Source organism: Bacillus rossius, assembly GCF_032445375.1.
Source record: "Bacillus rossius redtenbacheri isolate Brsri chromosome 9 unlocalized genomic scaffold, Brsri_v3 Brsri_v3_scf9_2, whole genome shotgun sequence".
Taxonomy (NCBI): Eukaryota; Metazoa; Arthropoda; class Insecta; order Phasmatodea; family Bacillidae; genus Bacillus; species Bacillus rossius.
Window position 1 is genome coordinate 34555499 of NW_026962013.1, and position 288358 is coordinate 34843856.

Below are 288358 nucleotides of genomic sequence, written 5' to 3' on the forward strand. Positions count from 1 at the left end.
AAAACATGAAGGCGTCGTCCATAGTAAAAGTTCTTAAGGAACAGGTGTTTAAAATCTTAGGCCCGCCGTGTATTGTAGTATCAGACAACGCTAAATACTTTCAGTCGAACTTATACAAAAATTTCTTGTTTGAATTTTCTGTAAAGCCGGTGTACAGTTCACCGTATTTTCCACAGGGAAATATGAGTGAGAGAACCAACAAGGTTCTCAAGGGAATTTTCACTTCGTTCTACCGCGCCGACCAGACTCTCTGGGACGCCGATCTTGAACTTTTAAATATTGGTTTGAACGCAGCTCATCACAGTTCTACAGGGCATCCCCCCTCCGTGCCTTTCCTGGGGAGGGAACTTACCTTACCCTTGCTCAACCAGTGGGGGTTGCCTCCTGTCGACTCTAGTTTGTCAAGTGTAGAGTTAGATCGTGTCTTGGAAGACGTTACTAAGAATTTAGCTAAGGCTAGGGAAAACGTGGCACGAAATTATGATGCAAAAAGGGCAGCCCATTCATTCGCTGTTGGCGACGTTGTGCTCTGCCGCTCTTACGTTTTGCCCTCATTAGCGGCTAGCCTAAACGTCAAACTTTTGCCGCCCTATGATGGGCCGTTTTTGATTACTAAGTTTTTAGCAGCTAACACTGTTCAGTTACAGCTAATGAGCAATAAACGTAAGTGGCGTAAGGCACACGTAACACAGCTAAAGCGTTTCATTCAGTGATTTAATGCAACGTTTTGGCGGCTAGTGGAAGCCTTGAGATACTTAAGTTTTTTTTTTTTTTTTTTTTTTTGGTGTGTGTATTACTACTTTAGGTATGTTTTCTAATTAGATTGTAGAATTGTTAGTAACAGGATATAGTGTTCAGTCGCAGTTCAGTTGATGATTACAGTTTCCTTCAAGCGCGCTCGCCTCCTTTCTACCCCTCCCTTGGGCTGTGCGCGGACAACTCTACGAGAAGCCTGCTACGTCTCTGCTTTGCCGCTGCCCCTCCGCCCCCTACGTCGCCAGCCCTTGACTGCTGCGGGGTGAGGAGACTGTTGGACGGCGTGGAGATCTGGTGACAGACTCTCCGCTGTTCGGACGCCACCGCCGCCGCGGTTCAGCTCTAGAGGTATTCTCGGCCCGCCAGAAGACGTCTGCGGGAAGGATGCTGCAGAGTTCCGATGTCCGCCACTTAGCGCTGAGTGGCTGAGACGAGGAAAAGCGCCGAGCGCTGCCTGAACCCCTTGCAACCTTGTACCGCCAGAATAGGTCACCTGATACAGCGCTTATCGTTTCTCTCTTTCACTTCAGAAAAAATGGAGGGGGACCTGTCAGCGACACGTCGGACGCGAGTCGCCTGTATTCTACTTGTGCAGCACCAAGGAGATCGCGGTCCCCTGTTGGAGCTGCCACCCGTCGCACCGCTGAAACGAACACGTTGCTGCCCCCCTCCAGCGGCACGATCCGGCTAGTTTCAAGTCATTTCTACATCGTCTGAATCAAGGCGTTCGCAAGATACAAGAAGTTGGCTCATGTCACAAACACTGAACTTCAACACGACTCTAAGCTCGGGCTCACAGGGCAGAAGACTTCGTAAGGGGTGGGGGTTGAAGCGCCCGCCGCGCTTCTGTGACGTCATCTCCGTGCCGCAGCCTTCCTTTCCTTCTCCCCTCTTAACCCCTCTCCGCCTCAAGGTGCCAATTTCCCCTTCCCTTTCTTTCCCCCTAGCCTCTCCTCAATTGTAGCGACTGCAACGCCATCTAGCGAATAGTATAAATGAGCGCGTATAACTTTTAATTGTCTATTTCGTGGGTCTCTCTTGGTGGAAGCAGGTCGTCTCTGGCCCGGTCGAGGGGCAGCTCGTCTAGGTAAAATTCTTCAGGAGACGGAGTTAGTGTGTGCACACGATGGCCGTGCGAGTAACGTAAATATTAAATATGCTTGCCAGCCTTGATTTTCATGTAGCCATCCCTTTTGACTATGACCTTCACTTAATTTATTTTTCTTTGTGCTGGAAGCATTTGCTTACTCCCTCCTGCATGTGGTTTTGATTTTAGTTGCTGCGCGACTTGCATGGTCGGCAGTGGACTCTTAACTTATTTCAACGGCATCCAGACCACGCTTTGATTGCTTTGGGTTTAGAAGTAAGCACGTTAAGTGCCCGATGCCGCCCTTGTATTTGTTTTTTCATAAGAGCTTTCAGCTCCGTATGACGTAATTTTACGCATCGTTTTGCCTCGATTTTGCCCTCTTTCTTTTCCTCCCAGCTGTACCCCCGACCGGAGCCATTTGGTTAAGGCATACCCCCCCGTGATCTAGCATTTTTTGTTTGAGCACTTCTCTGTATTACGCTTACCTAGCCTTGGCAGTGAATGTCATCATGACGAGACCCACTGAAAATTGTAGCTGTAACAAACCATGTAACCGATCCCTCGCTTCTCTCTTGGGCTTGCATTTTTGTCCGCGGGACTACGCTCTCTATGAGTAATAGATATTTAATATGTTTTTTTTGAGGAGTGCACAATTAACGTTATATTAGGTGTTGGTTTATTTTGTAGTACATAATTCCTTGCCCCTACACGTGTTTGGACCGCTCGTATAGTCTGTATGTATATTGAGTCAGTTCCTAAAGTTGTTAACAGCAACGTACGTCTTGTGAATCACGTGTGTAATGACATAATGTTCACTATGATTTTGGTCTTCGCTCGCCTCCGGGCCGTAACGTAATGCGTACGCACGTATACTTGAATATTGGTTTCTCTCCTCTCTTATAGTGTGTGGTAACTGAGTTATAATTTCGCACAGAAAATGAGAAAATGTCTATCCCCATTGTCAGAGGCGACTGTTTTATACTGCATGATCCAGGGCATGCCTAGGAAATTCAACTTGTATCGGAGAGAGAGAAAGAATATTAACTTGTTGCTTGTTGCTTGTTGTTTCGTACGACTGTAAGAGATACGCAGTAGTAGTGTGTTTGTTGAATCAGAGTACATTGGGCACAAGGTTCACCCTAGTTTTTTCCATAAGTAAGGACTCAGTAAAGACATAAGGAGTGAAAATCATTGTGAAGGGAATAAACTTCATTAAATGTATGCTAATTTGTATTTGCTACGCACATGCCTCTAGCTGGCATCGAATCCGTTGACAGTGTATGTATATGTGTTAAGTTTGCGAAATTATAACGTTGTTAAGTGCGACTCATGTTCTTTATTTGTATTTATGATTTATCACTTTCTGCTTAACTGTCTTTTCTAGCAAAGACCCCACACACGATTTTCTTGTGCCCCCATACACTTCGCTTGCATGAGTAGGATAATCAGTAGGAGTGTTTGGTGGCGCATGGATGCACCCTGGTGGTATGCTTAACTGGATACCCCCACGCTGCACCATAAAATGGGCCAAACAGGAGCAGAGGGGTGATAGGATCAAAAGTTTATAACATTATATTTTGAAACATAATTTAGCAGAAAAGAATTATATATAACTATGTATTAGAACTATCATTAGAACAATGTATAATTTTTTCTGCTGCAATATGTTTCAAAACATAATGTTACAAACTTTTGATACTATTCACCCCGTTTTACAGTACTGAAAACTCCACTGTCACAGACAAATCAAAGTAATATCATTATTGTGACTTTTAGAGCAAAGGTCTGTGCTTGTCCGTCACAAAGGCAATGAATGATGTGTTTCATCCAGTATACCTTGCCCATAAACTGCCACACCAACTTCCATTAACTCTATCACTTCTCACTCTTTCATAGCTGTTTACAGATCCCATTAACTCTGAATATGTATTACCTCTTAATATTTCATAGCTGTTTACAGATTCAACTAATTTCTCTGCTTTCCACAGGTTTTCCAACTTCAAATCAACTTGTTTGCCATTTCTTTAACTTAACAAAAAAATACATAAAAAGCTAATCAAATATTTGTCTACTTTGAGTAGCAAATGTTAAAGCCACTTGTAATACAAAACAGCCTTCAATGTTAAATATGCATTTACAAGTTAAAAATAAAATTTTATTAATTTTAAACAAGAATGAATTCATAAATTTTAAAAGTGTACTTTGAAGATGGCAGCTATTTATAATTTATACCATTTGCAATTTAATGTTACAATAACTTTAACTAATTACCTTAATGCAGCAGCATTTTCAAGAGGCATAAAAAGAAACAATACCTTAACCACACAGTTACACCACACACAGCCTATCAACCCACACTTTTTTACAAACTCTAACAAATTCATTTAGCTCAATATAAATCAACCCAATTTTTTTTTAACCCATCTTAAAATAATGAGCAACGGAGATAAGCACAAAAGAAGATGCACTATTGTCTAAATACAGCTATATGTAGTTATCTTCAGTACAGAGTTCATAGTAAAAATTACACTTTACATGTTTTAAATCCTTCAAAACACTATATATATTATATATATCATCCATTTATTTACAAAGAATTAATAAATGACCATTTACCTACTTAAGTTCCAGCCACATAATAACAGACTAAAGCTGGGTTTACGATTGATTTCCTTAAGAATTATAACTTAACATCGAGTAATATAGATTAAGTTAAAACTACATTTTCCAGTTTATGATTGACATAGAAGTCATTAATTCTAACCAATCACAGCACAAAACACATGGTCGGCCATTGTTCGAAACAGAGAAGCAGGTTTGAAATAGGTTATTGACAAATGGGATATCTTTTTTTTTTTCGAAATGGATGATGATTACAAATGACAAATATACGAATTCTAACCCAAAATACTGCCTCGCTCGGTCCAATAATAAGACATAAACTTCCGGTTGAAAGGTTCTGGTTTGTTGTGATTGGTCGCTTCCCTTAAGCCTTAACGAAAAATATAAAATATAACCATTTCTGTTAAGTCTTAAGTCATCATATGGTTCGCACACGACCCATCAAAATTCACACACGACAATCATAAACCATTCCACTAGTTTACATAGAGTCATATGGTAAGTACACGACTAAGTCTTAAGTCTTAATTCTTAATTTTCAATCGTAAACCCACCTTAAGAGTAACTTACCTTTACAAAGATTTGCTGGTGTGAAGCAGTAAGTACATATTTCACATCTTTTACTTTATTTAAAACACTTCTGAGGCTGGTCTTTATCACAAATTGCAACATATGGATAATATAATTATGTATATAAACAATTGAATTACCAGTCCATTTATGCCCTTGGTTCTCATTAAAACATTACTTAAGAATAAGAAAGAGGTAGCAAAGCATCAGAACTAGAAACAAAACTGTGGGCCAGAACAGGTAAAATTAGTAAGTCTCTACTATACATAAAATTTAAGAACATTCAATTTACATGATTAGAGTTAAGATTTTATGGCTTTATAAAATGCAAATTTTGTCGTTAAAAATAATGGATTTTGTCTTTGTTACAATTAAAGAAATGTAATAAGTAAATATCAACATTGATCAACTGCTAAAACAATTTGTGGTAAGATGCTTAAAAGGTGTACATAAAAAAAATACATACTACTACATATATTGATAACAGTAAGCTAAACAAAAAAACTGTAATCAAAACATTCAATATTCTTCTGTACTTAATTCACAAGAAAGTTCAACATATTTTCAAAATCAAATTTTACTTTTTGTAACGGTCTTATTATTTCAATACTATTAATATGAATAGAAAAATGCAATGTTAAATATGTACCTTAAATCACATGTTTCTCTGTAGGCCTTTAGCCATGTCTGTAGGTATCTGCTACAGACTGCTATAAATTTACTTTACTTAAAAATAAAAAAATTAACATAGGAACTAAATATTTTTTTTTACCTAATTCATAATATTTAAGGTTTCTAATAATACCCTATACTAAATATTTATGAAATCAATATCTATGAGGTAATTATGGGGAATTTTGCTGCATTTTGTGTTTTGCTTTGCATTTCGGTGTTAGTGCAGTGTATGCACTTCCATTATTGTGTTCGGCTGTTTATTGACTTCAATTTCGCTATAATTTAAGTTTTATAGCTATTAAACATATAATCTTACCTATACTCATAATTACCCCAACAGTATTGTTAAAAGAAAAAAAATATTTTTGACTCCAAAAATTGTACTTCAACAAAACTCTTCAAAAACATTAAAAAATTGAGAGCGAATACACTTTCACTACTACATAAAAAGTATTTTAAAGCCAGAATACTCTCTATCTACTAGAAGAAACGCAGTCCTGCTTTCAAAAATGTTATTGTAAAAGACATTTTCTTTTTATTTGTGGCATCTCAAGTAATTATAGATTTGCAATCAGCGCAGTGAACTTAGTTCCTACATAAACTAACTCCCAAAAAATCTCAAGTTATAAAAACCACACACATCTATTCTTCATTTACTATATAGAAAGAACTATTCCCTCTCCTCCTCCTATAAGATTTATGGAATGTTTTCATTAAAAGAAGAAAAAACTGTTAATAATCAGGAAACCCCCCACTAACACACATGCACGACAAACAGGACACAACAGCAGTTTTCAAACACAACGGCCAGAGGCATCGAGCCGTAGGGAAGGTGCAAAGTTCGCAAGTTGTTGCGCACGCCACAGCCCTCGCTATCACAAGTTGGGATGGAGCTTACGAGGGTTGCTCACAGCTCGTCCCGCTTCGCCCCCTCTTCCCTGTGACGGGACACAAAATCGTACAAGTCCTCCAGACTGCGGGAGCCACTGTACTCCTCCACCTTCTTGCCATCCTTGTAGAGGAACAACGTGGGGAAGCCATTCACCTGGAACGACAAGCATCGCCAACACCCGCACATCAGCACTGCTTTTTGTTTCTTTACTTTAGAGTTGGGGCAATAGCATTATTCCAATACTCAATGCTTCATATCATAATATATTTAAATCCCTGTCCTTGATACTCAATATCTTTTCTAAAAAAAATATATATATATTTAATTTAAATATATATATATAATTTAAATAATGTTTGTTGTATATACATTCAAAAATTTTTAATAATAATTTTCACACAGATATGTGGGGTACTTTAAAAAAACATCATTAAACAAAATATTAAACAAAATATTAAGAGTTTTATTTGTTCCAGTAGCTTTTATTGAGAAAGACAAGCATCTAAACTCTTTTGGGATAAAGTCTCATGAAACCATTATACGTACTTGCATTGGCATTCCAAATATTGTGCAACACCAATTAACAGCATTACATACATTTTAAATTGATTTTTTTAAATTCAGCTTTATAAAAATAATTGGAGTTAATATTATATACAGTGAAACCTCTTTAATACAAACCTGAAGGGACCTAAAATTTTGCAGTTTGTATTAACGAGGTTTGTATTAACAGGTGCATATGTTCACATTAATAATAATCGACAAAATCAAGTATTGATTTTTTACTCGAAAATTAGTCAAATAGAGAATTAAAGAGGCTTGAAAAATTCATTGATTTTTTTCTGCACTTTTTTAGTTGCATAAATGTCCTTTACTGCACTGCAAAGTTTGTCGAAGGAAGACAAGACATCAGTGTCTACATCACTAGCAGCCAGAACATTTTCCAAGACAATTAATGCTGACGTGGACTTCACTCTAAGAATTTTTAAAAAATATTTCAACCTCAAAATTAGTGTCAGAAATATATCAGGTACTTGTCATTAAAGTTAAATCAGTTGAAAAATAAATAAAAATGGAAGTATTTTACTTAATTCAATTTACACTTGCAAAAAAATACATACGCACAATAAATCTACATGGAAATTAAAGTCTTTTTCAATATCCTGAAGTCTGAAATATGTTTACTCATGTCATCAAATGTAGAGCTGTACTGAAGAAGCCGATTTTGCCAATATTTAGTTGAATCGGCATTTCTGCCGACTTCCGATACACTTGTTAATTTTCGGCCGATATTACTGAAAAACGAGAGAGACTGCCATAACCTAAAAATCCACGATTACCCTTTTCGCTTTTCGTTTTTCGTAGTAGTACTGCATTTTTTCAGATCGCATTATTTCTTCGCAACATGTGCCAAACGTACATATAAAAATTTAACATCCTATTTTTCAATAATGTTCTTTATTTTTAATATGTCATAAATAAATACATTGCCGTCACGGTAAATATACATCTCGGTTGTTACGGTAACTGTAGTGCAAATGTGGTAGCTATCGTGCTTCTGTAGTAATTATGGTATTGACAAAGAATCTTTAGTTCTTTTTATGGTAATTATCTTAGGATAACAATTGGGTTTGTACTGTAGTTATGGTACATCATCCAATTTCTTCGTAAGTTGTTGTTGGTTATTTGTCTTTACTTCATATTTACGTGCTCCATTACTTGGCTGCAGATTTAAGTTGATTTTTACTACTGTATACTATCGTTACTGTTTTTATGACGGTTTCTTTCTAAGAAATGGTTATTTCTGCAAAATCTTTATGGTTAAACGATCATCTATTATAATTTATAATGACGGGACCACATATTTTGTACGATCAATGCGGAAAAAACGATAATTCGAACATCGGTACAAGCGAACTTTTTTAACCTTAGTTGTATGGCAATTTTGCCGGGACCGTAGAAAGTATACGATAAACACGGACAATCGATACATGCGAGTTCGATAGATAGAGGTTTGACTGTAGACCATTTACCGTACAAATTATTTGCCGTTAACAGAATTATAGTGAAGATGGTGCACGTGATTAAAGTGTGCGATTCTTGTTCTAAAATTTCATTCGGTTTATCCGATAATAAAACAATAGTACACTACGTGAGCGGACGTGAGGTTACTTCGTAATACATAATAACGAATATTTCGTATTAACCGTATTGATTGACATTAAATATGCTATCCCAGTCTGAAGGGGAATTAAAAGTGTTTGAATAAACGCGAACTTTGAAATAACCGGTATTTTATTAACGAGGTTTCACTGTATTACCAAGCTATATTTACACTTAAATTATCAGATTGAGCTTCTGAGATATTTTCTGTAATACAAAAATTGCTCAAATTTGGACCACCTGCTTCACTGGCCCTCATGTGGTTGAAAGGTTAAGTAATGTTCGAGGGTTTTTATTTTGTATCCTGGCTCTCCTAATGACGGCACTATTGTTACATTTTGTACCACAATGGTATTTATCCATATATTAGAACATCAATTCCAATTTACCAATTCTTTATATTCTTTTTATTACAAAAAAAATTATACTGAAACTGTAACTCAGGGAAAATACAGAAGTCTAAATCCTGATGATAATACAGGTAAACACTTGAAAAATTTGTAATTGAAATAAACTATAAAAATGATATTATTTCTGATGCTTTGAAGTTGAAACACTTTTATTTTTCATCTTGCACATTAATTTTCACAAAAATAGGGTCTCATTTTACAAATTTTTGTTATGACTAAATAATTTAACACTGACATAATTTTTTTTCCCATCGTAAGTATTAAATTAAGTAAGTTAAGACATTTACGAAATATAATTTCTGTGACGTTATTTACAAGCAATCTGTTATGATTTAATTTTTCTTTTTAGTGTTTAAGTCATCTCACAAAAACACATAAAATAACCTTGCTTTTTGCTGTGAATTTTGTAAAAAAGATATAACTTTTAGGAAGAAATGTCCTCCCGTTTCCAAGGTGTTTACTGACGGGCCTTTACCTCCTCCTGCCCGCACAACTCCTTGCTGTTGTCCAGGGTGCAGTCCACCTTCACGATCTTGACGTCGGTGCCGACAAACTTCTTGCCGAGCTCCTCCCAGGTGGGCGCCAGCCGCTTGCAGTGGCCGCACCTGGCACAGCACGCCACAGCACGTCACAGCCCACGCCAGCCGCGGCCAACTCTGCACGTTCAACCCGCCCTTCCACTCGCGTGGCTTCCTGGCCGATGCAGAGCTAGCCTTTCCATCAGGGACTAACAAGTCCTCAAAAACCACCAAATAGGTATCTAGCACTAGATATTTGGTATTTCAAGAAAAACACTAACACCTGTTTTCTTGACAAGAACTACATTACTTATCTCTACATTCAAAAATAAAATAAAAAATTGTTTGCTACAATGCTCTCGGAACTTTTGTCTGAATACAATCACTTGTAGCAATTACTATTTTTTTAGTGGATACATCTTGTACGGAGTCAAGAGTCGGCAATATCATTATCCTCTCACCAAATAAAAATTAACACACTGGTTCTTTACCGAGGTAAAGAACATAGTAGTCAGCACTAATTCTTCCAATAGTAATACATATATGATATATGCTTTGATATTCGTACTCAACTTTATTTAACACCTAGCAAGTCGCTGATGTGGCACTATATCGCTGGATATATATATATACAGGGCTCGATTTTAGCACCTGTCCGCCTGCCCGGGACAGGCAAAATCTCGTCCGGGCAGGCAAAATAAAAAAGGCAACTGTCCGGTGGACAGGTGCAACTTGTGACGCCGAGGTTATTCGCACGCACTAATGCAGCAGAGGTGATTAATAACATTTATCCGACCGCGACCGCAAATAAAACGTCTTTGACAATATCTATAAATAAACAATAATGGCTGAAAGTGAGTTTGATCCAGCACCAGCAATTAATCTCTGGTATCATAATGTTCAGAGAAAACGTCGACCCTTTCAGCCTCCTTATCGAAGATGTTCAAGACAGAATCAGCCAAGTAATTCATGCAGTGACTCGTCTGAAAATGATGATTAAATAAGGATGTTAAGTGTGTGATAAAAATAGGTGCAAAATATAGCAAAAATCCTTTTTTCTCACTTTTTCAGCGACTTTGAAAATTTGTTTATTTGGGTAAAACAGCGGACAGGCAAATTGGATGGCGGACAGGCAAATTTTCGATTACACCTGTCCGTTGGGCAGGTTAAAATATTCCTTAAAATCTAGCCCTGTATATATATATATATATATATATATATATATATATATAAAAGGGATGGGACGAATCCACATTTTGGTCGAATCCGAATCCTTGTTCGAATCCTCAGTGTTTGTCATCGAATCTCGAATCCCAGTCCCACACTAAACTTCACCACATGTTATTAAAATAAATCACACATTTATTTTAAAAAATTACATAGGCCTATGTATTAAAAAAAATCATGTGTATTTATAAAATTGTAAAATAAGTGCATAGTGTATACACCTGATATAAAATAGAGACAAATAACCTCAAAAACCACACACGTATGTTTGCATCTGTCTAATTCTCTGTTAAATTAATCCTTCCTATGTTTTCAATAAAATACGTTTGTATAACAGACACCATTTAAAAAAAGTTACGTTTTTTCTGCAATGTTATATTATTGAAGGTTGGAAATGATAGAGTAGTTATGCTAATTGACAAAATGCAGCGTAGTTTATCTTATGTTTGTGCTATTTCCGTTACCTTTATAATACAGTTTAGGTATACAACTTTCTAGAGCTGGGCGAACCTCAGTTCTCTGGTTTCGAACCGAACTGAATTGAACCATAGCAAAAAAATTTTGAACCGAACCTCATACAGAAATAATTGTTTTGAATTAAAATGAACCGACCACCAACATTTTGGTCTTTAACTGAATGGTGAGAAAGAAAGGTTCTCCAGCCATATGTAAAATTAAAACATTATATAGCTTAGCTTTATTAAAACATTGCAAAACATTTTATAAGTAAAGTTTATGCAATAAATAATGAAGGAAAGAAAACAGTTTAGAGAAAATCATTTTGCATTTAATTTCTTTATATGTATATATATACTTTTAATTCATGAAGAAGTTCCATCTAAATTTCAAAAAAAACTATTTTCCTTTTTCAGTGTACACTAACCTTCATTTAAAAAAAAATATAAGATTATAAAGATGACGAACATTCAGCATAAGGCTACATAACATATTTTTGTGGTAGACATAACCTAACATTTTTAAAAAGTAAAACTTTTTAATAGGACATTAAAAAAAAGTCGAATGTGAATTAAGTTACCAATCTACATTACAAAACCCGCTGACTGCAGTTGCTGTTTTCTTGGACGAATGCTGCTCGTCAGAAGAAACTTTAGACATTTTTTGGGGTGGTTCTGGGTCATCTGGGTCGTCATTATCTTTTCTCCATTTGGAAAACTTAAACGACGTAAGCCTGCTCATCGCAAATCACCTCAAGAACAATAATATTGTAAACGTAACGTAAGTCAGTGTGGTTATAAAAATTTGCGTCGGAAAAAAGAAAACACGAGGAATAATGATGGCTGCCGCGACTACGCTTGTCAACTTAGTACCGTACTGTAAAATTTACTGGACCAGTACTTTTAATACACAAGATTAAATTAATATTTTCAGTACCTGACTGTTATAACCAAAAAGGCCAAAGAAAATAAATACATTCCAGTAATTTAAAATACGTAATTTACGTAATCATTTCCTACCGCATTTGTCTTGTGTTAACTTGATCACGTTAGTTTTGCCGAAATACGAGAGTTCTCGTACATGCGCTTTAGTTTAACGTATGGGGTACGCAATCTTTGGTGATTCTACAACACTTCTCGTACACGCACTATAGTTAAAGGTATAATATACAATACCTTTGGCATTTGTACGATAGTTTATATTACGTAGTACGAGAAATGCATACAAAATTCTCTAAAGTAAACAAAAAACAAAGCGCGCCTATATGAAAAAATGCTATGAGAGTTATGCGACGATTAATAATTTTTTTATTATTATTTTGTCTGCGCTTGAAACTGTTGAGGCGACGATTATGCGATAAAAGTCGGAATATTACAAGTAATGGAATTTTGTTGTGCTGTTTTGTGAATGGTCTCAAATGGGGGTTAGAAAATGATAAAAACGTAATTTTTTTTTAAACGAACGTTCGGTTTTTCGAATATATTTTAAGAGGTTTCGAACCGAACGTAAGGATTCGGTTCGGTTCGATATTTTCAAACTTCGCCCAGCACTACAATTTTCAATTACTACCTAAAACTCTTAAAAACCCACCTCGAATCCCACCTCGAATCCCACCTCGGATCCTACGAATCCTCGAATCCATAGGATTCAGTATATTCGACGAATCCAAGATTCGAAAATCCCATCCCTAATATATATATATATATATATATATATATATACACATACATACATATATATACATACATATACATACACACAAAGAGAGAGATTCTGACGTAAAACTTCTTTCAAATCCATGTAATGTAGTAACTATTGACATATCCGTCCAGTTGCTAGCAAACAAAGACTTTTGTTCAAAATCGAAGGTATCTGGTGGTCACTATAAACAAATATTTTCTTGTTTTACAGCAAACAAAAAAAAAAAAAACTGTGAAACCAAATACTGTCTTGCAAACTACCATCAGCCACTCACAGTGCATGTCTCAAATCCGTTTCTTTACAATCCTTGAAATATATTTTTTCTTAATTTTCTGGCATTTTTTCCAATCATTCTGCTAGATGACTTTATGATACTTCAAGTAGGTAGTTTTTCATTTTGTCAAATGGTTAAGTTAGGCATAAATATAATGTGATATTGAAATGGGTTGGTTGGTATAGGTTAGGGACATTTAAAATACTGTAAAATCATTAGGAATCACCAATTTAAAATGTAGCTAACAATCTCAGAAACAAACAAGTACTATTGTAACGCCTCTCGTGCCTCAAAATTAAATTATTTTAAATTAATTAAAAAGAGCCTTGGAAACTTGCTGGGTAACAATAATAAGAAAAATAAGTTTATTGACCAGAGGTGGCACGAGGTGGAGAACAAGACAATTTGGAACTCCCTGACACAAGCAACTGGGGAGCTGGTGGATCGTTTAAGGGAAGAAGGTATATCATAAATAAATTAACACTACACAAGTAGCTTGGTCTATAGGTTCCCTGTTTTATTTAAAAATTTGAATAATGAATTCTGTTTTCATTTAATTTGGCATTTATAAGTTTCCCAATTAATATATTAATTATATACTTAAGTTTTTCGAGAACGGGCCGGCCCTATATTAGTAAAACAACACATACTCAACTTTAACAACAAACACATAAACAAAAATTTATAAGTATCACACCAAAATTTGATTTGTCCAATTATTACATCAATGATTAGTTTTATTGATTCTACATATTCTTGAGGAAAGCACTGTTCGCTGGTAGGCTATTCATTCGATTAACGTAGTTCGTAGCTGGAAAGTGTGTGAAGGGGGGGGGGGGGGGGGGGGGGGGGGGGGGAATGGTGGTGTTGATTTTACATTACCACCCGAATCTTCAAAAGATAACGTCGGGTCGCGGAAACATCTCTTCTAACGTGACCCGCAGTGGAGGTGCAGGACCACGAGCTGGGAGCAATTTGTCTCTCCAGCACTTCGACCCTGTCTGGAACCCAAATCAAATTCAAAACGAATTAGACTTGCTTCCAGACAGTCCTACACCGTCGGCGCAAAAGGCCAACAAACGGGAATGTGGGGGAGAAGGCCGGATTACTCACGAAACAGGGTGTAGAGTACGGAGCTCACTAGGTGTCTCGCGCCGACATCAGGATGCCGCGGACCGAGAAGACGCGGATGCGCGAACGAAGCCGAAAATTTAGGAAAAATAAATAAAAAAACACTAAAACTTAAAAATTAGAGACATGACTTGAACTAATTACTACTACTGACCGACTACTGAACAAATGGGATCACATCCCTTAGACCAACTGACTACATCTCTTCTGCACCCGAATTCGCAATTCCCGCGAATAACCTCCTAGCGCAGAGGACATCGAGAAGACGTGGTCAGTAGCCGCGATCAGAGGACTGAGTCCACGAGGGCGGACAAAGCTCCTAATTAAAACAGGCGCTAAAGCCCTAGGGAGGAGGGGGGAAGGTTCGGTTCTAACCCGAAAATTTCCGAAGGAGTCCGAGGCGGGCGTGACAAGAACACGACATGCGCGCTCTCTACCGGACCGAAACGAAGGCAACGAACAATCGACTTCTACAGGTCGGGAGGAAGAAGCATAGGGCCATAAGGCGTAGCGGCGCTGCGCTCTGGCGGTGTAAAGGGGAACTAACGGAGGCGGTGAACTGACTCGCCGCCAGGTGTCACGAGCGTAGTCTCAGCTCGCTGGCCACCATGGGCGAAGTTGCTTTTTTCTGCCGCTAGGTTTCGCGGAGGTCTCATTAGGTCTCTTGGCTAAGTTCATGTCAGGTCACTGCTCCTGGATTTCTCAGAACTACGGGGGAAGGGTGGGGGAAACAAAAGGCGCAACGAAGCTGGGAACAACCGTCCATGGGATACGTGTGCGTGACAAGACTTACTACTCTCAGCAGCTCTCTGAGAAGTAGCCGCTTGCAGCCCAGAAGCTGCTCTATGCAGTTTTGGTCATGCAGGGAATTAAAATTACAAACTCGGGACGTGACTGCAGGCGAGAGAAATTTCAACCGGGCTGACCATGTCCACATTAGACAGAAAAATATCAGATTGGGCCCCTGGAAAGGGGCTTCGGTCCACTGGCACAAAGTTTAAATCCGTGGTGTACACCGGCCTAACAAAAGTAAATCACCCCCATTAACAACCAGATAAATTTAAAAAATAAGCAACCCCCAAAAATTTTAAAATTATAGAAAAAATGTAAAAAAGGTGACGAAATGCCTAATTTCCGGCACACTATGAAGAAGCCTTTTATGTTTGTTAAAAATTTTATTTTTTCTAATTACATTATATTTCATTTTTGTCTCTTGAAACCTAGATTCGGATTCGAGGGGTGGATTCGAGGCAATCTTTGCGATTCGGATTCCAGGTAATTGGGATTCAAATCGTCATTACGTTTCTATCTAAAAAATTATGCAATATACATACTTTTTTTTACCATAGCAATGTTTGTAACACCTTAAAGTACAGGACTAGCCTTCATAATAACGAGACAGTGAATTTAATCATTTGTCTATTTAGTAAACCCAGTTCTTGATGGTTAGCAAAATGCATTTTTAAATAATCAACAAGCAAAGAAAGTAACTGACAAATTACTACATGAATGTTCATACATTTGAACTTGGAGAATAAACACATTTATCTATAATTAAAAGTTGCATAGAGTAATTAATATCATGAATTTGGGCTAGTTAAAATATAGTTACTATGAAGGTGTAACTCTCTCCTTCATAACTGCAAGGTCACTTAAGACAGATGAACTTATCAACACAGTTCAAGGAAGCTGGGGAAGCTATCGGTCAGGGCCTACTGTTCGGAACAATCCCAGCATTTGCCTGGAGTGATTTCAGGAAACCACGTAAAACCAAGATCAGGATGACCAAACTGGTATTTGACTCGAGTCCTCTGGAATGTGAGTCCGGTGTCTTACTACTGTGCCACCTCGCTCCATACTTTCCCCTTATTCAAACCAATTGTTTCTTTTTCCCTTGGAAAATGCAAAATAGAGATTCCGTTGTACTTACCACGGTGCAAAAAACTTGATGAACGTTATTCCTTTGGCGATGCCGTGCTCAAAGTTGTCAGCACTGTAGGAGATCACCGGCTGCTCTGCTACGACGTGAGCGTCTGCGTCTTCGTCGCCGATCATACGCGCTACAAACTCCTTCAGCTCCTCGTGTGTGCGCTGGCCTTGGTACTTCTCGACCTAGCATTGGAACCACACACGCCGCTGCTATCACTTCACGGCATCGGCCAGCCCTGGAACTTTGAACGACAAACACCCAGCCTTCAAATTAACACAATACGGCTGCCGCAACATTTTACGTGACAACAAACAGCTAGTGGCTATACTTACATTGCTAATTCATCACATAATGTGTTAGCGGAAGTATTGAAACGCTGTAATTATTGAATTAGGTTTGATTACACTAGTGTCAGAGTGTGATTGATTACCAATGATAACAATTATTTTGAAACTGTAATCAATTACAGATACAGGTCTATTACCACTAACAAACGTTTAATTAACTTTTTAATGACATATTATATAAAAAAAATTTAATGTTTATTTATTAACTTGAATAACAATTTGAATCTTTAAATATATACACACACACATACATACACATTTAACTGACATGTATGTAAGCCAACATAATTACACAAGTATGGAGAATAAAATAATATTTTGAGAGAGCTCAATACATATATATGTCTTGTGGCCAAGGTCAATAATTCTTCTTGGCATTTGGGTTGAGGTAAAGTATGTGAAATTTTTGATGTGTCCAGCATTTTAGCATGCCCCACTGCAGCTGTTATTTATGGTTGTCAAATAATTATTGCTGTAACGAGGTATTGGACACATTACAAATTGCACCCAAGTGGTATCAAACCAAAAGCCAAGAGGTAGATTTGGTGCAGCTATTTAATCATTTCACAATAATTTTGTTCCACCGAAAGAGAAAACACTATTCTCTTGAAGGTAGGACTTGCAGCCTTCATGGAGAATGAAAAATATGCTGACATGAAAAACCATGTGCGTCTCTGCCCGAGGACGGGAGCAGATAGCAGTTCCCGAAACGTCGCTTGTTTCTGTTTTGGTAAAACTATTGTATTTGTTTGTCTTTTCGTTTTGTCATGTTTTTTGGTCTCGTTTCAACTGTTGTCCTGAATTATTCTGGGTTCAATATTTTTGTGTTGTCATCATTTGTGGGTTTTTTTTCGTTCTCTTAGTACATTTTTCTTTGTTTTTCTTTGTTTTTCTTTTTTTTTTTTTGACCATATTCCTGTTTCGGAATATTTTGTGGTGTTCATATCCTTGTTGACAACAGCAATTGTTTGCTTAATATTGTGTGTTTTTTTGTCTTTTTGGGTATTTTTATTTATTTATTTTATTTATTAGTTTTTCTTCAACAGAAAAAGTTCTTAGCAATGGCGTATGTCCAAAAACTTACATCAAGTAATTGCACTCCCATTGCACAAATCTTTTAAAGATAACATCAATGCCCGGTATGGACCCGGTATGCATATTTCTCCGAGAGTCGCACCTGTGTTTCCGTACCATGTGCGTCTCTGCCTGAGGACGGGAGCAGATAGCAGTTCCCGAAACGTCGCTTGTTTCTGTTTTGGTAAAACTATTGTATTTGTTTGTCTTTTCGTTTTGTCGTGTTTTTTTGTCTCGTTTCAACTGTTGTGCTGAATTATTCTAGGTTCAATATTTTTGTGTTGTCATCTTTTGTGGGTTTTTTTTCGTTCTCTTTGTACATTTTTCTTTGTTTTTCTTTGTTTGTTGACCATATTCCTGTTTCGGAATATTTTGGGGTGTTCATATCCTTGTTGACAACAGCAATTGTTTGCTTAATTTTGTGTTTTTTTGTCTTTTTTGGGTATTTTTATTTATTTATTTTATTTATTAGTTTTTCTTCAACAGAAAAAGTTCTTAGCAATGGCGTATGTCCAAAAACTTACATCAAGTCATAATTAATTCCAACGCCGCCCAAGTGTTCAGCAAATGTTTATATTCCGCCATCCTGCATGTCAAAAGCAGCTCTGGAGAGAGAAGCCTAATGCTATCAAGGCTAGTTTAACTTCCGCAACTAGGTTGTGCTAGTGGCAAATCATGGCCACAGTGATCATGGCAGACACTCATTTAGTAAACAACACAGCTGGGAATTACGTCAAAAGGTTAAATAATCTTTCTAATAATAGAAAATGTTCAGTTTATGCTTTTTAAATTCTTATTAGAACTGAAACATAACATTATTTTATTTTATAACTAAGAAATGTTGGTAGTGCCGACAGGAATTTTTTTTTTACCCAAGCTCTATTATGGAAACAATGCAGTGCGTGAATTTTTAAATTTAATTCTAGGTTGTTTAAACTCTAAATTTTATTCAACGTTTATTTAAATGTACTTCAAATGTATTTAGCTATGAATTAGTACTGTAAATTAATTTTAATGGAAGTAGTGTAAGGTTTGATTGCGGTATTTCAGCGTTAGGGTACATTTAAGAAACACACACAAATTCATTCAGTTGTTATTTCGGCGTTGTGGTAATTCGGCATTGTGGCACACAGCAGTTTTCTAGCTGTCTGCGTTGTGGTCAATTTTGACATTCTGCGTTATGGGATTTTGGCGTTGTGGTAACGACCCAACAATATCTATAAAACACTGTTGACCAATGAATCATCATCTTCACACCATTCGAAAATGAATGTTTGTTTACATTATTCCACTTTTTGGCAAATGAATGTTTGTTTACAGTTTTCCGCTTTTTGGCAAATGAATGTTTGTTTACATTTTTCCGCTTTTTGGCGCGATTTAAAATGCTTGTGCTGCCCCGTACGACTGGGTGACAAAGTAAAGATAGTTCCGAAGGTCCCCTTTAAGAGTTTCCAGGGCCTGGTTCGCCCGATAATCTGCTTGATACTACGACGCTGTTCCAACGATATGCCAGCGCCCCTGGCTGACGTGGTATGGCCACTCACGTAAGGCTGTTCCAAACACTGTTAATCACCGTTCGCCCAATCATCTGCTTGCTTTATGCTTTTGTATTTATCCGGTGTCGCTACTTTATTTACTCAATGGTGTCGCTGTTCCAAGCTGACGTCAGTGCCCCGAGCTGTGTGCACAGGCAACTCTTCGCCTGTTTGTTTTATCTATTCAAACATTATGCCGGAAAGGAAAATAAACGCCGTAGTTTTGCGTATTGTTACAGTATATTTTTGGGTTTAACATTATAACGTGAGCGTGTGTAAGCTTTTGTTTGCTTTAGTACATTTATGACTAATGTTCAGTGGCGGCCATGTTGCGGTGTTTGTTTACCAGTGACGAGACAAGTCTTTTACCCAGTATTTAAATTTCGCGTAAAAACACTGCGATTTTGCGTTTTAATAATAAATTTTGTGTAAAAACGCTGTGTTATGGCTATTTCGCGTAAAAACTGTATTTTACTGTGATTTCGCGTTTATCGACGTTTAATCGCGATCGCGAAAAGAACAGGCCCTTAGACATACGTCATTGCAATACAATACACAAACGTGAATGTCCATACAAATCTTTTAATCAAGCTTTCCTATTGCAAGAATCATTCAGAGAACGAACCTTAGGATTTCTCGTATGATTAGCTTGAGCAACTCTTACTCCTACACTAAACTTCACAAACATTAGTTAATTTTTTAAATAAAGTATTTCCTTCTTTTTGTTATTTTTTATTAGTGTATGACACTACAAACCCTCAATCCCCAAGAAATATGTTGAACTGAAAAAGAAAAAAAAATGACTACCTCCTCCTTCCCCTCAATACTGTTTTTAGCTGGATAAGCCTTTGCACATGCACACACTTGTGAGGCAGTTTGTAAGCAGGGTTTCAAAGCACACTGGACACACACTAGCAAGTGCACAGAACATAATGTTAACCTTCTTCCCATCTTCAATCCAGAGGAGAGTTGGATATCCTTTTATGTCGAAGTTGTTGCACACCGTCCTGTGCACAGTGCAGTCGATCTTTGCTACTGACACCATCTTGTCATGCTCCAGAGACTTGGCCAGCGAGTCCCACACCGGAGCTAGTTTCTAAAACACGTCACGCACAACACTGTTCCACCCTTCAACACCGCAAACAAGGAGCACACCAAATATCATATGACCTAAACACCAAAACAAAGTGTGGAATGCACAGATGTGAGCCACAAAGTTATGCATGGCAAAGTATTCTGTAACTCAAATTGTACACATGTTTATCTTCCTTTCTTTATAACAAACTGTCATCCCCAGATGTCGGGACAATGATAGCAGATATTTTAATCACGTATCAGAATAGACACAATAGACAAAACTTTCTCTGCTGCTACAGAAATAAAATTTGGCAGAGTACAACTTAGGTATTCAAAACCAGTTCAAACAGTAGCATAAAAGTCAGTGAAACTATAATATTGGTGGTCTAGTACAATTTTGTGAAAATTGAACAAAACAAATTTGACAAAGCTGCTATCTTGAGGAATTAAAAAGGGGAAAAAAATACAATTTTAATATAAATCATATTGAGTATCATTTCCAATTCAGAGAACTTTAAAATGGTTATTAAGAATATATGTATTAGTCTAAAATATCTATATTATTTATGCTACTGAACAATGGCTTAAAATACAAAAACATCTGCCTATACTTTAAGAGCTTAAATCAAATAAAAAATTAATGTTATCTACAACAAAGAGCATATTACAGCAGCTGAAAATTTAAGTATCCATAGTGTAGCATTTCAATGAGTGTATTCACAACTTTTTTCTACATTTATTAGTGTTGGGTCAAATAATGCTTATAAAATGTCTCCTGCCTCCGTATTAATATACTCAGATACAAAAAAAAAAGTGTGATATTTTTCAAATGTAATTACAAAATATCTTTATATATTTTTAATTACAAACTCTTTTTATAATAATAATACATAGCTTTTAAAAATAAGGGAAATACACTGTCAGTTACGCACTTGGAACAAATAAAATAATTTAATTTAATGTTTCAGTATTGTTTCTGTTGTGTTTTATAATTAACATTTTAATTTATTCTAAAACATATTTCACACAACAAATCAAAGTAACAATTTAATTACACAAGTTTGCCCCTTTTTTTAATAAGGGGACAAAATATTAAATATTATGAATTATAGCCCATAGCCCTTTTCAATATTTTGGAACTAGAGTTTTCACTCAAATCTACTTAAATTAAGTGCAATAACTAAACTGTTTTGGTCTAGTAAAAGACAACTCTGATGTATAAAATAAGAAACTATGATTGATTGGAAATATTTCAATTTAAGTGGATTGATTTCTGACTGACTGAACAAAACCCTATCTAAATAGTTAAACAAACCTCTTAATAATTAACCTATCCGCCTTTATTACTATATCAAGACTACTATTAAACCAAATTAATTTTTAAAAAATATGATGAATCAGAAAACATTCAATCAAAAATGCAAATGTAACACAGGAATGTGAAATAACGCAAAACTTTAAACTAAAGGGTAAGAATCGACCTAATTAAATTTTAAAAAATTCTGAATCCTTTGATAACCTTGAAAATATTGAAATTGAAGGAATTTGTCAAGTCCAGAATTGTAAGTGACCCAACATTAACACTAATTAAATGCACTAATGCAATCAAAAATAAACAAAGCAAAATTAAAAAAACTTAATACATACAAAAATATACGTTACCTGACAGTGCCCACACCATGGTGCATAAAACTTCACAAAGTGTTTACCCCTCTCTGTGTGCTTAGAAAATGAATCTTCAGTCAACTCGTACAAACCGCCCACTGGTTCGGGAACGTCTGGCTTTCCCTCAGGCTCCTTGGGATGGACAGAAGTAATCAATTTAGCGTTACGCTACTTGCAGATACATTAGGGGAGAAATGAAAAAACGAAAGTTCATATCACACAAGGACAGCAGTCAAATTTATACCACCTGAACACTTCTTTTTGTATTCATACAGAGCTGGTAACTTGAATTTGAATCCATCTGTGTTATTCTAGAACATTTTAAGCTTACACACTGCTGACAATAAAAATTTACAACAGTTCATGATCATGAGAATCTTTGAGAAAATTATCTGTGTCCTATTTCATACATATTCCATGTCCCTAACTTATTAGGGAATATAAAACAAAAAACAGCCAACAAAATATTTTGAAAATTTATTTAAAGCATGTGACAGGTTTATAATCTACACTTTTTTTTCTTATCTCAAAACATTTTAATTTAGCACAAGCAAATAAGTGTGATACAATTGGAAATGATTTCATTTAAAAATTTGAAGTTTATTTTTAATTAATAGATTTTTACTAAGGAAAGACACAAAAAGTAAATTTTCCAACAATAAATCGTAAATCCTACCATTCAAAATACTACTGTATCTGGATTAGTATTTTTGCCTACGCAGTCTCTTTACGGCTCATGCCAGCTTCCAGCATTTCCCTGCCCCCCTCCACGAAGCTTCTGCCCCAACAACCCCATGTTTAGCATCGAAGAGTGAACAAGGCTAAACAATCCAAAAATTTCTTTAAGAAGAACAATGAAAGCATAGCTCGGACTGAGTAATAAGTTCAAAATTTATTATTTGTTTTTTATTTAATGTAGAAATGTTTTGACCTACATTCACAGAAATAATTTTCCTATCACTCTTTTAAACACCCAACTAATTTGTAATGAATACACATGATTACGCAATTTTAACACAGCACTAGTTGGTAAGGGCGAACCCTCAGTAAGGGGATGGAGACCACCACCCTGGACTCAGATAACACTTTAGTAAAAGATGCAAAGAAAAGAAACTAACAATTTTTAAAATGGCTGAACACGAAAGGAGAGATGGTGGTCAATCCTAAATACAGCACATTTAGTCAAACGTTATGACAAGCTGTGAAGGTTATTATGTCCTGTCAGGCTGTCACCACACAAAGCGTCAATTATATAAGAGTTATAGAGTTAAAATGTACTTTAAGCATTTGGAGAGTTAATTCAACACCAATGTACAAGGGCAAGAAAGAGAAACTGAACAAATGTCATTACTAACTCTAAAAGCAAAAGGATTTTCCAGATTCACTTGGCAGCAATGTAGACTTGAAAAACATACGCATTTCTTTACTTTATGGACCTCAGTTTTCTGAGCCAGAATTCTATCAAGAGTAAGAAGTGTCAGCTAAATCACATGCAACACAGACCGAAGGATACACTTCCCCTGACCTTGGTATTGGCTAATGAGCACATATTGTTCATAAAACAGTCGAGTCTAGAAAAGCACAATAATAATCCACAAAATAGTTGTGGCTCTACATATTAGATATAGATCATGATTGCCAACTTAGCAATGGCACCAAAGAAGAATCACACTCTTGTTAACAACCAAATGAAAAATGTGCTACACTATCAGTGCAGAAACGTAGCCTTATTAAAATTTTTCTCGCAATGTTGCCATTTTCAAATTATATTACTTTCATGCAATAAAAAACTGCTATCTCCATGCAAGACTTGATTCAAGATAAATTTTAAAGGTTAACTCTAGCCATAAAAATGATGCATGCATGACAATGCTCATTACCCTGATTCTCAAATAAAGTATACTAAGCAAGCTAAACAAATTTCCTGATGCAGCAAAGTAAACAGTTCATCATGACAAATAATTTAGTACCCAAGACTGGCAGGTCTGAGACAGTATTCAGATAGGTATTAAGTAGTATCAGTGTTTACAACAAAACTGAAGCATGCTAAACAATTCTGCTCAATAGTAAGTGCTGTGTTACATTAATGTAGTGTACTTATTAAATAAAAACATGCAATAGTGTATTTTATTTTTGGAAATGAAATGTGCCAGTGACACTATCTAAACTAAATTAAGCAGCCTCTAAAAAAAAGTGTAAGTGTGTGCGTGTGTGTGTGCCATCAAGCAAAAAAAAATGTGGTGTGGCTGTGTCATGGACATGGCCGTGTGTTGTACCTGAAAACGTGTACTTAACAGATAATATTATCTATACAAAATATAAAATATGCTATTTTATTTATATTATAATCATGTTTGAACACTAAGAAGTTCTTCTGGTTTCCATCCACTTGCATAATATCAACCGCCCCAGCTGCAGATGTACAGGCACCGTCGTTGATCCGCTTGGCCACATTCATTCTTTTACGTTCCCGGCACTACTTCACTCTGTCATATGGTGTTTTATTGGTATCATTTGATTGTGTTTGAGAAGCCCTTTCTAACAGTATACGATCTCTACATTTGTATTTGGCTTTTTGACGTGTATAGGCCAACATTATATATTTTTTTATTTTAATACCATATATATTACTGTAACTATTTTACACTAATGTTTTATATATGCAATCAATATTTTTTGACAAGAACTGACGATTGAAACTCAAACGAACGTCATAGCTTCTCAGAGAAAAGTTATACTAAATGGAAATCTCGAAATGCAGCAAAATTACCTCAAAATGACGGCGCTTCCCCCTCCACTGCACGCGATGCGTCACAGTCCTCACTTAGTGTAAAAAATTCTTTGATCCTTTAGCTATCCAGTGGTGTAATTAAATTTTGGATGGAGATAATAGATATGTAGCTGCAACACCAAACTGTATCCCCCAATTTTTTCATTAATTTTTTGAATTGCCTCACACTATGGAAGCAATTTTAAAGATGTATTCACGTCAAAAAAAATTATGTTTGTCATTATAAAGTACAGATATATTTCAGAGTTTAACTGAACATGATAAAAAAGAATACTTGACAGCTTGTGTATTCTGGTGTAAAAAAAACACAGGTGCTGCATTCTTTTGACATTGTGTAATGTATACAGTCATTCAAACCATGCAAGTGAGTTACCAAAAAGATTTTCTGTTTTAAGGAATTTTTACAGGATGTAACTATGGAGTATTATGAGTAAAAACTAGTTTTAACTGCACAATTAAAAACATTTTATAACAGATTTACAAAGGAATGAGCAAAGTAAGAAAGTGAAGAATTCAGTTGTGAAATACTAAGCATAATAATGGTTCATAAAAAATTAACATAATCAGGGTCAAAGTATTTTTATTCCTTTGGAAAAATTTTAAAACAGTATGCAAACAAGCATATTTTCAGTCTCCAAACATATACCTTGCAGCAACCGGAACCAACACCAGTCAAAACTGGCATACAGTACGACATTCTCTAGGACGAGAAATACAAAGATTAATGAGTGAAAAAATGCTCAGCTGCTGGCTGAAATAGCATCCCTAAGTGAATAAGCAATTATAGCTATGATTTCAGAATATCTAATTTTTTATAACTTTAATTTTCCAAGTAAATGCTGGGCATCCCAGCATCTTATGACAATACCCCACTGACTTACATATATTATACAGAATATATATAGAATATATATAGTAAAGGTTCTTTTTTAATCTGGTACATTGGGACCACGGCAGTGCTATATTTGTGATTTGACTGGATTATTGAATGCCAATATATTTTTAATGGGAATACCAAAGAAAAATTAACACAGAACATTGACATTTAAAACCATTTGTGATAAGCTGCTCTATGGCAAGAAAAAATTTGCATGAGCATTATTTAAAAAAAAAAAGTCTCTAATATCACATTGCCTTCATGGTCAGCGAACAGTTTGTACAATATAACATTGGTTCCGGAGATCCTCTAACTCCCATTAGTTTATTTGCATTCATGTTTTCAGTTAAAGTGCAAAAAACTTTTAAACAAGTTTTATGGTAAATTGAATAACCAGCTTCCAATCTAGGGACAAATGATACCACACCACTAATGTCACTTGTCACATTCATGCCTGTATTATTGGTGCAGGACAAACTAGAAATCTCTTTAACCATATTTGCAGACGAACTACAAAACTATATACTACTAGCTCGCTGTAGGAAAGGTTTTGATGGAGATTACAGACTGATGAAAACTAGCTTCTACTGTGCAGCTTAGGTTCCCCCCCTTCCCTTCTTTGCGACAGAGAATTTTCGTCACTCCCCTCTCTGTCACAAATAAAGAAGGGGGAAACCTAAGCTGCACAGTAAAAGCTAGTTTTTGTCAGTTTTTAATCTCCATCAAAACCTTTCCTATAGCGAGCCAGTATTAAGAGGTGGTGGTTATGGATAACTTGAAGTAGATCCTGAACAAGACGTGAGAAAGCTGGCGAAATGTCTACACAAGAGTGCACACGTCGAAAAGGTGCAACATGTCCCACGCGTGCCGCTTGGAAGCAGTCGCCGTGAATACTCACACTCCACAAATATCTAATAAATGGAAATGAGTGAAACCAAACCCTCCAAAAGAACGCTCTCAAAGACAGTCCTATCGGAAACCTGAGACCTGGAGGCTGAAACAAAGTCACACACCAATGAGTCGTGCCGGAGACCGAGCACAAACCCCTTGTTTTGTCACACAAGCATGACCATCGTGGGACTCCAGATGGAGTCACATACGAACTCTTTAATCGACCATCCTCTAATATCACACAGCACATGCACCTTTCAATAAAAATCTAGGCATAAGCTGTGTTTTTATTTAAAACATTACACCCCAAATAAAATTAATTCAGATTGAACAAAACTACAAATTATTAAAAGTTTTTCAATTACATTAAAAAATTAAATTTTTCAAAGGCTGCTTTCTCATAAATTCAAAACTTTTATCGTGCTCTTGCAGATAAATGTAACATTTTAATTTTCTTTAATGAATCAAAACTCTGAAACTTTTTTTTTTTTTTTTAACCTACAAAATACTAACATCATAAGGATCAATTTCAGCTAAAGAATAAAGTGACTGCAACATGACGGTGGCAATATTAACTTCACAGACTATACAAAAAATCTCTCTTACCTCTGGTGTGATCCCCAACTGTTCGTAGATGAACGATGTCAGAGAGGAAACGTCTCTTGTTCCGCGGAACTTAACGCCTTCGCTTTCACCTATCTTGAAAAACTTTAAACTATATTTTAAAAACACAAGATATATTAGTTATTTTTTATTAAAAAAAAGTACAGGAAAAAATTAAGAATAAAATAACACATAACAGGATTTCAGATAGCCTACATGAGTTAAAAAATTGTTAAGAATAAAATGATGAAGTATTTTAAGAAATAATTATTGGTTTTTACAATAAAACAAACAAAATTTACAAAGATAAAAAATACGCACTTACAAATGCCAAGTGTAAGCAAAAGTAGAACTAATATGACTATCTACAAACCCTACCATATCTAATAACGTAATAACAAATAACAAACAAATTAATAGTACAAAAATTATCACAGAACACAAATGATCACACTTTAAGTACACAAGAAGTCTTTATTCATTGACCTATCTTTGCTTAAAGTTCAAAATCAGCCTAAGAATATCTCAGTCAGACGTTAACTGGGGGTCGTAAAAATAAAATACGAGCTATCTGAAAGTTGAATTGTAGCCCTCGGTTTAATTGGAGGTCACAAAAACCGGTCCTCCATCCACCATACAGTCCCATTTACTCCTTCACATATCTTGTTTACCATGATGGTAAATAACAGTGGACCTAGCACACTACCCTGATACATCCTCACTAGCCTCTTTTACTTATAGCAATTTATTTCCAAGTAAAAATCTCAAAGAGACAACTCAATATTTAATTTTAACACAAGTAAAAGTTCCATATCACGTATCAAGTGTATTCCTTGATTCTGATGGCATAATCCTGTATACATCGATCTTGTGGTACATGATGGAACATGATTTTGGCCAAACAAAAACAAATAAGTCTTGTGAAATTTTTTTTTTCATATTCAACTTAGAATCATAATTCATTGTTTTATCACAAGTTTTGGTTATGTCCAGGATCTTTTGACGTACCAAAATAGAACAACAAGCATTATGTACCACAGGATCGATGTCCATAGGATCATGCCATATGGATCACTTGGATACATGATACAAAACAAATAGCCTGCATTGTTAGTGTTAGTTCTGGTTTTAATCTTGTTGAAACTTTTTTTTTTAAATGATGGTTCAAAAGTAACTTTTAATATCAGCAAGAACATACAGGCACTCACGTAGGATATCCTGTAACATCGTTTTCGGAGCACAAGGCTGTCTCGACGGTGCAATCCACTTTACCGATAATGACATCAGGGTCTGAACCTTTATGGAATGTTGATGCAAGTTCTTCCCAAGTAGGAGCTAACTTGCTGCAGTGCCCACACCTATGAGACAGGTGAAAAACAGTCAAAATATACTTCTCAATTAGTAAATTAGGGGAAAAAAAGAGATGAAACAAGTTTATATAAAAAAAAAAGTACAATTGCTGTTTCCGTATACCTACTTAAAGTAAGGTTTAGTCAAAATGATCCTCAAAAAGTGCATCTTAAGGAATTTCAACCATTTTTATCAACCTCTGGAATAGTTGCAAAGATTCTTACTTCCTCCTACAGCTCACCCATCACTGCGGCTAGTGATCTGATACACTCCTCCCTCTGTTTACCTTGTTTCTATGCTCTGATGTCACCCCACACTTGTTTCTGGATGTCAGCCACATTTACCTCCAGAGATTTCACCATTTGTCCTAGCTTCCTCAATCCCTCCATTTTCTCCTCCTACTTTTCCCTCCCCACCCTTAAAAAGACCACTTCCCTTCTGTTGCCAGGTTTCTCTCCCTCCCAGCCAGCTCCCTTTAACTTCCCCCTTCCATCTGCTTCTCTCCTGGCGTGTTTCCTTTCCTCCGCCACTATTTTCCCATTTAAGATTTCCTTGCGCCATTCCTGCATCTCCCTCCAGCTGGTTTTCAACACTCCCCCTAACCACACTATCTCCTGTTCCTGCATGGTCACCTCCTTCCCCTTCAAGTACCTTGATTCCTGTGTTTACTTTGTCCTCCTCCTTTCCCTCTAATGTATTCTTGTATGTCTTCTCCCTCTCTAATTCCTTATTACATTATCTTCCTCATTTAGCCCCGTCTCACCTTTCCCTGCGACACAAAATTTACAAACCCAATCCTTGCCCTCAAGACTTTGTAAGCTCTCTGTGACCCCTCCACATTCAACACGAAACCACCCATCACATTGAACTCTACACTCTCTCTTCCTCCACATTTTCCCACACCCCTTACATTTAACTCTGCTTCCCATTCCTAGCATCAATCAATGCCACGTGCTTGCATCGGGTTTTACTCAGATCACTTCCTCTTATCCCTCTGCCCATTTTTAATATGTCCTGCAGCAACCTAATGTTTGTCAAACAACTTTCACGAAAATGCACCCATTAAACATTAAAACCTTCGACGTCCACATTCTTCACCAAAACACACAACCTCAACCTAAACCATGATTCTGTAAAATGACAATACGAATATCAAACAGTTTACCTTTTGTATAATTTGAACGTATGATTAGGTTAGCGACCCTGAAAATATAGAAATACGGTTTGCGGGACAATCAAGATACATTAGCTTAAAAATAATATTTTCTTAAGTTTAATTGATAAAAATTTTAACATTGCCGGTTCTAGTTATAATATGTACTCACCATGGGGCATAAAACATAATAAAATGATGATTCTTGGGTACTTCTGCAGAAAAATTTTCAGTCGTATATTGAACTGGTTTACGTATTTCCTCTTTTGCTAGGCATATAAGAGCCGAGCTTATTACAGGAAATGCGATCCTCCACATCTCCTGACAAAATAATTTATATCAAATCTAAAAACTAAAACATACACAACCCCCCAAGTGCCAAACCGCCCCCTTAAAAATCTCAAAATACATCACAAAACAACAAGCACGGTCATATAGGTTGACTTAGTGAAGCTCGCGGTGGCCTGCGAACCAATGGCGCTAGTAGTAGTAGTAGAAAAACATATAATTAACAATGTGTTAAATGGGAGATTCGAATAAAGTGGGAATTGAAGACATTATTTCACAATTTAAGAATTTAAAAACATTTTTAAAGAACAGTTTTCTTATCACTCTCACCTCTGATGCTGCAAAATTTTTCCCCTTTAATGATTGTAAGGAAAGTACGGATAGGTACTTACCAACCACTTAAACGAACAAAACAATACTTATCTGGAAAAGAAAAAAATTAAAACATTGAGACGGAATTAGCAATTATATTAATATATACAAAACTATCATTTAATACTATGTAATAGTGGATTCCACTACTACTAGCGTTTTACTAAGCGAATAATAAGTTGCCAGACCTATCTATTAGACCGTAACACAGAAGTTGACAGTAGCAATGATAAAATTGATATTGGATTACAGTAGATACGAACAGGTTGTGACTAGTACATTACATGGTACATTATTTGTTCGTTATCTATGGTAAGGGGTAAATAAGTTTATTTACCTTTTTTGCTTTACGTTTAAAATTGAGAAAAATTTATTTGAACATATTAGTTATTAGTGATAAAGATTTGTTATGAGATATGGCTGCAGTTAGTCTAAGTACCTCTGGAAAATTATTGTCACTTATTGATGACATCGAACTAATATCGAAGTAAGTATTTTAAATAAAATGATTCATAAGTCTACTATAATATTTTCTTGCTTGAAATTTGTAAATAAAACTAAGTATTTTGTGAGCAGTTAGATTTTTTAAGTCAAGTTTTAGAGGTCTAACCTAAACAGTTTTTATTTGATAGCTTTATTTATGAACTAGCAACGCTTTAATAGTCTTGTTACTTAAACATTCGAGCACTGTGGCATGAATATTGAGTCTGCCGCTACTTTACTTCCCCTTGATCACCATGAGCAGTCTCACCTTCCTTGTAATGTTTCAAACCCCAGCTCTGGCCATCACTGATGGGGTACCACATACTCATTATCCATCTCTCTGCCCTGTGCTGTAACTTCTCCAGCTTCCCTATCTCCGTAACCAGATATGGGTACCAAATCACTGCACATATTCCGTCATTGGGCTCGCCAACATGGAGTACACCTTTTCGTTTACCTTCATTTCTTTTCTCTTCAGTGTCCTGCCAATGAAACTTCCCGTCTGCCATCCCAGGTTGTTATGTAGGGTTACGTCCAGGTACTTCTAATCCTCTGCCTCCTGTATCTCTTGCCCTTTCTAGCAGTAAACTTCTTTTGGTATTGTCTTTTTTTGTAAACCTAACTATATTTGTCTTGTTTACATTTAATGCCACTCCATTCTTCAGTAACCAGCACTCTAGCATGTTCAAATCACCTTTCAAGTTTTCCCCACCTCCCACTATTTCATACGACCGGTCCACAAAAATCCGTAGCTTACTTCCCTTTTTCTTTCCACTGTTCTTCATCATGAGGTATAAACATATAATTGTAATGTAATTTTAGAGGGAATTGTGTGAGAGGTTTACTAAAGAAAGTATAAGATTTTTCTCAAAATATTTTTTTTTATTATGCCTGTGCTATAGTTGCAACAGTTATCACACAGCACTCATGCACAAAGATGAATGTCCACAAATAGATAGCAGCTGAAGCATTGGAAAATAGCAAATGCCAAGGAAAACAAACATTTACCATTCACAGAAAGTTTTCAATTTTTCACTCTGCTGTGCACAGATTTCTGTGCACTACCACCCAGAAAACAGCATTTCAGCTGCATACATAAGTGTTTTTTTATAGTTTATGGCACTTTTGGTTAGGTTAAGTCAGTACATTAAAAACAAAGTAAAATCTTAAATTTTAATTATATTAGGTTTGCTACCTACATTTAAAAACAGATAATTAATTCCTGACCAACAGTTAGCACTATTGTACAATTTTTTTTAATGTGGCTTACTAACATCACTAACTATTAAAATGGTAAAGTGCTGGTGAACTACCTACTAGCAATATCGTAGTGCCCTTTTATATAATGGTCAAAAAAGAATGTTCGTAGCTTAAAAATGCAGTAAAAGTTCCATATTACTTATCCAATTTAATTCCTTGATCCTGATGGGATGATCTTGAATAATTATACAGATTCTGTGGTAATCTAAGTACTTTACTTTTTGAGAGTTCATATCGACAAGGGATATTGTGACCTCAATGTTGGATTAAGATTATAAATATTAATAAGTATGTAGATACTAATAAATGAAAAGATATTAGGTTCAGACTTAAGTTATTTATTATTAAATAGCCATCTTTGATAAGTATTTAACATAAAGATAGATCAAAAATTATTTCAGAAGTCTTTATCCATTGCATCTTTTAACCCTTTGGGAAAAGGGGGCGGGACGTGACCCTGTGTCCCCCCTTCCTCCCCCAAGGAACCCACCTCTGCCCCTGGGTAGCTATATATTATTTTATGCGATTTTTTTCAGTATTTTATCACACATAATTGGTGTGTTTCCTGTGCGTGCAGGGAGCTGATCGAGAACACGCTGCCGCAGAACAGCAAGAAGCTGTCGAGCAGCGAGCACGCCCTGCTGACGGAGCTGCTGGTGTCCAAGGACAAGGAGCTCAAAGACACACTGCAGCTGGCGGAGGAGCAAGCGAAGATCAACTTGAAGATGGAGGAGCTGAGAGCAGAGGTCGACCGGCAGGACCAGTACATCCAGCAGCTGCAGCGGCAGCTGAAGGAGGCCGAGCAGATTCTCGTGAGTTCGGTTGCCGCTTGCTGCGAGGGGCCTAGCCGGGGGGGGTAGTTTAGGGGTTCTATTTCCCCCCCCCCCCACCCCTGTACCACCAAATATTTAATTAATTACTTATTCATCACTCAAACAAATTTCATATTAAAATTAATAAAAATTTTACCATTACAATATTTAAATTTAAGAACCGAAAACTGCTAAAATACCACTATTTTACACCTTAAAATCCAAATTTTCCCGGGGGAGAACCCCCGGAACCCCCGCTATAATACCGGAGGGGGGGGGGGGCATACTTCTTAACACCCCCCCCCCCCCCATACACAAATACTGGCTATGCCACTGCTTGCTGCACGTATGCGTGCACACGTGCAAGAGTACGTTCTTGCTATAAAGGTTGTTTTATCTGGTATCCGTAGCCCTACAGCCGACCGACAATTTTATCCAGTTTATTTGGGCCACTCGGGAATGCCGGGGTTCTCACAGACAGGGCATGGATAAACTGTTTTCAAAACCTGGGAATTACAGGGAAATTGACAATATTCTATTAACAAAAATAGTATTAGTAAATTTTCATTTTTCATTCTGTCATGTAGGCCTGGTATCTTAATGTTTTAAAACCTTTTTTGAATTTTAATCATAAATTTATGTGCCATTGATAATCCATATACCTGATATTTTTGGTAACACTAAAAGTAAGGGATGCAAACATCTGTATTAATTTGAAGCACAGTCAAATATATGTAGTCGTAAGCCTCATCCCAATGTTTTTGGATGGGTGGTGTTGTTTATATAGTTGTGATGGAATAAATAACAGTGAAAATTGTATATTTTGTAGAGAAACATCCTGCAAATATTTCTTAAAAGTGTAATTTGATAATAATTATGAATGGGCCAATCAAATCGTCAAATACAATCAAATCCTTAGTAATTGAAGGATTTGATACTCAGGAAAAAGATTCAAAGAAAAACATTAGAGGAAATAAAGTAAATTAAAAATTTCAACCTGATAATCTCTGAAGTTTAATAGGTCAATTTTTTCTTCATTCTTAATCTGTTTCCATTCCCCAAGATATTGTACTTTTAACGTGTAATTATATATACATACTTACAATATGTATTGGGTCTGGAAACTTAGTTGTAAAGCAACTATTTAAAAGGTAGAATATTTCAACACCATGGTTAATAATTTTCATTTACTATTCATTATTTTAGTTTTGACTCTTGGCACCTAGATTTGGATTCAAGGAGTATATTTGAGGTACTCTCTGGGAATTTAATTTGAGATTCATATTTGAAAAAAAAAATGGGATTTGACCCTTACTAATAATAGTAATAATAATGCATATTGTGAGCTCATCTGGCAAAAAATTAGGCACCCCTGGAGAAATCATTACAAGCATCATTTAATACAGTGTAATTCTACCTCTGGACATGAAAACTGCCTGGATTCGGTTAGGAAGTGAGTCCACCAGGTTGTGCTTGCGTGTCGCATCCAGATTAAACCACTCACGGAAGATTTGATTGTGCAGTTCCACCAAATTGCGGAGATGCTGATGTCTGCGTTTTACCTGCTGTTCCAACATACCCACAGATTTTCAATGGAGTTCAGGTCGGGTGATTTTGCAGGCCAATTGAGATATAATAGGGTGGGGGAGTGTTCATAAAACCAATCACATATGCATCCAGTCTGAATAAACGTTGCTGCTGTCATCTTGAAAAATTGGGGTGTACTCATTATGCAGATGTTGACTGAAAGGCAACACCTAATCATCTAGAATGTTTAAATAAACATGCTTGTCCATGTTAGTGGTCACTGTAGTTAGCAGGCCCAATCCATGATACAAAAAACAGCCCCGAAACATCAGAGACCCACCTCCATCTTGAACCTGACCTTACACACAACCAGGATGAAATGCTTAGTTTAGCCTCCGGTGCTCTCAACAACGTGAATCATTGGAATTGGTACGCCCCTTGTGTTGTCTTCAGTACATCATTAAATAGTTTATGAATAGCCTCGGACAAAAAAGGGGAAGTACAAGTGAACCCAAGGCAAACATTAAACAAATTTAAGTACTCTCAAAAAGGAGAATAAAGTGGATCAAGTAGTGATTTAGTTAAATAAATAAAAGGTGGTTTATTTGAACACTTATCCTATTTATTTGGCATTATTGTTTTCATTATTTTCTTTTGATAGTGGTTTGGTACATGTTAATTTTTTTTTTTTACTTAACAGTGTTAGTTACATCAGATCGCAGACAGGAACTTTATATTTTAACAGGTGGTGTTGGGAATAAGTACCGGTAAATTGATTTGTTGTTAGAGGGGCAGTTGTGTTTCAGATTTTTAATAGCTGTTATTATTTGACTGTTATTAGATGCATTTAGTGTATCAGTATCAGCAACATTAGTAAACATGGGTTGAGCAACCTTTATCTGCTTCATTGCACAAAGCAATCTCATTTTAGCCAGTGCTGTGTTTTGTGTCGCGGTTTTTGTTCTTCTTTCAGAGAAGTTTGCTTTACATAATTGTATTTTTTGTATTTGTTTATCTGGTTAATTTTTTTGGTTACTAATAGTGGCAAATTTTCTGTATTTGTGATGTTCTTAAGACAAAGTATGATTTTCTGCAATACAAAAAAAATCTGGTAATTCATGTGTCCAATATTTGTCATTCAGTTTTAGTATTTGTGTTGTAATTGCAAGGTAAGTATGTAGTATAATGTCTATTAGATTTTATTAATTGAAGGGTGGACAGATTGTATTGTACAATTTGATACAAATTTGGATTTTCCAGCATGAGAGTAATTAAGTAATTTTGTAACTCAGTAACTAACATTTGGATCTTATGCGAGAACGTTGAGCACCAGTGCTGTAGGATGTAAATGGGAGAAGAGCAGTTTCTCAAACCTGAGAGCACATGGACTTTGAGGTAATTCTTCGTTTGTTGTTAATCGGGTAGGATTTGTAACAGGCCACAGCAATCTACCAGGCGAAGCAGAAGCTGCAGTCGATAGCCCGAGCCAACAAGCGACCGGTCCCTTCAGAGGAGCTGATAAAGTTTGCTCACCGTATCAGCGCGTCCAACGCAGTCTGTGCTCCCCTCACGTGGCAGCAAGGAGACCCTCGGCGCCCTTACCCCACAGGTAGGCACGTGGCTTTGTTAGTGCTTGCCACTGGACAGTTTTGCTCTTCAGTTTCCACCTACTGCTGTAACTTTTTTATGGAGTTTCTGCATACTTGTTATATCAGGAGCCTTGATTTGGGCTTGATGTATTTAACCAGAACAGTGTTAAAACACACATTTGTTTATAGTCATTGCCAAAAATTCACAAAATAGTTCATAAATCTAAAATTAATACTAACATTACATTAGTGTCTCCCTTATCTGGCATAAATGGGCCGGAAAAATGTTGGATATAAGGGAGATGTTAAGAAAAAGCATATTAAACATAAAACTGTTATCTTAATACAAACATAATACCTAATATTTTTCTCGAAGCAACAGTGCTGTACAGTCACTGTGACTAACTAGCTGCAGTAGAGTAAGAAGCAATAAATATAGACTATGCTCATGCTTGCAACTTGCAGTTCTTGTTGCATATTGATGTTTTTTGTTGTAGTGCAGAATCAGATAAATAAGAAATTACTGTACTTACGAAGCACATCACAATTATTGTAAAATAAACATTTTTAACTTATTTGTTCAAGCAGAATTTATAGGCATGCAAGTGTGCATATGAGTGTGTGTGTCTGTGTGTGTGCGCGCGCACGCGTGCTAATAAAGTAAATATTAAAAATAAAATCAGTCAGAAAAGCTGGACATCCATATCAGTGTTGGAGTTTGCAAGGGTTTCTAAGGGTTAATAATGGTGTTTGTTTGCAGACATCGAGATGAGGCTGGGCTTCCTGGGAAGACTGAGCGACATGCCGATCAATGGCCACCTACTGCAGCAGCAGAGCAGCCTAGGAGACTTGCACAGGACGGGGCATCCTCCAGGTGCGAGATCTTGGTTTAAGAGCTACGTATCTCTTATACCGTGTTTTATCGCATAATCGTCACACATTGTTTGGTGAAGTTATTCATTAAAAACAAAACCTATTAATGGAAAGTAAGTTTATTTAAAAAGTAGAGCATACAAAAGCACTCCAACAATTTAAATTAGTAAGTCATGCAACAAAAAACATTTTGTTCAACTTTAAATAGAAAAACAAAAACGTGACCCGAACATGAGTCAGAACTAATACACAACTATCGTCTTAGTACACACCATGAAAGAGTGCGGGCTATCAAATGTAGTTAACTCGCACTAGACAGAGTGCACGCGTTGCATGCAATCAGCAAGCTATCAATATCAATATTCAACTACATGCATGTGCTATATAAGGGAATCAACCAACATAACCAAACATGAATGATGCTAACTAGTGCTGGCTACATTTTTACAAGCGATGACGAAGATGAACAGATAAAGGTTATAACATTTTAAAACATATTTAAAAGAAAATTTATACACATCAAACAACTTTGTATTTCTGTTAATAATTTAAGTAAGCGGTAATATCGGAATGAATATTATATTTCAACTTTAAAATACATCATTTTATACAGAAAAATACCTACACAAAAGCACTTGGAATCTAACAGTAGGACCAAAAATATAATGTGACATTTATGCAAGAATTTTGTTTCTCAAAATTTTGACGACCTAAAATAACTGTGCAACGATTATGTGATAAAACATGGTAATATCACAATACCTTAAGGGACCCGCCTAGTCAGGGGTGTACAGTTGGCACATTATATCTAGAAGCCTGAGTGACCGTTACGGCCAGGGCAAGCAGGCGCTTAACCTTGTGACTGCGCATGCGCAGAGCGCTTGCGAGGGGGTTGATCACATGACCGTGTATGCGCAGAGCGCTTGGGTTAGGCTCATACTATCGGACCAGAAAATATAAACCTTTTTCTGTAGTTTCTGTGCAGGATTCAGCCAGATTGGACTGTCCTACATATTTTGTTTGTGCTTAGAGTCATCTGAATTCACTACATTATGTGCTTTTGGTGTTATGATTAATTTATTTTAAACATGGTTTTACTGTAATCAGTCCGGACTTTAATACACTTTGTCTTATAATTATTACTAGTGTTAATTTTGTCTTGTGAATATGTGTGTTATGAAACACTTTCGTGTGCGTGGCTAAATAAATAAATTTGTTGCGGTTTTGTTATCACGATGCCACCGGTATTATCAACGGTGAAGGGGAAGAAACGGCATTCGCAAGCCCGTGAAATAATTTATAATGTATTGTCATTTATGGAGAATGAAGCTAAAACTATAGAAGAAAAGGCACAGTTGAAAAAAGGCACAGTTGAGGACAGCTGCAGCTACTGGCGTGTCTCGTAGCGCAGTGCAGAGAATAAAAGTGGAAGCAAAAAAGTTGAGCATCGGAGGATATTCTTTCGATACACCTGATAAGAAGAGACAGAAGACATGAAAATACGACCTAGATAATTTTGACCAAGCAGTACTTCGCAGAAATGTATATAATTTTATGTAACTGAAAAATGTGTCCCCACAGTGGAAAAAATACGAATAAAACTGCAACAGGACATTAATTTCCAAGATTGCAATGCAACTTTACGAAAAATTTTAAAAAGGTTTGGTTTTCGGTGTTGAAAAACTAAGTCGCAACGTCTCATTTTGATTGAAAAGTCTGATATACGACAGAAGCGAATTGAGTATTTGAGAAATATACGAAGTTTCAGAAACGAAAATCGTAATATTGTGTACATGGACGAGTCTTATGTTTTGTCATCCAATGTGCAACAGAAATCCTGGAGTGATGACTCGACCCACGGCCTGTTGACACCTGTTTCTAAAGGACATAGACTAATAATGGTTCATGGTAGCAGTGAAAATGGTTTTGTCCCTAATGCCTTAGTGATGTGGAAATCTCAACAGGAGACTACCATCACAACATGAATCAACAAAACTACGAAAAGTGGGTAAAAGAAAACCTTATTCCCAATATTCCTGCTAATACTGTTGTTGTTTTAGACAATGCATATTATCACAACATCAAGATAAATAAGTCTTCAACATCTAACTCGACTAAACACAACATGCGACAGTTATTGCGAGAGCATGGTATTCCTTTTGCAGATGACATGCTCAAGCCAACACTTTACACAATTATTAAGCAGCATAAGCCAAAGCAAACTCTTTATTCAGTAGATGAAATTTTGAAATGTTAACGGGCATACATAGGGGCCTGTTCTTTTCGCGATTAAACGACGATAAACGCGAAATCACCGTTAAATACAGTTTTTACGCTAAATCGCCATAACACAGCGTTTTTACACTAAATTTTGTATTAAAGCGCGAAATCGCAGTGTTTTTACGCGAAATTTAAATACTGGTTATAAGACGTGTCTCATCAATGGTAAACAAACACCGCAACATGGCCGCCGAACATTAATCATAAATGCACTAAAGCAAACAAAAGCTTACACACACTCACGTTATAATGTTAAACCCAAAAATATACTGTAAAAATACGCAAAACTACAGCGTTTATTTTCCTTTCCGGCATAATGTTTGGATAGATAAGACAAACAGGCTAAGTTTTAAAGCGTACGCACACTAGAGGTGGGTCGAAATGTATCAACCTGATACTTTGGCACTGATATGCGCCTGTATCAGGAATGGCAAACGAGTACACTTGAAAAGTATCAAGTACTTTAGTATCAGTTCAGAATTCGCTTGGAACAACACCACGGCCAATGTGCGCAGAACCCGATCGCAGATGACGGTCACTTGGGCGGAGCTTGTGAAAGTGGAGGGAGCAGGAACGACGAATAACGGCATACAACATTGTGTTTGCCACCATATCACCCTGACTTAAATCCCTTCGAAAATATATGGGCTAAAGTGAAAGGCAAAGTTGCATCGCATAATGTAACGTGTGATTTACAAGACATAAAACAGCTCTGCGAAGAAACATTTAATAGTATGGGGGCAGACGACTGGAGACCATACTGCGAGCACGTGAAAAAACTTGAAAACGAGTACTACGAACGGGATGCACGTTTCGACATAGAAATTGATCCCATAACCTAGGAGGTGTGGACAGCGGCAGTGGTAGTAGTGATGACGACTGTAATACGGGTTATTCAAGCGACGAAATGGAAGGCATTGCTCCATTGCCAGCGAGCAGCGAATAGGTCAGGTGAGAAGTCAATGTTTTTAGTTTCAAAGTAGACTCGATGGTTGACTCCCCACCTTGTTCCCTTCCTCCTTACTATGAGATCTGAGCATTTAATGACAGAGAAATGAAGATAAAGATGTAATGCAATGTCTTTGAGTGCTTTTATGTCTCTTTCATGTTGTAGCATTGCAAACTGTAAGACCCCTGCCTCCTCCATCTTTCATTAGTATTATTTGAGAAGAACAAATATTCTGTTTTGTCATTTAGATGAATCAACTGGGTATATAGCTTCAAGTCATAATGACCTTAGTTTTTCATACTTGTTTTTTTTGTGATTATTAATACGTATTCTTGTAATAAATCTGATATTTAATATTACTGGTTTTACTGGTACTGGTTTTCACTTTGTTTGCTAGGTTATTATTTGTGGAAATGCATTTTTTTTTTCAGTATTTTACAGTATTTACTTTCAATATTAAAGAAAAGTAGCGCGACTTCTGGGTTTTAGCCGCGTCCAAGGCGAATAATTCACAGATGTTTCGGTCAACATTATCAGATTAACATTACCTACTGAGGTTATTACAAGTTCTTCTCCCTTTATTACTCTTGCCTGAGAGGAGTGTTTCCCGATTGGCTGCAACAGTGGGCCAATCACAGCCTTCCTTTTGTCTGGGTTTCCTGATGGTTTAGCCAATCGGAGCTAGGGGTGCTGGCAGATCAGTGGCTTCTTCTCTTCTGATTGGCCAACCAGACAGGTTGCCTCTTCACCATTTTTCAACCTCTTTTTGGAACTTCTTAAATAGAAATTTTGCAACCACAGTCATCAACACTCGTCCCACAATGGGGCTTTAGAAATTTTTAGCCGCCATCCCACGGACATGTTTGTCCTTTGTTTGTAGCGTCAACGCCAAGCGCTTGGGACATATTTGTGTTGATATGATTTCACTTTTCGAGCACAGAAAATTTTATTGTTTTGCTATAGAAACAGTGTGGACCTGTAGTGAGCATCATGTAATAGTAGACGGTGTTGTTTTTGGGTGCAAACTAAATAAAATAAATCTAACTATAAGTTCTACTAATCTTCTTCAATAGAGACTGCCCAACTAAATTCATATTTATATCAAAATTTAAAACATCCACAAACAATTTAAGGATTTTAATTTTTGAAGTGTTTTTGACGTTCAAGTCAGGTCATCTGTTAGCCAGGCCAATCCGAGTTGTAGTAATATAATTTAAGGTATTTTGTGTCTAAAAATTAATCAGAAAAAAATAACTAATTTTAATCCTTTTCTCTTTACAAAAAAAAAGTTTTAAAATAAATTACGAAAACAGAGCTCATCAGCATATTCTTTAATGCTTTTTGTAAATATATCCCACTCTGCTATTTTGAGCAGTTTTCAAATAGCATGGTTTCTTCTTAAGCTTCTCACACAGCGTGTCCAAGTAGGCAGGGCTCTCTTACTTCTTAGTAATAATCCCCAGGCTTAAAAAGTCAGTGATATCCCGAAACGCATACCAAATTCAGGATTCCACACAGCCTTAGTCAAAATTTATTCAATACTAAATATTGCTTCCCTTTTACTATTTGTTTCATTATGACTAACATCTTGTTAACAATGAGGTCTTTAGAAAAAGACTTGGCTATTGGAGAAGCAATCTGCCAGTGCGTTTGCCTGGAGCTATTTCAGGAAACCATGATAAACACATCAGGATGGACTTGAGATTCAAACCCAGGTTCTCCAGAATATGAGTGCAGGTTCTTACCAAGTGCGCTGCCTAGCTAAAGTTCACAGTTGTTGGTACTAATAAGCTCCTGATACTTTCCAGAACCACCGGTGCCCCAACAGAACCAGTTTGCCTGGCACCCGTCTGGCGAGATACACATGAGCGTGGGGGGCCAGGGGTCTGTCGCCATGGACACCAGGAACCACAAGGAGAGCGAGGACGTGGAGGTCATGTCGACCGACTCCAGCAGCAGTTCATCCAGCGACTCCCAGTGAACCAGCTGTTTGTTTGATGATCGAGTGTTAACAGTGGGATCAAGAGCAGGCGTGTACTTCAGGCTGGCCATTGAAAGCATCTGAAGCACAGAATACAGCTTCTTTGGTCAGTACAAACTGCATTTGAAAATGGTAGCTAATATAAGCGTTATTTAATGTTCCAACATTTTACAAACAACTGCTAGTGCACTTCAGAATGAGTGGCATATGCAGTAGGTACAAAAAAAGAATGGAATGTTAAATGATAAATTCAAAATAGCTTCTGTTTAAGTTCCTTCAAAAATACCAGACTGAAAACTGAACTTTTGAAATATTCAGTGTTTGCTTATATTGTATGTATCTGTTATTAAGTTATTATGCTTTCTGTGTGTTGATGAAACATTTATCCTGCAGGAAGGGTAAACACATTCTTTCAGTGTTGCAAAAGTCTCACAATGTATAACTAACAAAAAATGTATGCTATAGAGTGTGGTGTATCTGTCACAATGAATTGCGGGAGGAATAGGAACTAAAAATGCCATCTTAGTTCAAACCATTTTTAGGCCATAATTTCTGTCATAATGTTTGCCTGTTAAGCATAGTAAATACTTTAATAGAATTCATGAAGTACATAATATTTTCTTTTTTGAAATAGTTTTCCCCTCTGTGATCTCTACCCTAACAAAGACACATTTTCAAAATATAAAAGGAAAACAATTTTGGCATAAAAACTGTTCCGCTCCTAAATTGGTTGGAAATTTACCATTTCTGGCTGTTACTCATATGTACTAAAAGTATCTAAGCTAAATATATTGCATTAAATAACAAACAATCTACATCAGAATTGAAAGTGTTGAACTAGAAAATAAGTTTTAAATGCTGATTAAAAAAAAATTGTGTTAGGCTAGTGCAAAGGGTGTCCTTTTACAGTCTTATTGAAATGTTTTCTGTACGTATGTAAACAGTATGACCGCGTGACATCCAACCACGTCATATCACAAATACAGTTTTTAATTGTAAGTTCGTCACAACACAAGATGTAATAGTCCAGAAAAAATGACAAACCTCTGTGCCCCCCCCCCAAAAATAGATTTTAACCCATGTTGGCAAATATATCATAACATAACCAAATTGAACCAAACATTGTATTTTAAAATGCCAGAATTCTAAGTTTGTTTCTGGCATAAAAAATTACTTTTCATAAAATATTTAATAGGCTGACATAAAAAGATTTTATTTTTAGTTAAAGAAAATATCAAAGAATATTTTCCTTATTTTCAATTATTTATTCATAGGGCAGATTCGTATATACGAACTTCAGTAGCTTTGACACATTGAGAAAATACTAGTGATGGGTTAAACTCCAAATTTTCTCGAATCCAAATCTAGGATTCAAGAGTCAAAATTGAAATGTAAAAGAAAAATTTTAACAAATATAAAATACTTCTCATAGCACTTTTTTGCCATATTTTAAATGTTGCTAACATATGCCTAACTTAACCATTTGATAAAATGAAAAGCTACTTGGAATATCACAATGTCAATTTGCAGAATGGTTTAAGAATAAAAAATATTTTCAAGGTTTTCGCCCCACTGAAACAAGGCTTTTTTCAGAATTATTAAAAAAAATAAATTTGGATTTTAAAAACTAACACAAATTATATATAAGATCATCACTGAAACTTCTTTAAATACAACAAAAAAAATAATAACTTACTGTTTAATCATTAAAACAAGTGGTAGGTACTAAATGCAGCAGTACACCAACTCTATCTTTTGGCATAAACAGGGCAGAACCTACACAATGTGCACATTTCTAGATGATGTAATAACTAACGCAAATGAAAAACGGGGACGCAGTGAAGACAGATACATGGTGCGATCCTTTTACTGGTGAATACAGTAGTTTGTTGACATGGCATTCCAACGACATACAGTAGAACCCTGTTATAATGTTCCTGCATATAATGTCATATTTTTAAAGTCCCAATATTTCCCCATAAAGACAATGTATTTATTTCCTGCATATAACGTTCATAAATAGTGTAATTTCCTGCTTGTAATGTTTGCTTTCTAACCTAACATTCAATAAATGTTTTAAAACCAAATTATTCCAACACTTACGATAAAAAGTTTCCATTATGTATGTTTATAATCACTGCCATACAATACATGAAGTTTGTTAAAATACAATTTTATGCATTATACTGAAGGTACACAATGTTCATAGTTACGTGTCAGTTGGCACCCTTAGTCAACTCTTCTTTTCCTTGCCATTCCAGTGGGTATTCAGATGCACGTACATAGTCCTACGATATTTAAGTTGCCAACCATTGAGCGAGGGCATAACTAAAAGTGTTTTCTATTGCTTACAAATAATTTTTTTTTCCATTCATACATAGGAATACCAAAATTAAACATTTTCAGGTGGCAAAGGAGTAGACGTTCTCACTCTTAATGTTGTCGTCATGAATCGTGAGACAATTTTACAAAAAATGTGGCAGTGTATCTTTAAAGACAAACAAAATTTAACCAGGGAACAAGACGAAGTTGAAAAATTGTTGTCTTGTTTCAGAAAATTCATGTATCAAGTATACTATCTTTGGATTTAACATTAAAGTTGTTTACATAGCTTGGTGAGTCCATTGGTACAAAGCTCGAACATTGCTAAGTGCTAAATTGAGATTTCTTGCTTATAATGTTTTCCTACTTATGTTTTTTTCTTGTGCTCCCTTGAAAAACATTATAACAGGGTTCTACTGTATTTGAGCCGTGAACTGGCTTCCTCTGGAGGCGTAATGAAATATTTGCACTGGCTGTATGAAAAGGTGCTGCACAGAACATAGACGTGATTGACTTAATTCTCTTTTCTGTAACACCAGTTATATCAGCTGGCATTTTAGGAATCTTGGGATTATTAAGTATTTTAAGTATAAAATAAAGGAGAATCATACACAGATATAAATACAAAGAGACAGGTATATTTACACATTAAAAGAGTAACACACAACTATAAATGCATCATTCACAATACAGATAACATCACAAACAAACAAAAAAAAAATCTTATTTTAAGCAGACTGCATAATTTATCAGTCTCAGGAACTACATGTGTTGTCAATGTAGATGTGTTCTCCAAACCAGTCTTTATGTTCCTCCAAGTACCTGCAACATTTAAACAATCTGTACAATAATCTCTCTAAACTTACATCTGAATGTAAGCATTCATAACAAATCAAGAAATAACTAATGATTATTTGTATGCAAGTACTTTACAAATTAAAGCATTTTACATTTCCCTGTTATTTTCACCATTTTATTTCGGTCCTGTTTTTAACATGTGACACACTGCAATAAATTCCAGTTGATTACTACGCACCTGTTTCCCACAATGTACACTGTTTATGGTGTTCATCACGTACATCATTCAAACATTAAAAATACATGTAATAGGTGGTAGCACTGGCAGAAATGTGGTAAATCTGTTAAGCGGAGAACATCTTTCAGTGATACTGTTTAGAAAAAATTTGTTTTCGATGTCCGTACACTCTAGAGATTTTGAGTATTCTATAATTTTATCCATGGTTGAAGTATCTAAAAAACATGTTGCTGTTGCAAAGTAATTGTTAAGGTCATCATGAAATAAATGTGGTTTGTTATCATTGTTCCAAACATGCCGCACGCAAAGCTGACTGCATGGCTGATGACAATTTCCTGTGTGTACCTACCTCAGTACAATATTTCAATTTTGCATAGTGTATAAATTGGGTGCATTTATTTCTGTGTGATTTGTTCTTTTGAAATATGCTGTCAGCATGCTGGGATCATTTATTTACGTTTTTGAATATCCTGTGAACTGAGTCACGTTGGGCCACGCACAATTTTATGCGTACACTCATCTAGGGTGCAGGTGGCCTAGTCATGCTTTTTTTTGTTTAAGAGCAGCATGAGTGTCACACAAATGCTTTATTAAATTATTAAAGATGATATTTTTTATCATCTATAGTACTCAAAACGACATGCTGGTATTATATACCACTTCAACTGTCCTCAAGCTCAGAGCGAAGATAGTTTAGTAAAAACATACTTAAATTTCAACCATTCTAATGAACCACCTAACATATAGGTTTCATAATTCCCTTTAGATATAATAAACCAAAGTTTTCAACATTTCTGAAAATTGCAAAATTATTTTGTGTCTCAATCAGAACCTTTAAATTAAATGACAAAAACAGTTACACAGATCAATCACATTTGTAGAGTACTTAACTGCACACAAACAGTTCTAAAATTAGATTATTAAACACATGCAGAAAACAGCGTACTTACCTTAAAAACATATCTAAGTGTCGTAATACCAGCTTCAGTTTTCTATCAGGCATGCTTGTGGAATACAATAGATCAGGCAACTTAACTGCAAAAAGAAAGTACTGTATTATGCATTTTAAAAAAACTCATCTTTTTCAATTTTTTTTTTTGATAAGTGAAAACAGTTCCTTTTCTTACCAATTACTAGAGACATGCAAAAGGTGTGTTTATTTTGTGATGAAAAGTGGTGTTATTTTCCCTTAAAATCGGTGTTATTTTTACCTAAAAGTGGGGTTATTTTTTATTTTTTTATTTTTACAATTTCAAGTGTAAGAAATATGAAGAGAACATTGTAATATAATTGCACCATCAATTGAAACATTATAAATTAAAATTACACAAATATAGGTTAAAAAGACGCAAGTTTAAGAACTCAGATTCTAAATTAAGTCAACCCAATAATTTCAGAACCAAAGTACTTTGACACAACATTTAACTTTCAAATGAAAAAATAGCCATTGTAGCTCAATTTTCTTGTTTCAAATTAGTTCTCTTGTCAGTGAGAACATTATTGTATTGTAACAAGAAGCGTTCCGAATCAACGTTTGCACACAACATCCACACTGCTTCCAGGCACTTGTCAGAAAATTCAGGTTGTGAAAGTTTTAAAACTTGAAGGCTGTGTTCCAAATAATCCGCACTCGCACTTCCACTCGCACTCGTGCTCATACTAACACCCACAATTCCTTGCGTGCAAAATGCATGCTACATGCGTGCTCGCCATTTGGAACACAACCATACTCCAAAGTAAGCACACCCATGTGTATGAGGTTTCCTACAACAATGTACAATGCTAACAGTTTCATTAAGACATGTACGTTGGTTTACCCATCACCTAAATGCATGTATGTATATGTTTATGTTTCATGTTAAAATTAACTATCCTAACCTGTACCTCCGTGTCAATTTCCGTGCTATTACCGGTATCATACATGTTAATCATTGTTGCATATTTGTTCCACGTCTTACAGATCACATGAAGACATCGCGTGTTGTTTAATTACGAACAGGTACTTACAATGAAACGTGCATTGTTCATTTGCCATTGTTTTAGATCAATAGTCCAGACGTAAACGTAAACAAACAATAGTTACGAGAGTACGCAACGAGCATGCATTCAAACGCACTCGATATGCGCACTCGTTCTCGTGCTCGCACTCGACTACATGGAACAACACTCTCGTGACGTCACTTCCGAGAGCGAGTACGTGAGCACGCATGTTTACCTATTTGGAACACAGCCGAAGTGCCTTCACTACATCCACACTGCATTCCTTCATTTGTTTCTCAACTATCTGTTTTAACTCTCCAAAACCGGTGATCAGCTCCTGGCGGTCCATTTCTTTCAGAGTAGAAACTTTACACAACTTAGCAAGCAAAATAGGGCTCATGTCCGTAATCAAAATATTTTTTGGATTAAAGACAGTCAGTGTTTCAAAGTCAAGTCTGCTTTGATCTGTAGCCATCAAGCTGGTAAGCTTCACCAGAGATTTTGTAGACACTTGCACTACGCTTATTTTCACAACAGCTGCTTTCGTGGTGTTCATGTGGTCCAAAACTTGTTTTGTTTCGTCAAAAAAATGCACTCCATGTTTCCAAAGTTGCGCTGCACCTTGGTAAGCTCACTATGCAAAATATGAGCGTTTGGCTAGCTCCAGTCTTCTAGCCTCGTTATTAAAGTATTTTCGGATTTAAAAAAAAAATTTTTAACACATATCGCCCAACTACGTATTTACCCTCGCATATAATCCACTATCACGAAATTCGCGCTCACGAAGTTTGGTGATTGCTTGAGGTTTCGGTATATTTTACACTTTCAAACCTATGCTGAGAAATATAAAGACTTTTCTATCACAAACTACAGTTTTTATAAAATAGTTGCACTGTATACAACATTTTTAAACAAAAATTATCATTCTTAAACATAAAACGTAATTGTTAAGTTTGTTTACTGTAAGAGAACAAAATTAAAACAGTTTGCACAGTCCATAGTACATGCAAGATGAACAGTTGTGCGTAATTTATAATTTGCTTCGCGACACAAGCGCTGAAACGCACAAAATATCCAACAAAATGGCCGTACAATACATTTTGACTCTGTAAACGTGCCTTCGAGACATGAGCGTTTAGTGCAAGAGTGCAGTTCGCCAAGAACGCGTTGTATCAAATAAATAATGAAACGTAAACATTGGCAAGTGTAGTCTTTACGTTGATGGTGTTATCAGTGGTGACAACGGCTATTTATTTACTTTTTTTAAGTTACCAAATGGCGGGAAAGTGTGGTTATTCATGGTAAACAAACGTATTTCGCAAAAAAATTCGCGATATCAGAAATGATGTAAAAGTGAGGTTATAACGGTTCGTTATATACAAAAATAAACAGATGTTGAACGCCGATTGTTTTTTTTTTTTTTTTTTTTTTTTTTTTTTTACCGGAATGCCCCGACGAATCCAAACACTTCCAATGGTTCATTCACTCGTTTCATTCATACATCTGCCCGTCGAAAAACTGCTGGTAGCTCGCATGATTAGAAATTACCGAAAAATAATAGCGTAGATTAAGTCCTTCATTAATGTTTTGCTGCAAACACATGAAGTCAGTGCGGCCTCAAACATGGCCGCACCCAGCGAAACCAAATTTCGCCCCGAGCCAAATGCCGACGAAGGTGGCCGCAATTTCTAATTATTGTCCGAAAGAAAATAAAACAAATTAGGTTGACTTAATATTCGGCCTGGCTCTGACCACCAACGTGAAATTATCCATTAGCAAATTACATCATAATTTAGCGAGAAGCCACCGAACGCGACCTACTGGTGCAGCAGTCGGCAGACAACTGGTGATCTCATGAACTCGTCTCCTCCACGCAGGGAGTAGACGTCACATGACCTCACCGACCAATCACACACACGCTTCATTCACTCTTACAGATACAAGCCAATCACAGAACAAGTTACAATACATGAAAAAACCTTTTACACACAGAACTCTGGGCTTCCCCTGATCAGTCTCTTTTCAATTTCACATCGAAATCGGGGACTCCCATTTTCGTTCTCTCTCCCACACCGTGAGAGAGCAGTTATCACTCAGTTCCCATGCAGGGGGGGAATTACCGTCTTTATCTCGGTTGGCGGGGAAGCACTGTTCCTTTCTCACTGACACTTACAGGCCTCTCATGCCTCTCTTTCTAACCATAACACCAGCCCAGACACAGTACCGTGTTCTATAATCATCCAACACGTTAATGCACATTAAGAACAATAATCATAATACGAATTACTTTACAAAAATAAAAATCATTTAGAAATAACCTGAAGAAGTAGGCCTAAACAGGTAAAATAGTACAGCGGCTCATTTGTGAATAATTACATAAAAAATAGTAGTGATTTAAAACGTCTAATAAAATACAAAATATCTTCTTAAAAACATAGCAAGTAAAAAATATCAACCCTAAAATATATAACAAACGGTAAAATATCATTAGAAAGACTTTATAAGAAATATTTACATTCATGAAAATAGTTTAAAAGAAAAATTATTTAATTAGGAGGGCAGGGTTCTGCAACATTACAAGGTTATTCGTGTTAAACTTACGAATTTCGCGTAAAAATTTGTTTTATCGTAAATGCGAAATTTGCATGTCCCTACCAATTACCTCTCAATGTTAACGCAGTTCAAATAAATTTTCATTAATTTTTAATTTTAAAAAAGGCTTATAACTATTTTCTTTTCCCTTGCTCTAATCCTAAAACAAATAAAATTATGTGCTGAAGGCATTATTAAAATATTAGTGTTACAGTTTACATGTCCACTGTAATTTATACTAATATTATGTGTTTCGAAGAAAAATGAAACCCCTTGAGTTGTCACTCTATAATTGTATTTACTTATATGATATGAATTATAGTTACTATATTAAGTTTATATGGGCGCCACACTTTAACATTACTATATTAATCATAAATGTTTACTATGCTATAAGTAATTTTCCATTGCGGCTTATGCCCAAAGTTACCTATTTCGACACTGAGAAACTAGGTTGCTTATCCATGACTCATTAGAAATCACATAAAATATAATTTATCTATAAAGTTATGTTGGGCACAACCAAAATCAAAAGTTCATTTGTGATAAATAATAGTATTTAAAGTGAATAAAAAAATTAGCTAACTCAGTTACTTCGGAGTACACAAGAGTCTTTAAATCGGGACCACTATGCGTAATTCAAAATAATTATGTTGTGCCATAATGAAAACCAGAGAAATAAAATTACTATGCCGAAACAGTTAATAGGGGGGGCTCACCGAACACAAAACTTCAGTACTGAATACATTAGACTTTTGGTACCTTATATTTCAGCAGATAAAAGTAGCCCCGGTAATTAAATTTTACCATAGCATTCGCCCTGGCTCAGGGGCACAACAGTTCACTTATTCAGTGAACTATCAGCTGAGAATATAGCTGATACCAGCCACTAAAACTTCCTTCTTCATTTTATTCTCTCCAACTTCCATCCTTAACAATCCACACTCATTTCCATTTTTAAAAAGATCCGCCGATCCATAGACAAAATCACCTTCTCTTAGTCACATATCTTTGCACAACATTAAACATAGAGAAATAAATAAACCCTAAAGATAATTACACTTGAAAGACATATAAATAAACACTGAAAAATAGTTAAACTAAAGTTTCAGTGTTCTGAGATAATTAGTATTATCACAGATGCCGCTCTCGGCCTTAATGCACACCAAAATTACCTTAAATTTGGTTTAATTTAGGTCGTACCATAATTTCAAATTCAAACACTGAAACTTGACATTTGCCAAAAGTTGGTAACACTGAGTTTCGTGACAGTTGAGAATCGTAACGGCTCACACCATATTTCTTCATCCTGGGAGCAGGCAGCGGCTATCAACAAGTGTCTGGTAAACAAACACTCGGCGTCGTGGATCGAGGTGTCTATTACCTCGCTGAAGGTCTCGGGAACAAAGAAGAAAACTCGTTCTGCCGCTGGTTACAAGGTAGGAGTTGATTCTACAGGGAATTACGAGGCTGCTATCAACAAGTGTTGTGTGGCGGGTACTAAGCAATACCGCTCAATGTGCAGATACACGCCGTCGCTGGACGCTGTTGACCGGGACGCCGTCCAAGTCAATGACAACCACTGATGTCACCACATTGACATCGTGATCCAGGCTAGCGAGGACTGTGGCAGCCATTCCAGACAACCCATGCCTGGATATACCTCTCGGCCGCTCCACCCCAGGCCTGCGGTGGGACGTCATGCCCAAAGCCTGACAGACGTGGTGGACGCTGTCACTGCTGATGCTACTACCCCATGCAGTAGACGAGGATCAAGAAGAATTCATCTCGGTCCGTAGTTCGTCCGCGCACTCGTGTACACTATAAACACTCATTAAACTGTTATATATTAGCCTCTAAATGCACCCGCGCTTTTTAACTTTAAGCGTCCAAGTGAACTACCTCGTACAGTTTATTCTCCATTCGCTGCAGACACCGGAACGTAAAAATTCTTCTTTACTTGCTACCCTAACTAACCTTAAATAATGGGTAAGCAACCTTGGTTTAAAATAGGCCTACTTAATAAAAATTTAAAATCTTAAATTAAACACACATAATTTGACACAACTCATATTAACCAAAAATATTAAATAAAATAAGCATAATTCATTAACATAATAACACAACTACATAATATAGTGGAAATCAGATGTGGACTATTGTTGAGACTGGGTATTTTTTTCCATGTTCATGATGAAAGGCTGTGTACATAAATGTGATAATTTTTACTTGTCTACAACAATCGATAACTATTTACACAAATGCCATTTAGTTATTTTGGCTGAAAATAATTATTTTTAACCCAGCCAAAGAAAGCTTTGATTTATTACAATTGGTATCATACCATCAGTTGAAATAGTTGTTTGTTAAACTTCATTATTAAACATTATTATGTTAGTACATTAATTTTGTGGCAGAAATAATAACATTTCCTGGAATTCTGCCTATAACAATAAACATTTGTTTCATTATGATATATATATTATATTTACAATCAACTTGTTCTTAGAAACATTAACTAAACTTCAGTGCAGGAACACATAATTAAACTTCAAACACAAAAACATTGATATGCACATATTAAATAAATATTTACAGTGATTACTAGAACTTCATAAATGACTTGCTGGTATATAGGAATAGCACATTCCTGGCCATTAACATTGATATGCACATATTCTAATATTTTACAGTTATTTCTGATTATATTTAATAATCATAATTGTTTCATTTGGTCTCCCATAAAACAACATTAAATCACATTTTCACATCACTAGCTTTTTAGCATTGTTATTAATTACCTCACAGATATTTAATAATATTTTGTCAATTAACAAATAATAACATTCTACACTCATCACTGAAGAATCTTTTCACATCAAGAAATAGACAGTGAATTACCAAACTGAGTGCTATCTGTATGATGTAAACAAGTGAAATTCAATGATTAATGTGCATTTTTCTTTCTTGTCAAAATTAATCTAAAGAGAAGTGAAGGTGATCTCTCTAGCCAGCTATATAGCTAATTCTTTCTTCAGGTGTGATATCTAGGAAGTTGTGGATGAAGTAAATATCCACTTAGATAGGGTAATCCTGTGGGATTACAATCCTAGTCAGCATGATTTACTACTGATTGAAAAGTGTTAGAAATGAGGAATGCCTAGGAAATAGGTAGGTAAAAAAAAACTGTAGCATGGATCATAACAAGGTAAGCCATTATTTTATATTTCTACAGTGCTTTCTTGTTTGTTTACACACAGTGTGTCAGGGTGTCTGTGTTTACAACAGAACATTGCCTAGGTATACATTAGCACCAATATACAGCCTGTACTGACAGTGTACATTAAAATTACTTAATTCGTGTGTGTGAACCGAACTATTAGGTGCTGCCAATAAACATGTACATACAGTACACCAGGTTCACAGTACATCCTCTAGGTCTCTGCCTAAGGACAAGAGCATTTACTCTCGTACGGAACCGCATAAATGCTAGGAAGACTATGCTTCACCTAGCCGAAATCAACTGAGTTCACACAAAAAAAAAATATAACTCAGCTGACTAACACCATAACCTTCCGGTATAAATTCACAGTTACACACAAATCCTATTAATAATTCGAGGCACAATAACAGTACAGTATACATATAGCTAACTATTTTGTATACTCTGATCTTACATATTTTGCACCGCTGGTGCGTGGTAGGCCCTTAAATGATTAATGTTGTAGTTTCCCGCATTGATACCTGTTGACACTTCCTTTAAGGTGTAACAGTTCTCCCGATGTACCTGGAGAATCTCGTAGGGTCCACTGTAGAGTAGGAATAACTTCTTCGTTACATTCGCCCACTTGTTGCTTGTTGGTGCAGTTCTTAACAGCACAAGGTCACCGACCTTAAAACGGTGTAGCTTGCGCCTGGTTTTCCGCTTCTGTCTATTCCTGGCTTCTAGGTGTAGCTTTGCTCTAATTAAATCCTCAATTTCTTCCCTGCTAGGAAGTTTATCCTGATCCGGATTCTCGTCGCAGATGGGTAAATATTGGTTGGGTATCGCCTCCGACCGAACCAGGCATATGGCCTCATGAGGGGTAACGCCGGTCTGCCGCTCCACAGGATTAACTGTTGGTAATCATTTACCCCCATGTCTGGTCCCTGGACTAATGATCGGGGCGTATCACCACTAATCCTTGCTAGTTTAACGCCGTCACATTGGCTGTGCTAGCCAAGGCGGCGTTTGATGATGAGCTGGCCTGCTGCTGTTGCTGCATCTGGCTGCTGTTGGGAGGGATTGGTGATTGCCGCGCAAAGTATCCTTGTTGGTACTTTGACGTGGACGAGGGGAAGTTGTGAGTGGGGAAACTCGTCGTGGTGTTCGCTGACTGGACGGTTTCAGCTCCACTGGGAGGGACACTAGCTGTTGCTGCTGCTCCGGTGATCTTGGCAATCGGTCGTGGTACCCTTGACGTGGTGATCTTGGTCGCTCTGGGTACTCGTACCTGGGAAGCCGTTGTTCTTCGTGTTGCGACCTCTTGTTACGGGGTTGTTCATGGTGGCTCGGCTCGTACTCGTCACCACCGGGATGACTCCATTTCCCGCTCCAGAAGTTCGAGTTATGTATTCGATTCTGCCGGTTGTTCCATTTACCGGTGTGGTGAAACTTCCATTTGGCGGTGTTGACTCGTATTTTGGGCTGTTCCCCGCCGCGCTGCCACTGTTGGTAAAGCGGAGGAGATTTCTGAGCTTGTGCCTTTTCTGGTTCAGTGGTATTAATCCGCCCCTGCTGCTCTAGCCTGGCGAATGCCAGTAACTGTTCTCTAAACTCGGTAATATTCGAAAAATTCCTACCAGTTAGCTGTAACTGGTACTTGTAGGGTAGTTGTCCAAGAAACATGGAAATAAATTCCTCGTCATTCATTGGTAGGTCTAAATATCTGGTACGTTCGAACATGCTCGAGAGATAGGCTTCCAGAGACTTATGTTTTTTATAGTCGAATTTTTCCCCATGCAGCCTGGCTCTTAAGTGGCCCTGTACTCGCACACTCCAGAACTTCTGCTTGAATTGAGTTTGGAAATCTGCGTATGTGTGGGTCGAAGTTTGTATTACTTCCCACCAGTAATACGCATGTTCGCGGAGGGCAGTATTCAGGCATTTTAATTTCTCCTCGTCATTCAGCTTAAACATGGCTGAATACTCCTCAAATTTTTTTAAAAACCGCATGGGGTTTTCATTTTCCCCACCTGCGAAACGAGGCATGGCCTCTGACCACTGTCTGGCCGGGTGGTGCATAATGGCCACTTGGTCAAGTGCAGGAGAAAGGCTAGAATGTGCTGCATGTGGTGTAGTAACTGGTGAAGCAGTCTCTGGCACGTTACTAGGGATAGCTATGGGCGTAACTGCGGTAGTGATGGGTCTATCCATCAGGTTGTCCAACCTGAGGGTAAGCATGCGATTTTCCAGATTACCTACTCGCTGTTCTAGTTGGTGTCCTAGTTCGTCCGTTTTGTGTGAAATTTGTGCCATTTGTTCGTGCACCTGTTGACTAGTGTTGTCCAAACTGCAGAGGTTTTGTGCAGCCTGTTGGGCCACTTGTTCTAAGCGTTCTGACACACTGCCTAACTCCTCCTGTATCTTCTGTGTGGTGTCTTGGCATTGACTCTGAAGCTGGGCTAATTTCTGATCAGTGTTAAACTCTAGTGTTGTTATCCGGTTGGTTACAACTGATACTGACTCCCTAACTTCCTGCAGCTCTAACTTGAGGTTACTCTCGAAGCTGAGGATACTTTGCTGTATGCCAGTCAGTTGTGCAGTATAGGAATCTAGCCTGGCACTGGTTTCAGCAGCGTTGACATCTAACCTGGCAGTATTAGAGTCTAATTTGGCAGTGTTAGAGTCTAATTTGGCATTCAATTCAGCAGCGTTGGCATCTAACCTGGTAGTGTTAGAGTCTAATTTGGCATTCATTTCAGCAGCGTTGGCATCTAACCTGGCATTTATTTCAGCAGCGTTGGCATCTAACCTGTCCATGAGTCCCTGGAGCAAGTTATTTAAGTCAATATTGCCACTAGGAGTAGGGACTAAAACTGAGATAGTTTCCAAGTGTTCCGTGGGCTGATTAGATTCGTTTCCCTCTATCTCTTGTGTTACCAGAATAGGAATTGTCTCTCTGTCCTCGGACATGCTGCTGTCCCTAGATCCGGTATTGCCTCGGTTATGGCACCTCCCTCTGGTATTCATGATTATACTCAACAAAAATTACTTGACAAAATATCGGGCCCCACGTTGGGCGCCACTCTGTAATTTATACTAATATTATAGGGTAACCTCTTATGTGTTTCGAAGCAAAATGAAACCCCTTGAGTTGTCACTCTATAATTGTATTTACTTATATGATATGAATTATAGTTACTATATTAAGTTTATATGGGCGCCACACTTTAACATTACTATATTAATCATAAATGTTTACTATGCTATAAGTAATTTTCCATTGCGGCTTATGCCCAAAGTTACCTATTTCGACACTGAGAAACTAGGTTGCTTATCCATGACTCATTAGAAATCACATAAAATATAATTTATCTATAAAGTTATGTTGGGCACAACCAAAATCAAAAGTTCATTTGTGATAAATAATAGTATTTAAAGTGAATAAAAAAATTAGCTAACTCAGTTACTTCGGAGTACACAAGAGTCTTTAAATCGGGACCACTAGGCGTAATTCAAAATAATTATGTTGTGCCATAATGAAAACCAGAGAAATAAAATTACTATGCCGAAACAGTTAATAGGGGGGGCTCACCGAACACAAAACTTCAGTACTGAATACATTAGACTTTTGGTACCTTATATTTCAGCAGATAAAAGTAGCCCCGGTAATTAAATATTACCATAGCATTCGCCCTGACTCAGGGGCACAACAGTTCACTTATTCAGTGAACTATCAGCTGAGAATATAGCTGATACCAGCCACTAAAACTTCCTTCTTCATTTTATTCTCTCCAACTTCCATCCTTAACAATCCACACTCATTTCCATTTTTAAAAAGATCCGCCGATCCATAGACAAAATCACCTTCTCTTAGTCACATATCTTTGCATAACATTAAACATAGAGAAATAAATAAACCCTAAAGATAATTACACTTGAAAGACATATAAATAAACACTGAAAAATAGTTAAACTAAAGTTTCAGTGTTCTGAGATAATTAGTATTATCACACCACGAACAATAAAAATGCACCACGTTCAAAAGGCTTGATTTTAGCATTTTAAAACAAAAATCCTAATTTAAATATTTAAATATCATTAGTGTACATATGTTTTCATATCAACAAAAATTACATGTAAAAATATACATTACAAAACATGCAGTATCAAAAAATTATATGTATAATGAAGACCAGAAATCTTCCGAGTTGAGATTCATAGTTACATGCACAAGAGTTGATTGGAACTGATCGGCAAAGCAGAGCGTTCGAGCACATACATCAACATCCAAACAGACGCCAAGATGATGCGTAACTGTCCGTTTAGTCCGAAGATCGCAGCACTGTCCCAAGGTCCAACGGGTGGTGCAAGAAGGCACCAAGTCGCACAATTAAAAAAGTACACAGCAACCCTCAACATTCCGCCCACCGAAAATAAGTATTTTTATAATCACCAGGTAAACATCTAAACAAAAAAAACTACTCCACTCTACGGCATCCCTAACAAGAATGTGAACTAGCCAAGAACTAGTATGGTTAGTTCACCTTAGCCACTGGTCTCACAAATGTCCTATGAGGAGTCTTCAGTGTGACAACACACACTATCCCATCTTGGCCTGGATGGAGAGCTGTGACTCTCGCAGTCTTCCATCTAAGTGGAGGAAGATTGGGTTCTTGGACCAAAACCAGCTGGTCTAGTTGTACGTTAGGTGTTGGGGTGGTCCATTTAGCACGTTGTTGAAGGGTGTGGAGGTACTCCACACTCCACCGTTTCCACATTGTCTGTTGCAAGCGGGTAACAAGTTGCCATCTGTCCAACTTATTTAGGGAAAGATTCATCAAATCGTGGTCTGGCACAGCAGTCATTGGCTCGCCAACCAGAAAATGACCTGGAGTGAGTACATCATACTCTTCAGGGTCTGTTGACAGCGCACACAGTGGCCGAGAGTTCATCACCGCTGATATTTGTGCTAGCAGTGACAAATTCCTCTAGGGTAAGAAGCAGGTTCCCCACTACTCGCTTTATGTGTTGTTTTGCTATTTTAACAGCCACCTCCCAGAGGCCCCCAAAGTGAGGGCTTGCGAGGGGGTTGAAGTGCAATTTGATACCTCGTTGAGCTGCTTCACACAGAATGTGCTGTCGAGGCTCGCCTGACCACAGAGTCAAGTGGTTACTGACACCCACAAAGTTAGTACCACTGTCACAGTAGATTTCCGTGGGAGTTCCTCGGAGTGAGAAAAACCATTTCAAGGCTGCTAAGAATGCGTCTGCAGAAAGATCAGTCACCATTTCAAAATGTACTGCCTTGGCCATACAGACAAACACATGTAGGTCTTATACGTCACTCTTATTCGTGTTCTGACTGGGGTAGTGAGAAATGGTCCTGCAAAATCAACTCCTACAGAGTGAAACGCTCTGACTTGAGTAAGTCTTGCGACTGGTAGTGCGCCCATGAGTGGTTTCAATGCCGTAGCTCTCACCTTGAAACAATTCATACACTTGTGAAGCAGCTTGCGAACTAGACTTCTTCCAGAGACTATCCAGTATTGACGCCGTGTCAGACACAAAGTCGTCTGTCGGCCCGCATGGAGGTGGCCAACATCAAAGTGAATCACAATTAACTCTGAAAGTTTGCTTTGCGCCGTTAACAGAATAGGAAGCTTCGTCCTCTCAGGAATAGAGGCATGTTGTAACCTGCTGCCCACCCTGACGACTCCCTGTAAGTCAATGAAGGGTGCCAATGCCTGAATATTCTTGCTACATGTTTCCCCTTTCTTGATGGCAGTGATGGCATCCTTAAAGAAATATAATTGGGTCATTTTGATCAGGTAAGTTAAAGCGGCCTCCCTTTACTTGAAGGTTAAAATGGTGTCCTGTAAGTACTGTTGTTTCTGGAATCCTGCTTTCGCACGCAGGACCCATGCTGTCACAGCCTTAAGTTTACTCAATGAAGATGCATTCTGGATAAGACCTAGAGGGTCCTCTGACCGCTTCTCTTCATGCTGAGCAACCAATATTGCAACTGAGGGTGGTTTCAGTTCAGGAATGCTCCCGTGGTGTTTCATCGCCTGTGATGGCCAATGTTCTTCCTTTTGCAACAGCCATTCAGGACCGCCGAACCAGCAAGACTGGTCCAGCAGTTGAACTGGCAAGCATCCACGAGAAGCTGCATCAGCTGGGTTGCATTCCGAGGGAACATGCTTCCAGGCACTTGGCGGCACCACAATCTGAATTTCGGCCACTCTATTGGCTACAAATGTCTGCAGCGTGTGTGGAGACATTCTTAACCAAGCTAGGACAACACTGGAGTCTTGACCTTGGGCTGGAAAAGTGCCAAAACATGTAAGCATAGCTTACTCAACAAGTGTGCAGCACAGAGCTCAAGTTTTGGAATGGACAATGTTTTTAGGGGAGCGACCCTTGACTTTGCCATTAGCAGGCGCACAGTAACTTCACCGCTCCTTGTCACACACCTAACATACATGACTGCAGCATAGGCCTTCTCACTTGCGTCACAGAACCCGTGAAACTGAACGTCCAATTCTTGCAATGGAATATATCGGGGTATTCGTACCCGAGACAACAATGGTAACGCTGCTGTAAAGCGCTCCCATTCAGACAAGACGTCTTCGTCAACTTGGTCATCCCAACCAAGACCCTTAGTCCACAACACTTTCAGCAGAATTTTACTGGCTGTAATCACGGGGGCCAACCAGCCACATGGGTCATACAATCGAGCTATGAAGGACAGAATACCACGTTTGGTATTAGGTACAGTGGGTACCTTTACCTTGTAGCAAAACTCATCCTTTGATGGAGTCCAATGTATTCCTAACACCTTCACCGACTCCGTACTGTCGAATTTCATATCAGCCTGGGCAGTGTCATGGGTGCCGACTACATTTTCATTATTGGAGCACCATTTGTGAAGTTGGAAGCCACCTGCTCCAAGTAGCGCCACTAGCTGAGTTTTCAATTCCTGTGCATCACCTACAGTATCGGCTCCGGTCACAATATCATCAACAAACACATCATGTAACAGAGTGTGAGCAGCTAAAGGATAGTTAGCGCCTTCGTTTGTTGCCAACTGCTGCATGGTTCGGAGAGCTTGGAAGGGTGAAGATGATAGTCCATACGTTACTGTGTTCAGCTCAAATATATGTATTGAGTCACTAACCGAATTTTGCCACAAAATACACTGGAACTGCCTATCCTCAGGAGCAATTGCTGATGTTCGGAAGTTCAGCACAATGTCAGCAACCTCCTTGTGCAATTTAGGACCAGACAACAGCAACTTGTTCAAGGAGGGTCCATTGGTCGTCTCCGACGATGCATCAAATACTATGCGTACCTTACTCGTTAAACTATCTTCTTTGACCACAGCATGATGTAGTATAATGTACAGTGGTCGGTTACGCGCATCCGCCCTTAATGATACAGACACCTTGCTGTCGGCATCCTGTGTCAATGTCCCAATCTTTGACATATGGCCCAGGCTTTCGTACTCCTCCATGAATTGCTAGTATTGCTGAAGCAACTGTGGGGATCGACATAATTTACGCTCTATCCCCTGCAATCGCTTGAGGGCAGTTGTGAATGACTCACCCAACATGTCCGCTGAACGTGCAGACAGAAGCCTCAACACATACCTGCCTTGGTTGTCACGCCTGTGAGTCTCCTGGAAGTGCTGTTCACAGATCTGATTTTCTCTGGATGTGAGATTTTCAACCTCCCAGAACCGTTGAAGAGCGAGGTCTAGGGACATGTCAGTGCGTACCAGTAATGATGCTGATGCCGGCTGAGTGAACTTTTCACATGGTGCATTACCTGCCAGTACCCATCCGAATAGGGTTTGGAAGGCATGAGGCACTCCGTGAATCTTAGTACCTGTCATTACTTCTGCCACTACCTCCGCAGAAAGCAGCATGTCTATGGCACTGGGCACAGAGAACTGGGGATCTGCCAGCGGCAGGCCATCTAGATGCACTAAGCTCCCAGTGGCAATCTTGGTTGATGGTAGGTCTTTGGTTATTCTTTTAAGAATTAATGCCTTGCTGGTGATGTGAAGTTTTGGTGATTGGTGTGATCTAATCTCGCAAATGACTGATCCCTTGGCTTCCGGGATCAAAGTGTTGCCAACCCCAGCAATACTCACATTAGTACGATGTCGCCTTAGTCCCAGCCGTTGTACACACACCTCTGTGATGAAGGAAGACTGTGAAGCACTATCTAGTAACGCACGAACCACTTGGTATTGACCTGTACCATCCTTGATGTGTATCAATGACATCATTAACAGCACTGTGGTGGGTGGATTGACCGGCCTCATTTCTTTTGATGCACACATGGTAATTGCTGGACTTTCTTCCTCACCCCGTCCATCGTCATCTGAGCTCGCTGCGTAGTTCCTAGGCCCCTGTCCCGTGGCAATGTGGAGGAGTGTATGGTGACTGCCCTGGGAGAGTTGGCAGCGAAACTTAGACTTACACTGTGCTGCCACGTGTTGTCCCCGTAGACAGTTATAACAGAGCATCTGCACCTGCACTAAGTGCCGTCTATCTTCAACCGACCTTGAACGAAATTCCTGGCAGGTGTGCAATCCATGAAATCCGTCGCACACCACACTTCAGGTTGTCTTGAGTTGAGACAAGTGTAGTCTTTCTAAAACAGGGTATGTTGGAGTCAGACACATTCATCGGTCGCCACTTATTTATGTTAAGAACCCGGTTGCTTGAAGTGTTTTGTGAGAAGACTGGCCTGATGCTCCTAACTGAAGACAGATGGACTTGCTCTGCTGCCTTTGCTCTCCTGTCCAGAAACTTCAAGAGACTGCGGTAGGAGGGAATGTCTTCTTCATTTGACATTTCAAACCCCTGTTTCAAAGGTGAATCAAGCTTCTCTAACAAAATGTTTAATAAGAGGAAGTCCCACTTTTCGACAGGGAATTCCAATGCCTTCAGGGCATTTACATTCTCTTCAACACAGGCTACAAACTTGCTAAGGGCATTCTCACTGCGACTGTCTACTTGAGCCAAATGCAATATTTTTTGCACATGGATGGTCGCTGTAATCCGAACACTCAAGAATTTCCTTTCCAAAAGGCCCCATATTACATCATAATTACCTTCCGTGACTGGTATGTTGCAAACTAAGTCCCGCGCCTCGCCCTTAAGAGCGCGTGGGAGATAATATTTTCTCGCGCGCGGTCAGTTGAAGTGGTTCATTTTTTCCTCGTAGGATAGCGCAGCGTTCGGTCACGGGCGTGTAGAGCGTATCCAAGTGGATACCCCGCGAACTAGTAGGAAAACGGAATGTCACCCGGGTGAGGGGGGGGGGGGGGGTGTAAGTGAGAGACAAAGAAGAAAGAAGGACGGCTGATAGGGGTGGGATGAGTCAGCTCTAGCAGCCAACGCAACGGCTTTGTGATGTGCTGAGAAGCACAAGACGACACTGGACTCATCACGCCCGTTTCATACATAACCAGACAGAGTGGATAGAACATTTTTTTTTTTCGTTTAAAGGAACGCCGTTTTTATGCTTAACTGTTTTGGCGCCCGTGGATGTTACTGTGTGATACAACACCACTTCGTTTAAATAAAAACCGTACAACAGTTCTGGTACATAAAATATTACTAAGTAAATTTAACACTCATGTTTATTTTACATTTTACTGCAAGCGAAACAAAAAAAAAATAGAACTTTAGATACAAGGTTACACTACATACCTAATAGTTTAGTATTGTCATCTGCCTGACAACTTCAGAACGAAGCTTCTTATTTATACCTTTTTTAATACACTTGACGTTACCAATGGCATGTCCTGATAGGCTGGAACAGTTTTCCGCTCTGTCTGGTCAGCGTTGTCTGGCTGACCCGAATTACTAGGCACTGGCTCAGGCAACTGAAGCTGAACTACTCCAGGAAATATTATTCTAATCAGTTTGCTAGTGTACTATTTTCTACATGAACATTTGCTAATTGTTTCTCCAGATTTCGTTTCGAAGTTTAAAAAAAACATGAAGTCCGTGTAGTCTACATTTTTGATTGAAAAGTCAAACAAGAATTTGTCTTTTTTTTTTCCCCCCACAATGGACCTAGATACTAGTTTCTATATTTTCATTAAATCCAAATGTCCATACTTTAATTTTAATTTTAATTTAACTTTTATTAATGTATGTTGTGTATAATTAAGATTACCTTTTTTTATCGATCAACATAATATTTGCTCCGTAACCAATTAAGTGAACTTAAAAGTGAAAGTTACTGGCATTACAGTATATTACACATAAATTATTATTATTGCAATCACAACTGGTAATCATAATTTAAACAGAACTACTATAATCTATTTCATTGTCCGAATTTTGACGTTTAGCTTGTGAGAAAGGTCTCTGTAAACAGGATTGCAAAGATCTTATTTTACCAGAAAACTATTGGACTGCCAGAAACTTTCTAAAAAAGTGAACGTCGAAATTCGGACAACATGGACTTCATCTCAATGGAAGTTATATCTGTTTTTCGAAATTGAATGACAGTTCACTATATAATTATTGTGTTATGTTGAAATTCAGCCAACTTCTCGCTACAGAAAGGAAACTTATGTCTCTTCTCATATAACGTAGTAACGTAGAACATGGTCGTTGTAACTACCCACCTATGTATATACTACCTCTGAAAATTCAATTACTGAACTCGCATTCGCGTTGGCCTTAGTTTCAATCCTTTTCCAGCGAGTCTTGTTATATTTTAAGTAGTGTATCTATATTGAGGCAAATTTTAGACTAAATTATATGTGTCGTTAAGAGCGTCTATGGTGGAAGGCCATGGCCTAAGATATGGGAGGGCTTGCTGCCTGTCGCTCAGTGGCTATTCTGTAATTGAAGCTACAGTATATCTAAATATGATACAGAGACTATAACAGCTAATGAGCGACAGCCACACCGCAGCCTTCCAATAAAGATGCCCACGAAAGAGCCCATCGAAAATTAATATTGAAACATGTAATTTATTTGAGTGAAAAATTATGTATTACTTTAGATTTATTTTCGTTCATGTTTTGTAGCGTTTTCTTTCCATAGGCTAGTCATAGGTTCAGCAACTTAACCAAAGTAAGTTTACTCTTGGTTATTGAGCACTATATATATATATAATACATATAACGTTGACATATATACACAACGAGTATTTAAAACATACGTACAAACTTCGGCAGGCTGTTTCTGGAAAGAATACAAGACGAAAGCCTAATAACCACTTTACTCATAAATCGAATTACGAACCTCCGAAAATGGAATTTTCTATATCTTGAAAATAACATCATCAGTAAGTAAACTGTGGCATATGATTTTTTAGGAAGGAAACTTTACACCTTGCAAACGTGCTTTGTAATGCCTGCCCTGGTTTATTTTTTATTTTTATTAGCTTTTCAGGTGATAAAATTTGCTAAAACAGAAATGCCGTTATATTCATTGAAGGATGTTCATTACAACCCACGTATTTCGTAGTGAACAATTTGCGTTCTACAAAATCATCAGACGCAGTGCAGGTTATTCAAGAATAGGACAATTTTATTTTTGGGGGTTCAAAACTCCGAATCCATTTACGAGAAAAGTATGGTACACAGGTTTTCGTCTTGTATTTTCGCCAGGAATATTCTGCCAGAATTTGTCAGTATGTTTTAGATACACGTTGTACATATATAGAATACATTATAAAGTTTACACACACACACAAACACACACATATATATAAATAGAATACAGGAAAAAAATTGGTTGTCTGTAAAGTCGGTTTACGGACGATAGTTTAACGTGATAACGTCATAACAAAACATTGATGAAATGATTGCATACTTTTATGAATAAAATTGAATCATTTTTATTGAATTATCACTATTTTGTATGGATACAAAGGAGTGAAATGTAATCTACAATTTAATTGATAAATTTACTTTTATTTGCACTCATTAATTCAATTATTTTTATGACTTTAACGAAGAGATTATTTTAACTATAACGTTTACACATGTTTGCAATTTAACTTCTTCCAATCTGTGTTATTCTGTTAAGAATATGACGATGATAGGAAAAGTAGGAAACGAATGGGAGTGTTTCAAGGATGATGTGAAGGAAAATGGCTTACCCAACACCAAGATGCTGTCAAAAATAATATATTTGCGCCACGGACTCTGCAGCAATGCTAGGAGGAACGGGTTAGCAAAGAGCAATGAAAATGTTACATTGAAATGCATGAAAACAGAATTACGCCACGGACTCGGTCGCAATGCTAGGAGGTTCAGGTTAGCAAAGAGCAATATAATATGAGCGAAACGGGACAATGTGCGTAACGGGACACGTTTTCTTGCGTTCAGCCGGCGTTCATAGATTTATTAGACGTGGTCATGTCAAAAATGTTACACATATAATATATAGAATACATTACTAACTTAAAAAATGTATATAGAATACATTAGAAAGTTGACATTCCGTGTTCGGCCCTTGCAAGAATCGAAGTTTTACAATTCGCATCCACAAAATAATAAGTAATGTGTGCAGAAAAGATAAAAGATTATGGAGTATATATTAAGTTAACGATATGAAATGAATTTACAGTAGGATAGGTCTTACAGTAAAGCACACAAAAAAAAATTTACTATGTACTTCTTGCATCTGAAAATAGCTTTGGCGAAACCTTGTATTCATTCAAACCTTCTTTTGAAAGTTAGCCTATCTTGTGTACATGCATCGTAGTTAAAACAAAATTTTGTTTCAATTTATACAGTTAAAAATAGTAAGGAACATAAGTATTCACATATCATTATAATTTAGGTAACTATTCTATATGTAAATTAATCATGAATATACCTTACAAAATGGCGGGTTTTAAAGCATGCTTACTTATAATAGGCCTTTTTATACATTTTTATATTGAACCCTAGAATTCCCGCACATAACATATATTTTGGGTTAAAGTTACAAGAACAGTGAGATACTTAATTACTAACAATATGTAGGCTACACTGATACAATTATGATTGCTACAATGAATATTTCAAACAACATAAAAGAAAACATCTGTTGTTTGTGTTAATATGCACACAACTGGCACTTGTCAAAGCTCAACTAACCAAAAAATGTTTTCATAAATCGTACGCATCTAGGTACATAATTACATAACGAAGTAGTCGTTTTATTACATTATTCTACTATAGCTGGGAAGTTACTCCACCTAGATCCACTTGCATTCAAACATGCTAAATGTTACTAAGATTACTTTCTTGTGTAACTAGAGAATTTGACTTGGAATAAATTAATGTTGTAGATAAATTCAAACCTATAATGTCGGTTTTTAAAAAAATTAAATGAAATTATACAGATGCTTTGAATAATAATAGACCATTAGCTTCATTTTGAATACAAATAGTGAACGAACGGTGCGCGATTGTTAAAGTCGCTAGTAGCTAAAGTATTGGCGCCTACGGAACTGTATTTCATGTTCTGAAACATTGTTAGATAGTGTTATAAAGATAAGTATTAGCAACGGTTGTTCTTAAATTTCATTAAGATCTTCGGGGTATCGAATTGCTTCGAATCTGTAGGTTCCAACAAGTCTTTGAGCGATAAAATACATAAACTTTCAAGTTATTTTCCACCAATAAGTATTTTAAATTTACTATATAAAGTATGTCAAAATTTATTTTGAAATGAAGCATAATCTTAATAGAAAACCACATATGATACCACAAATTAACGATTAATTGTTAAAGAAGCTGGAATAGTACTTTAGTAGTCATTGCAATTTGTTTTCTATTCATCTGTTCATGCGTGTTTATGAAATTTTTAGACACGTGAGATTTTTTACAATGTTCTCCAGTATCAGTCGCGGTGAAAATTACGATTATTGTAATGTACTCGCACAAAACAGAACAAGGGTACAAAAGGCTTCACCACCAAAAGTAGTACACATTAAATAATTGAAGCTATAGCATCTCGTAAGATTCGTTTACCGTGCCCAAAAGTTTGAAATACTCCTCACTTACAAATAAGTGTAACTATGTTACACTGCGTACTGATACAAACATTTCGGGACCAATAACATTTTATGATGTAATTATAATATTCTATTAAACTGTACTCCTCCCCCGTGCATCCATGTTCCCCTCTGTCAAACCCATAACACCCATTCACTTGCCTTTTATGGTAGACGCGGTATTTGCTTACAGCGCTACATCTTATCTTTCAGGTCGCACGTCGACCTCGGCCGGCAGCTAGTGCTATAGCCCGTCCCACTCAGATTGGAGTACATGGCTTATGGCGCGCGCTGTTGCCAAATCTCTAACACATTACGAATTTCAGGAGATGCGTGTCTTTGTAATTCGGATCGAACAAGAAGCATTTTAAGAAATCATATCGTAATTTATATTATTTTATACTATTACACATATAAATTTGTAATAATGCCACTTTTATGTAAATTTTAAATAAAAACTACCTATTGTAGACGAAAATTTCTTATAGTTTTCTTTTATGTTCTAAAAATCCCATATATATATATATATCACATTTTCATGGGCCCGATAAATGCCGTATTTTTGGACAAGTCATGTCCAAAATGATAAATAAAATACGGTAATGTAAATTCTCGGTTGAGTAAGTAATGGGAAAAATCCAAACAATTGGTTCGAAATGGGGAAGATTTTTTGAAAAACAGAAAAATCGCAACAACTTCCATAGTATGAATAATATCGAATCCGTTTTAACGTATGATAACTCGGAATAACTAATGCCGAAAAATGTTTTCTAAATAAATTTTTGATACGACCAGCCCTAACTGCATGGGTTCGAAAAAAAATTTCACCGGACAAAAAGAACGTAACTGCCTTAGTAGACACCTTATAAAATCTGTTTAAATTGTTTGTAAATATCATAATTATTTTTCAAAACTTTGTCTAAAACAATGTTTGTTAAGATGCTTGGTGTTGAGAAGGATAGGAAAATAATTTAAAAATTTGTACCATGATCGCTATTAAATTCCTTCGTATTTATTTCATACATTTTACATATTATGTTCAAGAATCGATTAAAATATTTTTGTTGACTAAGGAAGCCATGTATTTGAAATTGCTTGTAGGACAGAACACCACTTATCTAAACACACGACCCTGTTTCCTCTTACGACGGCAGCGCGCGCTCTTGTACTGATAAGACACATCTTTAACAGCTATTTCCACGGAAACTGTAGAAGCAATTGAGATGGAGCTGCTTTTAAAAACTAATTCAATTCATTGTGAACATTTTTCACGCTTGCGTCCCCCATCTATCTTTAATAGAAAAATAATTTTCCACGGGTCAACTTTTTGATGTGTCAGTTTGTGAGAAAATGCATTTCAATATATTAAAACCTGTACAGTTTTTGTCTTAACATTTTTTCGGTGGTGTCCTAAGGCATTAATTTATTAATAAAAAAAATCTGAATGAATTACACATGTAGGTTGTTTTTTTTATGTGAAACATATCGGAATACTTCAAAACAGTTCGCAGCGAATAAGTTATATTTTTTAATTTTTTCGGACACTAAAAATATTGTTAAGTATTCAAAATACGCATTGCCTGATGCGTATTTCGATGCTATACAATATGAAAAAAAGCTTGGTCCAAAAATTAAAATTTTAATTTCGTTTGATATTTGGCAACAACGCACGAAGAAACAAGGACAGTGCTAACGGCAATCGGCGTTTGTTAGAGAGAGAGAGAGAATGCGCCTATTTACTTCCACACTGCAATGTAAGAGTGGGATGCTCTATAGATAGTGAACTGGCAATGCGGTTGTGGCGTATACCTATATTTTGGACGTTTAGTATTTGTTTATACTGTGTTATGTGATGTCAGCAACAATTAACATTTATGTGTGTCCAGATGTAGCAATCCCAAATATGTAATGACCAAAAAGAGTCCTGGATAAATGTTTTAAATTCTATAAACTAATGTTTTTAATAGACGCGATATATAATTGCTATGCTACGCTTATTTGATAAGTTTCCATTCACGTGTGACATTTGAAGAGTAGTATTGCATAAGGCTGTACGAACGTTCGAAATTTCGAACTCGAACCGAACTTTAAAATAGTTCGGTTCAAATTCGTGTCAACAAATTTGGGTTCAAGTTCGTTTTTTGTGACAACACTAGAACTTGTTAGTTTCCACATTTTAATAATACTAGAACTACGATTTTATGTATGCTCACGGCAAGGGTGCCCATATGGCAGTTTGTAAGGGGGGGCCAGACTATAAAATAGTTTGTAAGGGGAGGGGGCAGATCTTCAAAAATTGACAAAAAGTGTCAAAAATTACAATTTGCCAAAAATCCTCAAAAACCCATACATTTTTTCCTCTTCCTGAAAGCTGGGGGAGGCGGCCACAGCCCTACCCTGCTCATGGGTATGGGCGCCCTTGGCTCACGGTTCCAAGGATGGCATTCGTAAAATCACTGCCTTTGTAAAATCGGGGCTAGCCCATTTGCCCCCCCCCCCCCCCCCCCCTTCGCACCATTTTATTTCTTTAACTTTTGGAACTAAATATATTTGGTATTACTTGTGTGTATTTTGTCGTTATAAACAACATATAATTAAATATTAACGACTATTACTGCAACGAGAGGAGGGGGGGGGGGGGGGGGGGAACCTCCGGCCGTAGTGTGTGAACTAGAGCTGTAGCAAACCGTATGTATTCGTTACTGAGTAACGGGTGCGCCGTCTATATACGAGTAACGAAACGTCACACACAGCTGCATTTCATTACTCGCATTTTTCGTATGTTTCACGCATGCGCGCGCATATTCGATGAATTTACGTTACAAAGAACAATGTTTGTTTATTAAGTAAAGTATGATTTGGAAATTCGTCGTCCAAGTTTTTTACTGTTTATTAAAGGTATTGTGCGTGTAGACAAAGTTTGAGATTGGAACAGAAACAACGTAAGAAAGTATTTTTTACAAATTAGAAATATGTATGTTTTTGTTTTTTATTATCGCGAATTTTCACGTTTTTTTATTATCTTAAAAGCGATAATATAATAAAGCCGCTCTAATGAGATTTAATTGTTTCTTGGTTAACAAAAATGGTTAATTATCAAATATTGTTTATTGTATATATTCTATTTATTATTATTTACGCGACGTCATACTGTACGCGTACGCAATACAACTTGATTCGTTGCATGTTATGCGGTATCAGAAGTAACGAGTAACGATACGATAGTAACGAGTACTGATTGTTATAGTAACGAATACATACGGCTACGCATTTTTTCGTTACTTTTACACCTCTAGTGTGAACGTGGAATGCGCACTGGCCCGCCCCGCCAGCCCGGCGCCGCGCCGCCCGCCCTTTCCCGCGCTATCTGCCCACGCTCGCTGCGGCCGGTCTCGGATGCTACAGTCTCTGCGCTGCTGTTATTTGAAATATTCAGATACATGGAAAGTGTTATACACTCGTCTTAAAGATTTTGGAATCAAAAACAAACTAATATCATCAATTTAAAAATAAGTTACCTAACTTTTATTTTTCCGCCTTGCAGAAAGAAGCAGGTTTCCTTTGTCACTATTATTTTTAAAACACGTCTTATTGCCACCAATTGCAGCGTTTCCCACCTATTTCAATTTAAAAATGTGGCTTCGTGGTAGCGCGATACAACAAAACAAGTAGTGACGACCTCCGACATGTGCGACATCTTTATGTGTTACTGCAATGAACCTCTGCGTGCGGAGTGCCCGACATCTGTGTGTGGACGCGTGAACTACGATGTGTAAAATTCGTTCTTTGTCTACTGATTACAAAGGTTACGGCGGAACAGATTTTTCAGCTGGTATTGCTTCTAAATGCATCCTGCTGTTTCTAACTCATGCACACATGTGTTGTATAATATTATTATTTTGTTTCCCATTTCGAATCAAATTATACTAGCATTCGTCTACTAAACTTCGCCGTTTTTAGGAATAATTAGTTAATAAAATAAGACGCATACCGAAATTTCGAGTAATAACATTTTAAGATCCATCCTTACTCTGTAAATAATATTTTACCAAAATCCAATTTATGTCATGGCATTTACAGAATCTGCTCCACCGCAAACATCGATTTTGCTGCTCGGAACCACATGTATCGCGCACTCTTAAGGCATCCTAACAGATAGTGAGTTTTTTGCACTTTAGTCAAGTGAAAACACTGGCCAACGACCGAGTTAAATAGTTCCGCAAATCCCTTCCACTCAGCACGGTTACCGCCGAACACTGGTAGCGGTAATGCAGGCAACATTGACACGTGGGGACTTAACGTGGCTTGCAATCCCGTGTTAGGCACTGTGTCACCTGGTGCCTTACCTCACTTTGGCTTGACATGTTTATTGTATAATTTGTGCAATTCCCGGAACACTACTTCATAAACAGCGAACTGTTGCTTGACTTAGCTCATATCGACCTTATCACTGGGGGGGTTAGTGCACATAGCAAATAAATTTGCTAGTAATTCACTCCTTTTTTCAATAACTTCCTCAAATACAATCAGTAGCGGCCGAGAGTTCATCAGTAGCGGCCGAGAGTTCATCAGTAGCGGCCGAGAGTTCAGTAGCGGCCGAGAGTTCATAGCCGACGGACGTGTGCGCCGTGCGCTCCGCCGGCCTTTTGTGTGTTGCGTGTTCGCCGCGAGTTATTCATCATTAATTTGTCAGTGAGCAATCAATCAGATTTTTTGGGGTTTCCCTCATCAGTGTGTGATGATTCCTTTTGTGAAACAAATATAAAATCCCACTCTAAAATGATTAGGTCACCCATTAGGAAATCGGCATCAGTAACTACTGGATCTGGATCTGCCTCTACCGATTCTCTGGAAAAAACGACGTTTGGAATTAAAAGGCTGGAAATTTTAGGTAGTACCGAAGCTCCTAATTTCAATGATTTAGTAAAGACGATTGACTTGCTTTGTGCCAAGTTTGATGATCTACGAAGTGAAAATGAAGTTCTTAAAACTTTACTAATTGATTCGCGTAATGAAACGGCGGAAATCAAACAGGAACTACTTCATATTAAAAGTTTATTACCGTGCTTGGACAAGGTGAAATCGTATAGTCAAGCTTTGCTTAAGTCCTCAAACAACAAGAACACGGAAAGTGAAAGTGTCGCAACAACTAGTGTCGCAACAGCTGGTGTCTCGGGTAACGGTACTCCGTCCCGTGACCCACATACGAATCAGCATGAAAAGCGCTTCGCCAAGAGCAGCAATAATATTATTAACCAACAGCCCAGTGAAGATGGTTTCACTACGGTGCAATACGGACGGAAAGCCAAGAACATTGTGAATTCAGAAGAAAAACGTGATCATGATCGCAAAAAACCGCCCATGCAAGTAGGCATCAGAAATATCCCTACTCTAAAGACAGTTAGCAAATTGGTTCCAAGGAAAACAAAAGCATTATTTGTGACACGATTTGACCCTTCTGTTCAGGAACATGAGATAGTAGAGTATATTACTAATGAACTGAATCTCTCTCACGTTAAAGTCGTTAAACTGCGTACCAAATTTAACACTTACTCATCATTTCATATCTCTGTGCTTGAAGAAGACTTTGTGAGAATAAATAACATTGTTTTCTGGCCCAGTGGATGCCTGATCAGTCCTTTTTACGGGAAACTGCATCCTGAACAAATCACTAATAATGGATCTACGTCTGCTTCTGGACGGGCCAACGTCAATCCTGAGATTACATCTGCGTCGGCGTCTGCTTCGACGCCTACACTTATGTCTGAGTTGAACTTATCAGCGTCTAATCCTTCCCAGGAGCCCGGAGGAGCTCCATAAATCTTTATTTGTGGCTGTTTCTCACAAAGAGTGGGTAATCTTCTACCAAAATGTGAGAGGACTCAGGACTAAAGCAATTGAATTTTCAAACAATATTTTACATACAAACTATGATATCATTTGTCTCACCGAAACCTGGTTTACGTCAACGTCTATAAACTCGCACTATTTTAATGATTCTTATCACGTATTTAGAACCGATAGAGACCCTTCTTTAACTCTAATGAATAGAGGAGGCGGTGTTTTAATTGCAGTAAATAAAAATAAATTCAAAAATGTATTTATTACTCATGAATATGACCATTTGGGAATAGAAGCCATTTGGATTAAAATTAGAACCAATCGTAAAAAATATTTAACACTTGGTAATATTTATTTACCACCTCAAATTACTCCAGAAACTTATGCTCTTTATTTTACACATCTGGAGGAAAAATTTAAAAATTTCCAAGATGACATTTTACTCTTAGGAGATTTTAATGTACCTGGAGTTGATTGGTCTCACTTTCACACTTCAAATATTACTCAAAATTCTATAAAATCTAAAGCATTTGCGTTAATCAGTTTTGTAACCACTTTGGGTTTGAATCAGTTTAACTATACTCAACCTCCTACTCGTCTACTGGATCTTTGTTTCACTAACTTAGATCTATGTACTATAAATAACGCTCTTGATTATCTTGTTAAAGAAGATGTTTATCATCCAGCACTTTCTGTAAACTTCAAATTGGAAATAGTATCTAATGTTCAAAGTGATTCTGCTTTGTTTTTAAATTATAAAAAGGGTGATTATCTTGGTCTAATCACGGCATTGAAAAATCATGATTGGTCTGTTATCTATAATAATACTTATGACGTAAATACTATGGTGGATCACTTAACATCCATTATGCATGAACTCATAAATACGTACATTCCGACTTCTGCAAATTGTAAATCCAGGTTTCCTTTTTGGTATTCTAAACAACTCATAAAATTATTAAAATTAAAAAAAACATTATCATAAATTATATAAAAGAAATTTTAACCCTCATTACTATTCAATGTTTGCACATTTTAGGAAAGAGGTAAAAAAACTGTTAATTAGAGACAAACAATATTGGTTAGAAAATATAAATAATAAAATTAAACATAACCCAAAAAAATTCTGGAATTATGTTAGGATTATGAGGAAAGGCTATGATCAACAATTATCACTTAAAATTAATGACTCTGTAACTAATGATTCTTCGCTGATGGCCAACAGCTTTGCAGACTATTTTGCTAGTGTCTATTTAACTCCTACCAAAATTAATTATTCATCTACCTTCTCCTCAAATAACCACTTCATACCCATGTTACTCATTTCTGAAAGTCTTGTTCTTTGGAGTATAAAATCCTTAAAGTCCTCTCTCTCAACTGGTCCTGACGATATTCCCAATTTTATAATTAAAGGTTGTGCATTTATTCTTGCACCTATTCTTCAACATATTTTTAATATTAGTATCTCTAGTGGTATTTATCCCACTAAATGGAAAACTGCCAAGGTTATTCCTATCCATAAGAAGGGTAACAAGCTTGATGTTTCTAACTATAGACCAATCTCACTATTGAATGGGTTTGCTAAAATTTTCGATAAAATTATATGTAAACATCTTAATTTTAATCTAAAAACTTGTTTCACTGAGGCTCAACATGGTTTTAGAATTGGAAAAACCACCACAACGAATTTAGTGTCGTTCTTAAATCCAATTTACTCTGAAGTTATCACTCGTGGTCAAGTTGATGCTTGCTACTTTGACTTGGCCAAAGCTTTTGATACCGTAAATCATCAAATTCTTCTTTCTAAATGCTCTTCTTTTGGACTAAGTGACAAATATATAAATTGGCTAACTAGCTATTTAACAAACAGAAATTTCTTTGTTGCAATAAAGAATATAAAATCAACTCTATATACTGCACCTTCTGGTGTTCCTCAAGGTGGTTCTCTTTCTCCCCTATTATTTAATATTTTCATTAATGACATCATTCATCAACTTAATTACTCTACTGGGACTCTATTCGCTGATGATTTAAAGATCTATCGCAAAATATCTTCGTATCATGATTGCTATCTTCTTCAATCCGACATCTCTGCAGTGGCAAATTGGTGCAACACAAATTTGGTACAGCTTAATAAAGATAAAACTACCATTATATCATTTACTAGAAAATACTATCCTATCTGTTATAGGTACAACCTTGACAATTCTCCCATACTACAAACTAAACATGTTAAAGATCTTGGCGTACTTTTGGATTCTAAATTATTCTTTCATTTACATACTGATTCACTTTTTTGTCACTCTAATAGAATTCTAGGTCTCATCAAGTACATCACCTTTCATTCTACTAATATTGATTCAATATTATCCTTATTCATGTCTTTAATCAGATCTAAACTTGAATATGGCTCTATTATTTGGAATAATTTAAATTTAACTGACATTGGGAAATTGGACAAAATTCAAATGAAACTCGGCCACTATATAATACAAAAAACCAATAGTTCAATCAACTTAAATAGTCTTCTAGGATCACTTAAGGATAGAAGAAATGTTCTTGATGCTCTATTTATTCATAATTGTTATTATAATTACCTTAATTGTCCTTATGTCCTAGAATCAACCGGTATTAAAATTTCTTCCTTTAATTGTCGCAAACCACCTTTTTTATGTACTTTCAATAAAAGGAATGATTTACTATATAGATTGATTTCTAATTACAACAAACTTGTTAATCATTTTGATCAAACCAACAAAAAAATTTGCCTTAAGAATATCTTATCTAACTTCTAATATTTTATTATATCTTTTGACTTCATTGTACTTTAGTTTCTGTGATATTTGTATTATATATATATATATTTTTTTTCTTCTTTGTATTATGTATTTCCCATTTTTTTTTTTGTCCAGTTTGTATTATGTTTGTCCATGTGTCTTTGTAACCTCTTTGTATATATGTATGGTGTCTACCACTATGGCCTTAGCTGTTGGTAGACATGTCACAATTTTAAATAAATAAATAAATAAATAAAATTTTAAAATCCTCCAATTTGGATGCATCCTCCTCCGACGCTTCATACAAATCACGGGCTTCATCGGCCTTGCCCAATAAAAAGTTGAAAATTACGTGTTGCAATTCCGGTGTTTGTGCCGCAATTGTGCTTATCTAGTAGGTAAGCGTTTCCCTTTGTTTTTGACTTAGTTATTTTTGCGTGCGTAACTTCACTAATCCCCGCGTAAGGACTCTTGTGTGCCCTTAATAACCGTAAACATAGATGCACTGCCGCATAATTTCACTCTTCTAATAATTATCCATTTCTACCTTCGCGATGTCCGTCATTAATTATAAGCCGTCGGCATTACAACCACGCGTCACCGATAGGTCCTTGTACCGTTTCCTGTGCAAAATATTTTGAAAATCGTTCCCTTGATGTTATTATAACACTTTCACCATCCGCTAACCTTGATTTGCGTTATAATCCGGCCCGGAGGACCAAAAAATGTTCGAGCACATACATCAACATTCGAACCGACGCCGTGAGGATGCGTAACTGTCCGTTTAGTCTGAAGATCGCAGCACTGTCCCAAGGTCCAACGGGTGGTGCAAGAAGGCACCAAGTCGCACAATTAAAAAAGTACACAGCAACCCTCAACACAGAGCAACATATGGCTGATAACTAAAAATATTTGCAATCCTAATGCTGCACTGTATATAAAATAAAAATCTGTCAAGTAAATATTTATTTATTGGTCAGCAATGTGTTCCACTAACAAGAAAATTTTCTCATCATGGTTCTCTTAAACTTCTTCCATGTTCAAATTCCATGTAAATGAGTATAGCACACAATGGAATAGTGCTGCGTCCCACTCAGATCATTTCCTTCTCCTGACATCCTGCTCACCCCACAAACTATTAGCACTTCATAAAAATTATAAATAAAGCCCTTAAACTAATACAGAGAAACCTCGTTTATTCGTTCCCGCATTGTAGAATTTCCCGGTTTTATTGTTCAATGTCCGTGGTCCCGAAAAAATCCCGCAAGAACAATGTTAAAAAAATCCCGTTTCCATCGTTTACGAATATTTTTTAACCCGGTTTAACGGGTTGAAATTTACAGGCTTTTTACCGATTTACATTCAAATTCCCGAGAAATATTCCAGTTTACGCGTGTCTACACGACACGCAACACCAAAATTTACATATGGCGGCCATTACTAAAAGAAAACGAATAAAGTGAGCATGACGCTGTTGCTAACAGGTTCACCAACTTCGATAAAACAACAGACGAAAGCTAACGCTCACACGATAGTTCTTGCTTTGTGCGATAATCGACACAACAATATAACCGTGGTCGATATACTGTACATACTAGCCCAACGTAAACACGTTTCTATTTAGCGGCAGTGAAATCCTGCGAGAAACATAGACGAAATTGTTCATCCTAGCGTTTCCGTGGCCGGCCGTATATACGCGAGATTTTCTTTGTTTACGGTAAATTAGCTTTACGCATTTAACTCTAATGCACGTGTGAAATTTGTAAAGGTTCATTGATATGTATAGGCCTACAAAAGAGGTTAAAACCATTAAAGAGCGTTTAGAAATTATATATGCCGTTGAAAAAAATCCAGGCGAAAAACGAGTTGATTTGGCAAAGCGCTATGGTATTCCTCCATCGACTCTTAATTCTATCTTCGGTAGAAGAAATGAGATTCGGAAACAAGCAAGTCAGTTCAGCCAGTCTTCAAAAAAACGGAAAATGGCAAGACAGTCGAAATACAGTGAGCTTGAGAAAGTTTTGCTTTCTTGGTTCCAGCAAGTTCGAGCATCAAACATCCCAGTGGATGGCACATTTTGTTCATTTAAAAAAATTAAGGAAGTAGTGAAACCCCTTATTTACGTTACCGTTATTTACGTTTTCCCGTTATTTGCACTATATTCTTCAGGTCCCGTTTGGTTCCCATTTAATCCAATACAATACTTTCACGCGAATTACGTCTCAAAAATCTAATCCATCCCGCTATTTACATCACGTAACAACGATAGTAGGCCTAAAAACATTGTGAAAAACGTAACTTTTATAGTCGGCAGTGAACATTTTAAATCGCAAAATAAACATATTTTATAACATGAAAAGTTGCTTTTATTTCTAAACATATAATAATTTAAGCCTAGGCGTGTAAAAGTCCGAGTAATTATAGCAGGAGGCAATCTAAAATGTACTCGGGAAAAACGTAAACTCACGAATGTATAAACGTTCTGTTACTATATTTATGTCACAACTTAGCCGAAATACTGGTACGAGACATAAACCTCACTAGATAAAATGAGCGGAGTCTTGGTAACTGTTTTAAACGTATTTTATAATTTCGGAAGTATTGTACAGTTGACGCATATTTTTTAAACTAACCATTTATATCTGGGGATCGTAAATAATTAATTATTGGTATCAAGAAATCAAGGTGAACGTAAACTTGAACACGTCACGGCAGCGAGAAAACTGGTGCGTATACCAATAAACTGGTATTAGAACTGGACAAAACTGGTACACGGGAGGTGGAGCTTATATTTTTTTCCGCAAAGCTCGCATCTATTGGCTGACTGCTGATGGAACATCACGAGTCTGGGCGGAGCGTTGAGTGAGTTATACTGCGCATGCGCAGCTCAGACAACAGAGAGAGCCAGCCGGCGGGTACGTCGCGCCATAACAGCTGATTGAGTACGATGACCTTTCTCTGCGCACGGCGCGCTATTGACGGTAAATGTCCAATTTGCGGCCCTTTTATTTAAAATTTTTTTACTGTGGTGCAATGCGTATGTGTAATGTAGCCCGCATTTGTTATGAACGCTGCAGGATGCGACTGTATTTTAATTAACTTTAACGTATTTCTTACTTTTCCCTTTATTTACACTTTCCCGCTTTTTACACTTTTTTACTTTGTCCCCATGAAAAGTGTATATACAGTGTGCTGCTGGTGTCAGTTTATGGAAATACCTAACTGATTCACTGAAAGTTTTTGTAATAGTACATACATTACGCATTTGGTAACTTTAGAGTGTGTTCCCACATTGTAGGATTTCCTGGATTATCCGTTTTTTACTCATGGTCCATTGGAAAACGGATAATCAGGGTTTCACTGTATTGCACATGAGAGTTGCAAACATATTTAACAATGTGATAGTTTGTGATTTCAATGTGTTAGAAAATACACGATTATTCTAAAAAAAATGTTCTAAATATGTTATGGTTCAAATGTTTCAAGTATGTGATGCCTGTGCAGGATCGGACTGATAGTTAATGTGGAAGTGGTAACAGGTTCATAAGGCTCACAAGATATTAAAATTACAATACAAGATTAACTATATTAAAGACAAATAAAAAAATTAGCTCGAACAACCAGTTAACTTTATTAAGGTAACTTGGATGATTCCACTTACTCTTAAGACTCAGCTGCACCCATGTTTAATTTAGGTTTTATTATTATTATTACTACTAATGCCAACCGCTTAAAAATAAATATTTTGAAAATGGAACTTTAAAACTACACGGCTGAGGAAACACAAAAAAAAATTGGACTTTCTAGTGAGTGACCGTATCTGGCCAACTTTCTCATTATGAATATTCTCTAGACTCTTCACAAATAGCAGATAACATGCAGAATATTCTGTCAAAAAAATTAACAACAGCTTGTATACTAAGTTCCTACTAATGCACTGACATGAAAATGCAATCATGGAGGGCAAAGTTAAACCTAGTAAGCAAATCTCCTCAACTTTACTCATTAATGAACATATCTTGCAAAAGTCCTACACAAACTTACCAAACAAACGAGCAAGATGTATTGCTCCATACACAAGCGAAGGCTGCACTGGCAACTGGCAGTACAAGTGGTCTGGCACAATTTGCCACGACAACACTTGCTGCAGTAACGTGCTGCTCTTCGGTGAGACAGTGGGGCCAGGGATGGAGTTGTTCACGGATGGCCCCACGCATATCGACAAAGGACTTGAGCATTGTGAACTTCCCCTAAAAAAATTATTAGGAGATAAAATTTACAAAAATTTTAAGAACAGTAAATCTTTCAAAACCTTTTTTTCAACATATGCCATTTTCTGTCCAAATAAAGTTTTAAATCGATCTTCCCAATGCAAGAATCATTCAAAGAACAGTAAAACTTGTCATTTTTTTAAATTCCTCAGTTGGGAAACCTAAATATATATTTATACAAATTACGAAATGTAATTAACAGACGTTAAAATTAATAAAAAAAATTCAGTAATTACAATTTGTAAAACATCGAAAATATATCTAAGCGTATAAGTTTATGACTGATACCTGCAAAAGAGATTTCTTAATTTATTTTCTTCAAAACTGTTTAACATTCATTTTACTACTTGAATTTCGAATGTGATGGTCACAACATGTACAAATTCAAAGAAATTTAACCTATGTAGTAGCAAAGTTTATCATTAAATACCAACCTGGATATATGGTTGTTCAAGCCATCATTTCTGGAAGACTGGCTTTCACAGTTCTTGCCCACCTTCCCAATGCCATTACTGTCCACATGGTTGTTCGTTGTGCCGCCAGCATCCACATCCGAGCGATGTGATCTCAAACTTTTCTTGCGCACTGACCCTGGAAAGGATTAATTACTGTGATAAATTTAATCTGTTTACAATTAAGTGGGGCAGCTTGCCCTATGTGTGAAGCTTCTAAAACTAGTAATGAATTTACCGAAAACTTATTCAGATGAATAAAAGCAGACAGTCAAATATACATGGCAGATATTATACTAGTCCGAACAAAAAAACTCAGAAGACATTCAAATGAAGAATAATAGTGATCTAGATCAAATCAATCCAACAAATGTATTTTTCTTATTAATTTTAACTAATTATTTACAGACTACCCTTTTCATAATATTACCATTCATTGTTAAAGCTAAAGGTAACACTTTTATATTTATTAATTTAACTTGATCACAACTCTATAGTAAAAAATCGTGATATAAATTTTTCCCTCAAATAAGTTATTTTATTGGGTTTTTTAACATGTTTAACAGTGTTTCACTAAAACACAGCAAGAGAAGCTACTGCATAATATAGATAAATATGTGTGCGTGGTTTTACATTAAGTTTCTTTCATCAAATGATGCAACACTAAAACTGCCATCATTTCTAAAGTGGAGAAATACTTTATTTACAGGAAAATGTCCAAACATATGTAAAAAATAATACAATCTTTGCAATTGTGTACTATTTGCATCTTAATTGCAGTTTAGACCAAAAAATACCTGGTAAAAGTATCTGAAGACCTTTTAATTTTTGTGTATTATGTATGTTTAGCCTCATTTCTTTGTTTACAATTAATTTGATTATATAAGATTCAAAAATGTAACACACCAGTTTATGCCAAATGATAGGAGTTGGTGTACTGCTTTATTTAGTACCTTCCATGTGTTTGCATGGTTTAACAGCAAATTGTTTGTGATTTTTAGTCAAATTTTATTAAGGTTATTGTGATAATCACATGTAGATTTTTGGTGTGGTTTCCAGAACTTAAAAAAAGTTTTTACAAAAAATAAACAAATTCTTAAGTTTTTACACATAGTCAAACCTCATTAATACGAATCCGCTTAGTACGAAATTCCCGTTTATGCGAAGTACTTTCACAGTCCAAGAAAATAAGGTATGCTTTCCTATGTTATTCAGTCTTTAATACGAAATACAGTTAATATGAATTATGAAGTTGTTTTGATCCCTCAAGTAGCTGTTAACATGTATAAGTAAACTGTTAATATGAATTTCACAGCCGAAGTCTAAAGTAAATCACGTCTTCATAACCGTCATGTAAACAAATGTCTCTCCAAAGATAGATGTATGTATCCTACAGCACAAAATGGTCGGAAAACAAGATGAAAAGTTCAACTCTAGTGGCGATGTTAGTAACTAAACTAGAAAAGATGCCATGTTGTAAACGGAAAACGAAAAGAAAAGTACTCTATACCTTATTAATATTAGTCGTCGAAGTGTACATACGTAGAAGTTTAAACAATCTATGGAAAAAAGTTCTATTTTTCCATTGTTCACGCATGTGTGTCTTAACCTCAATTTTGAGTATAAGTTGTTTTGTAATATGACTGCGAAACGTAAACGCAACGACCTTACATTGCAAGTTAAAGTTAAAATTATCGAAGAAGTACACAATGGAGAGAGAACGAAAACTGAAATTGCGAGAGAATTTACATCCCGCAATCGTCGTTGTCGACAATACTAAAAAATCGTGAAAAGATTGAATTAGCTTTTGCGAGTTCGTGCAAATTATAAACAAGAAAAAGAATGCGAGGCCCAAAACATCAAGAAATGGAAGCTACCTTGTTGCAGTGGTTTGAGGAAATGCGTGCAGCAAACTTGCCTATTTCTGGACCTATGATTCAGAATAAGGCAGACTACCTAGCATTGAGGTTAGGAATTTCAGACTTAAAGTTCAGCAATGGTTGGCTACAACGGTTTAAGGATCGCAACAATCTTGTTGGCAAAACTATGTGTGGGGAGTCGGCAGCAGTAGATACGACCAAAGTTAAAGATGGGATACAGACTGCTCAATCAATACTTGATCAGTACTGGCCTTTGATAAGCTTTGTAAAGTGGTAAACAATGCCTATAAGAAAAAAATAGTGCAAACCAGAATTTATGCTTTTTTTAAACCAAATGTTTGAATAGAAAATGTGTCATGAATGCAAGTTTCTTGAAGTTTGTATTATGATTCATTCCGTAAGTGTTGCATGTGTTTGTTTTCTTCAGTGTTTACAAATTGTTATGCATGTAGTGAAGCCAGCTTATATTACCAACAGTGTATATAATTTTCTTTATGGTTGTAAATATAGGCATTTAAAGTTCGATCAATTTTTTTTGTCATGGTATCCCAATAGTTTAGTTAATACAAACCCTCTTTGTTACAAAGTGCTAAAATTATGGTCCCTTCTGGTTTGTAATAATGAGGTTTGACTGTATACTATAGAATACAAGTATGGGAAAAAAGGCTGAATGAACATACAGTAGAACTCTGTTATAACGAATCTGAAGGGAGTAGTTTATATGTTCACTATAGAGGGGAAACTTTATATCTGGGAAAACTTTTATATTGGCAATACATACTCAAAAGCAAAATCTTAACTACACATAGGCCTAAGCCAAGAAAAGAATGAATGAAAATACTCAAAGCAACAGTTTTATGAGCAAATGCAGTTATTATTTTTAATGAACTACACATGTACAAACTTTCTATTACCTAATGGTTCTTGGAAATCGGCGTATTATCCTTTTTTCAGGCATTTAATACTCTCTGACGTTTTCGCAGCTTGAGAAAGAAGATTGTTCAGCTTTTTTAATATTGTACTTAATGTGGATGTTGCAATTCCCAGTTCCTTTGCTATTAACATGTGCGGGACAGTGGGGTTGGAGTCTACCTTTTCAATAATGTCCAGTTTATCTCGCACAGATAATGCCTTACGTTTTTACCGCGTTTTTCACCCTTTTTTTTATGTACGTATTTCTTATTGAAGCACATTTGCAGCTTAGGAAAACAAAATTCTTTTTACCGTCAAAAGTAAATAAACGAAAAATAACGAGTCTGGCGCATCAAAGATCACTACGTATCATTTAGTGTTGCAGTTGCTAAAGCTGGAACGAAATTTTCTCACCTTCTATGGAAAAATTTAGTCCACAGAGTTCTATCTAGTGGTAGTCTTACGAACCTTACTCGATCAAAATGTCAGAAACGTGAACAATAAAAATGAGACGTAAAAATATTGAATTTGCTGCTATAATGTACGTATGTATTTGTGTGGCGGTAATTTATGTTTAATTTTGATAACATATTAAATGTACACACGTTCGCCCATTCTTTAACTATGCAGGGAAAACAATTTTTTATTTTCACCAAACTGATCGCCATTTTTGGCTACACGAAGCCTACCGAGGCCACTCGAATACAACTTGTTTATAATATGAACAGTGGACAATCGAGTAGCGTATTGCGGAGAAAAACTTCAATGTGACCCAGAATAGACGTTTGTGAAAAAACTTGTAATTATATGAAAATATTTTAGATAAATGTGCATTATGTCGGCAAAATTTGTTCGTAGTACACGGGAAAACGTATGAACATTGACAAAAGTTGTACGCTATATCCAATAAATTAATACATAACCTCACATCATTTTGCCGGGACTGAGACGGAAATTCACAATAATTGGGAATTCATTATAGGCGGGTTCACTATAAATGGGTTCTACTGTATATGGTACCAAATTTTAGAACTAACATGATTTGTTTACACTACCTTGCAACGCTTCTATGTTCTAATGTTGAATCTTTGCACAACTTTTGCATAATTTTAGCAATGCTTTTGGTCAATGTTATTTACTATTTCTTGGGATTCTTAACTACAAATATATTAATCAAGTTAAGTTTTGATAGCTTTTAAAACTGGACAAATACTAAAAAAGTATTTTATCTAAAAGTTCATAAAACAAGTCTTAGGATTATCAGTGATGAACAATGTGTTTGTTAAACACCATCTACTTTATTTAACTTTGATAACTTATATTTTACCATTTTCTAAACACCCAACATTATTTCTTACAATGGAGATCCAAAGCCATATATAAGCTAACCAAACCGTGTGCATGCATGTCTCTACCCACCATCTACGTTACGTTCCTGATGTGCAGCAGAATTATCGTCATTGTGCTCCATAAACTCTTCTTTCTCGATTTTCACTGACAACTTAGCAGACCTGTAGGGAAAAGATTATAGAAGAAAATATATTTCTACTCTAAAAACAGGTCAACTAGACCTACTTCAAAAATTCTTTACTTATAATACGTATGTTGATTCACATTTTTTTTTTAGTTACCTTAAGACCAATTCTGCACTGCAGATACTCCAGTTACTTAAATTTGCTTGCAAAATCACAAATTAACACACAGAAACGTACACATTACTCCACTTGATTAACCTGCAAACTTTATGATTGTGAATCCTAGCCTGAATAGAAAGATGATTCAATACTATATAAAATTTGTAGCAACTTCTCCTGAAAACCAAATGCACACTTAGGTATACTATAATGCTCACGTATTTTTTCTTTCCACACAGCAGTTTATTACAACTTGTTTTAAGTACAATTGTACTGTATTAATATTTCTTTGGTACTATTCCTATTAAAACATTACTGACATTCAATGATCCGGTACTGCAGTGATCCTGTGCATGCCAGGTTAAAAAGCCTTTATTATATCTGCCCATTGAAATACTAGATCACTTACTCGTCTACTTCTTCTTTGACGTTTGTTCGAAGAGGATGCAAGTTGTGAACAGAGGAAAACTGCTGACGTTCTTGGTTATAGAGCAAAAGTTCCCCGAGTGTCACGTCAAAATATATTCGTACGCCATCAACTATCTCTTTCCATAAATTGAGACTGAAAACACATAGCAAGGAATGATTTACTACGAGTGCACACCCAAGGAAAAAAAAAATATGTTTTTCCTCCTATTTGCAAAGTTAAAATCTGCACGTACCTTCTACAAACCTGATCTACATCTTTAGTCTTATTTGGGTGAGAGTGACGATTCCTTCGCTCCGTTTTTTCTGCGAAGCCACCCAACTGGTTTATGGCACAGTGCTTCACGTAGCCTTCAAGGATGTTCACGACAGTTGGGTTAGCTGGAAGTCTGACTAGCTGCAACAAACCACAAATATGACGCTTGGCCTCATATTTGGAAGCAACTGAAATACAAAATTAAGGCAGATAAAACTGGATGCATTAGCATTATTCCCCCCCCCCCTTACCTTTAGTCACTTTTGTAACTACCTCTTGATTTTAACTGAAAGTTTCAGCACATAAATAAAAAACTACCGTACGAAGAAGCAATTAAAAGCACAATATTTACAGGTAAGTGCAAATGTGTGAGGGCAGATGTTGAAAATGGAGGACTTCCTATAAAGCTCCTGTAGTCACTGCATTTTACTGCACATTAAATAAGGATTTTATTCAACTTTGAAGAGCTTAAAGCTGTTACTCATCTTCTCTGACAGGTCATACATGACAGTAACAACAGTGCTGATGTACAGAATCTTCACATCCAGCGATACTCATGTACAGAATGTAGAAGGGTTAAGAGGATAAAAAAAAAAAAAGCTATTTTTATACCAAAACTTTTTACTACCTATGTATCCTCATTTAAAACCTCTGCCATTGGTGTTGGTGTTCTGTATCTGTACATGTTTTAGTTTGTGATATGGCCACTTTTTATATGATAAAGAATTTATAAGCAAGTTTTACATAATTTCTGGTCAAAATTTTAAATTTAAGATCACATGCGGATAAGCAATTTTGTGGTAATTGAATGCCCACGTGACCTCGTATATTAAATGAACGTGATAATTTATTTTCCTAATTTTCAATACTGAAAAGCAGGTCTCATATAATGTGCCAGTAATGTGGTAATTCTTTTGAGAATGTGGAAGCATAACAAAGAAAGCAAATGTGATTACTTTATAGGGAATGAGTTGCAGCAGCAGATCAAAATGTGTTAACTAACAACATTATCAGAAGCCCTGCTTAGATTAGCAACTCGGCTTTGGACGAGCAATGTTTTGTCTGGAAAAAAAAAGTTTTTTGTATGGAAAATATTATTCTAGTGTACATTAGAGAAGAAAAAAATAGGATTCATCAATTCTAAAGATTAATAATATTGTAAGACACCAAGTCAAGGAATTACATTTCTTGATCTGCTGTCATACTAACTGGGTGTACACCACAGCATCAACATGTTACTGCATGCCTAACTGTCCATTTCACAAGTGGTCAATTGAGCTAGAACGGACCGTACCTTGTTCTTCTTGGTGACAAGCTCGTAGTCTTGCTCCAGCAGCCTCCTGATGGTCTCGCTGAGGTCCAAGATGACGCGGTCGTCGTCGGCCGACGTCTCCCCTCCGGAGGAGGAGCCGCCGTCGCACACCTCCTCCCCCTCCCCGCCCTCGGGCTCCCGCTCCATGGCCCCGTCACTGTCCTCATGCTGGCTCTGGCTGCCAGAGCTGACTCCCCGGTCCTCCTCCTCCTCCTCCGACGAAGCCGCTCCTCCCCCGCCCCCCGCCACCTGCCGGGCCCTCCGACGCCGCACCCTCTTCTGGTTCTGCTCCAGGCTCTCCGACACTTTGTTGGGCAGGTTCTTCTTGCGCTCTCGCCGGTACAGGTACGCACCACTGGACACCGACCACACTCCTGATCATCCTCCCACATTATTACAAATACTTCTGCTGTATTTCCAAGGATGTTTCAAGGGTTCAAAAGTAGAATTTCAAGGACCAAACTGACAATATTGATATATGTGACACTGAACTCAATTACATACACAGGGCCTTCAAATCTTGGGTGAATCTAATTTATACAAAACTCTATTATGGCTCATATTCATTTGGACTGAGTTATATATTTCAAGTTTTAGTGTAAAGTATAGAAAAGTAGTGAAACAAGAGACTTATGTTGGCATCAGTGAATAAATAGACGTAGATTACAAGAAATGAGCTACCATTCAGTATTTATTATAAATTTATAAATACAGAAATAACATGTTTTTTACAACAGAGAGAGGTTAAAGTGACACACTATCACTGTACAACACCCTACAAAATATGGCATTAAAACTTGTAAAACTGCAAGACCCTGTCCTCCCCAGCTTTACAAGTATTTGTTAAAAGAATAAATATTATGGTTTCTAAGTATTGCAGCAGATCAGCTGATTTATATCTTTCAAAGTCATAGTGACCTAGTTTTTCATACTTGTATTTTATTATTGATAATATTCCTGTAATTAATTTTGATGTGTAAGAATTTGATGTATAAAGTGCCTCTTTACCATAATTTTACGTGAGTTTTGTAGTGGTTTTAAGACAGTGAATATTGTGGGGTTGAGGGAAAGAAAGACGTGCTGCGACACAGCGGTGCCGAAAGACGATAATTTATCACATCCTATGTAAGAGAGTAACGATGTTAGTCCAGACCGTAAGATTATCTGACAGGAATCCCTGAATTGTGTGAAATTAAAAAGAGATGGAAGGTGTGGGAGAAGGACAGAGACATGTGATTAAGTAAGGAGAAGCCCTCAAAGAGGGGAATCACTAAATAATAATTATAATAAATATTGTGGCCAATCATAAGGCAGTATTTCGCAGTGTTTCGTCATGTGCTGAGTTTCATCAGTCGTTGTCTGGATGAGGTTCTGATGGGTCGTGTGTTGGGCAGTGGCTCTAACTATAAAGTTACGTAGTTGAAGAGAGCCTTTTGCGGCTGTGGTCCAGGCGCTACCGTATATAATCAACCTGTTTTTCGTGTTTGGATTTTTTAAACTAGGATTTTCAACCACAGTCATCGGTAATCGCCCAAAATAAGGCTCGAATGATCGTGGTTTTGTTCCGAGGACATAGTCATGTGGCTTCATACCGTGAGTCCATGTCGAACCATGGAACTTAATTACAAACTGTCAATTTAAGAGTTATCCTCTCTGTACCTGCAAACAGTCAATATGTGTTTGCTTTCGAAGACAAAGAAGTATGTGAGAAAGGTTGTATGTTCTATACCTGTACTGTGTTTTGTGGTTGCAAGATGGCTGCCTCACTGACTGTGAATTGTTCTTGAGTCTTAATAAAAAAAGCCATTAATATAAGTTTGATGTCTGATAGACATTATTTAAGTAACGAATCAACGATGGTAACAAGTGTCTGAAACTAATATAATTTTGGTACCATTTCACATTTTTGGCAAGTATTTTATGTATATCCACTTGACCAAATTTTGAGCTAGCTGAGGTGGTCTGGGGTGTTACAATTGATGACCCAAGTATGACTTGTGATAATCTACAACTCTGAAAACTGAAATCCTCTGAATCTTTGAGTGAACTTTTTGGCAAACTTGGCTAATTTCACTTGTATGTGTTACAAACTACATAAAGCTGGTTCACCCTAACAAGTATTCCAGAACTTGAACATATTCTTTCTGTCCCAGTTCATGAACAGCAATTTTTTCAATGGTTGAAATCAAAAGTGTTAAGATAAGACTAAAATTTCTGTACCTAAGTGCTTAAAAATCTATATAACTCTTGTTTTGTTTCATTTGAAATAATATATTTGTATTTAAAACTTTGTTCAATAAACACCATCCACATGATCAATCAATAGCAAATATTTAGTCATGCCTAAAAGGAACTATGCTTGCGAGGAGTCAGATAGTTTTAGAAACAGCTTATAGTTTTGTAAAGTCTGGCCTAGTTTGATTGCTAATTTTTCGTAAAATACAACACATGCACATACACTGACAATTACGTAATGCTAGCTGAGGGCCTTTACAACATGCAGTTGGAACTTTCTAAAAACATCCGATATTCTGTGTGGTAAACACATTTAGCTACTGTGGTAGATGCTTAAATAAAGCACAAACACCCATGAACACCCAATACTCAAATTAATATTTAATAAAAATATAACATATTAAAGTGCAAATGTTATGATTAAACACATCTCACTGAGAAATGGCTTAGTCGTGCAGGTGTCAACACTGCGGTGTGGGGCAGTTGGCCAATGTGATCATTGGACTTAACCCCATGCAATTTCTTTCTTTAGGGTTACATTTAAGACAAAGTGTTCCAGCCACTTCTGTCGAATCTTTGCTGTCACACTCCACAAAGCCTACGGGAAGTTTGAATACCAAATCTATGTTTACCACATAACTCGAGGAGAGCACATTGGGTCACTGTAAACTACAAATAATCTTTCAGAAATACTCTATACACTAAAAGAAGTTTCAGGTTAATAAACTGCAACATTTTGTTTTTACAATTTTCTGGAAGTGCTCAAATCATTTGTGTTCTTCCTGTGTATAAAATGGCAACTCTTGCACTACCACAAACTAGTGGGCCAAAATTGTCTAACAAATGGCAAATGTATACTAGAAAGTGCACTCCTATGGTTTGAAGAAATTCAAATCACTACCTTAAATTCTATCAGTAAAAACATTTCAAATAATATTCTAAAAACCTGTATTTTACAGGCAACAAATTTTAGAACCCTCAAAAAGAAAAGAAAATAAGTAACTGAAAAACATATCTCAGTGTACATTATTACTGTGATGAAACATTAATAGTGATTAATTTACTCGGTACACGAGATACCCACACTCACCACCATGCTTATCTCGGCAACACATTCTATACCATGTTTTTTTTTTTTTTAAAAAAAAGGCATGATACTAAAGAACTCACAACTGAAGCTGTGCCTTATCAGCCAGGTGCTTCTGTAGTTGTCTGTTCTCGTCCGTATCCTTCAGCACGTAATCTTCACTGACACACCGATCCCACGATGAATTCCAACCCTAGGAAACAAGCTATTTTAGACACAAGCATTCCTGTTTGCCTTCTAATATTCCAAGTTAAGCTTGAGTTTACATTTCTGAGTGTTGGCATTTTTACACTGAATTGTAATATCTAATATGGGGCTTATATTTCTTGTGCAACACTTTAACAATAATTTTAAATACCATTGAACAGGGTGTCTACAGGTCATGAAAGTGCAAAGTCACGAAATAGGAAATAGTACGGAAACTAAAGAACAAAAAAGGCTATAAATAAGTGGCAATGGTGCTGGAAGTCACCAAACTTAAGTAACCAGAAGCCTTTTGCTAACTCACTTTTTTTTTTTACTTTAAAATCTGTACTTTCTGCAAATTGTAGAAAATTTTGTATTGCATTTGACATTGTTTAATTTTGGCTATATATGTGAATTTAAAAATCATCCTTCAATAAAAAAAACCATAAAAAATTTTTTTTAAAAGGTTTTCAAAGAGCCCTGGAATTGGTTCAGTAGATATTTGTAGACATCCTGTTGAAAGTTGCAATGTTTTTAGCAATATAAACGAAGTGCAGTCCTGTTATTCTCAAAACAAATTTCTGAAAGTCATCTCTGCAAGCAACTCCACAAAAATTGACTTGGGAACTTAGCCAGGAGTGGGCCGCAGTGATTAAGTGGCCAAAGCGATCCGGGCCCGATTTCCGGTGGGGTCGTCGAACCCTAATTGTTCACTACGGGAAATGCGTCGGACATTGCTGTGAGCCAGTATTTCCTTGAGGTACTCCCGTTGCCTTTACCAAAGCAGTCCATACTGCCCCATGTCACTTCACCCCTCGTCTGTCTTTAATGACCTCAATGTTGAGACAAGCCTCCATTTATTCATTAAGGCAGGATATAACAACACAGACAAAATATTAAGAATCATGATTTCATATTTAACCTTGTACTGATGGAAATAAAACACTACGAAAGAATTTTTAAAATATTTGGATTAATAGGAATGCACTTATTTGCCAGTAACAAAATGACTTATGGAAAAAAAACTCTTAATTTTTTTTCCATACTGTATCTAATTATTTAAATGTTTTTGGGCATACACCACTCCTGGTTTTACTCTATGTATAGAGAAACCTCAATAACGGACAAAAGATATGGACACACAAGCACACAGAAAACAAGCCACAATCTGCCAATTTTGTAAGTCAAATGCATAGAACATCCAGAAAACTCATGGAAGAAAGAAGTCAGAAAATACAGATGAACACATTGGGCTGACGACAAGACAGTTGCAACAAAAACAGTAAATGAAGACAAACAACAACCTTGGACAACAGTGACAAACAAACAAACCCAACCATGATACCAAACCGATAATCTGAACGACACAACAAAACAAAGATGCACAGGCGAACCCACTGTTTGCCCCTGTTTTGTCCAAGGTTGGTTTTTGTATTTGTTTACCGCTCTTACTGCAACTGTGGAACCAGCAGTAGTTTATGAAAAAATAAAGACACTTTAAATCAATCTTCCCCACTGCAATAATAATTCAAAGAACCTAATTATTTAGTGAATTTGAAGTCACACAGTGTTAATGAACTTAAGCAGAATGTATTGGCAATTAAAAATGGATGTACATATTCATCTAAGCCTTGTCTCTTAGAAATTAAGTGAATACATTGTAACAACACAGGCTACTGCCCTTCTCACTTGTTAAATGGTTTAATTACGATTTATTATATTGTCTCATATTCAGGTTATATTATATATTATATATTAGGTTTCCTGGCGTGATGCTTGATTGTTCTTTATTCGTAATTGTGTGTTAACATAATTTTCTTTTGATTTTTTTTTGCAATGGTTCTTTGTTTGAACGAGCAGGTGCAATAGTTTGCACAATGCATAATAATTAGAGAGACAGAAAATTTTGTAGCCGTGAGAAAATACTCTGGAGTTAGTTAAAGTGCTGTTGCCATGAGCCAGGATTGGCTGATATTTTTACACATATTTTTGTTCATGGGTAAAAAATTAAATCAGACTGTCATTTTTTCTTGTAATTTTTGCCGGAAAAGTTTTGCTTGGAGAGGTAGAAAATTTGTATACAGCTGTTTTTGTGAGGGCTGTGCTGTGATTGGTTAAAGAGTTCGTGCACCTGCCACTTCTCTTGGGTGGTAAGAAGTTGCACGTAGCCTAGTCAGCATCTGTGCTAGGTACATAGAGGTTGCATGTCAGGCGGTAGCTCAAAATTAACATATGAGTGGTTTGAAGAGAAAATTTTGCGGATGTGGTCTGGGCGCTGCCTTATATAATCAACCATTTTTTTGTCGTTTGGGAACTTTTATTTACAATTTTGTGACCACAGTCGTAAGTACTATCACACAACATGGATTGAGTAAACTTTGACTTTGTTCTGAACAACTGAGTCCTTCCGCTTGTACCGTGAGTTTGTGTACAACCACGGAACAAAATTGTGAACTATCTTTTAACATTCATCCTTCGGTATCTGCGGACAGTCACTTGTTTGTTTTGAAATCAGTGAAGAGGTTATATGCGACTTTTTTGTAGATTCAATCAAAAAAATGGCAACCATGATGACTGGAAGTTTTTGTGAATTATTATTAATAATAAACAGTTAATATCAGTATGTGTCTTAAATACGTTACTTCAGCAACCTGTCTTGACAGTAACATTTATTTTGGAACTTACATACTTTTTCATCGCCCAATTCATTTCCACAAGTTTTCATGAAACATATATGTCCACTCTAGCCCTAATATTTGAGCTAGTCGGGGTCTGGAGTGTGACAACATTACACATCATCTAATTTCATCACAATCAAGAAGTGTTTTATATGAAAAAAGTACAGCAACTCATGGGAAGCCAAACAGACAAAACATGTTTTCACCACAGTTCGTACCTGGAAATGTATCAGGTACTCTATATTCTTCTTTCCTCTATTATCTTTCCCTGCAATGACTTCCAGCACCTGGGGAAAAACAGAACTTATGACTCAACTGTCAGATACAACAGAACACACGCCTCTAGGTTACCAAATTCCATGTGTACGAGTGACTTAAGAGCACATTTGAAATGATTATTGACTCTTAAGAATGACTTGAAATTTTACCCAGTTGATTCTGTACATATGTTGATATTTATTTTAAACAAACTTCCAGATGAGCTAGAGACTTGAAAATTTAAATTTAGCACATAACTGGATGACAATGCACACACATAAGAGTAACATGCAGAAAATAATTATTTAAATAAAAATACACTATTATACTACATTTTTAAAACAGACTAAAAAGTATAAAATATTTTCTTTTAGCCTCATGTATGTATGTGTGTGTGTATGTATGTATGTATATATATATATATATATATATATATATATATATATATATCTGTGTGTGTGTATGAATGTATATATGTGTGTGTGTGTATATATATATTTGCATTTGTGACATGCCCACTGACAGCTATGATGCTTTCACGGTGGGCACGGGAAAAAAACAAACTAAAATACCAAATAAAGAAAACAAACAAAAAAAGCTTATAACAACACAAAACACTAATACAAACACAATACAGACACATAGATAGAAATAAGAACTACAATAATAACAAAAAAATATACAATTAAAACTAGGTCACTAACCAAAAAAAATACAAACATATAATACTAAACACTCATATTTATTACAAATTTTCATAAGTCTATACACAAGACTGTTATGTTTACTTAATGTACATAGTAATGGAGTCTTCCGGCTCTTGAAAGTTGGAATTTTTATGCCAGTAGTTTTAAGCACATAAGGACTGTTTAATTTATAATTGTAACAGTTACTAATAAATAAAGCATCTAGTATATCTCTTCTGGCCTTAAGAGAACCCATACAATAATTTGTCAACACTAACAGTTATTCCACATTGCATTTTACGATTTATGAATTTAGAAAATTTCATTTGCACTTTGTTAATTTTTTTTTTATTTCAGTGTTTCACATTATAGATCCATTTTCTAGTTTGGATCTAATTAAGATGGAAAAATAACTTGGAATAAGTACAATTCATAGGTCTTTTACATAATAAGATTTTGTAATAGGATGAATATCAATATTGATTCAAAAGTAATAGGATGGAGTTTTGTCTTTATTAAGTTGCCAGTTGAAACTGCACCTTTTAACTACTGAAATGTCTCTCTGAAGAGAAACAGTCATCGAGAGATTCAATTTTTCTATATATTTTTGTATCAGCAAACAGTGTGCCAGTAGAGTAGTTAGAAAGGGTACCACATTGAGGGACCCCAGAGAACAAGATATAAAATCGATTTTAAATGGTTAACTGAAACAAAAAGAGTATCTTTATTTAGATAATTTGAGAACCATTCAATTTACTGTAGCTTAAACCAAAATTATGTAATTTATTTAGTAAATTTTAGTGTTTAACTATCAAAAGCCTTAGTTAAATCAAAATAACACCTACTTCACTAAGTGTTATTACTTAGGAATAAATAAGGTTTAGAAATGATATGAAATTGGTGGTTGTGGTTTCACCCAGTTCTAAAACCATGATTGGCATCAGAGAGATGGTTTTTAAGGTTGAATTCAAGATTTCTAAATAATATTTTTTCAAAAACTTCGGATAATCCAATCGAAAGTGAAATGGGCCTATAATTTGAAATATTTAGCTTATTACTTTTTTACATATGGGAATGACCTTAACAATATTTTATTTGCAGGGGTAGATATGCTGTAAAAGAGGAATTAGGGGATGTGTGCAGCCTTTTAAAATTAAATTTGGAATGCTGTCGGGACCTGTTGATAGGGTTGACTTTTTAAGGTTGTAATACCGCACAGAACCAGACTCTCTGTGATATTTGGCATAGGACAAGAAAAATTAGTATGTATAGAAACTGGTGGATTATTTTTAGGTGTGGAGGTTACAAAAACACTAGCAAAGTAAATAGCAAAGCAGTTAGCAATAATAACACTGTCTAGTGTGACAGAATTATTAACCTTCACAAATGATTTTTGCTCATAATGTGTACATAGTTCCAGAATATTTTGGGATTCTGTTTTATTTTGTTATTAATATTGAGGAGCCCAAAAATTTTATCTCTAACAATAAGAATCTAAGATTCTTTTCAATAGTAAGAAAACAAAGAATAATAAAATTTGTTCTTGTTTATTGGTTTACTAGCTGCCCGACCCGGCTTCGCACGGCTATACTAATGGAAAAAAATTAAGCCACATCTCCCATTTACAATAATGGTAAATAAAAAAAAATTCTGTGAAAATTTATTACAATGCTGTATAATGTACCGGAGAGAAAATGAATAGCACCGATGGTTTCCCGACTCGTGCACGCAACGTACAACTGATGTACCCGTACTTCGCTACGGCAGTCTACAGGCAGATCACTCTTGCGCCGCTCATTATACATGCCCCTCCTTGTGGGTACGCCACTGCCGCGCGATGCCCGTTGCCATGGAGATGCAGAAGGCATGAACAATGCAAAATCCTGTTCTCATGCAGACAAAGTACCCACTGTTGCCTGGTTTTAACCACCCATGGGCTCTAATTTTCGGAAAATGTCATCCTGCGTAACATAAGGTACATTACGGTGAAGTTTTAAGTCTGTAAAATATATATACTTGAAAAAAAAAGGGTAATTTTTGATATTTAAAGTACCCGCCAAAATTTCAACGGTGATGAGGACTGCACTAACAATGAAATAGTCGTTGCCATAGAGACGAATGAAGCATCAACAAAGCAACAGCCGTTGCCATGGTGATTTCCTACCAAAAACTGGAAATTTTGATATATTACACCCCCGAAACTCCCCTTGGGATCGGATTTCTGCAGAATCCGTTCTTAGTGAGCGTCTACATCACAAAATGAGTAACTATGCTAAATTTCAAGTCAATCGGGTGTATAGTTTTAGAGATCTCGTGATGAGTGAGTCAGTGAGTGGTATTTTATCCCCTTGGGGGTATAATTAATCAAAATCCTTTCTTAGCGAATGCCTACGTCATAACATCTACCTGCATGCCAAATTTCATCCCGATCCATCCAGTGGTTTGGGCTGTGCGTTGATAGATCACTATGTCAGTCAGTCACCTTTTTGTTATATATATTTAGATGTTTTTTTTTAATTTCAGGACCTGAATAAATTGCTTAGATAACCAGTAAGGATATTTAGATAATGATTTCACAGACTTTGGTATAAAGTTGTTTATGTAACTGTTCACTGCGGAAGTTTATCTTTAAAGTATGATGCATATGTTTAAAGTGTTGTTTGAGGAGGAATGTAGATGTTACAGAGTGTTAGAATTTTGGTTTGAGAGGTTTTAATTTTTACCCAAACAGATCCAATTCCTGGGTGGTCAAATTCTTGTTGGCAGTACAGATCTAAAATTTTATGTTTTTTGATGACTATTAATACCCCACCACCTCTTTCCATTATAGTTAGAGATGGATCCCTATCAGCTCTGAAAATATTGAAGTTATCATTGAAATAGTGGGAGTTTATACTGGAGGTATATTAAACCAAGTTTCAGTAGACAAATTAAATCAATATCTGTATGTAAAATGTTATCGAAAAATTCAACTGAGTTTGTTCTAAAAACCTCTTATGTTTTGATAATAAATACTCCACTCACAGGGAAAAGGCATTCACTAAGACAGATAATGGAGTGAGATGCTCCTTCAGGCACGGTGTTGGAAGAATAGTCGTTCATATCAAGAGAAGACTTGCTAGTTGATGCTGATTCATGATCTGAAAGAGTGGATATGCTGGTTTTTTTTTAATTTCATCAGTATGAAATTTCCTGTAGAATTGACTGATAAGGTAGCCATTAGGCCAGAACACAGTGTTATGAATCCCTTCAAAGTCTTCTACAACTGTGTACTTATTATAATATGTATGCAACCTTGTATGCATTATATTTAGATCTAAGTTTGACAACTTTCACTTGGTAAAGATTTAATTCATTAGCAATGTAATTCACTATTTTTTTTTTTACTATGGGTTCAAAGCGTGTTACAAATAGAGCTTTATTTCTTTAAAAGACTGGTTTTGAGACTGTTTTTAACGAGGAGATATTTCTTATACCAACTTGCATTGGTGTTTTCCTTCTTTCAATAGAGGCAGTACTTCCCTTTTCGCTTGAGCTTGGGTTTGTATTGAACTTCAGGTTTCTATTAAACTTCAGTGAAGCCTTCTTCGTCATCAGTTTGTTTGTTTGGAGAGTAGTTCGTGCTGTTACTGGCATCGCGGGAAAACCTCTCTGTTGCATGTGGGTCGGCCGCGCGGTAGCCCGGCAGAACGACAGTTGTTTGAACATTCCTCTCCGTCTGTTCTCCAGTCTTGTTTTCCGTGGTATTGCCTGTTACTTGACTATATGAATTTTTGTGATCAATTTGATTTTTTAACCCTTGTTTCTTCGGTTCAGTTTGAGATTTACCCACATTTTTTATTTTATTTGGACAACTTCTTCTTTTAAGTTTGCAATTTCATTTCTGGAGGCATCTAATTATGTCTTCAATACTTGATTTTCATTTTTGAGATCATCTATTTTGGTATTCATTATTTGTACAAGATCAACTAATTCAATAATCTTGCTCAATTCCATGGGCATAGGTGACAAGGGTGCAGATAAAGATATAGCTAATACATTTTGTTTCGTTGACATCTTCAGAGGAGAGTTCTTGTTTGAGGTCAAGTCAGCGTCTGGCACAAGTTTGATTGATAGAATATTGGGATTAATAGATATTTCACACACAGTTCTCGATGTTATTTCCTTCGTCGGAGATCTGAACATGTTCGAGTTTAGTTTCTTGTGATTTTGCATCACTAATATGCTGTAGTAACAGTAAGTGAAGTTAAATTGACTGCATTAAGTGATTTCCTTTTGTTTGTTTATTAACGTAGTGAATGTTGATTATTTGTGAATTTAAGTTCATAGTTTTTTTTTTTTCAATGATAAAACTTCATTTATTCTAATTTAAAAATTATAAGTTTTTCAATTATTTTATTTTCCAAGGAAATTTAAACGTTATTGTGTGGTACATATTGCGAGTATTGGCTATTTTTTAGTAGGTAGTTAAGTTGAGGTTATGTTTTTTCTTTTATTATTTATTTACGTAGTGAATTTCTTCAAATATCAGGTTATTGATTTATGAGAGGTAATGTTGATTATTTGTGGATTTAAATTTTTTTTTCCAATTGTAAAACTTCATTTCTTCTAATTTTAAAGTTATTATTTGACATCGTCCGGGCCTGCTGCCCCTTTTAAGTCCGATGCCACCGCCCAAACACCACCCACCCTCCATTCAAACCTCCCGCCTACCCGTTCGTACGTGTACATGCGTGTGTGTTCACCTGGCAAGAGGGCGCTGTCGAGCCAGTGCGCCGCACCCCTAAAACATAATTAAATGTAATTGCGTAATTTGTTTTTATGTTCCCCAAGTGCAACGTGACGGCAGATCGGCCGGGAGGGTTTTATGTACTTTTAATTAAGATAAGGTATCAAAATATAATAGCGTTTCCGGACATTCCCGAGGAAACCCGAAGCCAGACAGTAATTAAATATAATTCTTAATAATTGTAATTTGTATTATTCTTTTTCATTATTCAGAAAATGTCATGTAATTTTTAAATCATCCTTGTCATGTTACTTTAAATTCCAGTGGCACGAATTAACAAATATCTTTAACGGCAATTGTTTCGGCAGGAGGACACCATGTTAGTCGAGCCGAGCCCTGAGCTCAGCCCAGTCTTCCGCCATCAACGACCGAGAGTAGACGCTTCAGCACTCCGGGGACCTCACCGCTTGTTTTCACCGCTAAGTAATTCTGTTTAACTTTAATTCTTCCAAATCGTTTTCTTTTAGTCCTCGGAGCTCCTCTCGGTCGGGGGACTGTTTAATTAATTACCTTACGACCAGTAACGGTCTTTTCTTCTATGTAATACGTAATTCGAGATGTGACCACGTGGTGGGTCTTTACACCTAAACCGATTCGTGCCGCGGGCGTTTTATACAGTTTCAATTGTGTACTTGTGTGAGTTGAATTAGCCGAATAAATCAGGTGTGTAAATTTAACGTATTATTTTCTTATTTTAAATCTGTATGACCACGTGGCGTGTGACGGCGTGTGGGACGCCTGAGAGCCCACTGCGTAGATAATAGCGTGCCCGACGCTGAGAGCGGGCAGGAATTAGTGCTAGGTGTTTTCAGGGGGTAAAATCACGCCTCACATGGGCGACATCACGCCCTGAGTTAGGAGTCTCACCGGGTCCACGTGCCTCACCACATGGTGGCGCCCACTAACTTATCACCTTAAACCCATCCGAACAACCCCCGGCCACAACGAGTGGCCCCGCAACATATTGGTAGGGGCAAAACTTATGGGTTGGCGTCACTGACATGCTAGTGATATAATACCAAAACCATTTTCTTACATACATTTGATGTAGAAATGATGTCACGTTACACATTTAAAAACAAAGTTTTAAGTTTTCACTTCTGTCGACTATCCCCATGACTTCCTTTTAGTTTTTTTAACCCCTTATAATTTAAACAAATGTAATGTTAATTATCATACACATTATTGCACTGCTAAATTATTTTCTTAGGGTCAAGTGGGGTAATAGTGAGACAAATCTTAAATCTTTTGCTCTAATTTTTCACTCATTGATTTTATTTTGCTACAAAAAAATAGTAGTACAACATACTGTACAATAGCTTTGATGTGTTAGTGGGGCAATGATGAGACAGCCATGGGGTAACTTTGAGACAGTGGTATATCTTTGTTGTTTGTAACAGGAGAATAATGGGTGTGTAATCATGAGACAGAGAAAATATTATTTTATATGTACAAATTTTACAGATAGTAAAATTCTCAGCAAAAAAAAAAAAATTATGACTCTAAACACACTGAGACTACACAAACACAATCAATAAAAAAAAATTATGAGACAAAATAAGTAGAAAAAGCATTTCTTGGTCTCTAAACTGGATGAAAAAATTGTAATAGTCATCTACATAAAAACAAATCAATAAATTTGGCACCAAACATAAAGTAACATGTCAATACATGGAAAAGTTTGAAAATGTGTGTTTTAGTCATTCACCAAATTAATGTTTGTTGTACTTACTGTCCAAAGAAATGTATTTCTCATTCACCACCAATGCATCATGTTATTTCATTTTAGAATTCTATCAATGCATTGGACTACTTATGTTACTAGTACATAATAATTAAGACCTAATTTTTATTTAATATATAAAACAAGCACAAAACATTTTTTTGTTCCTAAATTAGATACAAATTGTGATACAATTCTGTATTAAAATTAAGGAATAAATTTGTCACTAAGCCTACACCTATAATTCCCTACGCCTTGTATATATCAACAGGTTTGAGGAATGTGTATTTCAGTCTGTCACCAACTTGATAAATTCTTGGTACTGGTACTTTACCTACGATATCTTTCAAATTCACTACTGATACATCATTTTCTGTCAATTTAAAAGAGTCCTTCTGTCCATCAACACTCTTCATTGCCATCACTTCTACATCTTCACCGTCAAAAACATTTTGAACTACACACACATACCGATAGCTCACAGTTTGTCTTTTCCCACCCTTGAAGATTACCAAAATATAATCACCTGAGCTATACGATTGTAGAGTTTCCACTTGAATGAAATTGTCTTCTACTTCTCCTGCAATATCTATGTCATCTAGGCTATCACCACTCTCTATCCATTCCTCCTCCTCTTCTTCTTCTTCTGTGTCTGAAGTTTTGCTTTTCTTTGCTTTCTTTCCTGCTACTACTGATATTTTTTTTTTTGATTTGGGCCTACTTTTCAAGGCAGTAGCCATTTCAATTTCATTTTTGTACTCTTCCGATGTAATGACTAGCATGAACATCAATTTTTCTCCTCGTTGTACTGGCCACGCTGGTGCGCTTGATTCTCTTAAGAAGTATAGATTCAAAATTACAGCCCACGGCTGTATCACCTTTGGAAGTTGATGGCATTTCATGAGCAGGTGTTCCATTAGGCCTATGTATTAATTCAGATCCATTCAAATCAAGGTGCTCATTTTCTGGGAAGACACTTGGTTGTCTGCAGCCTTCTAAGTACTTCTTCAGTTTTTCTGAATCCAAATGCTCAATAGGGTATTTAGTTCGGTCACAGGGAAATATACCAGTGGTTTTGAACCCAGAAATAATATTTCCTGGATGAAGTCCTACGAACCAAATAGAACAAATGAGGTCCACAAATTCACTCTTCATTAAACGTCTTTGATTCTCTCGCTGCCAAGCTAAAATGGTTTCATTCCACTTAGCTTTCAGTGGCCCAAAGCAGCACTTGTCTAGCGGCTGCAGCAAATCTGTGGTATGAGGTGGAAGCTTTAAAATGGTAATTTGGTTACTTCTGGCAAATTCTATAGTACCTGGCTCCATGTGAGACATGAGTCCATCGAAGATCATAAGGATGGGTTTTTCTTCTACAACTTCTGCAAATTTTCTCATGTATGAGCCAAATACTACTGATGTCATGTAACCTTTTTCAGTGTTGGCATAAAAGGTACCAGGGATGTCATTTGTTCCCTTCCAAGAAGACCACATATTTCCTGATGAAAATATTATGAGTGGCGGAAGCACTCTTCCCACTGCTGAACAGCATGCCAAAACAGTAGTATTTTCTTTACCACTTCCTTGTATTGTTCGGTGTGCTTTCTGGCCTACTCCGGTAACACACCTTAGGCTTTGAGGGTCTGAAGAGAAAGACATTTTGTCGAAATTCCACACATGTTGTGGTTTATCTGAAAGACCTAGATCATTTATTGTCCCTTCAACGATGTCAGAAAAGTTTTATACGGTGTAAGGATCTGAAGTTGCCTTCCGTCTACTAGCATCTAATGCCTCTAGTTTTTTTTAAATTTAGCTTGTTCCTTTGGCAGAAACCTCGGAACCAATCACTTCCTGGAATGCCATCCCGGAAAGGTGTACAAATATTATTCTCTGCAATGAAATCAGCAACTACTGAAATGACTTTGTTCTTTGTAAGTGCAAACCCCCATTTTGCCAAAGTCCGAAGGTGTGTTGTCAGCTCTTTTTCTTGGTTTTGAGTCAAGGCTGTCTTCCTCCCTGTTTTTGTGAAACCTTCATTAAGAAGTCGTCTTGAGAGTAAGGATTTGTCTATGATATAATTTTTGGCCGCTTCCCGGATTGAACATTTTCCTGATCGTATATCAGATAAACACATGCTCTAAATCTTTTTCTTTGTATTTTTTTTCTTTCTTCTGTTAATTTTGCGGCATCTTGTTAACTCGAGTAGCTTCTGGAATTACCGAAAGCAAAGTAAGGTTAGACATTACCTTTTATCATTAGCTTGGTGAGAATATGAGAGAGCATATAGGCTAACTAATTACTTAATTATTTTGTTCTTAAATATCCAAAATAACTGGTGTTATAATTTTTAAATTGCATAGGATGTAATTCTACTATCAATACAATTTACTGTATAGTCTGATGAAAACCACACAAATGCATAGTCTATAAGTACAAGCTTGGTAAACCAACATTTTTGGTAACATTATTTAAAACTTCATATTATTTTAAATGTTGTGTATGGTTTTACAATTATATAGAAATAGACCAACAAATTCTTAACTTACCACCACATTCTATTTGAAGTAACTTCAAGTAGGCCTATCCTTAAGCAAACTAACCTCAAATTAGAACTACAAAAATTATGATTTTGCTGGTCCAAGATGACAACTGAATGTCTCAAAATTACCCCAGTCGCTATCTCAAAATTTCCCCACCTTGTGTCTCATATTTACCCCATAACTTTCACCATGAATAACTAATATCTCAATATGTGTAAAGCTTCCTGTTTTGTGTAGAATTTTTAGTGCCACCATTACCATTGCTCTGACTATTATAGTTTTAAAAATTTACAAAAAGTTGTGAAAGGAAAAAAGTTTTCAAAGGGGAAAATTGTAAGTGTTTGGCAACCAAATTTTTACTACAATAGATAGGTACTATTAGATTTTATTCATTGCAGGTAACTGTGCATACAAACGCACATTTATAAATTATTAAATCAAATCTTTTGGATACTTAACATTAAAATTTTACCCCTTTTATTTGCTGTATCATAATTACCCCACAGCACCCTATATTTTTTAAATCTATCAAAGTATTATGAACTATTATCAGAATATCTGCTGTGGTGGAAACTGTTTTAGTGGATACATTTCATAATTACTATATTTTAATCTTCATGACCTCTTTTATCTAACATGCTGTTTGCCATTTGTATTTATATGTGAAAAATTTCAAAATAGAAATATGAAAACTTAAGTTCTTAGCTTCTATATGTAAACTTTTTGATTTTGTTTTCGCCCACAAATTCCTAGATCATTTAGTTCCCATTCCATATGTCTAAATTCTTTAATACATGAGTAAATTTAAATACATTGCTTTGGAAAATCACAAATCAATATTAATTTTTTTTCAAATAGGCCTATTGATTTCTATTATAAAAACTTAAATACAAATGTTATATATTTAGTTGTGGAAGGAGGAATGGGATGAAACAAACATACACTTACTAGCAAAGGACATAATCAAATGTAGTTTGGACAATGTGAAAATTTTGGGCAATTACACTACAAGAAAATTCCCGTCCTTAAATATTCTTAAATACATAACCAACATAATAAAATTTTTATTTTTCTGACTATATTCCTTTTGCAGGATTCTCTGTGCTGTCTAGGCGTTATAACATTTTACGTTAGCTGATTTTGTCTTGTTATCCATATGTTTATGATTTCATCTTTGTGGTCCATTCTCGAGGTAGTTCTATGACATCAAGTGTAAACTAGCAAAGGTATATGTCCATTAAACTGTTTTAAATCAAAATTCCCTAATGCAATAATCATTCAAAGAATGTAATAAATAACCATATGTGACAACATTTTGGATGTACTAACTTCAAGAGACAGCCCTTGTCTTTTCTTTTGTTCAATGACATCCTGTGTAGGGAAAGTAATGGAGAAGTTGGTGGACAGGTATGTGGTAGGGAAAATGGATGACTTAGAGTGTGTTGACAATAGACAGCATGGTTTCAGGAGATGGTGTTCGTGTGAAACACAGATAGCAGGGTTGCTGGAAGATCTGGTGGAAGCGGTGGTTGGAGGGAAGCAAATAGTCGCAATATTCACATATTTTGAAAAAGGCTTTGATAAAGTGGCACAGAAGAAGAAAATGGAGAAAGTAGAGTTTTTGGTAAAGGATGAAAGTGTGATAAGTTCGGTATGTAACAGACTTTCTTAAGGATAGAAAACAAAGTGGGATAGGAAAGGTCTGAAGAGGGATAATGACGTCAGGAGTGCAGCAGTGTGTTGGGCCCTTTTTATTTCTATGTTAATGATGAACGATATAAGAGATGGAATGGAGGCTAGGATGAGAAAGTTTACAGACAATTACGTGGTGTATGAGGTAGTGGGGAATCTGATCGGGCTAGAACGATGGACCAAGGAGAACAGGATGTCTCTGAATGTAGGAGAGATGAAGGTGATTAGATTCATAACGAATAGGTAGAAACGAAGGAAGTGTACAGTTGGAAGGGGTAGGAGATAAAGAAAGCAAAGGAGTATAAGTACCTGCAAAATAACCTGGGATAGGCAAAACCAGTCCGGGTAGGATGAGGTGGAAAGGTTAGTCAGGCTATTTAAGATGTTACAGTGAAAAATGGAGAGAGGGGAGCTGGGAACTAGGGTGCACAGAGCTGGGTATAGAGATCTGAGATCATGCATGGAAGCTTTGAAGGGAATGGAGGCAGACGTAAATAAAGAGGCATGCCTTCCAAGTGAGGACTGGGTAGAAGTGGAAAGGGCTTGAGGAAGGAATGCTAAGGGTGAGATATGCAAGGGACCTAAGAAGATGGAAGGGAGAGGGGGTGATATATGGAAAAGACTCCTTGCCACCATGTGAAAGCCCAATTGAGAGTGTATGAATCAAATCAAACATATTGTCAACTTTATAGCTCACTCATGAGAAGTGAATGAGATTATCAGAATTAACACAAAATAACCTCTAGGTACTTTGTAATTTGCATTGTGTGATTACAGCATACAAATAGGTACACAGTTTTTGAAGTGTTTCACAAAAACTATAGGTATATACTCTGAGTAATTGATTCATCATTTATAGGTATTTCAAGAGTTACAAGAATAACTTTTAAGGACTACTGTTGTATTTATGGTAAATACAGTACTTAAAAAAAGAAAAAACACTGTACAATCATGCCCTACTAATATTTTGCTTTTTACAAACTTTGCATTAAGCTAAACCAAATGAACATCTTTGATTTTTGACCCCATGATCATATAAATTATTTTTCTTTTAGAAGTATCATCCCACAAAACAATAGTCACATAACAAAGAAACAATAAGTAGCCAGTAATAAAAACTTCAAATTATTTGTTTAAATTCAAGTTCCAAACTGCACAATTAGGTTTAGAGAAAACATTGAAAAAGATCTCATTAAAAATATTACATGCCTACACTCAAAATTGAACCATTACCAAAACAGCCAAACCAAATAATTATTTGAAAGATGTGATAAAAGCTATAACATTTACAAAACTAAGCACTGAACGAAAGGTAGGTGTACCGCACATTAACGTTTTAGCACGGAACAGAAATCAATACTAGCAGTACCTACCAACACCTTTTCGAACAAACTAAACTCAAGACGTCGAAATTTTTGAACGAACAAAAAAAATACTGATGGTATTCAGGCTTTACGGAAATCAACGATTAGAACACTTCAGGTCAACTACAATACATTACTTCTTTACAAACGACACAATACTATACAATGCCGCCATTTAAACCAACATTTCAAACAACAAATGAAAGTCGATAGTAACTGCGTATTCGATATTTATTCGAAATACAAATTTTAAAATATTGAAATGAATAACATACCTTTGAATCATACAATACTTTCGCCTTTGTTGGATCAGGTTCATAGCATAACACTCTCTCACCCTCCGTAAATTTAAACTTCATTCCTCTTGTGGAGACCATTTTTCAATAAACAAGAAGTGAAACTCAAGAACGACATTCAGGCTCGCCAACGAATTATGTAATTATTTAACTGATTATCCATTTTAAAACAATATACAAATTAAAAAGCATAAATATTCAAACAATAACAACCATTCTCCTTGCTACCAAATATTTATCGAAACATTCAGATATACAAATTCACAAATACAACACCTCAAAATAAATTTTTACGCGAGTGAGATATTTAAAGTAACATGAAGACTATAAAGTTATCGTATTATTAAAGTAAAATTATTTGTCCAGGTTAAAAACACTAAAAATGAAATTCACTGTCAAAATAAATATCAACAAACATGGAGACACAACTTTGAACCATGTCAAAGATTACAAACAAGACAACAACATACATAGTCTAAATGACACACGTTTCCAGACGAATAACTAGAAGCAGCACTGTACAATATAGACAACACCAAAAAATGGTTCTATATATTATAAAGATAAAAGATATAACTAAACATTTCATGTGATTTAATATATTGCATTGATAATTGACATAATAAACCTTATCATCAGAAACTAAGGCTTTATTAAGCACAAAACATGACTTAGATTGTTACATGAATTAATACATAGATTTGAATAAAAGGTAATATTGAAGGTTAAACAATGTTCATGCAAAGAGGTTGCTAAGAGGTTGCTAAGAGGTTTCAATTCAAATATCACCACATTCGCCCCCTCTTCATTTAAGGACATAGTCCTTGAGATATTCAGAAGGTCTAGTGGTGCGGGAAGATCTCCGGAGTGGAGGTTGAGGTCTGGGAGGAGATCTGGGTGGAGTCCGAATTGGGTTCACTTGAGGTAGGTCTTGATCATTCATGTTCTTCGCAGGTGAATCTTCTGGAGTGAGGTTCAGCTGGGTGTCTTCAGATGCTTCAGTGTGTTGATTAGGATCATCAGCGAGGTTTGGAAAATTCACATCTTCTAAGTTAGATTCATTGTTGACAATATCCCCTGCAGGAGCGAGATGCCTGAGGTTGACTGTTGTCTCCTTACCATCTGGAAGTTGATCCAGAGCATAGTCAGGGTTCGCCTCAAGCAGAGTTACTTCTTGCACCAGGGGGTCATATTTACTCTGACGGACGTGATTCTTCATTAGAATTTTCCCTGGTGTAGTAAGCCACGAAGGAAGAGTAACTCCAGAACTGGCCCTTCTCTTATGGTAGAACATACGTTCGTGGGGTGTAGCGTTAGTAGCAGTACAGAGCAGTGTGCGGATGGAGTGCAACGCTTCAGGTAACACCTTCTCCCACTGCGTTATCACGAGTCCCTTCGTTTTCAGCGCCAGCGATACAGTTCTCCATATTATCCCATTGTAACGTTCTACTTGGCCATTTCCACACGGATTGTATGGTGTAGTACGACTAGTAGCAACTCCATTGGAATGTAGGAATGATTGAAGTTCTCTGGATATAAAGGATGTGCCTCTGTCTGTGTGAATGTATGAAGGATATCCGAAGAGTGTAAAGATCTGATTTAGTGCTTGAATGACGGTTGTGGAGGATAGGTCGTTGCAAGGGATGGCAAAAGGGAACCTGGAGTACTCGTCGACTACCGTTAACAGATATTTCCGAGGAGTGTTGGATGGTAATGGTCCCTTAAAATCAACGCTGAGCCGTTCGAAGGGTGCGGTGGCCTTGATGAGGGTGCTCCGCTTGTTGTGAAAGCGAGGTTTGATTTCGGAGCATGTTCTGCAGGAAGACGTGACTCGGCGTATCTCGTCGATGAAGTAGGGAAGGTTCTGATTCTTCACCCAGTGAGCCATCCGGGTGATCCCTGGGTGACACAAAGCCTTGTGGTAGTGGACAAGTCTGTCGAAGGTATGGAGCGAGCCGCAAGTCCTAGAGAGAGCGTCAGCCGCCACGTTCTCCTTCCCCGGTCTGTAGATGATGTCATAGTTGTAAGGAGCAAGTTCTAACCGCCATCTTGTAAATTTTTCGTTCTTGATTTTCCCAGGATGCCGAATGTTAAACATGTAAGAAATAGACTTCTGGTCGGTTATAAGTTGAAACTTTCTTCCTATCAAGTAATGCCTCCACTTCCGAAGGGCTTCAATGATCGCATAAGCTTCCTTCTCGACAGCTGAATGGTGTTGTTCGCTCTTAGTGAGGGTTCTCGAGAAGAAGGCTACTGGTCTCTTGTTTTGAGTCAGAGTGGCGGCGATGGCGACGTCAGAGGCATCTGTTTCGACGCAGAATGGGATGTCTTCCTCTACGTTAACGACGAAGGATTTAACTATGCAGTTCCGTAAATTGTTGAAGTCTTGGATTAGTTCAGGGGCCATAGGAAATACTTTACAGTTCACTAATCTACGTATTTTATCTGAAAATTTTGGAATCCATTTAGAATAATAAGCGAACATCCCTAGTGCTCGTTGCAAGGATGCTTTGTTTCTAGGGATAGGGAAATCAATCAGTGGCTTAAGTCTGTCGGGATCTGGTTTGAGTATATTGTTTTCGATGAGATAACCGAGGAGCTTAAGAGACTTCAAATTGAAATGGGATTTTTCTTGATTAATGGTTAAATTATATTTCTTGCAGACGTCTAAAAATTTTCGTAGATTGGAGTCGTGTTCAGATTGGTCTTTTCCGCTCACCGTCACATCGTCCAAGTAGATGCCAACTCCTTGTAGTCTTTCTTTGGTCTTGATCTCGTCCATCTTCCTCTGGAACGCAGACACTCCATTGGTGACGCCCATTGGTATAAGTTTGAATTGCCAGAGTTTTCCTGCTGCCTCGAAGGCGGTGTACGGCCTGTCTTCAACCCTTATTGGTATTTGATAATATGCGCTCTTGAGATCTATTGTGCTGTGGATATTATATTTAGCTACATCGGAAACTATTTTCTCTATGGAAGGGATTGGGTAAGCGTCTAACATCGTGTATCGGTTTATAGTCTGAGAATAGTCGACGACCATACGTTTTCGATGTGTTCCACTCACGACTAGTACCTGCGCCCTCCAGGGTGAGTTGCTTTCTTCAATGACACCGTCAGAGAGAAGTTTTTCTATGTGGGATTGAATGTATTTTTCGTCTTCGTTTGAGTGTCGTCTGGACTTGATCGCGATAGGTCTACAATTTGGTGTTAAGTGTTCGAAGAGGGTGGCCGGACCGACTTTGGAACATGCTAAGCTACTGATTTGCAGTTCAGGTTTATTACCACCAAAAACTATCGACAGAGTGGAATGCTGCTTAAAGATATCGTGCCCTAATATAACATCTGCGCAACAGTTGTTTAGAACGTTAAGCTTTGTTTTTCTGTATATATTGTCCGAGATTTGTAAATCTATTGAACAATAAGCTTTTATAGGCATGGCCAAAGAGGACGATGCCATAGCTACTTCAGATGACGTAGGATATTGTTTTAATTTATGTTTGGAGACAAAACCATAATTTATGTAACTCTCCGAACTCCCCGTGTCTATTAGCCCTTCAGCTGGAAAACCATTTACTTTCAGTTTGACAATGGTTTTGGAAAGGCTAGTTGGAGAAGCAGCTGATGTTTTGGAAGATGTTGGTTTGGTCTTACGATTACGATTAGATTGGTTAGTAGGGAAAACCAGAGACTTAGCAGGAAGGCAAGCAATAGTTGAGAAGTCATCTGTGTCTTGAGGAGAGTCAGGTAAGGCGGCAGTACGATCTTTGGGCTTAATTGACCTACAGACTTTTGCATAATGGCCTTTCTTACCACAGAGTTTGCATGTAGCTTCTCGCGCTGGACAGGAAGAACGAGAATGACGAGGGAACCCACAGAAGAAACATTTCTGACTACTGCTGGCTGCGGTTACAGGAGAATTTGGTTGCTGAACCGGCTCAGTTGAGGCTAAAGGTGTCTGGCTAGGAATATAGGATTCAGAAATTATATGAGCTGATTCTAATGATCGTGCTTTTGCAAATGCTTCATCCAGGCTAAGAGTTGCGTTTTCTAACAAACGTTGTCGGATACTGTTCGATGAGAGACCTTTTATAAATGCATCTCTAATGTATTCATCCCTATAAGCTGCTGCTTTAACATCTTTGAACTCGCAGTCAGAGCTAAGGAGACGCAAAGATTGTAAGAATTGATTTACACTTTCATCAGGTTGCTGGTGTCGGCTCATTAGTTTATGCCTTGAAAATATTTAATTCTTAGGTTTAATAAAGAGTGAATCTAGCTTTTCGATTGCAGACGCATAAGAAGTACATTCGCTAATAAGTTCGTATATACTGTGACTCACGTGATTGTAGAGTAGTAACAGCTTATCAGATTCAGAAGCCTTGATTGAAGCTGTGAAGACTTCGAATGTTTTCTTCCAGTGATTCCATTGTGAGGAGCTTTTCCCAGTTGTGTGATCTGCTTCAAATCTCTCGGGCTTGAAATACTTGTCCATTGTTTGTATTAAATGTTTCTTGGTAAAATGTGCTTAATAAATTGACATAATAAACCTTATCATCAGAAACTAAGGCTTTATTAAGCACAAAACATGACTTAGATTGTTACATGAATTAATACATAGATTTGAATAAGAGGTAATATTGAAGGTTAAACAATGTTCATGCAAAGAGGTTGCTAAGAGGTTGCTAAGAGGTTAAAACCAATATCACCACAATAATGTAAAAATTTATTTCTTAAAAAAATATTTTAATTTTTTTAATGGAACTAAATTACGTGAACAGCTTTTGAGTAGTGGAAAAACGATATTAGGTACTGCTATAAAGGTGCAGTTATACATACATAATATATATATATATATTGACGTCACTCGCCTTGTGGTCCCTAAGTCCCTGTTGTGAATTGTTTTGAAACTCGTTCTGATTTGCCCACGTAGCTTCAGTCGGAGAGATAGTGGAGTTCAGGCCAACGTGGCCGGGACCGGAAAAGGTGGGACCAAGAGGGAAATTTGTATAGGTTAGAGGAAGACGTTGCTGACCGTTTCACGAGCTACTTTATTCCGTCGAAGCCCTATCGCAGCCTGGCCGACACGTTGCAGGACGAACGTTCTCCCTCGCCGCGACCCTGACTCCCGGAAATACACTGGTATAAACTTAAACGCGACTCGATTTGACTGCATAGGCAGTCCCGTGACGAAACGTGCTGGTTACGAAAGTTCAGACGTGCAAAGTAACTCATACGCAGTCTGAAACGGCTATGGTGACGGTTCAGTGACGAATTTGCTGGTTGCGAGAATTCAGCAGTACAAACTAACTCGGATGCGGCCTGACACGACTGCGGAGGCAGTCCCGTGACGAACTTGCTGGTTGAGAGAATGATACCGTACTGCGCGTCTCGAGCGTAGCGGAGCAAACGAGAGCACGTCTGCTCGGCTCGGAGTCTGGCTAGCCATTGCCTCCCCCGCCCGCCCGCGTGCCGGTACGCGCGGGCCATGGAGGAGGGGAAGGGGAAATAGGGCCGCATGGGAGAAGCGCGACTCGCGGCGGGCCAGGTTGCGGTTTACATATTGCTAACACAGCACTTGAAAATAAATACAAAATTATTTAAGAGTTAAGACGACATTATAGGCAATTATACAGAAACGTAAACACAAGTTATTATTTAGAATTCTGCAATGTTATAAATTATACAAAACGTAGACGCTCGTGATTATTTACAATTGAAACATAATGACAGAATAATTACAAGAAAGTAGAAAATATTTACAAAACACATGGTCGTCTGCGGACGTTCCAGGGCGCACGCAGATGCGTTCATGATCGTAGACACAGCACTTCACTTAGGTTGCACTAACGGGGAAAATACTACCCTTAAGCCCACGTTGGTGGACAGGTATAGCTTCTACTTCTAGGAGGGCACTACGATTGTTGTCTATATGTATATACATATACATATACATACACACACATACATACATACACACCCACAACTTCAGATAAACAAATTCAACTTTAACTTAAATTTACACACAGTGTGAATATATTTCGTTCGAGGCCATTTCCAATCTACCTAAACAGGTTAGCAAAGTATTTCAGAATGACATCAGTTCTACATATGCCTCTGAATTGCTGTTTAATGTTGAGAGTATGAGACCTTTGTAAAAAACCAATAAGGGAAATGTTACTCGTACAAGTTAATATAATATTTAACCGACTGCATCAAAAAAGATCTGATACCTAACCACCTTTTCGAGGTCGTGAAGAGGTAGGTTAGGCTCGGGCTAGCAAATTGTGTGGAGACCTTATGTTCTCGGGGATGAACACCACATGGCTGCAAGGTGGTAGCAGAGGCACACAAAAAAATACCCCAGGATATACCCCGGTACTCGAGTGCAGGCTCTTTGCTAAAGGCCCTGTCACACTGTCAAATATATTGTATCCAATAAATTGGACAACAAAATTTGAAGGGTGATTATGGATGAAATACTTCTTCAAATATATTGTATTCAATATTATTTGACGAGCAATGTAAAATATATTTGAAGTCATTTCACACTATCAATTTTCTTTGAGTGAGCTCGTTTTACCAAACATTCTGTAGAGAACTGTAAATGACAGTATTTAGAATCAAAAACAAATTTTGGGTCAAGGAACACGGGCTTTTTTAAGTAGGTTATATTCCAATTTAGGTATATTGTGATCATACACAGTTTAAAATTTACGTTTTCCAGTTGTTTGCAATGCCTGCATTAAGAGCATCAAAGTGTTTCAAAAGCTGTAGCTGTAATTGCAATTGTAGCAAGTCTCAGTAAACTAGAAGAGAAATCTAAGAAAAGGAAACGCAGATGGTGGACGAGACAGTGGATACTTTCCCGGCAAACAAATGGTGTTTTACCCCTTTTTGTCACGAACTTCGATACGAAGATGCCGATTCATTTCCGAACTATGTAATAATGGATTCTGAAAGTTTTGATCTTCTTCATTCAATTGTGGAGTCTCGCATTGCAAAGAAGGATACTCATTTGTGCCAGTCTATACCAGCAAAGCAGAGGCTGGCAGTTCATTAAGATTTTTGGCGACAGGGGAATCATTTAAGTTCTCTACAAGTATTCCACACAACACCATCTCAAAATGTTTACCTGAAATTTGTAGTGCAATTTATAGTGCTCTTCAAAAACTATATTTAAAGGTATGTTTTGTAAGGATAAAACATATAATTAAATGTAAATCTGCAAGTAGGCATATCCCTTCTCATTCCCGCTTATTTTCTCACCTAACTAGCTGCTGTTGTATGGACACTTTCACTTGTATTTCATCAAAATTGTTCCTATACTTTAAAGTGAATGTGTTAATTTTTGCTGTGTTTAGTAATTGGCAATTTTGTTTTATTTTGAATTAAGTGTATTTACTGTTACAAACCTCAACCTGATGAGCCTTTAAGCTAACTTCACCTCAGTCACATTATCTCTTTAAAATATTTTTTTAACGAGATATTAAGGCCCTGTCACACTGTCAAATATATTGTATCCAATAAATTGGACAACAAAATTTGAAGGGTGAATTTTGGATGAAATACGTCTTCAAATATATTGTATTCAATATTATTTGACGAGCAATGTAAAATATATTTGAAGTCATTTCGCACTATCAATTTTCTTTGAGTGAGCTCGTTTTACCAAACATTCTTTAGAGAACTGTAAATGACAGTATTTAGAATCAAAAACAAATTTTGGGTCAAGGAACGCGGGCTTTTTTAAGTAGGTTATATTCCAATTTAGGTATATTGTGATCATACACAGTTTAAAATTTACGTTTTCCAGGTGTTTGGAATGCCTGCATTAAGAGCATCAAAGTGTTTCAAAAGCTGTAGCTGTAATTGCAATTGTAGCAAGTCTCAGTAAACTAGAAGAGAGATCTAAGAAAAGGAAACGCAGATGGTGGACGAGACAGTGGATACTTTCCCGGCAAACAAATGGTGTTTTACCCCTTTTTGTCATGAACTTCGATACGAAGATGCCGATTCATTTCCGAACTATGTAATAATGGATCTGAAAGTTTTGATCTTCTTCTTTCAATTGTGGAGTCTCGCATTGCAAAGAAGGATACTCATTTGTGCCAGTCTATACCAGCAAAGCAGAGGCTGGCAGTTACATTAAGATTTTTGGCGACAGAGGAATCATTTAAGTCCCTTATGTTCTCTACAAGTATTCCACACAACACCATCTCAAAATTTTTACCTGAAATTTGTAGTGCAATTTATAGTGCTCTTCAAAAACAATATTTAAAGGTATGTTTAGTAAGAATAAAACATATAATTAAATGTAAATCTGCAAGTAGGCATATCCCTTCTCATTCCCGCTTATTTTCTCACCCAACTAGCTGCTGTTGTATGGACACTTTCACTTGTATTTCATCAAAATTGTTCCTATACTTTAAAGTGAATGTGTTAATTTTTGCTGTGTTTAGAAATTGGCAATTTTGTTTTATTTTGAATTAAGTGTATTTACTGTTACAAACCTCAACCTGAGCCTTTAAGCTAACTTCACCTCATTCACATTATCTCTTTAAAATAATTTTTTAACGAGATATTAGACCAGGTATGCTTGTTTCGTATAGCCTGGGAAGTATAGGCTTACTGACAAGGATCTGCTACACAAATATTTACATTCACGAAAAATGGTATTACTTTCAAAACTTAAATAATAATAATTGAACACGTAGGCAGAATTTTAATATTTCTAGGCCTTTCTTGCAAATCACCAGAGCTACTTGCTTACTCAGAGATGCTGCTTTAACATAAGTCAGTACCATCTATTGTCAGGAAATTATGAGTCTATATTCCAGAAAATTCCAGACAATACTTACAGAGTAGCAGCTATTGTAAAATAAGGAGAACAATGACTTATAAGAAAGATTGATTGGGTAAGCCAAAATAATTTTAGTTACATTAAGTCTCTGAATTGAAATATTTTAAAATTTATTTTAGGTGTTATTAATTTGGATTTGTAGGTAAAAGTTCCGAAATGCATATCCTAGTTTTGATACCTCATTCCTGATGGCACATTTTGTACGCAATGCTTGCTGTTTTAATTTAGTGTATCAACAATACCTTGACGTCGTCTGGCCGACGACCACCCCAGAGCCCGACCTGCACCCGCCAGTATACGCTCCCGCTAACGGAACACACCCCTGGCCATGGCCCACCCGAGTCAGGCGACCCGAACAGCAATTAAAGACAAAGCCGCGGAAACCTGAGTAGACAAGAGAAGAACCGTACCCATTCCTCCTGAAACATTAAATTAGGATTTTAGCGACAATAAAATCTCTTCCAGAGACACCCGTTTGGAGTCTAGCGTAATGAGGTCACGCCTGGCGCGAGAGAGGCCGAGCCTCCCTCGGACGCCATGCCAGTTCGGCAGTTCAGCGCAGCTCATGGACCGGGGCGGACCTACGTCCCACGGAGAGGCAACATCCTTTGTCTACATTGAAAGTAACGTCCGGTAAATATAGTCACTAATTAACCAAACCCCTTTTATTACTTAACATCTCCGTGAGTACCCGGTCCCTTTTTTCGGTCCCGGACCTAATCCGGCCGCATCAACTTAAGGACACCCCGCACCACACTTGGTCAGCGGGGCTGCTCTTCAGCATACGGCACGGGCCGTCTCCCGCAACGTACAGAACTTTGTTTAAGGTCACGCGCACGGCGCTGACCACAAACCCGCAAGGGAACTTGGACAAACTTAATTGCGGTGCGTGTTTCACCACAGTGGGCACAACACCCGCGCCGAGACATTTGCATACGGGATTGGCCGTCTCCAATCGCCCGCCCCTTAATTCAGTGTATTTTGGTATCCCGTATTTTGTACTGCTAACTTACGTTACCCGAGTAACGAGTGCCACGTAACTTGTGCGCGCCCCCTTAATCCAGTGTATTTTTGTATCCCGTATTTTGTATTGCTAACTTACGTTACCCGAGTAACGAGTGCCACGTAACCTGTACGCGCCCCCTTAATTCAGTGTATTTTGTGTCCCGCCTTTGTGTTACGAAATTACGTTACCTGCGTACCCAGTGAGACGTCTGAGACATAACAGCGTCCGAGGCCACGTAACGCGGAACACAAACAATACGGCGCCACGGAATAACAAGTAAAAACCCCCCAGGGACCTCTGTAGAGTGTTGTATTGTATACGACTCGCTCCTCTGAATAAAAGGTACGACACCACCACCTCAACTCCACGTCTCTTATTTAAAATCATCTCACGCAACACCGCCGCCGGCCCTAGTGGGCCACGCAGGGGCACATACATCCACGACCCCAAATTCACGACTAGAAACGAGCTAGTCTGGCGCCCACCCAAACAACACAGATCAAGAACCGCCTTTTCCCACTAGGAGCCACACCGGGACTCGAGCCCGAGACCCCGGACGACGGCAACCTGAACATAAGCAAAACTGGTATAGCAGTCAAATAATGATCGTAAGTTGAATAGAAGATGTTTTCTGGTTTAAGGACCATAATATTCCAAAACTACAGTAACTTCTTTTAGTCAAATATATTAACCTGCACTTCCGTACATACAGATTCAATTGGAGGATAATATACAATAACAATTACATATTCCAGCAGAAAATAAAATAGTATTAATTCAATTACTGCATTTATTTCCCATTCGCCATTGCTGATATTTAAACTATTACACTTCAGAAACGGAAACAAAAGCGGCCGCTTTATTTTAGATAACTCTGATTGGCTGATCCCATCCAACATCCAACATATTTTAGAACCAGTCCTATACGTAAAATATTTGAAGGAAACTCTAGACATTCAATCTCTCAAATAAACATGGCTGCGATAGTGACGTTTAACATGACGTCACAACCCTCAAAGATATTGGATCCAACATATTGGAAGGTGTTGGAAGCTAAAATTTGACAGTGTGACAGGGCCTTTAGACCAGGTATGCTTGTTTCGTACAGCCTGGGAAGTATAGGCTTACTGACAAGGATCTGCTACACAAATATTTACATTCACGAAAAATGGTATTACTTTCAAAACTTAAATAATAATAATTGAACACGTAGGCAGAATTTTAATATTTCTAGGCCTTTCTTGCAAATCACCAGAGCTACTTGCTTACTCAGAGATGCTGCTTTAACATAAGTCAGTACCATCTATTGTCAGGAAATTATGAGTCTATATTCCAGAAAATTCCTGACAATACTTACAGAGTAGCAGCTATTGTGAAATAAGGAGAACAATGACTTATAAGAAAGATTGATTGGGTAAGCCAAAATAATTTTAGTTACATTAAGTCTCTGAATTGAAATATTTTAAAATTTATTTTAGGTGTTATTAATTTGGATTTGTAGGTAAAAGTTCCGAAATGCATATCCTAGTTTTGATACCTCATTCCTGATGGCACATTTTGTACGCAATGCTTGCTGTTTTAATTTAGTGTATCAACAATACCTGAACATAAGCAAAACTGGTATAGCAGTCAAATAATGATCGTACGTTGAATAGATGTTTTCTGGTTTAAGGACCATAATATTCCAAAACTACAGTAACTTCTTTTAGTCAAATATATTAACCTGCGCTTCCGTAGATACAGATTCAATTGGAGGAAAATATACAATAACAATTACATATTCCAGCAGGAAATAAAATAGTATTAATTCAATTACTGCATTTATTTCCCATTCGCCATTGCTGATATTTAAACTATTACACTTCGGAAACGGAAACAAAAGCGGCCGCTTTATTTTAGAATACTCTGATTGGCTGATCCCATCCAACATATTTTAGAACCAGTCCTATACGTAAAATATTTGAAGGAAACTCTAGACATTCAATCTCTCAAATAAACATGGCTGCTATAGTGACGTTTAACGTGACGTCACAACCCTCAAAGATATTGTATCCAACATATTGGAAGGTGTTGTAAGCTAAAATTTGACAGTGTGACAGGGCCTTAAGGAAACTATGTGGCAGCTTAGCAGGATTTTATGGAATTTATACAGTTCTGGGACGACCAGTGCCCTCGCTACGTGATTACAGCAACAGGTATCGCTGTCATATACAGGCCCCCCACAACATTCTGTTGGACCCTCTGACTAACAAAAATTTAAAAAAATTGAGCATTTTTGAATATTGTTTAAGATATATTAATTTTTAACTTTGACGTCGTACCAACCATGGCCTCTATGCCCGTGCTACGCACCGCTAGTACCCGATCCCATTTTCGGAGCGCACCCCCAGGCCAGCGGGAATGAGTCAGGCGAGCGCCTCGGGCGTGACCCCAATAGACACAAAGAAACTTAAGAGCACGGAACCCCGGGGTTTGAACCCATAAAACAATTAAGGGAAAAGCCATTAGGACCAAATTACTAATTACCAGACATTAAACAAGTGCGTCGTAGCCACTCCATGCGAGCACCGCACGCACGGAGCAGACAACAAACCTCATTGACATTCACAGCGGCCACTGGCCTTAATTAAAGAGCCCGTGACAATGATCAAGTCGGATTAGGAGAAATCCCATTAATACTCAGTGAGACAATATGTTAATAAATTTACATTCGCCAACTTGATGCCACAATGCGAGTAATTAAATACTCTAAAACAATAGTTAAGCCTTAAGCACTCAATTATGAGGTGCTACCTTTTAATTGGGCACCTGGAACATATTTATAGCTTATAATAGAGCAAATAAGGTTAATATAAGTTTTTGGTGCCGACTCACAAAGGAGGCCAAACTTTCCCTCCCTTGTGAGACGACCATGTTCGGCAGTCTCCAACCACTCCGCGCAGGGTCAAGACGTGTGTCAGTGAGCAGCCTTTCACTTTCACTTCGTAACGGCGTCCCGCGAGACTGCCGCGGTGAGTTCATTGTGTGATATAAGTGTCGTGTTTTGTTCTGTAAGTAATGTATATTCATGTAACTGTACAACGGCTCACGACCTGCATAGCCTATTAGCATAGCGTTTGTAGCGGTTCTGCTACCGTGTAGCGTACGCATAGGGAGTACTGCGTACCCATGCATACCATCGGAGAAGTCCGTTAATTAAACGTAAATCAACTTAAACCGGTGTCGCTTACAATTATTTCGTGCCACCCCGTCCTCCACACGACCGAGCGGCCTCAGGGGATTTCAGGGTACACTTCAAGCGGGCGGGTGGGGAGGCAGTCGCTTTCTAGTCGCTGAGCAGAGCAGAGGTGCTCTCGCTCGCCCCGCTCGAGGTACGTACTAACTACTGCTGAGTTCTCACAACTAACAAATTGACGTGTCCCGGCAACAGTGTCCAGTGCTGGGGTGGCTTGAGGTGGGGAGTGACTCCTCAGTCGTCACATTAACAGCTCCCGTAATCGGCAGTCCGCTGTACAGAGAGGGACTGCAGCTGGTCCTCTTGCTGGGCAGGGATCAAGGAATGAGGAGGGAGGGAAAGGCCCTAGAGCGATATCCTCGAAAGGCCGCTCCAGGGGAAGGGGGATGCTAAAGCGAAATCCCGAAGGCCGCTCCAGCGAAGTATTCCAGAGAGTAATCCTGAAGGCCACTCCGGAGTAAGGAGTGAGAGATAGAGGGAGAGGGAGAGAGAGGGGAGAGCAGAAAGTAGAACACCAGTTTGTTGATTCCTGCTGTATTTCCCCAGATTTCTCTAGGGTAAGGATCTCTGGCTATTTTTTTCCCTAGCCTTTATTATTCTAAGTGTGTAAGGGGAGGGTCCAGGTTAGAAGAGGACCTAAGTGTGTCTCAGGCCGAAGCCTATACACTCTACCATGCAGGTTTTTAACCATGCAGGACAAGGGCGTGTGCATCATGTGCTAATTGGGGTTTACTGTCCAGCCATGGCTGCAATTGGCGCCATGACTGATGCCCCATTGGTCGTCTAGCTTAAAAGCTAACTAATTTGACCCAGGTAAAACCTGCATAGACACAGGGAAAACCCTGGGCCGGGTCATGCAGGGATTATTTAACATGCATTAAGCAAGCAGGTAACTACTGGACAAGAGGGAAGAAGGTTCCAGGTAAAAAGAGTTGGAGGGGCTGAAAAATCAACCATGCTGGAGTTGGGTGCTTGGGCCTTGCGGCCCGCATTTAAAGGTTGGGAACTCCTGGGTTATTATGAACCAGGGGCGCATGTGCCCCCAGGGGCGGGCGACTTCACTCGTCAGCCCAGCCCAGCTGCCCAGGCAGCCACAGTTAAAACAGAAGTGGGCAGATGAGCCAGTAAACCGGCTCGAACTGCGGGCGCACGGAGCGAAAGGCAGCCTGACGTTGCGCCATCTTCATCTTCCTTCTTCAGGTCAACAGCAGTGTACCTTTCAAGCCATGGTGGGGGGAGGGAACCAACCTCGCCACCCAAAATCCCCGAGGCGGTTGAAGTCGCGCCGCTCGAGGCTACTACTGCCAGACCTACAGTAGCCCCAGCTGAAGGTCCCTGATGTCTTCCTTCAGAGTTCGATGCATTTCAGTTCCGTTACGCGCGCAGCAGTCCACAGCTCTGCAAGTTCCAGCCCACAGTTCGTCTACACTTCGCTACTATGGGACATCGAGTTCCCCTGCAGTGCCTTCGCCGACGGAACTGCTTCCTGCGACGCGCCGAGCTACATTCAGGCTACCTTTCACCCCGATAGCCATGATAACGACTCCACAGACTGGCCATTGGTCCGCGGACTGCTATTGGTTATTCACAGTCACCCCAGCGAGATTGCAACTCTCAAGCTGGGATCCCGTATCCGCCACCCGCGGGACGCAGTCGGTAGCAGTTGGTAGCAATTGGCACTGCTAGGCTGCCTCTCGTATGCCCACAAATCCCCCACACACTGCCAGCCTTTGGTTACCCAATAGGGTGCTGGGAACTTCCAAATTTATACCTAGCTTAAATACAACTCCTCCATACAATGGTTACTGATACAAGCGATACATATTATAAAACAGGTCATCAGTTGTTCCCTCAGCAACCCGCAATCAAGAACACTATTTAGTTATTACTTACACATAGCACTGACAAGCATCTTACATTGTACATTATTTATAAAATACATACGCACTGAAATAAATGTCAATAATGCTTGATGCCATTTAGGTTTGGGTTGCAGTACCACTCGTCGCCTATACCCCAAGGCTTGTGTAGATAAGCCTGTGGGATACTGCTTTATTTGCGAGGCGGCCATGTTGGTTTCAGAGGGAGGAACATGTAGCACTCGTACCAGGAGGCCGAGGCCAAATGCAGGACATGACAAAGTTTCGTCACGGGACTGCCTCCACAGTCATACCAGGTCGCGTGCTAATTATTTTACGTGTATTTTTCGGGAGTCCGGGTCGCGGCGAGGGTGAACGTTCGTCCTGCAACGTGTCGGCCAGGCTGCGATAGGGCTTCAGCAGAATAAACCTGCTCGTGGAAACGGACAACAACTTCTTTTCCATACTACCTTAGCCAGAACCTCCAACCTCTACAAGAATCCCTTCCGGTGCTACGCTTTCCGGTCCCGGCCACGTTGGCCTGAACTCCACTATCTCTCCGACTGGAGCTACGCGGGCAATTAGGGCAAGTTTCAGGACATTCTTCGACAGGGACCTAAGACCTTAGGACGAGGGGACGTCAATGAATTATGTTTAACTTAAATTAATTAATGCTCTGCATAAAATATATTTTAATCATTAGCTCTTTTTAAATTAAGTGCCAAAGGTACAGAACAGTAGGTAAGTAGTTTTAAATTGAAGTAAGCTACAATTTTCTTCCACATATTTTATAGGATAATGGTGGTTTTGTACTTGAATTAAAGTAGATTATACAATAAATGATACTCCCCCATTAAATGAAATAATTTATTGTCCTGTTCTGCAGTGAAACTCTTTGATTCCATTGTGAAACATAATATGCATGATCTTGCTGAAGTTGGTGGCCAGGCAACTTCTGCACTATACACATCCACAACATGCAGCTGCTGGAATATGGAAACCCTGCTTGCTCGTCTTTGGAGACCATTCCCATATTAACGACCACATTCAAGTGCGGCATGGTCATGCGGTGATTCATTACTCATCATGCATGTTTCATGCACGAAACTACGAAAACAGGGCTTAAGACGGACTCACGAAAATTGGTTTTGTTTGTTACATCTCCTTAATAGTGGAATTCTGTTGATGCGCACAGGGATGATGGAGAAGGCTCTTTTGCTTCGTGTCGCATTACAAACAACAGCCACAGCTATGTAGGCTTTCACGAATTATCCGACATAACTCAGTGTCATAACATAATAGCTTTTAATTTTGTTGGAATTTAAAAAACTAAACCTGTTTTCACTTGAAAACTGTGGATGTAGTTTTTTTTTTACAGGTTTTAAGTATTCAATTCATACTTGCTAGTTTCCCGAATAGTTCCTTACCAACATTTTTATTTTTAATGCAAATCTTACATACTCATTAAAAATATCATAGGGTTTTTACGACTAATATAATTAATCATAAACTAGTAATCTACAGATTTATATAATTGAGTAAATGTAGTCAAATAATTAAAGTTATAACTCTAATTTTATATTTTATTCGGGACTAGTATCTTCTGTTGCTATTATTGTTAATTTGTTCAAATCTATTTCTATTTAATTATTGAAAAAATTTTTCTTATAATGTTATTTTATTTTTTAGATTTATTTGTTGTTAAATTTATCTAGAAACAATTTCTTTAAGTTAATAGTTGTTAATTTTACTATTTGTAAATTTCGTTTCTTTTTAGAATTCTTTCTAATATAAAAGATTTTTAATTTTATATGAAGAATTCCTATTAGAACAAAAAAAAAAAGAATAAAAAACAAGACGAAGAACAATTTTTGTTTCTGAAATGTGATGTTATTAGAGTTGAATGTTTTGAGTTTTGATTTGTCAGGCACATTTGTTGTTGCGTTTGTACCTTGATTGTAGTTATTGTAACGTTTTACAGTTTATTTATTGTTCGAAGAGCTCCAACTGTTGTGAGTAGCTTTTTATTTATGTGTTTTTAGTATTGTTTAGTTAAGTTTTCTTTTGGAGAAAACGTTTTGACAGTAATTTCTGTAATAATCTTAGGTAGAGATCAACATTTTTCACTTAATAGTGGGTGCTAAATAGATGTGTACTGTAGAATTGGGAAAAACGGAGCAGTTTCGTTATAGGTTTTATTTCTCCTGTAGTACTTACATACGGGTCATTCCGTATCAAATCAACCAATAGGATAATTATTTTAATCCTTGAGGTTTTCAAAATGTATGATATGTGAAAATGGTGTTATATTTATCAGTATGACCAAAAACATGGTTTAATTTTTTTTTTACTTCAATTTTGCTCTATAAATGTTTGAATAAAGAAGAAGAAAGATATAGTCTGTAGGAACGTTTTGAAATATTTATAAGCATATAACTTGAGTGTATCGCATCACTTTATAAATTTTCCATAAAAATAATAAACAGCATAGGCTATTCAATTTAATACTAGATTCTGAGAATCTATGATGGTTATGATGTAAAGGGAAATTGTGGGGTAAAAATAATTTAAAACAAGAAACATATTGTTATGAGTATAATGTGGGGGGAAAACTGAGTTTGTAAGGTATAGCCCAATTAATTGGTTCACGTTTATTTATTACGGATGCCTATGGCATAAATTTAATTAATGCACTCAAGATATCTGTCCACAACTATTAGTCTTACACTGGTCATTGAAACATTAACACTTTCCACTGGAGCTTGGCTCGAGCTCACTCTTCTGTCCGCCTCCGTCTGCTTCCCTCGCACACTCACCCACACCGCACTGCTGTACAGTCCCCAACTATCGCTCGCCAGGCCTTCACTCGCAGTATCGCCTCCCGATAGATCCGGTTCGCCTAACAAGGGCCACTTGCTCTTTTCAACTCTCACTGATTGCACAGGTATCGCCAGTATCACTCCCCGAGAGGGAGACAATCTCCGCTGCTCTACCGTTCGCTTGGAACTGTCGTGGAGGCCGGCGTCGCTTCTTTTCTATTCTTGGCAAACTTTCTGGAACCAACTTGGTTTGGGTGGTGGGGGGTTGTTGGAAGTGTCGCATCACCTTGGGGCTACCCAATGCCTGAAAAATCCAGAAAGACTGTGTTTATTCGTGCCACTCTGTGCGACGGCCTTGGGAAACCAGCAGAATTCCCAGGCCGCTAAAAGGGTCATTGACAATGGCCTGTGGCGGAAGGAGGGGAGGGGGTAGCAAGGACCCCTGTAATCTGGCGAGGCATGTGATTTAATGGGGGAGTATCGTTTATTGAATTATATGCTTTAATGTAAGTACAAAACCACCTTTATCCCAGAAAATATGTGGAAGAAAATTTTAGCTATCATGCCTTATGTCAGTGGTCAGCGCGTGACGTCAGTGGCAATGCGGGGCCGCCAACCAGCTCCAGACCTATCTGTGTTTGTAACAATGTTGTAAAATAATGTATATATTTACATAATTACTTAAATTCCTCACTTTGCACAACTACTACAAAAACCCAGAAAAATATACATCAAGTTATTATGGTACTAATGAAGTTTTTATGTGAATATTCCACTGGAACCAAAATCCTTTTGCAATTAATTGAAATCTGGCAATCATTCACTCCTGTCTTAACACAACCATCACAGCAATTTGTTTAACTGATGAAATATAACACACTCTTAAAAACCAGTTTAGTTTCTATTTAATTTACAAAGTATATTGTACGATGAAATGTCTTGTCCTATATGTGTGTGCCCCTAATAATTAGCGCATGCATTCTCTATAAGATTGAAAATGCTTGGATATGGTGTCAACGATCAACACTTATCTTTCGAAGCAAAAAAAAATGGCCACATATGAAATATTACTGTCTATAATTAAACATGTATTACTCTCTTATTCAGCATTTTCCCACCCATTTTTAAATCATAGCACCTTAATCACAAATTTCTATAATCTTTGGTAGACAACATATATTTTTATGCCATTTTTTTGACAGATAATTATAGAGCGAGGAGGTGTAATGTTATGGGTCATGTGCATTGTCAAGGAGCCTAGACAGAGGTGTATTTGTGTTAATGAGATGGTTGGTGTAACGCCGCTGGTAATTCTATGGCGGTATTGCTTCTAAGTGCAAGGGCATACAGCCTTGTGCATAGAGCATCTATGATATCTAAGTGGTAGTAATGACATGAAGAGTGCTTTCAAGAAGTGAAAGGTGTTTTTCATGACTAAAATGTACTCTAAAACACTTGTTTTCTAAAATACAGGTAAAAAAAAACAAAATCCAAAAAAAATAACTAGGTACTAGTTTCCCTTAGCATATTCTTAAATGATTTTCATAAACTGACACCATTTGGATATTTTGAGCCATTTTTAAATTTTGTGGTTTTTTCTCAAGCCCTGCACATCGTATGTGTGCCCAGGACCTTTATGTAGTAACGGACTCACATTCCAAAGGACTTAAGAAGTTCAGATCCTAGTTTGGTCATTCTGCTTTCGGTTTTTCATGGATTTCCAGAAAACACTCCAGGAATATGCTGGGTTGGTTCCTTACTATAGGCACTGGACGATTTCTTCCTGTTTCCTTGAAGTACAATGTCAAGAGTTATGTCTCTAATGGCCTCGTTGTCACGAAGACATTTCACCAAAATAAAAGAAAGTTAATATTTATTTTCTTCTATATTTTAATTTCTTAGAACCTTTTTATTTAATATAAACCTCTTTTTTGTACTATAGTATTCTAGTCATCTTTTTATTTGCAAAAATCCTTTGTCACACCTACAGAGACTTCATTGCTCACTAGTGTACCACAGCATAGTGATTGCGAAATATTGTTCTAAGTAATAGACCTAACGCAAATGTAATAGATGTATTCAGTGTATATTTTCTATATATTGCTAATTGAATAAATTGTAACTGCTGTTATGAACAAACAAGAGAACAATTTGGATTTCAGTCTCATTTCACTTCCTTCACCTGCAGTTAAAATAAGCTGAAGCTGCACAATTGAAAATATTTTCCTTTAGTTTCTGCCGTTCACTCTCTAGGAGACAGAGTGGCACAGTTTTGGATATCTCTTCTATCAGCCCCAACTTTTAAGGCCAATATTTTATACTTCACCTGTCGCATATCCAAGGAATATGGGGGCCTCCCTCCTTCCTTTGAAACATTTGTTAGTTAATTTTGCTGCCATCAATGTTTTTAAGTTAAAAGATATTAAAAGCATGACAATTGACATGCATGAAATATCATGGGTGATACAGGATGTATCTTAAGGTTGAAGTATATACTTACACGTACTAGTCCCTGGAAGTGAAATCACAAGGGCTATCCAAACTTTAAGAGAAGTATGCAGATATCCCATAAATTAAACTTCTTGTGTACTTCGAGTTAAAGAACCCTTGCCATTTTGAATTTAAAAAAAACTTTTGTAGGTTATATTTGATATGACATTTAAGTAATTCATAGACTTGAATGGTCATTTTTATTTCTGTATTTTACTGTTATTAATAAATTGAATAAAAAACAATTTAAAAAACTATAATGTAATTTTAACATAATACAAATTCTATAATTTAATTTTAACATAATACATGCTCATACCCTACCTGTCGTACTTAAGACACAAAGGTAGAATCTTAAAGTAAATTTCCCATACATTCGTGTGACACTATTGAAGTGTTAAAAATTACTAATTACAGTTAACATTGTTTTTCCAATGAAAATTATTCGTTGAAAAATATTGTAATAATGTGAACAACCTATTCGGCTGGCTAATACCATTTGAAGTGGCCAAACATTGAATTTGTCCGGATTCGTCAAGTATGCTACAAGGATAAGTGAAGTACGCAAGGTCGCAACGCAACTGCGTGCTTGAATTCGGACATGGCCTAAACTAATCATCAAAGCTGTCAGTACATGCGCAGGACATGTAGAGGAGGCATAAACGTCAATGAACATAGGTCCGGAGGTGCTTATGTTCATCGCTTGAGTCGTGACCGTGTACAGAGAGATACATAGTGGTATGTGGAATGCCATATCGACAAGTTTCGGTGTTGTGTGCTCCCGTTCTCCGATATGGAATTCCACATGACAGGGATCCAGTGTATCTCAGTGTATACAGTAACGGCTCTAGTGATAAACATAATTATTACCGTTCCTATTTATTGTATTGACTTTTTGTATCATCTTCATGTCCTGCATGCATAACCACAGATTCGACGTTTTTTTTTTTAAATACCTACATCAGGTACTAAAACATAAATACCTACGTGATATATAATGCGCCCCTGATGTCAATTCCGTCACGACGAACCCTCGCTCGATAATGCGTTATGCACCTCATGTGTGCTAAGATATATGAGTGCGTGAAAAACCTCCACCTATCAAAATGTACTGTCTACGAATTTTCATGCTGTTTGGATAACCACAGCGCACTCATTTTTAAGTTTATAACTGTTTTATTAGGCTACTATTGATTTTTTTTAATGTATTTATTCCGTGAGAAATCTTCAGTCCGTAAGTTTTGCTTTGAAATTCATTCTACATTTGCGGGGCATATGTCTGCGTGATAATAGCAAGTAGGATCTTGGGGATAATTCATAAATTATTTATCTCAGCTTGTTACATTTAAAGTATGTTCTGAAGTACATCAAATTACTGATTAAAAATTTTAAAAAATTAGCTATTTGCTTATGGATTTCAGCCATATGGAATCATTTTGTAAGATTATTGTAACTAAAGGCATTGCATAATCTGTGATGTTTTATTTTCATCAATTTGAAAATTAATTTTTCCTGATTTAAATCTAAGAGATTTTTTATTTTATTCTATGACATGTGTGATAAAGCCCATTGTGATTGTGATACACCCAGGGTATGCATATATTTACTTGGCTGAAAGTGGCCGTATTTTGCGTGAACTTTGTAGTAAAGATAAATCCCAATATTAAAACTTGTGCGTTAGAAGCTCATGTTTTTTCTACCTTCCCTTTGTTGAAATAATGTGTAAAGAGTTTGTGTCTGTTCGTCAGTGCATGAAGTTAATTTTTATATCGTGCTCCAAACTTTGTTTTAACTGTTTTTTTTTCATACTGTAATTGTGTGCAGAGATTTGCTTACATGTTTATCTGGCAATCACCAAGAAATGCAATACTGCCGTTAGCATATTGATAAATTATAATGGAAGAAATTATTGATTTATTTAATTTACCGTAACTGTAGCATTTCATTTTTGTAACATGCAGTGTTCATTATATTTGTGTGCAAACTTGTGGAGATTAAAATTCTTGTTTCAATATTTTACTCTTCATATGTTTAATTTGTTCTCCTTGTTTAAATTATAAAGTCTAGTAGTGGATGTTCGGGTATCTTTCCCACGTGTTTGTTGTTTTATTCATAAAAAGCTAATTGTGCAGGGACTTAAAAGTGAATTTTAATGTTCCCTAAATCCAATTAGGGTAAACGAGACTTTTATTTCCCCGACGTCTTTGTTATTCTGTTGAAGCCAAGCATGCTAGATGTACAAATGTCTTTCAAAGTTAATTTTAGTATTTTCGAAATGCAATTAGGTTGGTGGGTCGGAACAAGGTTCGAACCCGAGACCGCTGTCGTGAACAGCCGACTCATGACGCTCGGTGACTTTCTCCTGGCCTGCTGGCGGGCGCGTCTGTCGGGCCGAGCCGGGTCCCCGGGACATTCCTGCGGCCAGCTGTCCCCCCTCCCTTTCACCCAGCGCAACGTCATTGTGAGGCGTCTGGTTTCCGTTGCTGGTCATCATTTCAAATTTACGTTAAAAACTGTTAAACACGTACACCTTTGGATTGGCTTAACTTTCACAAAGTGGAATGTGTGTGCGTATGTATATATGTAATTCTTTTGGCGTAATTCGTTGCCAGAATTAGATTATTAACGTTTTTAGGATGCCCAAAAAAGAAGTATTAAATAGTAGATGAGAAACTTAAGACACTTTTAGGTTTTTGAACTTTATTTATTAAAAAGTTTTTTTGTCTAAAATATTTATTTTGCATTGATCAAGTATCGAACCAAGGAAAGATTCGAATAAATCAGTTAATTGCCGATTTTTGATGAATTTTCCCCTAATTTTTAGCTTAAATTGATGGATTTTCAAGATGGCGTCCATTATGGCGGACATTCTGACATTAAATGATTACTGCACTATAGCAGAAAAAATAATCTAATATAGCGAAACCATCCTCTAGCAGATGAAAACAAAATGGCGGCCTCCAGCTGATGAAAACTAGATGGTGAAGGTGATGACATACTGGCTGGATATATATACATACACATATCTATATACACACACACACCTTGGCATTAGTGGTGTGAGATCAGTCCGTCGGTGGCTTCCATGTAGGAAGGATCGGTTGCCATTATTATTTTTACCCTCGCCAGGTTTCGAATTGAGGTCACCATAATGCAAGTGCGTTTTTTAATCAATATTTTATTAAAATTTGATAAATTAATATTTTAGAAATTCTAATTTTTTTACAAGTTTTTCTGATACCTAATAATGAATTTCAAGATGGTGCCCTTAAACTAAAACTGTAACGACGCCATAATGGCGGAAAGTTCTAGAAAACAAAATGGTGGATGTGAAATTAAAAATGACGGAATTCAAGATGGCGGATCCAAGATAGCAGTTGGGGTCAAGGTCATCCAAGATGACCGTCGTGATGTCACAATCCAAGATGGTGGACACAATCCTCAAGTCTCGCATCGGCACCTGGCGCAGCACCGGTCAATATATACTACTTACGATAAAATGAAGGAAAAAAACCATGACATGTGAGACCAAGCCTTAAGGTGCCCACCTACCAGGCACATATATAGTGTGCAGAGCTTCAGAAGAAACCATGTGATTTGAAAACTGCTCAAGATATCCGCGTGGGGCCTGTTTAAGGAAACCATTTAAGAATGTGCTGAGAGCGGATGAGTACTTTTTTCTGTATTTCTTTTTTAAACTGTATTTTTAGGTGAGTGAAAATGGCTAAACGCATGTTTTCCTAATAATTTTTAGGCATTAAATCTCGGTAAAGATCCTTGAAAGCACCCAAGGGTCTTCCGTTACACATTTCATAGTTTTCCAATGCACGACAAGAAGACTGCGCCAGTTCAGAGCCTTGCGCTTAGAGGCTGCCTAACTAACACAAATACACTCCTGAGTTTTGGGACCCTTAATATGTACGCTAAGCATTGAAATAGTGTTTAAGTTAATTGAACAATAGCAGTCACTATAGTTTGCATTAAGGTAGCTACATTCGCTAATACCTAGCCTCAGCGAACATTCTAAGAAAATGAAATAGACTTTGGGACTGGCAAAGAAGTTCGGTCGCGCAATAGTTGAGTTCTACGTGAGTAGTTACACGAGTGTGGAGGCGTTCGTTCGTGTTTCAAATTGACATTTCGGCGTGCTAAATGAATGTTGGTGTGTTTTTGATGCACACTAAAAGTGAATGATAATAGACTTACTTTTGCGAGAAATAGTATTGTGGCTTAAGAAGTACTTAAAACTCTTAGTCATTATTATCGACGCCCGTCATGATGAACTTATTCGTTCTTCACGAGCCTTTCAGCTCCGATCAACACCTTTTTTAATTTTTTTCTAATTTTCAGTAATCTTATGCGTTATTTGCTCATTTGTGTAGGTTAAATACACGCAAGGATAGTTGCGCGTGTAATGTGGATTTCAATGTTTTTCATTGCATTGGTTTATCTTTGCAGTTAATAGTATTTTTTGTATTTACTTTTTTGGGGCCTTCTAGCCTTGATTGTTAATTTAAAATTTTATATTTGCTATGGTATATGCCTAACATTTTATATCATAAAATGTACGGCTTTAATGAACCTAGCATACCAGGTTTTTTCTATATGGTGTGTGTGTGATATATATATATATATAATGTGTGTGTGTGTGTGTGTGTGTGTGTGTGTGTGTGCGCGCGCGCGCGCGCGTGTGCTGCAGCACTGTAATTTTTACCTTTAGTGGCCCAAGTTCAATACATGCTGGTGATGTTTGGGAATCAATTTGCCTCGCAGTAATTAAATGTTGATCTATAATATTTTAAGTCTTTCCTTTCAGATGCCTTACGTTGAGTACTTTTATTTCATTCTGCGCATATTTTGGTTTTGGCAACTGCGAGCGCCACTTCTGACTCGGGTTCAATTTCGTTGAAATTAGTCGTGGGAAGCACTTTAGACCATGTCGTATTTGTATTTTCCGCGATGAATTTGCAGCCGAGAATTGTTAGTTGAATTCCGACTCACAAACAGCCGAGGTGGCTGGGAGGGGGCTCGGACAATACTGGCATCTTTGTTTTCCCCAGTCGGCCACGCGCTATCGGTCGTGCGTCACTGCCGGAGGGGTTATATCGTTCTGCCGGGGTCGTCGTCGCCCGCGCTGCGAACTGGCGCGAAAAGCCCCCCCCTCCTCCCCTCCCTGCAGGCGGAGTTGCCCAACTGCGTCGGAATGCGGCAGCGGCGCGCTACGTGACGGCGCGCGCTGCAGCCTGGGAGGAGTCAGTCACGTGGCTTCGCGACCGCTCGCCGCTCGCCGCGCGCGGCAGTGCCGGCCCGCGGCCGCCCGACGAAAGTGACGCATCTCCCGCGGCTCTAACCCAGTTCCGTGCGTTCGGGGAGCGCGAGAAGGTAAGAGTTCAGCTTTCTCCTCGTATCCCTCGTCTCACACGTCGGGATTACAGTATTCATTAGTCTATTCTCTCACCTTGCGACCATGCTGGGATGTGAATTCATAGAACTGATTTAACCATCCGCCCTTTATAGCTGCGGCTTGAAAATAGGTTGAAAGCAGCAAAGTTTTTGCTTGGAATCACTGAATTTTTTTATGTGTAACAACTTAGCATTTGGTAGGAGAAATTTTGTGAGAGGAGTCTCATGGAACGGAAATGTGTAATCACCGCGCTGCCATCAGTGGCGGGTGGTGCGAACCAAAGTTCACAAAACCAAAGGGAAACTTTATAGTATTAATTGTTTAACTTGCGGAAAATCAGGTCCAAAGCCGGGGTTTAGTGATTTCTTCATGTCTTTTTCGCTTTTATCATAACTATTTTATTATATAGTTTAAACTTTCGCTCTGCAAGTAGAATGATTTGATAGTCTAATTCTAGCGGTGAGTTTGGAAACTACACGTTATTCGCGTCGATTAATGTATTTAAAAACACAATTTACATATATATATCACGCTCGGCATTGTTTTAAAGAATTCTACGATGAATTTTGTGCCAGAGTTTCGTATTGTAAGTGTATGTGCAACTCGAGAATACATGAATTTGCTAGTTACCGAGGTTAGATGTTACACGTCTCTGGCAAGTGCTGAAAGACTCGGTCACATTTTTTTGTGCACCTATTTATAGACAGAATGACACAATAATTCTTTGTTTATTTGAGAGAAAACAATACGTGTACGACTCATAGCACACTGCGCATGCGCAATCAAAGAATCCGCTTGGAAGATTAGGACGTGTCACTTAGGCACCATGTGTAACTACTTATCCTCGTCTGCAATCGCTTCATCCGTGGTTCGCATCGAGGACACAACGCTCTTATTGGTGAATGCGATTGACGTCACAAGTCCCTCTCTCCAGGTTCGCATATCCACAGTTCCAAGTTCAGTCCTAAATTTGAACTCGGTCTGATAACCGCTTATCTGTGGTACCAATTGTTTGAAAGAAGAAAGGAAGAAGTTGTTTGTAAACGCTTTTCTGGCGCTCAAAATATCAACATGAAGAATGAAAGCATGAATAACCAGTCAACTTAAATGTCTCTTCAGAAAAAAAAAATGGAAAAATGTGTCCATTGCAAGATACTTCGAATTCGAATGGAATAGAACTACATAATTTTAAAACAATTTCGCGAATACGTACTTCAATACCATCACCGCCACATCATAGGTCAAAACCAACGCAAATACACTTTACTTTATTTCGAATATGACAGGTAATAAATTGCAGTTTCTGAAAACTTGTCTTCGTACATCGTAATTGTAAGACACCGTAAGCCATCGTGAGACAATACCTGAAGGTCAGGACCTTCATAATGGTTAGGAAAAGGGTTGGGGGTGCTTAGTTTCACTCGACGGTCCTGCTGAGGTTGCATGCTGTTGCAGACCAGACTTTACAACTTCTCACAATATTATGATAACCTGAGTTATGATTTAAAGAATCGTGTATATTGTGAACCGAGCTCCAAACTGACATGCAAGATTCGTTGCAATTAAATGTCCATTCTGTGCAGTAATTTTAAGTTCGAAGTACATAGTGCTATTTTCAGTCAAGGAAATTTCTTTTCAAATCGGATACCACAAATAAAACGAACTGCATTGTTGGGCGTGTGAAGTTTTTTTCAGTGTTAAATGAACAATTTCGCAAGCTTTTCTCAATTACTTACTTTTACCGGCTCTTTATTCTTCAGCAGTGTGAAAAAATATACGTTATTATTGGGCTAATGATTTCTAGCCATATGTAGTTCGCTCGCTTGAAACCATCAACTTTTTACAATCGTAAATAAGTCCCGGTTTCGACAATGCTTTCTTTAGTCTGCGTAAAATGGAAGACGCGGATTTAAGTACCCACTAGAGGGCGCTACTGACTGGGTGTAATGCAAGATCTCGTGATTCCACGTACCCATAGAGTTCCTCAGTCACCGGTTCCTCATCAACTGTGGAGGAGCAATGATCCGTGATAAAAGATTTATTTGTGCAAAAAAGAAAAGAAAGTTGGATAGATCCACTCGGAGATTATGGAAGTTTACAGTTGTGTTTCGTCCATTCGTGAACAGTTGCAGGGATACGGGAGCAGCAACCCTATAGCCAGGGCCTGGCTGGCACACTCCGATCTCCTATCTGTCTGGACCATGAAGCAGTTCCTCGGCGCTAAGAAGTGACTCTTGACGACTAACTCACACGAATGTGGCTCTTCTCGCAGCAGACGGAGCGCTATGAGACCGGAATTTTCAACTGATCCATCGTTGGGACAAATGCCTCAAATGCATGGAAGTTATATGGGAAAGTAATAAATGGGCAATACTTTCATTCTGTTTCATATTGTCATTAATTGCTTTTTTTTCCTTCTTTTACATTATGCGCGTTACTTAATGATACGTTTTCGTATATTTTTTATTACTTTGGGCGGGGAAAGAGGCAGCTGCTAACCCCCCGTCCCCCCCGGAAATGCCCTTGCCGGGAAATGATGATCAGTGTTGCGTCTGCACGTTGCGCGGACCGTATATCAGGAGCTAACATTCCTGGCACCCGATAACACGATGGAACCCTGAGACCTACATAGATAGTGACCGTCAGAAATATGTGGCGCTATCTTTCGACATGGTTTTTTTTCTAGATAGGCAGTTTTTGTATAATTTACAGCTACGTTTTTTTCTCTCGAATGGTCATCGTTATGCAGTCAAGTGTTTGGGAATGATTTTGGATCTTGATGTTCTTGTTTTTTTTAAATTTTTTTTATAGAAAAAGCTGTTAGAGTTAAAAATCTCATGCTATTGTATCAAATAAGTATATCTGTGGAATGCTTCAACCGTAAGGATTTTCTTCGGAAGGGAATATTAACTTCGTTTTTCAGCGCACAGTATTTGAAGTGCGACAAAAAGGAGTTATCTTGTTTCTCGGAATTTTGGGAAGGGGTTTTATATCCGGATATCCTCCCTTTTCTGGCCACGCCCTTATGTAACAAACTTTAGAAGGGGATCTGTCATGGTGAGATAAGTATAAACTAAGCGACCTCAATCCGTAAAGGAAGAAGACCCCAGAAGGTATGCTAACATAAGACAAGTGAATGTGTTGTGCAGTGTTGTTGCTGACATGGACTATGTACAGGCTCCACTCTTCAGCCACTCACATACTTGAAAGGTGACCTCACCGGTCGTGTGTGCTCTTGCAGATGAATTGTTTAGTTAAGGTGGAGCTTGCTGTATGGTGCCTTGTTGTTTGAAGTACCATACCAACCCCTGACCGATAATGAAGGGATGTGTGATAAGTTGGTAATGTACTATAATTCAACCCCCCCTTTTTTTTCTTCCACTTAGCTACACAGGTTTCCTCCCTACATGTCAATAGCCCGCCTAAAGACAGGATACAGAAGCGTACGCTCAGAATTTCATCTCGTTGTGGGGGTGAGAAGGGGGGGGGGGGGGTGCGGCATAAAACCCCTTTTCACGCTGTTTGTTTTCAAATTCTACCCACTTTTTTTAGGATTTGGGAAGGGGGGGGGGATATTTTTCTCCGTCTCCCCCCAGCGTACACACCTGATAAGTTATATATATATATATATATATATATATATATATATATGTGTGTGTGTGTGTGTGTGTGTGTGTGTGTGTGTATAGAGAGAGGGGGGAGAAATCGGGAAATCGGGCAATCGGGCAATCGTTCCGGAGGCTAGTTTGGATGGATACCTTATCAAAGCCATGGGGTGACTACCTGGCAGATTAGACGTGGTGATTCTGCGGTGGCTTTCCATTGCCTTTTACAGTATGGCGGTGAAGGGTCAACACCACAACCAGCCCTGAACCCGGGAAGGAAGTGTTGCAATATCTATAATATTTATCTGTGCACTTTTTAACTTGGAAACAGCACAACTTCGCAGCAGTGTTAAGCGAGCAAGCGAGAGACCCAGAGATCCAAGATGGCGGGCGAGGCCTGGCCAGGCGCGCAGGCGGCTCGTGAAGTGCCCAATAATCTCGTTGGTCGCGCGAGTTTGAGGGCCGCTGGGAAAGGGGAGGGGGGAGGGGGCGGCTGCGGCGGCGCGCCAATTGAATAAAGGTCTCGGGATCGCCGCCACAGCCGACGTGACGCGCTGGCTGCTGACGCGACCTCCCTGGGACGGCACGACCGTCCTCGTGCGTGCCGTGCGTGCGACACTAGTGGCGTGTCCCAACACACGCCTTTGGTATCGAGCCCATGAGGTACCCTCACGGGAAGCTTCGTAGTTGAGACCTTTCACAAACCCAGGTTGTTCGGCGTCGGAGAAAACCAACAATTTTAAAGGAATTTTTTATTATCTGGAAAAATAAGGAAATCTGTAAAATCTAAGTTAATTTCAGCGAATTTATATAAAATGGTTAATCATGTATCGCTAACACATCAACTTTTGCATGCATTTTATATTCTTTCTTTTTTTGCAATGCTAGTGTGTCAAGTTTTTCAGCAGTTTTTTTTTTTTGGGCATTTGAAGCTGAATTACATATATGATTTTGCATAAACATAAATTTGTTCTGTACATAAGTTCCAGGATTTTTGTTAGTTTGTAAAAGTTTTGTTGCAACATTGAACTTGTAAGTGCATTGTGACTATGGCAGTGATAGGAAGTAGTATAAACATTTATACTGGTGGTTTTATATGGAAATATTACATGTTTTGCTCAGTTGAAAAGACCTGGGTGGACTCAGAGAAAAATTAGGGAATTCTATTTTTAGGTTTTGCTGGACACACTGAAATCAGTAGCCAACGAACAGGGTGATTTCTCGAACCACATAGAGAACTTTGGAATCTATTCTGGAGATAATTTAATAAGCTAATTTTTTTGGCTATTAGTACTAATTTATTTAATTTTAATTGGGCCTAAAATATCATTAACAGCAAGATCATTAGAGATTGCACAAAGTGAGGATACTGACGAAGGAAACAGCCATGGCTTATGGCAAGGAACCACCCTGCATTTGCCCGTAGTGATTTAGGGAAACCATGGAAAACAATTACTGGGTCTTCCAGATTAGAATTACACTGTTTTATCATTGTGCCACCTCACTCAGTGACATATATTTCTAAAGCACTGTGTCTATAAAAACTGTGAAAAAGTAATGAAACTTTTTTATGTGATTTCATTTTGTATTTAGTTAGATTTTTAAAACTTTGAACACACTTGGTACACAGTATTGCCAATCATAGCATAAAATCTTAACACAACTTATATTAAAAAAAATACATCTTATTTATTTCAAATATTCTCTAAAAAATTTTGTATATGTATAATACTTAATGGGAGGAATAATATTATTAGATCATGCAACATTCTGATTCTCTAAATCTACTTTCCTATTATTGTGTTAAATAAATCTACTTAAAGTTTGAAGTAACTCAATTTTAGTTATGTTATTACACATGTAAGAACTTTGTTTTTAACTTTTTGTGGTAAATTTGGGCTTGAAATGTTTTTCAGTTAATTTATTTGGATAGTCTCTATGGTAATAATATACAACTTACTTTCAGATGAGGATTTCATAATGATCTGAGAGCTACCCTCACGACACAACCGGCATAGTTGACGAGGTGGTTTCTCTCAAAATCATAGAATCTCGAGAATTATTTACCGTGTGCCTATGCTGGAAAACATGAGCTCAATACAGCAACCTAGTCGATTTATTCCTTTCACCAACAGCGCTCAACGAGCACAGCTTCTTCCTAATCAAGGTGAGTTCATGCAGGAATAACAGTTTGATTGTTGCATATTTCCTTTGCAAAATATTTACGAAAAATATTAATTTGGTAGTTTGTAAGCTGTATGAATAATGAAGTGTAAGTAAAAAAAAAAATTGAAGGTTTATAGGTGAGTAAGTTTGAGAGATTCAGCAAAGCAATTTAGATCTTATATAAATTGTTGTGTACATGCTGGGTCCATATACAGTTTGCTGTACTGACATTATGAATGTCAATGGCTTCTCAAGTTGTGTTGGCTATCACTTGAAGCAAAAAGTTATGTTGTTCGTTTAAGTCATCTTATGATGTAGGTACCAAAAGTACAGTAATATAAATAATTATAGGGTTATAATTTTTTTTATATCAAGTCCTTTAAGTTCTTATGGTGATTATGTTTTGAAAATTGTTAAGTCCAATGTGACTTTATTATTTATCCTTAAATTGAAACAAGTATAAAATCATTATTTGTTTGATAAGTACATTTACAAAAGGTCTATAACAAGTACTGGCATCATAAAAGCTTGAAGAGCCATTCAATATTTGTTCATGTCTAATTAACAAAAATGTAATTACCCTGTGCAGTTGGTTATATATTCATGTCATTGTGACTGATAATTATTATAATTACTACTGTATTTGTTTGAGAACCTATTTAATAATGTACTGGTACGCATCTCATTTCCATTTTGTTAGTATGAACACGTGTGTATTGAGAAATCCTGTATCCTAGGACATCACATTCTGATTATGGAACAGCTGGATGCAAATAATAAATAATATTTCAGCCATGAGTTCAGATTGAATGCATTTTATGAACTACTGGCAGGTAAACTATCAAAACTGGTGATAGAACAAGTTCTGAACACAAATGAAAAGCATTTTGAGTTAAACAATATTTAGTAAATAATTTCGTTCATAATTAAAGTATTATTAGTCATTTACATGAAACCTAATCCTTAATATAATAAAGAATATTATAGTGAAAGTGATATTCCATAAAAAAAATTATCTATTACCTTAATAGGATAATATTTCTTTAGCATTGTGTATCCAACAGTATAAACTACTGCTTGTAGTTTTCCTATGAATTCAGGAGTGCATGTCACCTTGAGAGACAGTCCATCAATGCAAGCAACAGCAAATTTATCAACCAAAATCTTTGTTCAACAGCAGCACTGCCCTGAATATTGTCTCCAGAATTGCTCACATCATCATAATATCAGACTCTAAATAAGCATTGGCACTGCTTTTGAATGGGTGGCTGTGAGGGGGGTCTGTGCTTACGTTCACCATGCACCATATCACTTTACTCTTCAAACAAACAAGTGATAGGCATGTCACTGATGGGTAGATTGTAATACCAAGAGGGATTTCCAATTACTCTTGTAATATTTAACTAATAATAACTCTCACTTTGGCCATGACTTTGATTGCCTTCACCCCTACTCTTTTTCATGCAACTTAATTCCATTTTATATTTTGTTATGTTAACACCATTGTTTCCTGAAAACTGTAGTTTTATTTTTGTAACACATACACTCTCCAAAAATAGATTCACAAACCCTAGTCAAAATTTCCTTAGTAACTGTAAAGTGTGTGCTTGTGCAGATCCTGCTATTTTTAATGAAATGAAAACCAAAGTAGAGCTAGACTTTTTGTGTAACTACCTATAACAAAAATAAATAATATTTAATCAACTCAAAAATTGCTATTTAATTGACTTTCCTTTAAATAATTACTAATTGAAATTGCCTATTAGTACTATGAATTTTTCTAAATTAATACCACTAATAAATATTTTCACTATCCAAAATGTATATCACTTGCTTTGACATATTTGATTCATTTTTAGTTATTTATAGTTCATAAAAATTGTGGATCTTGGAAGAAAGTTTTGCAGTAGCTGTGTTATGCATACTGAGTATTGATCAGTTTGCTTTATAAGCATTAATTCATTATCTGGAGCAGCCTCGTTCTCATTTTTGCCAAGCATGATGCTTTCCAATAAATGATTTCCTTGTCCATTGAGGTAGAGTCAGCAGGATTCTCTCTCTTGGTGCTGGCTTGTGATTGGTTGAAGCTTTGATCACATCGAAACTTCCCGACTTAGTGAAACCATGTTATATGATGGTTTGCTATTCCAGTTGAAGGGCTACTACCATCAGTGACTGCTACGGCTACTGACCTTTAAGCACACAAGGGCCAGATTTACATTTTGTATGCCAATAATCAAGCTGAACAGCTGCTACAACCTGTAGTGTTGTGGAGAGATGCAATCCTGGTGTAGTACTGTACCAATTTGCCAGTGACGCAGATGTTTGTCATTATAGCTTGCTGATTTGACTTACCTTGCATTGGTAATGATGAGTCAGTTAGGTGTTCCCAACATAACAAAAATTACATGCTTACAAAATTTTTTTTGAATTGTTAAAATGTAGATCTACAGTTGTCTTTATTAAAAATTTTATATGTACAATAATAGGTACTTTCTTCAATATATATTTTTTGGATGTAATTTAGTTAGCAAAATAAAGAAAAAGGGCAAATTTAGAATTTCATTCACTTTGGAAAGGACAAATATCATGACTGTCAGGAAATGTTAGTGACTATATTATTGTAAGGCACTGTGTTGTTTTTTTCCCTGAAAGGTTTCTGACGTTTTGCTGTTGCTTGCAGTAGGTTTCTCTCACAGTCAGAGCGGCAGCGAAACGGACGTGTCGACATCGAACGAGAACCTGAGCAGCGAGGAGCGCTACGTGATACAGCACACGGCCCGCCAGGAGCCCCAGGGGCAGGAGACGCAGGGCCAGGAGAATGTCAGCTCCAATCGCAGCAGCCTGGACGTCTCGTCGTCCTCGTACAACACGCTCATCATTCACGGCGCGGGGGACGAGCCCTGGACGGGACGGTGAGAGCACGTGCTTGTAGCAAGGGGCCAGTTACAAACATTCAACCATTTTGTATCTTGTAGTGTCAACATTTCTCCTGCCCTCCTTTTCCCCCAATTTAATACTTTTTTTTAAACTTTTTTATTTTATTTTAATTTGTGACATGTCTACCAACAGCTGACAAGCCATAGGTGGTAGGCACCATACATACATAAAGTACACAAAAACAATAAAAAAAAAAGAAAAAACTTATTGTGGTAAATACTACATAGACACAATTTTAAAACGGACAATAAATTTTAAAGTCGAAGGACATAATAATCATTAGACAAAAAACAAAATTAGTCTTCATTAGATAAAAACAATTTTAAATATAAGGTCCTGATATATATTTAACTAGTATCTGTGAATAATTTCTTGATATTAATTGAAGTTTTTATGAACAAGTAAGGGAAAACTACCATATTTGTGAAATTAATTAATTATTCTATACAACTAGTAATTTTTATTGGTAATAGTACAGAATAGAAGGTGATATAATGACTTTTAAAGGTAAGAACTTTAATACCTGCATTTTCAATTAAATAATTACAATACAATTTACTTTGAAACAATTACTTACAAAATTAGCATAGATGCTAATTCTATAAGTAGATAGAACTTAAGAGTAAACAACAAATAACAGTTCTCATATACAGCAAATATTTAGCATAATTTACAAATTAGAATTTTGCAAGGATGTGTTATCAGGTATGTTGAGTGGAGTAATGATTTTCTGCTAGTGTGGCGGGCCATCCCCCAATCCTTGAAGTGCAAGACATTCCCAGTGGGCCTCGGGAATGTCCGCCACTACCATAGGGGGTTGTCAGTAGGGGAAGCCACTGCAGTTACCTGAGTCGGGAAAGCATTACATTATCGGAGAAGGTGGAGTTTTGGTTTCAACGTGCTTGGAGCCTGGTTCTCATTGGAATTGTGTTGGGTGACCGAATGTGTGTTTACTTGCTGTTAGATATAGTTGGTGGTGCCAGAGCTAATTTGTTGGATAGTGTCCATAAGCTTAATGAGGCTGTAAACAGTTTTAAGCCATTAAAGAAATGTGTTTTCTTTGCGTTGTCTATGTTACGCAGCACTTGAAAAACATTGGATTTAATAACCCACAGTTTTGGAACTAATGTGGCATTTTGAAATCAGTTTTATATTTTTAGAATTATTTTTAGCAAATCACTATGATATGGTGGCATGGTAGATGCTATGAAAATTTGAATTTTGCAATTCAGGGATTCAGTGGTATATATTCTTGCATCATGATTTGGAAATTTTCCCTCTTTTTTTTTTTTTGTAGGTTGTCTGGTCTGCGAGATCACACAGACAATCTGAACAACTCCCTGTCTGGCTATGGCGGGTCTCCTGTGTCTGACATCACGAAGAATAAGATGGGTTCCCATTCCCCATCTCCGTCGCTGGCAGGAAGCAAAGATGGGAATTCCAATCGCACAAGTCTGGAAAATGCTCCATCCGGTCGCCTCTTTGACCCTAGTGTCCGCGAGATCACAGATATTCCTGATGACTACCTCAGCCAGTCACAGGCAAGTGAGATATGGAATGTTATCTTTTAATTCATTCATGCTGCTGTTTGTGGTGAGTTTGTGTTAACTGGGTTTTTGAGCATTATGCCGCAGAAAATGTCTTTATATAACATATAATTTATGTAACTGTGTTGTTACGAACATGGCCATTGCAACAAAAATATCCTTGTTTGCTTTTCCATATTTTTCTATGATTTGGTTATAGTTGTGCAGAGTAGTGATGGCCCGATATTCGATATTCAATATTCGATATTCGATATCGGAGATCGGTAATATCGGCACATTTTTCAATATCGGACATCGGTAAATACTTGCGATATTTTGATAACCGATGTTTGCTCTCGCCAATAATACTTCTCACATAACCTTAACCGTAATTCCAAGCTTATTTTCCGCGGGCAATTTATCTTTCTTCACGTCACCATATTACCTAGTAATTCCAAGCATATTTTCCACTGAAACAATTTCAAGACTTCAAGCCTATTTCTTCTTTCTGATACTGCAATGTATCCCGACGGTACAATTCTTCCATGTGTACACAAATCCCAGTCATTAGTGCATATTTATTCGTTTCAGATATTCGCAAAATGTTTTCGCTTGATCAATTTTCGAAGTTCACTATGTGTACATAAATTGAAAACATAAAAGAAAATAATTACGACATTTAATTTAATAAGTGACGTATCCGTAAGTAAACATGAAGAAGAATAAAGTTGCTGCTTGATATAACAGACATTTTCTTTCCGTGTCGTTTCATGGTCGCCAACTGCTGTTCTATACAAAAACGTTACGTAAGTTTTTACAAAAGCTAAAATATGAAACGTGTTTAAGTAGGGCAAGTTGCAGCAAAGGTATTTATTATGTTGGCTATATTGAGTGCATTGCCAACAACATAAATAAAGATGTGTGGTTTTATAAACTCTGAAGTACGTTTCAAAGTTGTATTGAAATTACTATTCACGTATTTTTAACGTGTTTTCGCACCAATAAATGGAGTGATACACTTGAACAATGGTCACAAAATTTGGTACCTGAAGACCTTCCTTTCTAGCGTGTCGTTTACTGTGATGAAATTTTACAAAGGGTACAAAAGTTTGATGTTTTTCGGCGGTAGCCTACAACTCATGTAGTTTAGGTTCCCTACCACGTTCGTGCAACTTAGGATTTCTCTCAAAAATTGAAATTAAAAAAATCAAAGTGTTAGGTTAGGTTAGTCACAACATGCTTGAACTTCTGATTTAGCGGCTGAAGTGGCGTTAATAATCTTCGGAAATCTTCTGAAATTCTTGCAGGGAACCGAAACTATGTGAGTTGTGGGCTTCCCGTTTTTCGGACGGTATTTTTTGTAGATTACAGTTGAGACACTGGACTCAGTACATGCAGTGGCTTGTAATTCATACATTCTAAGCAAATACACTAGAGACTAATACCGGACAGCTACAAGATTTCTCAACATTTCTCCACAAAAATCTGAAATTTGTTTCTTTGTAGTTACAATATGTTTTTTGCATACTGTAGGTAATACCTACACCAGAATATTGCTTTATCTGGCCTTGAAAAACAATTTAATTTTTTAAGACCTTGATTTTAGAGAGCTTATTTGTAGGCTATTATAATAAATTCATTATTAGCTTTCATTTAATGTGAATTTACTATATTTTACAATTAATAACAATATATAAATTCACATATAAGTATGTTTTATTAATATTTAACATTTTTCATTATTGTCTCTAACAATACTCCAGAAGCACAATTTTATAGAATCAGTGTTAGAAATGAGATAGGCCTATTATCAGAATATCGGGTATCGGTTATCGGATCAGTAAATTTGGAAATATCGGAATCGGTATCGGTATCGGTATCGGGTTTTTGGATATCGGGCCATCACTAGTGCAGAGTATAAAGGAAAGACTTCAATTTTTCTCAAAATGCTAGGAAGTACTCCAGCTGCATACAGTATCTTTATTTTGAATTAGGTTATGTGTCTCATCATCATGCCTCATCACCATGTTGATTTTTTTTTCTTGTTTTTGTTATTAGTTAAGGAATATTTCTGTAAACTTAACACTATTCCTCTCTTTCATTATTTGTTATGTCACAAATATTATTGAGAGATATTTACTAACTGTTAACTAATTTTTGCAAAACATTGTGCAGGTGATAACAATTACAGACATTTGAGCGACCTATAATATAACACTTAGTGAGTATCTGTTAAAAATATTTGTGACCAAACAACAAATGTGAGAGAGGTATAGTGTTATATCCCTCAACTAATAGTAATGGTGAGCAAATGAAAAGAAATCAAAATGGCACGTGAGGAGACCCAGAGGCGGGAGAAGTTATTGGCCTTGGAATTTTTGTAGTAATGCACTATCAAAGCATTTGTCTTTAGTGATAATGGATCACTGAAAACTGAAATAAAGATCACCAGACCAGTATTCGAAGTTGTGAGTTTACTGTCTCGCTGCTTGACCATTTTTTTCTAGGACGTAAGGCTGAGTGTTAATGGTCATTGATGTAACAGCAAATGTATGAATGTGAATAATATTTCAAGCATTGCCCAGTTTATTGAGTATGTGATTTTTTAAAAATATTATAAATTGTACGGTGTCCACATTCTGGAAAGTCAGGGAACTTGAAAGCGATCAGGGAATTTACTTTAAGTACTGGAAAAGTCATGGAACTCACCCCAGTGAGTGGAAAATGTCATGGTCCTGTAAGTTTTGCTTAACCTTGAAAATGATGACTACAATGTGTGCTGATATTTCTGTGGTAAGCAAATGCATGGATGCTGCTAAAGCCCAGAAAACTACAGCCTATTGACAATGGCTGCAAAAGCTTGCAAACTACTTTAATAATATGTGTTATAGCTCTTTACCTATTAACCTATTACACAACATTTTGTGGATTGTAATCAATATTAAACAAGAATATTTTATTAAGAATTATATTAAATATATGTTTACACTGTTTGGCATACATAACATAGTTTTATTATTGTGAAACTAATTAGGTGGCTTTTGATTCAGCCCAAGATTTTTTTGTATGCATATTAATGGGTTAAGACGTTAAATTTTAGGAACCGTGAATTTTTTTCTGGTGCTGATAGCATTTCTAGTGTATGTAGATGTTACTGGTTTTAATAGTTTTCTTAATTACACTTTTTTTTACATGCAGGTTCTGAAGCACTTAGCCAAAGAAGTGAAGGTTGTTCCGAACGGAGGGAATGGTGGGAGTTCGGGCACCTTGCTGGAGGACGACGAAGAATCGAACACCAGCATGCGGCCGGCCATTCGCTTCGTCAGTCGCAAGTCTCGCACCAAGGACAAGAACTACGGCGTCAGCAAGCTGCCGGACTACCCCAAGTGGCTGGACATCCCCCTGTCGCAGCTGTCGGAGGGGCTGGTGGAGAAGCTGGGGCTGTCCCGGTCGCAGCCCGACCTGTCTCGCCTGGGCTCGACCAGGCCCGTCATCAGCGTGCTTCTCCCGAGGTCAGCTTCACTTTGCCGTAGTTACCGGCAAGCTCATTGGGGATATTTACACATTTGTTTGACTCTTGATGTACTTCGTTGTACCTCTGTGTCGTAACCGTCCTTTAGGCAAAACCAAATTTAAATATGTGCAAGACCAGGCTCAACAAATTAATAAACAGTACTGAACTGCCTCGTGGATAGTTACTGGGGAAAATTGCAGTCAACTTCCAATAGTCTTGTTGAAACATGCATTTTGTTTGAATAGAAAAACAACTACCGTATATACTCGCATATAGGTCGCGGCAATTTTACCAGATTTGATGGGGAAAAAATAAAGTGCGACCTATATGCGAAGAAGAAATTTTTTAAAATTTTTGAGAAATTTTTTTTTGCAATATTTTGCTTTAAAATGCGAAAAAGAAGTTTATATAGGTATAGGCAAATTTATTTACAATGTACACATACAGCGAAACCCCTTATTTACGTTACCGTTATTTATGTTTTCCCGTTATTTGCACTATATTCTTCAGGTCCCGTTTAGTTCCCATTTAGTCCAATACAATACTTTCATGCAAATTACGACTCAAAAATCGAATCCATCCCGCTATTTACATCACGTAACAACCATAAACAACCAGAAAATACCGTGAGTACTTAAAGAGTAGATAAGATTAGTTAGTAGGCCTAAAAACACTAAAAACATTGTGAAAAACGTAACGTTTATAGTCGGCAATGAACATTTTAAATCGCAAAATATACATATTTTGTAACATGAAAAGTTGCTTTTATTCCTAATCATGTAATAATTTAAGCCTAGGCGTGTAAAAGTCCGAGTAATTATAGCAGGAGACAATCTAAAATGCACGAGGGAAAAACGTAAACTCACGAATGTATGAACGTGGCTGATTGTTAATTTCTGATACTGGATTTATGTCACAACTTAGCAGAAATACTGGTACGAGACAAACTTCACAAGATAAAATGAGCGGAGTCTTGGTAACTGTTTTATACGTATTTTATAATTTCGGAAGTATTGTACAGTTGACGCATATTTTTTAAACTAACAATTTATTTCTGGGGATCGTAATTAATTAATTATTGGTATCAAGACATCAAGATGGATGTAAACTTGAACATGTCACGGCAGCGAGAAAACTGGTGCGTATACCAATAAACTGGTATTAGAACTGGACAAAAATGGTACACGGGAGGTGGAGCTTATATTTATTTCCGCTAAGCTCGCATCTATAGGCTGGCTGCTGATGCAGGTCACGAGTCTGGGCGGAGCGTTGAGTGAGTTATACTGCGCATGCGCAGCTCAGTGAACAAAGAGAACCAGCAGGCGCGCCGTAACAGCAGCTGATCGAGTACAATGGCCTTTCTCCGTGCACGACGAACGGCGCACGGCGCGGTAATGAATTACCGGTGCGACCTATATGGGGGTAATCTTAAATACCAAATTCAAGACCTCAAATTATGGGTGCGACCTATCTGCGATGGCGACCTATATGCGAGTAAATACGGTATAAGAGAGAAAAGAGACATAATTGTAAAAATTTACTAACAAATACTGAAAGGATAATTTATCAGGCTTGGTCCTCAATCTTTATCGAACATCTAAAATATGCATGTTTCCGGGACCTGGCTCCTGCTCAGAGCTTTTATAATACTGATGAATACTAATGGAACCCTCTGTCTGGGAAGCTTCCTTTGGCCCTCTGACTGTGGTATGCAACCAGGGCGCTAGGAGGAGTTACATGATGTTGTGATGCCTGGTGGTGGTGGTGGGGGGGGGGTTGACAGTAGCAGCCAGGCCCTGTGTCCCAGGCCAGGCACACTTGTGTAAACTGCCTACCTCATAACAATATTAAATTTTTGCCAAAAAATAATCTGTGGCAGCAAGTATAAATCTTCCAAATCTTCTTAGATATGGAGAATTTACTGCTTAGAGTGTTATGTTTAGTGATATAGGTATTTAGTGCTGGGTAGAGTTTTTGAGTGCTTACAGTGATATTTAATTAAACTAACATATTGGTGGTTTTAAATGGTTAGGGATCATTCTTAAAAATAGAATGTTAATAATGAGTGATGTGTTGCAACATGCTGTGGAATTTTATGTTGTGCAGGCCAAAGACCAGCGGCCGTGAGAAAAAAAAATCACGACCCACAGACGATGTGTGGCCACCAGCGGAGATGGTGGAAATACTCATTCAGGAGAACAGTTCACTAAAGCTAGAGCTCGAAGCCTGTTACCAGAAGGTGGCAAAGTCACAAAAGGTTAGTTGATTCTTGGTAAACATACAAGTACTTGTGTTTGAGAAACTCAAAACATATCAGCAGACGCAAGATTATATGGTGAATAGTGATCCTAAAATAACACAGAAATGGAAGTCAATACACCTCATAACCCAAAATGCAACAAAATTCACTTATCTAGTTTTGTCTATTACAAAATAAAATTCAGTTCATAAATCATTAGTTCAGACTTTTATATAAAAACTAGTGTTGGGTTGATTTTGGTTCTCGAATTTGTTGATTACATTTGATTCCAAAGGATTCAGTCCATTGGTTTTAGATTCAAAGCTGATTGATTCTTCCTCTATAGCACAATCTTGAAATTTGGACTAACTTGTTATTTTTAATAGGGGCATCAAACTGAATTCGTCAATACTTTAAAATAAGATTTTTGTCAGACTACTTGAGCAATTGTCCTCTTATTAACCAATACCACACTAATTATTACATTAAAAATATTTTGTCAGTTTACTTATGTTTGTTAAAATGAAGTTGCAATAGCATAATAAACAATCGTTTTGTTCATTTAATTTGTATTTACATGCAAAATTCTTTATACTAAATTTTAAGACACTGTATTATTTTTATTTGGTGATGTTTGCTTACACATTTTACTTAATTTATAAAAAATTTGTGATTTGTTTCAGAATTTGCTTCTCAGCCTGTTTTAAAAGTGTTAAAAAAAATAAAAAAACTTAATTATAAGCATTGTTCAAATTTGGCTACATATTTTTGTCTTGCTATTATATAAGTAATTTCTGTTAGTTTTTTTTATTTAGTTTTATTTACAAGCTTAGACAGAAGGTTACCTTATTTATTTCTCACATTGTTTTTATTTAGTGTATTGTTTTCAGAATGTGCTGATAAAATGTTTTTATTTAGTATATTGTTTTCAGAATGTGCTAATGAAACACTCATTCAAGGTTACAAAGTTGTAGCTTTTGAATTTTCTTAGTGTACTATAATAATTAAATGATCTTCGATTTTGTCTTTGGCGAAGACTTCAATCTTTGGAGTAGGGTAGAGCGGAGGAGTGGGAAAGTTAAGCGCCCTCACGGTGGGAGTTCCTGTTGCGGCCAGGAATTCAAAGCCGCCGGACATATATTGTGCACGCTCCGTCATCTTGATGATATGCAGTTAATTTTTATTATTAGTTCTGTTATTCATGATCATTAATAAATTAATATGTAGGGTTGTGCGAATGTTCGGTATACCGATACCGAAATCAAAATTTTGCTACTTTCATTTTCGATTTCGGTAAGAATTTCATCTGTCGAAGTTCGTTTTTAGCGAAATATTTCGAGCCAAACGAAAGTTCAATAGCTTACCGAAGTTCGTTTGTTCTAGTTGAAAAAGAAATCGTAATTTAATAAAAATGTACAGTATAATACCGGTACAATAACGTTCCTTATTATAAAATATATTTCACTTAACGAATTTTTTTTAAGTCCCCGCCAAAAATCGTATCTTCGCCATGCAAAACGGTTTCAGTTTAAAGTATCATTTTCACTATAACGTAAAAATTCTACTAGTAGCGTGGCATTACTACACCAAAATTTACTTAAACTGGTAAATAAATTTCCAGCTAAATGATTAATGTAGTAGAACAAAGATACACAAATACCAACGCAACATATTTTCTAACCTCTAAATTCTCAAAACAAAGTTAACAAACAGTTGCGCACACAACCATAGATTATACCGTACGTAGTATGCGACGTGAGCAACACAACACCATTCGATACATCGAAAGACGGAGGTTTGAGAGAAGTATTAATTATTTAGACAAAAGTGTTACGCTACGCTAAAAATACTGTTTGATGTCTGTGCCGGGATTGTTTATTGTTATTGTTGAGGTTATTTTCAGGTTACGTTATTTAAACACCGCATTGTATTTGTGCTACAATATGAATGATCCTGGAGATAAAAAGAAACGAAAGCAATTCACGCTTAAGGAAAAAGTGGATATACTCAGAGAACTAGACACGGGGAAAAAAGCAAGTCGCAGTTGCGAATACATATGGCATTGCGGCTCTCCTGTAGCTATTTTTTTATATATTTTTTTTTTCTTTGTAAAGATATGTATGCATGTTTCAGTGCTAAGTACAAAAACTTGAGGTACCTGTAAGTACTTAGCACTGAGATTCTACTGTAATGTCTTTATATGATTTGCTTGTTATTACTAATAATGTAATAACATATGCAAATCATATAAAGACATTAATTAGAAAAAAGATTTCCATTAAGATTAATTTACGTGGTGATGAAAAAAACTCACGTTAATGAAAATACGGTAAAATCATAATTTGAACAAACATGGCAGATAAAGTAAACAAAATTCAACCGTGATTACAGTAGGCCTAGGTATCAAAACAAAATCATGCAATATTTGAAAAATTACCTGATTCATTTGCTTTCAAACAGTAGTGTAGGTACTATATTCGTAAAACATACATTCCAGAACTGTTAGTACACTATTTAGTATTTACCGTATACACATAAACAAAGAACGTACCTACTTTTATTCGCGCACAGCCAAACAAAAACATTGTCGTCTGCTTTATTTAAATTTTACATACTCTGACTGGCATATAAAATCCTCATAATATACAGCCAATTAGACAAAAAGGTCAACAAGTCACTGCATGTAATGACCACTTGGCAGCAACCATTTGTTATGTTTTGTTTTGACCATGTCCATTGCCTAGTTTACAGCTTCCTGAGCTAGCCATGTGTGACAGTGGTGCAAGATGGCGGCCGTTCCGCAGTATTCACGTATTTTTTCATCAGTACCATGCACGTGATAAATATATTATCATAGACTGCGACATTACGACTGTAAAGGAAATAGTCTGTGCGCTGAAAGATCTGGATTGATTCTTGAAATTTACGAGTGACATGGGGCTGTGTTGTGTGGTCTAGGGCGGATGTTGATTTTATTAAATAGTAATATTTATATATACATCAAAAGGTACCAAAATGATTTATGTAATAGAATTTATTACTGAAGAGCAAATTTTGGGGCACTTTTTTTCTTTGTTAATTAAAAAATTTCGCTTAACTTTCGTTAAGAATATATTTATCTCATAGAAAAATTCATTTTCGTTTCACTTTTGCGAAACTTGATAAATTTTCTTTCACTTTCATTTCGTGTGGATAAAGTCACTTTCGCACATCCCTATTAATATGTCTTTTATAGCACTGGTATTAGAGTTCTTCAATTTTTGATTTGTGTAACATTTACTTAATGTACACTTTACAGGAAAAAATCATATTATTTTTAGATTAATCAATAACTATAATAGATTAGATCAACTTGGAATTAAAACTAATTAGCTAGTATACGTAGATGTTTCCATAATCAGTGTCTTCTCAGTTTATATAATTTACTCTTCATTTGTTATAAAATCTATAAATCTATTTTACTCTCCATCAATTTTTGTAGTTTTGGTTTTTATTAATCTTTATAAGTTTGGTTTAATGAATGTTTATTTGTGTCTGTGTCCTTTGTGTAATGTACTTATATTTAACATTGTTTTGTTCCTAGTATGTTTCGTGCACACTAGAGGTGGGACAATACCACATTTTCGATACTCGATTCTATATTGTTTTTTCAGTTCGATACTTTCGATACTACAGGGAAAAATATTTTCCCGTTAAGTAACAATTATTACAAATAACATAAATTAGTTTTAAACTATATAAATTCCCTCTTTATTACAAAAATACAAACTGCAAACAACTTTAAAGACTTGAGTATAAAAATCAATATAAAAAATAGAAGTGAAATACAAAATGAGAAACAGTGGCCTTACAAAATGTTATGAAGTCCTTTCTTGGAGGGGGCAAAAGTCACCAAGCCTAAATTAGAAATTAAAAAAATTAGGCTATTGTAAAAAGAAAATCAGAAATTTTTGATTTATTTTATGCAACAGAACAATTTTCAATAAAATTTTAACTTGAGAAACATAAATTACATAACAATCCAATCGTAAGAAAACAATAACAAACGGGTATATTCATTTCAAAGATTAATGAATGCACAAAATATGAGATCCGTGCCTTGGTAAAGCGCGTGCACCGTTTTCATAATCATTGCTAGTTTGTGCCACTAGTCTCGCTTGGTGCTGGCCATAGATGCTACTAGCGAAGTGCACAGTCTTCCTGATACTATCCGTATCTATGGTGTGATAAAGTTATTTTCTTACGTTTGCAAAGGTAAACAATGAACGTTTTTCAAAATAAAAGCATTAAAACTTAGTTTATCAGGAGGAATATAACAACAAAATTTGTGCATTTTAGGACTTTTTCGCTTCGTAAAAACATATGAAAGGGGAAATTAATGATTTTATAAGTGCATGTTCCTGGAAAGTAAACCATTGTAAATATGGTACTTTCGGCTGGACCAAAATTAATCGGCGTATGACACGGGAAAATGTATGAAACTGGAACGTATCGTCGCGTTCTACTGTAGTTGTATTTTGTACGATGGCTACTCAAAACTTAATTCAATACAAATGAACAAGCATTCCGGTATCGAAAAAATGTATCGAACTTACAGTTTCGATACTCAATACTTTGTGATACCGTCTAGTATCGAAGTATCGAAAATCCCATCACTAGTGCAAACCCTTGCAATCTCTCCGAGTGTTGGTGTGCATGAGACAATTGTAAATAAATAAATAAATAAATAAATAAATAAATAAATAAAACCCAGCACATCTCCGAATATTAAGCTCCTCACCTTCGGGCAAGTGGTAGTGAAGAAATTTTACAGTGCTGTAATTTTTGTTATGCTGGAAATGTTAAGAAAGTTTAATTCATTTTCAATTGTAAAAATTTCTATAGACATTTCCAGTAGTGTTATTTATGATATTTTAACTATCATTAACCCATTATTTCAGTATTAGATTCCACTGGAAATATGGGCACAACCTAATTAGTAATGATCTATTTAAGTACCCTACAAATTTCCTATCCTTCTGTCTGTTAAGTCTTTGAATATATATACTGTTAGAAGTCGCGAGTGGATAGGATTTACTCTACGTTTTTCAGGAGCGCATGATGAGCAGCTTGGGAACTTCACCGCTGCAGTGCGCTGCCGTAACGCCCTGTATCGTCTTAGGTTGTTATTCACTCGTTAGAGCGCAGCACTGTCGCCCGCTGTCATTCCCCGCACCCCTCACCCATTATTCACTGCAGATCAAGGTCGTTCGACGGGAGGGTGGGGAAGGGGTGTTTGAAGAGTTGGACACTTGCCCGCCTTGGACCACCACAAGTCGATGCCCTAGAGATGGTGGCAATTGCGGCGGCGAATTGACCAACTACCTCAAAAAACCGTATTAGAAATTTTAACCTGGGCTGGCGACTTATATACAGTATATATAGGGCCATGCAGATTTCGCGAAAAGATTCCGAGATTAGTTATAAGTCAAAACACTGTAGCCATCGCCCTGTGTTTCGTGATTGGGTGAATTTCTTTCAGGCGCATGTCGATTGTTACAACACCAATCTAATTACGTCAGTGGCGGAAGCAAACGCGTCCTGAGCGGCTCGGTAAAAAAAAAACTACTACTCTCGCAGACGGCCGCCAATCACAAGGAAGAAACCTCTGGTGCGGACGGTGCACCTTGTTGTAATCTAATAGGCGTTCAGTTTTATTCACGAAAATTGCCTGCCTATAAGTGTGTATATATTCGAAGGTTAAGTTTAACTTGTAATGCATGTGGCGACCATGCTACCTACATCCCTCAGAGACGGAGGGTGGGCAGTGCTGGAGTGTGTGTGTTGCAGCTGGAGCAGGAGGTGGCCAGCGTCCACCGCGCGCACGAGGAGCTGGTGCAGGCGTCGGAGCGGCGCGAGCGGCTGGAGCGCGCGGCGCGGGCGCGGCTGCAGGCGGAGGCCCGCCGCCTGCAGGAGGCCGGCCGAGCGCTCAGGGACCAGCTGGAGCTGCAGCAGCGCGACCCCGCCGACCCCTCCGGCAGGCGCGAGGCCATCATCGCCCGGCTCATCTCACAGAGTGAGTCTCTTCCGACGCCTCCACTGCAACTCCAGCACGTTCACGTGGGGAATGGAAAGACTGCAAAAAAATGGTTGTCTGTAAAGTCGGTTTACGGACGATAGTTTAACGTGACAACGTCATAACAAAACATTGATGAAATTATTCATCCAGAAGAAAAGGAAATATCATATTCGGCCTGAGACTGAGCCGTAATAGGTTTTTGCAACAAAACCATTTAGGCATTAAAAATATTATATTCTTTGAGGAAGAAAATTTTTTTAATTTTTCTCTCTTTTGTATGATAAATTCTACATCTGCATACTTTTATGAATAAAATTGAATCAATTTTATTGAATTATCGCTTTTTTGTATGGATACAAAGGAGTGAAATGAAATGTACAATTTAATTAATTAATTTACTTTTATTTGCATTTATTAATTCAATTATATTTATTACTTTTGAAATGTTGCGTGCGACGTATTTATTTTTACAAGTACAAAAAAATTTGCAGTTGCCAAGATTCGAACCGATATCCTTTAGATTGGAAGTCACCCACGCTAACCACATGACCACGAGTCTATTTTTAGAATAGTTGTTTCAGATGGTATAAATTAATAATATTCTACGCACAATATTTGTTTGAAAAATTTTTAACTAGCATATTCTCTGTTGGACTCGAAATATTTACACGCTCGTGGGCTATTAACTATAACAGGGTGGCGACCAACCGGGAAAACCGGGAAAAGTCAGGGAATTTTGCCAGCAGGGAAAAGTCATGGAAAAGTCAGGAAATTTTTCAAATAGTCAGGGAAAAAATTAAATCTTGTCTAAAGTTCCTGCTGCAGCATTTTACAGCTTAATATTATTCATAGTCTTTGTTAATTTGTTAATTGTATGTAGCGAATTATTAACTGAAATTCTGAATACTATATTTTATACAAAGTTTGACATTTTAATGAAGCCATTTTTGATGTCGCGGGCCCATGAAAAACTCTGCTGTGTTTGCGTTGCTGATAACAGCTGGCTGGCGTGCGCGCGCATGCATTGTATTGCCACCATAGTCATGGTACGTGTACCAAATTATTCTATGCTTACTAGTTTTATAGCTCATAGTACACCGAGATGACCGAAATAGTTTTATTTTTGTTTCTCGTATTATTGGCAACTGTGGTACAAGTACACGAACGTTTTGGGATGAAAACGTGAGTGCTTTTTTTTGTTGCCAGTCGTGTTGTGTAGTGCTTCTCTACGTTTTACTTTTCAGATGTACTATTTATTTCATTTTGCTGTCCTCTTTGTGTAAACGTTTTGAATAGTGGTGTGTACATGTTTTCAGTATTATTTAGTAAGCTAGTCGGGCTTTGTTCTGAAGATAAAAAGGAGAGAATAGAAGTAGTAGACAAAGATGGGGGGAAAAATGTGCGCGGGATCAGATATGAACGTGTGGGCTTGGGAAGAATATTGCCGTTGCTGAAAGCTAAGAGTAAAGGTGATTAATGAGTTAAAGTGTTTATTCGGTTATATTCAAATTTTTAGTCCATTACTTTTATGGAGTAAAACATTTTTTTTAAAATGAATTCCAATACAGGATAAGAAAAGTGAAAGGTAAATATTAAGAGTAGCTAATCATTAGACTTGCGCATAATAGTTCGCGACCGGGAGCGCTCCTATTAAAAACGTTTACACAAAGAGGACAGCAAAATAAAATAAATAGTACATCTGAAAAGTAAAACGTAGAGAAGCACTACACGACTGGGAACAAAAAAAAAAAAGCACACACGTGCGAACTAGGTCGCTCTTTTAGTTCGTCCGCTCCCATTTCGAATTCAAAGAAGACAGGTCACAGATAGTTCGTTCGCTTTGCTACCGCTACTGCAGGCGATCTTCTTTGTATGTTATAGTAGTTATTTTTTATAATGATCAGTGTTGTGAACGCCTAGACTATTATCCTTTTTTGGGTTATTATACATCAAATGAGTAAATAAAACAATAATTTAAATAATTGGGTAAAATGGCGTATATAACAGTTGTTTTTAATCTTCACTTAACATATAATATAATCGAAAAATTTTAATTTATAAAAGGATTTATTTTATAGCTAGTAAAAGAAACATTATTTATGAAATGTGTTTATTTTAGTGAATAAAATTCAGTTTTATAAATATACAAATTTTAATTTTTTTTTAAGTTTTAGAAATAATCAACAAAAAATGCGTTATTATTTACAGGCAACAAAATTACGTACATTATTAAGAAAAAAGACCCATTACTCTTTTAATTTGTTACCTTACAATTAGACATAGAAAAACTAATAAAAACTCTTTAAGTAAGATTGTTTGCTAATATTGCTTAAGAATGTGTATGTTCATTAGTACCTATATATAATTCACTAAATATTAGCAAGTTCATCATCACTTAACATACATTATAATCGAAAAAATTTAATTTCTAAAAGCTATTATTGTTTGTCTGATTTTGTTTTGACATATATTTGTGTATGTTATCTGATAAGTTAGTTATAATATGTAAAAATAAGAAGGTTTTACGCTTAAAAAAATTGATGAGATTGTTAGGCATGGTCAGGGAATAAAAATGATTTTCCTGGAAAAGTCAGGGAAAAGTCAGGGAATTTATTCTTTACAGTTTGGTAGCCACCCTGTATAATACGGTGTGTGATTTAGTTGATCAAATAATAACTCATGACAAATAATTACCAATGTCAAACTAAAGCATGAAAAATATAATACCAGCAATAAATATTTAGTTACACAGCTAAAACAATACTCATACAACACTGTTTAAATATACTGATAAACACTTGTAATTAAAATAATACGTATTTGTAAGAACGCCATTTCCTTGCGAATATACTCCCGTGGCGCGTTGCACAGCAATAACCTCGAACCAGTACGCCGCCACATGCCGGCCGAGTTCTCTGTATCGTCCGCAACATACCAGAGAGATGCCACGCATGCGTAAACACATCCGTAGTGGGACATCCGTAGTGGGACAATTTTTTGTGCGTGCAGCCAGCGTTCATCGATTTATTAGACGTCACGTCAAAAATGTGAAAACCAGGAACGTTAATGTTTATAATAATGTGTGAGATATACGGTTTGATTATTAAGTGCTTAAAATATATACCTACGAACACGGGCGTAGAGCCCGGCCCCTCTCTTGAATTATAAAGCCCCTCACTGAGGGGCAAAAGCGTGACTGAGAAACAGGTTGATGTCAAAACTATGTGTTATGGAAAACTTTCTGTATATATTTAAGTTTTCTGCTTATTGCCTGCATGTAGACCAAAATATGGGCAGTATACATACAAGCACCCTAGCCACAGATGAAGTGTTAGTTATTCCTACGTGTTAAACTCTCGGGCAGTGCGGGTCCCCCCCTGGAAATTTCCACTTGCCCCCGTAGCGAGTCCTACAGATTTTCTGTAAAATATAGTAAAATATACCATGTACACTTTCTTTGATTGAGTTCACAAATAGCAACAGCCTGAAAACCTTTTATGCAACTTAAGGCCACGTAAGCTTGGCCTTTTGAAAAATTACTTTTGACTAAATAAACAACAGCTTTTTCTACAAAGGTCTCTTGCAACTTATGGAAAGTTAAAGCCTAATTAAAATTATGGAAAACATTATTCGTTTGATGTTGCCATACTCTCTAAGACTGAAATATCAAACTTTGTGGCTGTGTTGGAATCAATCCGTTTTCGACTTTCGTTATTAAATGTTCCTCAAATGTCCCTCCGATCGAATCGTCAAATTCTATAAATATCTTTTTTCAGGAGTTCCCCTTCTTCCAATTGATCTTTGCGAAGTCCATTCCATTTCAGATTTTTAATAATGCCCATGCTACCATTGACCAATCCTTCTGAAACCTTCAAATTCATTCACAACATGACTCTAGCCCCGATTATAATTATTAATGAATCTAGCAATCCTCCTGTACAGTTTGGATCTTGTGGAACAGAAGCTCGATTGGGTATTTGACCATAAGTGGCAGGTACTTTGGATTCATTGAGAGCATTTAACGTATAAATTTGTACTGTTTTGGCCATTAGTTATACCATTTTGTTATTATAGTCATTAACTAGTTTCATTGTGGGAAAAATACTTACAGCTTCGCCATCAGTAGAATTTCATACTACAGTAGGGCCCCGGTTATCCGAGCCCCGACTAACCGAGTTCCGGTTTAACCGAGGCGCAAAAAAAAAATTAAAAAATATATTTATTTAAGACGGCGCCATGGATGCCGGGCGCCCGGCGACAGTGTTTGTACTCTGTACAGTACCGTAGCGAGCGAGCGGTGGAGTGGGGTGACCGCTGCTACTGTGCCAAGGTCATTGCCACCCCCCTCGCTCTCCCACCACACTGCACGTACGTAGTCTAAAGCGCTTTGGCTGAGTCAGTGTCTTCTCACAGTCTTGGTTGGTGTTAGTCCCGCTGTTACTCGAACGGTATTCTGACATTTTGTGCTGTGTTACTGTGGTGTTTTCATTATGAGCTCTTCACGTAAAAGAACTGTTGTGAGTTTAGAGACTAAACTAAAGGCTATTAAAAGACTAGACAAAGGGGAAACGATAAAAAGAGTGGCTGCAGATTTAGGTGTTGGTGAGGTAACGGTTGGTGATTGGAGAAGAAAACGGGCTGATATTGAAAAGTGGTGTTTGCAAAAGGACAACGAAAATGACAGCAAATGAAAAACAATGAAAACTGGTGAGTTTGAAAAAACATCAAGTGCCCTTTTTATGTGGTTTACCCAATTACGGAGCAAAGGAAGTCCCGTCAGTGGGCCTTTGTTACAAGAAAAAGCTAGTGAATTCCACAACAAGTTTAAAGATGAAGAAGAGGAGTTTACTGCAAGCAGAGGATGGCTGCATCGCTGGAAAACCAGGTATGGAATTAGAGAGCTTAATATTTCAGGCGAAAAACTATCATCCGTTCATGAAATTGTTGTATCGTTCAAGGACCAGTTTAAAGCTTTGATTGACCAGGAAAATTTGTCGCTTCAGCAGATTTTTAATTGTGATTAAATTACCGTATGCTTCCAACAAAAACACTTGCCTCCAAACAAGAAGCTTCTGCTCCGGGGTTCAAGAAATCAAAAGACAGAGTTACACTTTTGGCTTGTTCAAATGCTACCGGAGACTGCAAACTAAAGTTATTGCTCATAGGGAAATCTGCTAAGCCTAGAGCGTTTAAAAACATTTCCATTTCTAGCCTCCCCGTTTTGTACAAAAACCAAAAAAGTGATTGGATGGATTCCAAAATTTTCAAAGAGTGGTTTTTTGTTAGCTTTGTGCCTCAAGTCGAAAAATATTTGGCAGAAAACAATCTCCCTCGCAAAGCTCTTATGCTTATGGACAATTGTCCTGCTTATCCCGACACGGAAGAAATGGTTTCTGGCGAAATCAAGACAATGTTTTTGCCCCCTAACGTAACCCCACTTCTCCAGCCCATGGACCAAGGGGTGTTGGAAAACCTTAAGAGAAATTATAAAAGAAGACTTTTAAAACTGCTCATAAAGGAAATTGATGAAGGAAACGAAGTTTTGCATACTCTAAAAGCCATCACAATGAAAGATGTTGTATACATGACAGCCGAGTCCTGGGAGGAAGTTAAAAGCTCTACCCTTGAAAGATCCTGGAGAAAGCTGTATAGTGTTGATGTTCAAGAAGCCGCAACCTCGGAAAATGAAAATGCTGATGACTCTATCGTAAGCCTGGTGCAAAGAATCCCATCTGACAAGGCTATTACTACAGACGACGTGGAAGAATGGATTAATGCGGACGAACAATATGAAGTCACAGATGACATGATTGTCGAGACAGTCAATGATGAGGCACAAAACGCCGAAGAGGTGAGTGATGAAGATGAGCCGATGGAACAGACTGAAAATAAAATAAGTCACGCCGAGGGCTTCAAAGCCATACAAAGTGCTATAGACTATTTGGAGCAACAGGCAGAAACAACTTCGACCGATCTTCTGCTGCTTCGTCGACTTCGAGAAACAGCTGAAAAGAAGCGGGCCAGTTCAGTAAAGCAGAAAACTCTGATGAACTTTTTCAAGAAGTAGGCTTAGTTTTAAAGTTAAATTTTTATTGATAAAGTACTGTACAGTACCAGTACAAAACTGTTTTTAATACTGTTATTAAGTGTGTTATTCTTAAGTGTATATTTTCATATTTACCATTGACCTTGTTTTATATTTATAGGCTGGATTTTATTAACTAAAACTGTATTTTTAGTGGGTTTCATAATAAAGTGAACTTAATATGTTACTGTAATTCAATTTTACGTCTTTATTTATTACTGTATCAACCCCAAAATGTCTTTGTAACGCCCGTAACACAGACCAGCGGCCCAAAACGCACACGCTATCATTGATTTCAATGGCGGCACGGGACGCTCTCGTTCGCCGCTCTGTCTGCCCGTGTTATCCGAGTTTCTGGTTATCCGAGGGTCCTCTGGTCCACATTAGCTCGGATAATCGGGGCTCTACTGTATGTACTCCAAACTCAACTCACTTACTCAAAAATTACTAAGATTTATAAATTGGCTATTGTTCTGTTGTCAGACGTTGGTTTGTAACTCTCAAAGCCCAAAGTAATGCCACAAATTCGTCTCTCCTTGGAATATAATTGGTTGACTGAAGCACCAACTGCCCTTAACAGGCGACAATTGCATAATATCTCTGAAAACTGATATTTTTATTTACTTCACCATAAATGTCTTGACAGTTTTTTAATTCTTGTAAACGGAGATGAATAGATAGTAAAACTTCATAAAAAAAACCATAAATATTTTATCTTTTATAAGCCAACGAATGTGATGCCATTTTCTTCTCATATCCTCCAGCCGCTGTCGTGTCATCTGTCTATAGACTGTTGCTCTATCTTTCGCGATGCCTAAAACAAGTCCAATATGAATGGTTTTTCTGTTGACAAGAAGCTGCAATTTCACAATTTATAGTAAAGCGTTGGTCATATTGAAGAGAAACAATCAAGGCTAAATATCATAAACACCAACCATCTAAAACAATTTTCTTTGCTAATAAATTTATAATAAAACTGAAGAAAACTAAATTCTGAGTCCTGTGCTCCTGGTTTCAACATTAAAAGAAATAGGTACTACTAGAAGTCGTAGCTGTTTATTCTTTATTAAAAATGTATATGAGCATGTGTTCTTCAATTTTTATGTGAACTATCATTCATTTGTTTGAAAATAAACGATGAACTACGTTGTATATTTTGTACTTGAACACAGCCGGACAAAGGTGCATGTGTGTTGGACTGTGTATGAAATTTTCATTGCATGGTGCACGCACCCTCAGTACACCTAACGAAAGAGGCACGGGCCTGTTGGTTTGCACAGACAAGGAACTGGTGGCGGCAAAGGAGCGACAGGAGATAGAGCTGGCCGCTCAGCGGGCGACGCTGCAGGAGCAGCGGACGCACATAGACATCCTGGACACTGCGCTCACCAATGCCCAGGGCAACGTGGTGCGGCTCGAGGAAGAAGTGAGTGCCAGCTGTTTGTCCGTGTCATTTTCTGTTTCATCAGAGTGTGAATGGAGTGATTGGGAAATGTTTAGAGGCAGTAGCTTTTAGGTAAGTATTTCTAGAATTCCTTTTTTGTAGTGTAGTTTGGCAGTCTTATAAATCAGGACACGTTACTGATGGTAAAGGTAGAATTTAGGGATGGGTCGTGTCGATTCTTCGGTGCTTCGATCCCACCGATTCTGCCAGGAATCGGAACCATCGATTCTTCCGCCAAGTTTCAAGGAATCGTATCGTATTTAGTATGGTACTAAGCACTCTTAATAATTTAGAAGAAAAAAAAGGTTTTTCCTGAATGAAACCAGCGATTCCTGCTAAAATTACCATTTTTTCACCCAGAATATTGTCACAATAATACATAACTCACCTTGCACTTTGATTTCAAAATTCGGTAAATTACATAATAGTTATCTTATATGTTATATCACGTTTATATTGGTTGCAGTTTCAGCTTATACAATTACATTATAAAAGTCGTTAGGATCAAATGAAATATTTGTTTTCCGAACTCTAGAATCATAACCGTGTTTTAACTTATTTCGTGTTGAATTACACAATACGTAAAGAAAGGAAAAGAAAGAAATTAGGAATACTGGAATACATCATCTCAGCTAGCCGAGTCCGCCATACTTTAACGTTGTAAACAGCTAACAGAGCGTGCAACACAACAAAAGCAATACTATCTATCGTAATTTCTTTTGTTTGAAGTTTTAAAATGGTTAAAATTTAGGGGTGTGCGGGAATAGGTTTTTGTACTGTGGGAAATTTTCGGGAAAAATAAATTATTCCCGCGGGAAACGGGACGGGATCGGGAAAATTAAAAAAAAAAAAAAAACTTTTAATTATAATATGAGAAGATGGCCATTTAAACGTTTCTTGCAACGTTAGTTGTTTTTTTTCTTCTATTTCTTTTGTCTGCTTCACTTGCCCTTTATTCAGCGGCGACTTCATATTTTTTAGCATCCTCAAATTCTTTTTTTATAGCCAGACGTGCTACCATGCTCGCATCTCAAAAAATGTTTCACACGCGACACCCTTTGCCAGGTATTTACTGTCTGTCAGACGTTCAAAATACTTCCAAACACTTTTAGGTTTACAAGTAACAAGCTAATCGGTTGCGACATCCATTATTTGTAGGCTGCTAGTTTGTTTTAATATACAACGGCATCGAAAATAGCAACAAATACTTTGCACAAGCCTTAATAACGTAAAGTCAGCCGACAAAGCCCGCCAAACTAAACAGTAAACAACTATTTTTTTCTCCCAAAGCAAAATCATAGATACTCGTGAGCAGTGGTGTGAAAATACATGATTTCATATTTTTCAAAGTGCCAATACAGTTCTCTACATCGCCACTGATATCAAGTAATGAGAACGGTTACGCTTCGTTATGTAACGCAAGTCTAGTATTTCTTATATCTTTGGCGAAAAGGTTGGATTGCGCATTTGTTTTGTTTGTGTCTAAGGACACACAGTGGTTTTAGGTTAAGTATTTGATGGTGACGGCAATAACGTTATATAACTGACTATTCACGTATCTTGCAAATTTGTACCCTTGAAGAAATATATTTATGAACGCATACAATATTTAAGGTACTCCGTGTACATTTTTTATATTCCAATTAGATATGTGTAAACGATTATCATAATTCACTGCACACCACAGCTGTCGCTACGATCGGCATACGTTTAAAAGATGTTTTGCACTTAAATAGTACGGAAACCCTTCAGAAATGTACGAATTCATAAAAAAATATTGTTGTAAAAACAGTTTGAATTGATAGAAAACATTTTCACATGATTAGTAACATTTGTAAATTTTTAAACAATTTCACGAAAAATTTGGGATTAATAAAATTCCCGCCCGGCATTTCGGGAAGCGTATTTTCCCGACTTTTTTCCCGAAGCGTCGGGATCCCGCACACCCCTATTAAAATTGGGTTAAAACACGTAATATATCACAGTATTTTTATTTAATATAATAATATATTTAACTAGTATGTCTGATTAATTAACTTTTTTTCGTTTGCTTCACACATAGATGGTACATTTTGACGCGGCTGAGCACTTACTGCATGAGATGAAACACGAAAGCTTCCATATTATCGAATACTTTATGACATGTTGTAACCTCACTTTTGTTTCTATTAACACGCATGATTTCAATTACTATTTTTCAAGAGATCAGGTCAGTTTATTTCTACTATAGTATAGTACACGTATTTTTGTTATGTATATAACTCGTTTTTGCATAAACACATGTGAAACGGTGTATTAGAAAAAAAAAATCATGTCTGAAGTGTGGAAACATTTTACAATTTACCCGTTCGATGACAAATTTGCAATATGCAATTATTGTAACACGAAAATATCTCATGGGCCAACAAAGACCACAACCAACCTATTAAAACATTTTGGGACTCAACATAAGTAGGACCTATCTTGCTTTGGGGGACTCCAGTGAAATTCATAATGTACCATAAGTGTCTATTTTTGATTTATATACTGTTTTAATTTTAATATTTCAGTTTGTTTTGTAAATACACCTGATATATCATTTCTAGAAATTGATGAAATTATAACCTTGTATTGCTTATGAATTAATTAGCATAATACAAGCAGCTGAGTTCTCATTAGAATTGCATTAAAAACTTTGTCTTGAAATAGAAGTTTGTTTGGAATCATGGTACATATATTGTATGTAGTTTTCCTTTAAGTTCTTTAATGATGAGGTACATGGTTATTTGGTGGAATCGGAATTGGAATCAAAGCAATTTTTGGAATCGGAATCGGAATCGGAATCGAGAAAATATGGAATCGACCTATCTCTAGTAGAACTTGACCTTGTGCTGTGTTACGGAGGCTTGAAATTGATCACATGAGCTATACTGTCGAAATGCAACTAAAATCACACAATCTTCAGCTTTTTTTAACCAAAATTTAAATTGGAGAAATGTAATCTTTTAATATATTATATTCAATAAATGTAGTTTATTTAGCATGAAGTTTGTATCAAAAATGTTATACCTACTAAATATATAGATAAGGAAACCTTTTTTTAGACTTGCAACTTTTGTTACTTATAGTAACTCATTTTTACATTAAAGCGTTGGTATATTTTTTTCAAACTTTCATAATTTTTTATTTCAGTGGTAAGCAATTGAAAGTTTTTTTTAATTGATTTTATATTTCATGAAATAGAAACATAGTTTCAGGGTATGTGTAACTTGTAATTTATAACTTAGACTGTTTTATATTGCTTTTGTAGTAATTATAAATAAGTATTACAAGCACATTAATTTTTTTCCTATTAATTTCTTTAAAGGAGTATGAAAGTAGTATAACAGGAATATTTAAAATGCTTTTGTGATAAAATATTTAACCCTATGCAAATATAAAATTTTCGAATACATATTATAAACTTTTTGTATTTGATTCAACCTGGAATACTAACTTCAAAATAAAGAATATATTGTTTTGCTTACGAATAACTCACATAGCATACCTTGTGAGTTTGTAATATAGTACCAACATTCACTGTTGAGATTAAGTGATTGCATGATATAAGTATCCTTTTTTGATGTTTAATTGGGCTTCATAATAAAAAAAAAAACTGAATAATATGCAACATTTTAAACATGAACCAAGTATTCAAAGTTTTTTTTGCTACTGTCTCACTAAACAGTAACGGAAAATATCGTGAAAACAATTCAAAACACTGCATATTAATCATTTCCAACTTGAAAACATATTATTTATATTCTTTTCGTCACTTGCACCAGAAGTGGGAAACAATAAACGTCAACAACCATGGACTACGAACACCACAAAACAAGGACACTCCATTGAGATGGGCATTATAAGAAATCATTTTCGTAGTTTCAACGGCGTATTTATCGTTTGGCACTATCTAACACCATATGATACAGTAGCAGCTTACTTGCTGTATATATCTATGACTAAAAAAATGTTGCAACTCAAAAATATGTAAAAAATAATATAAAATATAATAAAAGTTTATGATTCCAGGTGAAATTAGCAAAATTTGTGTTTATAATATTGCTGAACAAAAATAAAATTACCTGGCTGTCGTTTAACAACAAAACTTGTGAATAACTAAGGTTTAACTATATAAATATGGGATCATTCAATCACTAATTTGGGAATATAGCATTGAAAAAAAAAATTTACATTTTTCGTAAAATAAATTGAAATGGATTTCTCGGTATTTTGCGGTTTGCAAATCTTCTGGATCAATATATAGAGTAGCAGGTTGTGGAAAATAAGGCGAATAGGAACTGAACTAAAAGTTTGGTTGGTTGGTAGGTTAGGTTAAGTTAGGTTAGCTGCATGATTAAAGAAAACAATTATTTCATAAATTAAATTATTTAATAAACATTATCAATGTAATTATTGTAGCTGACTTAACTTGATCAAACTTTCACTATAGTATTTCATTATACGTATAATTTTCCAGAAATTGTTAAATGACATGAAAAAATTTTCTTTAGTGGGAGTCTAATTTCCATTCTTTCTATTCAAATTCAATATTTGTATTCGCAAATAATTTATATTCATATACATTTGGATTTGAAGAAAAAAACTTATATTTTCACAGGCCTAACCATGGTTAAGTGTTGATGTTTCTGTTGGCTGCCAGCAAGATGTTCAATGTTAAGATGTCTGCAAGTTACGTAAGTGTCAAAAAAACTAAATGAAACCGGACTAGTCTTGAAAGTCCCAGAAAAAAGTCTCAGGATAAACCGTAACTCTTGACCGAAATCATTTCAACTTAAAGCAGTCTTTTTTTTTTTTGCCAACTTGGAAATTTTTTGATGCCGCACCTCATTTAAGAATCTCGATAAATATAAATATTTTGAGAATTTTAATTCAAAGTCTTGTGGAAATAATACATATGTGATCAGCAGGAGTGTATGTCTAATATTATTTGAATATTGCATTTGGTTTGTTGTAAAAGGACCGGGGAGGGGGGGGGGGGGTATATTTAGAAACCACTTTACCACTGTTTGCTTTTATTTTATTTTTTTTTTTTTTGGGATTGATAGATTTTTTTTTGGTTTGCGGGGATCGTGGAGGGGGGGGGGGGGGTTTGCATACACCCGTGCTGATGAGTGTTTTAAGCTTACTGACGAGAACATCTGCGCTTCACTGCAAAGAGTGTATCTTGTTAGTGTGATGTTCAAATGTGTTGATTCGTACGAGGATGGTATTTGACAGAGGGGTGGCAGACATGCTGTGTGTCGCGGTGGGGTGACGAGGGGTCTGTTTGTATGATGTTCAAATGTGTTGATGTGTACGAGAATGGTATTTGACAGAGGGGTGGCAGACATGCTGTGTGTCGCGGTGGGGTGACGAGGGGTCTGTTTGTATGATGTGTACGAGAATGGTATTTGACAGAGGGGTGGCAGACATGCTGTGTGTCGCGGTGGGGTGACGAGGGGTCTGTTTGTATGATGTTCAAATGGTATTTGAACGAGGGGTTGCAGACATGTGGTGCGTGGTGAAGTGGTGGGGAGACGAGCGGGGCCGTGCCGTGCGCAGTGCCGCAAGAAGCAGGTGTACGTGGAGCGGGCGGGCCAGCTGCAGCGGGCGCTGGCGTCGCTGCAGCAGGCCGGCGAGCGGCGGGAGCAGACGGAGCGCAGCCTGCGCCTGCAGCTGGAGCGGGAGCTGCGCGAGGAGCGGGCCCGCGAGGGGAACCCCGGCGAGCCCCCGGCCGCCGAGCTCAAGCGCAAGCTGCGCGAGCGCGAGGAGCAGATCATGCGGCTGGAGGGGGAGGCGGCCCGCTGGGAGCAGCGCTACCTGGAGGAGAGCGCCCTGCGCCAGGCCGCCATCGACGCCGCCAGCATCCCCAAGTGAGCAGTCCCTTCTCTTACACCCACCGATTACTAGGGCTGATTCTTCTCCTTTTCACAACATCATTTTTTTTTTTTTTTTTTTTTGTGAAATTTAATTATGCAGGAAAGGAAGTATTCCTGCATGACCGCGTGCAATAGGTGACGATAGACGGCTTGGTGAAAATATTTATTCCTTTGTATCAGCATGTGTGCGATGAATTTATAATTGTTAGGGGATTGCATTTGTATGTCAGACATCTTCAGAAGTATCACATGTTAGAATTTTACTGTAAATACTTCTTATTATACTACAACATACCATATAAACTCTAAAAGAGGCTGGGGTTTTGTTTCGTAAAATCCGCTTACGAAAACATAACGTTGGCCTGGGATTGTGCACCACAAAAAATCCACATAAAGAAAGCAAAATAGTATAAATAGTTACGTAACCATCTATGAAACAGCATTAATTTAATTTCTTACTTTGAGCTACCATTTGTATTGATCACCTTTATTTAATATAATTGCAGTAAAATCAGTTTCTGTATGCACATTTTTTTTCTCCATCAAAACATGGGGAAAAATTTTAACAGAATATTTCGTAGCAGGATTACATACCTACTTAGAAAAATATATGGTGACTAAATCAGGGTGTCTTCCATATTTCTAACGGCCTACATGTGTGGAAAAATGTTACACAAGTTTTTCGTTTTATGTTTGCTGACAATTCTAATATTCTTAAACTCTCTTTTTGAGTAAAATGTAGTTAACAGATAATTAAGGAGGTTGTTAGTTATGTTGCTCAATAGCCATTATTAATCATTATTTTTCGTCACTCATTGAATGGCAGTGAAAGAAATCCTCCATATAAATAACCCAAAAAAAATCCTCAAAATTTGTGGAATTTTTTTTCCCCACTTGACGGGAAAAACACCTTGGCTGTCTTGAAACTTTTCATGAATTTTGGGATCCCACACTACACCAAGAATCAATCTAAAATGTTTTTTAATTTTTGTAACTCCATTTACAATTTTTCCTGCATTCTTTCGGATTCTCTTGCAGGCAGGACGGTGAAAGTAGGGGATATTCTTGGATAAAAATATTAAAATAAAATGTTAGCTCTTGCATAATTCCTTCATGCTACAATGATATAATGGCCTTCCATTCCCCCCTCCCTCGATTTAAGAAACTTCTTCGATTATTCTCCCCCATAAAATATCTATTGTTAAATAAGTGTGGCAGTGAGTGTTGTTTTGAGTTCTTCCAAGAAGTGTGCACCATATATTTTTATAGCTTTTTGCTTTGATTTAGGAAATGAGAGGACATTATTATTACTAGAAAGATGATTTCAGTAGAGATTTATCCCAAGTATAATTGTACTGTAGTAGAGCATTGAGGGCGTACCGGTGTTGAGGTGAGGATATCGGTGGAAATTAATGGGCGCCACCACGTGAGTGGGCACGTGGACCCGGCTGAAAGACTCTAACTCAGGGCGTTACGTGGCCCGTGTGCGGCGAGATATTAGCCCTCCAGATGTTCAACGCAGCTCCTGTCCCTAACTAAGCCCGCTCTCAGCGTGGTGCACGCTTCTAATTACCGCAGTGGGCTCTCAGGGCGTCCCACACGCCGTTGACCTGGTTAAGGACCCACGTGGCCCCCCCGAACACAAAACACGTGACTCAGTTAATTGGTTTTTATTTTTACTCACGGTACACGTCCTTACACGATCCTCCGTTGATACAGCTTTAAACGCCCGAGGCACGAATTAGATTAGGTGAGGAGGCGGGCCACGCACGTGGTCGCCTCAAGCCGTTACTTAATACACCGATGAGCTAAAAACTCCGAAGAGTGAATAATTATTACTTAAGCAGTCTCTCCGACCGAGAGATGCCCCGAGGATGAAAAAAGAAAGCGATTTGAATAAATTAATTTACAGAATTACTAATCGGTGAACCAACGGTGATGTCCTCGGGGTGTCTGCAGAGACGTCCACTTTCGGCCGGCTGTAGAAGGAGACTGGGATGAGCTCATGGCTTGCGGGTGGCAACATGGCGCCCTTCGCGCCGAACACAATTACCGTTACAACTTTGCTGTAGCGTGCCCCGGGTTACTATTAGAAAATACATAAATCCTTTTACAATAATTATTAAATTACTTCCATGTCCAGACCATCTGTAATAATTACTTATAAACATAAAACAGGGTTCTAATGAGTTTCATGCTAGTTCCTCCGTCGCCCGCTAGGGAGCGTCCTTGTTCGTGCTTGGACTTATAAAATAACAAAAGATCATGAAGTTATTAATTAAAAGACACTCACATGCATAGCCATCGTTACACTGTTTTGGGGCGGAAAGAAAAAGGTTTACAATATTAATTAACATATTTAGGGGTGCGGCACACTGTAGCTAAGCGCCCTCTTGCTGTAGTTCGTGGCGCGCAGTTTGAATCACACACTGCTACGTACGTCACGACACAAATGCCGGGTAGGAAAGGTGGTGGGGAAGGGAACGGAGGATGATTATAAGGCTCGTGGGGCGAAGCCCCGGCTGACGTCAGCATTTATAATTTTTATTGTCGCCTGGGAGGATCCATATTCCACGTATTCTTGTGAGTAAAAAAATTTTTCATTAAAACTAAATTATTTCTGTAATAATAAATTTTACAAATTAAATTATACCTATGAAATGCATGCATGACGTTTGGTTGGTCAACAGAAAAATGTAAACATAAGAGTACTAGCCTGCAAAAAATCTGGTGTGGAATCTGGGAAAATTATCAACCTAAGAATCAAATCAAGGAATTTCAGAGTTGCGGGATCCTATTTTGATTACCATGAAAAATAATTATTTACTAGCTGCCCGACCCGGCTTCGCACGGCTATAGGTACTAATGGAAAAAAATTAAGCCACATCTCCCATTTATAGTAATGGTAAATAAAAAAAAAATTCAGTGAAAATTTATTACGATGCTGTATAATGTACCGGAGAGAAAATGAATAGCACCGATGGTTACCCGACTCGTGCACGCAACGTACAACTGATGTACCCGTACTTCGCTACGGCAGTCTACAGGCAGATCACTCTTGCGCCGCTCATAATACATGCCCCTCGTTGTGGGTACGCCACTGCCGCGCGATGCCCGTTGCCATGGAGACGCAGAAGGCATGAACAATGCAAAATACTGTTCTCATGCAGACAAAGTACCCACTGTTGCCTGGTTTTAACCACCCATTAGATCTAATTTTCGGAAAATGTCATCCTGCGTAACATAAGGAACATTAGGGGCAGGCATATTTCGCGAAAAAATCTGCTCGGCGTCGGCGGTCCCTCTCCCACCCTCCCCCTACCCCTGCCCACTACCGCCACACCTCCCCCTCCCACTCCCGCCACACCTCCCCTTCCCACTACCACCACACCTCCCCCTCCACCCCCCAATTCCCACAACACCTCCCCCTCCCACTCCCGCCACACCTCCCCTTCCCACTACCACCACACCTCCCCCTCCACCCCCCACTACCACCACACCTCCCCCTCCCACTACCACCACACCTCCCCCTCCCACTACCACTTGCAAAATTTCAACGGTGATGAGGACTGCACTAACAAGGAAATAGCCGTTGCCATAGAGACGAATGAAGCATCAACAAAGCAACAGCCGTTGCCATGGTGATTTCCTACAAAAAACTGGAAATAAAAAAAAAATTTAGGGGTGGACTACCCCTAACATTTAGGGGGATGAAAAATAGATGTTGGCCGATTCTCATAGATACTGGATAAGCACAAAAAATTTCATCAAAATCGGTCAAGCCGTTTCGGAGGAGTATGGCAACGAAAACTGTGACACGAGAATTTTATATACAGTCAAACCTCTATCTATCGAACTCGCATGTATCGATTGTCCCTGTTTATCGTATACTTTCTACGGTCCCGGCAAAATTGCCATACAACTAAGGTTAAAAAAGTCCGCTTGTACCGATGTTCGAATTATCGTTTTGTCCGCATTGATCGTACAAAATATGTGGTCCCGTCACTATAAATTATAATAGATGATCGTTTAACCATAAAGATTTTGCAGAAATAACCATTTCTTAAAAAGAAACCGTCATAAAAACAGTAACGATAATATACAGTAGTAAAAATCAACTTAAATCTGCAGCCAAGTAATGGAGCACGTAAATATGAAGAAAAGACAAATGAACAACAACTTACGAAGAAATTGGATGGTGTACCATAACTACAGTACAAACCCAATTGTTATCCTAAGATAATTACCATAAAAAGAACTAAAGATTCTTTGTCGATACCATAATTACTACAGAAGCACGATAGCTACCACATTTGCACTACAGTTACCGTAACAACCGAGATGTATATTTACCGTGACGGTAATGTATTTATTTATGACATATTAAAAATAAAGAACATTATTGAAAAATAGGATGTTAAATTTTTATATGTACGTTTGGCACATGTTGCGAAGAAATAATGCGATCTGAAAAAATGCAGTACTACTACGAAAAGCGAAAAGGGTAATCGTGGATTTTTAGGTTATGGCAGTCTCTCTTGTTTTTCAGTAATATCGGCCGAAAATTAACAAGCGTATCGGAAGTCGGCAGAAATGCCGATTCAACTAAATATTGGCAAAATCGGCTTCTTCAGTACAGCTCTACATTTGATGACATGAGTAAACATATTTCAGACTTCAGGATATTAAAAAAGACTTTAATTTCCATGTAGATTTATTGTGCGTATGTTTTTTTTTTTGCAAGTGTAAATTGAATTAAGTAAAATACTTCCATATTTATTTATTTTTCAACTGATTTAACTTTAATGACAAGTAACTGATATATTTCTGACACTAATTTTGAGGTTGAAATATTTTTTAAAAATTCTTAGAGTGAAGTCCACATCTATTGAATGTCCGCATCTACTGAATTTTTTTGTTGGTCCCCTGAAAAACTATAGATAGAGGTTTGACTGTATAAGATATCTTCCTTTCAAAATTGGAATATTTCAACAAAAATTTTCCAATTGTAATTGTAGCTGACTAACCTAATCAACCTTTCACTTTAGTATTATTTATCTAATTTCTCAGAAGCCACTACACTACAGATTTTTTTTTCTTTCAGTATGTATTTGTTATATGTGAAAAAAAAATTAGTGGGATTCTAATTCTTACTATTTAAATTCAATATTTGTATTTTATTTTAACTAAAAAAAACTGATATTCTCAAGGCCTACTCATTGGACATAGTTAGCAGGGTGGCCAGCCAACCGGGAAATCGGGAAATACGGGAAATAGCCAGGATTTCTTAAAAAAACCAGAAATACCTGGAATCAACCAGGAATTTTTATTAGAACCGGGAATTTTTTTTATGAAGTAACGATCACAATAACATACGTCTGTTAAATGAGCACGTTCACCACCCGTCGAAGCACGACAGTGTGCTCGTGTGCTATATTTTGTGAAAGTTAATTTGTTCATATTGCATTTAAAAACTTTTGTAGTACGTAAGAAACCGTTAACAATTCAGACTTCCATACTTATTATGTTTCTGTATTCAAAAGCAACAGCATTTTGGCTGAAAATGTTGTTGTAGGATGGTAGTAATTTCTCGCACGGCATGTTGGTAGCACTAGTTATGTATGTATATTTGTTTTTACTTTGCGCTCATGTTGGTGCGTCACGGTATCACGGATACTTTTCTCGAGTTTTTTTTAAAAGTTTAGTTGTGCGGGACGTTGTTTTGAATCTTTTAATCTAACATGTAATTGGCGCAGACTATCAAAATGTCAACGAGTTCGGTCACCACATACAATGACAAATGTACGGAAGAGTTTGAATGGGTGGAGAAAGATCGAAAGTGCGGGACGAACGCTATTTGCAATTTCTGTAATGTTAAAATCTATATCGGTAGCATGGATGGGAAGAACAGCATTAGCCAGCCACGCAAGAGGGGCAAAACACGTGCGTTTGGTGTCAAGTAATTTTTGTGACGTGAGATTATAAATTTTTTGTTGGTGGTAGGTTTTGTTTTAAGCAAGTTCATTGATATAATTTTTAAGCCTATAGTTAAGTTGTCTATTGTTTAACGGCAATAAAACATCATATTGTGTGTGCTTTGTGTAACAAAAATGCAAATTGTATGCAAATATTGATAAAAACCACCCTTGAAAAAACCTGGAAAAAACCAGGAATTTTATTATCCCAGAAGAGTGGCCACCCTGGTTAGGCACTAAAACTTGTGTGTATAATTGATTCCTCATCAAAATACTATATAAATTATGTTTTAGGAGAATGGGAAATACTATATCATGTCTCATCCTTAGATTACAGTGATCATTTAAATGGCCATCTACCATCTCTCTCGCTCTCTCTCGCGTGCTCTTTCGCTCCCCCCCCCTTCCCAATCCACCTCCCCCCCCCCTCCACCACCCCCACTCCCCCTCCAATGCACATTTTCTGCCAGTAGCACCTTCCTCGTTTCGGTTTTGGTCTTTGCTAAGTGCAGGAATTTTTAAATTATGGAAATGGGGAAAAAAAGTTCTTAGATTTCAACATTGTGTGTACCATTTTTGTTGTTATGGGTTTTTCCTGACTTTTCATGCAAGTAAAAGATTCCAAGTAAATTTAATTGGAAACTGAATAAATGTATTTTAAAGTGTTGGTAATATAAAGTGACTGTAATTGTTACTAGCACAGTTGAATTACCGGCTTAATCGTTGGTTTGTTTGTGCAGGGATGCTAAGATCGCAGCCTTGGAGAAGACGAGCCAAGAGACGGAGAAACTCATCGCCGAGGCTCGTTCCGAGAAGATCCGGCACATGGACGAAGTACACGCGGCTCAGAAGAAACTAACCGACTTGGAGTCCAAGTACGTTCAATGGGTTCTTGGATTGTGTCGGACCAGTTTTTTTTTATTTGTACTGCCGGTGTCCTGATTGACGTCTCTTTCCCCGACCGCAGAACCAAAGACTTGGAGTCGAAGCTGGCGGAAAAGGACGCCATGATTCGTGTCCTGCAGAGGCACGCGTACGAGAAGGACGTGACCACCTCCTCGTCGTTCCCGAGCATGCTAGGTCGCTCGCCCCACCACACACCTCACCCTAGCCTGCACGGCAACTCCGACCTGGGAACGGTTCTGGGGACGTCTGTGTCACGAGAAGAGCTGGGTGCGTTGAGTTGACATTTTCTTAATATTCTGTTATTTGCCATACTTGTACGTATCTGTTTTAAGTTTAGCACTTCAAGTTATGAAAGATTTTTTACGAGGTAATTTTCATAGTAAAGTAACTTTAAATGCAAAAACATATGGAAGTGAGGTACATCAATATAATTCAATATCCAGCCAGTGTGGTGTGTGGACAACACAGTGCCTGTAGAGATCCCAAATACTGGTTAAATATAACTGGCCGTTATTTACACAGTTACTAATAGAGCATTGATGATAAATTATAGTTTCACATCTGCAGCATGTGAGGGAGGCCATGGTGGTCAGCTTGGCAGACTTTTGTTGTGAGTCAGTGGGCTTTCTCGGTGTTGTCTTGTTTCACCCTCCCATTCTTTTCGTCAGTGCTCTTGTTATCGTGACCCGGATGTCGACAGTATGTCCAGACCTGATCCATAGATTCTTACCTCGTCTCTGGCTTTAATTGAATTGATCGTTATTTTTTTTTAAAAAAGCAAGGACGGCTGTTCTTTTAGCATTTTTTTTTTAAATTTTACTTTTTGTAGCTTGTCAGTTGTCATACTTGTTGCATGACTTATTGGTGTGAGCTGTGACTGAACCGCAGACCCGGTGTCGACGACGAGCGTGTTCTCGACGGCGAGCAGCGGCAGCACGGGCATCAGCTCGTACGCGGGGTCTGACTCGCCCTCCGCCGGCAAGCTGGGCTCGTACCGCGCCGGCTACGGCTCCCCCTCTCCCCCCCGGCCCAAGTACGGCTCCGTCGCCGCGGACAACAGCTTCGACGACACGCAGCGGTCGCTGGACGACCAGCTCAAGGAGCTCGACTCGCAGCTCGACTCGCAGCTGCTCAGCAAGGTGAGGCTCGTGTGACGCGTGATTGATTGGTTAGCGAACAGACGAAACAGCTCAATTTTAGTTTTTGTAATGCATGAACTCTTTATGTTGATATCCATATGTACATGTTGTTTAGTCATGCGACGTTGCTCATTCGAGGCTATTTCACACCCACCTTATCACTTGAGCGTTATTAGTATGTTGGGTGCTATTTACAATGTAGTTTTTTCAGGAAGAAAGGTTCTAATTGTCATAGACTAGGTCTGCAACATCAGTAAGTCAGTGATTATGAGAATCAGTTCTTTGTGGGAAGGGGTAGGATTTAATTTTTTATACCAAGAATTTATCCGTTGATTACAAGATGCTAATCAATGCATCACTTGTGTCTGAATTCTATTTTGTCCATCAGTACATTTACATTAATTTGCCACATATTTGCTTGCATTGGTAGTAGGTATTTTTTAGCAAAATTAATCTTCTTAGTGGTATGGAATATACCTCCATAGTTGAGTAAATTGGTATTCCAAAATTTTGGAAACTAATATATCTTAAAGGTAATTTTAACCAGTTCTGAAATCTTGAAAAGTCATTATTAAAACAATGTAGTAGAATATTTCTTTTGCTGTTTCAAATTCTGCCTTGAGAAGTCATCAAAACATTGGAGTAGATTTTTTTAAAATTATTTCACCAGTTTTTTAAATTTTGAAATTAAAAGGAAGGGGTGGTGGGTAATGCCCCCATCGCCCTTAATTGGGATAATCATAATCCTGTAGAATTCCATGTAGCTTAAGTTGCTTTATAGAAATTCACTTGTGAATACAGTAAAACCATTTTGTTGCGACCCCATTTATTGCGACCACCTCTCTAGTACAACCCGATTTCGAGGAACAATGAAAAAATTGCCGAAAATCCAAAGAAAATCGGACAGAAAATAAGTTTCTTGTGGTGAGTAGCGTGTTACCGTGTTCCTCTTGCCGAGTGCTTCCTGTCGATCGCTGTCAGCGCTTAACAACCCCCATTCCACGTCCCTTTGCCGGCAGGGTGCAGATAAAGGTTTTTGTGGCAACGTTATTATGTTTAGCTTCTGCGAGTGTCTAGTGTGGTACGCAGTTAAGGCAAAGCTACCTGCTGGATTTCTCTTGATTTTGATTACTATCGGTTGACAATACACAGCGTCTGACTGGATGCACGCCCGCCTCGACTTCTTTTAACTGCCGCAGCGATGTTTATTTTGACAGCTCAAGCAATTATATTTTCCCGTGGGTTGATAGAAAAAGGTCGCTTCACCCAGCATAAAAAAAAAAGGCTACGCCATTTATTCCCCGCGCAGGAAACACACTGGCTGCCGTCTGTCTACCCCGCATTTATCTTCTAACATTCCACGTCTCGCCTCTCGCGCGAGCAATAACTAGGGCCACGATTATATGGTGAATCGCGAAATCACGAAATTTTCCACGAATTTATATGGAAAATGCGAAAAAAGCGATTTTTAAGAAAAACCGCTAAATAACACCGAAATTACACAATACAAGTCTCTTATATTTTAATGTGAAAAGCTTGATAGTCAAGACTTGCCCGGGTCCTGGTTGATAAGCTGGAAAAATTTCCTGCCTTGCATTTCTACATGCTTCCTCTAATCAGTTTTAGGGCGCCGTCTGGTCAGCGTGTGTGTTAGTGAAGCGGGATGATAAGAGCGACGCTCAATGGTAGTTCTAGCGCGGTAAAACCTCTAAGTGCAAGGCTCTGAACTGGCGCGCAGTCATCTCGTTCCCGTCCGATAACTGTAAAATTTGAGCGGTGACCGTAACATTATATGGCGGAAAAATAAAGATAAAGGTGTAATGCATTTCCCTATGATACCTTCAAGAAATTTGTAACGGGTTTTTTACACCTAAAACTTCGAAAACATGCCTTTTAGCCATTTTATCTCAATAGAACCAGTTGGGCATTAACAAATTCTTAAATGCTTTTCGTAAACAGACTCCAGTCGGATATATAGTATAGTTTGGAAATCGCGTAGGTTTTTTGTGGCTGTGCGCGGCACACGACTGTAGTTGCCATGCGTCACGCGCCGAGAATGTTGTCCGGCAGGAAGGGTGAGTATAGTTTATTTGCGGCAAAAATGAATACTTTTACGGCCCTGCTAAATTTTTCCATTAAAGAAATTTTGAAGTTTCAGTGATTTTCCAGCAGAAATAATGTTGTGTAACTAACAAACAAATTGTATCAAACCAATTAACGGTAAATGGCTGTCGCGGGGGCTCTTAAAAATTTTTATTTTACCAGAAATGGACTATAAGGACGTTGAAAAGGAGGGGGAGAGAGACACGATGAACCTTGAAGTCTGACAAGGAAAGGAGAGGTAAGCCGTATGACGTCATGCATCCGCCGCCTGTGCTGCCGCCAGCCTGTCTAGACGATATTCCCGCGCTCCCATTTACGTTGCACAAGCTACTGCTGCCGTATTTTTAAAGGAAATGTCCCATTATTTTTTTTGTTATTCTTACATGAACATTATTGGAAGTATTAAAGCCGACACAAAAATACGCTGTGTGTTAAAATTAACAGATTTTAATGATCTTTCATTTTGTTTTTTTTTAAATTTTGGTCAAAATGTCCAATTTTTTGACGGTTCCCGAGAATGTATTCGTAAAATCACTGCTTCGTTAAATCCCGTGTTCGTGACATCGGGGTTCTAGTGTATTTAACTACGGCAAGCAGAAAACGTATATGTAAACTAACCAGTAAAAATAAACTGTCTTTTGACATCTTTTCTTTAGAGGTGGCCTGTAGGGCGACGGACTTGTCATGAAGGTTGAAGTGGGTTTAAAGCAAAGCCGTCTAGCATTGTGAGTGACAGCATCCTGCCATTGTACGGCTGGTTTCTTAGCAAGTAGCGGTTTGGGAATGGGGGGGGGGGGGGGTTGAAATCAACTGAAAACATCTATTACGACCCCCCCTCTATTACGACCCTATTCCTGGGAACCGTGAGGGGACGTTTCAGAGAGGTTTGACTGTACTTGGTTTGTGCTCGAATGCAGTGATCACCCTTTTTCGTGTGGTTTAATCATCGACATAATTTTATACAACTCCTGTAGAGTTTCAATTTAAGATAATTTCCATGTTTTACCCATTATTCCTTGTTGAAAATCTGAGTGATATTCTGTTGTCTTGAGGTGAGAAAAGAATGATTTAAGTTTTATTTTCGTTGCAAAAATAAAGAAGAATTAGGATGGATTTTACCCTGTGGTTTTGATGGATTCATGAATTAATTGATTAGGCGCCTATTGAGGGGTGTTTTTGGGTTAGTGTGGCGGAAAAATAAGTGTGACGCTCGCTGGTGCTTCTAGCACGGTATCTCCTCTAAGTGCAAAGCTCTAACTTCTAATTCTGCATAATACAACTATGATATTTGAGTGGAGACCATAACATTACATGGTGGAGAAATTAAGATGAAGGTGTAATGCAAGTTGTATTTTCAAGAATCTGTATTGGGTGTTTCATGCGTAAAAATTATTCTGAAGTCTTGCATTTTAGTAATTTTCACGCTTCTAAAATACAGTTAAAAAAGGAAACACAGAAATATAACTTCTTATCTGCCCTCAGCATATTCTTAAATGCTTTTCATAATCAGACCTGACTGATATATTGAGCAATTTTCAAATTGCATGGTTTGTTCTGAAGCTCTGCACACTGTATGGTTCCCTTGGAAGGGGGATGGGGGTGCCTTAAAGTAAAGTTTATTTACCAGTATAGAGCATTCTATTTTGTTTAAAATTTTGAAAACAGGTTTCCTTAAATTGTTTAATAAAAACTAATTACAATTTCATCCTATAATATTTGTAATTTATGTTCTTTCTACAATAAATTTCAATAAAGAAGACAACAAAATATAGTAGTACAAAAAAATTGAGAAACAAAGTTGTGTTTATCTCCTAAAATCAAATATTGCTAGAACCCACTTTTATGGCCAATAAAATCTTTTTCTTGTGCCACTAATCATTTCTTGGCCATAAAATGATTAAAATGTAAAGTGTTAAATATTAAATAGGGTTATTTCATATTAATTTTGCACATTTGTTCAGTTGTTTTCCGGGAAACAAAGATTTATCCACTTGAAAAACCAACAGAAAATTTTGTGTCATGTCAAGTAATTAAAGAAAAGTTACATAAAACCAGTTACAAATATTAAATTCTTAGTAGCTTCTCTTGTAAACAAAGCCATCCTGCTTTTTTTACTAAATAACCAAAGATATGAAGATACAAGCTGTGTAACTGTTTCATACACACAGCACAAAGAGCAAAGTATTGTGTTAGTGGTTGTTCATAAATAATATTGATTGGTGCGGTAATAGAAAAAAAAATACTACTTTTGAGATATTGAAATACTTAGTTATTGAAATTTTTTTCCTGTGTTACAAATCTATGACGTACTGCATGACATTTTCAGAAATGACATTCAACAACTCTTGGAGACAGCTATATATTGCACCAGACTTTGTGTTTCCACAGAAATAATGAAAATTTGTGTTGCACCATTTTTTGGGGTCCCTAGTTTTCTTCTTTAACAAAAATTTGCAAAGTATAGTAGCGGCAATTTTCCGACCAAATAACACTGTTCCAGATTATCTCAAAAATTCCCAAAACACAGTTTGCTGATTCTCAAACTATTTTCTTTTAAATGGTACCCTCTCTATTCTAGAACCCACAAGAACTTGGCAATTGGGGGTAGATTGTGTATGGGCTGCTTGCTGACATTTGTATTCATGGATTTCCAATGTGTTCATAGCTATGTTGTTTGAAGTAGCAATAATGTTTTCTACACACTTTGGTCGTAAGGACCGTTATTTAACTCATGCAAGCAAATATGTGTGAAGTGACTTCATTTTTGTTAATACAAAAAAAAATTTAGTTACTATAAAATAAAATAATGCTGTAATTTAAACTGCATATACATTTAAAACTGTTTAATGCTTTATTCTGCATAGGCTTTAGCTGTGGCTAATTTGCTCTTTGTTTTTCTGATGATGCTGAAGTTTCCAAGTAAGTAATGTCTTGCCACAAATTTATAAGTTTGTTATAAAATTTGGCGTGCTCTGCTCAGTAGAGTTGTGCTACTCATGTTTTGTCACTTGCATAAAGTTTGTGTTTCTTTTGTCACAGGGGTGTGTAAACTTATTGCCTAAAATTGTAATTTATTTTAAGAATTCTGTCATGTAACACTTAAATTTCTTGTATGAACAAATTATCACTTAACAAGTTGCATTTTTTTTTAAAATGATGTGATAAGATTGTGTCAATTCTTACTATCACTTGTAAAGATGCTATGAGTCTTTCTCTTCAAAGAATTATTTTATACTTAAATACAATGTTTTTGTCACATTAAGTGCTGTCTCTTTGAGCTGTTGATGAACATCTCAACTTAGCTGTAATTTTGGTTATTAAATAGTGTAGAAAACATGGCATAGTTCTTTCCATTATATAAATACATAACATACTCAGCTTCTTCCTACAAAAGTTTATAAAGATGTATAATTCCTGAAATATGGCATGTCAAAATGTGTTTATATATACATATATGTATAAATTAAAATATTTTTGTTGTTGGTAGTAATAGAGATTATACTGTAGTCACAATGCAACCTTGATTTTAGATTATTTCTAGGGGTGTGTGAATATTCGTAAACACGAATAGTTGCGAATAGTAACTGACGAACTATTCGCATTCGTAAGTCGAATAGCAAAATTTAAAATTGTGAATACCGTATTGGCCCGAATATAAGGCGACCTGCAATTTCAGGAGGCCAAACAAATGTAAAAATTCTTTAGACATACATTTTGTGTTGATAAATCCTTTTTGCATTTATGTATACCGCATTTAACTTTCCATTTCACTTAAGCTACGTATTACTATTTAGTAGTGTGTTAAACGTAACAAAGCAAACCAAAACAAAGAATGCAGCTTGCCGGAACAAAACAAGTGGCTAGCAGCCATGGTGAAGCATACGGCCATGAATAACTTCGGTGACGTGACCGCGAATATTTGTCCATATTACTTTCTGACAAGTGTGTCTCTGTCCTATGAATTTTAAAGAATAATCTATGTTAATTATGTTGTTTGAAAGGTTTTTACGTAAATAAAGAGTGGATTACTGTGAAAGTATTAAAATAGCTTTTGAAGCAACGTACCAAATTCCTGTAAATATGGCGTCTTCGTACGTGTTTGGCAATGTTCGTTTTACAACAAAGAAATATTGTGGAAAGACAGTTGGCAGCCGTGAACGTTAACGTAAACAATCGTTCTGAAAATAGCTGTGATATTTTAGTACAAATATTTCCGTTAAAAATCTGAAATTAAATTACCGTAAATGTTAACACGCGATTGTAAACAAAGTACAAATATGAATTGTGTAATAAAAAGTTTCCATTTTGAGATACTGCAATATTGGGTGGATTTACCGTTTTCCCAGTGTGAGGTAACGAAGTTTTAGTTAATATAAAAAATCATGAACATTTTAACAATGTTTCTACTGTAGCTTTCAGCTTGGAACTAATTTTTGCGGTGCTGACGTCTTGGGTGCGAAAATAAGGCGACTTCCAATTTTATCATCTCTCGTTTATGTAAAAATGGTCGCCTTATATTCGGGCGCGGGCCAATACGGTATTTACATGGCTGTGTTTTATTTCTCGTGGTGGTTCCAAGAGCTTCGGTTTTCACCAGCTTCTAATGTAATTTCTAATGTATTTATACATTCTTACTAACATAACCGCATTGTATTTTTAAAAGGTTCATTTCAAGAAAAAAACCAAACCAAAATCATCCTACATTAAACCAACTTGGTTACAAAAGCCAGACGGTAAACGTAAACATGAAGCAATTTCCAAACGAATACAGTTAGCAGGTATGCCAACGACTACCGTATACGTATTTGATGAACGGTTGCAATCGTTTACAAAACCGTTAAAATTAACTGTTTCAAATATTTTATTCAATGATAACCTTTTCATATACTCGTTTTGAGTATTGAAGTTAATCACGGAGTTTTTCCGGTCATATATGTTTGAAGTACAATGAAATTAATTTCCCATGCTACGCATTTTTTTATCCAAATTTTTCCATTGTGGTAACCGAAAGGAAAAACAATAGATAACAATTATTAAATATTATTATATATGAAATAAAAATTCATGTCCTCAATAACTCTTAAAAGTACTGTGACTTTTTTTTTTTTTTGTGGTTTCATTCGCAGAAAATATCTTGTATAAACTAAATATATGAAAACCTGCCATTGTTCAGTGTGATAACATATATATATATATATTATAGACACACACACACACACAGTAAAACCCCTTTTTTACACTATTCAAGGGGGTGTATGAAAATGTTGTAAAATGCGGGAAAGTGTAAAATAAGGGAAATGTGTAAAATTCCTTTTTTTGCCCGAAGAACTGTTATATTATAAGACCTAAACACAGTGTACTCTGGTATACACATAATTATTCATTATGAGTGTCTGACACATAGCTAAAAAGGGTTATTATATTAACACTTAAGTCCCATACTATATATATTCTGTAGAGGGTAAAAATTGGCACAGTCTATGTACATACTTCCTTACTTTAACTAGCAATTCATACTAACATTAGACATTCATAAGCTAAGAATATTAATAAAAATAATACAGATAGTAATAAAAGTTTACTAATGCAAAAGTTTAATTTTTAAATGTAAAAAAAGGCAACAACTCATACAGTCTACCTACACACACAAGGTAAAGTCACAACTACATACTATATTAAATTCCAGTTTACAATTACTACAATATAGGTTATGAAAGAGGTTTAAAATTAATTCCAGTAAAAGCAAATAAGTATGTATAGGTTACAAAAAAGAATTTACAATTATATCAACACTATGTGAAAAAATCTGAAATTTTTGTTTGCTTTAATTGTTGGCTGCTCAGTTCTTCTATTTTTTTGTCTATATGGTTCAGCTGGTCAAACAAACTGTCAGGACAGTTTAACCCAGAAAAAAAGTTTCTCAAAACAGAAACTGCTTCGAGAGCTTCATGCTTGTGAGGCATAGGGATTTCTTCATCTTCATCTTCACCACCATCATCTTCTTCAGGTTGCTGTTCCCTCATGTGCGAACTGACAATTTCATCAATCGATTGTACTTCTGTTGTTTGTACATGACTGTCAATATTGACAAAGTCGCTGAACAAACTGCCTGTCTGAATTTTCTTCCAGTCTTCTTCCTCTATGCTGCTGCCTGGTTCACTGTCCTCATTTGTAGACACTGTTTCTGAGCTTGGGAAACCTGCCTTCCTGAAACAATTTGAAATTGTTGTTGATGCAACTTGTTTCCATTCATAGGCAATTTCATGCACTGCATCCAGAACATTGATTTTTTTTTCTTGTGGATTTTTGCCAGCATCCAAGATATTCAACATTTTTTGGACAATCCTTTTCCTGTATTTTAACTTGAAGGCATGAATGATGCCCAAGTCCAAAGGTTGAAGCTCACTGGTGCAGTTCGCAGGGAAAAAAACAAGCTGTACATTCCTTAAATTCAAGTTTTGAGGGTGAGCTGGGCACTGGTCAAGAAACAGCAAAATTTTTCTTCCATTAACACCCATTGATGCATCCAGAGCACGCATTTGCTGTTCGAAGATTTTTGACGTCATCCAGGCCTTTTGATTTGCCAAATATTTTGTTGGCAAAGTTTTTATGTTTTTAAAACACCTTGGTTTTTGTGCCTTTCCTATCACCAATGGCTGAAGTTTCTCACTGCCATCTGAATTGCTCATTAGCAAAACAGTGAGCCTTTGTTTACTAAGTTTTCCACCATGACACTGCTCCCCTTTCAAACACAGTGTTTTGTCTGGGAGTAGAGAATAAAACAGGCCTGTTTCATCCACATTAAAAATGTCTTTCGGTGCATACCCTTGTATGTAATTGGGTAACTGCTCTTGTTTCCACACTTCTACAGTTGTAGAGTCTACACTTCTACTTTCACCACATACTGCTTTATATACAAGGTTATGTCTTTGTTTGAAACGGTCAATCCAACCATTGGATGCACGAAACTCATCTAATATTCCTAGCTGTGTTGCTATAAATAGTGCCTTTTCTCTTAACAAAACACCGTTTACTGGTACATTTGAGGACCTTGCACCAAAAAACCATTCCTTCAAAAGTACTTCAAGTTCCTCGTATTTCGATGCACAAACGTATTTTCGCTTCTTCGAAAAACTACCACACTGCGATGCACTTTCTTCTATCATGTCGCGATTTTTCACAATTGTGTTCAGTGTTGAAATCGGGATGCCTAACCTCTCAGCGAGTGAAACACGAGTACCGACATGTCTGTCCACGCACTTTAAAAACTTAAGTTTTTCGTCAATCGATAATGTTTTACGTTTTTTACCTGTAGCCATCTTGTTAAAAACACAGTAATTACAGGGGTAATTTCACGATACTGCCGACCACGTTGTCAATAACAGACTTTACAAAGATACATGCCGGAAATCCTGAATGTATAAGTTATTGATTAACAGTAGGTATTTCTATAAACTATAGAGCTAGCGTCACGTGCTAACGTTCGCGTGAAGTCCATGATTATACCAGTGTTGGCAGCCTGTTAATACCGTTTTTAATAGAAGAGAACTTCGAAACATCGACGAGATATAGCGCTAGTGTTCCCAACAGCAGTTAGGATTTTGTATTTCATACAAAAGTTATATCTTCAAAGGTAAGACGTCCATGACAAACATGGGAATAACGAATTTATGTAGGTCATTGCAAAAACAAACAGCGTAAATAGCGGGAAGTAGGTTATGGGCTTGTTGTAATAAACGGGAATTAATTGCATTGAATCAAATAAGGTTAAAACGGGCCCAAAAAAAATGGTGCAAATAACGGGAAAACGTAAAAAGCGGTAATGTAAAATCGGGGTTTTACTGTGTGTGTGTGTGTGTGTGTGTGTGTGTGTGTGTGTGTGTATGTATATATATGTGTGTGTGTGTGTGTGTGTGTGTGTGTGTATATATATATATATATATATATATATATATATATATATATATATATATATATAAATTACTATTCTATTTCGAAACTATTCGCATTCTATTCGAAAATTTTACTATTCGATTCAAAAATATTCGACCATCAAAATCCACTATTCGCACACCCCTAATTATTTCTTTGATTATAATGGCAGTAAGGGGGTAAAATTCATTGATTATAATGGCAATAAGCGGGTAAAGAAAATAGCTATCATTTGTTATGTTGTAGTTAGAACTTTTTTAAAAGAAGATTCTAATTTCAAAATTTTATATTTATTTCTAGGTATTAAATGTTGAAAGTACACATTATGTAAATAATCAACTCACTTTTGTCAGAAATTATTTCATTACCTATAGTTACTGTATAAATTATTATCTGAATTATTCTTTACAATAGGTCTATCTTGTAAGTCAGAAAATGAAAATAAATTATTAAATACTACTACCGACCTAATTTTTCTGTGTGAGACAATGATTTTGAATCATTACTTAATTTACATGACAGGTTGTCTTACATGTTGGTACTTTATACGTCTGCACACCTGGTGATACCTACGCTGAAGTTGAACTAATGAGGATGGGGGTAAAACTATTTTTAAAATAAATTGACTGGCTTCAGCTTGTTTTTCACCCAAGTATCCACACAACCCACACATTGTTTTCTGTACCGATCACAGTCGTAGACATTTTTCTATGCTGCAGATTTTTAAATCAAGGTAATTCAAACTGATTCCTTAATTTTGTTTATAAAACTGCTATCGCCTTCTGAAAAAGTATTTATTTTTACGTGGAATTGCTCAACACAAACAAACCAAATATGCTAAGACTAAAATAACTTATGGTCAATAGCTGCTATTCCCAGCACTACATGCCATCTTTTCCTCCCTCTTCCATTAGGATGAGGGCTCTGGAGGAGTTAGGCGCACACCAATGGTTGCTGTGGAAAGTACTAAGTTTCCACCTGCAGTATACTTCGATGTACCTAACTATATTTTTTTGTGGTTTCTACTGTACTCTGGTAGGCACAGCCATACATAACATTCAAGAACAGACAATTTATTATTTCTGACAATTTAATATTTTAAAACATTCTTAACTCTGTAACAATTAATTTTTTCACTACTTTTACTTTTTGTCAGAATAAAATAGTTGAAAAGTTAAAAGAGTTTGCACACACCTGTAAGTGTAGTGTTTATCTGAATGCTGTTAGTGGAGCTTTTTTTGCCTGCAGTGTTTTCTGAATTTTGTTGCACAGTCTTTGCTTGCATGCTTAACTGCTGCTGTTGCTAAACACATTGAATGAGAGAGTGTGTTTTTTGAAATGTTTTGGAGGTTTGATTCAAGGCACTGAAACCAATCTTGTGTTTGGCTAGAAAGAATTTTACATATGAAGTGTTATTTTGGATTTTGAGCGAATGCTACCCCTACTTTTTCTTTTTCCTTGCTTGACTTTGCTGTACCCTTCCTCGTTTGCAAGACTGGCTCGGTTCAAAGCAATGCCGTACATTTATGAAATAACGTGCTGAACGTATAGCATGTGTAGTAAATGTAGAGTCCAGCATTCCTAACCTTCACCAGCAGGCATGTTGCGTGGTGTTCTACTAACCGTATAACCACTCATCATGGCTCCTGGGTTATCCGCAACTCTCGTCTCTCTCTTTCTTCCTTTTCAGCGCGGTCTTTGCTGTTTTCCAGGATTCTCTAATACAGGCACTGCGCCGAGAAAAGGAAAAATACCCAAGCCACTACTGGCGAGTGTAGGGGTGGGGGAACGTCTGTTCGAGACAGGGTGGCTAGTGCCCACCCGCTACGAGCAAGGCAGACCGGAGGAGATAATGCTCCTCGAGAAACAAGGTCGTAGTTCCCAGCAGCAGCGCATGCCCGAGTCATGCGGCGGGGCGAGGAGTCGCTCGGGCAGCTTGCCGCCGGCCCCGAGCTCGCTGCCTCGCCCCCGTAGGGCCACCAGGCCGCCGGCCCGTCGCCTGGGCGAGTACGGCCGGCTCAGCGACGGAGAGGGGCGCAAGACGCCCTCGGTGCCGGAGCCCGAGGCCAGGGGGCGGTCCAACATTCCCGCCCCGCGCAGGCTGGGCGAGTACGGCCGGCTCAGCGACGGCTCGCTCAGGAAGCCGGCGGGGAATCTCCCCAACAACAAGGTGACCAGAGACTCTGCCACCAGCGCCAGTGAAGATTCCTCTTCCCAGACAAAGTTGCGCCTGTTGCCTGCCCCGCGCATACGCCGAGGCTCCTCCCTCACCCGGGACGCCAAGCCGGCCTCGACGGACAGCAGCGCGAGCGGCAAGTCCGTGGCCAGCACGGGCACCAATAGGTACCGCATTCATTTCTGAATGTTGTGGCGTAACGTATGTTCACTAGCTGCTCCAGTTTTAAAACTACAGGTAGTCTTGCATTTTCATTCCGTATTATATTATCAATAGGGACAAGATTTTATGGTCGGTTGCGATAAAATTTAAATGTCACCTGATGTACGTCACTGCAACACTATCCGATATTCTTCAGCTCAGGGCATTCTACAGTCAGACACTGATTGAGCCTCCCATTATCAGATTTTGCGAGGGAATTAGGGCGTGTGTTTGTTTGTAATGATTTTTTGAAGTTTGGAATGATGGTTGCAACATATGAGAGATTTTTTCAAGCAGTAAACCTTATCTTTATTTTTCTTTTCTACAAAATAGCTATTACAAATTTTATGAAATGTTCTACTGTATAGTAATTTTTCTTTGGTATTCCAGTTAAAACAATTTTGACATTCGATAGTGGGACAAAATCGCTAATCCGGCTCGGCCATGGTCCCGAATGTGAGCCTTTTCTATAAAATAAGACCTCAATACAGTGAACCTGCTTATAAAAAACTGTCAAGACCCGGTGAAAAACTGTATCAAATCTCCTAGACAGACATCGTTATTACATTTATTCTAATACAGTATTTTTCTGACAAAATTATACTATTTTGGCAAAACAAGTGTGAAAATATTAATGAACCTTATATAATAATACTTGTTGAAAAACACTATTTTTAATTAGTGTATCAAAATAACACTATAAAATCTTGTCTCTTCATTAGTGAGTGACACGTAACAATTATCTAACATGTCGCTGATATTTTTTAAACTAATGCCACCAAAATATATATTTTTTTTAATACTGAGACAAATTTTAATATTAGCTGAGCTGGTAAAGTTATAAGTATTCCATTTGTAATTTATATACACAGAACAATTAATTAGAAGTTAATCTCACTTATTTTTAGCACTTTAGTCATAACTATAGGATGTTCAATATCTCTTTTCCAGCAATTAAAATTTTCCTGATCTTCAATGTGAAGCATTCTAAGGGATGAAATTCTTACTTCTTTAATCCTGTGGATTTTTTTTAATACATCCATTAATCATCAGAAACAAAAGTATGCACTACCAGATTTATATTCTCTTGGACATTTTCAGTTCTGACTTATTAATTAAAAAAAAAAAAAAAATCACAACATTACTACAAACGTGATACAAATATAATTCTTAATGCAAGAGATTACTGGTCTTAGTTGTAAAGGACATTGAAAATGGTAAATTATGTTCAGCTACTAGCCATAAATGTAACTGAAAATTTTAACCTGAGCAAATTTGGGATTGGTTTTGAAATCAAAATCTGTTACAAGGACAGGAAAGACCATTTCCCTTTTTTACAAAGTTGAGATCTGTTTTGTGCTTTTACTACATACAGTGTTATAGCAGTAGGATCTTTTGATTGTATTTAAAAACTAAGCAAATCACTCAAAGTAAAATTATGATTTTTTGACAAGGTGTTACATTTTGTATTATGTTCACAGAATATGAGTATAGTGAGCATATGTTAATAATTTACTATAGATACACATGTGAGTATGTTGTTAAAGTGAATGACACTTTGAATTTAATTGCTTTTGGTGTAATTTTTTATTAATTAAGGGCAAAAAAAGTTATTTTACTGTTGTTCACCAAGTTAATTCTATAGCTAGAGTTTGCCACTGTCATTTTTTTCGCAGCAAGTATCTCTTGAAAGTTCTGAACGTCTTTAATATTATGGTAACTTTTATAGCTTTACTAATCAACGGCAGACTTTACATACACAGGTTCTTTACTTTTTGTTCTTTGTTTAGTGTCCTAATGAATTATAACCATGTATGTTTAATTCTGGCACAGTTCTATTGCCCTTCCATTAGACATCACTAGCAGTGTGTTGTGCCTTAATATAGTTGCGATGTAAGCATTGCAAAAACGTTTTGTTTTTTCAGGCAGTCATCTCATCTGTAGTTGAATAGTTTGTTATTATTAACTGTGGCAATTTTATAACAAATGGCCCTATTTGTTACCTTGTGTGTAACGTATGCTATTTTTCTTCTAAATCATGAATTTTTTTGCTACAAAATTGTGCTTTTTTTTTATAATAATCTCTGTCAGATGAATCTTGCTTTTCTTAGACTGAATCTCAAAAACTGATCCCCCAAAATATTGTACAAATCAACTACCTAAATATTATTTGCCATAGGTGCCTTTTGAGAAGATCTTCCTATTGGTGCATAGCCTTAAATAAGACTGATGAAAACTTTCAAACTTAGAACCAGAAATGTTTTTTGCAGTTTTATTTTTGTATGAATGTTAGTTTTATATGCGGTTGTTGTATGGAGGAGACGTGCTTTCTGTGAGCTGGCTGTACCACAATATCTAGTCAGTGTGTAATGTAAACCATGAAGAGGCTGTTTTGCTGTATAGCTATTTTGTATTATGCAACTAACCAGGTTATTGTTGAGTTGTAAGTGCTTGAGATATAGTTTCTTAGTGACATGAAACATGCTTACCATGAAGGCTCAGTAAATAAATGTTTCTCCAAGTAATTGGTTGATATTTGTTATTTTAACCATGTAAACTTTCACTATACACTTTTAAAGGCTGAATTCTTTTTCATGATGTCATTAGATAGGTTTTGTTTGTTGCCTGTGTGTTGTTAAATGCTAAAGTGGGAAATGAGAAAAAATGTGAGAATGGCATATGAAAAAAAAAAAAAAGAGGAACAGAGGAAAAAAGGATTAAGTTAAAGTGAGAGAATGAGGAAAAACAAAAGGCATAGAGAACTGAAGAGCAGAGATAAAGGTTGAAAAGTAGCAAAGTTAATTGTATTCATTATTTTTTTCTGTCAGTTTTCTGTCCAATTCTCTGTAGGTGATATACTGTGAAAAGTTATTCCAGCACATTCAGAATCATGGTGATTTCTCGGGATTGTAAAACTTCACTTCATAATAGTTATAACTGGAATGCGGAAGAAAAATTACTATTCAGTACAATGGTATTTAATACAAGTTGTGATAAGCTGTTCTGAAGGAAAAAGACAAATGAGCTTTACTGTTTCAAGATATCTTTCATTATGTTGCACCCACAATTCATGTTTCTTTTCCAAAAAATTGTTGCGGAAATGTAACCCCCAGATAACGGGAACACTACTGAACTGCAAGCAAGACAGTAACGAAAGCCTTGTGAAACAAATTATCCCAAGCAGCTTGATTGCTGCCGAATTATAAAATGTACCAAACCATAGGCTGCCGGATTAACACAGTGTATTGTTTAAATTGCATAAGCCGTGTTTGTGGTGGTGGTGCCGCCTACATAATAATCCAGGATTATTTTTAAAACTGCTCATCATGCCTATGAATTGCAACACTTACGCCATCTTTGAGCGGTGTTTACTGGCAAACCCCTGCAGCTGATGTGAGGAATGTGACATGTGGTAATATAGTACTATGGGTTGCCAGAAATTAGCCGTAGAGGGGAGGACGTTGCAGCTCAATTTCTTTTTTCTTCCTGTGATAGTAGATGATGCCATGTCTTCGTTTTTTCAGTTGCACCAAGAACAGTTCTGTAACCAACTACAAACCGTTGTTCATTAGTGTTGACCTTTTTTTTTTTTTACACATAACCAGTGTGATTTATTCACCTTATCCATAACACCTGAGTGATTATTAAAACGAAGAAAGTATGTAACGAATATCCTCATGAGTATTTATACAATAATGAATTATTTATTAAGATTGTTACATGCCTATGAACAGTTGGGGGAACCTTGATGCTAGACACGAACAAGAAACATTAAAGCAACATTACAAACTAAATACAAACTGAACTAATACAAAAAAAAACATAACAAATAATAATGTGTACAGTGAAACATCTAAACTTTATAACCAAAAGTATTAAGATATTAAAAATCACACTAACAGGAAAAAAAAATTTGTGAGAAACAATGATACATATAATTATAGAAACATAAATTGTATAAATTAATTAATTTAAGGATGGTAAGAATTTTTTAAAGTTGATTTTATTACTGGTTAACTGTAAGAAGCTCTCATATTTAAAAAAAAATGTATAAATTTGTATACAATTTCATTAGTTTTTTTTTTTAATGTACATAGAAAAGGTGGCTTATATTGTTACATTCCAGATTGGCCCGGCAAGGCAACCCGGAATAATGACAAATACACATGTGCGCTGTTAAAGTTTTGTTTATATTTGAAAAAAATTCTTGTTACAAGTTACATTTTATATTGTGAGTTGCCACAGCTGGACGTCATACCGGTCCGACGACGACACAACTGAAAAAATACGAGCAACCGACAGTCGGCCAAAGACAACTGACGACTACTGAACTTGCACCCGTAGTTACCGTCCCTTTATAAAAACAAAACATAGGGAGGCGACCCTGTGGGCCGACCGACCAATCAGATTATTTGTTGAAAAATACTGGCATGGGGAAATACATCACGCCACCTCAAGGTTCGCCCTGATTGGCTGGCGAGACTACGCCCAGCGAAAGTTCTAGTTTCTTGGTGCGCAGTTACACGTCCACGTGCTGGGATTTTCCAACGACGCACTATCTTGAGGTGTGACAAATGTGTCGCACCCATGTCCTTTCTTTCTTAATCTTTTCACTTCTAGACTGTTCTCGAAATTTACCCTCCCAACTATCCATACTATGCTTTAAAATATATATTATATATATATATATATATTAGTGATGGTTAGAATCCCATTTTTCTCGAATCCGAATCTCGAATCCGAATCCCAAACAGTACCTCGAATCCACCCCTCGAATCCGAATCCAGTTCTCAAGGGTTAATTATAAAATAATTTATAAGTTAAGAGAAAAAATTAAACATTATGCCAAATTATTTAACCCTTTAAATTTTTATTTAAAAAAACAAGGATTAGACACGGTCTGGATCAAGACGATTCCGTTTTTGGTCACATATGTTTCCTGCAGTGCTGAACAAACGTTCAGAGAACACTGTCGCAAGTGGTGAACACAAATATTTTTTGGACAGTTTATGTAGCCTGGGTGAACACGCAGACTGAGTTTTCCAGTATTCGAGAATGTTTATTTCTGGGTTAACTTTAGGATCACGTAAGAATCTGGTCACTTCATCAATTGCTGTAGAATCCGACTTGGTGGATTTAAGGCATTCAGGCATTATCTGTGAGTACAGTGATTCATGTATCCACGGAAATCGGAAAACGAAATTCAACATCCGACGGAACAATATTTTGTAGTTACCAACTTGACATTTGTTTAAAGTCCCAAATGAAGGTAAACGCATTCCTGAAATATTTAATGGAAACTAAAAGGCGCCATCTTGGCTTCAATGGTTTTAGACCATAAGAAATATTGTCGTGCGTCTTTTAAAATTAAGCCTCACTAAAGCATAATGATTAATATGCCCGAAGATAAAAGTGACGGTGTGTTTTCTCTAGTTTACCCATTAAAATTTTTTATATTAATATTAGTTATTTTTTATGTTGCTCAAAATGATTGGCTAACAAATTCATTGGTTGGCCATCATGGAATTCTCAGATAATACATATTTTAACGTTGGTAGTCTACACAAACCAAACTTGGTCCTAAAAAAATTCACAAATAGAACGTATCAGAATATTTAAAATTGAATTGCGATTAAAATAATAATTATTAATGCATTATTTTTTGTCATTCATTATTTCATTGTTATTACTACATGTGCGACCGTAACTTGTGATGAAAGTCGGCATTATTGTTGTATTACTAAGTAACAGATTTCTCGGTAAAGTTATTTTAAAAAAAACAAGATTCATATTTAGTCTAGATCCTAAATGTGCTTTATTTTATTTTTTAGCATATTTTGAGAATACATATGTGATTTATGCCTTATTTAATGCCAATGTAGCGACAATGCATTTATGTTCATGAATATAAAGTAAGTTTCCCAAATCAGTACATGCTTCATAATTTTTTTTATATATAATAACGAATTAAAAGTACAATACAGTAGAACCTCGTTAATCCGTGATGCGCTAATTCGGGAATCGGATAATCTGGTACGATTTAAAAGAGAAGAAAAAAAAGAGAAGTAAAAATTGTCAGCGCTTAAAATTAACGTCATGCGGGCCGGCGGCCGGCAAACACTACAAGCCATCGCGTGGGCCGCCAAACTCTACAACGCTGTTTGTACCGACCCTTTGTGTCGCCCCCCCTTTCAGCTGTCACATTTGTCACTCATTAAACTTGAGGGGGATGTCCTGACGTCTGCTTCCCGTCTCCCTTTGTTTGTTTCCACCCGCCAACGCACGGCAGGCGCCTGGCGAGTGACGTGTCTGGCTGGCATTCGGCTGTAAGAAGGGGAGGTGGGGGGGGGGGGGGGGGGTAGCAAGGTCAGCACGATCTTATCTTTCTCTCTTCGGCTGTTGTAAATGACCGTGAACTAATGGCTAGACATTTTTAAGCCGAGACACTAATTCGAAGCGGCCGGCCCTTACCGTGAACGGCCTTAACCCAGCTGCACGCCGGTGTCTGAGAAGCTTGACAAGACCTTCCGGGCTTTTAATCGCTAGTCCGTGAAATTCGGTAATCCGTGATTATCTCGGTCCTGACCACGTATTAACGAGGTTCTACTGTACCTCAATAGGACGTGTTCCAAGGAAAACATAAACAGGCCAAGTAAATTGTAAGCATTTAAGTTTTTAAAGTACTACATTTACATCAATATTTTTCCTCGAATCCCGAATCTTTTCCCTCGAATTTCGAATCTTTCGAATACTAGAGATTCGGTGGGATTCGAGGATTCGAGGATTCGACCGGCCCATCCCTAATATATATATATATATATATATAAAACGTAAATAATACGTTAATTTTAAATAATAAAGTAGAACGATAATAAGACACTACTAAACATAACGTAAATTAATAATAATCATTAAAACACCAAAATATCACAAAAATATTAAACATAAAATAGTCTTATTCAAATGAGAAAAATAGTAGGGGGCAGGAATTCTGCAATGTTACAATATCTTTTAAAGGAAAGAATTGTAATGCAAGTACCGTAGTTTCAAAAAAGGAGGCAACAGTTCAGTTTACGTGCCTGATGCCATCTGGAAGAGTTTAAATATTGGTTGTATGAATAAGGACATTCTCATCTTGCAGATTTATTTTTAAATACTTTATGGCATTAAACTGGTGAAAGATGTTCCTTTCATGAGAACAAATTTTTTTCCAAATCTTCATGCAATTGTATTACTAATTGACATGGATGAACATCAAAAGATTTCTTCAATACTTTGTCACTGTGTTTTTTTTGTTTTTTAGATCTTGAATCTCTCGCCTCTAAGCAATCCACATTTTGTATTTCATGACTTTTCTGTCATCAAACTCTTCGTACCTAGGAGTACTATTAGAGTACACATACAACATCTCAATAAACATTCTACGCTATATTGATTGCAACATAAGTCTTTTAGTAACTTATGGTGATTATTATAAGGTAATATTTTTTCAGTGTACAAAGCACTTAACTTCAATGCCCAGGTTACTGTGGACTTTTAGGCATGTATTACGATTTTGACCATTAGGCTTGACTACACAGAAAGGACGTAATCAAGAAAATGTTCGATAGCTAATTTTGAAGTTATCGGCCAAAAATGTTTTGTATCGATTGCGCATTGTAGCAAGCAGATACCTTTTTAGCTTTCTAATATAATCTTGTTTTTGGTAATGAATTCCTTGTTTCGCAGCTCCCATTCAGCTATTACTATCTTCTTCATAAAACTTCTGAACTACCCAGGGGCGTAGCCAGGGGGGGGTTTTAGGGGTTAAACCCCCCCCCCCCCCCCCTTAGCACCAAATCTTTAATTAATTTCTTATTCATCACTCAAACAAATTTCATATTAAATTAATAAAAACAAATTTACCGTTACAATATTTAAATTTAAGTACCGAAAACTGCTAAAATAGCACTATTTTACACCTTAAATTCCATTTTACACCTTAAATTCCAAATTTTCCCGGGGGAGGACCCCCGGACCCCCCGCTTTAATACGGGGGGGGGGGGGGGGGGGGGGTGAGGCCATGCTTCTTAACACCCCCCATACACAAATCCTGGCTACGCCACTGGAACTACCTGTTCCACACGTTTAGGTAATCTCATTCATTGTAATTTAGGTACAGATAAAGAATTTTACAACTCTGATTTCTTTGTGTGTCTATAAATAACAGTCCTATCTTTAGGTATTCAATGCCTATACTTTTGGATCATCTGTCCAGACACTGCTTTTCTAAATATTCATTTATCTTCAATACATTCTAGCCTCTAATAATTGTCTTTGAACTGTTTATTAAGGACGTCACAAAATAACGCCTTCTTGACCACTTCTCCACCATCAGGTTTAGTTAACATCTGCACTTTAGTATTTGATGTATCTTCAATACTATTTCTTGTTTTGCCTTCAAATCTTGTCAATTTTTTCCTGTACTAAAGCCCTTTCTGCCTTTCTTCGCTGCATATTTGCACTTGTGACGGACTTGGGAGCTGGAGGATGCTGTATTGGAACTGGTGTAATGCATCCTAAAGCTGGTGTGAGGCATTCAGAATCTGAGGACAGTGTTTATTCAGTAAAGTTGTTTTTGTTCCGTTAAACAGCACAGTTTTTTTCTCTCCAAATCTTGAGAGCAGCTCTGTGCTAATATGAGTCATTTTTGACAAGTTTTCTAAGAACTTTTTTTGCCTGGTATTTTAACCTCTCCTTTTCCTTCAGCTTTTCCTCTTTTGAGGATCTTTTTTTTTCTACATCAGTACCTTAGTCATTTTGCATTTCTCTTTTTCTGTAATAATTCTTCTCGGGATAACTTTTGCTTTTTAGGAGGAGTGTCTATATAATTACATCTAGCCTGCAAGAAATTATGACTATTTGGGTATCAATAACTAAACGAACTTCAAAAGAGAGACTCGTTCCAAGGGACTAGGTATTGTGCATAAATTGTGAAATATCAAGCAAACTCTCATGTGAGTTCTCAATAAATATTTATATAATTCATTATAAAAATACATAGAATATAACCCAACTCCACAAATAAACTTTAAAATAATTACCAGTGGACTGTATGTCGTAGCAGCCCCGACACTTGCTCCTGCCACAAACAATGGACTGGCACTAAATAAAATGGTGAAAGCGCCGCTAGTGCTACCGACACAAACTTCAGACTAGTTACGTTCCTGTAGACACAGGGCAACATGAAAAGCCACAGTGGAAAATTTTATTTCTGGTTTTGAATTTTTGTGAGGGTACTGTGCTTAGAAAGCCTGGACAAGATTTGATCAAATGAACAAAATGAAATAATCAATTTTGGGTGTTATTTATTTTGAAAGAAAGTTAATTGTTTTTAAACACTATGCACAAAATTTTATATATTAAAATAAAATCTGAGTATTAATTCTGGAAATAGAACAGCATAGGGTACTGTTTTTATGCGGGGTTGGAAACTTTTTGATAAAAAACTATAATTTATAGTCTAACTACAACTGCACTAAAAAGGAATATTCTTATTCTTGCGTTCTGAGATATTTTAATTTATAATGCAATACTACTTGTAAAAGGTGGTTTGGACAGCCATTTGTGTGTTTACAGAGAATCACCCATATGTAGAAGAGGAAGAATTAGAATGTCGTCTGGACCTATTCAGACTTGCCATCTTTTGAAACCCTCAATTAGTAAAATACATAAAAAATAATATAACACGCGTAAACTGCTCGTGGCAATTGAAAAATTAATAAACTTTCACGATATCACATTTTTTCTAGTAATCAAAATTATATAATCATTTTAACATACATTAACATTGCAGACCAACAATCATTCTCATTATTTACCATTATGGAAACATTTTTGCTTAGTATCACATCAAAGAAAAAACTTTGTTCCTTGTGGTACCCTACAAATCAACAGTGTACCTTTGTTACAATATACACTGATATCAGTTAACTTCCAGTAGAATCTCCCTGGAGTAATGGTAATGAAAGCAACCTTGACACTATCATTTTCAAACTTGCATCACAAAATGTTAATACTAGAGTATATAATTTGGATTCAGAGTCATTGCTGCCGTCGGTCGCGACTGAAAATGCCACAGTTTGTAAATATGTTGGAGCTTGTAATGTTAAACTGCAAAATATAAACGGTCCTGGATTACCATCATCTGTGGTCGTTAACCTCGCCGTGATATTATTGCCACGAAGAATGTAGAATGAGAAAACTGATACCTTTTTACGAAGAACGTGGAAAGAGAAAACTGATACCTTTTTACGCTGGTGATGACGGCACGGAGGATGTGTAACCTGTAACGAGAATGCTGATACCTTGTTGCTTCCTGGGACCGCTACTGCTGTAGCTGATACAGAAGTATCAGCTAATTGTAACTAGTACTTTACTATATCATTAATTGGTTGAAACAGATACGGAAAATTGCTGTAACAACCCACCTCTAAGATAAGATAGCAATACTGTATGATGTAGAACTTTGCATCGGTTAAACACGTGCGAGCATAGAACAAAGAGTAATGTCAGCGAACACCACAATGCAGCGCTTTAGTCGCTACACCAGTTTTGTGCATTAATTTCAACACTAGTCCATTGCAGTCATCTATGGCGCGTATCAAAATAAATAACATGGCAGTTTGTGGGTGAATGGCGACGATTTATTCGTTTGTCATTTACCGTGCCGGACAGAAAAGTGTTTGTTCAAATGAATATTTATAAAATAGTTTTAAAAATTTGAGTGAGAAAATTTGTACTAGTGAAATTTTTTTTACGTTATGTTATGTGGACGTCTGACGGGACCAAATGCATAGTTTGTAGTAATGAATTGTTAGCTCTAATTAAGTTCAATAAAACGGTGTTTTAATGTACCTATCCATTTTCCTATCCTATAACTATGCAGTGCATAAGCCTTTTAAAAACACAGCCAAATTATGAAAATTGTACTCCAAGTGTGCAGCACAGCCTAAATATTCTGACAGTAATATTGGTTTCACTGCCAGTAAAGAATGGTTTGGAAAGTTCGTGGAAAAGTAAGTATGCGACGTGAGTTGTAGATCACGCCCAAACAGGCAAGCTAACCAGCCGACAGATAAGTACATAACTACCTTATCTCACGTTATGTGTATTTGATGAAGTATTTGATAAAGTAATTGATGTAGTATTTGATGGTAGGCTTATGAAGATAGTGTGACATTTATCATTGTTCTACACATTCATATTATGGGAAGAATATTTCCCTACACATTTTGAAACACATAAGTAAATTAGCCTTGCTATTTATAGAAATTAATATGTGATTTCAAATAGCAAAAACATTTTTAGGAATGCAATAGTCATGCTAAGTGAGGAATTGGTGTACCAGTTAAGATTATACAAGTGAAGAAGGAAATACCTATATTCAAGATATGTGAATAAAAATTACATTCAAATACCTATATGGGATGGGAGTTCAAGCCGTTGTAAGTCTATTTCTGCTTCAATAATATATTTTCTAATTGTTAAGGATAATCAGAGTTGTTTACTGGCGATTTATTTTGCAGTAAACTTGCAGAGAACTTGTAGGGCTCCATGTGGTGGCATGTGACAGGTTGAATCCTGCCATGCTGCAGGGATATGCGGGTCACAGTGTAGGGACCCAACTGTGCCTGACAACACCTGTCTTGTTGCCATCTAGTAAAGGAGTTATTTGGGCAGAGGGCAACAAAACAGGGTTTGAACTTATTGTATACCACGCTATGGGCCATATTTACAAGAAAATTATGTTCTTTCAAGTAAATATTTTAATTACTTGTGTAATTCAGTATTGCATAAGTTTATATGAGTATTGTTTTAGCTGTGTTTCTACATATTTTTTAAGTGAAACTTCTTTGGGTGCAATGAGAGTAAAATTTCAAGGCCTAATTTTAATACAACTTTTTCATGAAAAATTGTTTTGAAATGTTTCTGAGCCAAAGAAAGAAATAGCCTAGGTTTGAATTGCCAAAATAGGTTACACAACTATCACATGTACTGAGTTACATGGGCTTTTTTATGAGCCAACAATTTCCATATAATCAACACAAGAACTGCAACATTTCCACAAGGTGTAAATCAAAACTATGTGCCCTGCTTTATAGTATATATGCATGAGATATTTCAAAACTATTAGGTTTTCCTCTCCACAAAAATAAATAAATCTTGCCTTTTCATTTCCTTTTGTTGTGGATAGCAATAGACTAACACATCCTTACCACATCACAATCCACACATTGTTACAATATGTGGGTACATGAAAACTTAAGTCTTTGTTTAAGCCTCTTGCTTGCCAAGTCCTCGACAATGCTAAATCCTTAAACCCACTTTGAATGAATTCAAATTAATAATGGCTGTCCATGACAACTCTTTCAACTAGCTTATTCCTTTATCAGTGACTTGTTTACATTGTGTCCCAAAATTGACAGTGGCACTTTAACCGGCCGTTACTTTACCTTTTTTGACTCAGCCCCAGTTCAAGTCGTCTATTAAAGTTAAAACCAAAGCTTTAGAGTGTACATTCTATTCAAACCCACTCTCCAAAACTTAACTAGTTTTAATTAACAGACAAACTTAAATTGTGGCAATTGCTTATTTCTAAAACAATTACATATAACCCTGTTATAACGAATCTGAAGGGAGTAGTTTATATGTTCACTATAGAGGGGAAACTTTATATCTGGGAAAACTTTTATATTGGCAATACATACTCGAAAGCAAAATCTTAACTACACATAGGCCTAAGCCATGAAAAGAACGAATGAAAATACTCAAAGCAACAGTTTTATGAGCAAATGCAGATAATATTTTTAATGAACTACACTTTCTATTACCTAATGGTTCTTGGAAATCGGCGTATTATCCTTTTTTCGGGCATTTAATACTCTGTGACGTTATCGCAGCTTGAGAAAGAAGATTGTTCAGCTTGTTTAATATTGTACTTAATGTGGATGTTTCAATTCCCAGTTCCTTTGCTATTAACACGTGTGGGACAGTGGGGTTGGAGTCTCCCTTTTCAAAAATGTCCAGTTTATCTCGCACAGATAATGCCTTACGTTTTTTACCGCGTTTTTTACCTTTTTTATGTACGTATTTCTTATTGAAGCACATTTGCAGCTTAATAACACGAAATTCTTTTTACCGTCAAAAGTAAATAAACGAAAAATAACGAGTCTGGTGCATCAAAGATTACAACGTATCATTTAGTATCGCAGTTGCTAAAGCTGGAACGAAATTTTCTCACTTTCTATGGAAAAATTTTGTCCACAGAGTTCTATCTAGTGGTAGTCTTACGAACCTTACCCGATCAAAATGTCCGAAACGTGAACGATAAAAATGAGACGTAAAAATATTGAATTTGCTGCTATAATGTACACGTGTTCGCCCATTCTTTAACTATGCAGGGAAAACTATTTTTTATTTTCACCAAACTGATCACCATTTTTGGCTACACGTAGCCTACCAAGGCCACTCGAATACGACTTGTTTATAATATGAACAGTGGACAATCGAGTAGCATATTGCTGAGAAAAACTTCAATGTGATCCAGAAGAGACATTTTGTGAAAAAACTTTTAATTATATGAAAATATTTGAGATAAATGTGCATTATGTCGGCAAAATTTGTTCGTGGTACACGGGAAAACGTATCAACATTGACAAAAGTTGTGCGCTATATCCAATAAATTAATACATAACCTCAAATCATTTTGCCGGGACTGAGACGGAAATTCACAATAAACGGGAATTCATTATAGGCGGGTTCACTATAAACGGGTTCTACTGTATTTGCTTCTTATTTTAGCCTGCATCTGCCTCAAGTTTTATTTCCAGGTAAAAACATTTTTTTTTTTTTCAATTTTATATTTTAACCCTGACAGTGAAAACACTTAACTTTCTAAATGCCCCACTATGTATTTTTAATATTATGGACATTTCAAGAAAAACCTTGATTCTATGAAATTAGTTAACACTGTATTTCACTAATTTTTATGCCCAATCCCTCCCCTCCCAAAATTTCCCCAAATTTAAAACTTAATTTCTACACAGCCATACTAACCAGTAATGCAGGTCAGTCACATCAATTAATCACCATGTCATCATACTATGTTGAAGTTCATACTTACATTTGAATGACAGTTCAGTTTACAATAATATTTTGACCTTTTTTTAAAATTGCTTTATTTTTATGTATTTAATTCATGGTCCTAATTATAAAATGTTAATTCTACAAAATATTTTGAAAAAGCTCAGAGTAATTTACTGATACATAGGGACAGGTACTTTTCGCGATCGCGAATCACCGTTGTTATTTCGTGAATTTGGCTTTTTTTTTTTTTTTACGAAAATGTGAAATTTGCAATTTTCCACTGTTTTGTCACGAATTTGGTCACAATTTCATTATTTGAAGCTTAAATTGCCACAAACACATATAATTTTGATATAATTCATCTTCCGTTCGTAACACCAGCGCACCAATAAAAAAGAAAACAATAAAACACTACATAAAAATACATTTCACCGTGCCGACAGCATTACTAGGGAAAACTAGGTAAACAATTTATTTTCTCCAGCCATAACCTCAAAAAACACATTCTGTGGCAATATCACGGCGAGGTTAACGACCACAGATGACGGTAATTCAGGACCATTTATATTTTGCAGTTTAACATTACAAGCTCCAACAATGCTCAAAGACTAGTAGAAATTCTTTTTCCATGAACAATGAATTTCCTGACTTTGCATGTCTTCCCCTGAAATGTGTTTGGATCCCTTGTAATTTAGACAGCAAGAGATTTTTCTCTTATAATACAGTTGTCTCGGACAGACAGCATAATTTGTTGGACGAAAATGTGGAAATAATGACCACTCCTGCATTTGAAGAATGTGAATAAACTAAACACTTTATTATTCCTTGGGCAACTACGTAGTCTCGAATGCAGAATTTTTGTGATTTTGGTATTGATAGTGCAATGTTTGTATTTTAAACTTTAAAGCTTTTGAGTTTGAAGGGTTTTTCACTTCTAAATGTTAGTTTTAAACATTTTAATCATTCATAATTGAGTTCATTTAACTTTTTCTTAAAAAAGGTATGCTTAAATACATTTTGCCACTTTTGACATTTTTCCTCACCACTTTTGGCATTTTTGTTTACCGCTTCTCACTTATTTTACTCACCGAAAAGTACCTGTCCCTACCGATACAGTCGTGGTGAGATCTGATCAACCCCAACTTTATAGTCTACTCTCGCACACTTAGCATGCATGCTTGTGTTAACCTACATCAACTCAGAGCTAATACTAGAAATGAAAAGTTGCACACATTTAACAGCCCAGTAAAAAAATCTTAAAGTTTTAAGTATGTGAACACTGAGAATTATTTATTTATTTACAATTTAATCACAATTAACTTAGAAACACAAAGTACAATTTGCAAGAAACTGCTTAACAGAAATATCTACACTCGCGTAACAAAACTAAATTGATATTTATTTAAGATCACTGGACTACCAACAATCACACCTGACTGCAATCCCACATCAAAAAGCAGCTTAGTATGAATGCCCTTGTAGCGAAACTTGTCGAGCCGCAAATACGTCCATCAGCCTAAAACATCTCCACAGTCTTGCCGGCACATGTACCTACATATCCTGTTGCGCACTTTGTTTTGAGCATAATTCAACTGTACGCACTGTCTTCAAAATACTTCGTAAACAGATCACTTTCTTTAAAAATGTCTGTCTATAAGAAATGGGCCGCAAAACAATGAACAGCTGAATAGTCTTAATTCTGTACACAATCTGCTGACTGCCAGCAGCTGCCGCACGCAAGCTGTCACTCATCAGCAAAGTCTTGAAGTGTCAGCGCACGTTGCTGTACCCATCCAACGACTGTAACCTGTGACACACACGTCAAACAACTGTAACTATTAGTCACAGCAACAAATATCAATGACCATAATGACATGTTCTTTAAATAAATAATAATAATAAAACTTTTAAGGCATTGATAAATCATGCAATAGTAAACAAAAGAAACATTAGTATACTCAGAAAATAACTTTATTTTTTAAAAAAATAATCCAGTATGATGCTCTTAAGTTCTTATTTATTAACAATAATTAAAAATTTCCAACAAAAATGAAGGAGAAATGTTCCACTGATATTCATTCTGTAAAACATAATTTTTAAGCTGACTTGTGAAGTATTTTGAACTACAATTTCACAGCACACAGAACAAAGCAGATCATTTTGCAGCTTGTTCTGAGTAAAACATACTATTCACTCAACTCAGTAAGACACTAAGTTATTTTTGGGTCGCAGTTATGCAATCAGGAAACAGTTATAAAAACACTTTTTCTTGGTTAAAACCATTTCGCAAAGCCTTGTGAATAATATTTTACACTTGCATAATGTCATTTTACATATTGAATCCTTCCTAAGATACCAAACACAAAATCATAAAAAAGATTAAATTTAAAAAGTTCTTACACATTTTAAAGAAGTAATAATAAATTTGCTATTTTGCAAGTATAAAATACCAAATACACAAAATGTTTTTAAGAATGAACAATATTTCCGACATTTCCAAAACACCATCACAACATTTTAAGGCTGTTGCTTGGCAATTGAAGATATTTAATCTTCTAATAGTTAGGTTTCTTTCTCAGACTCTTCTAAAAATTTTTGTTTTCATACTTGCAATGCTTGAACCATTTGCATTATAGCTTAGGCTATAATCACAGCGCTCCATGGAACTTATGAGAATTTTTACTTCTATTGCTTGCATCGATTAAATAGTCAAAATTACCCAACACACTATAAGGTATGTTGTGGTTTGTTAAATGGAGTCTTGTTTGTCACATTTGTGACGTGAAAAGAGTTAAAATTGAAGATTACAGGAAAAAATAAGAAGTTTTCTTAAATAAATTTAAAAAATTTGTATTTCAACAGCATGGGAAAAAAGGTGTAATGTTTCATAAGCATGTATAGTAATTCCTGAAATATTTTTGATTTCCCTGACCTGTCCACGTTTTCACCTAACTTAGCAATGTTGCTCAACTTTTCTTGGTTTTCCAGACATAAATCATTAAATTTTCACTCGCCTTACAAACAAAAATAGTTGTTCAGTACCACTGTGTCGACACTTTTGTCAGAAGAACCAACTACCATCAGATTTCATATATCATATTATAGACTGTCTAGTAGAAGTCTCCCTAGTGATGTGTCAGTTCTACTTTTTTCCTTGGTCCTTGATTCTGTTCCAGGTCTTAAAAAAACAGTTCTTGGTCCACCTTTACACACTTCCCCATCACATCAAACATACAGTTATGTCCTAATGTATAAGTTCTTTGTGTGTTCGGTATGATTGATCCACACTCCAATTTACCTAGATCTGACCATTAGTCACCTAGCATCTATGTAGGACAGGTGCTTTTATCTCAGATAGCTAAAGCAGCACTGCAACATGCACCATGCTATACATAATATATAGTATGTGTGTTCCCAGTTTTGTTGGGGTGATGAGTGGATATTTAATTTACACACACTCATAAAAAATTGCTAGAGAAAAACAAATACTTGTTCCCGAAAGATAAAATATAAATAAAAAGAAACATCAAATCATACAATAGCAACAAACCAGAAAAAGTAGTTGCTGTAAACACATGATTGCTTGGTGCCGTTGGGTTTAAGTGAATTACGGCTGCATAAGTGGTAGAAAATTCTGTAGTACAGGAGTAGCAGACAGTTCTAAATTACGGTAGTTTATTTACCAAGTGAAAACATGGACAGAAAAGATGGAACCACAGCACGAAAAACTCTATTGTTTACATTCTAGACACTACCTGCTAGGGCATTATATTTCCATCTGGGCTGCATGCACAAGGGAATAGTCTGACTAGCCATTTCTTTCACATGAGCAGGAAGTATCTATTTATTGGCGGCTGGAAGAGATGTTAGAATATGTACTATGGAGTCTGTCCCCGACAACAGAATTTGGGAAAAAGTTTTGACTGTAAAGATTTCTGTGGCACCACAATTATATCATAGTTAAGGTTCTCAGTGCTAATTATATTATCAAACACTGATGAAACAAAGCACTACTCCCCATTGAAATTAATTTTTACTACTATAAGCTTTGATTTACCAGAAAAACTACACAAACAAATAAACTCATAGTGTCTGAAAGAGAGAAAATGTCTCTGTAATGAATTTAAAAACAAGATTGTGATACCATAAGGGAAAATAAGAAAGCACAAAAAAAAAATGAAGCAAATTTCTATGTTTATGGCTAAAAAAACCAGTAGAGCTGAATGAAGTAATAGTTTTAAAAAAAATTGTACTACATGTGTAATTTAATACAGATTACTATAATCATAAATTAAGTCAATTGATTTATGGGACATACTGGGACACTTGCTGACTTTGATAGTAGTCATACAACACTTCACAACTCTTAATGTTGTTTGTTTTTGTTTGATATATTGTGTTTAATAATAAACACGTAGGTCCTATCTATGTATCCTGTACAACATTGGGGAGGGGGGTGGACCTATTTGTAAGGGTGAGGAAAGCGACCTGTTGCAGTAACACCACAGAGCCGCTATTTCTGCTCACTCACCGAGCAGACGTTGCAAGGAGGCTCACCGCGAGAGAGAGTGGCTGCGCTCCCGACTATCCTCGCTGGACCCCCTGTACTCCCCTAGTCGCTGGTGGTGGGGGATCTTGTCGAAGAACGGATGTCGCAGAGCTTCAGACAGTGGAATACGGCTTGTCGGTTCGTACTCCAGCATTCTCGCTATCAAGTCGAACAAGTTGCGGTGATCCTGGTCGTCTGATGCTTGGTATCGCTGCAGAAGGAAGTAACAAGTATTGACCACTAGGCAGTTTGTTGATGTCTTGCCTCAAAAACACACCACTACTGATATTAAAACTTACGTGCAATGGCTTGCAGTTCTCTCGCACGTAACGCCCTGCTGAACTCTTCTCATCCCAGTCCAGCTTCCCATGGTAAAAATATTTTGTTTTAGTTTTTCTTGCCATCCTGTTAACAAAATCACACATCACAATATTTAAACCAAAAATGGATTAGAAGATAAAAGTAGTGTTGGGCCGATTCCTAAAATATACAGATTCCGATTCCATTTTCGGTTCTTAAATTAAAGGGTCAATTCTTCGAATCCGATTCCTTAATTTTTATGTGACAATGTTCAACAGAGTAATATACACAGAATAAAAGGTTTTTTATGATTTTAAAAATGTAATTGCATTGTGTTTCATTTTCTGTGCAGAAATTAACATTATATACAGCTTATATAATGTTAAAAAGTACGTTCATTACCATCAAGTTACGCTACCTTGAATTTCTAGCACAATTTGGCCTTTTAACCTAGCATATAGTTAGACGAAAAACGTGTTCAAACACTGCCAATAATCAAAGATGTCTTATGACATAAATTGTAAATAATGTTATAACTTAAACTTTAGATACCTTACATTATCAACTCAATTAATTTATTGTAAAACAAGAGGGTTTGTACGGTTAGGTTAAGAATTTTATTTTCAAGCACAACTAAATAATGATCCAAATAAAATGACAATATAACCTTGTTTTTACATATTTCAAGGGACCCGGGGCGAAAAAATAAAAAGAGGGAATTGTAAAAATAAAACTTTATTATCTTTATTATCTATATGATGGAAACAAATATGCACCACACTAAAATAAAATGTCAGAGATGCCTACTTCTTAATATATTAACTAGAACTTAATTATCTCACTTAGTGAAAAGAATAAATCCATCCAGTCTGGCCGTTCTTAACAACCGTAAAGAGAAAATAAATTTTCTGTTCTTGAGAAAGAAAGATCTGTGCATGTTTAAGCATCTCAAAATTTCCACATTTTATTGTGAGATTTTCTTACACAAAATATTTAAACTCTTCAAATAATCGCACGTTAACATTTATTTCATTTCACAAATTTATCGGAAAAAATTCTGTTAAACTAACACAACTACTTTCAAAAGATTGTTTATGTTTAGTAATAAAAATTTACGAACATTTTAGCAGCAATGTTTGGAAATTCAGATTTGCCAACTGCCTTTCCAAAATATTTCTAATGTAAAACGAGCATCGCTAAACACGCACAAGAACGCTGATTTACAGCAATTTGGTTATGTTGCTTTTAAACTTATTTTAATATGGTCGCAGTAATCCACTGTGAATTTTGGTAAAATCTCTTTAAAAATTATTTTATTTATAATTCTTTAAAGTTTAAAGTGCAGAGATGTGAAACATCTTAATTTTCACGTTCACGTCATCAAAGATTTGGTTCATGACCGTATTGTTTACCATGGCAGGTAGCACAAACAAAAAATTAGGTTGTTTACAATGGCAAATGTAGCTGCCATGATCAAATAGTTAACGTTTAGTAAATAAACTGTACATTATTTTCTTTAAACATTGATGGTTTTGTCTAATTATTTTTGAAGGTTTACTATTAAATGCAGTGCTTCTATTACAAAATTTCCGAAATATGCTTTCGCTTAAAGCGGGAAAGTAGATACTGCATTAGTACTGTAGGGAAAATGGCGGTGCAAGTAAATAAATACGTTAATCACCGAAATTCGTAAATCTCAGTTCCGCAAAAAAGATTTTATTATGTAGTTTAAAAATTATAATTGCATACATTTTAATATTTTCTTACGTTGCGTAGGAGATATATTTTGCAAACTTACAAAAACAATGCAGGAATCGGTCATGGTCGATTCCAAAACCATTGTATTCTGAATCCCTCGATTATAGTGGAATCGGTGGAACCGAACGATTCCGGAATTGGAATCAACCCATCACTAGATAAAAGTTAAAGGAAGAAATTCTTTTGAATATAAATACTTTTTGAAAAAAGCCACTAAACTTACAACAGTCATAGTTTCAAATGTGTGTGAAAGTTTTTTATTCTGTTAAAAAATTTAGTTTTTTCGGTTATAATTATCCAATTATTTAATAATCAAGACTTAACATTTATGGGACACAAATTTAGTGTTTAAAAGTTCACATGATTGCAAGTAACATATTCACGATCTGGTAGAATACTCATTTTGGTGACTTAGTGTACACTTTTTAAACACATGTACAGTGCTGATTGCTTTTAGCACCCTACTGTGCCTCATGCCTCTGTTATAATTTACCGTCAACAATTCTAGTTTAGTATTTTCAATTCTAATTTAACTTAATACTATCTGATCATGATATTACAAAATGAACTTATGAAACTGGTCCATAACACTTTCATCAAGTTGTTTATTTTACGTGTAACCAAAAACTTGGAACATTTGATAAAATATAAAAATAAAAATTGCCATATAGCAAAAAGCATGAGTGTGTGTTGACAGAGTAGGACAGGAGAAGAGCTCTAATGTGGGTGTATGGCAACATTCAGTACAATGAATTCTGCTTCTGAAACTACTTTGTAAAAATATTTAGTTTTTTTTAACAATGCATTAAAGTAAAATAACTCAAATTACTTTATCGTCTCACTTTTTAAATCTAATATACTACACATATTACACAAATGTTATTGTTAATATTTCACACAGGTTACTAACTACAATTTTTCAATAGACATTTAAATTTAACATTTGTTACTCTCAGTCAAGTGGCAAATTGTATCACTCTTCTTCCCCTTCCCTCCTGTCCAGCTCACACCACCACTGCAGTAACACACAAACACCTGGAAGACTGGGAGGGGAGGTGGTGGGATGAGTTCCGGAAAACTGCCGGTTTCCCGTCCAGTCGTGCAAAAAAGTCTGCCTGAAAACTATGTGGGGTGAACTGCCCCGTCAAGACGAGAGTTTTGTGGGAAGAGCACAACCATGCACTCTTCCTTGCATGGTAGGAGAGCGCCGTTGGCCAGACAATGGAGTGAGCAGATGTGTTTTGGGCAATTACTGAAGTTTTTGAGAAGAAACAGAGGCAGAGAGTAGGCATCCATGATGAGCTAAGTAATGTGTTATAGAACAGAGGTGCTTTTCCTTGCTTCACACTTAAGTTTCTCATTTAAGTACGCATGGGCAGTCAGGGTTGTGCAGCAAGTAACATTTGTAGGTAGGCCACTAAGATATTTGTTAACTTTACTTATGTAACTTTATTTGGGACCTTTCTACAATATATTTTTTTTACGTTAAGGATTCACTAGCATGTTTCTTACTTCTGCTTGGCTTCAAAGATTAAGAATGGTTCAGCATTTTATTTACTTTCAATTTCAATTTTTTTTCTTGTTGGAACAAGTTGAGGCCCCTTTGAAAAATATGTGGTGTTAAGAATTTCCAATTCCAGCCAATTAGAGTTAAATGGATAGTTTTTTTTTTTTTTTTTGGGGGGGGGGGGGGGGAATATTTAACCTAAATTTAAGCTAAATGGTGCAACACTTCTTGTTCGTGCCAAACAATATTATTAATTGCTCCTAGAATCGAGGGGGAGGGGAACTTCTTATTTGCCAACTTACAAATCTATGACGTACAGCAGGCCACTACTAATGGCATCTTAAACAGTGTTATGAAATGTAAATAGTGGAATGTTTATCAGGCAGTCTAATTATGTAATATTAACTGTACTTAGCAAAGGTTGCTAGCAAAAACATGTAATATACCTGTAAGGAATCGGTCCAAGAATTCTCTCCATCATTGCCAGATGTTCTCGATTGTCATGGGTTTGGAACAAAGTAATGCCCAAGTAGAGCTCAAAAACAATGCATCCAATTGACCACACATCACACGGCTGAGACCAACCCAGTTCTGGAACAGAAACTATCTGTTATCACAAATGGTACCAATGCTTCACAATCACTTCTAGCCAAAAGTGAAGGAGCCTACCTAAGATAACCTCAGGAGCTCTGTAGTGCCTTGTAGACACTATGGTACTGTGGTGTTCATCATCGAAAGTGGCACTGCCGAAGTCGATCAACCGCACGTCCGTTCTTTTAATCCGCCTGATATCACGCTTCTGGAAGGAATACTATTATCAGGTTGAATCCAATCTATTCAGTAAACATACATGACCACAAATAACACTACAGGCTGTTAGCATACCCTCTTATTATTGTAGATGATGTCGAAGTCCGAATCAACAAAGAGAATATTTTCTGGCTTCAGATCAGTGTGGGTCAGTTTGTTGTCGTGCAGAAACTTCACTGAGTAACAAAGCTGATAAGCTATGTGCCGCACCGCCTCCAGCGGGTAAGGCTGGTAATTGTTGTCCTTCTGTAAAAGGTTTTACACATAACAAAGCCTTAAAAAGATACCTACATATTCAACACTTTAAAACGATAAAAAGATGTTACTAGTACATTCAACTCTTTAACACATTAAAAATTTGTAAATTACAATCTTTTTTAAAGATAATGGAAGACCACCTGAAATATTTAACCAACATCTTAATGATTTGAGTGCACAGCACAAACAATAACAGGAAAGATATGAATATTTGTACAAGATGTTTTCTACACAATGTTTAACTTTTATATTGATACACACAGCAAAAAGAGCAATAATTGTTTGAAGACCAGTCAATGAATGCTCAAAAAGGAGGTGTAGAGGGAAATGGAAGGAACACTTTGGGACTTTGTTTGGAATTGTTAGGAGGTAAACATACTGAAACTATGTGAGATAGTGATAAAGTGAATAGAACAAATGCTGTGAAACATTTTGTCTGTATTAATTTTGTCTTTGTGCTAGGGAAGCAAATGACTAATTACAGTGAATGTTTTCCGGTGTACCTACTTTTCCAGTTTATCACCATATCTTTTGATACGGTCATAAATATTTTAGAGTGTTTTTTGTTAGTTTATGCAATTGTGGAATTTTGTACAATATCTACAGCACTTACCAAGAAGTCAAACACGCTGAGCCCCAGCATTTCAAATGCTATGCATATGTGTCCATGATAGTCAAACCAGTCAATCATCTTGACACACAAACTGCAACAAGAACAATTGCAATTAGTACAAATGATGGGAAATAGAAAATAGCATTTAGTAATATAAGTGTAATTTATAGCATTTATAAATTTTTCAAGCATTTAAAGATACATCACTGTTTTAATATGTTTTCATATCTCAAATAACCCCCCCCCCCCCCCCTTAACACTTTTCCAACTACAGTGGAACCCCTGTCATACACTTTTCAACGGAGGGCACAAAAATGGTGTATGATGCGGGAAAGTGTATGAAAAGGGAATGGCAATAATCTAGCATACAAGCACAATGTCAGATTAAACTTAAATACATAATGTGTAAATAATTGCATTATATGAAAGATATGAATTCATAATTATATATACATATAATAAAACCACCATAAATGTAAAATACAGTTCATAATCAAGTAAAGCTGACATGAGAAACAGTGGCCTTACAAAATGTTATGAAGTCCTTTCTTGGAGGGCAGGAAAAGTCACCAAGCCTAAATTAGAAATTAAAAAAATTAGGCTATTGTAAAAAGAAAATCAGAAATTTATGCTTGTTTGTTTCTTTTTACAAACAACTTTATGCAACAGAACAATTTTCAATAATATGTTTAACTTGAGAAACGTAAAATACAAAACACTCCGATCGTAAGAAAACAATAACAAACAGGTATATTCAGTTCAAAGATTAATGAATGCACAAAATATGAGATCCGTGCCTTGGTAAAGCGCGTGCACCATTTTCATAATCATTTCTAGTTTGCGCCACTAGTCTCGCTTGGTGCTGACCATAGATGCTACTAGCGAAGTGCACAGTCTTCCTGATACTATCAATATCTATGGTGGGATAAAGTTATTTTCTTACGTTTGCAAATGTAAACAATGAACGTTTTTCAAAATAAAGGCATTAAAACGTAGTTTATCAGGAGGAATATAAAAAAAAAAATTGTGAATTTTGGGCTTTTACGCTTCGTAAAAACGTATGAAACGGGAAATTAATGATTATATAAGTGTATGTTCCGGGAAAGTAATCCAATGTAAACATAGTACTTTCGGCGGGACCAAAATTAATCGGCGTATGACACGGGAAAATGTATGAAACGGGAACGTATCATCGAGGTTCTACTGTAGTAAATGAAAATGCTAAAGGTGTTACAAAAGTAACTAGTGTGTGTGAAATACATGTGCTTACATTTACATCTGCATAGTAGCTCGTGCTTACACAACGGTATCACCAGAAAGGCTGGGATACATCAACCATGGAAAAGACTACCCTGGCGGTTAACAAACTTGGAATCAACTTGTTGGAATTCAATGTTTACAAATACTCTGAAAATGTATGGTATGCCCTATTCACAGTGTGTATAAATAATGTTTTATTGGTCATGCATTAATGAAAACACTATATGTGTAACAGTAGCTTTCGGATCATGCGAGCTTAACAAGTGTTGGGCAGCATTAGTCAACGTGAAGCAAGAGATTTACTATTTTGATTTATGTTTGTTATTGAGAGTTTAATGCAGCTTACTGAATAAAATTGTGTGTGTGTGGAGAATCATGAATAAAGATGAATCACATACAGGGAAAATGTTTACTTTCTATTATTTATCAGTTAAGTGTGCTGCAAATTATTGTTTTAAAAGTAAGAAGTGTAAATAATGAACTAAATGTTTGTTGTGGTGTCCATCTTCCACTTGAAAAGCTAGCCTATAATTTGCCATTTCAGGCTCTAAATAAAACAATTGAATGACCAAGTTAAGGCCCTAAATAGTTTTTTTTTAGACTTTGGTAAATTTACGGAATTTTCAAACAGACATGCGAGCATTAATCCACACTCTGCAACAACCAAAACCTATATCAAAGTGAAAGTAAATAACAAGGCTATATACATAATGTATGATTATGAAACTTAATATGAAAAAATGAAGTTGGATGCAAATTATTGAACATTTTGGTATACCAAATTTATAACATTGATTTTCCCAAACTATGAACAATTAACCTTACATGAATCTATACAAATATGTATTTAGTACCAACATCATAGATACATGCATGTTAAATTTGTTAAGCATGGCACATGCTGCAAAAAATATACAACTCGAATTGTTCATAAATACATGACTTCCAACATCTTTCAATGGGTTCACACATTATTCAGATCTATGGCCGCCGCCAATCATAATGTGACAAAAACAAACTAACAACATCAGGTGTTGTACTTACTGCCTGCCTTCTGGATCCTTCTGTGCAATTTTCTCCAAAGCATTTATTTCCAGCTTGGCAGCTTCCCGGTATTTTTCCACATTCTTGATAATTTTAAGTGCCATCACTCGATCCCTGTGTTAGAAAACCATTAAAGACCTCAACATTTTGCAAATACTCTGTCTAAAGAAAAAAACTACGTCAAAAACACAGCCTTAAATTACAGATAATTCGTTTTAAGGAAATGAACATAATTCCCACTGGAATTGTATGAAATTGGGAACAATGAGTTTTATGAAAGGTGCTTAACGCTGATTCCCTAGCATTTCTATGAAAGAAAATAATATGTATATCATATCTATTCTAATAATGGAAGATGATTAAAATGTTTTGCAACATCACTAAGTTTGTTTTTTAAACATCCTTAGTAAAATATATGTACAGATATATGTTAAATATATGTACAGACTTAAAACAACAGTAAACCTACAACTGGTTTCACTCAATTAACATAAAATTAATAACTACATGTAGTAATTCCTTAATTTTGGTATATGCCCAATTCTCTTTAAGTTACGAATTTATAGACCAAAAAACAAGGAACTACATCAATTTGAGTAACTTTGAATATGAGTGAATGAAGGAAATTATTTACTGATAACACATAAATAAAGAAATTTTTATCACAGTTGTCACCATTAAGGCATTTAGGTACATACGATAACACATCCAAAATACAAATACATAATCACAATATACATTAAAATCAATTGTATTTAAGTTACATGAAACCATAAATGAGTGTTAATAGACAATAAAACTTTATGTGCAAGAAAAGTGTTCAAACAATGGTCCATCATTTTGACTAGCAATAAAAAAAATGTTATTTTCTCAGCTATAAATACAGAACAATTTACTTTTAATAAATCACGAAAATTTAATAATACATTTAATTTCTCCAAGGGGTCTTGGAACCTATGATCATGGAAGCATCATACAACACCCAATACGACATTTATAAGCACAAAATCACTGCTCAATGATTTAGGTCCCCCTGAGCTTAACTGTGTGATGTATTATTTATTCTTGCCACAAATAAATTAAAATTCAATACCAAAGCTTTATTACAAAGTGAACAAAATCATTGTGACATAAAAAACAAAAATACTTACACATCCATATCTTTAACTTTGACGACTTTTCCAAATGTACCTTCGCCCAAAGTGGCTAGAATCTTATCTGCAATCGAAATGAACAAACCAATTAAAACTCTTGGATATGAATACAAAATTGGTGTTGGAACCAGTTTGAAAAAAATTAATCTTTAAAAACCAAAAATGTTTACTTCATAGATTTAAATTTCATTATCAAATAGAAATTATTTTAAAGAAATTAATCTGAATGTAAATTATTTTAAGACATTATGTGTTAACTATTTCTAAGCTGCCACTCATAAATTATATTTTCTACAAAATAATTATCTTCAAAAATGTATTTACAAACATGCATTAAAAATGTGTAAATATTAAATAATAATGAAAAATACTATTCACCGTAGTAGATCTAACTAAACCCATCTTGCCTTAACTGCCTAGAAGTGGCAAACTTCCCTACTGCCTTCACAACTATTAGAACAAGAAAAAAAGTTCCAACACCCTGCAGTTAAAATTAACACCTTTAAGTGTCTCCCCTCCCCAAAATAACCTGCTCTTCATGCTTAATCAAGTATACATGCCAACTATATCTTCCCTAACTGCAGCTGGAAGAAATGTTAAATATATATAACTGGTATTTAACAATAGTTGACTTGTCCATCCCCCTTGCTCTATATTATACACAGCCTTGTTCTAGGGGACAATTTGCATTTTTCTTTAATGTATTATAGTATATCTACTATATTCACGAACATCTCTCTCGCAGAACGTCGCCATGTCGATAAATGAGGTGTCCATCTTCGTCGTCTTCCACTGAGGGGGCTCGAGAGCTCTGCACCGCCGAACACCCCCACAGCGACACATTCGGCAAGTCGGCATCGTCACCACACCCATATGCACGGACACGGCAGGGTCGAACGGGGCAAGACGTACAGGCACCGGCCGATCGCATCGTGGTGTTGGCGGGCGATAGGTAGGTGAAGATGGAGATGCCATTTCATTGCCGCCATTTCAAACCACCCAAGAGGCGATCCCAACAATCACAAGACAAAGGGGAGAGGGCAAAGTGATTTGCCATTTGAAATGATTTCAACAAAAGATTGCCATGGGAACAATGAGTTACCACAGCAATACAAACATGGAGGCAATGGTAGTAGAGTAAGGGTAAAATAAATTCTGATGTAACTTCTAAACAGATGTCAAAAAATTTAAACTGAAATATACCACCACCACAGCCTTCAGTGAGCAAGCAATAACCATCTTTATGGACACACATTATTTAATACCTGTTCTTATGGCCATACACACAACTATCCCTTGATAAAACAGTTTAAAATAACAAAATCAGCACAGAAATATGAATCTTAACATTTCAATGAATAAAAATGTTAGCTCGAGAGCATATTCACACATAATGAAGTATGTAGTTGTTAGTCACACACACACACAAACACGCCTCAATTATATGAATGAAATATTGTCCACAATTACCGATAGCAAAAAACTCAAAACTGAAATCATTTTGCAGCTGCATGAATTTGGAAACCAACACCCACCCCACTCCCCACCCAAAATTAGATATTTTAATTAACTAAATTTTTTAACTGATGCATTTCAAATAATTAATTGTAAAAAAATAAATAAAATAATTATAGCAAATAACTCTTGCCAAAAAATCAACTCAATTTTTATACACTCAACAAGGAAGTTGTTTAAATTACTACTTCATTCCCTTTTTTTAAATGTCTTGCAGCTTACAAAACTTAACCAAGTATCATAGAAAAATGGAAAACCACGCAAGAACACAATTTCATTAACACCGAGAAACTTTGATAAAACAAATTGCTGAACTGTCACCTGAATCAACTATGAAAAAAGTCTTTAAATGTATGAATATTACGTGCATTCCAACAAAAAGAAATGCTAACAGGTGACAATCCTTCCAAGTACTTGTGTTTCTCGATGCCGTACTTACGGCTCCTGTAAGTCGAGTAGCAAATTTGTGTTGGTATTTGCTTGCGATAGTTGGTATTACCAATGATGAAGATTCTTTAGGAGATGGAACACGAGTTGACTCACAAGCTCTGTTATACGCCTCATCAAGAGCAGAGTACTTGAGAATAAGGCTCTTGATTTCTTTGCGCTTTGCTTCCCTTTCACTGACGGGGTCGGGTGGGTACTGTTGCTGGACAACATTCTCTCCGAGGACAGCAGGATCTATCTCCACTGGGCACAGCCGCAACATTCCTTGTTCACTCTTACCAATCCGGAGGGACGATCGATGAATCTTTGGTTCCATCTGCCCTGACTTGTGACGAGACCGGTGAGATGTTCTACGCTCTCCGTGCCTGAACGGTGTTTTTTCACGTGGAGTTACTACAGGAACAACGTACGGGTATGCTTTCTCCGCAAGAATATTTGCAGTGGTCGCACTTTTGGCCAAGGGCTGTGGAGATAACAACTCCTTGTTCTTACTCCGGCCATGATGGTGCCTCTGTCCGTACTTTTCCAGCAAAGAAGCATAAACATCATCTTTGTCAGTATCCGATGCAGTTTGGTCCTTATGTTTCATTTCCTGGCGACCGTATTTTTTCATCAGCGTAGCATACTTGCTCTCTTTCTCCAACTCCTTTTCTTTGTTTTTGTGCTTCCCCACAGCATACCCACCCAGAAAGGCAGCGTGACCATCATCCTCCACAAAGTTACCTTCCACATCCTTCTCTCGATGTCGGCGGCCGTACTTGTCCAGGATCATGGAGTACCTATCCTCCTTCTCCCGCGACACCACGTTCTCCTTGTCTTTGACCTTCTGCTCGCGCCGCCTCTCGTACCTCTCGATGGCCGACGCGTACGAGTCATCGCGCTCGCGGTCGTGATCGTGGTCCCTGTGTCTCCTGCGCGGCGCGGCCGGCTCCTCGCGCCGGCGGTCCAGCACGGCCGAGTACTTGTCCTCGAGGCGAGACCTGGTGGCGCCGAGCGCCCCGTTCTCCGCGGCCGCCGACGGGCCGCGCACCCTCGTGGCGATGCGGTGCAGCAGGCTGGAGCACGAGTCGCTCAGCATCTGCGTGACGGTGGTGGAGGAGCGCGAGTAGCGCACGCGGCGCGCTGGGGCGGTCGGCGCGGACATGGCGGGACCACTGCCGCGCACCCGCGCAGACTTGCCCTCGGCAGGTGAGCGAGCGTCGCGCGTTGTCATGTGTCACCCGCCGCGGTGTGCCCGTGTCCGTTCCCTTCCCGCTGCTGCGTGGCGCCGCTGTCACGGAGATGACGGCGCCATACCTCTTTCACGGGGCTGTTCCCTCCGTCGACGACATCGCAGCCCCGACCTCCCTCACGAGCTACTGCCGCGATGCGGCAACAGCGCGCCCAGGGATGCAACTAAAGATACTTCTTGGCTAACGCTGGCCCTCCCCTGCCAAATGCTGGCCGGACTAAAAATACCAGATCGAGTCCCGCGGGAAAAAGAATGCGCAACGCAGTAGCCGTGCGGCCATCATCTACTCGTTAGTTACGTAAAAACCAACCAAATTATTACAAACCGCTCGCGTCGCTAGATCGAGGCCGTGCACACAACAGTGACGTGTCAAGCTGGTCGCATCGCCTGCCAAGGGTAGCCCAATTTATGATACCGCGCTTGCCAAAACGAATTATCCTTTAAAAGTCCACTATAGCCATGATAACGTAAATAATGTAACATGACAAGAATAAAAACTTTGAATATTAGTGCTAATACAACTCAGGTTAAGACCGTAGACCAGCAGTAGTAATAAATCCTTTGGGAATAAAGGTATGTAGAAGTTGAAGTGACTAGTAGAATAAAAACAGAGCCGCGTTAGGGGATTTAGTCACGCACACGTGTGATCTGAAAAGTTCAGCATCTTCAGAGTTTGCTGACGCGAAGCATTTAGCTAGAGCCTTCAACGGTGAGCGGAATCGAGTCAACTTCCGCCACCACCTACCATTTCCGCTTTGAGAAAAAAAAGTCTATACCCACGCCCAGTGGCGAAGCTTCCTTTGGAGGACGCATTTTGTTTTATCTTCCTATGAAGCACAAATATAAAACATAATTTAAGTAGTGTTTTTGTCTATCATGTACTTGTGAACTGATAACGCAGTAGCTGTTTATTTTATTGTTTTAAATAGCAGCATAAATAAATGCAAGTTTCTGACTTCTAGTATGTTAAGTACAATTAGGTAACACTAGTTTTGTTATTATCATGGTAAGTGTACGTTGTATGACAATGTTGTACAGCTGTAATACAATGCTTGGCCGGGTTTAATGATGGATGATGTGAAAACATGAGAAAATTACTTCCGAAAAAAATGCATTGAGACGTTTCACATCCTGAACATTACGTTGACAAAGCAACGTTGATATCTTGAGAACAAGAACAAAGTTAACACAATATTTCACAAGATTTTGTTAAAACAGAAAAATATTTGCAGTTAACAGTTATGATGCTCACTAACTTATGATCATTAACATAACACTTTAACGATATTTTTATTTTATTTGGCCGTAACTAATTATTCAAACTGGAATATATAAATTTCAAATATAAAAATACCCTCACTAGTATGCCATACATTGCCTTTCATGATTACGAATCTAAACATCAACACGACTAAGTTTTAAAAAGGTTGCACGCTTGCCGCAAGCACTCACGAAACGAAAACTAATGTAACGATAAAAAAACTGACGGACAACGCAAAGTGACAGTTAAAAAAAAGTAAAAAGAATACTATAAGAGAATGTATTTTTTTGCAGTGTGGTCGTGAGGTAGGTTCAGAACGCCAGAGCCAGATCTCGCTTCTCAGGCGCCGTGACTCATCGAGAAAAGCGCCAAGGCAGTCTTATAAGGAACGTGTTTATAACTAGCACGACCGTTTTCCATATACGGCGGTGAAATTAATATCCGGCCTTGGGGTAGGCGCCTGTAATCCCTGTCAATGGCAAACCAATGCCGACGCACCAGTTTGAGAACGTTACCTTTCTCCACGCCAGATGAGAGGGAAGCGGGGATTCGCCCGAGGCCTCCCTGGGAACAAAAACCGCGCTACGCAATCGTCAAGGGCGAACGACACTTTAATAGCGTCTTCCAATGACTGCACTAAGCCGTTTTCAGAGCGTGCCGATTCCCGCACTGACTCCAGAGTAGGTGCTGTTATTCAGGGCAACATGAAAGTAAATAATAAGAAATTATTAGCTGTTCTTCAGTTCTTAGCATCTTCTAATTAAAGTTTAGAAGACAACGAGAGTATAGCGTGGGTTTTAAAACAAACAGAAGTTAAAACAATAAATAAAATAAAATATTTTCAAGATGTTCGTCATCAAAGTGATGAATAGGTTAGATGTTTCACTTCTGTACATTTTTTAGTAAACAAACAATATTCCACTTTCGGCACTTCTTGTTCCCCAGATTATAGTACAAACAGTACTCCTTCAATGCAGTCACGTGATAGTTGTGCTTTTAGGGTTTTCAGTGCACACAGAGTTCAGTGGACTGTAAGATGCTATTACATGTTAATCCAAGCAAACGTATCTTCATTTTTCAACTATTCCAATGAAAATCTACCATTTGTATAGTGTTCCACGTCTAGTCAAATAGATACCATTCCTTTGAAAATATATTCATTAAATGCATAATTATAGATTATATACAACTTCCTCAAGGACGATTACTCAATAAGTTACAACAAAACCTACATAGTTACTTAAATCTAAATTTAAAATATGAAATAATTAAGTAGAACTCTTCCATTACACATGCCATTACCGTCACGTCTTTGGAACTTGTCCTATATTATACCTGGCCCTGTTCATCATCTCGAACTATGGAATAAATGTCCACATTTTGGATCCAACATATTTTGTTCAATACTTAATAATTTTCCATTGTCAGTAATGTACTTGCCCAACAATCTGAAACACCGCTAAATACCGACATTTCTGTGATCAGATAAAATTTTAAGAGGCTCAGTTTCTGGCTATCTGAACAATTTGTTGCTACACAGTCAGTCACTGCTCCATCTTCCATTTCGTGTCTCGTCTCTTCAAGTGGCTGTTGACCCCGCCATAGCGATACTCTCAATACGAGAGTTCCTCATCGTCATCTGCACGATTACCATACATAATATAATCTTTATGCAGTTTCTTTTCACAAACCAGTTTCGTGCTCTATCTTGTTCTAGTACTCTATGCGCTGATCGTAATGCAGAACGTAGGTGGTTTTGGCAGGGCTGATACTGTAACCGCCAGGAAGTTTTTGCTGGTGCATTCAATTCTAAATTGTCTCCACGTACAAGACTTTCAATCTTTAGGTCGGTCCAATGTGTAACCATGGAACTTAAAAGTGGTGGCCCAACCATTTTGACGGTGGTTTGTAGCAAAGTTCAATATGGCCAAGTTAAGCTTTACGTGGAAACAGTAAATGTTTATAATACGCATAATGCCTCTCCTCGGGCGAGAGCGTGCCGTATTAAAAGTTACGTTACTTCGTAGATCAACATGGAAGGCCTGCTTCCTCCCGAGATGGACTCGCCCAGGCGCATGCGCGCAAGACGGGCGGAAGGGCGACCGGGCTATATCGAGCAGCGAAGAGCGGGCCGACCCTGAACACACGCAGCACGCGTCCGAGCTGGCGCGATGCCCTTCCACACATACACGATGGCCGCGTGTTTTCAGCCAACACGGGCCCTGCTTCTGCCCTCCCCACGCCCGTGCGCGCGCGGGCACAACGCGCCCATTTAGCACCGCTCCCTCACCCGTGATGTGCATCTCTAACCACCACCACGTTCATTTGCGTTCAGGAAGGTTTTCATAGTGCTCCCTCCTGTGCAATACCTTTAATGCTTTAGTGCCTAATTTGGCAACCAGGAATATAACCACGTATCTTTCAGAACGTCCACATGCCACGGGGAAAGAGTTCTAAAAAAAAATTACCCAATTTGAAAGGGAACTGAAAGGCATTGTTGCAACACAAAATGAGGGGAAAAATATTTGTAGAATACAAACGACATGGTATTGGAAAGAATGTGAACTGATAACCAACGGAAATTTATGAATAAAAATACCCTAATTATAAATCAATACAGAATTTTCGAAATTAATATCCTTTTGCAAGGTTAAAAGTAAAGCAAATCAACCGAAAAATGTAATGAAACATTGTGTTTGAAATGCACACGTTTTGACCTAGAAATACTTAACTTCTGATAGACAGACGAAGCGCGCGAAAAATAGCGGAAGACGCGGACTTCAGTGTTGACGTTGTTCGTCTTTTACAAACACACCCCCCCCCCCCCCCAACCCACAATTGCCAAAGTCGGTACGCCAAACAAGGTTCCTCGGTCCCAGCCGTCTACCTCACGCTTTGTGATACCGGGAGGTAGTGGGAATGGGAAGAAAGACGAGCACGGCATCGAAGGAGCGCGCGTTTCCTTGCTAATTTTATACGCTTGCCGTGATTGGCTTATTTCAAGTCATATTGAATTCTTATGTGTTCTTTTTTACTTCTCTCAGTTTGGTACTTTGCATTACGAAATAGATTTTACCGAAAGACCATAAAATCGCAATACTGTGTACGAAGACACGATTTATGCTCATGATTACTTCTTTAAAAATACCAATTCCCAACATTGTATTTTCAGACAAAATATTCTCCGACCACAATATTAGTTTTCTCTTATTTTCATGATGCAAACACAATCTGAACCATTGTCAGTCCACATACTAATCTAACGACACAAATTGTGTGCCACTAATAGTAGTGATTACTTTTTGGCGCAATCTTTATCATGTGCCATCCAGTTGAAGGACAGTTAATTGTTGAACATTTAAGTGCTTTTCATGCTTATCATATGCATTAACTTGTACACCCTTTTCTCATTTACAACTAAAACATAATTACCTACAGAAAATTAATTCAAGAATAAAATAACATTCCCCAAAATATATATACACACACAAGCTTTCACACACCCAACATTCATTCTTGTAACTATGAAGAGTCAAAGAAATTTTTACAATACTAAATTAAAGTAAAATAGATGGCAATTTTCCTATATGCTAGTTGGAGCAAAAGATAAGTCATTTTCATGTGCCATTATTGCCAGCATTTTCATAGTTAACATCTGAATATAGCATTAACAAGTAACTTCAGGCTAATGTGCTTCTAAACTGCACACCAAGATCAAACTAATGGCTTTGGGTGTCCATTTTGGATTAATTATTTGGTACATATTTAATGGTAATTCAAAAACCACATTGTCAACTGGTGATTTTATCCACAAGTTACATAGATAAATTGCCACATGAAAGCGAAAACTGCAAGATAAACGTGGAGTTTAGTGACAGTTCGCGGTAAACATTGTAATAATGACAATGCTGCCAACGAGTGGGGATGAGCGTGCGACCGACTGACAGGACAAAACAACACAACACTCTCCTTGGCAGGAGCTGGAGCGCGGGCCGGCACATACCGACGGCGACAGCGCGTCCTGCTGCTGTGGGGGCGGCGGGGGCGGCGGCCAGGCCCAGGCGGGGGGCGGCGCCTCGACGACCGGCCACCACGAGGAGTGCACCAGCGCCATCTGCTGCGGCGGCGGGGGCGGCGGCGCGGCGGCGCAGCGCGCCCAGTCCGCCTCCATCGCAGCGCACAGCGAGTGCATGGCCCGTCTAGCGAGAGGTCGCTTCGTTCAAGAGAAAAGCGGTTCGTGTAAGCGTGTTCGGGAGCGGCGGGCGGCGACACCCCGTGGACGCCGCCCGTCCGCGGAATGGCGCCGTCCGCCAGAAATAGCGGCCGTGGCCGGCGACTGACTCAGGCCCCACCCAGTATTTTTAGTCCAGCGAGCGATGGTTATTGCGAGGGGGCTGTGGCGGCGGTGGCAGCGGTGGCGTCGGGGGCGGGACACTCACCTGGCTGGAGTAGGAGCGGCGGCTGTGCTCGCCGTGGCGGCGCGAGTGGGCGGCCGCCCCATGGTGGCGGTGGCGGTGGCGGCGGTACGTGTTGGACGTCGGCGAGCGGCGGTGGCTGCGCTTGTAGCGCCGCTCGGCGCTCGTGCCGCGCTCGTGCTGGCGCGACCGCTGCGCCCTCTCGCTGCTGCAACACCAGGCACGCCGCTCGCTGCACCACTGACATCTTCACTCCAGTCTCTTCAAACGCGCAATCCACTTCCTTATAATTAATTCCAAGGCACAGATACAAAACTCTTAACAATACAAACTACTGCAAGTGATCCAGACGGCAGGGAAGAGTGGAGACAAGCGCGCACACGCAGCTGCCGGATGGAGCCACCCCTCGCACAGGAAGGAAGACGGCCCACTTCCCCGTGACAAGACATGACCGCGATAACCAAGGCAGCTACAACAGCACTCGCTGCTTTACCACCGGGCTCATCTTCCAGGAGCTCAATTTTTTTTGTAATAGAAACACAATTAAAAAATCTTAAATACCCTCATAATTAATTTATCAGAAAAATTAAATAACATAAAACGGATATTTTACTTATATCAAGTAAAAAATTTTGTAAACAGAGTATTGTGAGTTAAAAAGATATTTTTTATTTGAAAATGAGCTACTGTAATTTAACTACGCTGAATTTTATTCCCCAACAAGTTGAATGAAAGCGATGAATGCGATAAAAAAAATTCACAACATAGTTAATTAAGGTAATCGTAAGATCAGTAACGAGGATCCCCTGAACGCACGGATAGCATTACCTGGGGATCCAGGGCGATTCCTCAAACTCCAGCACGGGCATCTGCGGACGACTAGCCTAGCACGCGGCCAGTCTGGACGCTCTCCTGGAAGCCAAACCCCCCGAGCCTAGTCGCCAGCTTGGTGTCTCGGCAGAGAGGTGCTACAGTCTTGTGGACAACAAGGTCCGCGCTCAGCCTCGCGGGCGACCATATGGCCCGCCGGCGTCCTTGGGCGTGGCCGGCCCCCCCAAGGCTGTGGCCCGCGGCAACCTCCCCGCTGTACAACCCTGCCTCGGGTCAAGCCTCTCATCACTCGAATAAACTCGAATTGAGCGCAGCCTTCGCAGCGGCTTGCAAAAGCGCGTGTAAATAACTAACGACGAAGATAAAACGCGGCCTTTCAGCGTATATACATCGGATAGAGCTAAGAATCTTGGATGACTTATATTTTCCGAAAGGTTTCATCAACACGGCTCGTATATCGAACGCGAAGTCATAACGAAGGAAACACACATTAATGATATATGTGAAGCAATCGGTCATGGCCTACAAGGAACCATAACATTATTTGCCAGAAACCACATAAATGTGGTATCAGGAAGTCTGGCATGGACTGTACAAACACATATAATTTCGTATACCTTCCAAATCAATATTCACTATCTTATTTAAATTATATACTTCGAATTTTAAAATCAATGCGTAAGTTTGATAAACACTTGTCGGGTTTTATTTTAAAATGCAGTATGATGCGCAGGGCTCTGCAACCCAGCAAAATTAACAAGCACGAAAGAAAAGAAAACGCCGCACATCCTTTTAGATACTACGAAACCGCAACAATGCAAAAACATATTCTGTAAATCTGACGACAAAATTCCAAACTAGAAGCGGATGAAATTTTTTATATATAAACATTCAAAACTACCTTACAACAGGCTAGTTTAAATCCCATCCTAAACGTTCTGATAAGTCTAGCACGAGCCACTGAAGGATCAGATGGTTCGGTTTACTTATTTGGACGCTTCAATAAGCTATAAAAAAAATTCCACACAAATTGTTATGTTCTTTTGAACCGCTAGCGAACCCCAGACGTGAACTACCTCTCCGTAAGCTGTCTGGATTTCACAAGTTGCTATACCGAAAGCTGATTGGATTTCACAAGATGCTATATCGTAAGCTGCTTGGATTTCACAACTTGCTATACCGAAAGCTGCTTGGATTTCATAAGATGCTATACCGTAAGCTGCTTGGATTTCAAAAGTAGCTGTAATTTTCGAATGGACCAGGAGGAAAACAGACATCCTCCAACTGCACTGCACGACTTCCATGGCAAGCGACACGCAAGACACTGTCACGCCGCCACGCAGCTCCGCTCCGCACGCGACCCTGACGAATTGGAGCACTGCAGCGATTTCTCTTGGCAAGTCTCGCCAGCGAGTTGACCGTGGTCTTGTGCCCTGCACAGCACACCAGCTACGGGAAAGCAGATCCCAAGTGAGAAGATACGCTTGACCTGGTAGTCCATTCTATCAACACAATATATCTGCAAGGAGTTCTATAATTGTGCGAGGATGGCAAGGAACTTCTAGCTGCAGATCCGTATTTAATAACGAGGTGTTTCTCAATGGATACAGAAAGCGCACAATGCAAAACCAATGCGAAATAGTATATCACGGTTCAGGTAAGTAGTTTTATCTGCATCCGAATACTTAGCTAAGGGATCCACTAAATGTTAATCGTAAATGGTAATGGATTCAGCTTCCGAATTCTCACAAGGAATGCATTGGCATCCCTACTTGCGTCCACTAAATCGAGATTTCTATGGATGCGACACTCGCATCCACTAATGCGTCCTTTCATCCATTAGCTTCTGAATCGTGTTTTATTTTGTTTGTATACAATATTAATTTAGATTTTTGGCATAATATTTATTTCCAACGTTATAAGCATAACGCACAACTCAAATAGAGGCAAATAAAAGCCCTAATAAAATGACCGAAAAACGAACTTTAACTTACATGGGTATTTAATTCTCATTGTAACTATTTTATGATACTTAGAGATGCTTAACAAAATTTTTATCTTGATCGCCAACAGTCACGCTAAATTAATTTTTTTTTAATTGGTCGTTGTTGCCAACGTTTTTCTGATTATTCGTAGATATCAAGACTCAAAATGGCTACGTGCACATTATCACGATCAACTGTCAACAGGTGGTGCTAGCAGTATAAGTATTCGGATACTATCCATCCATTAGAAATGCGTCCTTTACATTGTGGATGTATTATTAACTAAGAAATGTAGGGATGAGCGTGCTATGTACGTATCCCCGTGTAATCGGATACAAGTTATTATTTGTATGTGCTCCAATGGGCCACATTTCACACTAAGTAGAATGGCTGCAATTTTCTGAATGGGGAAATTTTGTATTTATGGAAGTTTTTTTCACATCAATTCAAACGAACCAACTATTAACAGTTAGAGTCTGAAGGTCTTCAAAAAAAAAGTAAGGACTCAATGAACTATATGTTAAATGCCTTCAAAAATGATGTACAATCAAGAGAATTTTCAATTAAAAATTGTGCACATGTAACATGCATGTTTAAATATTACGAAACGTCGAATTTTCTCCCGTACCTAGAAACCAGCAGTCGTGGAGGGGGTATGCGAGTACTTACGAGTGATGGTCAGGTGAGGCGGTCAGTAACGAGTCTAGCGCGGCAATGGGTCCGGACGAGCGTAAAGGCGCCTGAAACGCAACTGCGGTCTGCGAGGAGACTTTGGGGCCGCCCCCTGGACCGGCGCTGGAGCTGGACGCGGCCGGCCCGGCGGCCTGGGAGAACTCGGGGCGCGGTGTCGGAGGGACGAGGCGGTCTTGGCTGAGGAAGAAAACAGGTTTCCATGCACGCGGCCGCTACGGTCCCGCGGTTGCGCAACTGGAAACCGGCGACACCTCAGTCTTTAAAAGGACAAACGCTTCTATCTACCCTAAATATTTTTTGTTTGTTTGATCTACGCAAGGGGCAGTTTGTTCTGGTTTGGATAAATTAAGGAAAACGCGTGCACCTTATTTTAAGATATACAAGTAACTGCAAATTAAGTCTTGAGCCATCCGAAAATACATTTCACCACAAACTGTTTCGTAAACCTATTTGAGAATTTAAAAATAGAATGTGCAAATTACATATAGTGAAAAAATAAAACTCTTATCTTGATTGTACATAATTCTAGCGATTATGTAGTTTCATTCATGCAGTTGAGATACGGGCAGTGTTAATTAAAAAGTAACAAAAGATTCCCAAGATAGCATTTTTTTAGACGATTAGATTACATGATGTCCCACAATAATAATAGACGATTAAGGCACTTGAGTTGATATCGCTAACTGAAGTATGAAGTACATCAACTTCTATTTTTGCATATTTGCAATTAAATATCTGCGCAATTAAATCTCTATTAAATTAACGAGAACAAAGAAAGATGGATGTTATCGGTGTGGCTCCAAATAAAGACAAGGTTTCTTGCCAATAAATATTAGTTTATTTGATACTAAGTGCTGCATTTTTTTAATACACCTTTTACTTATGATTCAAAATGTTTTGACAATTTAAACGTAATCTACCTTTCGTAGAGCTTAATACCATGGGTTAATTTTGAGTAAACATGAATTTATTTTAACAAAAACTACAGAATAATGCTAACTCGCACCGACAGCTTGGACACAAAAACCCCAATACCTCAATTGCAATTTAACAGTTAAAAAAGCGATACGCTCTGAAAGTGCATACGGTGTAATGAGTAACTGTGCAGTTCGCTACTTTCTAATAAGGTGACTCAGGGAAGCACATTACGGTTTTATCACACGGCATGATAACCAATCTAAAGTACGTGAATCACCCACACGTTAACTGACTATCATTCGCAAGAACTAGGTCTGAGGTATTAGGTACAAGCAATGCCACCAGTCATAAATTCCGCTAGCCCGTTCACCGTTTGTTAACTACGAAGCCGGTATGAGGCTGTGGGCAATAAATACTGTATAGATCAAATGTCACAAAAAATTACAAGACACCCGAGTGATAAGCAGAAAGATGTCTCAGTTTCCATCATATAAAATACTTTATCGGGCATAGTGCCCAAAAATTAGAAATATTAGGCTATACATCAAAATTCGTAAATTCATAGTTGATTTTCCTTCAGAACAGTTAACAATAAAATATGACAATTGTGCAACTACCTATACAAACACAATAGTAGTTAACACTGAAAACAACTATTCACGGCGGTAACAATTTATATTTTAGCCTTTCTTTTTTTACAATTGTATTGTTCCAAAAAATTAAGGTAACGTTACTTTTTTTTGGCATCCATCAAAAGAAAATGTCGTTTGAACGGTCACTAATATTGATAAATATGCCTAATAAAAAAACTCGCGGTCATGCCTTAGTTAGGACATACTAGAGAAAACGCACAGCCGCCTTAAGGGCTCCGCCTACCTGGTCACACAGACGGTGCGCAGAGCTTCAGGAAAAACAACGCGATTTCAAAACTACTTAAGATATCCGAGTGGGGCCTATTTACGAATAGCATTTAAGAGTTCGCTGAGGCCCGAAAAGTACTTTTAATTTCGGATTAAGTTTTTAAACTGTATTTTTAGAAGCGTTAAAATGCCTAAAACGCGTGTTTTCAGAGTAATTTTTTGGCATAAAACAATCAGTACAGATTCTTGAAAGCACTTAAGGGGCTTGCATAACACCTTTATCTTCATTTCTCCGCCATATAATGTTACGGTCACCGCTCAAATTTCACAGTTATCCTGTGACGACGAGAAGACTACGCGTCAATTTAGAGCCTTGCGCTTAGAGGTGATACCGCGCTAGAATCACCAGCGAGCGTCGCGCTTATCACCCCGCCTCACTAACACACATACACCCCTGACGAGGCGGGCCCCTTAAGGAAAACCATGCCAAATAGGTACAAAACGGGAACTCTCGGAAGGCGAGCTTCGGTTCGAGGTTGACTGGATAAGGTACCCGACATTCTATAACCATTATGCTAGACATTCCAAAAATAATAAGTGTTACTAACATTCCCTGCACCACGATATCATCGGAAGAAATTACGATCATCTGTCATTTCCATTTCTCAACTGGAAAATAAACAGTCACTAACGGTCACTCAAAATCACAAAATTTACTAATAAATGCACACTAGCTTCGACTACTTCATTGACTTCACTGCCACCATCACAAAGCTGGATCGATTGCGATTAAAGTAAACAATCTGGTAAGTACCGCGATGTCGCAAGCCTCCAACTACCGAGACACCCAAGCTGCAGCCACTCATGAGACGCGACACAACACGCAGCGGCGAGACGCGGACGCTCTGGCCGAGGAACGAGCGGAGAGTGAAGGCGAGGCTGCCGCAGCCAGCTGTGTAGCGCCACAGGAGCAGCTGGCCCTGACAGAAGCACAGTGGAGGGGAGGAGGGTGTCGCGTAGCGCCTCGCCTGCTCCTCCAGCAGCGGGCACAGCTGCCCTCGACAGTGGCTCGTGGCTACACAGGATGTCCACCGGACAGAAAACCTTTCAATTAATAATGTTTACTGACCCCCTTCATTCCTTTTTTTCCGAAATCAAAGCAAGGAGAATGTAGCGAACGTGTCAAATTAACATTCACCCATTAGCAATGTTGTTTACGTAAGAAAAACTTGTTTAATGCAGTGCTTCTTCAGAAGTGCTTTATTTACATACCAAAAAAAGTTTTAATAACGCAATACTTAAGTGATGCGCGGAACTTTAAATAAGAACATATCATAGTGGCCTAAACGAGATATTGACAATTCTTTACTTTTTAGAAAAATGCGTTACCTTGACCCTGCTTTACAACAAAATTTCGGGTTATTCTGCTCAAAAAGAAATCCCTGCTTCAGTCGGGCGTCGAAAAAGTAACAGATTGGATCTCCTCAAAAAATATTATTACCAATTCTGACAAGGACGAACAAGACCGGTCGAGTCGAGAGCTACTAAAACTCGCCTACCCGCTCAATAGAAAAATGACTTGGCGTGTAGTTTCTGGTAGCAATTTTTAAGGCACTACCTCATGCGTTTCGGTCGACATTGCAGTCGCCATCATCAGGATAGCAGTTGCAATTTCAAACTTGACGCAACTAAAACCCACAAGACAAGTCAAAAATAATGGCCGCGAAAGCATGCAACTTAATAAAGAACACTCAGTAGAGGTAGTGTTGGTAGCTTCTTTTTCATGTAGTTTTTATTTATCCATCTTTAATTAAGTCAAAATATAACTGATGCGACCTATCACTTCAAGAAAAAAATTGAAGATTTTATGTAAATGTACTACCAATATTTTTCAGGTAGTTGGCAAATTATTTTTTGTAATTGTGCATGAATTAGTTAAAAAAATTTGTATTGTAAAAAAATTACTTCACCATGTATATGGAATGGTGGAAATTGTCATGTTCGGACCGTTAAAACCAGTCTTCAATTAAAAACGTTTGCAATTTTAAATCCCATTGTTTTAATTACCTACCGTTAAGTAAATAATATACACAGATTATTAGGTAATAAAGAAAATGACACATTGCACTGCGACATGGTGTGTCAATTTCGACATCTTGACACCTCGGTGGTATGTGAACGAACGTGTTGTATCACGCAAGGCCGGGACAAAAAGTATAGAGACTTGACATGGTCAAGTCCCAAATGTTATTGTTAAAAAAACGTAATTTAATTATTTTTAACAGATTTTAATAGAATACATACATCGAAGTTGGCCGTTAGCGCCAAGTGCGCACTCGAGGGGAGTAAGTCGCCTCACAGCCGAACGCCAGACTCGTCAGCCACTATAGCGTGTGTCACACTCCACACTGCAGTAGAGTGAGTGGCGCCCACTGCTGCAGTTTGATACGGCACGGCTTGATAACATTAATATTATTTTGTACGCCATCGTTAATTATTAAGTTTTATCGTTTTAATTTACTATTAGTTGATTTTTCTAAGGCCATAAAATATTGTATATTGTCAGTACTATTACAGTTGTAGTCATTCTGTAAGAAAAAATAATTAATAAATGCTAACACCCGGAGAAAATATTTGCAGCTGTCTGTCACTTCAATAACACGGAATTCATTAAATTTTGAACTCTAATCGAAGGACCAAATTTTTTAATATAAAATTATATAAAAAATGAGTTGGCAAAAACAATTGAAACCAATATGGCGATTTTTAAGTTGGTCTCCTTAGAAGTTAAAAATTTAATATCAATAGAAGGAAAGGTTATTTACTAAATTCTCATTTCGAATTTTGCTTACAAAACTTCAGATAATATTTCTAAAAATTGCATTACTTTATAACATTGTGACTAATCCCAAACAAGGGCAATGCTAGTGGTGCCTCGGATGCCCACTAAGCGTGGGACAAAAAACCTCCCCTATGCGGTGACTACGACTAGCCGAGGCCTGGCAAGAGACGCTGCCTCGGGTGATAACCTCCGGGCGCGTCCACTTCCTGCCATCGTTAGACGCGCCTCTCTGACCTCAATTCCTGCTTCCAGGTCACTGCTACTACGTGCTACCGCACACTCCTAGTCAAGGTAGAACCAGGACCTGTCAGATGCTCGCGCAATATGCTTATGTTTAGAAAACACTACTTCACTATGTAGCATAACAAGGTGTCCGGCAAAATACACTAACAGAGTTCCCTGGCTTCCCTAAGTCTTTTAAGAATGTTTTGCTGGCATAAAAAAAATTATGTAGCAGACAACCAATGTTAATTTTCTGCGCTACTATCACGATTCGTCAAAATGAAAAAAAAAAAAAAAACAGTTTAGGTTAAAGTAAAAAAATTGGTTGACTGTAAAGTCGGTTTACGGACGATAGTTTAACGTGACAACGTCATAACAAAACATTGATGAAATGATTGCATACTTTTATGAATAAAATTGAATCATTTTTATTGAATTTACACTATTTTGTATGGATACAAAGGAGTGAAATGAAATCTACAATTTAATTTATAAATTTACTTTTATTTGCACTCATTAATTCAAATATGTTTATTACTTTAACGAACATATTATTTTAACTTTAACTTTTATACATGTTTGCTATTTAACTTCTTCCAATCTGTGCTATTCTGTTAAGGATAGGACGATGATAGGAAAAGTAGGAAACGAATGGGAGTGTTTCAAGTTTAATGTGCCTAAAAAAGTAAAATCGATGGTTGTTCCAATCGAGTGGAAGAGATATAGATGCGGCGCAAGCGTACAATGAGCGTAACGGGACACCGCGTAACGGGACACCGCGTAACGGGACACTTTTTCGTGCTTGCAGCCGGCGTTCATCGATTTACTAGACGTTGTCACGTCAAAAAAAATAGAAACTATGCACAAAATGCTGTTTCTCACTGAAATCACAAGTTATTCGTTTATTTTTGGTGGTATTTTTGTAATGAATGTAAATCTCTTAAATTGTGTAAGATGCGAATTAAAAAAAAATACGAATGTTTGCAATTCATTGATATAGTCTGGAGCGCAACACTATTATTATTTTTCAAATTAATAAACACTATCGAAAAGCAAGTAAGGTGATACGAGATTTTGATCCTGTAGGGTGTGTAGCGGTAGGCAGTCCCCCCGCCATGTCGTGACCTTGTTCGCAGATAACACAGCAACTGGACTCCAGCAGACACAATGACAAAAGAGCCTTCCCCTCCAACCCTCACATTCAACCACCCCCTTCCACACAAGAAGCTCTGATATTTCGCTCCGCCCATTCAATAGCTGCAGCACGTGGCCAGTAGCCCAGCGCGCTAAATATTTTTACTAGGGAGGCACCTTAGCGTGGGGGGTAAAAAACGAAGGCAGCAGCTGCAAATTCATCTGCGCTCAAGGCTACTGACAAAAATGCCCTTATGGTTGCACCGTGTCATGTCACGGGGTTATACGTAACGATGATAGGCAACGGATAACATGCAACATATGGATACCCACCTTAACAGGTATTATTTTCCTCGAAATCTACAGAGATCCAAATAGTTTCTTGAATTGTGTTCGAAGGTATTTACTAACCAGAATAAAATTGAATTAATTCGAAGTTACTTATTCGGTGGTCGATAGCTGTGATGGGAGTAGTACTAAAGTGATATATTTTTTCAAACCAACTGAAATATTAATAGCTTTCATTTTCTTATGTGATAATTTGCAAAATAATCTCTGTATTCAGGGTTTTCTACGTCTTAAATTTTGGCCCGACTGTAGTTATTGAGCTGGTGAATATTTCCTGTTAGCGGGGCGGGCCACTGGCATGGGCCCTAGTGAAGCATAAATCTAGTTCTGTCACTGCGATCTTAATACTAAGTAGTCCCGCCAAACGTATCTTATTTAATTATAGAGAAACCATTTTCATCATATATCAGATGAAACTCGACCAAGCACATCAGGGTGCCTTCTTATGGGTGTGCTGGCCTCTACACACACTTGCCCCACACAGTGAAAGGTATTTTGATTTCATACGTCGGAACCACAGCCATGCCGGGTAAACGATTTCGCCGAATTATCGCAAGCCTATATAATAAAGAACGTTAATATACAGTACAAAGTTATTTAAAACAAGTTCTAATACAGTATATCCAAACAAATCTGTAGAAAAATTTCCCTAACTTGTCTATGACCAAAATTACACATTTCCCTAATGATTTTTTTTATTAAATTAACCTATTTTGCAAATTTTTGAAATGAAGACAATCCCGCCTCCACCATCCCTATTGCTGTACTAGTTCTAACAGATCCTTGCATACTTCATTTTACAGTGTGTATGCCTATGCACTAAAACACCATATGTGTGAGGGGGGTGTGTACAAAGTCTGGGTGATGGCATACTGGAGTAAATTTCCCATCAAATTACTGAGGAATTTCCATGGTTTTTCCTCCAGGTTTTAAAGTAAATTCCCAGACCAATTTCAACTTCCTGACTTTTCAGAATGTGGACATCATGTAATAACATGAGCTATGTTCTTCATAAAGAATCATGACAGAAATGTACCTGTGAAATGCAAACCGATAGAAAATAGGAAGCACTGTACATAAATGTAATCCCGACAGTAGGGATAAACTCTGAGCGAACCAGTAGTGCGAGCTGGCGGCCAACAGCGAGCGACTCGATTGGAGCCGGATTACAGAACGTGCCAAACCATGAATGCCGGATTAAGGGGCCTGCCTAGTCAGGTTGTATTTGTGCTAGTGAGGTGAGAATTAAGTGCGACACTAGCTGGTGCTTCTAGCGCAGTGTCGTCTCCAAGCGCAAGGCTCTGAACTGGCGCGCAGTCTTCTCCTCCTCCATAGGACAACTCTGAGATCTGGGCGGTAACCATAACATTATATGGAGTATAGAGATAAAGGTGTAATAAAAGTCCCTTTAAGTGCTTTTAAGAATCCCTACCGAGAGATTCATGCCAATACATTTACTCTGAAACCACGCTTTTAGCTATTTTCACTTTTCTAATATTGCGTCTTAAAAACGAAATCCGGAAACATAACTTCGTCTTATCTCCGCGTATTCTTAGATGCTTTGCGTAAAGACACTAATCGGATATATTTGTACAGTTTTCAAATCGCGTTGTTTCATCTTAAGATCTGCACACCGTAATATCTTACTATGATACATACTACTGGAATCGGTACAGATAACGTGCTCATAACTATCACTTGCAAATACTTAAGACATTAATTATATCTTCTACCTACAAACATAAGGCGGGTAACAAAATTAAAAACTAACACTTCTATGAAATACAAATACAACTAAAGCGCACAAGCTATACACTCACCATAACTGGCTTGGAATCTCTCTCCAACGATTTTAACAAAGACAACCAGCATTCAAATCTCAACCCAACCCCGTTCCTACAGTTACAAAACCGTCAGCTGGTTTGGACAGATAACTGGCATCGACCTCTGACCTCTCGACACAAGTTTCCCTTGTTCCTTTTCACCGCCTCTCGATTGATGACAAAGCTACAGTAATGTCAATAACATAAAATCTAATAATTCTTCAAATGATATTCAGCAGTGTCATATTAACAAAAAAACTAAATTATATGAAGAAAAAAACAGTTCGACTGTCTGCTAAGTTTTACAACGTGCCTGCTTATGATTCAGAGTTCCTACATTTTAACCTTAATGGATATCGAATGCAGTTCAATACTTTTCTCAACATTGCTAGCAAAATAACTGGCACCCATGTAAAACTTTTCCAATAAAAAAAAACTGGAGGAATGTATGCAGGAACAAAACGCAAGAAATTATTAAACTGTAACGTTTTGAATGCCCTTTTAAGAATAACTAAGTGGGCGTGGCAGTGACCATTTTCACCTTACAGGTGTTTCACGGAATTACTCCCCAGAGAAATATTGGGACGATACCTTACATTCGTCAATTCCCTCCCCAATAACACATACTTGTTTCTGTCTAAATGCAAACTTGCCAACTTTTGAAACCCTCAATTAGTAAAATATATAAAAAATTATATAAAACGCGTAAACTGCTCGCGGCAATTGAAAAATTAATAAACTTTCATGATATCACATTTGATAAATATGTAGAGTAGCGGTATATGCGAAAAAAAATGCTAAAAATCCGAAAATAATTTTATTATATGCTCTTTCACTTCCTCTTTTCAAAACAATCGGCGGAGATAAGAAATTCCAAATACTTTATGAGATATCGAATTTTTTAATTTTCATAGTTCGGTGATATTTGTTAAAAAAAAATTAAAAATTCCGAAATTACTTTTATTCTATGCTCTTTAACTTCCTCTTTTCATTAAACCCGGCGGAGATAAGAAATTCCAAATACTTTAGGAGATATAGGATTTTTAAATTTTCATCACAATACCTGTGCATTCATGCGGCCACCATTGTTTCTTGTTTACGAGTATGATTTTTTTTTTCGCGACGTAGGTGAACGACTACATCATTTTCTACTAATGGCAAAGTAATTGTACCCGCCTCTAACTTAGGTGAGTTTTAACGTTTCAAATTTTAATGTTTTATTTTTGTTATTTGGATTTGTTGCGCAAGTAATAAGTAAAAAAAAAAAATTACGTGAGTTCCTACTGTTCATCCTTTGTCCCGGTTTGTTTGGTCAGGTCAGTTACATTATAAATACTTTAAAATAAACAACCATTGAAATGAATTCACATTATTTTTAATGTCCGCTTAGTTTGAAAGTATATTTAATGTAACTGACCTGACCTAATCGACCATTTTAGTTCCTACTGTTCATCCTTTATCACCGGTTTGTTTGGTCAGGTCAGTTACATTATAAATATTTTAAAACTAAACAGCCATTAAAATTAATTCACATTATTTTTAATGTCGGCTTAGTATGCTGATATCAGTTAACTTCCAGTAGAATCTCCCTGGAGTACTGGTAAAGCCCGTCCCACTCTTAGATTGCAGTACACGGCTTATGGCGCGCGCTGTTGCCAAATCTCTAACACATTACGAATTTCAGGAGATGCGTGTATTTGTAATTTGGATCGAACAAGAAGCATTTTAAGAAATCATATCGTAATTTATAATATTTTATACTATTACACATATAAATTTGTAATAATGCCACTTTTATGTAAATTTCAAATAAAAACTACCTATTGTAGACGAAAATTTCTTATAGTTTTCTTTTCTGTTCTAAAAATCCCATATATATATATATATATATATATATATATATATATATCACATTTTCATGGGCCCGATAAATGCCGTATTTTTGGACAAGTCATGTCCAAAATGATAAATAAAATACAGTAATGGAAATTCTCGGTCGAGTAAGTTATGGGAAAAATCCGAACAATTGGTTCGAGATGGGGAAGATTTTTTGAAAAACAGGAAAACCGCAACAACTCCCATAATATGAATAATATCGAATCCGTTTTAACGTATGATAACTCGGATTACCTAATGCCGAAAAATGTTTTCTAAATACATTTTTGAACGACCAGCCATAACTGCATGGGTTCGAAAAAAATTTTCACCGGACAAAAAAAACGTAACTGCCTTAGTAGACACCTTATCAAATCTGTTTAAATTGTTTGTAATAATATCATAGTTATTTTCCAAAACTTTGTCTAAAACAATGTTTGATAAGATGCTTGGTGTTGAGAAGGATAGAAAAGTAATTCAAAATTTTGTACCATGATCGCTATTGAATTCCATCGTATTTATTTTATACATTTTACATATTATGTTCAAGAATCGATTATAATATTTTTTGTTGACTAAGGAAGCCATGTATTTGAAATTGCTTGTAGGACAGAACCCCACTTATCTAAACACACGACCCTGTTTCCTCTTACGACGGCAGCGCGCGCTCTTGTCCTGATAAGACACATTTTTAACAGCTATTTCCACGGAAACTATAGAAGCAATTGAGATGGGTCTGCTTTTAAAAACTAATTCAATTCATTGTGAACATTTTTCTCGCTTTCGTCCCCCATCTATCTTTAATAGAAAAAATGTTTTCTGCGGGTCAACTTTTTGATGTTTCAGTTTGTGAGAAAATGCATTTCAATATATTAAAAAAATTATTTAAGTGAAACCTGTACAGTTTTTGTCTTAACATTTGTTCGGTGGCGTCCTAAGGCATTAATTTACTAATAAAAAAAATCTGAATGAAATACACATGTAGGTTTTCTTTTTTTGATGTGAAACATATCGGAATACTTCAAAACAGTTCGCAGCGAATAAGTTATGTTTTTAAATTTTTTCGGACACTTAAAATATTGTTAAGTATTCAAAATAAGCATTGCCTGATGCGTATTTTGATTCTATACAATATGAAAAAAAGCTTGGTCCAAAAATTAAAATTTTAAATTTCGTTTGATATTTGGCAACAACGCACGAAGAAACAAGGACAGTGCTAACGGCAATCGGCGTGTGTTAGAGAGAGAGAGAATGCGCCCATTTACTTCCACACTGCAATCTAAGAGTGGGATGCTCTATAGAAAGCAACCTTGACACTATCATTTTCAAACTTGCATCACAAAATGTTAATACTAGTGTATATAATTTGGATTCAGAGTCATTTCTGCCGTCGGTCGCGACTGAAAATGCCATAGTTTGTAAATTACAAACAATTTTATAGTTGCATCTGTTGCCATTTCTTTCACGATAGCCGTCGACTTTGTTCTTGCAGAACCAAATTTTTTTGCTACTTCAGAATTTGAAAACATTTTTCTGAATAACGGGCCGGCATGATCCGAAACATTTAAAGGAATATTATGTTCAACAAAAATTTTTGTAAACATACATTCTGCACGTATTACAGCATTGTCTGTGCTGTTATTTTTAGCGAACTAATCACTAACCTTTGAACTGACTGCGACACTTTAAACATTTGCGAGATGTTTTGAACAGTTCACGTGGAGATTGATGTCATATCTTCCGCCGTGCCCAATGTTGATGTCGCATCTACACACTGAAAAAAATGCGAACTGTGTTCCCTTGCTTCATTTAAGAATACACGGAAAATCCCGCGTGTATGTATGAGAATAATGCGTATCACGTTTCGGGGGCATTTTCTTCTTCACTTGATTCCACTTCCGTTAATTGTGCACATAACACGTTTTTGATTAAAAACATGCAATAAATTTGTTTCCTAACCTGTAATAAACAAAATCAAAATTGGCTCAACTTTAACTGAAGAATCACAACATACGCTTATGCACACCATCTTGCCAAACTAAAAAAGCTATTTAAACTGGTTTGTGATTGGTTTTAAGCGCATCAATGTAACTCAGGCGGCCAATAAGGAAAGATATACAATCGAATAACAAATTACGTGGTTCGCTGGCCTTCGACCAATAATATAACTCAATTACAGCACTCGTTTCCACAGCAACAACACATGGAAACAGCTTTCACAAACCATACAATAAAAAATTTAAGGCAGACGGAAAATACATGTTTTAATAAACGTCTCGTACTTAAAATTCGTAAAAAATGCAGACATCCTCGTACAATCGTAAAACAGAATACTCAAACGAGAAATTTGACGGCATTCGTGGAATAACATTCCTATCCTGGAAATAATCTAAATTATCTTAAACAAAAGTATGTCAAAAATTGCATAATTTCTCGTGTTCTGACCATTTGACTCGTGACACAATCAGCGAATTTACATTCTATCGCCCTTTGACGATTTAACGCCCACTTTAGAAATTATATTACCATTCGCAAAAGTAAACATCGTCTGCAATCAATTGCTTTATATTATGGGTAATTATTAGTAGTATAACATGTTTTAACTTTTTCATTTGACATCATCTTGTTTTCAGAGCATTCGTGTAATAACTGGTAAGTACTGCTCAAAGTCCACGCCGTAATTTTCCATTACAAATTATTTATTTCACCGGACTGGAGATTAATTTTTCTATGCAAGACCGCACTCATGTACATATTGTTACCACAGCGGCGCGCTCTGCGGAAACCCCTCCGCGACTCATAACGCCCGTTTATTCACTTCCAATGCGCAGATGACAAAACACCCGGAGTCCGGGCGCTTTTCTGTATTGCCAGGTTCTGAGAGCAATGTCGCGTGACGTGGCGTTAGAACACCATTGTTCTCGCAGCTTCGAGTGTTAAGTCGGGGAACTTTGAGGACGCGGCAAATCGGGAGGGCTATGGAACTTGTTCACAGGTAACGCTGGCTCGTACATAAGGGGACGCCGACCTGCGACATAAGAGACTTGGCGAGTGGCGACACCGGCGAATGTTAGTGGCGAGCGATAGCAGGCGACGAGCGGGGCTTCGTGTGCGAAGCTCGGAGCATCGGAGCATAAGAAACTGTAAAATGCTTTCTGTTGTGAAAAAATGATTGATTTTTAAGTAGAGGTGGACGGGATTCCGAAACTCAGTATAAAAATTAAGAAAGAGACATTCCCGAACTTCTGGAAAATAATTTTTCTCATCAGGATAATACTTCAGGAAAATCAATTTTTTTAATAGCGATAACCTTCAGCAATTAATATAAATTATAAAAACACTAGATGCAAAAACAACATATAAGCTCTAACGGTGAAACATAAATTCAACACTCGTAAATAAACGCTGTTAAAAATAAACACTTAAACAAAATCCAGTACTCAATGTGAACAAACATTTAAAATTAATTTACTATTACTTTTGCTAAACAAACATCTTTACCATATCGTTAGGTTATGTTTTAAAGTGAAATTCACGAGAGTAGCAATGAACAATGTTGCCCAACACATAACATTCAAAATGACACAAACTCTGTTTTTAAACAAAGAAACTGAAAGATGCTAGCTTGGTTTCAAATATTTAGGCTGTAATTTTTTGTTAGATTCTCAGATACGTCGGAGCGGTTATAAGATTTTGCAGTTGGTCATCAAGTATGATCAGAAGTAAATTAAGGGGAAATGAGAATGTGATTCAAAAGTGGACGTGATAATAGTTTCCAGTAAATTTTATGAAATTATAACATATGGTTTCTAAATTTGGCATTCCAGGAAGTAGTGGCAAAGATGATCCAGAGGTGACTTCAGCACCTATTTGGAAACTCTTAAAGAAATGCCTGATAACAGGATGCAATGCATTGTAGCCCTTCTGTCCTGAGTATGAATGGTTCAACAGGAAGGCACAGAGGATGTAATACTAAAGGTAAAAATGAGTTAGTCATTCTCAAGAAAAAGACTAGCAACGGAGGGTGCCAGTGAATTTATCTCTCTATCCTGGCAATATTATCAATAACAAAACAAGTGAAGATGTTGAAGAATTAGTATTTATTCACAAAAATTTGCAGTAGAAAAGGGAATATGATGTTTGCTTTTATTTCCATTATGTGTTACTTATAATTTGTCCTTAATTATCAACATTTTTGTAAACTTGAAATCATTTGGACTAATAATGGTGTAGAGGATGGATGCGATGGTTTATGAGAGATATTTTAATAGTATATATTATTCTGTAATCCAAGTTAAGTGACATAATTTCAATGCAGTTATTACCGATCCCCAAAATCCAACATCTTACCCGACCAAATCTCGTCCCGAAGTAAAAATGTCATTCCCATTCTCCTCTACTTTTAGTTTGACAAGTCCTTCACAGAAAACATCAACAAAATGGCTTGCTCCTTTAAAAAGTGTCTCCAAATTACACTGATCAACTAAAACTAACATTTGAGAATAATTTGATCAATGAAATCTTCTTCAAATATTTTAATCAAAAATTGTTTAAAAGTATTAACTCCAGGCATTCTGCAAGGGCTCAAACACATAATTTTTGCTAAACACATTATGTAGTTTTCGATGGGAATTTCATCAAAATAGATTTTTTTTTCCCTTCAAAATAGGCACCAATCATCAATTTAATACTTTGATATAGAAAACAAACTCATATTGTGTGCATGAGTGCCACTTTCTCCAGCCAAATTGCATTTTTTGGATGTAATGAATAAAACTTTGAGGAGCTATTTTTTCCTCCCTGGATTCTGACAGTAAGAAAGGATTACGTTAACTGCATAAGTTTACCAGTTTCTATCTTTATCCACAAAACTGAAAACAATGATTTTGGTTCAAACTCATGCATTGTAAAAAAAAAAAAAAAAAAAAATATGATGGTCTAGTATTCAAGTTCAAACAAGTTTTTGATACTCACTGGGTGCACAACACAACACCAGAGACACATACAACTTAACAAATAAAGTGAAACACTATTGTGCAAGTCTGAGCAGAATATTATATATGTACTGATACAGACAAATCAGCATGTAGCTGAGAAAACGTTAACTTGCAAATTTCGTATAGGTATTATATTTGATACTGATTGTGACAATACATTATCAAATAACATATCTTTGTAATAGTAGTTGGCAAGTCGGAGCAGATATTTTATACTTACTGATTAGATAGCAATGTTTTCCTATTATTTTTTTTAAATATACCATTCTCATCCCAAAATGAAATTTGGTAGAAAAAGTCAAAAATTCTGCATTCTTTTCCCCTTAAGTTGTCAATGTACACATCAAATAGTACCTATTTTCAAGAGATTTTAAATGAGCCCTTCTTGAGCTTTCTAGGTATGTTTATAAAACAAGAGCCATTTGTGTGAACCAAGTTAAACAAAAATAGCACTATTTTATCATTTATATAATTTATTAAAAAAATAACAAATAAATCAAAAATTAAATAATACATATCTTTTAAGTACTTCATAATAACAATGAAAGTTCCCAAAATCATGGAAATCTGAGACATCAAAGGCAGATCATTGGTTGATTTGACATGGAATGACATGTACTTAAGGGGATTGGTGCAGGACAAAAAACAGTCATTCGTCAGAATTTGTTGGAAATGATCTTAAGTGTTTAATAAATGCTTGTTTATTACTACTGTAAGGCCAGCCAGCACGTATATAAGCTAGCGGGTTAGATTTAGCAAGTTAGTGGCGAGAGAGCTTCTGTGAGGGGAGGTTGTCGAAGGCTGCAGCTCTGAGGCCTGCCATCTAGCGGGAATCTTTTGAAGGTCTTCCACAATATCGCCTTTCTCTCTCTCTCTCTCTCTCCAACACGGACGGAAAGCGAACCGCGATAACCAGCTATTATCTTCGCTTCCCATCTCGCCCTTTCCTTCATTCTCGGATCAGGTAGCCGTCCTTCCCCGCGTAGACTTTCGTGTTACCAAGAAACCAAGACTTAAAAAGGCACAACAAACCTGTGAAAAATTTGTCCAAAGCTGAATTTTTGTACTGTAGTAGAGTTGACTATGCTTAATAACATACCGAAAGTTTACCGCTGTAGACCTTGTGCGTTATCACCGAAAATTTGCATTTAAGTCCTAGGTGACAGCAACTCACATCAGTCCATTAAAATGCTACCCATTTATACAGTTTTTAATTTTGACTGTCCGTAAACTTACCAAAATAATCTGGAAACTATAATACACCCATTAATGTAAGAAAAAATTAAAATTTTTAATATTTAAGATATGATATAAAGCGATTAATTCACGACATATATTTTTTTTATCTTTGCCACCCAGATAAAAATACGATTTACATCGATTTGAAGAGCCCGATGCGAAAAAATGTCTAAATAAATGTTTATAATTGTACTTTTAGCTTTAAGATAGTATATTTATAGAGAGTGTAGCATAATTAGTTGCCTCATTAAAGCTGCCCGAGCGTTGCAGTGTACTGCGGCCGTACTGATCTTTCACGGCCGGCGTGCTTTGAAACACGCTGCGTACTGCGACACTCAATAAACTTGGTCTTATTTAAGGATTACTTAAAATATATTTAATGCATATGATAAGGTGTATTCATGTTACATCTATTGAGATATACATATTCTTTTTTCTTATATGAATGATTTTTGATACAATAAAATTAACAATAAACAATTTCTGCTTGGAACTTGTAAATCAAAATTCTAGAGGACCTCTGGTTTTATATATGTGTGTTCGTATTTCGTTACAAAAATTTTATTATTAAAAATTATTTTAATACCAAAAAAATATAATTATTTTTTATTTCTAATACATTATATTATTTTCGATCAGAACTATGCAAAATTTTAATGTAGCCTATATTATAAAAATATATATTTTTAATTGTATAAAGTTAGTTTACTACATAACAATTGAAGAAAACGATACACCGTAAATTTACTTATTGAGTTTTGTCACTTTTATAACATAATTCGTATGATAATTTTTTTTTCCAGAAAATAAATAAAACATAAGTTGTGTTGTAAAATGTATTGATAGAATTACATATTTAGTATTTTTTTTTCTAATTTAATTTATTGGAGTGCTGCGCCTAGCTGACTTCGTTGAATTGCTAGTGGCAAAGAGCGGTGGTGGATGTTTTTGCAAGAGTTTGACCGTATTTTATGACTCTAGCTGTGAGAGGGTGTTCGTCCCAGAAATCCTAACGGTCAAGGAAAATAGCCTTTCTCTGTAGTCACGTACGGGTCTGCTACTCGCGCAATATCGTCAGTTTATCACAACTTTCTGGGAAGTTCTATTGTTGTTATTTATTTATAATTTAGAAATTAAAGAGTCGATCATACTAACATTTTTACCTAAGGAAATCGCATCCTGGAAGATTTTTATCTACGTTTGCAGCAAAAATCACTTGTAGTTAGGAAACTTTTATTCTTTCAGAGTAAAATTCAGTCTGGAATTACCATACATTAAAAACCGCAGTTTTCTGGAGCAAAAAACGTCCCAGCACGAGCGACTTTAACACTGCCGCACACATACTACGCAGCTTGAAATACATCAGTGGTCAGAATATTGTACCAGACACTCAAAATATACACATTTAAACCTTAAAAAAACAGACAATATTTATGAAGTGATTTTGACGCTACGCTCAACATATTTATGTAACATGTAGTCAAATTTCTATAAAAAATATATTTTTTCTTACTTTTTATGATTAAAATTACCAATTTAATAATAGGACGTTTAAACTTTGAGGTGTTTATCGCAATTACCATGTAGGACATTCTTTTATATTACTTTGGTACCATAATGAGAACCGACTTAAAAAAGTATTAAAGTTATTAAATTTACGAAACATTTTTGTGGATCATTGTAGAAATTATCATTAAGGACTCAACTGCTCATTATTGGTGTGATCACAAGGTTTCATCGGTAAACTTTTGACGTGTTACTAAGAAATGTTCATTCTACTACTGTACAAAATTTTTGCTTTGGGATAATTTTCCATGTATTAAAATTTTTTGTTTCTTAACAGCGAAATTCGTCCCAACCCGAGCCTACTTCCACAACCTCGCAGTAGTATACACTACGCGGCTCGGATCGCTTTAGTGGTCAGACTAATTGTATGAGACACTTTAAAAATATACCAATTTAAAGATGAATAAATATGCAACAACGTTTACTCTAAGCGATTTCCACGTTGGGCTCTTTAAGTTTATGTAAGATGTTTTTATATTTCCTTAAAATTGAATGAAAGGGAATTCGTTAACTTTAATGATTTGAATGGTCTATTTTATAGAAACATGTTTAAACTTTGTGCTTTTTATCACTATCCTCAGATAGGGCAATGTTTCTAGATTATTTTGGGTTCCATACTGACGGTCTACTCCATAAACTGCATTTGCAATATCCATTATTGTGGATCGTTGCAAAAATTGTCATTTTGGAATTAACTGCTTGTTTTTGGTGTGACGCACAAGGTTTGCGGCAGTACTTAAACTTTTGACGTGTTACTAAGAAATGTTCATTCTACTACTGTACAAATTTTCGGCTTTGGGATATTTTCCATGTATTAAAAACCTTTGTTTCTTCACAGCGAAATTCGTCCCGACCCGAGCCTACTTCGGCAACCTCGCAGTAGTATACACTACGCGGCTCGGATCGCTTTAGTGGTCAGACACATTGTACCAGGCTCTCAACAAATAAACTAATTTAAAATTTAAGAACTAAATCGTGATCGTAAAATGGCCGCCATGGTGATTTGCGATTTATGGAGAAATAACAGCAGTTAAAATCTTATGTAGTCTCCAAGAGACATTATTACATCACCAATCATCTAAAGTAACAGGTTTACAAAATTTCAACATATTCAGTAACTAGTCAATTTTTTTCATATGTGTTAGTATTAACAATCTGGACCATATCTAGTCGGTGAGGTCTGTATTGTTACCGACTATCTGTATTCTGGTATTTGGATTTTGAAGCTACTTAATGATTCGCTTTCAATGTCTATTAAAATATACCTAATGCTAATTGCAGGAATATTTATACTCGATTTCAAAATTATAATTCCTGAACATTTGTAGCGGACACATTTCAATGTAACACTTACTGATTTTCGAGTTGTGTTGAGGTTTCACATGCGTGGCCCCTGCTCTGGTAACAATGAGTCATCACAACCGGTGCCGTCTGTACGAGCGTCTACATAATTTATCCTGAAATATGTTCTTAAATATTAATTCAAGTGAATTCTTAAAATCCTACACACCTTATCTTAAGTGTCGTAAATGAATCGTTATATTTTGTAAATCCATATAATATAGGAGCCACCATGGCGCGAAGCGATGGACGCGATACGAATAATATTTTTTTTACCAACCACTACATCAGTAAATATTTGTGTTTTCCATTCGCTATGAATTCAAGAATGTAACATTTGTACTGCTTCTTCAATTCGGCCACAGTTAAATGGGAGGCTCTGAATCCCTGAAAACTCCTCAACAAAATCAACGATGAATCACAGGCATTATAACAAACAGTTGTCACAAGTCAAGTAGCCAATGAGCAGGTGACATTTTTCGAGTCCGTAGGGGATTGACTATCGTACAGGTCATTGGCAACACGCCCTTACGCGCATGGTTAATACCCGCATGAGTAGAGCAGAGGTGCCCAATTCCCCCCCCCCCCCCCCTAAACTAATGATCCCCCCCACCCCCGGAATTTTTTTATGCCATTTTCTAAATGATTTACTCAATTATTTTATATTATACTTTTTTAGTATTATATTTTATCACATTTTACATTAATTAAAACTGATTTTCTAATAATAATTTTGGTCATATCAGGTAATATTTCCATCCTGAACCGACAGATGCCAAACTGCTTTTGTTGAGGAAAGTGCGGGGTTTCCAATTTGATTTACAAGATCCCTTTCAATTATCAAAGCACCAGAATCGTATTTTCACATTAGAAGCTATAATTATGTAAATAATATATACATTTTTCTCGTCTTTTAACCACCCCCCCCCCCCATGAAATTTTAATGACGCAGTCTGCGTCGTTACCCCCCCCCCCCCCCCTTGTGGGCACCCCTGAGTAGAGTGTAAAGGCGTAAGCGTGATACACATCTGGTCCTCATCTAACCGCGCACACTTAGATTTAACTCAGGATAGGGTGAAAAATGTTTACTAATTTAGCAGTCCTAACAGTCACCAACGAAACGCCAGTAAAATAAATAAATAAGGCCACGAATATTGTTCGTGAATGAAGGCGAAGCTGATACTTTGGAAACGTTACCAGCAGATATTAAATAATGTTTAACTATTATTTACGTAGCTTACTTCTTAAAACTGCATTCATGTAAACTGATTTTGTGTGAGACTATGTTGAGTGTTTTCTGCTACACTTATTTTTCTGAAAAAAAGTATATTGTGGCTTAATAAACTTGTTAACATTGATGCCTGTCATAAAAAAAATTCAAACGTAATTATACGGATACATGTTGAGTATAGTTTATGAATGGTTCACGCATTGCTGGAAAAAAAAGAAGCATGTTTACAATTTTACACATCTTTTTGTTGTCGCATCGCGTCCATCGCGTTGTACATACGCAACTCTGAAAAATAAATGTATGGTAAAAAAGCTATAATGAAATAATCTCTTATCTTTCTTTATTCTTTTTTCTAAGCGCTCTAATGGCTTTCGATAGTTTTGTTCTTTTGTGTACTATGCTTGGTGGAGGTTTCTTCGGCATTTTATTCCTGAATAAATCTCACGCTTACAACAAAAAACATCTAGCTAAATCACTGTGCTAAATAATAACAGAGAATAACCATTCAATTATACGCCGAGGAGCTAGACCAAACACGTTCTCTTATCTACTGAAAATGAGTACGTTGACCTTCATATCAGTTTCGCGCGAAATCCCGTCTCTCCTTCGTAAACAGCAGACAGCTGAGGCAGGGTGGGAACGAGAGAAAACACTGGCTGCAAACAGTTCGGGAAACTGTCGCAAGGTGTCACTAATGTCCAGCGCGCTCCATAATTTCTCGTATCCGAGCTTGCACGCTGCTCAAACTTCTACAGCTACGTTTTTACTTTAGGTCCGACTGCAATAAGCTAAAGACTAAAATAAAGTCAATCATTCAGCCGACAGATATATTGGCGTTTGAATTACAAATGAAAACGCGAATGTTATTAAATTCGCAAATGAATATCACGCAATTTCGTAGCAGCTCATTTATTAAAATTCAAATTGTAAATACGTTAAATTAATAATGATTACAGATAAAATAATGGTCACAGTCATATCTCCCGTGTCTGAAAACTTATCTGCGAAAGTTTTACCACTGAATTCTTTATAGTTTATTAATAAAGCTTGAATTTAAAAAATTCCCGAAAATCAGCAATAACTTAGTTAAAATTAAAAAATTAAAAAATTAATTTTACACCAGAATGGTTCAAATCTTCTCTAGTAGCTGAATCATTAACAAATATATTGTTTTTTTTAATACGATGCTGGTGCACCAATCCCCTTAATGAATGCCCTGCAACTTTAATTGAAATTTTTTTGTTAGTTTATAACACTTAGGAACTTATACATTGGGTATGTTCTCCTGTTTATGCCAGATGATACTTACCAAGTGCCTGCAAGAGTCAACAGAAGTTATCTCTGAATTATAATGATATATTGATGAACACACACACACTTAAGACCTTATTTTTATCAAAGATTGTTTAGGATGGCTTCTGGAATTTAAAACTGTTATTACAAATTAACAAAATTCTTTAGTTTTAATGCATGGAATACTAATTTATGGAGAAAAATGCAAACAAGAACATCAGGTACTGAATTTTTGTAATAAACTTTTTATAATTTTTACGCATCACTTTTATGTTTTCACACAGAAATTTTGCACCACTTTTGCATTATTTCATCACTGCTGTTGGATCATTTGGACTTTTAAAACTCATTCCAAGATGGTGCAGTGATCTGTGGCGTGGAGACTTCATGCCTCAAAGCACTTCAGTGTCACTAAAAGACATTCCTGCCTGTTAAAGTGACTTTAAAGTGACTTCAAAGCAAAAAAAGTGACCAAAAAGTGACTACAGAAATATTATACAATAATACTATAGACTACATAAAACCTTTAAGAAAATATATAATCACTAAAAAAATAAGCTAACGCTTTTAAAAAAACGCACATTTTATGTACAGTTATTAATTTAAGTCCTTCCAAAATCCAAGCGAGAGTCCTTAAAACACAAGATTATACAGCAGTGCCATTAATAATTGAAAATATATATATTAACTTACCTTTTATTTTAAAATGATCCATTGCATATAAACCTTTTGATACTCAAATGACAGTTCTTAAAACACATTTTACAACAGTAACATTAATAATAGAAAAATGGATACATAATAGAGGTAGGCCTACATACAGAAACACAAAATTATATATATAGATTTTGTGAAGGGAAAAAACTCTATAGTGTCCACTGCATTTTTCTGGTAGGGTTAACTGGGGTAATTGTAAAAACAGGGTAATTGTAAACAAACAATGTGATAATTTTTTGTGTAAAACATTTAAGTTGGTGAAACTGCAGTCAACACTTGAATTCAGTTCCCTCCAAAACCGTATCAAGGTTTGTTGTCTACAAGTTAAGTGAAGAGTGAGTAATTGATCATTTAAGTCTCGTGTAAATTTATTTGCATTCATAAACCGCTAGTAGATAGGTACTAAAAGTTTTGATGAATTTTCTGTGACTGCAAGGTGCTATTAAATGATCTAAAGGTAAGTTAAATATCTTATTTAAAAGTAAGTGTTTGTCATTTTACTTTGTTTTAAAGGTTATGTGAATAAGGCTTTATTTACATTTCCCCCTTTGAAAATAATGCTTGGGGCAATTGTAAAAATCTAAAAGGGGTAATTGTAAATAAATCTTTTAGAATTATAAAAGGATTCCAAACCAGATATGAGAATGAAATTGTTTATTAAACTGCTTTATGCCAAATATAAGTCAATTGTTGGCCTATATTAATACTAACTTTAAAGTATTAGTTATGGTTGGTTGCTTGGATAAAATATTTTCACTACTTCTTGGGTATTGTAGCAATGCAGCAAATATTTTTTTCAGATGGTTCACAATTATGTGAGAAAAAGGCCTGTTCATTACTTAGAGGAAGATATCACAAGTTCTGTTTCAGATGTATTGAATAAAAATAGTGCCCTATCACCTGAAGTTGAAAATGACTTAGAAAACTGCATTAAAGCTAGAGGACGTATGGGCTTTCCATGTGACAAACAAGATATAAAAATGATAGTCCAAGAATATGTAAAATTAACAATCTAACTACACCATTTACTGATGGCTTGCCTGGTGATGACTGGTATTACAGCTTTTTGAAACGTCATCCATCACTGTCTATCAAAAAACCTGAACACTTGCAAAAGAATTGAAGTGATGCAAGAAAACCTGAAGTTATTTATGGGTTTTACAGTAAACTTTCACAGACTGTAAAAAAACAATAACTTGGATACTCCAGACAAAGAGTGTTTCATTTTTAACTGTGATGAAAGTGGGTTTGGGTTGGCTCCAAAGCAACTGAAAGCCATTGGAGAGAAAGGAAAGCCACTAGAAAGAGTGTCAGGAAGTTCTGGACGAGAAAATATGACTGTTCTAGCTGCAGTTTCAGCTGATGGGAGTTGTTTACCACCTTTTATTATATTTAAAGAGGCGACAGGTGTTCAGGCATGATGGACATCAACATATGCTTACCCTGGTACTCTATATGCAACATCAAAGAGTGGCTGGATGGAAGAGCCCCAATTCTTTCAGTGGTTCACCGATGGTTTTATTCAACATCTAACTAGCTTACGGGAAACTAAAAAGATGCCAGAACAACCAGCACTGTTGATATTTGATGGACACAGTAGCCACATGAGCTGTAGAATTATAAAAACTGCAATTGACAACAATATTGTACAGTACTGCTTAAATTAATAAGTCACTGCACTGACCAGCTACAGCCCCTTGACATGTGTTTTTGGGCCAATAAAACATGCTATGAAAAAAAGTTAAATCACATTCTCAAAAAACCAGATTGGAAGTCAAGGTTCAGGACGGGTACAAAAGTCGGACTTTGTAGAGCTGGTGTGGGCAGATTCAATAAAACCTCATAATAAAAAAAAAAGGATTCTCTTCAACAGGAATTTACCCTGTTGATTCATCGAAGTACTCAGTAACCAATTTTAACCCAATATATTTAAAGAGGTATAAGGAAAGAAGGCAGCAGCTCAGTGAAACATTTCCAGAGCCAACAAGATAATTTTCTGAGGCTTGTAACTCGACAAGCAGTGTTTCAACTGCCACAGAAGAGCTGCTAGTGATATCACACCTGAATCCATCTACATCCTTTGCAGTGGAAGCACCTTCTACTGTAGATGAACTTTCAGATCCCATGACTCCAGTAAAAACTGCTACGGCACCTACAAGTGTGGAGTGTGTAGCATCACCTACCAAATATATTATTGGAATTTTTACTGACAAATTGAACAGTTCTTTTTCTTCTCCTCTGTATTCACAGAAGAAACTGACAAATGCACTTTTAATTTTGAGCAGGTCAAAGCTATTCTACCTACTCCACTTTTGCGAGAAAATGAACGTTAACTTGTGTATGCCTTTCCTGGCTCCATTGAAGTGTACCAAAAATGAGACTATTTTGTGTCAGTTATTTAATTTAGTTTTGCTTTATAATTTAAACAATTTAGTCTTTATCTGTTACATTTGATTTATGTTCAGTAATTTATTTTTAAGAACAGCTTAAGTCTACCTAAAATAGTATATTATAGAATGTATTTACTTTTACCCCAGGATTATACTCAAAATGGGGCAATTGTAAATGATGTGCTAAGAAGTAGAGTCAAGACACAGTGTTACTAAAACTAGTTTCTTTCCTAAATGCCCTCACTGTTACTCCATTATATGCAATGACCATAAAAATCTTTATTTACATTTGCCCCAAAGGCTATGGGGCAATTGTGAATTTCTGGGGTAGTTGTAAATACATTTTTGTAGGCTTTTCACAAAAAATATGTTCATTTATAATTAAAATAACAGAAAACATGTGAAATATAATTCCTGGACAACTTTGAATGATTGGACACTCTTAAAATATAAGTTAGTAATAAAACAGAAAGTATAAATTTCATTTAGAATTACCCCAATTGACCCTATTGAAAAATTAGGGAAATTGGTAAGCAAGCTTTACAATTTATGAAAATTGTAAAGACAAATGTCCTAACCGAGCTGTTTTTTAATACATGAGCATTGCTACTGCCGTAAAAATAATACAGGAAATTTAAATCTTTGGCTTTTTTGAAAAATAATCAAATATTGTTTTTGACTTCCTTATTTCAACAGTGCTGCACTGCTTTCAGTTCCTGCTTCTTCTCAGATTATTCTTTCTTCCCATTAAGCACACCTTCAAGCATAGCTTGAGCTAATAGTATTTCAGACATGTTATTCTGAGAAACAGCCTTCTTTAGCCTACTGTTAGCATCAAGGAATAGCTTATCCATAGCTTTTCATTTTTGCTCTTCTCTCCTCAATATTTTCAACTTTTCTTCATCTATTGAAATCTTCTCTCGTTCTTTAATTAAGTTTGTCCTTTTCAATTCCTCTGCAACCCTTTTTTTCTCAGCCTCAGCTTTTAGTATTGCATCTTCCTCTAATTCCTTTCTCTTCCTCTCCAAGTGAGCCTGGTAGCTGGAATGCGCACTTCGAGCCATGGACAGAAGCTCTTTCGTCATGAGAACCAAATGAGGATTCATGTCAAACATTTTCAAACAACTTTTGATAATCATTGCAGCATTTAATGTTCTTTCAGACATGGACCCTCTTTCTACTGTCAAAAACTTGGAAGGGACAGAGAAGCTGCACTTCGCATCTGCATTTCCATGTGGTAAACACAACACAGCTTTCACTACTGCACTCACTTGAGGATACTTGAACACATTCAAGGTACTTTTCATTACAAAAAATTGCAACCAATAATCATCAATACAATCACAGATATCAGGTACTTTTTCTTGTTGTAACAGCTTTCATTCATCTTGAAGGACATCAGTGTCAATATTCATGGGCAGTTTTTGAAACAGTGACAATATCTGAACAACTTCACAGAGAAACTCTCTCCTTTTGCTGAAGGAAGCGGAATTTTTTAGCAACGGCTTTGACTTTAAAGAGGATTTAGATAGTACGTGTGAGCAAGCTTTTACAAAATTCTTCTGTACCATGTCAAGGAATGGGAGGCGGTCACACTCCCGCATTTGAAAAAAAAAAAAAAAAAAAAAGTAATTTGGTATCTATAATAATGTTACGAATGTGAGCCAGGCCACGACATGCGCGCAGGTGCAGGTGCAGAGCTGGCTGGCGGCTGCCGTAGCATGAGATGTGCCGTGTGCACCTGAGTCGCCGCTTTATCTCCCTCCAGCCCTCCGTTCCCCCCCCCCCCCCCCCCCCCCCGCGCGGCACTGTTTGACATCCGAAACCTGCCAGCTGCGGAGTTACGCGAGCCGCCGACACGTGTTTGAGAGATTTATGCCGTCGGGACGGCTCGTGATGACGCGACTGTGCCCCGGCCGCTCTCGTGAGTTCTGGAATTGCGCCGGGGCCTATATATATGCCCGAGAACGTCAGGGCAGAGAGTCAGTGGAGTTCAGGCGGGAGCCTTCCCGCAGCGGAGCTTCCAGGGCGATAGTGCCGTGGGTGCGGCAGAGTGGCGAAGTCCTTGGATGAAGGTTCCAGGGCAGGGAGTGAGTGAGTGAGTGAGTGAGTGAGTGAAGTCGGGAGTTTTCCCGCAGCAGAGTCCCGAGCGAAGTTCCGAGTGAGGCGTCAAGTGGGATCTCGGCGAAGGGGAAGTGCGATGGCGGCAGCGGAGTGCGGCGACGGAGGTCCGCGAGGGGTGCTACGGCAAGAGTTGCGCCAGAGGCACGGCCCAGCGAGGTGTGCGGTGTGTGAAAAAGAGTGACTGGGGAATAGACATTTCTTTAAGGGTAGTAAATTATTTCATCTTAGAAGATTAATTGTAAGTGATATAAGTAGTGGCCCTCAATAAAACTGTGTGTGAAATAAAATCTTTAATTGGGCTATCCTTTACGAACCTTCGGTAAATCGTAACAATACTAAGTGTCAATTTTATAGCAAACTGAGAGGTGGAAAAAATTTGTAATAAAGTAATAATTAAATAAATAAATAAAACAATCATATTTTACCTGATTCAGTTCAGATAAATCATTGACCTGAACTTTACTTGCAGGAAGATTTTCTGGTTTTAGCAGAGCCTCACACACCCCAAATTCTTAGATGGAGTCAGGTTTACAAACTTTCCCAATTAATGTTTTTACCAAGGTATTAAGTTCGTCAAACATAACATGAATATGGGCTCATCTTTCTGAAACATGCCAGTGAAACGTGTGAACAAGCGAGCACTTGAAGTCACAAACAATAATTCAGCCTTCATAGTTGGTTTCTTTAAGAATTCCTCAATCCTTCGATACTTTGCACTCTTTGTTAAGTCACTCTTCTTTTTTGAAACAAATGACAAAAAGTATTTTTTCACAGCACTCCACTTTTCTATGAGTCTTACTGTTGCTCTTAGCGTGAGCCATCTTGACGAGACATGTTTGATAAAGCTGTGATAAGGAAGGTTTAGTTCAGTCTGCAACACAGCATAATCTTCCCACCTAGATGGCCAACCAGTGAAAAAGTCATGAACTGATATGACTAAATCAGATGCACTTTCCCTGAATACATGAAGTCCACATAGAAATGCATTATGTAAAATGTGGATATTGCAAGTTCCAATATCAAGAAGGTTTTTGTTTCTAATATTCTTCAATTCTTCATTCATGAGTCGTATTGTTTTTTTGTTAACATTTGGGCCATCACAGCCGAGCAACACAAGTTTCTGACGTGGTAACGATGCACTGTCCAATGCATTATTTATTTTCTCAAGAACAACTTCTGCTGTAGATGATCCAATAAAATATGTTTGAAGATGGTGACATTTTTTTTTCCCCTTTCTGACAAGTATCTTACAGCAATATGAAGTTCCTTTTTGCCGGCATTATTTGTAGTCTCATCATAGCAAATGCTATAGTATGCCCCTGCCAACAAAAGTTTCTGAAAGTAAGGGGCCAATGCATCAGTCAAGAGATAACTCGCTTTTGTACTAGACAAAGAAAAATTATCAATGATTTCTGAACTACTATTACCATTGTTAGGAAACACACAGCCAAACAATTCTGCAATATTATCGCACGATGAAAAAGAGAAATTTGATGCAACACATTTTAAAACCCAATAAATCTCAGCAACTGTATAATTGTCACGCACACTGTACACTTGTAATGTTTTCTCTGCAAGTGGTACAATATCTACAAATTCTGTAACACCTGTAGAACTTGAACAACTTGGCCTAACTGCTGCAAGTTGGAGCTGTTTTTTATGTAAATTTGTTTCACAAAATTTCTTGTGTCTTGTAGTACTGGCATTTTGCGAAATGGCTTGAAAACATTTAGCGCTGACACTGAAGGTCACATTACATAACAAACAGGAAAGTTCTTGGTCATTATGTTTTCTTCCCCATTCCTTGATGACATAATCATTCCCGTCCTTTCTTTCAAGCCATTCAAGATGAAGCTTGCACTTCCCCATTTTTCTAGTAGGCAATCGTAGCACAGCTATATAGTTGAAACCATATTATACCGTTCAAAATTTCAACACACAAACAAAACTATTTTACAGTTATTTTTAATAAGCGCCGGTAAACCCAACATGTTCCAACAGCCAATGAAAATAACATAGCACACTACACTGTACTCGCAAGTTTCACACTAGACGATACGTATAATAACAGACACATTTTCATAAATCATATAAAAAGTAAAACCGGAACCATCAAAAGTTCTTTATATCTTCAGTGTTTTAATTTGTCCAACCGCAAACTATCTGTACAACTATACGCCGTACTTTTAGTTTTTTGTAGTAAAAATAAAAATTGGCGTCATGTCTTATGCAATGGCCAGTGTTGGCTCAGTGTTGCCAAGATGCCAACAAATAAATGGGGAATGTCGTTACAACTCTACAGAAATTCCGCAGCATTCCAGTACACACACATAAACAGGATACAATATTGGTTGTAATGTCCGATACGCCTGGTATTTTCTTGTCGCACAAGCGATTGAATTCCGGTACGCGTAGCTGTATTTCACTACTGTTGGCAACATGTAGCTTGCGTTGCCGATGACGAGTACACACTTCACAACAAAAGCATACACCATGTGAAAATACAGCACAAATAAATACAAAATGAAATGGAAATAATACTTACGTCCTATTTTAAATTCAATGAATACTCACTGAAAAATTTCATTATCGTAAAAATGGCAAAAATAATAGTGCTGTTGGTATTGGTATGGACACTTCAAAAAAAGTGAAAAACGTGACCATCTATACTAATCTAAAAGTCCAATTTAGAATCAAATGCGTTGGAGGGGGTTAGATACAACATGCAGTACATGTACGAAGTGTGTGTTGAAAATGCCGCAGGCGCTAGAAGTTTATTTCCTATTGCCTATGAACATTGTTGCCGTGCACTAGATGCCTTATCATTCTTAATTTTCCCATACAAGTAAAAAACACCTGTGTGATATTAACAACGAAGCAATCAGTACCCTCATATAGAATACATAGAGATAGTGTGAGGTATATATGTAGATATAAAGAGATAAGTACAGATAGAGAGATACATAGATATATAGGACTATAGATGTAGATAGAGATAAATATATATTTAGAGGCATGGATAGATTATTTGTATATGTGTAACTACTTCATACATATTACAAAACAAAACTGAATGAGGCATTGCAATGCATGCCGAGCATTAGCTAGATAATGGAATCTTTTCAATATTAGTAATCCCTTATTTTTCAGTTTTTTTTCTATATTGCTTTATAGAGTCTAGATTACATACAGACCAGGTAAATAACTATAAACTGGCAGAACAATGTCTGTCGGGATCTGAAAGTGATATAAATTATTTTGCACACTTGACATTCAAATTAAGAAGACAATTACTAACTACATCTGATCTCTAAACAGTTCCCCTTCACCCTGTGTTCAGCCCGGGCAACACTGGGTACGGCAGCTAGTTGCTTAATAAAAGTGACTAAAAGTAGCTTTCTGTAAAAAAAAAAAAGTGACAATGAAAAAAGTGACTGACTTCGAGACCGAATTCGAGGTCTGAAACTTTGTTAGTGAAAAAACATGGTGGTGTAACTAGAATGAGAAGTGCAGTGATGCCTCTTTTCCTAGGCTTTACCCCTTACTACGTTAGGACACGGTGAGCAGAGCTCTTCGCTTATGCACAGGTTGCAGCTGTGGAACAATCAATAGTAAGTTACAAACAAAAACATTGGTCCTCTGAGCCAAATATGGATTCAGCATTTTGTGTGCGGTTGTGATATTGTGATGCATGGAATAATCCTACAGACAAATAAATAGTCCAGAACATGCAGTGAAACAATGGTTGGTTACATCATTTTGTTGAAATATATGCATTCTTCTTCTTCGCTGTTGAGTCGGTGGCCTTTTGTTATATTTTTGAATATCATCACGAGGCTGCCATCTTGGCACCTTGTTTAGATCACAGTTCATTCCATTCCGCTTCATTCCATCTCCTAGCCCGCCGCTGAGTAGTGATCTATTTCGTTTCTTTTTTCTTAAAGGAAGTGTAAACGAACACGGTGCTAGTTATTTTGTTATGTGACGCTATAATGTGATGTATTGTTTATGCATCTGGAGAGGGCAGTGCACCGAATTAAGACAACACAGACTGTAGCTATAAAATGTGAAAGCGATCCCTTACCACATGAATTATTCGTGGTTAAATGTCGCAATCCTACCCAGGTATGGCAGGCCTATGAATCTGACAACTTCAGTTTTGAAGTGGCATGTAAAAATGCCAATGCATTCAATAAACAGGTAAATTACCAGCATCTGGTTACAAACTAAGAAATGTATTATTGTAAAATGGTAGTTGTGGAATGGGTTAAAAGAGAAGTTAATGTCAAAGACATTCTACTACTGGTTCTCCTGGTACGTCAGGCACAAAGGACTCAAAGGTAGTTTCGCCCGTGATAATGCTGCCTATATTTAGTGGAGACCAAAAGACCTGGTAAACTTCTCCAACATTTTCACAATGCTGGTGATAAATCACGAGACCTTGTCTGATGTCGAGCATCTGACCTACTTGAAGTCAGCTCTAACACAGGAAGCCCTGTAAGAGGTTCAGACACTTCCCATTACTGATGAGAACTTGGGAATGGCCTGGACCCTGCTGACCAAGAGGTAAGATAAGAAACAGGTTATTGTATCTCTGCACTTAGAAGCTTTACTCGAGGTGCCTGCACTGACACTTACAATGCTGTTGCTTTCGGTCATTCCTATCATGGACAATGAACATGTGTTGGCATTAAGACCTTGAAAATACCTGTAGTGTAGACCTATAGGCAGGGATAGGAATTTTTCGCAATTGCGATTTTTTCACGAATTCGCGCGAAATTAGTACCAAAATGCGAAATTATTAGGTTTGCACGAAAAAACATCATAACCAACCGAAATCGTGAATTATTCACATTTCTGATATTTCGCTAACCCGCTTAAAACATCTTACCGTTTACGTTTCATTAGTATATCAACAAATTTTATGCACTCACGTGATGATAAACAATGTACCCAAAGACTAAAAAAGTCAGGTAGACGGCGCACAATGGTAAGAACTAAGAAGAATACCGCACACGTGTAGCGGCCATTTTGTATCGTCTCTAAGTGATCTATCGATAGTTAAGACTACACAGTTCCATATAGATGGCGTAGTGTACTAATGCCTTGATCACGACTACGAACGTACGAAGTCATTCAATTATATTTTTCGACGACTTGATATTCCTGCTCTTGCAGTATCTTTGACTCTCGTGGTACGGAAGTAAATATTTGTATTGTGTATACAGACTAAGTAAAACTAGTTTTGTGGAAAAGTATGTATTGTTTAGGGTTTTTTATTGTTTTTATTATTGTGGCTGAAATATTGTGTATGTAAAAATGCCGAATAATAAACTTCAGTAAAGATAGTTTTGTGAAGTAAATATATTTTATGCAGTTGATTATTTTATTACCGTAGCGGGAATATTTTGCACGTGATTACAAAATGTGAAATAATAAACTAAGTGCTAGAGACAGGGCATTCCAGTACCAAAAAAACGGCTTCTATTGTACTGATAGCCGCACGGTAATGTGCAAATTTTGTAACTGCCAAGTTGCGTGGGAAAGGAAGGATTCAGTCGACAAACACCTCAAGTCGGCCAAGCACGTGGCTGCTGAACAAGATGGATGTGTTGGTTCCAAACTACAAACGTCAATCGCAACATGCTTCAGCAGTGTTGGAAAAAAAAGAAAACCGCAGAATACCTGGGAAAGCGAATTACAGAAACATTTCTGAAAGCAAATATACTGTTGCACAAATTAGAAAATGCCCACATGGCAGAATTCATGAATGAGTTCATTGAAGGTGAGAACCCAATCAATAAAATTATCATAGTGTAGTTTTTTCCCCCAAACAATGATGTGAGGAATTTCTTATTAATTTTGTGGCAATTCTGGTTTTGGTTAAATTGTTTTAGTAATCTCTCATGGTTAGCATATTTCATTAATCATTCTTAAATTAATGACTAGTTTGGTTGGAAGAAATGAATTAGGGGCCTAACTGTTATTTGTCTTTTACTGTAATGAACAAATTGGTTCAAGGTAAATATGCTATCTTAGAAAATTAAACTTTTTGTTATACCGCTGCTAACACAGGATCTAATAGAGGTGTTTTATTGCAGGTGCTCAAGACATCCCATGTGTTAAAGTCTTAAAAGAAAAGTACCTCCCAGCAGTGAAACAAGAAAGAGAGAATACACTGAGGGAGAAAATCAAGGGGAAACAAGTAGCAATACTCTGCGATGAAACAACTGACGGTAGAGGCAGCTGCATTTTTGTTCTCTTCATGATAATAGAAGGCTCAGACAAGACTGAAATTATTGTTGGAAATGTTCATACGCTTGAAACTGCCAATGCGAAAAATTGTTCGAGGGCAATTTTGGATACATTGAACATGTACAATGTAGACTTTGACAGTGTTCTAGCTCTGGTGTCAGATTCGGCAAAGTATATGGTAAAGTGTTTTGATACTTTAAAGGAAATAACGGCTGATCATGTTGTTGTTGTTGTTGTCCAATGTTGGGCACATAAGCTCAACTTAGTCATAAATGAGCTTGGCAAACATTTGCCTGAACTTCAGCAGACTGTTGCTAAAGTGAAATCATCTTTTTTGAACACGCACAAGAGGAAGCATTTGTTTCGACAGTCTCTAGATGAGAGGTATCCAGGCCAAGGCATCCCACTTTTTCCCATGCTCACTAGATGGTCGTCCTGGTACGTATCTGTGTGCTACCTTGCTGACAACTTCGACGCTGTTGTTGAGTTTCTAACAAGCAGTGAAATAGTCGGTGTAAACAATGCTGGTGTAGAATTCTTTGCAACAGCATCAGCAGGAGATCTTCAAAGTGTGAAGATTCAGGTAGTTTTTGTGAAAGAGACATGTAAGGATGAAACTGAACTGATAAAAAAGCTAGAGGGTTCTAATTACCCTTGTAGTCACCTGCTGGTTGGTGAACTCCGTAAAGTGGAGCAAGTTCTGCAGCTCTCTTCTACTGGAAGCTTACCACAAAAAAACAAAAGTAATTTTGAACTCTTGTGAAAAAAACTGTCACCAAAGCAAAAATTACATCAGCATTAGCTAGAGCTACTTCCCATTCTCATACAAAACTTATTTCATTAAAGGCAAGTGATCCAGCTCATTATTTATATGAGCAACTAAGTGTTTCAATCCTTCAGAAATTTTGCTGACAAATGTAACACCTGATCTAAGCAAGAAATTACAGAAACTGGTTTTGTTTGCAAACCTTGGTGAAAGTACAGTACTTCAAGGTTACAAAGAATTACAGTTTCTTGTCAAGAAAAAATTGAGTGAAAGTGCAACTGTTGACATTGTTACTGTTCTTATGGCTGTGTCAGTTAACAACTCTGACTTTGCTTGTGCTTCCTTGCAGTCAATTTGGTTGCCATGTGCAAATGTAGACTGTGAGAGATTCTTCTCTAACTACAAAAATATTCTAAGCCATCAACGCCACCATTTAAAACAAGACAACTTGGAATTGTTTAGTGAAATTTATTGAGACCTAGTCCTCGATAATCAAGTCTAAGTTTGGAAGAAATTGTTTCTGCTAATGATTATGCTTTTGACATTAAATTTTTGTAAATAAGATATTTCATTGCTTAGCTTCTGTTTTTGTTATTAACTTTTCACATATTTTATAGGATTATAGCAAATAGTGCTCTGATAACTTAATGTAGTGCATATAATGTTAAAATAAAGAAAACGTTTGTTTATAAACACTGGTAAAAGTCATTAAACATCTTTTTGAAAACACAGATTTTTGTGTCGGAAAGTACCAACTTTTTGATTTGAAAGCACCACTTTTTGCCTCTTGAAAACACCGAAAAATTCCTAGCCCTACCAATAGGATTTCAGGTGACACAAATGCATTGGCTGTTGTTAAGCTTTCCGGTAACATCAAAGGTGGCAAGAGTGAGTATATTAAGGCCAATGTTATTAACACACTGCCAGAACCCAGTAAGTGTCAGTTGTGTTATGAACTTCACGCCTTATTCAAGTACCGTAAGTCCTCACAAAGGAACAGTATTCAATGGTGAGACAGTGTGTTTTATGTTTAAATTGTGAGAGACCATTTCACCAATCTAAAAGTTGCTTATCTAACAAGGGGACCACCAAGTATGGTTCAAACTGATTTTAATAGGTCTTATATATGTTGTGGAAGAAGGCCCCCAGAATACTAAGCTAAAAGGGTTTTGTCCAATGCACCTTAGTTTTCACAAAAATGGTGGTTAAAGTTTTATACGAACGTTTTAGACCGTTACATTTTCCCTCGCGCCAATCAAGCCAGCCTAGCCTAGTTGGTAAGGCTCTTGCCTAGCAGCAGGCTGGTCAGGGTTCGCTTCCTGCTCATAGAAATTTTGTTTTGATTATTTCATAATTTTATAATAATTATTATTTTAACGCTGAAATGAATAGTCAAAAATTATTTTATTTTTGCGTGATGTATTTTTTTTCAATCATACTTGGGCAACGATTGCTACCTGATTTTATTAATTTATTTATTTGTAATTGTAACATGCCAACCAACAGGACAAAGCCTTTAATGGTTGGCACACAATTAGATACATATACACTCACAATAATAAACATAAATGAAAAACACAAAACAATACAATACATATAAAAACAAAACACACATAACGAAAGACAATAAAACAAAAATCAAACGTTACAATTTAAACAATACAGAACTAAAACACATATGATCATTAGGAACTAAGGAAAATAATTAAAGTCTTTATCAAATTTATTAAAATTGGTTATTAGCCTAAAGATAATATCATTATTTCTGTTAACTGTACATAAAGTGGAAGTTAAACGACTGTTAAAAGGAGGTACTCTTAAACCGGTGTTGTCAAGTATATATTTACAGTTTAATTTGTTAGTATAACATTTTTTAATAAAAATAAAGTCAAGTAATTCTCTTGGACTTGAGAGAGATATCAGATTGGGTAGAGGAAGTTGTTTTTGAATAATAATATTTATTAATTTATTCTGTATATTTTCAATTTTCATATAATCGCACATATTGATGTTCCAAATTACTGAGCAGTATTCTAGTTTTGACCTAATTAATGCTAAATAAAGTGAGAGGATAGAATCAGTTTTGGTAGCATAACATGTGACATATTTAATTAAAGCTAATGTTCTTCGGGAACTAGAAATTAAATGTTGAACATGTTGGTGAAAGAACAATTTAGAATCTAGAATGATACCTAAATCTTTGAGAGAAGAGGATTTCTGAATTAAGGTGTTGCCCAATTTATAATCGTATTTGATAGGAAGGTATTTTCTGGTAAAGAATATTATTTTTGTTTTGCCTTTGTTGAGGGTCACAAGATTGGCTTTACACCAGTTATTAATATCATTAATGTCAGTTTGTAATAATAAACAGTCATTAAAAGAGAAAATTTTTCTACTTATTTTTGGATCATCTGCAAATAGAGTGCCAGAAGAATGATTCAGAATTTGAGTAATGTCATCAATAAATATGTTAAAAAGTAAAGGAGACAAGGTACCACCTTGAGGAACTCCAGAACTAGCTATAAAATTTGAAGAATTGGAGTTGTTGATAGATACAAAAAAAGTTCGATATTTAAGGTAGCTAGAAAACCAATTAACATAATTGTCACTAAGACCGAAATTATGTAACTTGCCTAATAGTAATGAATGGTTTACAGTATCAAAAGCTTTAGCAAGATCAAAATAGCAGGCATCTACCTGACCCCTGCTAATGACTTCATTAAAAATAGGATTGAGGAAAGTAATTAGATTGGTGGCTGTGGTCATTCCTGATCTAAAGCCATGTTGATTACTAGATAAACGATTTTTTAGTTGGAAATTAGTGATTTTAAAAACTATTTTTTCAAAAATTTTAGAGAGACCATTTAATAGTGATATTGGTCTATAGTTAACCACATTTAATTTGCTACCGTTTTTATGAATTGGAATGACCTTTGCAAATTTCCATTTATTTGGAAAAACTTGGGTTCTAAACTAGTATTAAATAAATGTTTTAATAGGGGTACTAATATATTTGAACAGCCTTTCAGAATAAAATTAGGAATCCCGTCGGGTCCTGTAGACATTGAGGGTTTTAGAGCCCTTATGCCCCAAAGCACAAGGCTGTCAGAAACAGAGGGAACAGATATTGTATCAAGGAATGAATTTAAGGTGGGAACTTGGTAATTGACATTAGAGGACACATAAACACTTGAAAAGTATTCAGCAAATACATTAGTCAACACCACTGGATCACTAGATACAACATCATTAACTTTTAACGAATGCTGTTCATGATAACCGTTTTTTATTAATTTGACATAGCGCCAAAACTTCTTAGGGTTGTTCTTGATATTATTGTTAGTGGTTCTGGTCCAATTTATTTTATCACGCTTGATAAGATATTTGGTTTGTTTTCGAAAGAATGAAAATTTAGTATAATAGTACATATTTTTGTTTCTTCTGTAAAGTTTGTGAAAATGTTTCTTGGATTTTAAAGCTTGAATTAAGTCTTTTGAAAACCAAACAGGGTATTTAGATGGTTTGCTAACGAAAACGGGGATGAATTCATTAATATTGTGACATATACAAGTAGTTAATTGATCAACAGATAGTTAACATCAGTAGATTCATAGAAATTTGACCAATCATAGTTTTTAACAGCATTGTAAAGACCAAGATAGTCACCATTTATATAGGACCTAGAGACTCTAGTAGAACTGACCACATAAGGAATGCTGTCAGATATTATTTATATAATTAAGGCAGGATGATATGGGTCTTCAGTGACAAGTGCTTCATCCGCATGAGATACTGAACATTGCGAGATGTTTGTAAAACAAAGTCCAAACAAGTCCAAAAAACCAAGGGCATTGACAAATATTACTGAAAATGCTCTTCTTTTGTTTTATAGGAATCAAAAAAATTTATTGGATGTCATATAGTCTCTCACTGAATGTGGTTCGAAAATAAATTTCTCCCCAATAGTGTTTTATTTTCAATAAAAAAACCTCCCCACCAAGGCGATTACTCAATAACACTTCCCCCCCCCCCCCCATAAAAAATATCTGCAAAATAAAAACCTAATTGTGAACCTTAGGATTTTAAGATAAAAAATTAGATTTTAATATATCTTTAGGTTGTTTTACAGTTCATGGAACAATCAAAAGATACTACCAGTGATGCACCGATTAAGCAGCCGGTTAATCGGCAACTGCGATTATTGACCCAAAGCCGATTAATAGTAATCAGCGATTACCAGGTTAGGTTATAACCGATTGCCGATTATTGTAAAATTTGTTGCTGAAACCCACACAAAATGAAAGAAAAGAAAATACATTTAAAGTTTAAACCTTAATAAGTTCTTGAATTTAAACTACAAACGGCTGAAATCTCTTAAGGAATATGACAGTGGAAGGTAGGGAATGTCAACATCTCGGAGTGTACATAGATACACTCGCCTAATAATATTTGCTTGTTTCGTGAATTGTGCTCGTACATACATAACTGCCCCGTATTACTATTTACAGTATTTACCCCTTTCAATTCATTTACTTACTGTACAATTTATCCTGTTAAGTTAACGTCGTGAATGGTATTGTCACAATATTTACCATGGCCACAGCCAAATCACACACGTGATTTCTTCGCACGAAATATTTAGTTAAGAAAATAAATGCATTTTAAAAGCTGTTACAATTCACAATATGGCATATGTTACTTATATTAGTAAATGTATGTCTGAAAAAAAAAATTGGACATGGTATCGTAGAAACGATGCGCCTAACTAATTTTCACTGCATACCGTATGTTGGCCATGTTTGTTATGTATGATGTGAGGTTGGAACTGACAACACGCACAAATACACAATAGCGCCATCGGTTCACATTCCACTGCCGCTACATAATTCACTTTCTCAAAGTATTGAGAAAAGTAGGCTCACGTGACGCTAATTAGTAATTAATAAACTGGAATGGTGATTAGGCATTTTTTAAATTTAGTTTTTACTTTTTAGTCATTAACGGGAGTTACTAAAATAAAATACCAAATTGCAACTATAATGTTTGCACAAGTGACGATCAGAATTGAAGTTGGCAACACTGCAATAGTAAGTCATGAATATTGAATACTGCAGTTTTTTTTGTAGACAATGGCTATTAACGTAAACACATTGTAGTTTAGCTTTGTATTTTGATTGTTGATCAACATATAGACGTCTTCAAGATCGAAAAGTGACATATGGAAATTTTTCTCGGTGGATTTAATAAGTGAATCTAAAGCAAAATGCTTAATATGGAACACTCATCTCATGAGGCAGTTGCGGAAACCGGAAGTCGTACACAACTACAAACATTTGTGGAACCACGCAAAAAAATTTCATTCCAGTGAAGAGATTTCAGCAAAAATAAATAAAAGTTGGGAATTTGAAGTAGATCCTGATGTCACTCCTAGACCACCTGAAAAACTTGCACTGTCACAAACAACACTACCAGCCATGGTATCAAAAAAAATAAAGCACTTGCCCACTGATCCAAGAGCACAAGAAATGACGCAAAAACTGATAATCGGTAATCGTAATCGGTAATTGCAATTATTAGTGTAATAATCGGTAATCGTAATCGGCAAAGTATAATCGTGCATCACTAGATACTACTAGGCCTGCCAACATATTACTTATGAAATGGTGGTGTGACTGCTCTTCAAAAACACTGCGAAAAGAAAGAGAAAGATAGACCAATTTTTTAAAACATTACAAAAAAATGCACTACTATATCTAAATTTAATTAAAAATAGGTTGTACATGCATTTTTAATACTGAAGTGTGTTTTTTTAATAAACATATAAAGTAATTAAATGTTGGTTATCCAAAACCACAGCTGCCCCCTTTTGTTTCAGTTAAGAGCGATTCTACTGTATAACTAAAATTAAACACGGGAAAGTAGAACAAATTTTTGTACAATGCACAGGAAAGTTAGAGCTAAAACCTTTTCAGAGGTAATTTTCACATGATTAATAAAGTCTCTAACTATAATCTGAAGTGAGGAGTTAAAAGGCCAAACATAAAAAAGCAGAGATGCCAACTTTGTGGAGTGCCTGTCAGTAGTGAGCAACATTTGGCATAATAAAGAGTGAAAAGGAGACGGGGGGGGGGGGGGGGGGGGGGGGGTCCGGAGGTCCTCCCCCGGAAAAATTTTGTTTAGTAAGTGCAGAATGGTGCTATTTAAACCATTTTCCTGGTAGAAATATAAATATTATTTTAAGAAACATTTTCTGAAATAGGAGACTGGGGAGGGTTGATACCGTATTTGAACAAATAATATCTGCTAAACACATAAAACAATCAAAACACAGCCTTAAATTAAAGGTAACTTGCAATTTAGAGAAAAAAATCACTCAAAATACATATAAGAAAAACATTTAAAGAACTTAATATACTCTTACCTTAAATTAGATAAATGTGTACGCACAATCCTAGCTGAATTGTTAACATAAAACCAGTACCACTTATTTGTCTTTCTTGCAGCATATTTTTTTGTTGCTGGTTTGGCGCTCATTAGGTCCTTCTTTGAAAAGTGTTTTTGGTAACATAGTTCAGAGCATGACACCATATTTGTTTTTTCCACCAACAGTGCACTAAGAGTCTTTGTATTCAAGTTGCTTCGGAAGTCTGTATGGTTTTTGCGAACAATGCTGAATATGCGGTAAGCATAACCTTAGGAAGTTCTTTGTACTTGTTACACCCTGATGCATCCTTTAATTTGGACATTTTTGCCATCCGTTCTTTGTCTGAAAATGTCTTCATTTAGGGGATCTCCCTGGTAGAAAGAAAACTCAACTTCCAATCTATCTTTATCACAGCTAGAAAATATGTTTGGAAATAAGTCAACAAAGAAAAGTACTGATGAAAATGAAACAGTTCTTTTTGTTGAAATATCCACAACTTCTGCATAACTTGATATAAGTTTTTGGACATACGCCATTGCTAAGTCAAGTCAAGTCAAGTCAAGTCATGCACTCCCATTGCACAAATATTTTAAAGATAACTTCTGTATGTTTCAAAACAGGGTCAGAAATGGGAAACTTATCGAAAATATATGTGCATGTTGCACTAGAGACCTGCGAGTACTCGAATTTCGAGTTGGAGTCGAGTTTTTAATTAGTGCTCAGACTCGGCACAGCCGTTCACCACTCACGAGTCGAGTTCGAGTTTAATGATGTCTTTTCAGACTTTTTTGGTTAGGCCTAAGTATAAAAATATTTAAAATTACGTGTTAACTAACCTTGTTTGCACATGTAAATAAAGGAAACCCATTGTATCTTTCAGTTCAACATATGCTTTTAAATTCCTGCTCCAAACACCAATGTAAACAATGTAAAAATATTTCACTTTAACATTAAAAAATGTATCCTACCTTTCAATACAACGACCATTCTTTTCCAGTTATCAGGAAAATTTTTTAATAATATTTACTGTGTTTGTGCATGGGTTCTTTAATATAAATGTACATTATGATTAATTTTTATCACTTTCAAGAATCGTTAACAAGTATAAAAGTAAACAAATACAGTATAACACCCCATTCGTCCTCCTCCATGGATCACACACTTTAGTGCATGAGACGATCTAAACAATCAATTGTTCTCTCGCCCCTCTTCAAGACAATTGTTTTTAGCTGCACCATCTTTTGGTTATTTATAGAGCACGTTTTAAAAGTTTCAATTACCGCAGATACAAACGTTAAATAAAAATTATATTTTAACTTATATACAAAATAGAAAATCCAATAATGTTAATTTATGAAGGTTAATTTTTGAACTGTTTGGTGTCACAACATGGCCGACACGCTTTAATTGTTTTGCCATGAAGGTCGGAATGTTGCCTGGCACAGCTATGCTCGTGACGCGCGCTACTAGTGCGGAGCTATAGTTCTATGGATGGACAGCCTAAGTTTCACCCCCATAGATCGACATGCCCTTCGGGCTGGTTCGTACATGTTCGGTTTTTTTTTTTTTTATCTGTACGTTCAAAACAAACATTGCAATATTGATCAAAAAATTGTTGACTAATGTTATTTTATATTTTTTTAAGAGTAAAACACATGTACACAAATATTTCCTTTTACTAATTATGAGATTTTCAGGTAAGTTATTGAGCTATTTCTGTTTGATTTGTTAGGAGATTAGTTTTGTCCGTTTACAAGTTAACATTGCTTGTGTTATTCTTGGCAAGTAATCATTTCTTATATAAATTTTTGTACACTATAGGCTTATCTTTTTAAATTTTAGGTAGCGTATGGAGATTTCATCTTATGTTCATGAGCGCACAACGTATAAAATATAAAATCATAAGAAATGTTTTCTGGTGGTGTGTAGCAGTTAACCGCATTTAAGTAAAAATATTTTAAAATGATTGTTACCAGAGCTGAATTACATTGAGGTGAGTGCACTTAATATAATTTGGGGTATTGCAGGAAAAATTATAAATTCCTAAAGTGTTTTTTACTTCCTGACATGTTCAAAATTATTATTCTCTATGAGGGTTGTTTGATACTGCAAGTAGTTTATCATGTTTAACATGTGGATAGGTTAGGATTATTTATTACAAATCTGTAATATTGAGATACTGCCCTTGGGTTAGCTGGATTAAAAATACAGTGAAATTTGTTAGGTTAGTAACATTATACGTACAGTGATTCTAAGTACAGTGGAATTTACATTTGGTTAGCTTGGGATAGCACCAATTAAAAATTCTGTAAAATCAATTGAACGGTTGGATGTTACTAACCTAATCTAACCAACCAATATACATTTTACAGTGATTTTTTAGGTTATTATCTCACGTTGCTGCTTTTTGTATGCAAAATAAACTTTGGACACTTTTTTTTTTAACTTTAAATATGTACCTGTATTTACTCTGAAAAAAGTTTTTTCTAAATTCAGACTGGTTTTTGAGAAATCACTGTTTATAGGTTACATTACATTACCTGTGCAGTAAAGGGCCTGTCACCATGTTGTTCTTTAATTGAGTTGCAGATCTTGTTGTTTTTCATACACAAATTGTCTATTTTTTATTTGGATATTGCAATGCAGTAACATAAATTAACACATTAAAAAAGTTATGTGACTCCTTATTGTGCATTCCAAACCCAAAGCATCAGTCCTTGAGAGCGATATTTTTTAGCAGTTTATAGGTGCAAAATTCTGATTTTTTACGTGAGACAACACATAACCTGACATATAAAATAAATTTTCATTTTGTAACAAATGATTCCTTTTATACGTCAGGTTACGTGCTATTGCAGGTAACTAATCTGCGCTTTGCGCCTCCATACTGCTATAAAAAATCCCTGTCAAGGGTTGGCGTTTTGGTTTGGATACACATTAGAGACTCGTAACTTTTTTTAAAACTATTATTTACGTTTCATTAGGTTATAATATTCAAATAAAAAATATATACATTCTTATATATATGGAAAACCACAGGATCTGCTATGCAATTAGAGGGGAAAATGGTAACAGCTGCTTCACTGCATAAGCTATCTAGCGTGACCTGCAAAATGTGATTTCTTGAAAACCAGTAGGAATTAAGAAAAGCTGTTTACAGTTTTAATAGAGGAAGGTTTTTAGTGTCTGAAGCGGTATTTTCAAAATTTTATAATTTAATTTATGGATAAGCAGCAACAAAAGAAAATTACTTTTTTTAAATTTAGCTAACCAACCATTCACATGATTTTACAAATTTTGTATTGTTTATACTTACCTACTTTAACATTAAACTACTGTTAAACAATTTATTTCAATTTTTTAAAAATATATTTGGGAATTAGCGCAGTATAATCGAAGACGTTTACTGTATTGATGATTGATTTACTTTATTGATGCACAATGAAGTTGTATAATTGTTGGATTGGTTAAGCAAATTCAAGCATCAAGGGTACTGATCAATGGTTTTTAACATTATATTTTCTTAATGAATCCATTGGTAAAACGTTAAAACACTGGAATGGCTAAATTTCCATCGACTGCTTATGTTTTTTTCCGCATGCTCACTTGAAAACAATTACAGGGTTATACTGTAGTTCACAGTTGCAATACTTGGTTAGGTTAGTTACATAAGTGCTGTTAAATCATGAAAATGGTTAGGGAAAGGTAACTTCTTCATAACTACTGTAAAATGGTGTAAGCAATTATTCTTTAGGTAAGTTTACCTAGACTTTAAAAATAATTTATTTGGCGAAGTACATAGTACTAAGAATTACTATTTATCAAATTTGGTTTGTGTGGAAAAGTTGTTACTCTAGGAAATTTCTGAATCCATCTTTGTAGGAATATAAACTAATATTATTAGAAACAAAAAAAGAACAATGTGTGGTATATTTTAATTTTCTAACACGCTCTGAACTCTGCACTTATGCGATTACCGATAATAATTGTAAATCATTGCAATATACATCCGACACATTTTGTAGTGATTTCACAACTGTACTATGAAGTAATGCCATCGACTGCTGCAAAATAACATGCTGACATCTATTCTTGTGTAGGCATTTTGTTGATACGACTAAAATATGAACATATAGGATATATATAGAATCTTACAAATTTTGGTAACCTACCTACTAATACTCTCCCCGAAGACTTTGGTTAGATACTTAAAAAAAAAAAAAAAAAATTAACTGCTTATGTGACATGCATTACGTGAAATTAATTCAACTTGTAAACATTTTGCTTGAGTCAAAGCCTAGATTTGCTTAAGCTAATAACAAGCAATTACATCACTTGAGGCCCTGAGAAATAAACTTCTAAAATTGTGTAGTTACTTGGATTGTTAAATACCTAGTTTTTCTGCAATAATGGGCACAAGAGCAATAGAATTATGTTTTTCATATAATTTTTTTTCACATAAATGAGTTTTTGTCAAAAAGTATTTGGAAAAAATATCTATTTGAAAGGACAAAGAAAAATGTTAATTGTAGTACATAAATGAGAATTTACCAAAATATTTAATGTATCAAATTTCTAACTAAAATGGTTTTGAAATTAATTTATCATTCTGGTATGCATAACTTTTTTCTTTGATACATTTATTTATCAGTTTCATTTCTCTTTAGTACAATATAAATCATTTAACTTTGATTTCTTTTTTGTTTCAGGCTTGTGGAGAACAGCTTTTTTTTAATCTACTCTTTGGCTGGCAAATGTAAATAAGCAATGATTTCGTGAATGCAGCGAGAGAGTTTATTTGATGTATTTTAAAATCACTGATAATATTTATTGATGTATTTTAAAATCACTGATAATATTTATTGATGTATTTTAAAATCACTGATAATATTTATTGATGTATTTTAAAATCACTGATAATATTTGTTTTGTGGCTGGAAGATGGTAACCATGGTGACTTGTGAATTTTTATGAAGATTAATAAAAAGCAGTAAAAATTATTAATGGTTGTCAGAAGGAAATTTTTTTTCAATAATCAATCAAACATCTACACTCTACAGTAACAATTTTCCTTAACTCAAATAATATTTCAATACATATCTTATAAAGTATTCATATATGTACAATACAGACCAATTTTGAGCTAGTCTGATATCAGTATATTAGTTATTATGAACATATACTATCAGAACTACCATTTGCATATAGTGCACATACATACATAACACTAGCCAACAACCATTAAAAAAAAAACACTACTATATACACTTACATAAAAAACAAACAAATCATAGACAAGTACAGATTACGTATTCACTATTATATTCTAGAGCCAATTCCAATAAGTGTATTATCAATAAAAGAAAATAATTTTTTTTAAATAACAATATTTCAATATGAAGGAAAATCTGTATTCTGAAGTTCTTGTATATGTTTGGTATCAATCAATGTAAATTAATCAATCTTTGATAAAAAAAAATCCGAAAATGATTAATAAATTAAAAAAATTATTGCCTACCAGCTCTGGGTTTTGCATGAGGGTTCAACTTCTCTGACTTCTGAGATTACAGACAAGATTTTAATTAATAATACTATTGGCTTCATTACTAGATTATCTTTAAACCTATAATTTTTTATTTGAATCAGTTCATTGAACTGAAATATTTGCAGCAATTTCTTTAAATGTTTATGAACTTGGATTATTTAAAATACAAATGTAGGTAGGCTTACTAGACCTTTAATGCCATAAGATTGTAATCACATAGGCCTAATTTCACATTTACAACTTAAGTCTTGGAGCTGATTTACATTAATATTTGTGCTAGACTTTGTAATTCTTAAAATTTTATTTTCTGCAATGTTCCAAAGAGCATTGCTCTATTTTGGAACAAAACAATTTAATCTGACAGTTTGTTACAACACTATTCTTCATAAAACAATGCACGTTAGCCTGTATAATATGAATTAGATCTAACATAAGAACTACAAACTGCACATTTGCACTTAAAATATTCATCAAACAGTTAGGCAAAGAGATTAAACATAACATTTAACTCTTAAATCGTCATACTTCATTTTAGTTATCACACTTATGCCTGTATGTGAACGGGATCAGAAATTAGCACTGCAAATGCACTTTTAACACTAATAATTAATTATATCAAACACAAATGATATCAGTAACATCATACTTCATTTTTGGTGTTACAGTAAGCTTCCATAAATGTTTCTTTTTCTCAGAACATACATCAGAAAACTTTTCTTGAATTTAAAAATTACAATAAATTTTTAAATACCTAATGATTTGTTAGATAGCAAACCTTCAAAATATGATTTACTTCCAATTTTTGGATTAACGGCATTGAAGTTTTGTATTGTTTGCCATGGAAAACAATGGAAATAAATAATTAAAAATATAAAGACACAACTGAATCAGCTGTAGTTGAACATACAGAACCAGCGAGGAGAATAAAAATATAATAAAATATAATATGTTATTATGTTCACTAAAGGTATGCAATGGATGGAGGATGCCCTACATTAATAATAATTAGTAACAGAGAACAAAGCAAATTTGTAGAGAAGAGACTTTTAATAGTAGTAGAATAATAAAATTCCGAAAAGGGCTGTTTCAAAAATTGCAAACATTCCTACACATAAGAAGCCCTTAATCTCAAAGACTTCATTCAGTACACTGGTCATTACCTGCTGCTCACGATCTGTAAAGGTAAGGTAATTAAATTAATGGTGGAAAAGGTAATAAGCATTAGGTTTGTGGTCTTATAAATGTGGTCATTAGAGGCAAACATTAGGTCTCTGTGTTTAAGTGCTCTGGGTTTGATTCTCAGCAGGGTCATTAATGGATCTTTTGATAGTGGGGAACACAGCAAACATTGCAGTGGTTAGTTGGTTTTCTCAGAGTTCTTACGTTACTTCACCCACCCATTCTGTCATATCATTAGCATTTTATAGCCCTTCATTTTTTTGTAATGATCTAGAGGTCACCAAGCTGAAAGCTAAATTAATTTCCTTCATTGACAGATATAAGGGTTGAGGATTTGAAGCAAGCAAGATAAACATTTTAATGTTGCTTGCTTCGTCTTCTACAGAAAATTGAATCTAATATTTTGAATTGCTCCTGTGCTGCACTACTTCTGACTGAGAACGAGTAACCTGCACTTTTTAAGGCATCAAAGAAATTGTTATAACCGATTTCACTGTCTACATATCCCGGAATAGTGTTATCTTTATCACTTTTGGTACAATTTTGCAATTTATCTCTTGCTAGATCAAAAAACGATATCATTGTTAACGTTCAAAAGCTGTAGCTATAGCCCGCGCTTTTCTACTACCGAAGTTACCCGATCGAGCGACGTACTTCGGAACTGTTCGTGCATGTCGATCTATGGGGGTGAAACTTAGGCTGTCCTTTAATTGTTTTGCCATGAAGGTCGGAATGTTGCCTGGCACAGCTATGCTCGTGACGCGCGCTACTAGTGCGGAGCTATAGTTCTATGGATGAGAGGTTTGTTTACGTTTGACATGGCACGAGGCAAACAATATTGTTGATTGAATATTATAATCAGGATGGATGGCCAAAAAGATAAAAAGAAATGCAAGCAGTTTACTTTGAAGGAAAAAGTGGAAATTTTAAAAGAAGTTGACAAAGGCAGGAAAAATGCAGATGTGGCATGGTTGTTTGGTTTGGTGCCCACTACACTGTCAACAATCATAAAAGATCGCAAAAAATTATTAAACTGTATGAAGAGTCATCTTTATCTGCTGGTCGCAAGAGACTTCGCCTAGAAGATGACGAGGGAATTATATCCCAATAAATGTACATATCTGCAAAATAGTTTAACCCATTTGTTATTTTGTGTTCGACAGATATAAATTTTGTATATGTAGGCCTAGAATTTAGGCTACTGTATTAAGTTCAGTAATTTTTTTAAAATTCTTGTTTTACAAATATTTGCTTCCAAGCTATAAGATTTGATCCCCTACTACTTTATTTTTAAAAATTCAAAAAAAAATACATTTTAAAGGTAACTTTCAGAATAAAGTACTTTCATTACTAAGTATAAAAGTTAAGGCTTTATTGATGTACTTTATAACGAGATTCTACTGTATCCACACGCCGAGAAAACCTTGCTCCAGAGCACATTGAACAGCTGGTGTTTCTCCATGAAAGACTTTTACAAAAATGTTGATTATGATCATTCCTATAGTAAAATGTTGCTGTCTTTTTTTTTGTTTAAATATTGAGTTATATTCAGGCTCAGGTGTGTATATTAAAATATATACATTATAACTATTCTAAAAAAAAGTTAATATTTATTGTATGGCTACAAAAATTTCCTGGAACAGTGGAAATCCTTAATATACCCTGCAGCTAGGTGACTGGTAAGAATGTTGACAAATACTTTTGCACTTATGCTAAGGTTTTGAATAAAATTTTGCTCGTTGTCGGTGATTAAAACATGCCTTTATACTTTCTTTTTTTGGTTAACAAATAAATTTTAATAATACTCTGCATTTTCAAAAGAAACAAAATTATTAAAGACTATGAAAATATTTGCAGCAATGAGAATCCTCACACCCAAGATTTGTATAGGGCCTTGATTTGCTGGTCTTTAAACATGACAGTTATGTATAAATAATGGATATTGATGGATTTTACTACTCGATTCGAATTTAACTCGAAATCGAAACATTTCTTGAATACTTGCTCGTACTCGACTTGACCTAAAAAGCCTATACTCGCATGATTCTGTGCTGCACACATTTATAAAACTTGTTAATGTCATCAGCAAACTAAGACCCAATTATTGTACTTGCCAGTTTCATGTAGGTACTGCCTTGTTGCAACACCAATCACAAGGTCATTATTATGTTTTTGAATTTTTCTGTTCACAACATTTATATCTGCAAGACATTTCAAACCACTTTCAGACTGCTTTCCCAAAGAATCAGGTTTGATAAACCTCACTAGTAAATCCATGAGCAAAGAATTTAGTACTCTAGCAACTTTGTGTATGTATGGAGCTTTTTGCTGTAGCATTACATTGTATTTGATGAAAACTGGTAGGATGTTTTTAAAAACAAAAGATACAGTTTTGAAGGGCCACTTTCCATCACAGTTTTCACAACAACAAATCTACGGTCATGGTTTCCACTAGCATTTGCATCTTCCCCAACATGAAACATTATCTTCAGTGCTTCCCATTGCTATAAAACCCTGTTTAGCGATTCAGTGAGAGATAACCACCTAGTGCTAACATGCTTCAGTATCTTATGGCTTTTAAGTTCAGGTCCACACATCTCTTGACAAACTTTCAAATGCATTTTTTCTTTTAGAGCTCTTTTCAAGATAAAAATATACATCTACCAAGAATGATTCAACATTGAAAGCCAATTCCAATGTTTTTGTTGCTTTCTTTGATGCCAAATGAAGCAGATGACACTCACAGCCCCGTATTATCATTGCAGGATGCTGCTGCTTCAGAAATGCAAGAACACCCTTATTCTTGCCAATCATGGTGTTGGCATTATCACATCCAAATGACACACAATTTTCCCACTTCAATGACATAATTTTCAACTCTTTGTCTAATATCTTATATTCCTTCCCTTGTGTTGTCAAAACACTCAACGAGTGAAAGCTGAAGTGTCATAACCTGTTCCTTTACTTCACAATAATATGTAACCACAAAAGGATACAATTTACTATCATTATTGTCATTGCTGCCATCTGTTGCCAAAGAAAAGGGTGCTTTCAGAATTTTATTTACGATACCTGCGACCGTTTCATCAGAGATGCTCTTCACAATGGCGGTGGTTTTTATTCTCCCACACGAATATTTGTCTGCTAGTCAGGAAACTGCTTTAAATAACGGTTTTGCATGATCAGCTGCTGATAACGGCCAATTGTGTTCAATGAGAAATTGTGTGAAATAACACTCTGCACGAATAACACTCGTGTCTTTAGCAGATGTGAAAAAAAGAGGTAAGTGGTTTACACTGACCTCTAAGGCGACCATTTTCATGTTTTTTTGGATGCGACATGATGCCTACAAAAATCGTGTCCGTGTTTTACAGAAAATTGGTTGTCTGTAAAGTCGGTTTACGGACGACAGTTTAACATGACGTCATAACAAAACATTGATGAAATGATTGCATACTTTTATGAATAAAATTGAATCATTTTTATTGAATTATCACTATTTTGTATGGATACAAAGGAGTGAAATGAAATCTACAATTTAATTGATAAATTTACTTTTATTTGCACTCAATAATTCAAATATGTTTATTACTTTAACGAAGAGATTATTATAACTATAAATTTTATACATGTTTGCTATTTAACTTCTTCCAATCTGTGTTATTCTGTTAAGGATAGGACGATGATAGGAAAAGTAGGAAACGAATGGGAGTGTTTCAAGTTTTATGTGCCTCGAAAAAGTCAAATCGATGGTATTTCCAATCGAGTGGAAGAGATATAGGTGCGGCGCAAGCGTACAATGAGCGTAACGGGATACAGCATAATGGGACAATGTGCGTAATGGGACACTTTTTCGTGCGAGCAGCCGGCGTTCATTGATTTATTAGACGTTGTCACGTCAAAAATCACACTTGCACATCTCACAAAACACTTTGTTTGTAGATGTTTTTGAAGGTTGTAGGCATGGATATTTTTCCATGTAAGATCTCCAATACTGCTGATTTGGTAGCCCGCTAGATTTCTTCGAACTTGAAGGCTCGCACATATTTTCAGTGATATAACTTTTACTTTTCGACATTTTCTGTCATTATATCGCAAATAACATGCCAAATGTAGTGTAGCATACACACGGAATCAATACACACATAACCTAACTGACACACTGGAAAATAACAAAGCAAAACGAAATGGCATGGATATATTGAGTCATTACTGGAAACTTGAAAATAAAATGTTACTAAACGTGAATCTAGGGCATTTTGTTTCACAAGTGTGACATCACACATGCATATATCTATGGAACCACGAACACAACATACCGCATATTGCTGCGATGTGATGTAAACAAATCGAAAAACCATAAAATGCATTAAATCAGTAGTTTTAACCTACCATCCGTATTGCCGTAGTCAAGTAACGAAAATCGTAGAAACTACGGATAATCCGTAGTACTTGGCATCTCTGTGTTAGCATATAATGGCTGGAAATTTAAGTTTTGTAACTTTCAGCAACATAGGTAGTTTTTTATTTAGGGACTTGTACTTCACTTCACGACCCGCCCATCAGTTTTCCTTTCCTGACTTTTGTGACCTATAAACACCTGATTTTAATTATCAAAGGTTGTCACCGAGTTACAGTAAATAACTACGGATATTAATTACTTTTCATAGCACTACAAGTAGGTAACTAAAAAACTGACTACTTGGCAGTATAAGAAACACAACCAAATGGTAAAAACCAACTACAGCAGATACGACAGCAAACGGACCAATTAAAAAAGTAACATACAGTTTCAATAAATAATCCTAAATAAATATAAGTATAATCCCCAATTCTACCTAATAACCATTGGTTTACTGGAAATGTGAACAAGAAGAAAGTGAGCAGCTTACCTATATGAACCACGCTGATAAGGGCTGTCATAGGAGTCCAATCGCCGCCGCTTTACATCATATGATGCAGAGACGGAGCGGGACCGAGACCTCGACCTTGATCGCGAGGGGGAATGTCTTCTGCGACCACCTGTGCGCGGCATCTGGAATACACAATGCACATCTCCTAAAAACAACTTCATAACTGTGTTGTGATATTAACATATTCACCGTGTTTACAACCATACATTATATGGATGCATACTTAACCTACCAGTTCAAAAAGCCTAAAGATTACCTATAATTTAGGCAATTTTTTTTAATAGATTAAAATATTTTAGATGTAAATAGTTATGTACAGTTAATGTGGTTGATAGACGCAGCTCTGTAACTGAATGGGCAGGGAACAGGCAAAAAAAAATTATTTCCGTTAAACTAACATTTATTAGTTGCTACCCATTCCCTTTCTCTTTGTGTAGTGGCATTTCATTTATATTATGTTCCCAGGTGTTGTGAATTTGGCTTACCTCTGATTTCACCCCCACTCATAAAAAATTGGTTTTCTTAGTACATTAGAGAAACTTTGATTGTAAACGTGCTTTTTAAGTTTACAAATAATTGCACATATCATTCCATCTAGCTTGAGCTATGCAAAATCATGACATGCCTTGCAAAATGCATTTTTTGTATTTATGTGAATATGACTTGTTGAATGTTATCTTGTAGTCCTTGAATTTATTCCCCCCTTGTACACATTGTAAAGCAAATTAAAATAATTTATATATGATTAAGATGATTAACATTCTTAAGGCTGCATCTGGATGCTGGAAGAAAGACACTGTAGACATTTACCTATGACTCATTTAAAAAGCATTGAGATTTTTATTTTTGTTTGCTCAGGAAAGGAATAAAAAGTATTTTCGAGGTCAATCTGGTGGATTTAAGTTGCCTTGTAACTGCATTTACACTTTTCTGACCCCACCAATATCATGAAAAAGACCTTTTATCAACCTACTTTTTCGTGGAGTAAAAATCTGCAGAATTTAAGGAATTCACCAGTTGGGCATGCCCTGGACATTCTAGCATTATTCCTGCATTTTAACAGGCATGTCACAACAGACAATTCTTAATGGAAATCCTACAATTTTTAGGCAGTAACTTGTCTGGTTGACTTTCATCTTTGTTAAAGCAAAATATATTTGAAAATAATTTATGAAGTTATATAGCAAATGGCTATTACAAACATTGTATTTCAGCTTTAACAAAGGCGAATTTTAATTTTAAAAAAATTATGACATACCCACCCATTCCTCTCATATATTGGTATTACGTAATGTTTTTTTCACCTGAATGTTGAGATTTCTGACCATTTGTACATTAAAGTCCAACTACAATATAAACAAAGCATTGAAGCAAATAATATGGTTATGAAACAAATTATGTTAAAAATTAAACATAAAAAAAATTCATTTGAATCTAAGACCTGTCCCAGCTTCGCACAGATGCGAACTAATATTTGGCTTCATTTAGATTTAATTAGTAAGTACATTCAAGTATCAAGTTCTCATAAGTGTCAGGTCCAAAAATTATATACCCATTAACAAGTACTGCCCTTACTAAAGAATTTCTTTGTAAACAATGCTGACAGCTTTTTTCTCATGAGACAACACAAACAGGTCTATTCCTTTTTAATACCTATAGTTCTATATCATTAAATTGATGTATCAGCATGCTAAAGTCAGCGTAAGCCACGTGAGCATCCTAAAAGCATCTTTATACAACTTTATTACAAAGCATTGAGATTTCACTACAATCTTTAAATTTAGCATAAATGTATTATACACATTAACCTACCAGAAAAATTCTCTAAATTATGGTGAAAACCAAGTTAGGGTCTACAATACCGGCCAACTAATAGTCGGAAATAAATTAGGGGAAATGTACGTCATGGAAGTTGGCAAAAGATGATTAATTGTATTGCAAAATCCAAAGTAGCACCGTGAAAAAATATATGACAGTACAGGGTGGCCACTCTTCTGGGATAATAAAATTCCTGGTTTTTTCCAGGTTTTTTCAAGGGTGGTTTTTATCAATATTTGCATACAATTTGCATTTTTGTTACACAAAGCACACACAATATGATGTTTTCTTGCCGTTAAACAATAGACAACTTAACTATAGGCTTAAAAATTAAATCAATGAACTTGCTTAAAACAAAACCTACCACCAACAAAAAATTTATAATCTCACGTCACAAAAATTACTTGACACCAAACGCACGTGTTTTGCCCCTCTTGCGTGGCTGGCTAATGCTGTTCTTCCCATCCATGCTACCGATATAGATTTTAACATTACAGAAATTGCAAATAGCGTTCGTCCCGCACTTTGGATCTTTCTCCACCCATTCAAACTCTTCCGTACATTTGTCATTGTATGTGGTGACCGAACTCATTGACATTTTGATAGTCTGCGCCAATTACATGTTAGATTAAAAGATTCAAAACAACGTCCCGCACAACTAAACTTTAAAAAAAAACTCGAGAAAAGTATCCGTGATACCGTGACGCAACAACATGAGCGCAAAGTAAAAACAAATATACATACAAAACTAGTGCTACCAACATGCCGTGCGAGAAATAACTACCATCCTACAACAACATTTTCAGCCAAAATGCTGTTGCTTTTGAATACAGAAACATAATAATTATGGAAGTCTGAATTGTTAACGGTTTCTTACGTACTACAAAAGTTTTTAAATGCAATATGAACAAATTAACTTTCACAAAATATAGCACACGAGCACACTGTCGTGCTTCGACGGGTGGTGAACGTGCTCATTTAACAGCCGTATGTTATTGTGATAGTTACTTCATAAAAAAAATTCCCGGTTCTAATAAAAATTCCTGGTTGATTCCAGGTATTCCTGGTTTTTTTAAGAAATCCTGGCTATTTCCCGTATTTCCCGATTGGCTGGCCACCCTGCAGTATGAGCTTTGGAGCGATCGTGGACCGAGGAGTAGGGATGGGTAAATGTCCAAAATTTTATCTATCTGAAATTTTCCTGGAAATTTTCATGGAAACTTTCCAAAAACCGAAAAACATAGGAAATTTTAGGAAACTTTGATGTTGGTTTATAAATAACCATTTCAGAGAATTAGACATGTGACTGTCTCTACTGTATGAAATTTTCATATTGTAAAATACAATATTCATAGTTGCAGTATTAAGAGGACATTAAAATATCTTTCGTTAGCGATGTAGAATTTACTGTGGGTGCTGTTCTAAATTAATTTCAACATTTAGGTGGAATTATTCTTTTTACAAATACAGTTCACAAATTCATTGCAAGTAGGCCTAATCAGTTTTTAAATCTGAAAATTATTTAATCAGCTGCTTTCAACATTACAAAAAGCTAATGTAGTGGAAGAAAAATTAAGGTAAAGAATACTTAACTGCAGATTTAAAAGAAATGATTCCTTCTGAAAAAACAATTACCTGGTCAATAACAGTAAAATATTTGACTACATAGATTTGAAATTATTAACACTATATTATTACAATTTATCAACTGATTGGAAATAAAGACAAATAAGTTGTAACAAATAGAACACTAAAAAAAATATTGATCAACAATTAGTTGCATTCATAATAAGAAATAATACATATGTTACAGTTTTAACTGAATTGGAAACAAACATGTCCTTATTTAAGTCATATTGGGTCTTATAAACTAATGAAATCATCATTGTCCTCATAACTGAAATCTGTTTTCTTCCTCTTCTGTTTCATTGTTAGAACAAGATGCACTGTCTTCTTTTAAAACACACTGTGGTAGTTTTTTATTCTGCTATACTTTCTCACATTTGTCTTCCACAATGACAGTAATAGAATCATTCCTTTCCAATTTTTCAATGTCCTCCAGGATGTGGTGACACAATTTCCAGTTGTGGGCAATGAATGATATTTTACCTGCTCTTTCAGTGGTCAAGCGGTTTCTTAGTTTTGTATGTATACTACCATGTGTACTGAAAGACCTCTCTGTAGCAGCAGAGGTTACTGGCATACCTAAGATTCTGTTTTCTACTTTTGACAGCTGTGTATGACCACACAGACCTTTCCACCAAGTACAGGGTTCAATTTTACCTTTTTCAAGCACCATCCAAAGAAATTCTTTGGCCCACATACCTTCTCTACTTCGGTACTGAGCTAACTCTGTTAAAACTATACCTTATTCAATGTGTTTCATATCGGTTGAAATTATGCATATATACTCAACAGCACTCAACTGTTACAGCTAAAAAAAATTCAATGTTTCCCAATGTTTCCACTTTTTTTCAAAGTTTCCATGAGGTGTGTAAATTTTCCATTTTTGAAAGTTTTCGGCAGGAAATTTCCGACTGGAAACTTTCCACTACCCATCACTACCGAGGAGTAAATTAATAATTAATAATGATTTTAATGAAGTGAATAAATAAGCACACAATATAGTAATAAGTATGTATTAAGAAATTTATTGGATATGTGTGCTAATAAGTATAGCAGTCACGATAGAAGAGCAAGGTCGTGTTTATTTGGGTAGTTTTCTTACGTAGCCACTTTTATGTGAATAAATTATTAAATTCCAAGAACATTTTTTTTAACACTAAAGACGTTCCTCTATTTACCGTGACAACAGCATTTCTAAATTCAGACTGGGTTTTTGAAAAATACACGTTCATATGTTACATTACAATACCTGTGCCATACTGCCGTTGCCATTTAATGTTTTCCTGTGTGGGTCTGTGTGTTTGTTTACGTCAACTTAAGTCAATATAGGAATAACTTAATAAAAATAGTTATTACAAGTATATTGCAATTATAATGAAATTTGAATGTTCATACAAAAGACATTCCTCTATTTATCCTGTTATCAGTGTTTAATTCCTACTCCTTTCTAAGAAACTAGCATTTGTAGTTCACATATGATAGCCTATGCAGTAAAGCAGCCAATGCCTTGTTGTGCTTTAATTGCATTGCTGATCCTGTGGTGTACCATACATAAGAATGTGTACTTATTAGATTTGGATATTGTAATGCAATGAAACTTAAATAATAACTTAAAACAAAATTACTTGAGTCCCTCCTGTGCATCCAAAACCAAACGTAGATTCTTGACAGGGATATTTTTACGAGTATGAAGGCATGAAGCACTGACTTTATAAAAGGAATTATTAAGTTTGATGCAAGAAATGACAATTCTGTTCAAAAAATAGGTTACATGTGATCTCACATAAGACGTTGACACTTCGCGCCTCCATACTGCTAAACAAAATCCCTGTCACGGGTTGACGCTTGGGTTTGGATGTACAGTATGGAGTCACAATTTGTTTTAAGTTATTTACATTACATTGCGTTACAACATCCAAATTCCAAATATACACGTTGTAAAGGCCCGTCTACAGTAGTCCGAACCTGTGGGCGGTGTGTGTCCTTATCCTCGTGTGAATAACGTCACATTGTTGCATGGAAAACCGCCTAGTCTACTACTGCACTGTCCAATGTACGAATCTACAAATTTCTAAATTAGCCAATAGCGGAGCGCAGAAAATATAGACCGCCAAATATTTTTTTCAATTTTTTTTTATTTTTCTTTACAATTTTCATGCTTTGTAAATGTGTAAGCAGCTAAATTTTAAATATTTAAAGCACATGACAACGGCCGCTTCACTGCATAGGCTATCTAATATGACCTACAAACTGTAATTTCACAGAAACCAGTATGAATTAGAAACACTGTTAACAGGGTAAATAGAGGAACGTCTCTAGTTTTTGATAAAGATATGTTTCGAATTTTATTATTTTATTTACAGAAAAGCAGCTATGTGAAAAAATTACCTTTATTTATATTGAATTAATATAACAGTGCAGTGCAGTGCAGTGTAGTGAAATGTGTGGTTCTGTGATCCTAGTAGCAAACAGGAAAGCGACAGTTCATATTTAGCGATATAGGAAAAATGAAATGGAGAAACTGCAAATTTTTTTGGCATAAATTTTACATTTACAAAAGAAATATTGACAGCAAACGATTATTGCCACAAAGTCAAGAAAGGAAAGTGGTTTTTAAAGGCTGTTAAAATTTGATTTGTTAGTTGTTTTTTATGTGCATTTCTTTTGATGCATTAGATAAAGTGTGATTTGTGTTTTTTTATTTGTGATGTTAGGTAAAATATTTTATTTGGTTAAGTGAAACAAAATTTAGTAGGAAAAGTAAAATAAACTAATTTTTCTATAGGTTAGTTTTGCAATCATTGAAGTGATAAAAACTAAGCAAAGGGGTAGGTCAACTAATACAAATATGTTTATATCGCAATATGGTAAGGATATTGAAGTCATCAACAAGGCTATGCTAAAATTATTACGACCTCTACGTTCTTATGATATAAGCACGGGAATTAGTGTTCTGGATTGGGAAGATTCACATGCTTGGTTTGCAAAAGATATTGTAGTGAAAAGTAAGTTAGTGTACGGAATATATTTTTGGAAACTTGTTCTATAATTTAATAATAAAATGTGGTATCGCAAAATATAAACCCAGCAGTATTGTAGTGCATAATACAATACCGTAGGAAATATATCATCGGTATTGTGCTCTATACTTGGGTAGGACTGAAGTATAGAACACAATACCATGGGAAATATTAATTTGGTATCACGTTCCATACTAGAATAGGTCGGACTGAAGTATAGAACACGGTAACTTGTAAAACATTTTTTCAATATTGTGTCCTATAGGACTAGAGTAGGTAGAACGTAAGTATAGAACACAATACCATGTGAAATATTACTTCAGTATTGTGTTGTATACTATAATAGGTAGGGCTGTAGTATAGAATAGAATACCCGAAAGTTAGTTAGTTAGCGACTTTGTTTTGTATATTTAGAAATATATATAAATGAATGCTAAACCAGAAAATGAGAATGGATTTTCACAGTCAGGATTTTGATGTCAGCATCGATTAGGCCTATTTCAAAGTTTAAGGTTAACTTAAAAATACTGAAATGAAATAAAGTTGAAGGCTAGTGCGAAGAGAATACTCCTTTTTTTTCCTGTGTGGTTGAATTGTCTTAAATAACCAAATAATGACCCAATAAACCTCACTCCTATATATTTAATGTAACACTTTTTCCTTAAAATAACCAGATCTGAACCGAAAACTGAAGAATTTTAGTGTAAAACCGAATCAACCAATAAAAACCAGAACCACAGCCAAAAACACTTTGAAAAACCCGAAATCAACATCATAACTCGGTCAAGACATTATAAATAATTTTCAAGTTTTTTGGCTTAGTGGCACTCCACTCTATATAATACAATACCATAGGGAATATATCTTTGGTATCATGTTGTATTCTAGTATAAGTAGGACTGTAGTATATAATACAATATAAAGTTTCATAAATAATATATTTTTTGCAAGACCTTCAGTCCTGTGCTAGTCCCTTAAAAATGTAGGGATGTTAATGACATCAGCAACAGCATATTGACGAAGACAATGTTATGGTATTGCATTTTTGTACCTTAATTTAACACAGTAATTTCTACGGTAAATATGTAGAGTAGTGGTATTTGCGGAAAAAAAAATGTTAAAAATCCGAAAATACTTTAATTATATGCTCTTTCACTTCCTCTTTTCATTAACCCATTCGCTCACTTTATTTTTCACTACAAACGCGGCCCTTTTACACCAATTAATTTAGTCCAAAATCACAAAAATTATCATGGGAAAAATTACTGGTTAAAAATAGTTTCGATTACAACATATTAAAATTTATTTTAAGAACCACTTATTACAGAACTGTGCATTGATTAAATAAACATATCAAACCATAATTAAGATTCAATAATTGGTTTTTGTATGATAAATCTCAAAACATTCTGGCACGTGAAGCGCAACCACACAGCGCTTGCATTCCCACCGTGTTTCGCTCCTTTTATTATGAGCACTGCACACAACACAACGTCTGGATGGGTTTTGCTTGCCAGGATTCGGTGGAATGAATCTTGGGAAATGAGCCCAGTGAGCAGCTTGAAGCCTCATTGGAGTGTCACCCGCAGATCTGCGTCCCCGCCGTTGATAGTGTGGCAATGTCAGTGATGCCATCAGTTCTTCCATGACATCAATTCTGAATGCACTGTACTTGGCCTTTTTTCCAGTAACTGACATCCACAGCAAATATGTGTTGTAAAGTGCCATGTCCATTACATAAAAGAAAACTTTTTTGTAACCTTTTACATACCGCCGCATGATGGGAAAGGATGCTAACTGTTGGTCCTGCTTATCTACACCTCCCATCCAAGTATTGTAGTTGATTACAACTCTCGGCTTCATGACAGCCATCTTTGTTTTCCTGTCTACCTTTTTTGTCATAGC

General features: G+C 36.7%; 5 protein-coding genes and 1 long non-coding RNA gene across 15 annotated transcripts in view; 3 read left to right on the top strand and 3 right to left on the bottom strand.

Annotated features, from left to right (window-relative positions):
* Positions 1–4064: 4064 nt before the first annotated feature.
* LOC134543184 (thioredoxin domain-containing protein 5 homolog) lies at positions 4065–30222 on the bottom strand. Its single transcript, XM_063388077.1, has 8 exons — positions 29951–30222; positions 28484–28633; positions 27279–27387; positions 22111–22245; positions 20312–20467; positions 16416–16597; positions 9654–9783; positions 4065–6758 (listed from the first exon to the last, which is right to left on the bottom strand). The coding sequence occupies exons 1-8, from the start codon at positions 30094–30096 to the stop codon at positions 6621–6623; spliced, it is 1146 nt and encodes a 381-aa protein (XP_063244147.1). The 5' UTR covers positions 30097–30222; the 3' UTR covers positions 4065–6620.
* A 420-nt stretch (positions 30223–30642) lies between these two features.
* On the top strand, positions 30643–42803 carry LOC134543159 (mediator of RNA polymerase II transcription subunit 4). The gene is made up of 5 exons (XM_063388025.1): positions 30643–30925; positions 32759–32993; positions 35958–36129; positions 36870–36983; positions 42020–42803. Exons 1-5 carry the CDS (start codon positions 30855–30857, stop codon positions 42190–42192), a joined length of 765 nt encoding a protein of 254 aa, XP_063244095.1. The 5' UTR covers positions 30643–30854; the 3' UTR covers positions 42193–42803.
* Positions 42804–45132: 2329 nt separating this feature from the next.
* LOC134543158 (male-specific lethal 3 homolog) lies at positions 45133–107089 on the bottom strand. The gene is made up of 11 exons (XM_063388024.1): positions 106627–107089; positions 93521–93589; positions 90522–90631; positions 87099–87471; positions 85785–85945; positions 85532–85684; positions 84908–84999; positions 80679–80835; positions 80018–80223; positions 46501–46585; positions 45133–45336 (listed from the first exon to the last, which is right to left on the bottom strand). The coding sequence occupies exons 1-11, from the start codon at positions 106726–106728 to the stop codon at positions 45270–45272; spliced, it is 1575 nt and encodes a 524-aa protein (XP_063244094.1). The 5' UTR covers positions 106729–107089; the 3' UTR covers positions 45133–45269.
* Positions 107090–123471: 16382 nt separating this feature from the next.
* Positions 123472–190754, top strand: LOC134542828 (angiomotin-like protein 1). Its single transcript, XM_063387390.1, has 13 exons — positions 123472–123619; positions 137892–138092; positions 140775–141006; positions 142329–142572; positions 145756–146069; positions 148178–148328; positions 154140–154365; positions 161734–161879; positions 167481–167791; positions 174513–174647; positions 174740–174945; positions 175567–175817; positions 187543–190754. Exons 2-13 carry the CDS (start codon positions 138002–138004, stop codon positions 188212–188214), a joined length of 2979 nt encoding a protein of 992 aa, XP_063243460.1. The 5' UTR covers positions 123472–123619; positions 137892–138001; the 3' UTR covers positions 188215–190754.
* A 12864-nt stretch (positions 190755–203618) lies between these two features.
* LOC134542826 (serine/threonine-protein kinase Doa) overlaps positions 203619–288358 on the bottom strand; it is a 90911-nt gene continuing 6171 nt past the window's right edge. The window contains exons 2-14 of one of the 10 annotated variants that reach the window (XM_063387380.1): positions 279969–280111; positions 227964–228164; positions 224503–224686; positions 216342–216420; positions 215607–215673; positions 214456–214569; positions 212152–212242; positions 211356–211526; positions 211140–211269; positions 210917–211061; positions 207205–207310; positions 206914–207116; positions 203619–204163 (exon numbers count right to left, since the gene is read on the bottom strand). In XM_063387380.1, coding sequence (XP_063243450.1) covers positions 204127–204163; positions 206914–207116; positions 207205–207310; positions 210917–211061; positions 211140–211269; positions 211356–211526; positions 212152–212242; positions 214456–214569; positions 215607–215673; positions 216342–216420; positions 224503–224686; positions 227964–228164; positions 279969–280111 — 1671 coding nt within the window. In that variant the 3' untranslated portion in view covers positions 203619–204126. Of the gene's footprint in view, positions 204164–206913; positions 207117–207204; positions 207311–210916; positions 211062–211139; positions 211282–211355; positions 211527–212151; positions 212243–214455; positions 214570–215606; positions 215674–216341; positions 216421–217563; positions 222885–224502; positions 224687–225306; positions 225391–227963; positions 228165–230373; positions 230554–230579; positions 230694–279968; positions 280112–288358 lie in introns of those variants that run through there. The other 9 variants (XM_063387379.1, XM_063387385.1, XM_063387387.1 and 6 more) reach the window with 9 other exon arrangements.
* On the top strand, positions 269911–273352 carry LOC134542829 (uncharacterized). Its single transcript, XR_010076856.1, has 2 exons — positions 269911–270345; positions 273062–273352. It is a non-coding gene; the product is annotated as an uncharacterized LOC134542829 (long non-coding RNA).

What these genes read in the sequence shown, in the direction of transcription:
- LOC134543184 (XM_063388077.1), bottom strand. Translation starts at nt 30,096, where the DNA reads ATGTGGAGGATCGCATTTCCTGTAATAAGCTCGGCTCTTATATGCCTA. An exon ending in ATCAAGTTTTTTGCACCGTG is followed by an intron (nt 9,784 to 16,415) that starts GTAAGTACAACG and finishes GTGCTGTGCCAG; the next exon opens with GTGCGGCCACTGCAAGCGGC. An exon ending in AGTTGTGCGGGCAGGAGGAG is followed by an intron (nt 6,759 to 9,653) that starts GTAAAGGCCCGT and finishes TTGTCGTTCCAG; the next exon opens with GTGAATGGCTTCCCCACGTT.
- LOC134542828 (XM_063387390.1), top strand. Translation starts at nt 138,002, where the DNA reads ATGCTGGAAAACATGAGCTCAATACAGCAACCTAGTCGATTTATTCCT. An exon ending in GACGCCGCCAGCATCCCCAA is followed by an intron (nt 167,792 to 174,512) that starts GTGAGCAGTCCC and finishes TTGTTTGTGCAG; the next exon opens with GGATGCTAAGATCGCAGCCT. An exon ending in CTAACCGACTTGGAGTCCAA is followed by an intron (nt 174,648 to 174,739) that starts GTACGTTCAATG and finishes CCCCGACCGCAG; the next exon opens with AACCAAAGACTTGGAGTCGA.
- LOC134543158 (XM_063388024.1), bottom strand. Translation starts at nt 106,728, where the DNA reads ATGGTCTCCACAAGAGGAATGAAGTTTAAATTTACGGAGGGTGAGAGA. An exon ending in GTAGATCAGGTTTGTAGAAG is followed by an intron (nt 85,685 to 85,784) that starts GTACGTGCAGAT and finishes ATGTGTTTTCAG; the next exon opens with TCTCAATTTATGGAAAGAGA. An exon ending in ACATCTTGCTCGTTTGTTTG is followed by an intron (nt 46,586 to 80,017) that starts GTAAGTTTGTGT and finishes TTCTTTTTGCAG; the next exon opens with TTAAGTTGCCTGATCTATTG.
- LOC134543159 (XM_063388025.1), top strand. Translation starts at nt 30,855, where the DNA reads ATGGCTGCAGTTAGTCTAAGTACCTCTGGAAAATTATTGTCACTTATT. An exon ending in AGGAGGCCGAGCAGATTCTC is followed by an intron (nt 32,994 to 35,957) that starts GTGAGTTCGGTT and finishes GATTTGTAACAG; the next exon opens with GCCACAGCAATCTACCAGGC. An exon ending in CAGGACGGGGCATCCTCCAG is followed by an intron (nt 36,984 to 42,019) that starts GTGCGAGATCTT and finishes GATACTTTCCAG; the next exon opens with AACCACCGGTGCCCCAACAG.